This window comes from Diabrotica undecimpunctata, chromosome 8, assembly GCF_040954645.1.
Source record: "Diabrotica undecimpunctata isolate CICGRU chromosome 8, icDiaUnde3, whole genome shotgun sequence".
In the NCBI taxonomy this organism is placed as follows: Eukaryota; Metazoa; Arthropoda; class Insecta; order Coleoptera; family Chrysomelidae; genus Diabrotica; species Diabrotica undecimpunctata.
The window spans coordinates 95,744,569-95,980,401 of NC_092810.1; the positions used below are offsets into that span (position 1 = coordinate 95,744,569).

The window sequence follows — 235,833 nt, forward strand, 5'->3', positions numbered from 1 at the left end:
CTAGTTCACAGACTTAATACAAGAGCAAAAGAATTTAACATGATAATTTCAATAAAAAAAAAACTAGAATTATAGTAATCAGTAAAGATTTAATGAGATGTAAACTTGAGGTCAAGGGAGTTAACATTGAACAAGTAATGGAAATAAAGCACGTAGCGATTCCACTGTTCAGATATGGAGACGTTAATAAAAGAGGTAAGAGATCAAGTACAAAGAACTAATAAATTAGTAGGATGCCTTCATATACACTATATGACGTAATTAATGCATTAACTGTAAGACGAAATCAACAATATTTAACGCCCGTATAAGACCAATAATGCCGTACGCATCAGAAACAAAACTTAGCACAACCAAAACATAGATAATGCTGGAAACATCAGAAATTAGAAGAATTACAAAAGACAGTCTAAGAGACCGAATAAGTAGTAACGAGATCAGAACAAAATGTAATGTACAAGGAATACACGAATGGACAGTGAATAGAAAAAGGAACGATCACATCAGTACAATGGCGGATACATGAGTCGTTAAAATAGCAAGGTATAAATCACCACGCGGTTGTATGAGTATTGGCCGATGTGCAAGAGATGGTGTGATAATGTTCTATAGAGGCAACAACTCTCCAATCTTTAATCACCATCATCATTTGACTCTACAACTCTATGTGAGTCTTGACCGCGTTTACTATTTTCCTCCATTGTTGTCGGTCCTGAGCAGCTATTTCCCATTGCTGTATTCCCATTTTGCGTAGATCACTGGCTACTGCGTCCTTCCATCTCTTTCTTGGGTGACCAACTCACCTTCTGCCATGGGCCTTTCCTAGAATGCGGCGTTCAGGAGTCTTTCGTCACTCGATCTTAGTACGTACCCCGCCCATCTTATTCGGTTTGCTTTAATGTAGCGTACTATTTTTTCATCTCCATATACTGTCTGGAGTTCATCATTGTGTCTTATTCTCCATTCTCCTGTTGTCTCTTCTCTGCAAGGCCCATAGATAGTCCGCAGTATCTTTCTTTCCAGTACCAGTAATTTTGTCGTTTCCCGCTCGTTCAGAGTCCATGTCTCGCCTCCATACGTTATTGGGGGACGGATTATTGTCTTGTACACTCTTATTTTTGTTGGTATTGAGAGTATTTTTGATTTAAGTACAGTCATTAATGATAATATGCTCCGTTTCCTGCAATAATCTTGGCTGCCACGTACTTTCCATATTTATTTTCAGATGTTATGATCGCTCCCAGGTACTTGAATCCTTTGACGACTTTAAAGTTGTATTCATTGATTGTTACGTTTTGTCTAACCCTTGGTCTTAGGTTCTTCGTAACCACCATGTATTTGGTCTTGTCACACCATATCTTGCACGTGGGCCAATACTCCTTCAACCGCGCGGTGATTTGTCCCTTGCTATTTTAACGACTCGTGTATCCGCCATTGTACTGATGTGATCGTTCCATTCCTTTTTCTATTCACTGTCCATTCGTGTATACTCTGTACATTACATTTTGTTCTGATCTTGTTATTACTTATTCGGTCTCTTAGACTGTCTTTTGTAATTCTTCTCATTTCTGATGTTTTCAATATTTTCTATGTTTTGGCTGTGCTGAGTTTTGTTTCTGATGCGTACAGCATCATTGGTCTTATATAGGCGGTAAATATTATTGATTTCGTCTTAGAGTTATTGCATCGATTACGTCATATAGTGTATATTAAGGCATCCTACTAATTTATTAGTTCTTTGTACTTTATTTCCTACCTCTTTTATTAACGTCTCCATAGCTGAATAGTGGAATCGCTAGGTACTTTAATTCCATTACTTGTTTAATGTTAACTCCCTTGACTTCAATTTTGCATCTTATTGACTCTATACTGATTACTATTATTCCAGCCTTTTTAATTGAAATTATCATGTTAAATTCTTTTGCTCTTGTATTAAGTCTGTAAACTAGTCGTTAAAGCTATCAAATTTGCATCGTCTGCGTAACAGATAATTTAAGTTTCATTGTTCTCCATTATGTAGCCTCTTTCTGTAGTCTGAGTATGACCTGTGACTACACGTTGAAAAGCGTCAGAGACAAGACGCATCCTTGCTTGACCCCTCTTGCAGTCGGTATATTATTTGTTTCTATATCGTTCACCTTTACTACTGCTTTCTGGTTCCAGTATATAGCCTTAATAAACTCAATGTCTTTTTTCTCTAAATTGATGTTTTTTAATTCCTCTATTAACTTCATATGCTGCACTCGGTCAAAGGCCTTCCTAAAGTATATGAAGCATAATATATATGCACTCTTGTTATATTCGCAACGCAAATAATGCCTCTCTTGTACCCATGCCTCCTCTGAAGCCAAACTGCGTTTGATCTGTCTGCTCTTTATATTTCTTATAAATTCGGTTCCGTTGTTTATAAACATTAAGAAGTAAAATTTGCACAAATTTTAAATGAAAATCTAAACTTTATATTGAAACTTATAGCTATAAAATTCATTTAATTTTTCGAAACTTACAGCCCTTCGAAACGATGGTACTTTCGAAAGATCGACATAGGAATGTGGAGGGGATAACTGTGTCAGCTCCGTTTTTTTTTTCGAGATCGGAATTTCAAATTGAAACACGTAGAAAAAATTTACATTATCTCTTATCTCGGCTTCCATTGCAAAGCTTCTTTTTTTTAATCTGGGGTAGCTCGTCGAAATATGAATAAATACATAGCTTTCACTGGCCGGGAAATATTGAGTCCATTGAAATTCACCGTAAAAACTTATGCCTGTCTCAGTATTAATAATAATGACATAATGTTCACCCCCTCCTACCGGGCATCTTGGAAAATCCCGGAAAACAGAATTATAATTAATATAAGGAATATAATAATATAATGTATAAAAAATTACCTGAAGTTTAATTTATAATTAGTTTTATAATATTTATAAGTTTAATATATAAGTATTACGTTATTGATATAAAAGATATAAAATGAAATAAAGATTATGTTGACTTTGCGGGATTTTCTGATTTCCAGGGGGGGGGGGTGAAAATTATATCATCATTATTAATACTGCGACAGGGGCATTACTACAAGGACTGTTCCTTTCGAAAAATTAATATGAATCTTATAGCTATAAGTTTCAATATAAAGTTTAGATTTTCATTCAAAATTTGTGCAAATTTTACTTCTTAATGTTTATAAACAATGGAGATATAATTTTTAAAAAAATAGTCCCTAACTTCGTTCATATTGGTCATAGAAGGTTTTTCTTTTTAAATCCAAGTTTTTTTACCAGCTATCCAATGGTTGTACATACAATTCTGTAGCTGGAAAAATATAGAAGTTATTATAATTTTTTATAAGTAAAAAACATATCTCTTTTTCAAACGTTTATTTTGTAAATAACTTCGATAAAAACGCAACGTGCATTTAATTTCTGAGATAGTTTAAGTCTTAAAGAATCCTATGAAATTTGCTAAATGTGTCTAGCATCATTAATAGAGCACGTTCAATAGTTTAAATTTTTAGCCTCAGGGATAAATAAATTAAATAACCTTTAACCTATTTGACCGATCGGGGGGAAATTTCGCAAAAATTTAAAAGAAAGAAATTCTTCGTTGTTCAAATGTATTAATAACATTTTATTTTGTTAATAAAAAAATTAATAAAATTTATAAATTAGTGCAAAAAAACTGCGATTTTTGCAAATTATTAAACTTGTTTCGTTGTTCGTTTTGTCTCTATCTTACATCAAGTAAGTATAGTAGCTTCTATTTTTGGTCGGAAGAGAGCAAGTAAAGTGTTTCAATGTACTATAGAAAGACAGATCGAACAACTGAAAAAGATATCGTCGCTGCTCGTTGCTGGTATGCTCAGTCTATGCAGTACCCTTTCAGCCGAAAGCTGCACTGGAATGCCAAGCATACAGACTGGGAGGTCGAGACTATGTACGACAAAGGGAAAAAATCTCAGACAAGCCATAGCTAACACAAACAGCTCTTACTTATCTACAGGGCAACCCACCTACTGGCCATCAGATCCAAACAAAATCCCAGATCTACTTGACGTCTTTAGCCTCCATAGCATGTACTTAAATTATTTTGACATACAAGCATCCTGGGATCTATCCACCGATCATCATCTAGCCTCAAGAGTCCACTGCTGAACATAGGCCTCTTCCTCATGTTTCCAACCCCGTCTATCTTGCGCCGCTCTCATCCAGTTTTTATTAAGTCTTCTTAAATCGTCAGTCCATCTTGTGGGTGGTCGACCAACGCTTCTCTTGTCTTCCCTTGGCCTCCATTCCAATAACCTCTTTGTCCATCGCCCATCTGTCATTCTGGCTATGTGTCCTGCCCATCTCCATTTTAGTCTGGCTATCTTCTCGATGATGTCAGTCACTCCGGTTCTTCTCCTGATGTCTTCGTTGGTTATTTTGTCTCGCAGAGTTATTCCTAACATGGACCGCTCCATTCTTCTCTGCGTGACTCTCAGTTTGGTAGCTGCTGCTTTTGTTAAGGTAAGTGTTTCTGCTCCGTACGTCAAGACTGGGAGGACGCACTGATCAAATACCTTTCTCTTTAGGCATGTGGGTAGCTCACTTTTAAAAGTTTCTCTCAGTTTTCCAAATGCTGCCCACCCAAGGCCGATTCTTCTCTTCAGTTCATGAGTCTGGTTATCCCTGCCAATCATAATTTCATGTCCCAGGTATTTATATCTATCAACGAGTTCTATTTCTTTCCCACCAATACTGATGTTTTGGTTGGGTACCAAATTGGTCATGATTTTTGTTTTCGAGATATCTATATTTAAACCTACACTTTCTGTAGCCACAACGAGTTCCTGTACCATCTCTCTTGCCATACCTAGATCTTCAGCTGTTATAAGTATATCATCGGCGAAACGTAAGTTGTTTAGATATTCTCCATCTATTTTTATTCCCTTTGTCATCCAATCCAAATTCTTAAAAGCATGCTCTAGCACCGTTTTAAAAAGTTTAGGTGACATTGGGTCTTCTTGTCTAACCCCCCGTTCTATTTTTATGTGATTACTGTTAGTATGTAATCTGACAGTGGTTGTTGCCTGCAGGTATATTTTTTGATCCACCGATCATACTCCCATAATTGTCACACTTTCTACGCAAATTATAAAACGTCCGAATACCCCGAAGTTGACAACATCAACATCAAGACCAACTAGAATGTATTCGAGTCTTACATAAATGAAAATTTAAAATTAAATATAAGATTAAAGCAACCAGCCGATATCGAGAATGCTGTGCTACATAGTAACAAGTGACACCAATATACTCGTATATATAAAACGTCTTGTTGCACAAAAAAGAAGAGCCAGGCGCATATGGCAAAGAAATCGCAATCCTATAGATAAAAATGAATACAATAGATTAACATGGCAACTTAAAACTGCTCTACAAGATACGAGAAATTATACATTTGAACTATTCATCAACAGCGTTTCAAAAGAAGACCACAGTATCTGGAAAGCAACGAAATCATTCAAGAGGCCTACACAGCACATATCACCTCTAAGGAAAGCCGATGGAAACTGGAGAAAAACTGAACAATAAAAGGCATCAATCTTTGCTGCACATCTCCCACACGTTTTTGGTGCACCTGAACTTAATAACAATAATAACGAAGAACAAGTTAAAAACTTCTTAGACATTTCATGCCCAATGATGCTACCAATCAAATGCTTTACTCCTAATAACATGAAAAAACAAATTTCTAGATGCAATAACTACAAAGCACTAGGCTTCGACATGATCACCGGGCTAATATTATCTAATAATACCCGCTTATAACCGGGCTAATACTACCCGATTAATTGGAAGTTCGCACAAATAATTAAGATTAATAATCCAAATAAACCACCAAATAATACTACTTCATATAGACCAATCAGCTTACTTCCAATAATGTTAAAAATCTTAGAAAGACTTCTGCTCCAAAGAATCTCAGAAGACATCGAAATTAATTCAGTGATCCCAACACACCAGTTTGGTTTCCGCGAAACCCATTCAACAGTACAACAATGGCATAGGATTGTTAAAAATATTCATGTATGCCTCGAAGAGAAAAAATTTGCACTGCTGCCTTCCTGGATATACAACAAGCCTTCGACCGTGTTTGGCATGACGGCCTCCTGTATAAACTTAACCTTTCCCACTCCTCACTATCTGCTCTGAAAATCATACCTCATAGAACGTCACTTTCAAGTCAGATTCCTTACAGAAACCTCTCATTACTTTCCTAAAAAATCCGGTGTCCTTCAAGGAAGTGTCCTGGGTATCTTCCTGTACCTCATATACACTGCTGATATCCCAACAACAAATACGACTACAGTAGCTATGTTCGCAGATGACACCGCCATAATATCCATCGATGATGACCCCTAAGTAGCATCAGGAAACCTTCAAATAGACCTGAACCTACTACAAGACTGGATGAATATATGGAAAATCAAAGTTGCTCATACTAAGTCTAATCAAATTACATTCACTAACAGGAACATCATATATGTTTGAGAATCAGACTGAACAACATATTAGTACCAGTAAAAACAGAAGTCAAATACCTGGGAGTGACACTTGATCAAAAACTTATTTATAAAGCACACATCTTGGCAAAAAAAAAATCCAAATCAACATGAAAATACGTCAAATGAGTTGGCTAATACGCCGAAAATCACAGTTATCTACAAATAATAAACTTCTCTTGTACAAGTGCCTAATAAAGCCTATATGGACATATAGAGTGCAACTATGGGGCTTCTAAGGCCTTCTAATTCCAAAATCATTCAGAGAATTCAATCCAAAATACTCAGAATGATTTTGAACGCGCCGTGGTACGTTAGTAAGAAAACACTGCATGATGACTCATCTGACTGGTATATCGTTCGTTGAAGACGAAATCAGCAGACATCATAACAATAAATTATTCAGAACATCTGCCAGCCCACCCCAACGAAGAAGCAAGACAACTACACATCAAATCAGAAGTCAGACGAAGATTGAAGAGACAGTGGCCAACAGACTTTATTCACTAATTTTAATTTTCATTTCAATTTTAGTTTCAAATTATAATCCTACAATAATTTAATTTGTTAGTGTTAGTATTGGGAGTTTTATAAGTGGATAATTTCTCCTCTCATGTATTTACAATACTCACATTTACTAATAGCTTGTAATAGCAGATTGTAAAGTTGCAAATTTAAAAAAAAAAAATTCTAGTGACGCTAAGGAAACAATTCCAAACGTGAATCTGGTGAGTTTTTAAAATTATTTCCACAAAAAATTTAATACAAAATTTTTACCGATATTGGCATTGAGTTTATTAGCAGTATTAAAAAGCAATTTCCTTCTTTCAAAGCCATAAAAAAATATTTTTTTAAAAATATACCACAGACAACTATACACACAATTATTACGAAAGACGTAGAATCAAGAAAGAGGTACGGCGAAAGAGAAGGACAAACAAATTCTAAATAATTTAAATGTTATATTCATATAGGATTTAGCCACAATTATCGCTTGTAATGAGAAACACATTTTTATCTAAATAATTTTTGATGTTTCGATTTCCACTCCGGAAAATATTTTCAAAAAAGATTGTTATACAAATTCTGGAAATATATAGCCAATGTTTCTTATCAATGGTTATGCCATTTTAAAATTGACATGCTTAACCTCAATCTTGCAAGCAAACAGCATGTAATGGCTGAAGAAAAATCAGGGTGCTGTTGTTTTCCGTAGGAATATAAAATTCTGACGCTTTTGTATATTTTGTGTTATAGTAAAAAGTTCTATCGTAATTTGTGGTTGAGTAACGTCCTCCTCCTCAGTCCTAATCCCTTTTGGGATATGGTGACACTATCAGTTTTATATCAGCCTTTACAGTTTTTTCAAGATTTTCCTCCATCCTTCCCTGTCCTGGGCTAGTTGTTAGGCTTCATGTAATCATTGGCTAATCAGTATTTTTGTTTGATTAACCCAACGGCTTGGAGATCTTCCCCTAGGTCTTTTTACTTCAATTCTACCCTCGACTATCAGTTTTTCCATCGTACCTGTTCTTCTAACAATGTGTCCAAAATACTGCAAATATCCCTGTTGTATTTGTTTACGCAATCTATCCTTTACTTCAAGTTGTTCTAATATCGATATATTAGTGCGATGATCAATCCAGGATATTCTTAACATGCGGCGGTATACCCACATTTCAAAAGCGTCCAGTTTATTTTTATCCAGACATCTCATTATGTCTTCTATGTCTTCTTCTATTACTGATATTCCACCCTTCCATCCGTCTAGTACCTTTCGCATAATGTGTTTACTGTAGATCTGTTTGCTGTCTCGCCAACAGGGTTGGCGAGATTATGCATCCCTGCCTGATACCTGCCTCTGTTCTAAAATGATAGAAATTGGTGTTGTTTATTTTTACTGTGCACTTATTATTTTCATATAGACATATATTTATTTCATATATAGGAGTTAGTGAATTTACGAGTTTTTTCGATTAGCTGTCTGACATTAAGGATGTGCTCTCTTCTACCTTTTCCTGAGATAAATCCCGCTTGTTCTTCTGATATTTGAGGCAATAGAAAAGCTTTTAGTCTTTTATGTATTACATGAAGTAGAACGTTGCTTGCATGGGATATTAGGGTTACCGTTACGTATATTTTGACAAATTCACAAAAGTAATAATTTATTTTCTATAAAAAAAGTTGAAATATTTCGAAAGAAAACAATCATTTTTTATATTGATTTAAGTCAAAAAACATGACATGCAATAGTTTTTGCTACACTTAATACATCCCATTTTAGTTTTTGGGTGTTTTAGCTTGAGCATAAATACGCCCAAATTCTCTTTGGAGTTTTTCATAACACGTAGAACATCTTCGATGGTTTCGACCACCATTCATCTATAAGCACATGTTGCACAGGTTCAATTTGAGTTTCTGACCTTGCGATTTTGAAATTTAGAAGCTTTGATATAACTATTTCTCTAAACGGGGTGATACTTATTTTGCTGTTAGTTGCTTCAAGGTACACAATATAGGCATTTACCAGAGCAGTTCCAGTCAAAAGCTATATGGAAAAATTTCGATACCACTTTACCCCTCGTCTAAGAAAAGTATTGTAGGCCTTTATTTGATCTGAGAGATTAATGTAGGCTTTGTGTTTATTATAATTAATGACTGCTAACGGTTTTTCAGTTTCTTTGTTACCGTACTTAATTTTCTCTAGTTCACTAGTACGTTTTGTACTGAGAGTAAGGACGTCCCGTTTATCCTTCCACTTCTGTACTACAATACCAGATGTATGTTCTACGGCCAAAGTTTCTCCTTGTTTCAACTTCTTTTTAAAGACTTCTCGGGGATTGTGCTTACGGTTAGACCGAAGTGTACCTACCAGGTGTCTTATTTTCTAATAAGTTTTGAGCTAAATCTACACTTGTGTAATAGTTGTCCGTATATATAGTCCGTTCTGCATTCAATAACTTATCTGCAAGATTGAAGACAACATTTGCAGACAATGGCTTGCCCTTGACTTTGTCCTGACCGCAGTATACTAAAAGGTGATAAGTGTATCCCTTTTCTAGACAAAGCTTATAGAGTTTCATTCCAAATTTGTGACGTTTGTTTTTAATAAATTGTTTAAAGCTTAATCGCCCCCTAAATGGTATAATAGTTTTATCTATACATAGTGACTCTTTTGGTATGACCATTTCTTAAAATGTTTTATTTGAGTAGAAGTGGTGATATCTTCTGCAACATCTCGTTGTTTATTTCTTCATCGATATGAAAATGCCACATCTTTAAATCAATTGAAAACGATTTCGAAACATAACGCTCTTGACTTCATTGAAGTACAACGGACTTAGTGACCAATAACACTCTATCGACGGATATTGACATATTCCTATCCACAACAAAATGCCAATAATTTTTTTTATTTCATTAGCATCGGTATCATACCACTGATGAATTCTAGCTCTAGGTGCGCTTTCTTTTTCTTTGCATTGATTTACATATCGATTGGATTCTAAAACCATCATACTAATAATTTCCTCGTCTAAAAATAGTTCATAGAAATCTATTGGATCTTTGTCTTTATGAGTCTCACATAAACGAGAACAAAAACCAGCATCAACGACTGTGAAAGGGAATTTTTTCAAATATTTGCCGGTTACATTTTTCCAAGTTGGATTTTGACTGTCACACTCATCTACGTCATTTTCATCACTTAAAACATATTCGACTGTTTCTTCCTCTGGATCTTTAGATTTTTCAAAAAAACTTTTGGCAAGGTCTTTATATCTGTGAATCAATAATAAAGCGATAAATTCAGTTCTTTTTCTTCACTATATTTTCTTACCTTAGTAATAAAATTCACCTCTTCTTTTCAGCCATATCCTTTGGAAATACAAAGAATCTACATATCCCTCTTTTACTATAGTGTTTACAATCCGGGCAAAGCACATTACCATTTTTATTATACAAAATACAATGGTTCACAATAGTTTCTAACCTTTACTTGGCGAGTATCACTAAAAAATTATGTTTCATAGAAATATAACACCGAAAAATGATGGTAAAAACACTCTACTTAGGCACAAAAAGCAGCAGAGGAACCAAAATTTCAACTTATAGAAACAAAAGGTCTTGAGATTGGGCAAACCCTGGATTTTCAACTTTTGTTTGGAAAGTGATAATAATATGGCCGCCGTGACGTCACACTCCGGCTGTCCATTATCGTCACGAAACCGTCACTGGGCGATCGCAATTTTTGTTAGAACAGTCGAAAGGACGATGAGATAAATGATCATATTTTTGTTAGAACGTATTTTGTTTAGTACGCAGGAGCGTAACCGTTACGTGATGGTTTTTCGTTGTATTCGGACAAACCTACTACCATCAGGATATAGAAAGTAACCTTTTTGAAAAGTAGAGTGAGAGTACATTAATGGAAAAACTAGACAGTAGTAGCTTTATTGTTTTAGATGGCGCCCCATACCCTACTGGTTCATACAAAAAATCCAAATAGTAAACCTACTAAATCCTTTATCCATGGATATAGAGCTATTGTGATTACAAATAAAAAATGTTTCGTGTAGAAATAACTTTTTTCCAAAGTCCACTTCTTTTGTAATTAATGTACTATGTAAAGATGCTATCGATCGTGTAAAATAAATTGAAAAATAGATGTCATTTTAGCATATTACCAAAAAAATTCTAATAAATGTCGAGGATACCGATACCGGTGATGCTGGTATTCCGGAGTATGAACAACTGTAAAGTGATTTAGAGATCTCCACTTTTTTAAATAAGTTTTATTTTCGTATCATAACCTACATTGTATTGTTAGTCGTAATATGTTATTTTGTTAAACAAGCATTTTAAATAATTTTTTTTTTAATTTATACCAGTGGTAATCTTATTAATTTTTTTTTACCTATTACTATTTTTTACTCAATCAAAGCCAACTCTCTTCATATCTGTGAAAGACAGATTTACGGTAGTTGCCAGAGCTTCTCACTTTCTATAATAGTTTATTTAGATTATCTTGCAACGGACAGTATGTCTGCAAAACCGAATTTTTAGCTAATCTCACCAATCCTACCTATTTATATTTGCCTTTACCATACGGTATTTTCAGACTGGATTTAATAAATATCATAATCTTTGACCATCAATTAGTAAAATAATTAACTGCTTCCAATCCTTTCAAAGTAAAAACAAATATTATTGATTTAAATATTATATTTATATGCAATTAAGCCACAGTGATTTTAATGAAAATTACATTTAATAATTATTATTCGACGTTTTGATTTCCACCCTGGAAATCGTTTTCAAAAGCATTTTTTTAAAAGAAGTTATTTTGACCTACAGTTATTTGATATAAAGGGTTGATGGAGGTATGGGAATAAGAAATGAAAAAATACCAGAAGCAAAGTTGTGATACGAGTGGGAGAAGAAGTGCTAGGAAAAACATCTGGCAAAGGGCCTCCTAGATACAAAAGAAAGTTGGTGGTAGAACGTTAAAGTGCAACAGAAGGTTAGGTAAAAGAAAAATGCTAGAAAGATGTATGACAGATTAAAACAAAGATAAGGATATATACAAGGTAACAAAGACGGAGGCAACGAACGTTGTAAGGAAAGATCGTCTGCACAGCTGTATGAAAAGCTGGAAACACTCGAGGAGATAAAAAGGTTAGCAACTTACAGAATTGCTAAAGAAGCGACAGGTCATTAAAGTACTTGACTCACGTGCAGCAGAATAAGAGTGCGAATGGAAGAGTATTAAGAACCGATGTTAAAATAAACCAAAAATGGTATGATTACTTTAGAAAGTTACTAATTATTACTAAATACAGAACACCAGAGAAGAGACAGATGATGCGGGATCTCAAATAACAAAGTAATACCGGGAAGAATAGGAGATAAGGTTGTCAAGGCGTTAAATAGGATGAAGAATGGTAAAATAGCAGAACTGATGGAATATCTGTGGAGATTTGGAAGGCTCTAAAAGAGGAAGAGTGGATGTTTTGTGGCAAAAGATGCCTAGGATATATGACAAAGAAACGATGCCCAATGAATGAAGAGAGAGAGTGATGGTATTGTACAAAAATAAAAAAGAAATTTAGGACAATAAGAGCTATAGATTTAGACATAGAGACATAGTTTCTAGACAAGAGCTGTGGAGGTATATAAGAGAGAATTGGGTTCCTGAGAAGTACGTAAATATCGTAAGAGATATTTACGACGGAGCACACCAAAGTAAGGACTTGTGTTGGATTAACCAAAAATTTTCCAGTAACGGTTAGTTGCATTAAAACTCTTTACAGAGTCCATACCTGTTTAATCTTGTTGCTAGTGTACTGAAAGAGAAGGTAATGAAAAGGCTCCTTGGTCAGTGCTCTTTGTTATTGATATCGTGATAACAAAGGAGAGAAAAGAAATATCAGAGGAGAAGTTAAAATGTTGGAGAAGGGTTATTTAAAGAGAAACACTTAGGTTAGCAGCTCAAAAAGTCTATTTGGAGGAAACAGTAGATGAATTTAAATACCTTGATCCTAAATAACAAAAAATGGTACACTAGATCGAGTAATTTCCCGCGGGGTACAGGTTGGTTGATTTAATTATGCTTTTTAAGCATTCAAAGAAAGTGATCTATAGGAAAGTAAGTTCTGCTCTGTGACGGGTAGCTCTTTCAGAGAGCGGACTTAGTAAAAATTAGGTTTAATTAAAATAAAAATATATTTAAAACAAATAAATAACAAAATAAAACTTATATTCAAGACAATAAAAATCAACTGCCAAGCCTACGGCTAGGACCTGGACGCTTGGCTTGGCGACCCACTGCTTAATACCTGCGAAAAATAAAATAAAAATAATGTTATAAAATTTAAACGACAATTACGATGTGTTAATACACTCACAGCGTATAAAGAAAAGGAGGGGTCAGCGGAATAGAGATGGAAGGAGCCGATCAACTTCTGGTCTGGCGAAGTGCGAATAGCGACTAATCAATACTTAGCAACGGGAAAGAATAGGTCTGTCTTAGATCAATACTCTAAAACCCGGTACGGAACTGCCACTAGATCAACACCCTAGTACAAGCAGTAAGCCTGCATTCAAAACCCAGGGTCAGTGGAGTTATTCTTCTAGAAGAATTGCCGAAACATTTTAAACAAATTGAACTCATTTTTTTTATCTTTGGTCATTCCTTTATTGCACCTGATCGTATCTTTATTTTTTATAGCAAAGAACAATAAAAAATGCCTGTTATTGTGGAAAATAATTGGCTATGACGATTTAAGAAAGCATTTCTCTGTACGGAAAATCAGTATCGATTGGAATGTTTTTGATTGGAGAACAAAAATAAAACGAGTTGTTAAGCTGCCTCGTTCATGGCGAAAAAAGACAAAAATTTTTTAGTCCAAGGTGAACCCAATTACTATAATGACTTGGAATGAATTGGAAAAGCTAAAAGCGTTTGTAAGAAAAATGTTTCTCTTTATTTAATGGCTCCTAAGAAATTATCACTGGAAAAACACAATGGAGAAAATTAAAGAAGCCTTTCTGAACTAAATTTTTACAAAGAACATTTGAATAAATATTCTACCTCACCCGAAGATACCATTGAGGGTTTGGAAAATTGCCAAAATGCCAAAAATTACTACTTTTTGGTTTGCCACGAGTCTTTTGATTTTTTCTTTCGTTTAAACATTTTCTGTATAATATGATTAAAGATGTGAAAGTTTTATTTTCATGAATAAATCCCCATGTTTGTTATTGGTTTAAATACCGTTTGCTTTTATTTTAGATATTTTTTTGCAAAACTGGATATTTGCAATAAACATGATTTATATTATAAAATCTGTAATAATGTGGGGTTTACGTGATTAGAAAATTCTAATTTCCATTACTGAAAAGTCTAACCAACAGTAATAAAATTATTTACGTTGTGAACTAAACACTACGCACCCGTTAATCGTTTTTGCCTCTATGTTGTTAAATCCAAATTACTGTAATGAAATTAGACTTTTAGCTTATATGTGAGGTTTCATCATTTTCTTGGATTCTTCTCAATGGCAACCTCTCGCATAGCTGCGGAATTATAGGGATTTTCTTGATAAATATATCAAACTGTGTTGTTTTCTTAGGATTGTTATTTTCTTGAATTTTATGGTTCCGATCTATTTTGTGATTTTTTGTCCAGTTTTTTATTTTAAAGATTGTTATATCATTTTCTATTCGTTTCTTGAATCGAGCAGTACAAGAGGTGTATGTGGCATTAAAAGAATCAGCTACAAAAATGGGTTTAAGAATAAACACCAACAAAAACGAAGTATGTGAAAATAAGCACGCAACCACAAGGTGAACGAATTTGTATACCTGGGAGCGCTCCTTAATACTGAAAATAATACTATCGCAGAATTTGCACGGCCAACAGATACTAGTTTGGGCTCAACCTTCTCCTTAAATCCACAATTATATCTAGAAATACAAAAATAAAACTCTACAAAACAATAATACGCTCTGTCCTAACATATGATTTAGAGACCTAAACTCTAACAAAAAATAGTGGAATGAATTGTTTCGAATGAAAAGGACTAAGGCGAATCTATGGGGCAGTGAATGACAACGGAGTGTGGAGAAGACGATACAACTTCGAACTTTATAGAATATATCAGGAACCTGATATCGTAAAATACATTAAGATAGGGCGTCTGAGGTGGATAGGGCATATAATACGGATGGAACAAAATGACCCAGCTGGTCATTTTGTTCCATCCTTACGGATGGTCTATAAGGAAAAACGCTCCTTATAGACCCATTGGTCAGAGAAGAAGAGGAAGACCAAGAACAAGGTTCCTTGATAGCATCAATAAAGACATGAGAAATATGGGAGTATGTGCTTGGCGGAAAAAGGCGTCGGATAGGGACAACTGGAGAGAAGTTCTTGAGGAAAAATTCTGGAAATGTGTGGGAATATACAATCAAGTCACACAGGTAAGTTATCATTATTAAAATTTGTTTTAATGTGGCTAATAACTACAATAACACGTAGATTCCGATTCCGAATCTTATCAACATCAAGAGGAAGCAGATGAAAAGCCAGAGCCAGAAAATAGACAGACTAATAGTAACCTAGGCAGTGTTACAAGTAAGTTCTCGTTTGTTGATTTTAAGAAAAAATTAACAACTATGGTTTTAGGTTCCAACGCAGCTCCATCTATTTCTGAGTTTCCATCTGATATACTATATGGTCTTGATGATGATAGTGATATTGACCCTTCTTATGATCCAGAGGAAGATTCTGGCGCTTTGTTATCGGATGAAGATGACATTTTAAGACCAAAAAAACAAAAAAGCCTACCGGAAAATAAAATCAAATCAAATGTGGTTGGTGTCCGTCACGTAAATTTAGAAAACACAGTACACATAATACCAGTGAAACGAAGTAGGAATATTCGTATAAAAAATTGCGGAAACAAACTTATCAAAGGTGACACAAGAAAACTAAGGTTAGAAAATAAATCGAAAAGAAATTTAGGCCAAAGCTACAAAACTCGAGAAGGCAAAGAAGTTGAAGCGGCACAGTGCAAACCACTAACGAATTGTCGCATGAAATGCCAGGAAAAGTTTAATGATGTTACAAGACACACTTTATTTAAAGAATATTGGGCCATGGGTAGCTATAATAAGAGAGTTGCGTATTTATCTAGTCTTGTAAACATCGTTGAAAAGAAAACATCAAAAGAAAAAGTTGTTGAAGTATATAAACAAAAATTTCGTTTGTTAACCTATCACTATCATCTACAGATTAATGGTAATTTAATACCAACATGTAAGTCGTGCTTTCAAAAGACTTTTGGTGAAAACAGTAAATTTATTACTAACACTTTACTCCAAAAGGGTGCTTCTAGTTCTGAAATAACACACGACGATAATATAGGGTACCATAAGCCATGGCATACATTATCCGATGAAGTTACTCAAGCTGTTAAACATCACATTTTGTCTTTGCATGCGTACGAAAGTCACTATTGCAGAAACCAAACAAGCAAAAAGTATCTTTCACCGCACTATACAGTTGCACAGATTTATGTGTTTAAGTTTAAGAATATCTTAAACAAGAGTCCAAATACCAACCTGTAAGCAGAAACGTTTACGAGAACATTTTTCACAGCATGAAAATAGTTATAAAGGCACCAAAAAAGGATACGTGTCAAACATGTGACCAACTGCATATAAAAATTAAAGCAAATTGTATTACCGGACAATCATTTAATCATATGTGGCACGAAGTAATTTCCGGAAGAGGTGCAAATCAAATTGGTTCATGCTTGTATAAGCGTCTTGTTGACCTTCCTACGGATATTACCCACGTTATATTGTACTCAGATAGTTATAGCACGTTATAGCAATGTTTTTTACGTTACTACAAATCAGCCGACATTTGAAAACCATTAACCATAAGTTCCTTGTCGCAGGACATACACATATAGAATGTGACACTGACCATTGCATGATAGAGAGAACTAGAAAGAAATATGGAACCTCAATAAATCATCCCTATGACTGGATGCAACTAGTGAGACAAAAAGGAAAGGGGAAACCATTTGTCGTGAATGAAATGAAAAGGGAAGACTTTTATGACTATGCTTCGCTGTTTAAAAATTTGTTTGGAGGAATGTAAAGTGGTTATGATACAACAAGGAGCAGTGTGGAATTCTTTATTATAAAACTTCATTAAATTAAACCTTTTAAGAAAGTTAACTTTCAGCGAAGAGGCCGCAATAGAGTATCTTTGACACCAAACCTTTGTCATGAAGACCCGGTAGCTATTTCTGATAAAAAAAAACAAAACTTAATAGAATTACTACCTTACATCTCTAAAATTGTTCACGACTTCTACAAAAGTTTGCCTTGTGGCAGTGATGTTCGTGACGTATATCCCGATCCTGTCGAAGATGAATTTGATGCAGATTAGTACATTGTAATTTAGAGCTTTTATTATTTCTTTTGCGAACTTTTAGTATTAGATAGCTAGGATATATGTTTTTGTGGTAGTGTAGGATAATATAAATAAAATTAGTTTTATATAAATAAAATTGGTTTTTACTTTTGCAACAATAGAGTAAAACTCAGGTTTACGGTAATTTCTATCATGGTGGATAAAGGGATAAGTAGATTTTTTTGTTGTGTCAATGGACATAAGTGTATTTATTTTAGAAAATCATTGTTACATCAAATAAATAAAGTTGGCAATTGGAGGTGTTCTGTAAATAACAATCAATTCCCAGAAATTAAAATTTCGGCAATTAACATAATTTCTTTAAGTATCGCTACCTTAATCTCCATTTTTCTCAAAACCTTAATTTCTTGACTTATACCCCTTTGCACAAACACTAACGATTTGTATTGTAATTTTATTTCTTTCAAAGATGGCTAATAATCTTTCCTCACTTTTAGAGAGTATCATGAACCGTATGTGATTGTAGGTCACCAAATAGGTTTTTTAAACGGTCGTAAGGTTTTGTATAATTGGCATTTCTTTTTTTTTTGCGACGTTATCTAATCTTAGTTGCAAACTTAAGCCAAGGATTATTTATTGGTAATGAATATTCTAATTTTAACTTTCTTTGCAACGTATTTATGTGTTTTTATTTGCATAAAAACTGCATATTTGCATATGGAAAGATACTGCAAGAAAAGATAGAGCGATAAAAGGCAAAATCCGGAAGGATCAGGCAGGCTTCACGGCAGGAAGATCATGCATAGACCACATATACACACTGGAACAACTGTTGGAAAAGAAAAAAGCAAAAAATAGAGATATACACTTGGCATTTGTGGACCTGAGAAAGGCGTATGACTCTGTACCAAGGTCAGAACTATGGGAGGCAATGTACAAATTAGAAATACAGACGGAACTCATAGAAGCTACAAAAGCTCTGTATAAAGAAAATAAAGTGTCCATTAAAATGGGAACAAGAATCATAGGAGACTTCACCACAACAAAAGGACTCCTGCAGGGTTGTTCCACATCTCCAATTCTATTCAAAATATACTTAGAGAAAGCCTTGACTACGTGGAAAAGAAAATGCGAAGGCATGGGAGTACCGGTACGGAACGAATACCTATACACGTTAAGTTTTGCAGACGATCAAGTAGTGATTGCACAAGACCAAGACGACCTCAGCTACATGATGAAGAAACTACAAGAAGAATATACCAAGGCTGGCCTAGATATTAACCTCGCGAAAACAGAGTACCTATCTACAAGTGAAGAAGACATAGAAGATCTACAGATTGATGACAACGTAACAATCAAAGGAGAGGATAAATTCAAATACCTGGGGTTTATAATAACGAAAAAGGCAACAACCGAGGAAGAAATTACACAAAGATTAGGACAAACAAGAACAGCAATCCGACAACTTAACTCAGTATGGTGGGATAGACACCTAAATATGAAGACAAAAACGCAGATTTATAAAACATTAGTGCGAAGTATTATGACATATGGGGCTGAAAATTGGATCATAAATAAGAAAAACAGCAGTAAGATAGTAGCAACAGAGATGGAATGCCTGCGAAGATGCTGCAGAGTAGCAAGAATGGATAGGAGAAGTAATGACGAAATAAAGCAAAGAACATCAATAGAAACAGACATACTAACATATATAGAACAAAAAAGACTAAAATGGTATCGACATGTAAGAGGAACTAGCGACAGCAGATGGATAAAGAGAATAACCGAATGGAGCCCCATAATTAGGGGGAAAAGAGGACGACACCGAAAATCCTGGAGGAACGAAGTAGACGACGCCATGAGTAAGAGAGGACTAAACGATGGAGAATGGAACAACAGAGAGAGATGGAAACGGTTGAGCGAGGGAAGGCAGTGAATACTGTAGAATCCCTTAATATATATATATATATATATATATATATATATATATATATATATATATATATATATATATATATATATATATATATATATATATATATATTGATCTGGTTTGATTGATTTTAAGGCCACTATTTATTACAGCTCATTCTATTTGATTAAACACCTCTTATTATTTCCCTTCTTGACCTCGTGATTATATCAACATGATCTGCAAGAGCAGTATTATCACGTGTTTAATAATTGTTTCTTAAGAATTGACTGTTGCGTCTCTGATTATTTTTTCGAGCATGATGTTGATCAAGATCCATAATAGAGCGTCTCCATTTAGTAGTCCCTTTTTTATATCTCTTGTTTCCGTTAATTCGTTTTGTATCTGGATTTAACTTCTACGTTTAGAGTTTCTTTTATCAATAATATTTGTTTCGTTGGTATAATAAATTCTTCCATTGCTTGTATTATTTTGCTGCTTTCTTGGGATTCTTCCATTGCTTGTATTATTTTCTTGAATTTTATTGACCTCTTTCTTTAGAGTGTAGATGCGAGGTCACCTCTATTCAACAAAAAGACTTATTTGAGATTTTAGCAGAAAGTTTATTAGTCTTATTTAAATCACCTTTAACCCATTACCATCTGAATTTCTTAAACGGTAATCAGTGTTGCTGTTATTGGTTAGGTCTCTACTAAATTATTTATCTTTGATTTTTATAATTGCTTAAATCTTTATAGGGATTTAAGAATTAAACACACAACCATCTGTTATTCTTATTTTTATTTAACACATTGTTAATATACCCATAAATGAAATAAAATTAACAAAACAAGCGATTATTTAAATCTAACAATTATCTAGTGGACGGACACGATAAAGGACCAACTTAAAAATAAACATATCTAAAAATATAGTAACAGTCTAAATTTTAATACTACAAGTATATACAAAATATTGCTTTAAAAAATTTTTTACAAAAAAAAGACAGCAGTGATACATAAATCTTTAATTACATTTGTTCAGATCCTTTAAATATTTTAGTTCCTTACATTTCACGTACATTTTCATTGAATAAGAGGGTATATCTTTTAGAATGTCTCAATATTGTAGACAAATTATAGCTTCAGTTAATAAAGACATTTTGATTTTTATGTGATACCTGACTCCTTGTGTGTTGTGCAGCAAACCTTGATTTGGGAAAGCAAGTTTCAAAAGAAAGCAAATATTAATGCGCACAAGTATTGTGAGTACTTATATTGTAAGGCAACACCGATCTTTGTCCTGCTTTATCTGACATTTCCACTATAAAGTTTAAGTTTTTTAATGTATTGCGTTGCAGGACATTTTATTGTGTGTGTGATATTTATAACTTTGAACGTGGATTATCCGAAGAGATCAACTTACTTTCATTTTTTGGCGCTAACTCCCCATTTTTTGTCACTTTGAAAAGTTGGTATACCCGACTTTGCGAAGCAGCAAAAATAACAAACAAACAGTGTTGTAAATTTCTTCAATTATTTTCTTAAGATATGAGTATTTGAGCCTTGCGAAATAAAATTATAGTATCATCGGCCATATAGTCCTGATTTGGAACCATACAACTTTATTTGCGTTCGCAAACTTTACGAATATTATAGTGGACAACGATTTCCTTTTTCGCGAAAAGAGATGTTTATGTGTTAATATAAAATGTTTTGGAGGTATCTTAAGTGAAATGAAAAAATCATATATGTAGATCTTAAAGAACAACATTTAAAAACAACAATGTTGCTTTCAATGAAAAATCACTGTTTTCCTTTTAATAGGCTTAATATATAAATAGTGCCCCGTATTCATTCATGTAATTTAAAAAAAAATTTAACTCTTTCCTTTTCCACATTTACAACAATTTCTTAATCACTTTCTCTACACATGGACTAATATAAAAATGTGCTTAGACCAGATTGACTTCAATATCTATGTTTCACTATTGTCCTTTTTAGATAAAGTTTATATATTGATATTACAACAAGTTTTACCTATTGCTTTAGTGACTTCAGTTGCAGAATAAAAGGTTACCAAAATATTTTTTATATTTTGTAATTATTGGGAAGACCAATATATTTAATACATTTAAATCACCTATTCAATAAATTATTTTTAGTAGCCCTTATAGTCAACAACTTGTAGTCATAAAAATAGGACCTTTATATTGCTCTAAAAATCTCTTTAAATGTTCCTAAAGTACAGTTTTAAAATACAATGATAATTTACATATATTTTTTTGATATCTACCTAATGCTGAAATTTAGAGTGCTAAACATAGCACAGTCTGACGATATTATTCTAATCTGAAATATCTTGGCGGCAACTAAAACTAAAACCATGTTCAAATATTTTCAAACATCATGTCAAAGAAAGAGTTTTGAAAAAATCTTTAGCAAAATCAAATTGACGCAATTATGAGGACATACGAGTAAAAGATTTTAGACAAATAATAACAAAAACAAAATAGTGGACGGAATAGGCTGGATGGTAATGGAGAGAATCTATTCCGAGTAGATTGTTCCCTTAACTATAAAATTTCAGCAGCAAGGCGTATATGTTAAATATCTAAATTAACAATATTTACATAATTCTAGTACAATACATTTTCTATTACTAATTATTATTTCTACTTAAATTACTGGAATGTATTGTATGGATATAAAACGACTTTGTGACAAATATTATTTACTACTTTTGGATTTTCGAATATTAAATTTATATATAAATAATATTACAAAAATAAAAATCTACTACAAACTATTACTATTTTAAAGAACTGAAATCCAAAAAAGAAAAGTATTTTGGAGTGTGCAAGCATTTATTTCATAGCTGAGCTTTTTCGGCTTACAAAGCCATCATCAGAGCTACGGTCAAGTTTCGAAAAGTATTTACGGAATGGGTTAGATACATATTTCAACCTGAGCTTTGCTACTGCTTTGATGCCAAATATTTAAGTAAGCGGCAAAAGGGGCATAAATTGTCAAACTTTTCGTGTATCAGTTGGTACCAATAGTCTGTCAGGCCATATAAAATTGTTTTATTGGCAAAACAGGTGCTATTTAAAATAAAAAAAAAAATTATAAATGAAAAGACTGATATGTTTGTGTACACGTTTATGCCAAATCAAAGAATTAAAAAGAAGCATTTTCGAAGTGCGTAAACATTTATTTACTAGCTGTGCGTTTTCGGCTTACAAAACCATCTTCAGAGCTATACGCCGTAAGTTATTAAAAGTATTACTGCTAGGAGAGATCTCATTTGATACAAAAACTACAGAAATTTTAGCTGATTCTGTTTGCTGCTTCAACTCTAACAAATAGTCGGGTTCTAATACCCTAATAATAACTAAATTTTTAATGTGTTTTTTGTGGAGTCCAGTATAGTCATTTTGTGTTTGTTCAATGAAACATTTTAACATAAATTCTGCTTAAAGAAAAATTTCTGCAATTTTTTATCAAATGAAAAATTCTTGTGAGGCAAAAAAAAATTCTGTAATTTTTCTTTAAGCAGAATTTATGTTAAAATGTTTCATTGAACAAACACAAAAAAGACTATACTGTACTCCACAAAAAACACATTAAAAATTTAGTTATTATTAGGGTATTAGAACCCGACCATTTGTTAGAGTTGAAGCAGCAAACAGAATCAGCTAAAATTTCTATAGTTTTTGTATCAAATGAGATCTCTCCTAGCAGTAATACTTTTAAAAACTTGACCATAGCTCTGAAGATGGCTTTGCAACCCGAAAGCGCTCAGCTAGAAATTAAGTGTTTATGCACTTCCAAAATACTTTTTAAAAGTCTATTATAAATTATGTGACAGTATAGTGAATAAATTTAATTTAGTCTAAAATGGAGTCTAGAGAGTTCTTAAATTTGATGTATCGTTTATCAACTGCTAGAAGAAAAGAATACATTTCACTGAGATGATTTAAATCTGTTTTTTGTTCATATTGTTTTCTGATTGTGCTGTAAAAGCCATCTCTAGCAACAGTCTTTTTTTGTAATTGGTTTTTCTTTCTAGAATTTTAACGTATTCGTAATCCATAGTGTCCTTTATTTACTATAGTGCTAATTAGCGACGGTGTGAGATACTTGATATATGGTAAAGTTTCAGTTGAGTAATCTGTTTGTTCATAGACATTCTAGGATCTCACCCCCAGACTGGTAAGAGTACTTAATTCCTTTCATAATTTTAAAAAAGCATACAAAACAGTGTATAAAACTAAAAATATATATACTAAACTAAAGGATATTACGCCCAAAGAGCAAATTGTCTATAACATCTAGTCTATAGTATCTCTTGTAAAGACTGCAATAAAGAATACATTGGCTAAGCAGAAAGGTACCTAGATAATCGTATCATAGCACACGAGTGACAGTAGACTACATCGTGACCGTTGCTCAATAGCACTACATGTAGTAAATGAAAAACACTGTATGGATTAAGAATTTGTTAAAATTCTAAAAAGAAAAACTAATTACAAACAAAGACTGTTCCCAAAGATGGCTTTCACAGCAAAATCAGAAAAATACATGAACAAAAAAACAAATTTAAATCATCTCAGTGAAATTTATTCTTTTCTTGGATTATTTTCTTCTCTTATTTCAGACTAAATTAGTCATTCACAATACTATCACATAATTTATAATAGACTTTTGTTGTTTCATAATATAAACATAAGAAAATGTTCAACAATCAATTGATTCTTTCACCTCATGTTCAAAGTTTATGTAGCGATAAATCCTTTCTTTAAAAAAAAAATTAAATTGTCACCTTGTGTTAAAACGAATTTAATAGTGCTCAAATAAACGACTCACTATGTGGGCTAAAACATCAAGGCAACACTTTAAATGCCAATAAAATGAACATGTAGTTAAGACTATGCATAGTCATTCAATAAAATGTTAATTCAACACAGAGAAAAATAGCCCATACTTTTTACAATAGCAATTATTTTTGTTTGTTTAAGTATCATTGTTCAATGTTTTATGAGTTTGTAATTTTTTAAAATGATGACTCGCATTGTAAGTATGATCAATGATCATATCAAAAGACTGTGATTTCTCATATAACTAAATTATTGTAGCATGCCCTGATAATGTTGGTCACCCATTCTTTCTATATTCTTTCAGCTGTTTTGCCAAAAAAATCATATGTATATATATATACATATATTTATAAAATAAACCCATGTTTATTTAAATAAAACAACAGAGTGTGTTAAACCTTCAGCACAATAAATAGTTTTGGGTTGTATGAAGTTAAGTATCACTGATATTGAGAAATTATATGACACAATTATTAAACAAATTATCTTGTGAAAGAAGTAGCATTGTTCTTAATTTATAAGTGTAATATTATACTCTTATTTAAAACACCCGAAATTGTTATATTTTATGTTACTAAAACCAAAAGTAATAAATAAAATTTCTAATAAAGATTTTTACTCATCTACTACTCTAAACTAACTTAAAAGTATGTATATATTACTATCCAACTTTCATAGCTGCACAAAAGGGCACATAAAAATATTAAAAATATGTATAAAGAATAAATATTAACACAATCTTTAACCAAATAAAAACAGTAAGTAGTTTGCCGAAAAATATTATGTAAAACTATCACTATAAGATAAATAATAATGATAAATGAGCACAAAAAAATGCTTGTATTTACAATACTTTTTGTTATTTATTAAAATTAAGTACTGAAATCTAAAGGTCAAATTCCACGAATCAAACATATACATAGATTTGATGTTTTCATTAAATTTATTTTTTATCTTACATTTCGGTTAGTGTTAGATCATTTTACTTGAACCTACTTAACGCCCCTTACTTATGACACGCAGCGCAGGTTCCCCACAACTCATTATTTTTACCAGCATTTTAAACAATTTCACAATATATTGTGAATAATTTTTAAGTGGGCAGTGTGGAGCACATATTATTATATAGTGTAAAAATTAATTTTTAGACATCAATCTACTACAGTTGGTCCGTGAAAATTTGCCTTAATCCTAAAATATAAGAAGTACAATTGCCGCAGTGCATAGTTAATATTACCAATAAATATAGTGGATTACCATTAATTAACATATATTATAAATACGATTTAAGTATTACTAATGTACAAATAGATCTATTTTATGTAATTTCATTGTAGCAACATGAGATTTATTGAGTTAATATAATATATACAGGTTAAAAATAATAGTTTATAATTAATATTATATATATATATATATATATATATATATATATATATATACATATATACAATATGTATACATATATACATATATATATATTATATATATGTATATATATATATATATATATATATATATATATATAAATGATTAATACATTTTAGTCTATGGTCTTACAGATTCCATAATTCATCATAAACAAAATTAGTTCTGTTCAAATTATAACTTTTCGTAAATAAATTTTAGAAATAACTAAAAATAAATTTTTTAAAATAACAAAAAGCGTGAGATATAGTCTCCCGATAGGTTTTTGTAGTGAACATTAAGCAAATATGTGAACCTTTTTATACGTGATAAAAAAATTTAGCTTGATTGCTGTATACATACAAAGACTATTTGAATTGATAGATAATTGATGGCACATATATACCTTGTCAATTTTTATACGTGATACAAAAATTTATCTGAATTGATATATATACATATATATATATATATATATATATATATATATATATATATATATATATATATATATATATATATATACAAGTATAGTGAATGTCCAGGTTTGAGCTTCATATGTATGTACAGGTAGGATATAGGAATTAAACACTTTGGTTCGCAGTCTTTGAGGTACGTTTTTATTTTTAAGTACGTATGAGAGTCTTCCAAATGCTGCCCATCCCATTTTCACATGTCTGTTTATTTAGGTAGTCTGATTTTCTTTGCTTTTTGGCCCAAATATTTTTATTCATCTAGTTGCTCTTTCTCTGCTCCTTGTATGTTCATTGTAGGTTTGTCATCTAGGTTTGACATTAGTTTAGTTTTGTTCAAATTCATTTTCAGTCCTTTTTTTTAGGGATTCTGTGTGTAGCTCCTCAATCATCGTATTCAGTGCATTCCACGTATTGGCTATCATCTGCATATCTAAGATGGTTCAAGTAGATGATCAGAAAAACTCAGAGAGCTATGGAAAGACAGATCCTGGGTATCTCAGTCAAAGACCATAAAACCAATAAAGACATTCATAATAGAACAAAAGTATAAGATGCTGTCAAACAGACAGCTAAACTGAAATGGAAATAGGCTGGACATAACGAACGTCTTAAAGGATGGTCAATAAAATAAAGAAATCGTGAATTGTCGGCCATATGAAAAAGTGGTTCACAAGCAAAATCTCAATGGAACTAAAATTAAGACTGGTCAAGTGTTATGTCTTCCCGGTCTTGTTCTATGGAGCAGAGGTATGGACCACAACGGAAGCCACCCTGAAGAAACTAGAATCCTTTGAGCTGTGGATATATCGCCGTATTCTTCGGATATCCTGGACAGACCACATCACTAACGTGGAAGTAATGCAGAGAATAGGCAAAAGCAAAGAAATAATCTTCACCGTAAAGAAACGGAAGCTTGAGTACTTCGGACATGTCATGAGGCATACTAAGTACCGGCTGCTACAGTTAATAGTCCAAGGAAGAATCGACAGTAGGAGGGGACCGGGAAGAATACGACACTCATGGATGCATAACCTGCGACAATGGTTCGGACTAACATCGACCGAACTGTTCAGAGGTGCCGTAAACAAAGTCAAAATAGCCTTGTTAATAGCCAACGTCCGAAACGGATAGGGCAAAGGAAGAAGAAGAAGAATGAAGCCAAAAGACCACGAGGAAGACTACAAATACACTGGAGCGACGATATTAAAAGAACTGCAGAACCAATGTGGAAACGTCTTACAAACAACAGAAATGAATGGCGAGAATTAGGAGAGGCCTATATTCGGCAATCCGAATAGAGAGAAAAGCTTAACACAGAAAAATACAAAGTCTATTTGAATTAGTAGATAATTAAGACAAGGTGGCATATATATTTATATATATATATATATATATATATATATATATATATATATACAATGCCCAATATTTACAATGGAACCAATGTAAAGAAAAAAGTATAAACAGAAGAATAAGAATGTTATAGGCGGCAATGTTTCAAACACTTTCACTTTGAAATTAAGAGTGAAGGTATTTAATGTATATACCCATTCCTAAATACGTAGTTTAGATGTAGAAATTTACTAAGAACGATCTAAGCCGATAAAAAAATCTCAAAGGCCCATGGAAAGAAAAACGCATATATAAGTTGCAAAACAAAAATTATACACAACTTCAAAACCGTTTTAACCCTTCGGCAAACGCGCTATCAATTCTGTATGCCGTCTTTTTCCTAATTTCAAGATTCCATAAAATAACATTAACACTACCCCCTGCTAAAATTGGGTACTTACTTAAGCAGGGAAAGAAAAATATTATTAAAAAAAATTGTTTTGTTAGGAATAAGATTTATTATGTTGTAGAATAACATATATTATGATTTGATTAACTATCTCAAGTTTTCGATTATTTAGAAATTTTATGTATCTTTTCAATTTAATTTATTATAATGATTATAATAATAACGATCTTAATGTGAATATGGAAGGAACAAAAACTATGGAAATTACAAGTATTTGGGCTAACTAGGCACTTAAGTTAATCAGATCTTAAATCCTTAATAAGAAATTGGATTTGGAATAGATCATATACACTTTTTAAGACAATTTATATTAACCGAAATCTAGATCTTACCCTACGATAAATTTTAAATATAGAATAACCTAAGTCACATTATGAAATTTTAAACGTTAACTATTAACCTTGTTAATTCCCATAATTAGACCAAGTTAAAAATGAAATACTCTTTAAATGTATGGATAGAGGCCGCAAACTTATAGAAATTATTAAAAACTGTAGCAAATAGTACGCAGGATGTATGGCCGTTAAGATACCTCTCAGAGTACCTGACAATAAAACTATCTCACTCAGGTACTCACAGGACACGAAAGCTTCGGTATCTACTTGCTCCTCCTCCTCCTAAGTGCCTTCTCTGTTGAGGTTGGCGATCAATATGGCAAATTTCTCTCTATTCTGGGCTTGATGAATTAATTCATTTCCTCTTGTGTGGGTCCAATCTCTGATGTTTCGTAGCCAAGATTTTTTCTTTCGTCCTATGCCCCTTTTACCTTCAATCTTGCCTTCTAATATTTCGTGTTTCTAATAATCTAATTTTGATAGTATTGACCGGATGAGGGCGTGTGTTCATCGCTCTCAGTACTTCTTCATTGGTAATTCTACTGGTCCAACTTATTCTTAGCATTTGGCGGTACATCCACATTTCAAATGAATTTAATTTGTTGAAGTCATACTGTTTTAATGTCCAGGTCTCACAGCCAAATAGTAATAGAGACCACACATAACACTTCAGTGTTCTCAATCTTATTGAGACTGATAGCTTGGGGTTACAGAGCATTTTACGCATATTCATGAAACCAGATCTTGCTATTTCAATGCGTCTTCTAATTTCTTTTGAGTGGTCTAGTTGACTATTTAGTTCTCTGCCCAGCTATATGAAGCTTTGGAAACTCTGAAGGGTGACACCATTTATTTGTATGTTAGGTGTAACTTGTTCACGGGGGTTTTTGATTATCTACTTGCAGAGGTCCAAAAAGGCTGAATCGGACAATTGTCTGTATTGTGGAGCATTGGACACTGTGTATCATACCTTTCTAAAGTGTGTCACATATGGAAGTGAAAGGAACGAGCTAGAAAGAGTAAGTGAGAGAGATGTTGGAGAAGATGGCGATAGATGAGGGATGGTGGAACAAAATCCACACCTACGTGAGAAAGGTGCTGTCAACAAAAAAGAAGGAAGAGCGATAGCTAGATGTAGTTCTAGTAGGTATCGAGAAGGCAGAACTAGACCCGCAGAGGTAAAAAGAAGACGAGGTTGACAACACAGGGCTAAAGGCAAGCACGAGTAAAGAAATGGCGGCAGACATGAGAAAGCAACAGGGTAAGTGGAATGCGATGAGTGCTGTTAGAGGTGCATACGACTAAAACAAAGAGCACACGAGACAGCTGATAGCAGCTCTGCCTTCCACTTGGTGAAAGGGTCGTGATGAGACTGCAATAATAACATTCGGAAGGTATGTATGCCTAGGAAGAAACCCGAGGAAGAAAATCTAGTTAGACAGGGGCAGACGTGACTGAGTGAGTGAGTGAGGGTGACTAAGAATCGAATGAAAAAAGGACATCGGGGAGAAGTTAAGTTCCAACAGACAGTTCCACCGCAAAACCCTAGTATAGGAGGGGTAAGGTTTAGCTGATCCCGGACAAATCGCAATTACCGAGCACAGAGTTACGAGGGCAGTGAGGTTTGACTTAAAGTCAAGATGGTCGACGTGATTCTAAAGAAGTTTTTCTGTTAGTTTAAGAACCTAGCACTGTCAGAAATATGTTTACCTCCGGTGTCTGTTTTCAGATTCCCCACCTAGTGAGGAACAAAACAGATGACAACAAAAGAAAAGATAAATGAGAAACGTGATTTTTTATTGATGACATATATTCTGGCTACGTGAAGTAAAATAATTGACAGAAGTAGACTTAAAAATAATTAGAAAAGCACAACATAGGGAAGTATTTGCACAAGCCAAAAACACACTGTAAGAAAATATTAAATATTTAAAAACACTGATGGAATTATGTCCTGATGATCTTAACTATTTTAGAAAACTGACAATTAGCTACTACGACTTATGCATGCAAAAACACTTTGGATACATATTTCATTGAAATTAGAAGTAATTTTGATTAAATTGTCTATAAAATAGAACGTAAAAATTGTGTTGTTTTCTTTTGACGGTCAAATTTTTTTTGCTTACTTAATTTTTTATTAATTTTTAGTAATATTGAGTGTTTTTTTTGGTTGCGTAGTTATTATATATTTATATAAATAATAAAATATATAAAGGAAAGATTTTTTTGGAGACATTCTATTAAATCGACCTCAACTATTTTTAACAAATATCCCAATATCGTCACTTAGGGAAAATAAGAAAAAAGACAACGCCTCGTATAGAATTACATGTTCCATAAAGACACCCTTCTGGCACGTATATAGCGCGCATATTGAATTTCAAGTTTCGACGCAAAACGTCTGGAATGCTCTGGAAACTAAATCTGTTTCTATCATGAAATCATTTTCTCTGAATGCCTTTTTGGTTTGCTATTTCCGAATTGCTCTATCTATTATATCAGATCACGACAATGCGTAGAAGTGAGAGTGCAAAGTGGAAATTGATTTGATCAGTCTCTGATTTCGTTTAAAATAAAATACTTCTAGATAAGTTATTCAGCAATTTTAATCTTTTGTCCTATAAGTTCTCATACTGTACCTTAGATTTATTTAGGGGAATGTGAAAAATTTGTTCAAAATTATTAGCATTATTTTTTAAAAATTAAAATAAGTTACTGTTGCTCCTATCTTTATTTTTCGATCTATTTTATATAAAACTACTATTTTAGAATGTACGTACTTTAAAACATTGTTACATTTTTTGAATTTATCTGTAATTTTTATTGTTTATTGTTTTACTTTTAACTTTTTAACAACTAAAACCATTATTCACAATCATTAGAACAGAAGTTAAGAAATATTGCACGAAACGTTTTCTATTAAAAGATTAAAATAATATTTACATTTTGTCTCTGTCCTTGGCCTATAACCTCAGATACAGTGATATTTTCATTTCACTTACTTTGAATATCTATCATTATTAGCCGTTTTGAGTCCACTGTTGAACGTAGACTTCCCACAAACAAATCCAGTCCATCCGATCTTGAGCACGCTAAATATAGTTGCACTGGATGCACTTGATATCGTCGGAAAACGTTGTTGAAGGTGTCCTCGATAACGATTAACAGCGTGCCTAGGTCCCCATCCTATAATTTTTTTGGTTCATCTTACATCTCTGGTTCTGGCAATATGTCCTGTTCAGTTTCATTTTAGCGTTGTAATTCTTTTAATTTTCTCCTATTTGATTTGAAACTCTGCATCTGTAGGATCTCTTCATTTCTCTCTGTGCCACTTGTATCTTATTGATTACTTTTCTGGTAAGATTTCTGTTCCATACGTCAGAACTGGTACATATTAATCAAAGACCTTCAGGTATTAGGAAATATCTGATCTAAAGACTTTCCTCAGTTTTCAGTAACCTGCTAATTTTGGTCCTATTCACCTTTTTACTTTGTTATGAGATTGTCTCTGCCTAATTTAATCTCGTAGTACAAATACTTATAGGTATACACTTGTTCAATTAGCGTGCCATTAGTTAAAATGTTTTTGGTCAGTACATGGTTGCTCATGTATTGTGTTTTGGAAAAGTTAATTTTAAGATCACCTCGTATACAAGTGCTCTAAAGTCCTAAAATTGTTTCTCATAGCACTTTGTAATAAAGAAGTGAATAGTTTAGGAGATATGATGTTTCCTTGCCTAACATTTTTCGGAACATGTATTGGTACAAGTGATTGGTATCAATGCAGATTGATTGATTTGTTTAAAGCAGCAAGTTTAAAAATAAAAACAGCCATTATGATTGCCAACCTCTGTAGAGAGACTACACTTTAAGAAATCAGCCCAACCAATATAAAAGCTAAAATAAATGAAAGCTATTTTAAGTAAATCTGCTACTTTGTTTACAACAGTAAAATATTGGATAGCAGAGTTCAAACGAAGTTTAAACGAATTGACAAGACCAGCAACGCAGTAGTAGATGGGGTGATGATGCCAGAAACGGAGAATAATATCCATAAAGTGGTACTAGATAATCGTCGACTGAAAGTGTGAGAACTAGTACGCTTAGTGGGTAATTCAAAAAGTGCAGTTCATCACATATTAACTAAAAATTTGGACATGAGAAAGCTGTATGCAAGATAGGTGCTACGTGTGCTCATGATTCGACAAAAACAGTGATGCGAAAATGTTTTAATTAAGTATTTACTAAAGTTTCACAGCAAAAAAAACATAATTTTTGCCCATTTCATAACCATGGTTGAAGCATTATATTTCATAACCATTACTTTACACCCGAGACAAAGGAACAGTTAAAATAATGGACTTAATAAGGAGAACTAGATCCACAGCAAGCGAAGTCATGCCGTCATGAATTAAGGTTTGAATTGCAACCTCATGCGCCAGATTTGCCAGATTTAGCAGCCTTAGATGTTTATATACGCAAATTAAAAAAATGACTGTTAACAAATATTTTTCAACCGTAAAGAAGTGATGTCGGCAGTTTATGGCTATTCTGAGAAGCAATGCATTTCTTATTAGGGTATTGAAATAATTAAACGAACATAACTGGAAATAGCGTATTCAACTGAGAAGAGATTATGTTAAAAATAAATACATTTTTTTTATTTTCGTGTTTTTTCGGTTGGGTTAAATAGTTCTGGGATTCTTATCTGCAATGTGAATGTTTTTAAAGGATAACCATTCAATTGTGAATGTGATTATAACAGACATGTGCATTTTAACACATTTAGTAAAATTAATTTTAAATATTTATTTATTAAATTTTCTTAAAAAAATTATTTCTGTTTTGTTTTGGATCAGATGAAAACATATTTACTAAGACCAACAAAAACTCGTAAATATATATACAAGCATCCTCTATATAGCGAATTGATTAAATCAGTCATCTATTTTTTACATAATCCTCTCTATCCATTGAAAACACCAACGTTTGCAAACATTGTATTTATAATGTAAATAGCAAAAAACGTATTTTGTAGTTTGTTTTTACCGTTTTTAAAAAATGTAAGCGAAAAGCAAACGCTTATATCCAACAATGTACGTTTTCAAATATTTATTTAACATCGAACACAATAATATGTATAATTAATCTATAAAAACAAACATAAAATCCGCCAAAAGATCAATTAGTAACATATTTGTTCTGGGTTATTTTTGGGCCAAACGTTAAAGTAAAATAATCACAGTTTAATAATATAGTTAGTTTTCTTCTACGGCATCGGTTTTTTATTTACGTTCTGTGTAATTGTAATGTTTAATTATGATTAGTATCGGGGCTTTTAACCACATAGAGATTTTCAGCCTATAATTCAACTGAACGGATGAAGATTCCACTATGCCCATTATTTCTCTTCATTAATTTCTATTTAATGCTTTTCTTTTCTAGTTGTAAACTTTTACATTACTATTGTGGTTTTAAATATTCCTTATTCAAAGTGATCGTTCTTATCTTTCCACTTCAAGGGCGTTCCTTCTGTCGTCCTATTTAATGATATTTTTGTTATTTTCCCATTCCTGTTCTTTTTATGTGCTCCCACCTCATCATCTATGCTTTTACTATCCCAGATATATTTGTATCTCCATATATCTAAATCTTCCAGTTTTTGGCTAGGTCGTCTAATCAATGTTTGTCTTTCACGTATCTGCAGCCATACGTTTCCTGGATATATATATATATATATATATATATATATATATATATATATATATATAATGAAGATTACTAGGTTCTCGAAAAGAACCGCGTTGGGAATTTAAAACTCGACGTTTAGGCATCCATTATCAAAACGGATGTTATGTTTCCGTTCGAGTTCGGGGACTAAATCTGCCTACTTCCTTCACTAGTGACGTATACTAGTCAAAACTACAAAAACCGGCAAATGGCACTGAGGACTCCATCTTATTAATTTCCATCAAATTAATACCCATACAAACCGGTATCTCAATGCCCAGTCACATCATCACCACGCATAACTCAATTCACTTACCAACACTCTTGTTTCCCGTTCCCTAAGACTTATTGACGACAATCACAGATCATCCGAAATCAATTCAATAAGGCAAACACTCTTACAAAACGGCTACCACAAAAACCCAAATCAATAGGAGCATTCAAAAACATCTAAACCCCATTCGATCCGAAAAAGAAACCTTGCCACCCGATCAACCTAAAATCTTTCTACCTATCCACCGAAGATGTCACCGACATAATCAGTACAAAATCAGACAAAATCAGACAAAATTAGACAAAACTTTTAACCCTCTAAACATCAAAACCATCTTTACTATTTACTCCAAGTTGTCCAATTCGTGAAAGACCAAATCTCAATAAAGACCATGGTGTGTACGAGATACCTCGTTTCAGTTGCCCACAAACATATATCGGACAGACAAACCGACGAATGCTCAATCGTTTTTACGAACATTCTATATCTGTAAAACATTTCGGTAATACTTCAGCGCTAGCCCAACGTCATATTCAGAGAGATTTGTGACCTCTAGTAGATTATGAAAAAGCGAAAACTATCGCTCCTATCCTTTTCGTAAAATCTAGAATTATCCGTAAAACAATCGAAATTGAAAATCGCATTTCGGTTTCCAGATGTAGCTCGACGATATTCAAATTAATTTACTTCGTACATAATGTAATTTTTAGTTGCTTTCCTTTGCTATTGTTACGATTTCATGTATTTAGTTTCTGCTTTGTCTGTACATGGCCCCTTTATATTTGCTATTTCTTTAACTTTCTTAAAGTTATAATAGCTTCTCTTCTGGTGGTGTTACTAGGTCGTCGAAAATCGACAGACGCTTATGTATGTGTTAGTATATTAGACTCAATCAATTATTTCAACATTTAAGATTTTCTTCAGTAGCAAGCTAACAACTCAACAGGTTCGTAACAGCATGCGACACCCATGCCTATCTTGTTTATCGCATGGATCCATTATCTATCTTCTGATGGGACAAGACTGGACCAGACACAAACAAACAAAGCAAACTAGAAGTAGATCAACACAACCTCAACCACCAGTAAATCATAGATTTTGACCATGTTATATACCGTACTTCCAAAAATAAAATTAATTACTTAAAAATAATTAAGAAAACTACGATACCGCTAAGTAAGGTCGATAACAGATTTTGTAAGCGAATATAAACAGTACAGCGATTGTTTAAGTATAAGTTGAAGCTAGACTTCGAATTCAACAAATCTCGATAGCAGATGGTAAGTTAAGTTAAAAGCCTCAAACATAGTTAGAGGGTATATCCAAAGGGTATTTAAGGTCAACCGACTCATTTATTGATATTTTACAATCTACAACTTTGTGAAAGTATAGCCATTTTGAAATATTTTACACATTTAGGTAATTATCACAATATTCTTATAACTAAAAACTGCTCTTTATATACTATACAACTATTACTACAAAATCTACTAAATTCGTTATTTTAGTAAACAGTCAATAGTACGAAATTTAAGTACAGTTATAATATTAAAGAGATTTGAAACCACATAATTGGACACTATAAAACGTTATGTAGTTTTATGTAAAAGAATTTTTCCGTAAAGCACCAGTATTCAGCCAATTTCCAGGTGTATTGATTGTGGAATATCTGCTGTATATATGCTGGAATATTGCTGGTCATTAAAAAATATGTACATTATTAGTAGAGCAAATGATGAGCTAAAAGGAAAGTAAAGGTAGATTTAAGTTTGAGCTAAACGTTAAAGCTTAAGCTTAAGATACATAAAATACAGGAATAAAAAAAAAACAGATAAAATAAAGGAATACTACAAAAATAATAATCGAAGATCATGATAGTTGTATGTATATGAATATTGACTAAGAAGATAAAGTTAGTTATCTAGCAAATCAAGTGGTAGGAAGGCACTACCACTTTAAAGCCTCATATTCGAATTGTAATACTGAAGACAACATTGATTCTTGCATACCATGTGCATTATTTTGCACAAAGCCTATAATTGTTTATCAAACATATATTTATTTCTAAAAATCTCTTGAGGTAAACATCAAATCTAGACTAGAAAAATACATAGTTGCCAATTGATGTAAATACCATAACTCAACCTGTTTGAATACTCTTAAAATCTCTTTTTCATCGTTTTCATTAGAGGAAAAAGTAATAAAACTAATAAAATAAATAAAAACAAACGCTTTTAACGTGACGACGGCGTCATGGCGTGATTGTCGTAAGCGTAGTCCAGTGCACAGTCTTCAGCTGGTCGTCTGCTGATGGAGGTGGACAAAGTGACCGGGCTATGGTCACTGTGTGATGCGTTGGAAGTAATGTCTAATCGTAGATCTCCTGATTTTTTAGAGGAAGAATCCGGAATATTGTTAGTTCTTGAAGGACTTTCTTGAGTATTCTGAAAAATAGTAATTCATTAGCTTTTTGTCATTATTAAAAAAATTTGTATTATGGATTTAGTATAGTGATGTTGTGTGTATAAGTAAAAACTCCAGAACGTGGGACAAAACCTCAACATACTTTGTCGAAAATTGGCAGCGTTTCTAACCGGAAACTGAGAACTGTTAATATTAATCCTTAGAATGATTTGCTAACCTCGGAAAAATTTCCAAAGTGTAATGTAAGATATGTGTATTATAATGGCTATACAGGGTATTCCGGAAAATAGTGCGTTCCTTAGAGATATGAGCTGAGTGCAGCATTTAAAACAAAAAAGTTTTTTAACATTTTTTTATAAAGTCAACCGTTTAAAAAGAAATACATTAATTTTAATAAATTTGATTAGTGTTCACAGAAAAGCAAATACAGCCGGCAACGTTGCGCTCCAAAAAGGTATGGGTAGAATGCACCATTTAAAAGAAAACTTTCCTTTAAATTCTTTTCTAAAGTCATCTATTGCATCAAAAAATAAAAATAAATTTCTTTTACTAAAACTTACATTTGGCAATCCGACAGTTTAATTTATTTTGATACAGAGAAGGTACATTATTTATTTATTTATTCGCGAGTATCACGATAGGTTAATTACGTACGGTGAAGCTCACTGTGACAGTAATAGGGCTGTTGGACTTTATGTTGAACGCTATCCCGAACGACGACATCCTAATGCCCGAAATTTTGTGAATGTGTTCCAAAGATTATTAGAGACGGGTTGTGTGGTACCTAAAATAACTAGCGGTAGAACACGAAGTGACCGTGGACTAAATGCACAAGATGTGATTTTGAATATAGTCAGTAATAATCCAAGAGTAAGTACCCGATCTGTGGCTATACTAAAACATTTTTTAATTGAAGGTGATTAATTGGCAACATCGCACTTCACGAAGCACTTATCGATAACTTGGCAACGAAATCATATTCCACTTATCAATTTTACAGAGGCGTACCAAAAAAACTTTAATTATTGATTTACACACATAAGTAATTGCGTAAAAATTAAATTTAAGACCGATATAATTATTAAATTGTCATCTGTTTTTTAACGGGTCTTAAACTTTAACTTATCTTATAGTTGTCTAACAAAATAAAATAAAATTTTATTGTTATTTTAGAGTACCTAATACAGTACTTCAAAAAACAGAAAACTTTGCAAAATACTTACTTTTTCATTAGACTAAATCTGAAATTTTAACATACGATTTTGTCGTTACACTTCATTCTCTATTTATAGAATTGCTGTCTGTTGTAAACGTTATATTTGTTTTTTTAGCTTGATTTGAATTGATTTAATTGTTTATTTAAACACATAAGAAATTACGTAAAAATTAAATCTAAGAGCGATATAATTATTAAATTATCATGTGTCTTTTGACAGGTATCTTATAGTTGTCTAACAAATTAAAGTAAAATTCAGTATCTAGTACAGAACTTAAAAAAACGGAAAACTTTGGAAAATACTTATTTTTTCATTACCCTAAACAATGCGAAATGTGAAGTTTTAACATAGGATCTCGTCATTTCACTTCATTTTCTATTTACAGAATTACTGTGTGCTGTAAACATTATAGTTGTTTTTTTAACTTGATTTGAAAGTTTCCTTGTGTTTATTTGTTTTATATTCCAAATAAATTAAAATGAAGTAAGCTAAACTATTATCATGTAAATACCTTGTTTATTTAAGTAAATTCTCAAAATATGAAATAAAGATGACACTAACTACTAAAGAGTTAATAGTTTTGTTAGATTGTGAAAATGCTGCTTCACTTAATGTGGTTTATTTATCGCCGGAATTAGATTAAGTTTCCGATTAGAAGACGTTAATGATAATTTATTATTTGTGAAAAATCAATAAAATCGGATATTCCAGGTATATATGAAATACAAGTGATTGACGATTCTGATTATGATATTCCTCTGAACCACAGATAAAACGCCCAAAGAAAAAACCAGGCAAAAATAGTAAATCCAAATTTGTCTCAAGTTGGATAATAACAGATACTCATGGAGGATACATGGAGGCAAGTCATATATTGAAGTTTTTTCACTCTTTTGATAAACAAACAGTTGAGAACATTCTACATTTTACAAATATTTATGCATCTCAGAATAACCGTCACGATTTTGAAATGAATCACATAGATTTAAAAAAAATTATTGGCATATGTATATTATCTGGTTTACACTCTGCTTCAAGTTGATATGTATTGGTCAAAGGATGAGGATAAAGAAGTGCACATTATAAGATAAAGCATGAGCTGACATAAATTTTTATTTATAATAGTAAAGAAACCGCTACATCATGTCAATTTTAGTATATGGACGTCAATATAAATTTGCTTTACCAGATCAAACCAGATTCGACAATATTGGCCACATTACAAAAAGAAACGATTGTGCAAGAATGTCGGATCTGCAAAAGTGATACTATTTATTTATGTAAAATGTGTAGAGTGCATCTACACCCCGAATGTTTTGATAATTTTCACATTAAAATTTAATGTACATTTAATATTCAACATGTTCCTTTATTAAAAAATGTACTGTTTTTCCTTGAAAATGAGAAAAAAATCTTTTTGTTTGTAAATTAGTCTTAACTTATGTGTTTTTAATCGAATCTAATAAATTTGTTGTCAAATTTCTTTTTGTTTATTGTATCGTCCGTTAATGGGTAAATACTATAAAAAGAATAAACTTATCTCAAATTTACTTAACTTACCACAAAACTATTTTAAAGTTAATATTAAAGTTTATTTACTAAATATATTCCCAAGAAATATACCACACTACTATAGTCTATTCACATAGATATGTAATTTGAAAGGAATAAACTAAAATATCATGTTTCTTTCATTCCCAATCTTTCTAAGAACGTAAATATATATAAACCAGCGAAATGTTGATAAGTTTACCAACTTTAAACTATTCAATGAACTTGCTAGTGAACCGCACCAATTTATATTGTTACGGGGGCAAATTTTATGGGACTAATCTTACTTTTTTAAATTTTTTACATAAGCAAATCATACACAATAAAAATGACGCCGGTAAGAATTTACTTTTGACATTTACCATGGTTGCCGTTAACTCTTAGTTCAATTGGTAGATTAATTGAAAATTGTCGGACTATAAAATGGTTGACATTTCAAAAAACATTGTTCACAAGACATTTACGGAACACCTATTACATCCTTACCATTACTAGTGAGTGCAAGAGTTACATCAAGACGATTTACATCGAAGATTAAGATTTTGTAGATGGCTTCAAAATAAAATCGCCAGAGAACCTGAATTTCCGTGAAAAGTGTTGTGTGCAGATGAAGCTTGTTTTACGAGATATGGTGTGTTAAAGTTTCACAATTCTCACGTGTGGAATGATGAAAACCCGTATGCTATAAGTAGGACAAATTTTCAAAAACAATGTAGTATAAATTTATGGGCTGGGATTATTGGTTACCATCTTATTCGACCGTACGAACTTCCTAGAAGATTGAATGGAGAAACCTATTTAAATTTTTTGCAACATATTCTACCAATACTTTTTGAAGAGGTTCCGTTACAAATACGCTCTGAAATGTGGTTTCTTCATGACGGGGCTCCAGCACATTTAACGATACATATTAAAAATTTCCTCGACACACGTTAATTATTAAATATTTAATAAAAACAAATATGCTTTTTCTCTATCACTGTTATCAGTATCAATACATATTATGCCTAACGATCGATCATTCACGATAGCTGATATACAGTAATTAACGAAGAATAACAAGGAACGCAGCGTTGCTGGCTGTATTTGCTTTTCTGTAAACAATAATCAAATGAATTAAAATTAATAAAAATTAATCATTTTTTTTAAAAACGCATGACTTTATAAAAAAATGGTATAAGACTTTTTTGTTTTAAATGCTGCAATCAGCACATATCGCTAAGGAACGCACTATTTTCTGGGACACCCTGTATATATATTTAAATAGTAATATAGTATATAGTACATATATATATATATATATATATAGTAATGAAGTATATAGTAATATAGAATATAGTATATATAGTATCGCGTTATGTAATTCGTTTGAATACTTCTGTCCAAATATTTCTCTTCTGTTCTTGCCGTTACTCTTCAAAGAACGAGTAACCAATTATACCCTTTATTTAATTTTGATCCAACCATTGTGCTGAATATATTAATATATTATTTTTAATCTATTACCTGCTACGTTGCCTTCAGCTATCATTCGTTTCATGCCTTCTCTTTTGCTAATTCTTTCTCTTCCTCTTCCTCTTGATAAGTAATTCTGCTTGTTCATTGGCGGATTAATACCTTTATATAAGGTTGTCATTCCATCTTTTGCGCGGTCGTCCGATACTTCTTTTGTCGAATGGTGATCTCTTGCTATTTTGACGACAGTGTCTTCTCCATTATGTAGTTATTCCCCTATTCCACATTTCTATTTTATGTCCATTCATTTATACACTGTACGTTACATTGTCTTCTAATATCTTCACTTCTTTTTCGATCTCTCAGCGTATTTCCTGTAATTCGTCTTAGTACTCTTATCTCTGCCGTTTCCAGTAGCCTTTGCATTTTGGCTGCGTCGGATCTTGTTTCTGAGGCATATGTCATTATTGGTCTTACACTGACTTTACAAATTCTTGTCTTCATCTCAGTATTAATATGTCTATTTTACCATATAGTGTTATTAAGGCATACTGCCAGTCCTTTTTTTAGTTATATGTGCAAAATATCTTAGTATATTTTGGCTGAGAGTTGTGGTGAATCTAGTATTTATGTTAAGTTCTGCTTATGTTGAATTATTTGTACAATATGCGGTACATGGTTCATGGAATATTCTACGGTAGACCCACATTTTAAATGTCATCATAGGTGCGATAGGAAATACTAATACGCGAACAATGCATTATTTTGTGTCACCGTTCTTCCATATTTATGTATCTTTGACTGTTGCCAGTCTAGCCATTGTCAGGCGTCGACGGATCTCCCCTTCGTATCGTCCACTGTTAGTGATAACGGAGCCTAAGAAATTACATTGTCTGGCGATTTGTAACCTGCCACGTTTCTAATCTGTTTGGTTGTTTTTATTTCTATCGATGATTATTACTATGGTTTTTTGTATATTTATTTTCAAAACATATTCCGTACTCACTGTTTCCAATTTATTTATAATTTGGTCTAGTTCTGCTGAAAATATCAATATATCGTATCATTAGCATATCGTAGGTTTTTGATTTTTGCTCCTCCTATTTTTGTCCCATATTGCCAAATGTGTTTGCTTTATATGAATGAAGTATAATACAGATCCCTGCCAAATTCCAGATTTCAATTTGAAGTTTTTTGAATACACCGTGTAACTCTTACATTAACGGTACTATTTACATACAGTTCTTGTGATAAATATATTAGATGTTCTGGCGTACCCATTTCCTTAAGTATATGCTACATTTTATTTTAGTTAACATTATGAAAGGGGTTGGAGTAGTCAATTAAGCATAAATATGTTTCTATCTTAAACTCTTGGGGTTTTTATGAGACTTAGCATTGTTCTTGGGAATTTATGGTAAGAGAATTGATTTTAGTTTTTTATTGATGATGGTGAGGATTAGTTTGCTCGCATGGGATAATTAGGTCTTGGTGGTTTATTTTTATAATTTATTCTCTCTGGATTATTGTCTGGGTCATCGTTAGAAAATAATATTTTGCAATAATATTTGCATACCTCTGGATACTTTTTGGATTTATTATGGTATTTCTACTATTTATCTTTAATGATCTGTGTCTGCGGTTTGAATGCTCTCGCTAGATATGTGACTTTTGAGGAAAGTGGTCTAGATTATTGGCGGTCATCATGTTGTTCTAGTTGTGAACATATGTTTTGAATATTATTATTTGTGTTCCTTTTATACAAGTGTTTTATAGTTGTATTTAAGATACCTATCTATATTTCTTTTTGTATTGAATTTGATGTACCGCTTTTAAGTTTTTACCTTTCTTCTATGAGATTGGGAGACTCTTCAGTCATCCAATGTTTTTTCCATCTATTTTTTCTTTGAGGTTTACGTATTTTATAACTCTAGTGATTTACTTCGATTAGTGTTCTGACATTTTGTCAGGATCTCCGGTAATCACTGATTGATCAGCTTTTGTTATGCTTCTCTAAAATTTTATGGGTGTTTTAAAACCAATTTTTGTCTTCTACGTGTGTAGCTTAATGCGGAATTTTGCTTGTAACATTTTGTGATAGGCACTACAGTATGTAGCAAGTTTTGTCTTTACATTGATAACTGAGCTCTTCCATCATTTGGTGACAAGAATATAATCCATTTTGTTTTTATATCGTTCTCCAGGTGACGTCCATCTTAATATTGTACGCGATTGATGTTTAATTATTATGTTTATTATACTAAGATCCGTATCGATGACCAACTGAAGAAAACATTTAGGTTTTACATTTCGCTCTCATAAGCCATGCTCACCCATCATTCCTTTCAAATCACCATTTATTTTAGTTCCTTCTATTTTTGCATTTCAATCTTTTATTATCATCATTGGATCTGTCTTAAGTATGTTGAAGGTAATTTCATGTAGAAGGGGGTATTTTTGTCAACTATATCTTCTGCCGCTTCGAATGTTTGCACTTATCTGTATAATATTCATGTTGGGTGGTTTTGCAGTTGGGATTATTTTTTTTATTAAAAAATTTACCGCATCCACCATAAGTTGAGTAGCCTGAATAGAGTGTAGGTGTACAATTCAAATACTTTAAATTTTATAATATAAACCTAGACATTATAGAGATAATTTGCAATATTAACTTAATTAATATGAAAAGTTTATTGATATTGTTCGGAATATTGAACTTGTTGCACTCATTTACAAAAAGTACTTTTGTTACAAAAATTTTATATTTAGGAAGATTATCTTTAGTAAACAGGAAAAAGTGCGTATATTTGATATGTCCTATACGTAAGCGACTAATGATGGTTTAAAGTTTTCGGATTTGAACTCTATAATCGCATATCTAAACGCACAAATCTTGTTTTTAATTTTCCTTATCGTTGTCTGTAAATAATTCCACTCTTGATTTCACTTACACGTAATTAAATTTCTAATACGATTTTATATCACACGTAAATTTCAACACTCGGTTACTGTTTTGCCATTTTCTGTTACACACTGGTATTTTCTTGAGCCTGTTTTAGTTTAGATGTTACTAGCGGACCAACTCGACATCGAGTTTTTTAAATGAAATTTTTATTTTGCGAGAAAAATATACAATATATACAATGACCGGAAGTAAAAATATTTTTATCAATAACTCAAAAACTATAAATGATAATTTCGTGAACTTACATTTTTGAACTCTACGTTGAATTCTCTATTGATTTGACTAATAAAAACGAAACCGGAAGTCGACCTCAAAACCGGAATGCAATTTTTAGTTCATTAAATGTCGACATGGATATCATTTAGCAGTTAATTTTGCATGCTGATCACGAATCCGGTGTCAGATTTGCTCTATCTTGACGTTTATGAGCGTTTCGACTCACTTCCGGTGTCGGATCGCAACCGGAAGTACATATTTAGATTCGCCTCGACGAGACCTTTCGATCCATATATACATTGTGGGGTCTAAAACTTAAAGTAAATTTTAACCGGTCATCTCAAAACCGGAAGTGAATTTTTGTACCAAAAGTATATCTTGACAATCTCATACGTAATACTAATAATATTCCGAAAAAATATTTTAATTATCTAATATGGTTTTTGAGTTAAGTGGTGAACAAGAAAAGGGCTTAGCGTTTTAGTATATATATAAGATCATTTTTTCTGGAGAGCTTTTAGGGTACACATTGTTTACAGCTTGTAAAATACCAAGGGGCTCGCCTAGGATCCAGAATTTTGGTATTTTATTAGGGTTATTTTGATTACTCCATCATTTACTGAAAGGTATTTATATACATATTTTGTCCCATGTTTTAAATTAATATTGCCAAGCTTTTTTGTACTAAATTTTTAGCCTCTGACATGAAAACTTTGTAGTCAGTGGCCTCCCAATTTTCTTGACCTTCCCAGTGTGTCTCAAATATCCCATAGAATACCTACCTTCTACCAAAAATAAGTTCTTTAAACCAGCTGTGATCATTTTGGTATTTATGGTCCATTTTTCTTTTTATATTTTATTTGGATACATTAATACTAATAATAACTGGTTTATCTGTATCACCATATACCTAAGACGTTTAAATAAAAAAGAATAGGCAAATGAGTTTTAAATACAAATATAATATTTGTAAATAAAATAATTAATCAATAAATAACATAACAATATAATTATTTGGTAATTTTTCATCGGTAAAATATGCTAATAAGTGATTGGTGAAACTTTGCGGACGTATGAGTCATATACTCATAAACATGTTTAAATGCAATACAATATTCTTGATAACAATAAATATGCACGTAGCAGCGTACATTCATGTAAAGAATTATTTAGTCAAGGTTTTCTCTAAAGGTTATATATAAAAATAATATAATGTTGACAGTGAATTCAGTAATATCATTTTTTTTTTCATTAATCTTAGTTAAATATATCAAATCACAATTGAATAACTGCAGCTAATTCGAAACTAGATAGACATAGCTACAAATTTGTTAGTTGGTAATCAATTTCTTAATTAAATAAAAAATATTTTTTAAATCTTCTTTTTACCTATTTCTAAAAAATAGGTGCAGAAAAATTGGAGCATTTAACATGTATGTATGTACAGCGTTAACAGGCCTTTTAGGCCCATTGCTGGATGGATAATTTCCATGGTTTTCTATTCTTAGCTAACAGCTTCCAATCTCTGATTCCCATCTCTCTGACATCTTCCATTACTGCATCTCTCCATTTCTTTCTTGGCCTTCCTCTCTTTTTTTTGGCCTCAGGTACTCTCCAAGCAATATTCTTGACTAGTCTATTACCTTGCATTCTTTCTAGATGGCCGAGCCATTCTAGTCTACGTTTTTTCACCACATTTGTTATTGTAGGGTTAGCATACAACTGATGCACTTCTGCATTAGTTCGTCTTCTCCATTCTCCCTTTACTACTTTTTCACCAAATATTCTGCGAAGTATCTTTCTTTCCCATGCTTCCAATGTGTTCTGTACGGTTTTGTTCATAGTCCATGTCTCGGCAGCGTATAGCATTGTGGGTCTAATTATAGTTTTGTATACTCTTATTTTTGTTTTTTTTTTTTAGCCCTTTTTCTATCCGAATTGTCGAATAAAGGCCTCTCCCATTTCTCGCCGTTCATCCGTGTTGTGTGCTAGGCGTTTCCACATTGGTCCTGCGACTCTTTTGATATCGTCGCTCCAGCGCATTTGAGGTCTTCCTCTTGGTCTCTTCGCATCGTACGGTCGCCAGTTTCCGACTTCTTGGTTCCATCTACCATCTTCGAGACGTTCGTTGTGTCCAGCCCATTTCCATTTTAATTTAGCTGCTTGTTTCGCGGCGTCCTTTATTTTTGTTTTGTTCCGGATTGCTTCGTTCGTTTGCCGATCTATTAGTGAGATACCAAGCATCTGTCGTTCCATGGCTCGCTGAGTTTTTCGAATCTTGTCCATGTTCTTTTTTGTGAATGTCCAGGTTTGAGCTCCGTAAGTGAGAACGGGAAGGATACAAGAATCGAACACTTTGGTTCGAAGGTTTTGGGGTATCTTTTTGTCTTTCAGTATGTATGAGTGTTTTCCAAATGCGGCCCATCCCATTCTTACTCGTCTGCTTATTTCGGTAGTTTGGTTTTCTTTGTTTACCTTGATATTCTGACCCAGATATCAAGGGTGTTTGATATTTGGCTTTGAAATTTGACGCTTATTTTTGTATTACGAGATATATCTTTGGCCTTAATTATTTTGCTCATGGCTCCAGCACACCTGTTGCTTTTGGTCAGTCTCAGGTTGATTTCAGTTTCTTCTTTACATGTCTGATCAATAAGAGTACCTAAGTATATATATTCATCCACCTTCTCGAATTCTACAACTGATCCATTCTCCACCTCCAATTTAAAGGATCCCTTAGTGCTTATTCCTTTTTTGCTCGAGATCTCCATGTACTTCGATTTATTAATATTAACTTTCAGTCCCATTTTAGAGCTTTCCCGAATCAGTCTTTTTGTTATATTTGATAGTTCTTTTCCATTTCTTGCAATGAGAACCACATCATCAGCGTATGCTAAGCATTGGTGCTCCTTGTATAAAATAGTACCGGACCTATTTATCCCACTAATCCTTACAATTTTTTCTAGAACTATATTGAATAGCAATGTAGACAACGGGTCATCTTGGCGAACACCTTTTTTCACTTCGAATTCTTCTGAGACTGTACCGTTACATCTCACAGCACAAATGGTTTGTCTAATTGTCATTTTTACTAATCTAATTATTTTTTCTGGCACTTGGAATTCTTTTAGTGTTTCTATTAACTTGTTTCTGTTTACTGTATCGTAGGCAGCTTTGTAATCAATGAAAAGTACTTGTGCTGAAATGTTGTATTCATAGCAATTGGGCAGGATTTGTTTTAGCATAAAAATTTGATCGGTTGTTGATCTTCCTTTCCGAAATCCTCCCTGGTATTCTCCTAGATTCTTCTCTATATACATTTCTAATCGTTTTTTAATTATTATCTTTAGAGCAGTGGCTATACCGTTCTGAAGAGACTTAAGGAGGTCGAAATACGTATCAACGGTTGTTGCTGCACTTTATCAAAACAAAAATCTAATACCGTCATTCTGTGTTATTATCTTTACTTTATACATTACTTCTAATAAGGATATTCCTCTATAGTTTGTGAATTCAGTTCTATCTCCCTTTTTGTGTATAGGAATTATAATCGACTTATTCCATTCTTGAGGCATTTCTTCGGCATCCCATACTTCTAGTATTAGCTCACCAAGTTTGTTTATTAATACCTCTCCTCCATATTTTATGTTCTCTGCCACAATGCCGCTCTCCCCGGGACTTTCTTGGTTTTTCATATCTTTTATTATTTCTTCAATTTCTTCTCTTGTGGGCTTTGGTATTTCTTCTATTACTATTTGAGGTCTAGGAACATAACAATTTTCTTCAGTAGTCACTTCGTCATTTAGTATCTCTTCGAAATATTCTTTCCACCTTTCACATATTTGGTCTTCATCCACTATCAGGTTTCCTTGTTTATCTTTTACATTCATCGTTCTTCCCTGGTACCCAGTTTTAATGTATTTTACTTCTTTATAAAAATTTTTCATTTCATTTTTCTTGTAATTTTCTTCAATGAGCTTAATTTTTTTCTCCATATACTTTCGTTTCCGCTCCCTTAGGATTCTCTTTACTTTTTTTCGTTGTACGGCATACCTTTCTAGGTCGTCTTGTTTTTGCGAACGTAAACTTTTTAATCTCAAATCTGATCTTTTTTTTAACTCTGTTCTGCATTCGTCATTGAACCAGTGGTTTTTTCTAAATCTTTTTGCTCTTGGACAGTGAATTTATTAATATCATTTTTTTTCATTAATCTTAGTTAAATATATCAAATCACAATTGAATAACTGCAGCTAATTCGAAACTAGATAGACATAGCTACAAATTTGTTATTTGGTACTCAATTTCTTAAGTAAATAAAAAATATTTTTTAAATCTTCTTTTTACCTATTTCTAAAAAATAGGTGCAGAAAAATTGGAGCATTCAACATAAATAACATAAATTGGTACAGGGTGGCAAAAATGCAAAAATTCCAAGTTACTTACAAAATAATAAGTTAAGGATAAACGTAATAAACACATTAAATTAAATGACATATTTTTATACAACTACTTTATTATTACGCAATCACTGCGATACATTAACAAAATGACAGAACCAGTCATTACTATCGTCTTAAACATTCTGTAGCATAGCGGGTGTTATGTTCTTTATTTCTTGTCTAATTCGGTCTTGTAGTTGAAGGATATTATTAGGTCTGTTTGTGTCGACTTTAGATAAGCCCCATAAAAAGAAATCTAATGGGTTCAAATCAGGTGATCTAGGGGGTCATTTTACTGGTTCCTTTCTTCCTATCCACCGTTGGAGAATAGTTCTGTTTAAAAATTCGCCCACGGTTACTGGAAAATGGCGGTGCACGATCTTATTCAGATTCTGCGGTCTAAATTAGTGGGTATTTGAATATCAGGTAAAAGATGGATCAGATCAGAAATTAATGTATTTAGTAGGAAATCCAGATATAATGTTTTCAAAAATTTTTATCAAAAAAATATGGACCAATAATTGTATTTCTTACAATACCAGCCCATACGTTCATTTTTTGTGATCTTTGCGTATGAGACACTTGCATCCAGTGTGGATTTTCATTAGACCAATAACGGGTGTTTTATCGGTTAACATGACCGTCCAAATGAAACGTTGCCTCGTGCTAAAATAAAACATTATCAATGAAGTTATTAGGTTGCTTCATCACATACTCGTAGAACTCACTTCTTCGGTCAAAGTCGTCTTCAGCCAATTCATGGATAAGACGTACTTTATAAGAATGGTATTTTACCTTTTTAAAAACATTTGATACTGAAGACTTTCCAACACCAAAATCCCTAGACAATTCTTGCCAATTAATTTTTGGCCTACCATGCTTTACTGCATCTCTCACATGGTCTATTTCTTTGTATTTTCCCTCTATTCTGCTTACCGTAGATTGTGAAATAAGTTCACGATCTGGATGCCTTTCATAAAAAAATCTTCATACTTCTTGTTGAGTCCGAATCTTATCGCCAATACCAATCATCAATAATATTTCAATCCTATCACTTTGCAACTAAAATATATTGTAAATGATAAATTGCTTATATTCATAAATTTTAGTGAATAGAGTAGTAATTACTAAACAAAAAAGAATGTTTAAACGAAGTTTTACTTTTGGCAATATAATTGTCAAAAATAAAAATTTTATGTTGGCATTTATGACATTGAGGCTATTTGTAATTGGTTGCTATTTGAACTTATTTATAAATTCAATTATTTTTATATTATAAAAAAAAAATGTTTTCAAAATTATAAAAATTTTCGGAGAAACATTTGTTAGATCAAAACATTTTTATATAAAATATTTTGAACATGTAAGCAGTGATTTTTTACTTACCAAACTAATTTTTATTTGGTAAGTTAACAAAAATTGTTTTTTCTTTTTAGTTCAACCTTGTAAGTATTTTGTCTTTTTTAGCTCTTGATAATAATTGTAAACACAATTGAAAGCTCGAGATTAAAAAAATAGTTAACCAATAGCCCTATTATTGACTCCAACCCATCCAAAACAGTTATATATTTGTTCCAAACGAGTCACAAGTACTTCTTTTTTCTTATTCTTATATATATATATATATATATATATATATATATATATATATATATATATATATATATATATATATATATATTGTTGTGTTTCATTTTATTAATCAAAGATAGAATAAAAATTTTATTTTGTTATAGAACGCGGGCACATAAATTTTCAATGCCCTGTACATCGATTTGTAAATATTTGTTATAAGTTAGTTATACGCAGTGGGTTTATCTATAATGAGTTTTACCCTGAAGGACTGAAAAACATTAGTAAATACTTAAATGTGAATAGACAATAATTGTTTCCCGGTATTTGTAGATGTTATATTTTAAAAGCCTTTGGTTTTCTTTCGCTGGAAAGGCCAAAGCCACCAGGTAGTTATTGTATTGTTATGATATTTATTTAACTCTTTTGTCTTTATTCAAAAGGTTCTTATCTAAATTTATTAAAAAGCACAATAACTGATATTAATTTAATTTATTTATCACTAAATATACATAATTTATTAAAAAGCGAACGTAACATTTATCGCGGGCGCGAATCTTCTTTATTAACTGTTTTCAAAATAAAAGTTCCCTCATATTTATACGAAAACAGCTGCTCTAGAACCCCATGGATGTTGACCTCAATTGACCTGGTTTCGCCTCGAATGGACAGGCCTAATTCCGGAAGATTCGAATGGAACCAGTTTTTTATTACTTGGAGTTTATGCCGGCTGGTCGAAAGGTCTCGTATAATCTAAAACATATTAGTGAATAAAAACATGTTTACAGGTTAAAACTATGACTCATATTTTTACGTAACATTGCCCCCCTCTCAAAAGATGGTTCCTCCTGGAACCTTGTCGGGACTAGAACTGGAACGGTATGCTGGTATCGGCAACTGGACCCTCTTTTACAACTTCCAGTTGTATAAAAATGACAAGGCACGGTTTTCTCTCCGCACCAGTAACTATGCGGATTGCAACAGACTAACACCTGGACTTCGGTGTCTTTAAAGATCTCCTCCACCATATTTCGGATAACCCTCCAATCTAATTGGCGGCACTCCAACTTTGGCATGGCTAACTTTTGCACGTCGGACTCTAGTACGTGCCCTCTCAATTGAAGTAAGGCTTCCCATACATCTCGGTAGGTAGGTTGGTCACGGGCAGTGTCTTTTGTTACCAGGTAGAAAAGGTAACGTGATGCATCTTGGAGTTTCAAGGTTTTACCGGGAGCTGGCACTTGGCATTGAAGTTCTGCAACTCGACCAAACTTCCTTCGAAAGACGGATGCCAACCCTGGTGCGTCTTTGATACTGGCCGGGATGGTAAGGGCCAGCGAGTGGTCATCGGGGAGCGCGAGTAGATCTTGCTTTTCTTCAGTGGTAACACCATGTCTTGCTTTACCGGTACCTCCATAGGCACCCATGAATTCCTCAAACGTGAGGTCAGACACATCTTGGACTTGGTTTACTTCCACTTCTTCATCTACGTCGTGGTCACCTTCGAAAGATGCCAACCGGTTATGGTGTACTATCATCGGCTTTCCCCTCGGAATCTTGCTTATTCGGTAGATGACATCGTTGATCTTCTCCATGATGAGGTGTGGACCTTCCCAAGACTGCTGCAATTTGGGAGAACAACCTTTTCGCTTCTTGGGATTATACAGCCATACTTTGTCGTTCTTCTTAAAGCAACCCTTTTCGGCTTGTGTATCGTACCGTTTCTTCATTCGGTCGCTAGCGATCTAAAGGTGGGAACGGACCAACTCATGTACATCGTCCATTCTTCTTCGTAATTCGATCACATAATCTTCACCTGCTACATCTTCTCCAGGTCGACACCCAAATTCTAGATCACAAGGTAGTCGCATTTCGCGTCCGAATAGGACTCTGGCTGGTGTCTGGCCCGTTGATTCGTTAACAGCAGATCTGTAGGCCATTGTGAAGAACGGAAGGTATTGGTCCCAGTCTCGCTGATGATCGGACACCATCTTTGTCAAATACTTGCCAACTGTCCTATTCATTCGTTCTACCATACCATCCGATTGCGGATGATACGCGGTAGTTCTTGTTTTCTTCATGCCTAGTCTATCACATATTCCTTGAAATAGATCACTTTCGAAGTTCCTGCCTTGGTCACTATGGATCTCCAAAGGCACTCCAAATCGGCTGATAAATTCTTGGATCAACTTATCTGCAACGGTGGCGGCCTTCTGGTCTGGAAGTGCGTAAATCTCGACCCACTTAGTGAAGTAATCCATTACTACCAACATGTACTTGCCCCCATTTTCACTTTCTGGAAATGGCCCTGCAATGTCCAAAGCTATTCTTTCAAACGGGCTTCCAACATTATATTGTCTCATAGGAGCTCTCCTTTTCCGGTGAGGCCCGTTACTCGTAGCACAAATAGTACATTTCTTACACCAGTCTTTTACGTCGTCGGAACTGTTCATCCAATAAAACCGTTCCCGAATTCGCTGAAGGGTTTTCCTTACACCAAAATGCCCTCCCGATGGACTGTCGTGTAACTGACGAAGTACTTCGGCTATTCTGCTCTTTGGGATCACCAACTGTCTTCTTTTCTCTGAACCGTCATCATTTTCCAGGACTCGTTTGAGCAAGCCATCTTCGATGATAAATGAGTCCCACTGGGCCCAATACGTCTTAACTACTGAGCATAGGTTTGATATTTCCTGCCAAGGTGGTCGACGGTTTTCCTCTTTCCATTTTCGGATTTTCTGTATAACTGGATCTCTCTCTTGTTCTTCCCTTATCTTAGTAGGCGTCCAGTCGTCGTTGACAATCGTCGTTCTTAGCACTGCTGCTTCCTTGGATTCCGTTTTGTTGCAGTGGGAACACTCTGCTGGGCATGGCCTTCTGGAAAGAGAATCAGCGTTTCTGTGGCTAACTCCGGCTCGGTGCTCAATCTTAAAATCGTATTCTTGGAGTCGTTCGATCCACCTGGCTATCTGACCCTCTGGATTCTTAAACTGCATCAACCACTTAAGGGCGGCATGGTCGGTTAGGATTAAAAACTTTCTTCCATAGAGGTATTGATAGAAGTGCTCTACTGATTTCACTACTGCCAGAAGTTCTCTTCTCGTGGCGCAATAATTCCGCTCAGGTTTTGAAAGAACTTTACTAAAATATCCGAGGACTCGTTCCTGTCCTCCTTGAATCTGAGACAGCACTCCTCCAATTCCCACATTACTTGCATCTGTATCTAAGATGAACTCTCCTTCTGGCAGTGGATACCCTAAAATTGGTGCTGTTATTAAATGCTTTTTCAAGGTCTCAAAGGCATTTTGGCAGTCTGTATCCCAGCGGTAATCTCTTGCTTTCTCCGTAAATCGCGTTAATGGTTTAGCGATATCTGCAAACTTCTTAATAAACCTCCGGTAGTAAGTACATAGTCCAAGAAAACTTCTCACTTGATGTTTGTCAGTTGGTTTTGGCCATTCCTTAATGGAATCGATTTTCCCCTTATCCACGGCCACTCCTTCTTTACTGACTATATGACCCAGATAATTGACTTTACCTTGAAATAGCTGGCACTTCTTGGGGTTTAGCATCAATTGGGCAGCTTTAAGTCGATTAAAAACGTTTTCTAAATTCCTCAAATGATCTTCGAATGTCTCCCCCAAGACGATTATGTCATCTAAATAAACCAGGCATGTTTTCCAAGATAACCCTCTCAACACATTTTCCATAAGCCTCTCAAATGTCGCAGGAGCATTACAGAGTCCAAATGGCATAACGTTGAATTGCCACAATCCAGATCCTGTGGTGAAGGCTGTCTTTTCTTTATCTACTGGGTCCATTTCTACCTGCCAGTATCCAGACTTCAAATCCAAAGTAGAAAACAATTTACTTCCAGCCAATGTGTCCAACGTGTCATCGATCCGAGGCAGAGGATAACTATCTTTCTTGGTAACGTTGTTCAGCAAACGGTAATCCACACAGAACCTCGTCGTTCCGTCTTTCTTCTTAACCAGGACCACCGGAGAGACCCATGGGCTCGTAGAAGGTTCTATCACCCCGTCTTTCTTCATTTCCTGAACAATCGTTTCAGCTTCCTCTCTTTTCGCCTGTGGTAATCGTCGAGCTGTTTGACGAATTGGCTTAGCATTACCAGTATCAATTTTATGCTTAACAACAGTAGTTCTTCCCGTCTTTCCTGCTTTCGGTACGAAAATATCACGATACTGCCGAAGAAATTCCCTTAATTTCCTTTTCTCCATCTGATTTAGAGACTGTCCTGCAACTGCAACCATTTGGTCGAATTTGTCGTTGGAATTATCAGATGTTGTCGCCTGACGGATTATGGATGTCACAGGTACACAAGTTCCTACTTTTGTCTCTTTCTTTATGGTCACTGGGTAGTCGTTGACATTGATAAGTCTCACAGGAATTTCTTTAGCCGAAGTCACCAATTCCTTTCCAATTATGATTCCACGGCCAACCTCATCGTCGTGGTTCCAAGGCTCCATCATAACAGGTCTCCCTTCGTCTACAATTCCCTGTAGTCACGCTACTATGATCGTTTCGCTTCTCGCAGGCACGACTGTATCTTCTGTAATGGCTGCTTGCACAGTGTTGTCATTATGTGGATGGAGAAATACCTCCTCGTTGCCAACTTTGATTACCTTATTCTTAAAATCCAATTGGAATCCATGCATATTCATTACGTCCATTCCTAATATAACATCCTCTTCGATGTCAGCAACTATAACAGTATGGACAAACTTTTCTGCCCCAATTCCCAATTGTACCTGGATTTCTCCATGAATGTTGGCATTTTCACCTGTAGCGGTCCGAAGTCGTAACCTCGTTGGTAACAGTTTCATTCGGCTGTTTATAACTGTCGGGCGTATAATGGTTCTGGTCGCTCCGGTATCCACCAACAACGTATGCTTTTTACCATTTATGTCTCCATCTACATATACACTATCTTCACGACATTTCAAAGAAGATATTAGTATGAGAGGGTCTTTGGAAAAGTTTTGGGTCGAAGCTGCCCCCCTAAGGCTGACCCGTTCTAGTTTTCCTGATGGTGAGTTTCTTGATTTGCGTCGTACCTAGGGTGCTTACAGGAGCTTCGTACGTGTCCTATTTCGCCACAATTCCAGCATCTGATGGTCTTCGTTTTCTTGTATGTCATGCTTTTCATCATATTAACGAGCCGGTCAAGTTTATCTTCATCTCCTTCCTCTTTTACAGTCCTAACTTTACTGTACCCGCCAGAAACCTGCGTAGCTGACTCGTATTCGAGGGCGGCGGATAGGACATCAACCAGCGTCTTGTGACGAGCTAATCGCAGTGTTCTCTGCATTTCATGATCACGAAGACCATCAATAAACGTTTGAACGGCCAATTTTTCCATCATGTCTTCGGGAGCTGTTGGATAAGCATATCGTACTAATCTGGCAATATCTACCTCATATTCTTGAAGAGCCTCATCTTTCTTCTGTCTACGATTTTTAAGCTGTGACTGATATACATGCTCCAAATATTCGTGGCCATATCGCATATTTAACCTCTTCTTCAGTTGTTCGAAATCATCGGTCTCCTCTACGGCTATGGTCTAAAGCACATCTAAGGCATCTCCTCGAAGAGCGATAGTCAGGTTTACAGCCTTTTCTTTTTCAGACCATCCATTTGCTCTTGCGGCTGATTCGAACTGTTTCATGTAGTTGTTCCATGATGATTTTCCGTCGAAAGTTGGGACATGAATAGAACCTCCACTTCCTTCAAATTTCGGCCGTGTCTCCAACTTAAATTTCGTCTCGTCTTCTTTTATCTCCACTGTAATCGGATTGTTACCTCTCTCTGCTGTCCCTGTTTCTTCCATCTTCCTTTCCATCTCTTTAATCTTTTCTTCGAAGGCCAACTTATCGGCAGCAACTTGGTTTTTTAACGAAGATATTCTATCGTCCAGGGCAGACATCTCAGAAGTGACTTTAGAGATTTCTGAAGATATGTTAGCAGAAACTTTGCTTTCCAGGGAAGAAATCTCGTTAGAAACTTTGCTTTCTAAAGAAGCGATGTCGCCGGAAACTTTCGAAATATCGCCAGAAACTTTGTTCTCTAATGATGCGATATCACCGGAAACTTTGTTCTCTAATAATGCGATGTCACCAGAAACTTTGGCTACATCACCAGAAACTTTCGAAATCGACGAGAGGACAGCATCTTCAAATATATAAGTCTCTGGATCTAGTCCTTCTTCTAGCAAAGCGTTCTTTAGTCGTTGGACTAACTCAGCCTTTTTTCCGGTAGAAGCTAATTCTCTGTCTTCGAGATGTCTTCTTAAATTAGTCACTGTCAGCTCATAAATCGTCGTCATTTTCACAATTTATCTTACGTATTCCACTATTCCGACACCACTGTTATGATATTTATTTAACTCTTTTGTCTTTATTCAAAAGGTTCTTATCTAAATTTATTAAAAAGCAAAATAACTGATATTAATTTAATTTATTTATCACTAAATATACATAATTTATTAAAAAGCGAACGTAACATTTATCGCGGGCGCGAATCTTCTTTATTAACTGTTTTCAAAATAAAAGTTCCCTCATATTTATACGAAAACAGCTGCTCTAGAACCCCATGGATGTTGACCTCAATTGACCTGGTTTCGCCTCGAATGGACAGGCCTAATTCCGGAAGATTCGAATGGAACCAGTTTTTTATTACTTGGAGTTTATGCCAGCTGGTCGAAAGGTCTCGTATAATCTAAAACATATTAGTGAATAAAAACATGTTTACAGGTTAAAACTATGACTCATATTTTTACGTAACAGTATTTAGAAAGTATAAGATAAAACCATTATCATTTTCAAAGAAAGTTGTTTAGAAGCGATGCTTGGGTTTTTCTGATATAAAATAAGAGGAGGGATATAGGAATTTTCTGATTGATTAGCGAGTTTGGAATGGGAAAGAAAGAGAGTGAATGTTTTGAAAGTTTGGAGTAGAAAAGATTATTATGTGATGGTCATCCGAAAGAAGTAATTGAAGTTTGAGGTAGTCAGTTAAGAAGCAAGTGCCAGTGGTGTTAATAGTTAGAAGTGCGTGGCTGAAAGGTGGAACGAGAGATAGGTCAAAGTTGAGAAGTCGAATACCTTCTTAATTCTATAAAGTCCAAGTGAGTAAGTCACAAGAACTATAACTATTAAAAATATTTGCGACACCAAGTAAAAAAAAATACTTGTGTCTTAGGAGATTGTTAGTAAATGAAAGAGAGGAGAGAATTTTGGATTTTGTTGAACAAGTATTGGTAAAAGGGGCCTGCTCGTGTTTTGGAGAAAGAGTTGCTGGTATGCTGATAGTTTGATACTTAGAACGGAGAAGGCTTTGAATAGTAGCCTAACAAGGGGAAGCTGTTTTGGTCGAAAGGAGACATCATCGTGTCTGAATTAAAAGGTCAGTCAATAATTTTTTGTTACAGAAATTTTTTGTATGTTTCAAATAAAAGACTCCATACCATCAGAAGACTAAAAATTATCGCTATTTTAAAATGCCGTAAATTTTCTAAAAGTTTTTTTAACGTCAAAGGATAATTATTAATATTGCTTAATAAATTTAAAAAGTTTCTTTTTATAATATTCAGAATTTTATATTTTTTTGAGTACAAAAACATATGAACAAAGATTCCAATATTTCAAAGATTTTATTGGGACACATAAGACACATAAGCACATGGAATATATTTAATAACGTTTCATATTATTTCTTTTGATAATAAAAGATATTTGTATTTGTTTATTTATGTTATTTCTATTTATTTCCATTTCCTATTTTATCCCGATAAAGAACGACTAAGAGATACTGGAAGCTACGAGAAAAAATAAGTATAACCTAAGCTGATTTATTTTTTTGTATAATAAAGTGGCACTCTGAGATTGTTTTTTTATGTATGATTTACGACACTTAGATAATTAATTAAAGTAAATTAAATAAATAAAAGTTAATATTAAAGTAAGAACAAGCAGATCGTAGTGTAATATATATATATATATATATATATATATATATATATATATATATAAATATATATATATATATATATATATATATATATATATATATATATATATATATATATATATATATATATATACATACCGGTATTTTAGGCCGTACGCCCTTCCGGTCGGGATCTATGAAGGAGTATCAGTGAGCCGCAAGCCCTTATCTCTTGCCGTACTGCTCCACCATAGGCCGATCAGACACCAGCATATTGTAGTCTAAGCCGCAGATTTATTTAGAATTTTAAACTGCTGCGTTAACCTTTTTGTTTTCTGTACACCGAGCTGGGGATCGAACTCATATCCACTGAACCACTCGCAGTGAAGCGAATGATAACCGGCCGCCCAGCCCGCTTGGCTATCTGACCGACTAATAATATATATATATATATATATATATATATATATATATATATATATATATATATATATATATATATATATAAACTAAGGTACACTCGAAGAGTGGTGGGTTGTTCGGTCAAAGTGGAGAAATAAAAGACAAAGAAGGTGGCTACTTCATCTATTTATTGAAGACGTTTCGCTTTCTACTCAGAAAGCATCATCAGTTCATCTAAAAAGAACAATATGAAACCAAAAAACATCCAAGGAGAAATTACAACAAAAGTGTGTTACCTTACAAAGACATGTAGCAGTCAATGATGTTAAAAATATGAAAAAACTTACGAAACTGGACATTCAGAGTTAACGTTGTATAAAATAATTAATTGAAACTAGGTATAGTTTGCAATTTAACAAAATTAGCACAGCAAAAGAACATGTGATAAAAATACATGTATTAAAAAGTTATTATAAAAACTTAAGTAAAAAACATTAAGGTTAATTTTAAAGTGTAAAGAACCAAAAAGATCATACGAATGCACTTCCAACAATTTTATTTAATAAATTAGCTTTTAATTTTAACTTTAGGTAACATTATAAGTTATTAAGAATAATAGTAATAAGATAAAATGAAGTTACCAGTCTTTAGCTTACTGAGACTCGCCGATAAATGAATTTACAAGTTTAACACCCACGAAAACACGTGAAAATAGGTGGCCTTGAGGTCAAGGTGACATAAACAGCAAGGCAACCTACCAACTTCTATTTATATAAGGCGGTATATTCAAAATTTGTGATAAATTTGGTTGACAGCTTGTCGTTAAAAAACCAAGCAATGAAAGGAAAAGGTGGTTAAAATCACCACTTACCCCAACAGTGATTGATCTGTCAACACAGAACAAAGCATGCGAAGTCAATCCAAAATATCATATATTATAATATTATGACGTCACTAGTTAGCCAGCTAACAGGTGAAGATTAATACAAATTTCCACAGTCCAAAGGCTCAAACATTTAGGACCGTATGAGAAAGATTCTATGAATCAATTTCAGTTTAGTTTTATCAAACAAGTTTATCAAAAAGAACAATTACTTAATTATGTAAAAGTGATATTGACAAATATTAATAACATATAAGTTGATAAAACTAAGTTAAGGAAGGAATAATTTATTTTATTTTATTTTTATTTAAATTTATTATATGAAAATGTAATAACAAAAACCCCAATGTGGGACAAAATTTAAGTAAACAACATGTCAAGCCTAATTCTGTAAAATTAATGCATGATAAATTTGACTCAAATTACTAATGTCGGTTCTCTTATTAAGGGTATTAGGATGTTTTAATATTGAACACATTTCTAAAAACTGTCTTTTTACGAGATTGCATTCAGTGCCAAGAATTTTAACTTCATTAAAGTTTACTTCGTGCTTAGTGTTGATAGCATGTTGGGCAAGAGCACAAGTATGCTTAGATAAATTAATATCACTGCGGTGAGTTGTAAGACGCCCTCTCAGTGATCTCCCTGTCTGACCGATGTAACATGAGTCACACTCAGCACAAGGTATATGATATATTACATTAACTTGTTCCAGAAGGGACAGAGGTGTTTTAGTTTTAGAAAACAAATTCCTGACAGTCTTAGCATTCTTAATAGCAATTTTAACCGGTACGTTGTTATGTTTGTACAGTTTAACGAGTTTCTCAGTAACTTGAGGAAAATAAGGTTAAAAATAAGATTGACGGTCGTACTCCTTTTCTCGATATATATATATTGTAACGATTGGGGTTTATAGAAAATAATTTATAAGTTATATACTACATAATATTAGATATAAAAAAGTATTTGATTATTTTAAATAAGTTATATACTAGAGAATTTTATAAAAATATATTTATGTGAGGGCATTTTAAGAAATTAGCATATAATAATTGTAAAAAGTTGTATTTTAATATTGTAGATAGATTTAAGTGAGCCATGTGACTAGGCAACACACTATACATTCTCTCCAAGTTGACATTTTAGGAAATAATTGGGAATATAAAGTGGGGTTATAAGAATATATTGTTTGAATTGTGTATTTTATTAAATTAGAATGTTAAGTTACTAATTTAATTATATATTCTGATCTGAAAAGCCTAAATGTCAACAAAATTATTAATAGAAAAGAATGGAATTCTCTGGATCTCCGGAGATGGCCATGTTTGCGAAATGGTTTGTTCCAGAAAATTCAGACATGTATTAAATAGAACTGAATAGAACATGATATCTTACGAGATGGTTCTAGAAATCCAAAAACATATAAATACCCGTGATTTGGATTCAAGATGGCAGTTTTTGAAAGTTTTTAGTCAGAAAAGTTTTAGATAGTGCAGTCAGAAGAGTTTTTAGAAGTTTTTAGTCAGAAGTCAAGCAGTTTATTATGAAAGTTAGTTAGAGTCAGTGAATCAAGTACAAATAGTCCAATAGTTTAATATAGTGAGTTAAATGAAGATTAAAAATTATGCATATAATTTAATGCACATTTATAATTATACACAAATAATTATTGAAGATAAAAAAAGGTATATTGGAAGAAATTAAATTATATTATGGTTGGAGATTAGTATAAATCAACTTATAATAATTGGATATTGGTATATTGAAAAGAAGAATAAATATAAATGCTGTTTGCTGGTTTGGTTGGTGGTGTACAAATGCTGGTGAAGAAAACTATATCTTAAATTGGTAGAAGCTGATAATTGAAAAAAGTAATTTCACAAAAAAACAAGGATAACCGAAGTACGAAGACTTTCAGTGGTGATTAGAATATATATAGTGGAAAACAGTTCATTTAGGCATTCAGTGAAAGAAAGGTACAAAATTTTGTTAATATAATTTAGTTAGTGTCATAACAATTTCAATTTTGAAGATAGTTTTGTTTAAATTTTAGATTGTCTATAGAATTTAATTAGTTTTATAAGAATATCAATTTAAAGATAGTTTATTTTAAATTTACATTGACTAGGTTAGATATATATGTGTGTTTCATAATAGTTATAATAAAGATAATTTAAAAAAGTACTTACAAGCTAATTCTTTGAGAACCGCGATAAAAACCCTATATATTATATTATTAAAAATACTCATTGCTCATCATTCAAACAAAAAACACATCATAACAATTTGGCACCCAACGCGGTGGCTCTCTATTTAAAAGAATTAGTTTGGGAAGATAAGTGCTCTCATATAATTAAATTAATTATCAGTAGAAAGGAAAAATTATAGATTTTATTTTTAATTAAATTTGAACAAGTAAAGTCTCAAAATGTCTCAAGGAAAGAAAGGTACAAGAAGCAAAAAGAATGAAGAAGATGTGGAAGTAGAAACACAACCTATACAAGAGGAGAGTTTAGTTCAAGTTCCACAAGATACTGCAGAAATGAATCCAGAAAGAGAGGAAAATGTCAATATGGCAGCTTTGATGTCATTAATGATGCAGATGAACAAGACAATAGAAGAGAATTCAAAATAAATCAAAGAAGACATAAAAAAATTGGAAGAGAATTCAAAAGAAGTCAAAGAAGACATGAAAAAAATGGAACAGAAATTGGAAGAGAATTATAGAAAATTAGAAAAGAAAATAGAAGATAATAATAATAAAATTGTAAAACAAATGGAAAAACAAATGGATAAAAAACTTGAAGCTGCAGAGAAAAAAGTTGCAAATGAAATAAAAAGTATACGGAATGACTACAAGAAAAGGATAGACAATGAGAGGACAGAAGTAAAGAGGATTATTCAAGATAATAAGATAGATATAGAACAGAAAATAGAGTTACAGAAATGTAACTTAGAAGTAAAAATTAACGAAGACAGGAGAAACACAGAAGAAAAATTAGACGATATACAACAAAATATCCAAATAAATAGTAATCAAATAAGAAATGTGGAACAGAGAATAGATGATATTTCACAAATGAGAGACATAGGGAGACCTTATTTAAATTTAACAAATGAGACTGGGATTAAATTCTCTGGTAATATAAAAAATTTGCATCCTAGAGTATACATAAATAGTTTTACATAAATTAAGATTTGTGAATAATATTAATGATATTAAAGATTATATTAGAATGACATTAAATGACAATGCAGCAACTTGGTTTGCTAGTATTGAAAATGATTTAGATAACTTTCAAACATTTGAAAATAAATTTTTAAATTATTATTGGGGTGAATTAGAGCAAGCAAAGTTTAGAGAAATTCTATATTTTGGAAAGTATAATCAAAATTTAAAATCAAATATGGTAGATTATGCATTGAAATTGATAACAGTTGCAAAATATTTAAAACCACCACTTAGAGAGGATGAAACAGTCTTAAATGTATCTAGACATTTTGATGCTGATGTTGTGCAAACCGTAACTGTACAAAATATTCAAACAATAGATAGTTTTATTAATTTTATTCAAAGAATACAAAGAGGCAATATGACAAGTAATAATAACAACAGAAAAAACAATAATAACTTTCAATATAATAAAAATGATATTCAACAATATAGACAATCATATAACATTAATACTAGGTATGGTAATAATTTACAAAATTTTAATAATAATAACAGTAATCCAAATAGACAGAACTTTAATAATAATACTAGTTATAATAGACAAAATTTTAATAATAATACTAATTATAATAGACAACATTTTAATGACAGTACTAATAATAATAGACAAGATTTTAATAATAGAAGAAATACAGAGCGACCTAACTATAACAGACAGGTAAATTGTGTTCGAAGGAATAGAAGCTGTGAAGACAGGGAACAAAATAGTACAAGGCAGGAAAATGTGAGTAGAAGTCATAGTAGGGAAAGACATAGGACATCAGATCCAAGTGGTCAGATACAATCTGACAATTCTAATAATCAAAATTTTGTGCAGTAAACTTTCTGAATTACAAGTTAGGCCATTGCTATTATGAAAAACCTTCTGAATTTATTTCTTTAGATGAAGAGAAAATTATTGAATCTATTAATTTAATTTATATAAATGCTTTGGCCAAAAATAAAATGATTAAAATTATGATAGATACTGGTTCAGAAAGTACATTAGTCTCGAAGAATTTTATTTTTAATACATTAAAACTATCAGATATAATAAAGATTCCAAAAATTAAAATTATTGGTGCAAATAATAAGAAGTTGGGTGAAATTGATAAACTAGCCAATTTTAAAATTAATATTCTTAATAAAGAAATTAATATGCAAGGATTTATTGTCAAGGATTTATGTGTTGATATATTAATGGGAAATGATGAATTGGAAAGGAAGAAAGTAAAGATAGATTTTGAAGAAAAAATGGTAACTTTGGAAGGGCAAATAATTAAATTTATGCAGAAAGATGAGGTAGAAGAAGGAATAAGAGTTGATAGGATATTATTAAAAGAAAATAATGATGTTTATGAAGAAGAAATGTATTTTGATGATAGGGAAATGTCCCAGAAGAATGTAAAGAATAATTATTGTAGTGAATATTTAAGGAATGGAAATTTTAAGCAGATAGATGCCTACGAGGCGGAGTGCGTAAAATTGGAAGCAAGGAATAATGAGTACATAATGAAGAATAATGTTATTTGTAAAGAAGAAGATATGATGAAAGTTTTAAATTGCCCTGAAGAATATAAATCAATAGTCATTTCCATATTGCAGCAACACAAGGGACTTGTCAATAAAGAAAATAGAATTGCACAGAATTATATCCATAGTATAAAAGTTAAAGAAGAAAAAGATTTTAAAACAAAGTCATACCCAATACCATATAAATACAGAGAAGAAGTAAACAAAACAATTAATAATATGTTAGAAGATGGGATCATTGAGAAGGCAGACACACGCTTTATTAACCCCATAGTAGTAGTACGAAAAAGATCAGGTGAAATCAGGTTATGTTTGGATGCAAGGAATATTAACAAGATTACTGAAAAGCAATTTGAAGCACCAATGAGTATAGATGGAATATTAGGAAGAATTACAGGAATGTCATTTTTCACTAAAATTGATTTACAGCATAGCTTTTGGTTAATACCTCTAGAAAGAAAAAGTAGACAGTATACAGGATTTCAGATAGATGGAGTAGTATATCAATTCAAAGTAGTACCATTTGGACTTCAATCATCTTGCAGTGCTCTATGTAGATGTCTTCATGATATTTTGGATCAATATGAACATTTTGTAATTCACTACATTGATGATATATTAATTTTTTCTAAAACGGCTGAAGATCATGAGAAACACCTAAAAATTATAATAAATAGATTAGACAAAGTTGGACTAAAAATAAATCAAGAAAAATGTACATTTTTTCAAAAAGAAGTCATATATCTAGGTTATAAACTTAACACTAAGGGAATCGAAATGGATCCAGAACGGACACAAGTCATTCAGGAATATAAAACACCACACAATTTAAGAACTTTAAGAGGATTTATTGGAATAATTAATTATTATAAAAGGATGATACCAGATCTAAGTATAAAAGAAATTCCGTTACTTGAACTACTGAGAAAAGGTGTAAAATGGAGATGGGATCAGAGAAGAGAACTAGCATTCCAAGAAATTAAAAACATTTTTCTGTCAAATTTGAAAATATACTATCCTGACTACACACAGCCATTCATATTAAGAACAGATGCATCCATAGAGAGATTATCAGGGGTATTATTACAAATACATGATGGGGTCGAATACCCAATACAATTCATTTCAAGAATTACAAAGCCACATGAAAAGGGTTACTCAGTTTCAGAATTAGAACTAGCAAGTATAATACACTGTGTCACAAAATTAAGATTTTATTTGTTGGGTAATGAATTTACAATAGAAACAGATCACCAAGCTTTAACGTCTATATTAAATAACAAATATGGAAACAGTAGAATACATCGGTGGAGTCTAATACTTAGTGAATACTGCTTTGAAATCAAATACATTTCTGGAAAATCCAATATAGTGGCAGATGCTTTATCAAGGTTAGAAAATACATCACAAAAAGGGCAGCGAACAATAAAAATTGGATTAAATCAATTAGTAGAAAGTACTGGATTATATTCTAAAGAAGAAATTATAAGAGATCAGATCAATTTGAGTGAAAAACAAAAAGTCCTTAGGAAAGATGGGGTATATTATAAAATAATAAATGGCATAGAAGTATATGTAATAACTAGAACTTTAGCAAAGAAAATATTGAAAAATTTACATAACAATTATATGCATATTGGTTCAAGAAGCTATGGATGCTATTTAGGGACAATTATTTTGCAAAGAATGACATAAGTATAGCAAAAGAAATTACTACCCAATGCCCAATATGTCAACTAAACAAAGAAAAGAATTAAAAAAAAAAAACTTACTGATAGATCCATTTCATAGATAGATGGTAGATTTCTTTGTTGTGAATAAATTTGACATCATACTTGTTGAATTTTGTATATATGGAAATTAATTTGTACCTTAAAAATCATAATTTGGGGTTAGACACAAAATTAGATACTATAATTGCTATAAAAATGTCTTTCTAATGTAATAAAGTGGAAAAACTTACCAATTTATATTGATGAAAGTTATTTTGAATGGAAATGCTTCCTAGATTTTGTCTATAAATAAACAGAACACAATATAGATTATATTTTTAATTAAGGTTATATTTTATTCTCTGATATCGCACCCATTGCTCCATTTGACATGACAGTTTGACCATAGAATAGCCGAACTGTACTCCGTTGTCCTCTGTTTTGACATAGACAGCGAACAGGGATGTATTTAACACATTTTAAATAAAAAAAAAATTGATTTATTAAATTTAATAAGGTATGGGAAAATTAATATTTAAAAAAATAATAATTAAATTATTTATTTTAAATATTATTTTTGGGGTATTGTAACGATTGGGGTTTATAGAAAATAATTTATAAGTTATATACTACATAATATTAGATATAAAAAAGTATTTGATTATTTTAAATAAGTTATATACTAGAGAATTTTATAAAAATATATTTATGTGAGGGCATTTTAAGAAATTAGCATATAATAATTGTAAAAAGTTGTATTTTAATATTGTAGATAGATTTAAGTGAGCCATGTGACTAGGCAACACACTATACATTCTCTCCAAGTTGACATTTTAGGAAATAATTGGGAATATAAAGTGGGGTTATAGGAATATATTGTTTGAATTGTGTATTTTATTAAATTAGAATGTTAAGTTACTAATTTAATTATATATTCTGATCTGAAAAGCCTAAATGTCAACAAAATTATTAATAGAAAAGAATGGAATTCTCTGGATCTCCGGAGATGGCCATGTTTGCGAAATGGTTTGTTCCAGAAAATTCAGACATGTATTAAATAGAACTGAATAGAACATGATATCTTACGAGATGGTTCTAGAAATCCAAAAACATATAAATACCCGTGATTTGGATTCAAGATGGCAGTTTTTGAAAGTTTTTAGTCAGAAAAGTTTTAGATAGTGCAGTCAGAAGAGTTTTTAGAAGTTTTTAGTCAGAAGTCAAGCAGTTTATTATGAAAGTTAGTTAGAGTCAGTGAATCAAGTACAAATAGTCCAATAGTTTAATATAGTGAGTTAAATGAAGATTAAAAATTATGCATATAATTTAATGCACATTTATAATTATACACAAATAATTATTGAAGATAAAAAAAGGTATATTGGAAGAAATTAAATTATATTATGGTTGGAGATTAGTATAAATCAACTTATAATAATTGGATATTGGTATATTGAAAAGAAGAATAAATATAAATGCTGTTTGCTGGTTTGGTTGGTGGTGTACAAATGCTGGTGAAGAAAACTATATCTTAAATTGGTAGAAGCTGATAATTGAAAAAAGTAATTTCACAAAAAAACAAGGATAACCGAAGTACGAAGACTTTCAGTGGTGATTAGAATATATATAGTGGAAAACAGTTCATTTAGGCATTCAGTGAAAGAAAGGTACAAAATTTTGTTAATATAATTTAGTTAGTGTCATAACAATTTCAATTTTGAAGATAGTTTTGTTTAAATTTTAGATTGTCTATAGAATTTAATTAGTTTTATAAGAATATCAATTTAAAGATAGTTTATTTTAAATTTACATTGACTAGGTTAGATATATATGTGTGTTTCATAATAGTTATAATAAAGATAATTTAAAAAAGTACTTACAAGCTAATTCTTTGAGAACCGCGATAAAAACCCTATATATTATATTATTAAAAATACTCATTGCTCATCATTCAAACAAAAAACACATCATAACAATATATATATATATATATATATATATATATATATATATATATATATATATATATATATATATATATATATATATATATATATATATATATATATATATATATATATATATATATGTATATATTTATATTACGTTTACATTTTTAACTCGTAAATAAATAATGTATATTTACAATGTACATACATATTGTAGTAATTTCAATATATAAAAAAATAAATTTGCGTATACATATACATAAATAGTTCTAGTATACTAATAATGTATCTGTATGTTGTGAAACTGTTAATTAAAACCTCTTTGATCAATCAAGCATAGTATAAATGAAATCAAATTGGGGTTAAATGAAAAAAAAAAGATTAATTAAAACCAAAAGCAGATTTTTAAACGGAAAAGTCCATTACGGCCATTATAACCAAAAATATATGTCACATACCCATGCCAATGGATAATTAAAATCGCATTCTTTAATCCCTTCATCCATAAATCTTCCAATATTTCGTTTTGCTTCCGAAATGAAATATTGTCTAAATAAGGGTAATTGGAAACACAGGGTTGTATTTACCACAGCCATTGAAATTATGTTCAAAAATAATAAAATACTACACATTGTTACTAAAAAGAGTAGGTGTAAAAGTATGATTTATATCCAAAACGTTTTTTCACGTCCTCGGTTTTGATGACCATACGCTTTTCAATTACAAGCCAATAAAGTTTTTCGTTTCAACTTTTGTTTCAAACAGGAGCACTTGCATGCATCTGGATCTATTCATTCCTGGTGTTATTTTGTAAAGTCTAATTGTGATCGAATGGATGTTTCGACCAAATTAAAAATTTGACAGAAAACCAGTTAAACCAAAGGACAAAGTTACAGGAATGGTCACCAAAATAAGAAATGAAAAAATTGAACAAGCACTTGAAAAAATAAATAATATTAACTTTATTCAAATAGAATTCAGATATCGACCACAGTTTTTATTAAATCTTGCCCAAGAACTTTCGCTCTCAGAGCATCTTAAGGGGCATCTGAAATAAGCCAAGAAACGTTTTTTCAAGTGAAGGAAGATTAATTAACTGTGAAAAAACTCAAATTGATGGTTGACAAATGTTTTTACATAACGTTTTAGATTCACTTCGTCAACATTGAAGGCCATCCAGAACTTTTATGAATGTTATAAACATTATATAATGCATTTACATAAAACTAACACTAGACAAAGGACAAACAGTTTAAAAATTTTTTCAAAATTTTAGAAGCTATATTGTGGGTGACAGCAGGAGATAGAATGGCTCCTGGTCTTAACGGAAATGTTAAAGTGATATCTGACATAGGACAACTTGGATAAGCAATAACAATCATGGTGACCTGCACATTTCCAAATTCTATGGTAAACTGAACATTGACCAAAAGTTCAAATTACTTTATATATATTGCATAATCCAGATCTCATACTCAAACCTGTCAGTAATAATTTGGGTGTTAGTTTGGGGGCAACTGAAGTGGATATGGAGTAAGAATGTAAGAACTAGACTAAACAATATACCTATTTGATAGTGGTTTGTTGACTACACTAAAAAGGTCTACCAAGCACTATCAAAACGGTAGAAAAGAAGAAATTGAAATACTTAAAGGTTGGAATTAAATATTGTTGGTTGGAAATATTGAATTAAAAATGAAGGTTGGAAGCAAAGTATATAAATGGAGTGTAATACCAATAGTTCAGTTAAACCCACAGTCAATAGGAAAACCATAAAATTAAAAATGTTAAAGCATTACTTAAGACCAATTGACCAACAGTGAAAGATGTTAAAATATACAACTGTGGAGATGGTATATCTAAATTAGGAAAAGATATGGAGAGTGTAATAAACCCCAACCATAGATCAATTGATCACAAACAAACTTGTTTTGCAAGTTATTGATTAATGAAATATTAATATTAATTAAAGCATGAAATTAACAAACTCTTAATGTGTATACTTAGTGTAGGAAGTCTAAACAGTCGAGCTGGGTCTTCTACGAGGTAAAGCTGCAATAAAATTTTTTAAAATCGGTTTAAATTTAGTACAATTTAAATTAATTTGAGTATTGAGTAAGACAGTAATATTAACTCAGTTGGACCAGATATTATCCTTGTAGAAACATGAACAGCTTTGTTAGAGAAAGGAATAAATTTGTAACGTTATAAACGCCACATCTTTATTAATTTATATTTAAGTAAATATTTTATTTTAATTTCTTTACTAATTTATTAATTCCTTCATCTCCAGCTTCGTTTTTACTATTTTTTCTTCAAAAAGTAGTTGGCGCCCTCTGTCTTTCTTTTCTCTCTCTTTCTGTCCCGTAGAATAAATATTCGCCCTCTCTCTTTCTGTCGGTAGACTAAATATTCTGTTCTATGTTGACAAAATTGCTAGTTCCATCATAGGCTGACATCCTATGTCATCTGTGCTAACTTCATTTTGTCCCCCTACTTTCTGTCAATCAAATTTTCTAACGTAGTGGGAATATAATTTTTTGCCTGTTTTTGAAATTTATAAAAGAAGGGAGAAATTATTATAAGCTTCATTTTATGGTCTGCAGAATTCTCTCGGGGTGAGTACTTTAATTTTAATCTATATTCTATAATTCTGACAGCATTTTCAACATTCGTAACATCACTTCTTTCCAAAGCACGTTTTTCAGTTATAGGACATATGGGAATCTTAACAGAATTTAACTAAGTAATAATAATTAAATTTCAGTTTATCCTTGGCATCTGCTATTTGTTTAATTGTAATTTTTTAAAATGGCAAGGAAATTAAACCCTTTTGATGTATCTCTAATACAAGCTATTTCTGATATTTTAGTTTATTGGCCAAATTCAAGTTTTATTAACTGTATTTATTGGCCAAATTCAACTTTTATTGGCTGTATAGAAGATTTTTGGCGATTTTATGGGAAATTTCAGAATATGGAACAATTGTAATATTGTACAACATACTCTGGAAGACCTAACCGTCTAGTTGAGAGGCCACACAAGCAGCTCATTGTGTTTTATTTGCTATGGAGACTTGGAAAAAAACCTGCCGTGTCCTAACATTACGACTAATGATGTCTACTGTTGGCGCCAACTGAATTTTGTTAGTTTCAATATTCATGTACTTTCAACGCAGCAAGCAATTTTTTATACGTATGATGAGTCTGTGGCAAAAAAAGGCGCAAATGATGTATGCTCCATGTTTCGGCATTTTGTTTTTAAAATTTTGCCCCTTGAAGTGCAAGAATTCTATATATTTTGCGACTCATGTGCGGGTCAAAATAAAAATTATACATTTATCAGGTTTTTACATCATCTAGTAACAAAAGAAACGTTTTAAAACAGTTAAGATGATATTTCCGATAAGAGGGCACTCTTACATGGAATGCGATCGGCATATTTGCATTGTTAAACAAAAATCCTATACAGAGGTTCCAGAAGACTGGAGGGGGAGGTTCTAAGGAATACTCGGGTAAAAATTTCTCCATTTACAGTGATTGATTGCGAAGTAGATGTAGTTTTTCAAAATTGGACTGCTTACCTCTCATCACTTTATCCGCAAAAATATCCATTTCCCACGAGATCGATCTGTATGTTAAAAATTTCGCCAACTCAAGGACGACTTGTGTTCTATAAACCTACTTTTTTTGGACATTATGCATCCTCTTCTTCTTCATGTGCCGAGCTCGATTATCGAGCGTTGGCTATCAAATTGACTGTAGTAATTTTGTTGACGGCAGCTCGAAAAAGGGATGCAGAGGATCTGTTAAACCAATCTCTCAGGTTTCTAAGCCATGACGTTCTTCTTCGACCTGGCCCTATTCTTCCGTCTACCTTGCCTTGTATTATTAATGTGGCGTATAACATTGCTAAAATATTCAAGTTTGCGATTTTTAACTGTTTTGACGATTTCCGTAACTTTTCCCATCCGATGCAAAAATGCATCTTCAGTCCTTGAAAAAAAAAAACCTTCCCAAAATCAAAGAAAAATCAAGGCGCAGCCACTCCAGTAATTACCTCGTTACAAAATTTGTACAACGGAAAACTTCCAATACCAGCTGCAAAATATCGCGACCTTCTTCATTTATTCCAGTATTTGGAAAACCCCGCAGCAAAGCTTTTTTATTAAAATTTAACTGCTAACGCTGTTCAACAGGAAGAAAATAATGACGAATAAGCTGACGACCCCCTAATTGATGATAGAGAGAATTGACTTAGACCGAATAGACCGTTTTTTTAATAGTTTGTTAGGTGTTACTACTGCAAAAATATTAACAAAATTGTTAATATATTAACTAAACCGTTTTCTATACGTTTATTGTTTATTTTTTAGCCTCGAGAGTTGAAAAAACAATAAAATGGTTGTTTTCTCGAAAATTACTTTTTTTGACTGACGGGGTTTTCCCCCTGTGCCCTTCATAATGTAATCGAGCAGAAGGTACTGGGTTTTTTTCTGGTGCTGGAAATACTAATCTCAGGGCTCTCGTATGTAATTGATTTAAAATTTTATTAATTGTTTGTTCGTTGTACCCATTGTTTACTGCTATTTGCTTAATGATATTTAATTCTATCTCAAAGTTGTAATTTGACATCGGAATTTCTATTAATCTATGTAACATGCACATGTAACTATATACAATTTGCAGATCGTGGCAGGTCAAGGAATACAAATTGTAAATTCACCTTGTCAGCTCATTCTACAATACGTTTGCTTTATATATTGTAAAAAGCGCAGTAGGCAATATTTATCTAAATTTTGATTGCCAATTAAGAAATCTTCTGATTTCTATTGTGAGTGTTATTAGATGGCGTTGTAACGTCTATATATAATTATTTTTATCATTATTCTATCATTACGGGACAAATTTATTTTTAATTCAGAGCTTTTGCACCAGTCGCTCTGAGGAGATCTAATAAGATCGAAATACGTATAAGCGGATGGCAGGAGCCCTGCATGTGAAATAAATCTTAAACGTCTTTCTGGACCGTAAGAATATAAGTAGACGGTATAACAGTCCTAGGTAAATTAAGATGTGGAGTTAGAACATATAGGTAAAATGTTTCCAAAATGGTTAGAAAATTGGCGTGAAGTATCTTTTATTTTTATTTTATTATTAAATTCAACTGTTTTTTGTTCTATGTGATAGTTCGATGATTAGCATTTCCTTCTTCATAAATCGTTGTGTTTCCGCTATCTTTTGTATGTTCGTATGTTGTCCTTGTAGCATTTTTAAATTCTTTAGTATATATTGAAATCGTCCCGTATATATTAAAACACTGAAGAATATTTTCAATCTATTTCTGTTTCCTATCGTACAAGTTAAAACATCGAAAAGTATTTTTAATCTTTTTGCGTCGCCGAGGTCGATAGTAAACACATTTAAGAGTTTGTTTATATATCACAGATGCATATTTCTGCGGTATTCTTTGATGGAGAGCCACTTTAGAATATTGCGAGTTTTTACCGAGTTGGGCGAATGAACTTTAAAGATAATTACATCACTCTCGCTAAGGCCGCTGTCAGGGGCAGTTGGTTTTAGTGTTAGTCCAAATCTTTCTTGAAATTTGTAATGTTTTGTGTTTTTTTGTCTTCTATCATGGGAAAATGTGTACTGTAGTAGCAGTGTTAAGTTTTATATGAAGGTAAAATAAGGTTTGAAAGAATCTTTAAACAGTCAAGACGCTGTGAGTGTCAAAGTCAAGAACCGGCAAGTCTGTTAAAAAGAAGTGGTTTATACTCAATGTAATGTGTCAGTTGTAATAAGAGAAATCACTGTTTTTGTTTTATGTCTCACCTAAGAGATTTGTATCTAAGAGATTTATGGCGTTTCGAACAAATTTGAAAGGTACCCACATGTGTTACATCCAGCCTCAATTTGTTTGTCCTAAGAAGCCGTTTCAGAATATTTGGAGATGAATTTGTTCGTGTGGCAGAAAGTGTAAGTCCAGTTCCTAACCCAGAAATTTTAGTGAAATCCAGGTAACTGTTTTGTGTTGATTTTTAAAGGAAAAATAAACATTTTCTAATAATGTTGCTTTTATAACAGTTTAAGAAATTGTAATATTAAAAATTGTAGATCTTAGGGCGTGGTTTAGCTGACATTTTAATTGTTCTCAATTTAAAATTTAATATTGACATCTGACAGCTAGCTTTATTTTTTTTTTGACACATACCTAATCATAACAGATCCTGTTTTTGCTTTTTTTAAGGTTAACCTTTATGTATAGTCCCATTTAAAAAGATATTTTACATTTGTAATAATTTATTTCTGCTACAAATTATCGCCCAGTAACAATTATAAGTTCTTGTAGTATCCCCAACTTCTAGAGTGTGTAAACGGATAGGACATAGTAAGTTTGTTTTTGATATTTTGTATTTTATTGTTATTATTTATATTTGTAACTGTTTGTGGTGAGACAACAATAAATATTTAATTTTTTTCCTAAACCATTTTGTTTATTTCGCTTAACTAACTCTCTAACCCTTTTTTTGTGTTTTTAGGAAGGTAGAGCATTTTATTTCACCCAGCAGGAAGATTCTTCAAAGCGGAGTCCTTATTTTAAATAGCTTGAGAACCTTCTTGTGTTTTTTTTGTCCAGGAGACTCATGTAAGTACCGGTTTGTTTCATTTTTGTAGTTGCCCCAATCTCAACCCCCTTGCCATTCACTTATCCACGACCCAGTTCTCCAAATAACCCCTGAGTAGCCGTTCGCAACAGTTTGGTTTAATTTTGCTTGCCCTATCTTCACCCCAGTCATTTCTGTCCCAAATTTTCAACCTCTTATAATAATACCCTATGTGGTAGGCAAAATAATCGTTATATTCTTAGTAAACATCGATATTTCATCGTCCTTAATCTTTTTATAATTGTTTTTTGAAGTCCTTTTTTTTAATATTAAGTATCAATAATCATTATTTCATTTGTATGCGATATTCGTTTGTTTAAAAAAAACTAGAAAAAATACTGGTATTAAAAGAAATAATATAGCAGTGTAAAAACCAGGCCTGTCCTGTATAATTTCTTCACCTGTTTTATTCCCATTCACTCCAGAAATATTTTCCATGGTGGCTAATTTATAATTTATATTCATAAAAGACAATATAGACGCTTCATGCTTTGGATTTTCTACATGATGCAATCAATTATTTTTTCATTCGTAGTTTCGATTTCCTGAATGGTATGAAAAATAGTTAAATTGTAAAAAAATGTGTTCAAACAAATAAATCATTAGATTCATAATTAAAATACGTTATAGTGGCAGAGATATACAAGTGGTAGCCAAATACAATAAAGCTACATAAACAAAATATGCAAAGAATTATCAATCATAAATATTCAACTAAAACATAGTTATCTTCTTTTAGGTTTTTTTTGCGAAAATTTTGTGTAAATGACTACTTCTTATTTAACTTACTTCAAGAATTATAAGGTATTGTCTTTATATATAATTCGATTGTTTTGTATTAATTTCGATAGCAGCAAAAACTAAAAATATTCCAAATGTAACTGTATGCCTGAAGATTCTTTATTTCATCATTTTAAACTATAGTACATAACATCGTCCATAACAAACAGGTAGTACATACGTGTATGGATGCAAAAACTTCTTTTTTACCTTTAAGTGCCATGGTCACGACAAACTTTGGCTATCATCACCGCAATCTGTACTTTGACAACAGTTTTTCTTATAAGAGTTGTTTGGCTGACTCTATAACATTATCTAAGGATCTTTAGCCAGGAAGTATGTCAACAACCTGAAGCTCTCTTTCCTTCGATCTTTCTTTTTATTATTAATTTTGTTTAGTTTGTAGTTGTAAATTGTCATTTCTTAAGAACTCTGTCAATCCTAATAATCTGATCATCCCATAGTAGCACCACATATAAAACGCTACCACTTTTTTACATAAGGCGTTAGCAAGAGTCCATACTCCAATAAACAAAATGTTCAATACATAGCAGCGTAGAATAAGAGTTAGCAGCGTCGTGTTAATATCGCCACTACATAAACCTGGTTTTATTTTGATAAATGATACCCTAGTTTGTTCGAGTCTTATATGGTATTCTAGTTTTTATTAAGATAACGACTTAAATATTTGGCCTAAATAGTTCCAAGCACTTTCAATATGCTCCTGTTGTTTTTTGTTTGTGTGACTACCAACCACTTTACTAACCAGTCTTGCCAAAGACTTAAAATAAGAGTATTTAGAAGTATTACGTATTCCACGCTATCAAATACTTTTTCAGAATCTATTAAACAAGAGTATATTAGCAATAAAACATCCCTAAAACGTTAAACTATAACCTGTATACTAAATAAGGACATCTAAACTGCGTGCAGCCAAAAAAAGATTGATATTTTTATATTACCTAGTTATTTTATATTATATTTTTTTTATATTCCACTATGTAAGCTATGCTAATGCAGCGAGTAATAGACAATCTCCTGCTGCTCATTCAGATAACCAAGATTCAAACACTATTCTTATGAAGTTTTTAGAAGAACTCAAAGCCATGTTTAATCAAATCTTGCAACAAAACAGCATGATAATAAACATGCTAAGTAAACTCGTATGCAAATAAAATTCTTTCTAAGAATAGCTGAATGGAACGGCAATGGCCTGCTGAATCATAAGTACAAGCTGATAATATTTCTACAACAAAATTTTATAGATATATTATTAATAAGTGAGACACACTTTACAGGCAAATCGTATTTTAAAATACCTCATTATCTAACGTACCATACTAACCACCCAGACAAGACAGCCCATGGAGGTACAGCAATCTTGATCAAACAATCAGTTAAACATTTCATGATGGAAAGTTATATAACAGACTGTATCCAAGCTACAGTAATTAAAGTGTGCTCATTACCTTACGAAATAATAATAGCAGCAGTATAAATTAAAAACACAACTAAAAATTGCAAGAGAAGAGTCAGTCAAAAAATATGTAACACCACTTAATAGATACGACCATTCAATATGGAAACCAATCAAATCATCCTTAAAACTTCAAGCAATATCGCCACCAGTAAGAAGAACCAGAGACACACAGAACTAATGGGCAAGAAGCTATAAAGAAAAATCAGAATTATTTGCTGAATATTTAGCAACAATATTCCAACCACACAACAATGAAAAAGATCAAGAAATTATTAATTATTTAAACTCAGAACAACCATCAGTAAATTCAATAAAATTAACAACACCCAAAGAACTTAAAGAAGAAATCTTAAGACTAAATATCAAAAAGTCACCAAGAATTTACCTAATAACACCAGAATTGCTAAAAGAATTACCAAAAAAGGGTATAGTAATCCTTACATATATATTTAACGCAATATTAAGATGTAGTTACTGGCCTAACAATCTAAAAATTGCAGAAATACTTTTATTCCCAAAACCAGGAAAGGATCCAAGTGAAGTCTCATCCTATCGACCTATCAGTCTGTTATCAACAATCTCCAAATTACTAGAAAAACTTTTAATAAAAAGAATAGATTCAGACTGTACAGGCGCAGATTGGATACCAAATTATCAGTTTGGATTTCGACGAGAACACTCAACGATCCAGCAATGCCACCGAATAATCCATAAAATCAATTCCGCGTTAGAAGAAAAGGAATATTGCCCAATGGTATCACTAGATGTACGTCAAGCTTCTGATAAGGTTTGGCCTAAATGAAAAAGTATCCAAAATGTATCCCATTAAGGCGGAAATTCCACAGGAAAGCGTCATGAGATCTTTATTATTATATATTATATACGTCTGATCTACCAACTTCACATAACGTAACTATTGCCACATTTGCAGATGACACAGTAGCACTTACAAGTCACAAACCCATGAAAATAGCTGCACAACAACTCCAAGACTATTTGTATGAGCTTGAAAACTGGCTAAAACAATGGAAAATAAAAATAAATGAGAACAAGTCAACCCACGTAACTTTCACTTTACGACGAGAAACACCACCACCAATATATATCAACAATGAGGAAATATCCAGGACTAAAACAACCAAATACCTAGGGCTACACCTGGACCAAACCCTGTGTTGGAAAGAATACATCACCAAAAAAAGAAAACAAATACAACTAAGACAAAAAGAAATCAATTGGTTAATCGGAAAAAACTCCAAGCTGTCAATAAATAATAAAATTCTAATTTATAAAACAGTTATCAAACCAATATGGACATATGGCATAGAGCTGTGAGGCTGTAGTAGTAAATCTAATATTGCTATTATGAAAAGATGCCAATCAAAAATCTTAAGAGCAATTGTTGATGCACCCTGGTACGTAACCAACCAAGGAATCTATGAGGATCTCAATATCTCAACAGTGGAAGAAGTATACCAGCAAAAGAAATTACAATACATTCAAAAAGTGAACACACACTCCAATCCATTAATTTCCGCAATACCTCAACATCGAGTAATCAGAAGACTTGTTGGAGAACAATAATCTCCAACCAAATAATTCTATTTCAAAACAAATAAAAATATTTCCGCCGCATCGGTTACCTAAATAAATCCCTTGTCTGCATTGACTTATTTCTTAGAACGTTAATCTCCGCCCATATTGACCTTAAACCGGTAGATCCTTCAAAATGCATAGACAATTATTTCGGAGGGGCTAGCTAGGGGAAGCCAGTGAATTAGCGATCGTTGTAGGGCTTAGACCTACTTTTCAAGTTTCGGAGAGTTTTTCTCCACGTTCGCAATCGCAAGTTACGCAATATATCGGGAACCCGTAATGTGAAGTGTTATGGTGTTTTCGTTCATAAACTGTAATTTTCTAATTTTCTAATTAGGTTCCTTACGATTAGTTATTCACTCACAGTTTATAAGTTTCTATTTCTTGTCCTTTTTCAATTACAGTTCTAGCTAAACAAGTTATTGTTTTATTTCACTCTATCAATCTATTCAACAGGCCAGACTAAATCACATTTAAAAGTCCATTTAAGTTTCTATTACTGAGCATTCGAAGGCTAGCGGAACAATTGGACTTACAGCAAATACAAACCGCTAAAAGAGACACTGTTAACATACAAGACTCTCACTGAAGGGATGTTGAAAACCGGCATCCTTCCAAGACTAAAGCGACGTTGGCCGACAGACCAGTAAGATGGACCCGTAATTCTCTCACTGGAGGGGACCACATCACGCCAGAACCAAGGGACAGGACCCAAACTCATCACATTAACTTATAGAATACATTGTTTTATTCTGATTGTTAATTTATTAGTAATAATAAAAAAAATATTCTACTATGAATTACCTTTAAAAATATTACCAACACATGGCTCATTAGGCTAATTCGGCGGTAGTACAAGCATTTCTTTGCTGAATGTTTTTTCGCAATGAAGTTGTCTTTTGACAGAATATCGATGGCTTTCGGTGAGTACGATTGACTTTCAGTTCTAATTGGCAGCTTTGACAAGTAAGTCGAGTGCTGGATAATATCAGGTAACCATGTAACACATGTTAATTTTTAGTTCACAGAACTAAACACATGTTAAGTTCTAGTCTGAACAAACTTTTAGTGCCCAAAATAGGAGAACTATCTATTGAATATTGTATTTAATGTAAAGCTGAGCAGTTGGTGTCCCAATATTGTTACCACTAAGTTCTTGTTCTTCTTTTAATATGAGATTTTGTCCTTACTAATTGGGATGTTTACAATGGGGTCAGAAGATGTTGAGGAAAGTTCTGCGTGGTGGTCTGCAAGTTCATAGCCTGTTCTACCAATATAGGATGGTAACCAGATTAAAATTACTGTTATATTTTGAAAAAAGCCAAGTTGATAACTTTCGTGGATCTTTTGGACGATAGGGTGATCAGTGAATACATTTTGGATGGGATGAATTGAGGCTAGAGAGTATGTGCGTATAGCTTGTTTATTTGTTGATGAAATGTATTTGATGCTTGAAGACGTATATTGAATATTTCGCCAATATGAACGCTAAAAATAGAGGGTATAAAGGATAACGTGATAAACATATTTTTTAATTATGTCTAAAACGTTTGATTTCAAAAAAGTCAATAGAGTTATATTCCTAAACTCCCTAATTTCTAAAATTTAAAAATATGTACGATTTCTGTTATATGTATGTATTTTTTAACAATATTTATTTTTTGAGTAAAATAATAATTCGTCTTTTTTAATTTATCCTTTTATTTTCTTTCCTATAATTAGTGGATTTTTCTTTGTATTTGACATAAATTTGAATGTTTAAATTTCAATATTCTCTACAAATACCTAAAAAGGTATATATTTGTGGATAGATAGTTAAACGGATTTATATGGTCAATAAAGTTTTTTTAAGTTTTTAAATTGTATTATACCTTCTCGGGTATATTATATCTGCTCATTCCAAGTAATCCTCGAGTCTAATAAACCCCACCTTTTTCTGATCTACCCATTAGCAGCTTGTTTTAACAATTCATCTTAGACAAATCACCTTGTGATAGCATTGTATGAGATGTTGTCTAATGCGTCTCTAAATCGAGAAATGCACGCAGAATCATCTATGGTTTTCCAGAAGGTACTTTATTACCCTGTACGAAATAGTACCGTATCGTTTCCTTTGGTATGTACTGCAGCCCTAAGCTACACTGTAGTATTATATATAACTTCTGTAAACCTTATTTCTCTTCAGCAGAAGTATTTAATAAATCCCGTCTAGATCCGGTGCTTAAAATAGGTTTTTTGCCTGTATTATTTAACCTTGATCTATCACTTCTTTACTACACGCAAGTTTATGTCTCCCATTTTAGTGTGCTACCTTGTTAGTTAGTTTTGTTATTACTTAATGTCTACAAAAATTGGTGGAGTATTTCAATCCTTGTAACTTTAAGACTAACATCCTAAACTTTCTGATAGGAATATAATTATTATAATGTATAAGAATTCTACACGGAAACGTCACGTAATAAAAACTAAATAAATCTCACAATAAGAAACTTGACTTGATCCTTAAAACTACACCTAAATAAATATATAATTTTATATATAGTATAAACCACCCGACTTACTTTCTTTCCTAGAATCTTGTCCTTTAAGGAGGCAAAAGTTATATTTTTCTTTTCTTTCCACCTGTAGAACTGGAAACACAGGAAACCAGCCAAGACGAGTAACATTAGACAGACTAATGTCAGGTTGACAGTTACCATCTTGGACAGCTTATTTACGGTTTCTATAAAAAGAAAGTTATATAATAATATACCTATAAAGTATAACAAAGTGTACTGCATTAATAAATGATTATAGCCAAGGATATTTAAATTTACTATTTTGGCGATTGTATTTGTATTGTTCATGGTAAAACTGAGTTATTTTTTAAATGAATTTTAAAGAAATGATCATTTTGCAAATTAATATGTAAAAAAAAACATACAAGCATTCATTACAGGCATTTTTTAAATAGTTTTTATTTTTTATTATTTCTTCTTCTTCTTTGTGTGTGGTGCTTGTATTCAAGCGTTGGCTATCGTCATATTGACAAGCTGATGAAATGAGTCTCGGTTGACAGCTAGATGAAACAGTTCCTCGACCGTTCGACCTGTCCATTGTGTAATGTTACGCAGCCAGGACAGTTGTTTTCTTCCGACCCAACGTTTTCCTTCGATTTTGTCCTGAATGATTAACCGGAGTAAGCGATATTTAGGTCCTCTCATTATATGACCGAAGTATTGGACCTTTCTCATTTTGATGCTGTTGATCAATTCTCGCTCTTTGTGCGCGGTCTCTAGCACGCATTCGTTAAATATGTGTGCTGTCCACGGGACTCTGAGCATGCGACGGTAACACCATAACTCAAACGCTTCTAATTTGTTAAGATTATTTATTTTTGTTTTCCAGGTTTCACATCCATAGAACAAAGTGGACCAGACGTAGCACTTCAATACTCTTAGATGTGTGGTCAACGACAGACTTCTACTGCATAATACAGAACGCCAGTTAATAAAGTTTTTCCGTGCGAGTTCTATTTTGGTCGAAATTTCCTCGTCACTTTCAACCCTGCAGTCAATCCAGCTACCCAGATATCTAAAGTGTTCCACCCTTTCCAGGATTTTGTTATCTAATCTTAGTACTGAGTCTTCGATATTAATTTTTCCGACCACCATCCATTTTGTTTTTTTTTGCGTTGATTGTTAAGCCCTTTTCAGTGCATTCGTTGTTTACAGCATTTAACATGGTTCGAAGATCTTCTAGACTCTCTGCCATTATTGCGGTGTCATCGGCGTATCTGATGTTAATAATTTCACCACCGATCTTAACACCTTCGCGGCGATTATTTAACGCTATTTCAAAAACTGGTTCACTGTAGGCATTAAACAACATCGGTGACATAACACATCCCAGTCTGACACCACGCTCAATAGAAACTTTAGCTTTTCAAACATTTTTTTATTATTTACTAAATGAAAATTAAAATAAGTCGTAATAACCAAGAAAAGAAAATAAAAATTATTATAATAAATAGAGTAAGAAGGGAAAATCCCCGTAGTTGGCGCTGTATACCATAGTTTAAAAAAAACTTACAAAGAAGAAAAAACTTCAGGTGTATGATGGTATATTATTTTCTATACCATCCTATCATACAATTATACAATAATATACCATCGTACATCACAACAAACTTAAATATATAAAAAGCGATTTTAATGCAAAACTTGATACAGGCTGTAGATCAGATCTTGTAGGGAAATATGGCCTGGGAGACAGCAACGGGCAACGGGATAGACTCTTTAGTTTTTGATAAGAACACAATATGGTAGTAACAATCACATATAAGCTACATCCTCGTAGGGCTGTATACTTGAATAACCACATAAGAAACCAGATACATTTCATTCTAATCAACAAAATATTTAGAAACTCCAACAGTAGAGTTACAACATATCCTGGAGCAAATATTGGATCTTATCACAACTCTTTAGTCACCGATGCAAAGGTCATCAAATCAAATCAAAGGTCAGCAAATAACATCAGCAAAAAAATTTACCATTTCAGATGTCAACAAAGGTCAAATCGAAAATGATCGTAAATGATCCTAAACAATTACATGAAAGAAATGAGAACAAACAAAAATGTTGAGAAAACATGGAAATTATCTGTGAACATAATTATGAGAAAAATACTAGAAGAATATAGGGTAAATAATAGATTCAAGAAACAATCGTGGATGGCAGAAGAAATACTGGACCATATGGAACAAAGAAGACAATACAGGGACCATGCAGACGAATACAGAAGAGACCAAACAGAACTGTAGATGTTCAGAAATAGAAGAATTAAAAAAGCAATATGTTCAACATGCACAACAAAGGTCGTGAAATGGCTGGCCTGTATAATAAGAAAAAACTAATACTCTAGTAGATAATGCAGAAAAAGTTGTTATTAATTAAAGATAAATACTTTAAACATGGAGTAATTATATAACTAAACTGTTCCAAGATGACAGGCCAAATATACAGAGCAATGAATATCAACAAGGACCTGAAATTTTAAAATCAAAAGTTCTTTATGAAATAAGATCAGCCAAAACCAAGAACGCATTTTGACCAGGCAGCATTCCAGCTGAACTCTTAGAAAGTGATACAAGAAGACAATATGAGTGCTCTAATTAATCTTTTTAATGACATATATACTGCTAGTTAAATACCTGAAGGATGGCTTTAGTCTGTTTTATAGTAATATATATATATATATATATATATATATATATATATATAGATATATATATATATATATATATATATATATATATATATATATAGATATATATATATATATATATATATATATATATATATATATATATATATATATATATATATATATATAATAAAAAGCAGTGGACAAAAAGATCTAACAAATACAGGTTAATTAGTCTGATGAGCAACACATTCAAAATTTTTTTTTCGCATTATTCATGAAAGAATAAGTCATTGCGAAATAGACGTCGATAAAACCCAGTTTGGATTTAGAAATGCGCTGTGTACATATCAGGTACTTGCCGGCTTAAACGTACTCCGCTCAAAATGCAGCGACCAACGTAAAGCTGTTTATGTAGCTTTCGTCGATTACGAAGAGGCTTCTGACAAAGTACAGCATAGAACGCTTTTTAACATATTAAAAACCAAAGGCATCGACAATAGAAACCTAGGTATCGTTGAAAACTTGTATTGGAAGCAAAAAGCAGTCGTACGAGTTGACGTGAGATCAACGGACGAATGTTACAGTGAAATAGGTATTAGACAGGGATGCATTTTATCCCACTTTTATTTAATATATACTCGTATATAATTTTTAAACAGGCTATGCAAGATAAAGATTTTAAACGAGTGAAAATAAATGGTGAACTGATCAATAATCTTAGATACGCTGACGATACTGTTATTTTAGGCAAAAGTCTCTAGGTCCTTCAAGAGATATTGACTTACGTAAAAAATTATTGCTTCTAAGACAAACTTTACTATATTTAGGCACCAACTCCACGACAATGCTTCCCTTCAGATAGATCAACCAAACATTAAGAGAGTTACTCACTTTAAATATCTGGGATGATACATTACAGACCAATTACATCCAAGTAAAGAAATTAAATATGAATTATGAAGTAGCTCGCACAAGGTTTCTAAAAATGAAATTATTTATCGACAACCACAGCTTAAGTCCAAAATTACGTCACAGAATAATAAAATGCTGTATTTGGTGAGTGTTGCTACATGGGACAGAGACCTGGACTCTGAAGGCTGGTAGGATCAATCGCCTAGAAGAGTTTGAGATGTAGTTGCATAAAAGAGTGCTCAAAATAACCTAGACAGCGATCTGCAGACGTGCCGTTTGTGAGTTGCTAAAAGCTATTAAAATAAATCAAATTTTATACCTTTGGCATGTTCTTAGAGGAGACCAGTACAGAATAATTTAACTTATCTTCTCTTCTTCTTATAGTGCCGTGCACCTATAGTGCGTTGGCGAATTATCTTAAAGCCAGACGTCTGTCTTTTGCGGCATGCAAAAGATCGCCAGTTGCCTGTCCAGTTCTTTATGTTCCGTATCCACGATATTTGTTTGCGACCTACTCCTCTCTTGCGTTCAATGTTTCCCTGGATCATTAGTTGAGGGATTGCGTATTTTTTTCCTCTAAAAATATGGCCGGGGTATCCAATTTTTTGATCTGACCTTGATCAAATTGAGTAGTTCTCTCTCGGTATTTGCCTTTCTTAAGACTTCCTCGTTTTTCACCATATCTGTCCACGGTATGCGGAACATTCTTTGCAACGTTCACATATGGACCATGCAGAGCATTTAACCATCCTGTAGCGGAGATTAAAGGAAATATTGCGGTTACATAGTAGCGGTTTAATTTTGATAAAAGCTTGTCTTGCTTGTACGGTACGGCATTTTATTTCTTGTTAAGGATCCCATTGGTCATTCATCATCATTCCCAAGTATTTAAATGTTTTCACTTGATCGATTGGAGCATTATCTACTTGCAGTTGTATTCTTAAAAGTGCGTTTTTTCTTATTGCCATGCATTTAGTTTTTCCAGCATTTATCTTTAATCCATATATTTTTCCTACGGTGTTTATTTTATTTAACATCAACTGCATATCATGTTTGTTGTCTGTTATTATCGCGGTATCATCGGCGTAACGAATGTTATTTATCGGGAACCCGTTTACCTTTATTCCACACTTAGAACTTTCCAGTGCCTCTGCAAAAATGTTCTCCACATAGAGATTAAAGAGCATAGGAGACAAAATATACCCCTGTCGCACCCCTCTTAAAATTTCAAATTCTTCTGTGTTGGTTGATTTGTTCAGTTTCGCTTGTGCTTTTTGATTCCAATAAAGATTCTGGATAACTCTTATATCTTTCTCGTCAATGTTAGTGTTGTGTAGAATTTTTATCATTGCGTCATGTTTTGCGGTGTCAAACGCTTTTTCATAATCGAGGAATGTTATGACTATATCCTTGACTTAATCCATGCAGTTCTGTACAAGCGTATTCAAGCAGACAGCTGCTTTATGTGTACCCAGTCCGCTCTTGAAACCAAATTGTGTCTCACCGCTTAGATCTTCCAGCTTTCTGAATAATCTTGTGTGAAGGATGCGAAGAAATACCTTAAGCAAATGGCTCAATAAACTTATCAGTCTGTGGTATTTGCATTTTGTCGCTCTTTGTGATTTAGGGATCATTATAAAGGTTGAATAAAGCCAATCCGTTGGAATGTGGCCGGTGTTATATATGCCATTAAAAATTGTTACCAGCATGTTGACGTTATCATCTTCCAACAGTTTTATGGCTTCCGTAGTAATTCCATCCGGTCCAGGGGCCTTGCCTAGTTTTGCTACTTTTATAGCGTACTCCACTTTGGCGTGAATAATGGGAGGGCCGGATAAATTTTCCGTGGGTAAGTTAGTAGTTGACAGATTCGATCTATTATGCGCAAAGAGGGACGAAGCATAGTTTGCCCAGATTTTAGCTAGTTCGTCCTAGATGAACTTAGTTTCCTTGATCATTCTTCAGGCGAGTCTTATGGTGTTTCTTGCATATACTCAAAATTTCTTTGACCTTTTTATGTAGTCCAAAGCTATCTTCCTTTTCTTGTAGTGATTCCAATTCTTCACAACGTTCTTTCATCCAGCTTTCCTTTTCTTTTTTAATTTTTGCCCTTATTGTACGTTGGATATCCTTGTATTCCTGTTGGTTCTGATGTATTTTGTACAGTCTGCGTTGCTCCATTAGATCAAGTATCTCTTCCGTCATCCACTCATTTTTGTGATTTCTTTTTATTTTACTTGCGACTACTTCGTCAGCCTCGATTATAGCTATTTTTATTTTCTCACAGGTTTCCTCTATGTAATTTCCTTATATGTTTCTCAAGTTCTCGTTAATGTGCTAACTGTATGTAGATCTAAGCTCTTCATGTCTCATTAATTCTCCAGTGTTTATGTATTTTTTATTAGATGGCTTTTTAACCTTTGCTAATCGAAGCCTTTTATTCGCGATTAGGGGGTTGTGGTGAGACGAAATCTCCGCACCAGGGTAAGCGGCTACTCTTTTTATATAGTTGCGGAATCTTTTGTTTATCAAGATGTAATCAATTTGATTTCGTATTATATGACCTGGGCGATCTCCTGGTGCTCGCCATGTATACAATCTTCTTGGTGGGAGTTGATACCACGTATTGGATATGACGAAATCGTGGTCATTACAAAATTCAATTAGTAACTCTCATCGCTCATTTTTGTTACCCAAACCGAAATCACCGAGCGCAGTACCACATCTACCCTACCGAACTTTGGCATTAAAATCGCCCATTATGATGTTGATATCGTTTTTCTTTGTGACCTTTAATGCTTCCTTTATGTCTTTATAGAAATCTAAAACTTCAGTTTCCGGTTTATCAGATGTGGGTGCGTTAACTTGGATTAGATTTATATTAATAGGTTGACCAGCTAACTTCACGATGATTATTCTGTTTGAAACGGGTATTTAATCTATAACAGACATCGCAATTCTATTATCAAGCACTTATCATGAAAGGTAAAATCGAGGACCGCAGAGGAACCGAAAGAAAGCCGATGGCTCAAGAACATTCACGATTTGACAGGAATATGTAATGCCGAACACCTATTCCGATTAGCTGAAGACCGTGAATAACTTGCCAATGTAATTGCCAATGTTAGGGGGACCTAATAAAGCACCGAAAGAAAAAGAACTGGATGATTGTTTTAAAAATGCCATTTGTAGGATAGGTCCTACAAAAAAAAAAAATTTTTAAGAAGCAAATACGAACCTTGGATAAGGTTTTACAAGCTATTGTCGATGATTCTGATTTGTCTACGATAACTAGAACCAAACTTTGGAAAGTTTTACATAAATTAGACTAACTAAATACGAAAAATTTGGCAAACAGTCAACGTTTTGTTGTTGTCAATGTAGCACAAGAATATTTATTATTTAGATAAAACGTGCATATAAGGGGGATCCTGAATGAAGAGTTTGGAAAGATAAAAACACATATACATACAGCTCTAGAAGCATTTTTACAAGGATATTCAACTGATATAAAGGAACCAATCGTTAAGGGTGTCGACGACTCATAGTTACCTACCAAGAAAATCTATGATTACCACGAACAGATAAAAGGAGATATGTTTGAGGAATATTTTAAATAAATAATTGCATTAATACCTAAATATTTAGATGTTAAAATGGATGATGCAAGTTTGAACTTCAGGTTAGTTCAAAATTTATCAACTACCGAATGGAAGAATTGCAACCTCGTTGCAATTTAATTTTTCTAAGTTACCAAACTCTGATGATTTAATGAAAAAGTAGAATTATTATTATAATTTTTATCTACAGCACCTATTTATAATGAAAGTTATGACTAAATGTAATCCTAATGAACAAAATATATATTTTTTGAAACTATGAAGTTAAAAACAATAAAAAAATTTTAAAAAATATTAACTGAAACTTACCCCGTATATCTTCATTTCCCGATCCTGCACTAGTACTTATAACATAACGAATATCGTGCAAATAATCTGAAAGAAGCAAAAAACAAAACATTAGCAACTAGAAATAAGTGCAGTTTACTAAATGAGATTATTTGTATACATTAAAAAGTAGCGAAATACGAGAACAATTTATAAAACGTATATATCTATATCCCTAGAACCACAAGGTGGGGTCACCGGTGACCCTATCGCACTAATTTTTTTGACATGCGTGCGATTTAGATGAACCTGTAAGTTGGCCGCCCATCCTATCTTCAATATTCCACATGACGTGTAACTGGTTATGTGCATTTTTATTTACGTTCACATCTAGTCGTGTTGGTAGCACATTTCCGATTTTTGACACCACCTTGTGGTTAACGTAACAAATTTTTATCGGTAAGTTATCTATAGCGTCTTATAAGTTTTTCTTAGAATTACAGCATCCCTATGGATCGAAATAAATGTCCTCTTACGCAAGAATAATTGTTCAAAGCCCTTTATGAGGATGATTCCAATGGTAAAGAAGAATGTTCTTTTAGTGAAAGTGAAGATGAAAAACAAGCTATATGTGTTTTGCTGTGCCATATATTGGTAAAAAGCAGCGAGATCCGCAGAGAGGTTCAATTACTACCCAGTATGTTTTACTAAACTGAGAAAATTCAGGATACCAATCGCAGTATCACCATGGATAACTGGTGAAAAGGGTTTAACAATGGTTGGAACGCTTAGAAAAAATAAAATAGAAATACCTACACAATATTTGGAAACAAAACGATCAGAAATTCCGTTCTCAGCATTTGCATTTACGCAAAAGTTGACACTAGTATCACATGTTCCAAAACGAAACAAATGCGTTCTATTAATCAGTTTTATGCACTCGTTAGAAGAAGTTGATGTAGTTACCAAAAAACCAGAAATAATTATATTCTATAACAGCACTAAGGGGGCGTCGATACCTTCGATCAACTGTGTCATGCAAAAACCGTTGCTAGGAAAACAAGATGGCCACTGTAAGTTTTTTATGAAATGTTAGACAGAGGTGGAGTAAACACAATGGTTTTGTACAGACTGAAACAGTTAGAATAAGTCCTTAGCTGATGCATTAGTACAAGATCATATGCAACAAAGAATGAATAATATACGGCTTCCGAAAAAGTTAAGGGAATCTATTTGTCATTATTTGAAATATCTGGCCAAAATATCCACTGCAATTCCTCAGAAACGAAATCGTCGATGTTATTATTGTCCAAGAAAAGGTCGCTATATTTGTCTTTATTGTGAAAAAAATATGTGTGCCGAACACCAATTTAGTATTTGTAGACATTGTTAATAATATATAAGTTATATAGTATTAGTTTATAAAAATCAACTATTCAATTTTTTTCAAGTTTTTTTTTAAATTACTTTTGACATCTTAAAATGTATTTGTCAAATATAAGTGCTTTTATATTATTTTGACTCACTTTGTATATTAGTTTTGCTTATTGTTATCTAAAAATACATTTTCTGATTAGAAATCAAATCTGTTAGTAAATTTTTTGACAAATAACTTTAAAAACATTTAAATGTCTTTTATTTTAAAAAATATTTTCGGGTCGCCGGTGACCCCGCCTTGCGAAAATCGTTCCACCGATTTCACCTTGTGGTTCTAGGGATATGTATAGAACATAAAAACATATTTTATGTTACCGACGAAACTCGATTTCAGGAAAAACTAGTCTCGCCTAGGCTAAACTAGTTCATCCTATACGCGATAGAATTAATTTTTTTAGCCTAGTCCAAACTAATTTATCCTAGACTCGATGAGATAAACCAGTTTAGGCTGGGCCGAACTAGTTAATCCTGATATAAACACGCACAATCCAGGATAAACTAGTACGGCCTCCGAATTACGGTAGTAATTTACACCTTTGGCATCTAGTTGCCAGCCGTGTGTAAATTGTTAAATGAATGACTGCAGTTTAAAGTTAAATGTTTAGGTATTCTTCTTCTTCTTCTAATGGCGCTACAACCCTTTGTGCCTGATGAACTGCCTGATGTTCATGGCTTTAAGATCCCTCTCTACGTCGTCTATCCATCTTTTATGGGGCCTTCCTCTTGTTCTGTTTCCTTGGGGCTTCCATCTCTGGACTACTTTTACAGCTCAATTATCTGGCATTTTTTCTAGGTGACCAAGCCAGTTTAGTCTTTGTGATTTTACAAATCTGACAATATCTGCGCTCTGCATTAGTTCATCCAGCTCGTGGTTCATTTTAGGTATTATAATACATTAATAATAAGTTTTCTTCTTATTTCATATCAATGAATCTACGTCAAGTCGACAAGCAGATCAAAAACAATGGTGGGAAAAGTTTTTGACAGAAATTTTACAAAGTGAAAATGTAAGGTCTTCTCATTTTAATGTGATATCACCAGACTAACATTTGGAACTTACTGAATAAGATTAAGATGCAGAAAGATCTGAAAAAAAGAAACCAGTAAAACAAAGAAGATTGAAACGATTTGCTGTGCTAAAAATCGGGGATGTGAACAAACTGATTGCACGGAGTGAAGGTATTATAGCAGGATGTTAGCTGAAACATAAAAAATATGTCAAAGATATGACAAAAGAAATGATAAGTCTGTAATTATCGACGTGTTGTGCCTTTTATCAAAATAAAAATAGGAAAGGTGATTAGTTTCTAAACCCATTCATTATTTGAAAATAAATAGTAGGTAACAAGTATATCTATTGGATTTTCAGATACAATCAGATAGAGATTTTTATATTTTTTATTACGGTTCATGAAGACCATCTAACAAAATTTGTTTCTACTACGCGCTTTACAATCTAGAGAGCGACGGAGGTGCCATTTTTATTGAGTGCCATATGATATAAGAGGGCCGTGCATTATTCAATCTGACAACGGTAGGGACTTTATCAATAATGTTAAAAATGAGTTTGTCAGTTTCTGGTCAGAAATCAAAATTGTGCAAGAAAACCAGGCACCACAGTCAAAGCCAGGACTCCATTGAACGTGCCAATCGATATTAGGATATGATAGGTTCTTGGATGAAAAACAAAGTTTCAACAAGATGGTCAGAAGGTTTAAGATATGTCCAAGTCAAGAAAAACCGCGCCTAATATTTAGGGATAAAACAATCACCATTCAAGGTATTATTTGGAATAAAACCGAGAGTAGGATTTTAGACTTCCTCTTTGCCACAATAAATCATAAATATAATTCAGAAAAAGGATAAGTTAAGGAAGGTAATAGAGGACAATAGCAATGTTAACCGAAGAGAATACAGTAATGATAACGTTAAAGAAGTAAGTAACCAAAAAACATTTTTTATCTAAAAATGACATTCAAAAAGCTAGAAAAAGGCAACAGAAAATCTTGTGAAACAGGCTAAAAAAATAAACGTAACTTCTGACAAGCATCATCCATTAGCCATCCACATTAGAGATAATGTGACTATATTAATTCCAGATATTGTAAAAGGCAAAGGTGATCTCAGAAATATCATTTAAGTTATTCTTTAGACAAATAATGAAGGTTTTAACAAAGTTTTCATTAAATATGAAGTACTTCAGAAAATACATTGCAGGTGTTACTTTTTCTTACTTAATAATTTATCTTTTTTTAACTTTTTGGAGTAGTAATTAGCTAAGATGTTTTTAATTTTTTTTTTTTCGGATCAGAATTTGACATTTGCCATTATTTTTTTAAGAGGCAGCAGATGTAAAATAATGCTCTGAAACATCATTAAGGGTTGCAGCTATGTGATACTCAGTTGGATAAGAACAAAGTTTTTTAGATTCAGACGCAACAAAAACTGTTCCACAAACAGATGCAAGTACAGAAGAAAATGATACTCTGCAATATTAAGTGCCACCAAAGCACTCCATGTAAAAATAAATAATAATTTTAATAACAGCTATAATCATTAATTTTATAACAAGAACATTATTTGTCATGATTGTTTTTATTAACAATCGTGCATGAGTTTTAACGAAGGAATCATAATCAGTTTAGTCAAAATGATTGTTTTTCCAATTACAGACTATTTTATTCTGTTTATCTATCTATTTTGGCTTTGTAGTATACTATAATATTTATATTAGGCCGTCCTAGTGTATCCTGAATTGTGCGTATATATATCAGGATCAACTACTTTGACCTAGCCTAAACTGGTTTATTCAATCAAGCTTAGGACAAATTAGCTTGGACTATGCTGTTCTAATTAATCCTATAGCGTATGGAAGAACCAGTTTAGCCTAGTCGGAACTAGTTTGCCTGAAATCGGGTTTGGACGTAACACATTATAAATGGTGTTTTTTAGAGGTATAGAACTTTGAAATGGGAAAAAACAAGGATGGTTTTTATAAATTGTCATAAAATTTACTTCATTCGAAAGATAATCTTTTGGAATTTTAACTTAAATATGATTTCTGGCATATAAACGCCATGACTGGCTTTGATATAGTCTAATCTAGAAGTTAAATTTTCGATGACTTTGTCCAATATTTGTCGTTATATATCGGTAATAAAGCGGAGAATTTTTTTGTCCTCAAAGTGGTCAATCATTTCATGCTTATCGGTGTAGACTTGCACCTTCACATATCCTTGCATAAAATAGTCTAGCAGTGTTAAATCGCACTATCCTGGAGGCCAATTCACGGTCCGAAACGTGAAACTATGCGGTTACCAAAGGTTTCCTTCAATAAATCAATTACAAGCTGTGTTACATGTTGCGCCGTCTTATTGAAACAACAGCTCCTGTACATTATGGTTTTTCAATTGGGGAACATAAAAAGGCCGTAATCAAGGCTCTATAACGTTCACCAGCATAGTTTTTAAAGAAGTACGATCCAATGATTCCACCAGATCATAAAGCACACTAAACAGTCAGTTTTTCTGGATGTAATGGTTTCTCAACATACATTTAAGGATTATCTTAACTTCAAATAGAGCAGTTTTGTTTATTAACGTAGTCATTTAACCAAAAATGAGCTAAACAAAACTCGGTTATGAATATCGGAATAAAGGAATTTGATTTTGGACCTACTGATCGAATCTACGAATCTACGCCTTGTTAGGTGATGTACCTTCAATTCTTGCATGAGTTGAATTTTGTAAGCACTCAAAGCCAGATCTTTCCGCAAAATCTTCCATAAAGTAAACGTATACGTATCCAACTGCTGTACACAATCTTGTATATTGTTTAATAATACAATTGAACAAGAATGTTCAATCGCACGATCATGTAGGTCAATTCACGGTCCGAACCGTGAAACTATACTGTTACCAAAGGTTTCCTTCAATAAATCAATTGTGGCGCAAGCTGTGTAACATGTTGCGCCGTCTTATTGAAACAACAGCTCCTGTACATCTTGATTGTTCAATTGGGGAATATAAAAGGGCCATAATCACGGCTCTATAACGGTCATCATTGACTGTAAAGTTTTGGCCAGCATGGTTTTTAAAGAAGTACGATTCAATGATTCCACCAGATCATAAAGCATACCAAACAGTCAGTTTTTCTGGATGTAATGGTTTCTTAACATACATTTGAGGATTATCTTATCTTCAAATAGGACAGTTTTGTTTGTTGCCGTTGTCATTTAACCAAAAGTGAGCTTCATCGCTAAATAAAATTCGGTTATGAAAATCGGAATCAACGGCAATCTCGTTTTGGACCCACTCATCGAATCTACGAATCTACATCCTGCTTGGTGATGATGTACCTTCAATTCTTGGAAGAGTTAAATTTTGTAAGCACTCAAAGCCAGATCTTTCCGCAAAATCTTTCATAACGAGGATGGCCATGTATCCACCTTCTGTACACGATAGCAGATAGACTGATTCGCGTCTTCTTGTATGCTACGCTCTACAGCAGCAACAAATTCTTCTATACGCACTGTACGATGTGTCTGTGGATGCGTATCAGCTAGAGTAAAGGTAGTGCAAAATTGTTCCATAGTTAATCTAATTACTTGCTCAAAAATGTCAAACCCAACTTAACATAGATCACTTGACAGCTGTAAAATGGCCAACAGTTAAAAACTTATTACCAACTTACATTTGTATACCTTTAAAAAAACACCCTTTATAAGAATAACTCCTTTATGAATGTATGTTTACACCCCGTGGATTACAAAAAAGTGTTTGATAATCTTATAAGCGCAGTGAATATAGTGCTGAAAATAGTACTGAATGTGTAGTGGTCGATTAATGGTCAACATACATTTTCTGACAAGGAGATGTTTTGGTATTTTCAATATGTTTTGGCATTTTAAGCTTAAAACTAAAATCAAAGTGTGTTTATACCCCACCAAGCTTAAGGAACTGGCAATTATTATATCTTAAAAATAGGTAGATATGTGACATATCAATTTTGGGCCGTGCCGCCACTGTGTATATTGTCTTCGCAGCGACAAATATCTCAGGTTGAATTGGGTGTGGATAAAAAAGAACTTAAAAGTGGCGAAGTTCTATCTGATGCAACATCTGATAGAACAGCAAATAGGCAATAATCCACTTTTTCAAGAACCAAAATGTTTCATAAATCTTCTTCTGATTTCACAGGCTGAATAGAGTGATTTAGTTCGAGATTTAAAACTAACCACATCGGTCAGAACTTCTAAGTCAAGAATAAAAAGATGGAGTTTTCTCTATTACGGATGTTAACAGCTTATTTCTTATATTAAGACACCTAGAAAAACGAACAATTTGTGTTCATTTATATATTCTTTCAAACTAAGGTTCAAAGCAGTTTTGATTCATAACAGCAATACCTATCCATATGTGCCTATACCGCATGCCGCTGTAATGAATTAATTGTATGATAATATGCGATATCTCCTAGTAAAATGCGTGAAAACCTAAAAGTGATAGCGTTTACTACCTATACAAATATATTTAATGGTTACGTGGTACCAAGCATTCTGGGACGTGGAGTAAGGTTTGTTAGCAGAATTATATGTCATATTATTGAAAGTCGTATGGTTGTCTATTGGCAGTAGATCCTATGACGTATTTATCGAAATCAGTGGACATTGCTTAAAGTTTCGTCGTAGAGTGAGCATCGATAACCTATACTGCCTTCAAAATTCATTATCAACATTTAATGACTCACTAAAAATTGTTAAATAAATTTTATTAATCCTCATTCGGTTTTGAAATTGAAATCTGAATTTTAAATTAAATTTTAGGATTGCAAATCTACGAGTAGCTTGGCCCCGTGGATCTTTCCAAATTGCGCAATTTCTTTTGTATACACCGAATATTTATGTTTGTAGCTTTAAGACAGATAAAAGCACCTATTATTGAGCCTTTTTTACGTAGAAACGTTGTTTAAACACACCTTTCGCATACGGTTTTATAGTTTTCAGGTGATTAAGATTGCTCTGTTTTTTCGCTCTTGGTCGATTTTTTGGCTTACAAGAAGTTAGAGAACAGAAGACCACTCCCAAGATAGTCCCACATACCGAGAAATACTAATGAAAAATGAGTGCTTCCTGAGTGTGTTTTATCAAAAATTTCCACATTGTAAATCGAAACGTCAAATAAAATATATTTTTAATTATAATTGTGATTTGTTGGAATAAATTAAAGCGTAGAGAAGCATAAGCTACATGATATCTATTGTGAAAAATACGTAGTAGCGATATTTTAAACTCTGTTGCTTTAGTTAATTTATTACGCTTTTACTTGCTAAGGTAATAAATATCCATTTATAGGCTAACTAAATAGAAATTGTGCAACTGTATTGTAATAAAAAATAAATTTACATGAAAACTAGGTGCAAATCTGCGATAACAATTGTGAAAAATAACTAGCTATATCGCAGTTGATACATCACCGATACAGATTACTGAAACGTTACAAAACATCACCGATAAAGATTTAATTTAATCAGTTTAACAAATCTAAAATTAAATTTGTCGTTATCGGTGGTAAACTAAAATAGAACAAAATAGCAAATCGACTAAAACTCGTCGATTTACTTCTGAAATTAAAAACTTGGGACAAGAAATTTGAAAATTTTCTAAAACACAGCAAGTGATGCTATCTTCAATACTATAAAATACGACATTTCAATTTTCTAGTATTTGCAGAACCTGCATAGAAAACAGTATCTAAAATCTTCATAGTGTTTCATTTATGTTAAAAAAACGGGTTTTTATTCTACTGGAACATTTTAACATCAAATCGTTTTATCCACGACCATTCTTGATGCACGTATCGTCTCATGTATGTATGGTAAAGTAGAGAATCTGCGAAAATCACGAAATTGCATTAACCAGTTAGGGTTACACACTACAACTAGATTTACAGTCTGTTAGTATTGAATATGTATCTTTAATATTAAACTCACAATTAACTTGTTAAAAGTAACGTATGTGCTCGTCTTTCAACTTTTGCAACAGTGAACTTACGAATCTGCATTTTTAAATTTGAGTTAAAACCACACTTTTATGGGTATTTCAGGTATGCGGAATGGACTGGTGCATGTTAAAAAACCGTAACTGCATTGCAAGTATATCAAAATGCACATACGTTTTTGACAATATGACGTTATTTTTCGATTTCATATCTTAAACAACCGTATCCAGCAAATTTTGTTTATATTGCCGTATCTAAAACTTTCCAGTTTCTATCTTACAATTTATACATAAATTATTAGAGACGTGTGTAGCTTAGAAAGACTTACAGCGCTTTACAAGCTTAAAAAACCGTAACTACATTCGCGCAAAGTAGTTACGGCATTTTAAGCTACAATTTCATATCCGAGTTCGGGGGTGTTTAGTAAATAATTTAGTAATTTAGTATTCATTTGATAGCCATCCCATAAGGTGCGTCGTGTTGTCAGAGCCTTTAAAACCACGTTCACTTGTTCTAATCTATGTTTTTTGTGTTGTTTGGGCAACTTTTTCGGTATTTTATTAATTTGTGTAATTTAAAAGTTACTTATCCATCAGAAATTTTGCTGGTAAGTAACCACTTATTATTATAAAAATTAATTAGAAAATTAAGTTCTTTGTCCTTTTTATGGTCACAAAAGTCATTAGTAAAGTTATTGTGATTATTAACTTTGATAAAGTAAGTAGTTTGGTGTGGGTTTTTATTGCGAAAAATAAACGTGTATTTTATGTAAATATGTAAAGTCTGTTAGTATAACGGAGGATCAACGTTGCGTCATAATAATGATCACATAAGGATTTTGGAGCCTGTCTTTACTGTTAGCAGCTGTCAGACGTCATAACCTAAAGTAAAAAATTAGCTGTTCGACCGCCGCCATTAATATCGATCTAGAATCGAACTACATTTAAGAGGTCAAAACTTTATTTCGTCTGGTTTAAAAATAAAAAGCGAGAAAGGCAACCCATGACGCGACGTTGAACTTTCGTTATACATACTGTAAACTGGGATTTGACTTTCTTATTTTACAAAAACGAGTTATACAAAAAATAGTAAGTATAAAACCTGTTTTTTTCAGTTACTAACTTCGTTTAAGAATGCAGCGAGCTAGAAAGATACTGTGCCTCGCAAATGGAAATCAAGTTGAAGTTGCAGGTTAATGTTCATAATATTCAAACTGTTGTTACGAAAATTGGAACGCAAAAACACAACATCAATCACGAAAGTTCAGATTTCCAGAACATTAAAAATATTAAGAATGCATCATATGTGACGGAGCCTTCTAAAAGCAGTGAACCAGAAAAACAAATATTTCAGAATTTAATGCCGCTATCTTGCAATGAAGAAAAACCTATTACTACAATCTCGACGCCGCCTGTAAACGTGCCAAATCTCGAAGAGCCAGATGAAGACGACTTAACCGACACTAGTTTACTGGGAGCCATAGAACTGTTTTCAGATTCAGAAGTAGAACCCCGTATATTGTTTGACCTTGATCCTATATCTGACAAAAGTACCGAAGCCAAGCATAAAAACCAAGATGAACAAGCATTTACTAAACCAGCTGAAGATTTTTCTGAGCAAGGTGATGCATTGCCTAAACATGATGAATATGAACGGAAAACAGATACGGGCAATGAAAGTGAAAATAATGTCGAAAATCAAGAAAATATGGCACTTACAAAAAAAGGAAAGCCACGAAAAAGAAAAATAAAACAAACAAGGGAGCCAAAGGACGTAATATGCTCAAAAAAATACAAAAAAATAAAGAGAACCATAAACGTAGACCCCAGTGCAATGGGTCTTGCAAAAGAAAGTGTAGCAAAAAGATAACTGAGGATCGACGAAAGTTAATTAACGAAGAATTTTTAAATCAGGATTGGACAGCAAGAAGGCTATTTATTCTTCATACTACAATAAAAATGGATGTAAAAAGAAGGACCGCAAATACATTAACTGAAGACTTTAGAAGGAATAAGACCATAAAATTTTACCTTAAAAATAAAACAGGAGAATCTTTTCAAGTATGTAAGACTTTTTATTTGTCAACACTGGGTTATAATTAAAGCTCGAATTATAGGCAAAATACCTTTTTTGCCTATTTTGCCTATTATAATTGTTTTTTGCACTTTTTGCCTTTTTTCGTAAATACCGCCTATTTGTGCCTTTTTTAAAATTTCATGGTACTAACTGTTCAATTTTTTCACATGCGAAAAATCATGTCATTCTTTCGCTGTATTACTAGCTACCATTCTACCACAATTTTACAATTATTTCCCGTTCTCCAACCCTTCCTACTCACATTTTAACCCCACTCCATTAGAAATACAGACAGTTGTAAGATAGCAAAGAAAGGCTCACTCTCTTGCCTGTTGTCTCTCGATAATAACGGACACTCTCTCTTGACTGCTGACTGTTGCTAGAAACAGTCGTCCTCTCTTTCGTCTGCTGAGTCCTACTAGGCAGACGTATAATCTCTATATCGCTTGGTACAGACTTACCAAGCTTTTTCTCCACTCTAATTATCTCTCTCGCTTATAGTTACGCGAAAAATACCGCAAGTACTATTTTAAATCGTGTACAGACGCAAATGTGCTCTACATCGTGATCTAAGTGTTAATACGCGAAACACGTGTTCAGAAACCGGTAACCGGACAGTTTCCCCGTATGAAGAACAACCGCGACTGAAAGCCTCTAAATACCGCGAGTGTGTGTATGTGCAGCAGAAGAATTGGTAAGACTTTGTATAAACTTAATTTGCTATAATCTGTATAACCTTTTACCACATATCCTAATTTATTTGAACCAGCCCTATGTAATACAGTCCTCTTTAACTGAAATTATATTCATAATTTCACATATGTACACCCTTTTTGTACATATTGTGGTCTACTCGAGTCGGATATAAATCATAATATCATAATCTCTCTCTCACTCTCTATCTCTCTGTCTCACATCTTGATTCTACATAGTTTGGTACACTTTTGAGTCATATGTAAATACTCAGTCTCTCTGTTTTATCTCATGCTCGATTGAACATATTTTGATCTAATTCGGTTCAGATAAATCTTACCTCTGCTGTAAATCTCACTAGATTTGGTCCTTCGAAATTATGTATTTCTATATATGTGTATATGTTCTTTGATATATATGTATATACGTATGTATTGATAAATCGATATATTGATAGATCGTTGTTCTTGTCTGTGTAAATTCCAATTTTATGATTCTATTGTTAAAGGACGTTAGGAAGTCAGGTAGAATGACCCATTGATAGATACCTGTGACGTAGTAAAAATCCCAGCCTTTGTCAACCAAAGATTCTCATTATAATCCCAACTAATTGTATTGTTCTCTGACACGTTTTGCCAGAGGTACATGTCTAGGTAAATAATTTGGGATTATGTCCTATTGTTCTGAATAATAAATTTTTACAAGAATTCTCAGCAGTAATTGTCATTAATCCCTTTTATAATAATCGCTTTATTCAAATCGCTTGATGATACAAACTAAGTTCTTACAATAATCTCTGCTCTTAGAAAGTATTTGCATATTAATTGCTTTATTAAATCAACAACAATTATCTCTATTAGTGTTAATTTAAATTCAATTCACGATACCAAATATAATTTTCACACAAAAAACAAGAAACTGATAATCTTATTATACTCTTATATATACATATTTTCTCTCTGCTCTTTGTACTCTTTCCAAGAGTCGCTAGGTTTTATTCTCTTTCTCATTCATCTCTGACTTGTACACTCTTATTACACTCTATATAACTATAATATACTCCAATTCAAAATGGCAGAAATTGCAGAATATTTTTATGCAATGCACGTTTCACAAAGAAATATCGCCAGAATTGCGAACGTTGTTAGTTCAAATGAACAAGGCCTCTCTAATTGTAGAATTAGGGAATATATTACTCAGCTTAGGGCAGCTTATAAATCGTATTTGGATGCTTTGGAAAACCTGGCTGACGACGAAACTATTCTCGAAAGTGAGGAAGTAGATATTACTTATGAAAAATATATGGATGCTTTATGTTTCTTAGAAGAAAAACTGGAAGCTAAACAGGCTTTTAAATTTGATACAAAATTTAAGGCGAATACTTCCAGTAGACACATTGTTAAAAGTACTGATTTGAATATAAATGGCCAAAAAGAAGTTAAAAATACATTTTACTCTGACTCCCTCCCCAATCAGTTTAAACAGATGAAAGAAATAACTATAAGTACTTCGTTTAGTTCTGCAATTGTTCAAGCTCAGACGCAAGAGCTTCAAAAGCCGACTTATAAAAACACTTCTAATAACATTAGTACTCAAGATGTAATAGGCCAGCCTCTCTTAAAAATTGTGTTACCAGCACAAACAGTCACTTTTCAAAATACTCCAGAACAAAATATGATTACTGAAACTGTAATATCTGCATCTCCCGTGCTTCTTAACATTTCTCCCCCACAAAGATTACAAGAATCCAATACCTTGGTTTCAAGACAAGTTTTACATACACAAAATGTTTTAGTCTCTGCTCCTATTCTAAAAACTGTCAATTTGTCTCCATTGGTTATTGAAAACTTAACTCAAGTACCGCCTTCTTGCGGTGTGCAAGCGGAATTGGCACAAAAACCTCCCCAAACTCGTATACAAATTCAAGATATCTCTCAACCTGAAACTTTACATGCTCTAAATATACGACAGGTTAATAAACTCTCTATTCAAGCTCAGAATATATTCACTCCCACTTTCTTACATTTCAATAAAATTCCTACACAAAAATCTATTGATTTATTATCAATTGCAACACCTTGTGAAGGTGATGTACATGTCAATTTTTTGAAAATTATCCCTCCTCGGAATAAATCCATAGCTCCTCCACTAATACACGAAAATCAAATACTCCTCTCACAGCCTCGTATTGACACGGATGTCATCAAATTTCTCTCAATACAAACTGTTCTTACTCATACCCCTTCACAATCTAATTCATTAGATTCAGTCGAACCTGCCTTTTCTTCTGTTACCGTGGCCCTACCATTCGTAGAGGTCCAAGTAACAACAGCTACTGCAGTGCCCAACAATATTCTGTTACTGGAGGCCCAGTCTGCATTGCCGCCTCCTGATGTGGTGAACGTTAATGTAACGTGCCCTACTCCGTTGTTTACTGTCTCTCAGGTTCAAACTTTTGCTAACCAAACCACGCACTCAGTGGCTTCTCATACTTTAAAAAGGTTTGCAAATATCGACTTGACCAGCGCCAATAACTTGGAAAGGATACACATACCTTATTCTCAACTACGGTCGCTTCTGAACATTCACGGTTTCCAACTGTATAAAATATATTCAAATTCTCGTGCCGTTTCAAATGAGCATAATATGATCTTCACTTCAGAAGTCAATCTTGACTTAGTTAGTAGCTTCTTTAAGGTCCTAGGTATTTACAGGTCACCTTATCAAGACGATTTTTCTTTTAAGTTGCCTATTTGTGAGGAGGCGCCTCCCTTACCAAAAAGAAAATTATGTACCTATGTTTCTCGAATGTATAACTCCTTAGGAAAACTCTTATCTTTTAGAGTACACTCTAAATCTTTCTTACAACGTATCTGGTCATTGCCCTTAGACTGGGACAGTGATATACTGGATGACCTATTGATCTCGGATTGGAAATCATTATTGGATACATTCCAATCAATATCTAAAATTACATTTCCCAGATGCCTGACACTTCCACTGCCTAAATCGGATATGCAATTACATTGTTTCACCGATGCCTCTCAGGACATTTATGCTGCTTGTGTCTATCTTCGAGTCGTGTATAGTGACAACACAGTCACGTCTCGCCTCATAGCATCGAAAACTAGAATAGCTCCACTAAAAAATAAACTAACTATTCCTCGGTTAGAATTGTCTGGTATCTTATTAGGTGTCACTCTTACTAGAAAGGTACTTGAGGTTCTTTCAAAAAACGTCACAATATCTGAAGTTCACATATTTTCAGACAGCCTCATCGCTTTAACATGGATTTTAACAACTAAATTTACATGGAATCCATTTGTACTTCATCGTGTCAGTCAAATCAAAGAATTAAGTAAATCCTTTTTATTTCATCATGTAAGTTCCTCTTTAAACGTAGCAGATTTGCCCTCTAGAGCCTCAGATATCACTCAGTCAATTTTAAAAAAATTGTGGACCGAAGGTCCCCCCTTTTTAGTTTCCAGTGTAATAGACTACTCTCAATTCAGGATAAAAGAATGGACGGGAGATTTACTGGAACTCAAACACACTCAGGTCACTTTAAGCACAACCTCTGACATATCTCAAGTGAATAATACCCTTGAAACCCTTTTTAATAAATGTTCGTCATTTTCAAAAATTCAGAGAACTCTAGCATATGTTTTTCGTTTTCTCTCAAATCTAAGAAATAGACATACTAATTCACCTTTAGAATTAGGACCACTGCAAGTTTGTGAAATAAGCTCCTCCACCACTGTGATTGTTAAGTACATACAACCACAGGCCTTTCCTAAAGAATTTCATGAGTTAAAACATCGGAAAATAATCTCTGATAAAACTATCAGGGCACTAAACCCCTTCCTCTCTGAGAAAACTGGACTTCTTCATGTAGGTGGTAGATTAGAATTTGCCCCTATCTCTTTCGAACAGAAACATCCCTTGCTACTACCATCTAATCATTCAGTTGTCAAATTAATGATAAAACAAATGCATGTTAAATTGGGACATGCAGGTGCCTTGACCACGTTGTCAAATTTTCGTTCGAAATATTGGCGTATCTCTGGACTAAGACAAACAAAGAAGATAATACACGACTGTGTGAAATGTTTCCGTTTCATGACACCCAAGTCAACACAACTAATGGCAGATCTCCATCCCGATCGTGTTCTCTCGACAAGACCTTTCCAAAAGGTCTCAGTAGATTACGGAGGTTTTTTCATGATCCGATCCTCTCATCTTAGAAAGGCTCCATTATATAAAGCATACATAGCCTTCTTCATATGTATGACCACCAAATGTGTTCATATCGAACTTGTCACCGGCTTAACAGCTGATGCTTTTATTCTCACCCTTAAAAGATTTATTGCAAGGCGGAGCGCTCCCGAGATTATATGGTCAGACAATGCTACTAATTTCTATGGTGCCCGCAATCAGCTTCTTGAGTTAAACGAACTCTTTAAAAGTAAGAACTTCTCGCAGAGGATTACTAATTTCTGCTCTGAAAACTCTATTCGTTTTAAATTTGGAGTGCCTCGTAACCCTTCTCAATTTGGGTTGCATGAGGTAGGGATTAAAGGTGCCAAATACCATCTTTATCGTCTTGTAGAAAATCTTCGTTTTACCTTTGAAGTTTTTTATACAATAATTTGTCAAATCGAAGCCATTTTAAACTCAAGACCTATCACTCAGCTCTCAAACGATCCAAATGATCTCTCAGTCTTAACGCCCGGACACTTCCTTGTAGGAAAAAGTCTCACAAGTCCACCAGAACCAGATCTCTCAGAAATACCACAGAACCGTCTTTCCCTCTTTCAGCATATCTCGAAAATTCATCAAACCTTTTGGAAAAGGTGGTCGGTGGAATATTTGCATATGACCCAAAGTAGGAGTAAGTGGAACATCGCTACTGATCCTTTAAAGATAGGTGATGTTGTACTTATTAAAGATGAAGAGACTCCCCCACTCCTCTGGCCTCTGGCAAAGATTATCGAAGTGCTCCCAGGCAAAGACTCTCTTGTTCGAACTGTTAGGGTATCCACACCTAATGGCGAATATCTTAGGTCAATAAAGAAAGTAGCTAGGTTACCCTTTAACCAATAGTGGCACTTTCTGCCAATTATGTATATAGTTTCTCTAGACTTTAGTTTCTCTAGATTATAAATAGTTTTTAGTTATCTTAGTTCATTACAGTTCTAACAGTACCCCTAATGTATACTGGTTTACCCTCGTTCTCGAAGTAACTATTTGATACCCTATCCCAGTGGCGTAACTCTTCTCGCCCGCCCCCAGTATGTTCAATTTTTTCACATGCGAAAAATCATGTCATTTTTTCGCTGTATTACTAGCTACCATTCTACCACAATTTTACAATTATTTCCCGTTCTCCAACCCTTCCTACTCACATTTTAACCCCACTCCATTAGAAATACAGACAGTTGTAAGATAGCAAAGAAAGGCTCACTCTCTTGCCTGTTGTCTCTCGATGATAACGGACACTCTCTCTTGACTGCTGACTGTTGCTAGAAACAGTCGTCCTCTCTTTCGTCTGCTGAGTCCTACTAGGCAGACGTATAATCTCTATATCGCTTGGTACAGACTTACCAAGCTTTTTCTCCACTCTAATTATCTCTCTCGCTTATAGTTACGCGAAAAATACCGCAAGTACTATTTTAAATCGTGTACAGACGCAAATGTGCTCTACATCGTGATCTAAGTGTTAATACGCGAAACACGTGTTCAGAAACCGGTAACCGGACAGTTTCCCCGTATGAAGAACAACCGCGACTGAAAGCCTCTAAATACCGCGAGTGTGTGTATGTGCAGCAGAAGAATTGGTAAGACTTTGTATAAACTTAATTTGCTATAATCTGTATAACCTTTTACCACATATCCTAATTTATTTGAACCAGCCCTATGTAATACAGTCCTCTTTAACTGAAATTATATTCATAATTTCACATATGTACACCCTTTTTGTACACTACCCATGATATTATTCTATTACTAAACCATTCTATAATAAAATTTTGGGTCAATAATAAAATATCGGGCGGACGTAATTTCGGCCGGAAAAAGAGCAGGTACTAAAAGCCGGTAGGTAAATTCGGCCGGAGGTTTTAAGTTGCTTCCTTATCTCATAGGTATTTTCGGCCGCAAATCAAATAAAATAACAGAATGCTTTATATTAAAATATTTCTTTATTTCAATAAAATTATTACATCAACTTATTTCTATAAATTAAGTAAACTATAAATTTTTAAAAAACGTTTTGATGTGATACAGATTTAACGAAATTAATTCTAGAAATATTGTCAGATCGAAGCATATTTACCATGTTTTCGATAAATTTTAGTTTGTTTTTTACTTGTTTGTCTTTAATTTTTGCTGGAATATTTAAATTTTTTATTTTTAAATATGCATCGATCTGACAATCTTTTAATTTTTCTATAAAAATAAATATAGAAGGGTGACTTGAATAAAAACTAGAATTAAAGTGCGAATGGAATGATTCGCAGGCATTTGTGGTTCTTTTAATTGATGGGTTTTCATATGCCCATATATTTGGTGGAAAATGAGATTCTGGCGCTATGTAGTTTTCTAATAAATAGTCTGCGTATTTATCTATAAGTTTATGGTCCGGTTTGTATGACATGAGATCAAATATGAAACAATCTTCAACTTCAGAGGGGTCTAAATAAGTTAGCCCAAAAGTATGAGTAAGCCATTTGCTTTCCTCGCAGTTTTTATCTTTATACATTTGGGTTAACCCTAATGATTGTATTTTCCTATACCACGCCTGGTGCAAGTGGAATCTACAACCATTTAGTTTGGTTTTGGGAAAGACAACTTTTAATGCGTTATGAATTGCGATTTCAAAATCCACAAATACCTCCTTCGGTTCAAAAACAATATTATAAAGTTCAAAAATTTTAGATTTTACCAACAGAAAAAGTCTCATATATGTGTCACTGGTCTTATTGGGCAACAGACAATACAAAAGAGGAACATAATGCCCATTTTCCAGTCCATGGATGGTAAATAACTGATAAAAATATTTTGTACAATAAGAAAATGTGCCATCCATGTAAAAATCTTTCATTTTACATAAACTTATTATATTTGTATGGCAAGAAAAAACAATGATATTATCAGCTGTGCTGTTAATAAACAAAAAATTTTCACCTGTTGTGGTTTTCGGTCCATAACTATCGAGTACAGAATGTACATCGTGAATATCCTTAGGCAGGGCTGGTAAGAGCTTACGGCGGCTGTTGTACAAATTTCTTCTTATTAGACTGACATCTATCGATGACAAATTCTCTGGCAAATGATTTGAAAGAACGCTTTTAATAATTTTTGAAGGTTTCTCCGATATGTCTTCCTCAGCTTTGCGCTTGCATGAAGTCGTCACTATTTTTCTCTCCAACGTAGTTTCATCGGACTCGTGGTTGTGGATTAATTCACTTCTAGTAACTGTGTATTCCGCACCAACAGTGTACAGTTTGGCTAAACATCTTAAATTTTTCTTTATACACCTCCAACGTACTTCACCACTTTTTAATACGTCCTGTTTACAAAACTGAAACTTTTCTACAACTAGTAAGTCACAACCGCGTGAACTCTTAATTACTGAAACAGATGCCATCGTATACAAATAATATATTTTATGCTTTCTATCGACTAGTAGCTTCAAGATAAGTTATAATACTGACTAGCTATAATAATTTTATACCTGTTATTTGTGAATTTTATACATTTAAAGGAATAATCTTAAGTAGGTACAACATAGTTATTAGAATAAAGAGATAAGTAAATTAAAGGTATTTCCGACAGGTACACAGGATTAGGTATTTCCAAATAAATACACAGTTAATATTTTACAGAAACTATGAAGCGTAATTACCAATATTTTAATCTCATCGTAAACATCAACCCCTCGGCCGAAATTACCCCTGTCATAAATGGTACCCCTTGATTTATGCAGGTAGGCCAAGGGATTACCGGCCGAAATTACGCCCGCCGAAAATATCAATGGTTTGTGTATATAACAGATTTCTAGGAAAATGAACCTGATCGAGACTTGAGGGTTAACTATTTGGAAATCCCTAAGCTTTATTAGTTTATTATCAGTTGTACAGTCGGTTACTGTATCAGAGTTTAGTCACAAATTGCTATAACCTAATTTAGTTTTGTTGCGTATACCGAAAAGCAAACAACACGTTTTAAAACGTTTTAGACATTTGTGTGAAAAGATGACATCTAAATTAAGGCTATGGATCGCTCCTTATTCGGAACTTTCTCTAGAAGGAGATGGAGCATTTTGTAAACCATGCGGCAAATCGGTAAGTTTTATTTTTTCTCTTTTTTTCTCGTCGCACAACATAACTAAATTCTAAAGCGGTTTTAGAATTCTAATTATTTTTTTTAAATTCTCAGATTTCAAGTACAAAAAAGTACTTTATTGACCAGCATTATGGAACCCCACTTCATAAACGTAATTTGGAAAAATTAAATTCCTCTAAGTTAGCCCAAATATCTCTGCGGGATAGTTTAAGCAGTTCAAAAAAAGGAGGAAGGCGCATTTAAATTTGATTTATGCCAGTTTTAAATGCTGTTTCGAAAAATATCTTAATAAATCCTTACGGGACGAGAGTAAATTGAGAAAACATATTGTGGAAAAATGTTATGTGGAATATATTTCAAAAATTAAGCGGGAGTTAGAGGGCTATTTTTTGTATATTATCGTGGATAAAACGACAGATGTATGCGGCAGGTATATAGCTAATTTAATGATTGGAATTTTGAACAAAAACTTTGCGAGAAAACCTTATTTAGTTGCCGTTAAAGAATTGGAAAAAACAAACAATTTAACAATAAGTCGATTTATACAAGATAGTTTAACAAACCTCTTTTTACCCAACGCTATACGAGTGAATAAAATTATTTTTGATGCTTTCAGATGCTGCGGCATATATGTTAAAAGCTGCTGTTAATTTAAAGATTTTTATCCTAATTTAATTCATTGTACTTGTGTAGCCCGCGGGGTAAATAGAATTGCTGAAGAAATAAGAAATCTGTTTCCGTTGGTAAATAATTTTATAAATTTTATGAAAAAAGTTTTTGTAAAGGCTCCGTTGAGGGTGCAAATATATAAAGAAAGACTTCCCGGTGTTCCTTTGCCACCTAAACCAGTAATTACAAGGTGGGGAACCTGGCTCGAAGCAGTTTTTTTTACTTTGAACACTGCAATGAAATAGAATTAGTTATGTCAGAATTTGATGATGATATTTCCGAAGCCATTCGAGAAGCAAAAAAAAATATTAAAAAATCCCAAATTGAAACAGGAACTCGCTTATATCAATGAAAATTATAAATTAATAGTTACCACAATTACCTTATTAGAAAAACAAGAGATAAATTTATGTGAGTCAGTAAAATTAATAGATAATTTAAAGACGAAAATTAAATCGGCACCTGGAAGTAACGGTCAATTAATTTAAAAAAAAAATGAAATATGGTTTCGACAAGAATGAAGGTTTTTCGCTTTTATCTAATGTTGCTAAAGTTTTGAATGGGACATTTTCCGAGGAATTTCAATTTATGCCAGATTTATTATCCGCTCTGAAATATGCTCCAATTACATCTGTCGATGTCGAACGTTCGTTTTCAATGTACAAATTAATTTTAAGTGATCGAAGACATAGTTTTAAGACCGAAAATATTGAAAAACATTTAAATGTTTCTATTAATGATAAAATTTTAAGTGGTTACAATGTTTAATTATTAATTTACAGTTATTTAGTAACTAGTTTATTTATACTAATGTTATGATTATGATGTGTAAATATACCTGCCTTAAGTTAATATTACGTTAATTCACTTTGTACAATAAATAATAAGTTATATTCCTTTATTGCCTATATTTTGCCTAAATGTTAATATTTCTGCCTTTTTTAATAAAAATCTTTGCCTATATAGGCGCCTTTTATTCAATTTTTTGTTGCCTATAAATCCGAGCTTTAGTTATAATAGTCACAATGACACAATTATAAAGTTAGTGTACAATGCAACGGCTATATCAGTGGAAAAAGACAAACAATGCTTACACACGAAATATGATCACATTCAATATGATCAATATGATCACATTCAAAAATATCATCCATGCGTGTCGCACTACAGGCTGGAACACGCCCCAAACAAACTGTATCTGCCGTCTGATATAACAATAAAAGACATGCACTCTGACTTTGTGCAAAGTAATCCCACTGTTGATTGTTCATATGAACTTAATAGAAATGTTGTAGTTAAGGAAAAAAACATTTCGTTTTCACATTTCGGTAACGAAGAATGTGGAATATGTGAAAGCGTTAAGTTACATAATGATGCACATTCACAATAAAATGTGTATCCAGAATAAGAAAACTGTCAGAAATGGGATAAACATATTAAACGTGCCAATACTGCCCGGCAGATGTACAGAGATGATGTTCAAAAATCCATCGATTCCTGAACGATTTATTTTTCCGCAGACTTACAAGAAGTCATTACGTTGCCACGCCTCGAGATGTTCAAAAGTGTTATCTTTACACAACGTATTATTGCTTTTAACGAAAGTTTTGTACTCATAGGAAAAAACTCTAAAGGAAAACCTTTTGCAGTTTTCTAAAAAGGTTTTGTAAAAAGTTTGCTAAAACGGAAGAGATAACTAGTACCTATCTTCAGTTTTTCCTTTGCCATCGCGATCAAAAGCACATTGTACTTTGGCTCGACAATTGCTCCGGCCATAACAAGAACTGGGCTTTATTTTCATTTCATGTTTATTTAATAAATTCTGATCATGTTAGTACTGAAAAAATAACATGAAAATACTTTGAACCTGGCCACACTTTCATGTCTCATGACAATTACCACCACCAGGTTGAAAACGCTTAAAAAGAAAATAAAAAAACCTATGACCTTCGAGACTTTGAATCTGCAGTTTCAAAAGCTAACTCCGGAAAAGTCATAACAAAATCTATGGCATATTCAGATTTTTACAATTGGAAAGACAGTTTTAAATAGATTAAAACCCAGAGTATATATAGCAGATCTTGTGGAAGTTCTTGCAAACCGTGGCTTTCTTCATTTAGAATACAGAGATAGTTTTTTGGATGACGAACTTGGGCAGTTAAATTTTTTGAAAATGTCATTGGTCAAAAATAAGCATCAAATGTTGGAGCCTAAAAAATATAGAACAAATCGGGGAATACCCACTTCAAAGCGTGATAATATTTTAAAAAATGTATCATCTGTCATACCAAAAGGCCGCATCAAGTTTTGGGAAAATATTCCAGTTTCAGATACGTCCAATGATTTATTTCAAATTTTTGAATAAAGCTGTTTTTGCATTACTGTATACTGCATGTTAAATTAATTTTAAAAAATGTAAAAGTTAAGTTATTCATAATTTATTATATTTTGTTGAAAACCAAATTGCCTAATCTGTTTTATTTTAATGATAAGATTTACATATAACCAACGTTTCTAAACCAAAAATAGTGTCTTTAAATTTAAATTTAAAAAGTATTCTATAAGTGCATTTTAAACCATTAGGAAAAAATTTACAGTTTAAAAATTATTTCCAACAGTTTTTTTATCCCAAAATTTCTAAATGTAGCATATTTTAAAAGTCGTTAGAACATAAGCTAGGACAGTAATATAGAAAAAAACACGTTTTTAATGTTATCTCAAAACTAAGATTTTCCAGATACGGTACTCTCTATTACGACGGCAGAATTAGTTTCGTAAGTTTACCATTGGGACTTATTCAGTTCTACACGTCCAAAATTACGAATATTGCACATTCGCGAGTTTACTATAAAGAGAATTAATATTTTTATATTATTGACGGACTGTAAAACATGTAAACAAAACCACACCCATGTGTAAAACAATCCAACTCTCGGAGAATTAGTCACTTTAGTAGTTTAGTTCGTTTAATTGAGGTGTAATAACGCAAGCTTGGACTTGTTTATTGTACATCGGATGGTATTGGCTATTAACTATGGTTTTGGTAAGTTCTTTATTTTTTTTTGCTATACTTTAGTACCTATACGAAGTTTTAAATAGTTGTAGCGTATTGTTCTAAAAGTTTTAATAAAATTCAATTTAATGGGTATCGGTTAAATAACTAAAACGTGACGTTTTGGTTTATTTGCAAAATAATTTACAAAAGATCTTTAGATGTATAAAAGTTAAAAATAGAACTGAATTTAATCATATCCATACCGTCATAAAATATGTATGTAAAGTTAAAACAAGTTAACATTTTTTAATTTCCGAAAATAAAACGAACCATGTTTTTAGGAAAGTATTATAATTGGTGTAAATTATGGACCATCTTCTAAATGTTAGCTCCAGTACAAATTAAATTCTTCCAATGGCAAGTACTTCCAGACAAGGAGATACAGCAAGAGAAGCCAAAACGAATGCTAGTATTGTTCTCAAGGATATAGTACAGGCTGAAGAACAATACCCATTTTGTTCTGATGAAAGTGATAAACAACAACCATCTGGGGATGATTCTTCTGATTGGGAAGGTAACAGTACATACACCACACAGAAATATATTTTCTATGTAATTTTTTTAGGTTTTAGTACTAAAAATACCAAGTCTAATAAGTTTTCCACTCGTCGCCGCAAAAAGGTGAGAAAATCAGATGATCAATCCAGCAATGAAACTGAAGGCACCAGTGTCCACCAAATTGTTCCTCTTAAAGACATTGTCAACAGCAATGAAATTGGAGGTACCAGTGCCGAGAAGCACTAGTTCCTCTTGAAGACACTGTCCATTTACTTGAATGTCAAGGTAGTCTACAAGATAAAACAGAAGCTTTCCCACCTGCAAGCAGTAAAAAATCAAAACTGGTTACTCAGGACAAGAGAGAACAGAAAACTAAGAGGTTTTAAGGTGAGGAATATTTAACCAGCAAAGGAAAAGTCATTAGTGCGAGACCTTTGAAAGTACCAAGATGCTTGGGACGAAATAAATATAAATGTTCTATATTAATTCCTGAACTAGAAAGAGAACGATAAAAAATTTCGGAGTTTACTGTCTTTGAAAGAGCAGCGTCAGTTTATTATAACTCATGTTACAATAAAACCAGTAAACAGGAGAACAACTGCTGCACCATCAAGAAAATCAAATACAAAAAAATATTCTATGACATCAAATGGAGAGAAGCACAATAAATGAAGAGAATTTTTTTGTGATACATTAAATATTTCTGAGGGGCTAGTAAGGGGAGCTTTAAAAAAATAAATTCCAGTGGTATACTTCTTCCAGATATGAGAGGAAAAATAGCACCACCAAATAAAATTAAAAGAGAAGACGATACTTTCATTAAGGATCACATACATTCCTTTCCACGTGTCGAGTCCCAATACTGTCGAAAAAAAAGTGTGTATAAATTCTTAGAATCAACAATGAATGTTACAATCTAGTTTGTATAAGGAAGAGTGTTTGGAAGCTCAACGTACAGCAGTTTCCATTGAAAAATATCGAAAGATTTTCAGGGAATATAAACTTAAATTTCATAAACCTAAGAAAGATCGTTATAAAGCATGCATTGCCAATAAGGAACGTGCTAAATATGGCGAGAATGATGAAGAATCTTATAAAGAACATTGCAATCGGAAAGAAGCTGCTTGAAAAATAAGACACAATGATAAAAAATTGAAAATTTAGCTGTTGTAGTGGTTATGCGCCCATAGTACATTTCAATTGCTCTTAGCTTTCTTTATATGTTCTATTTTTAGTGCCCAGCTTTCAAATCCATACAAAAAAGTGGAAAATTCATAACACCTTATGATACTTGTCTGCAGTTCTATATCAAGGTTATGATTAGTAAATATCATTTTTACGAATGATCGCAGCTTCAGTTCGTTTCTTTACTTTTCTACTCGAGTAACTGTATTTGTAGTTATTAACCCTTTTTACTTATTTTCCTTCGATAAATAGACTCTATTATATGTCGCCAGTTATGGTCTATTATATGTTCAGTTAAAAAAACAGTGTTCTTTAAGCAGTGTTCAATCGTCCAATCTTATGTTAATTAATTTTTTTCTATTTATTGGTATGGCATATTCGTCCTCCGATAATCATTTTTTAAGGGTGGGTTCGCTGGAATGGTTAAATAATAATGTAGACATCAGCAATCTCTCTCTAATTCCTCTTTTTAATCTCTATAATTTTTGTTTCGATGTTTTCGAGCCCAAAAATTTCTCTCTGATTTCATTTCATCCTCTAAAATTTCTCCACATTTCTCTCTAAACCCCATGGTTTAAAATGAAAATGAAGACAAAATATGAAGAAAATAAGAAAGCCTTTCTACAGTACAGAACACAAACAGGACCTGTATACAACCACTAAAAACGAATTAGAAATGCTACAAATACTCAAGTTAGACAAATAAAAAGGGAACGCTGGCGCATCTTCTCAAAACAAATGAAATACGACTTCTACGAAACACAAAAAGAAATATGGGGAATGAGTGACAAGGAAAAGAAATTAATTAACCGATAAAAACAAAACACATTCAGAAGGAATCATGGGCAGACTACTTTCAAATCCTGTTTGCTAAAGGTGACGATAATAAACCACCAACACCAGAGGTGACGACAAACAAAAAAATTAATATTGAGAAGGAAGAGGTCAAGGAAGCATTAGGGAATTTAAAAAATATAAAATCTTCTGGAGTAAACTCGTCAGAGTTTTCAGATATAGGCGGGCATGCAGACTTTAGTATTTTTAGTTCTTGTTTTACTTTGGTGGTGTGGTCACGATCTCTAGGTGCTCTTGAGGTTGCTACAATGTGGAGTGCTACTCTGTTGGGAGCTATTGGTACTGTGTCTCTAGTTGGAAGTCGTTGTAAATAAAACATCGGTATCGCGTGGTATATCGATACTCCGATTAGCCCCTTACCATCCTAATCTTTATCTATTATAACCGGTTTGGCCACCAGCTAAGAGGGAAGTTGTCTGGAAAATACCACTTTCAAAATATACGATGTTGAACAGATCCTTCAAAGAGTCATATGTTATATGAAATGTTGTCTTCCAATGGTTCCTTCTAAATAATTGAAAGAAATTCATTAAGCGTGTTATAAAAGTAGAAATGGCTATGTTCAAAACTAACAATATTTGGGACGATTTATTTAAAGTTATTATGTACTTGATATTCTAATTGTGATTCAGATTAAAATGTGAGTTGTGTACTAAATTTTGTTTTTTAATTCTTAATTTTATTTATTTCGTTTATTACTTAATTCACTATACTGTAGTGTGTTAAAGGTCGGTACTTAAGTTTATAATAATAAAAGAACTTTTAAGTAAAGAAACAGAAAAGGTGTAAAGTTTAGTATGGAAGTATTAAAGTTTTATGATGCACCCTGGATATGTTTTAAATACTTAATCATGATTTACCTCATACTCTTCGTAATTGTTTATACTTAATTTGCATTTAATTCAAATATAGCAAAAATGTTTTGGCAGTGAACCGTTTTAAAATTGGTTTGAATTACTATTTTTTCAGTGAAAATAATGCAATGATACTGGTTACGCATTCTGTGAATTAATTGATGCACAAAACAAATTTGCATACGCCCGAGCGATTCATTATCTAATATTTTTGTTCCGCTATTATTCTTTCACATCAAATCATCCACTGCAGTACAAACAGCGGATTGCTTAAATGAACAGATTAAACAATTATGTTCGGAATAACGATTTGGAAAAATGACTTATAATGAAAAAAAAAAGAGCTAGTGGGTATAATTGTAATTCGCTGTTGGGCGTGAAAAGGGGGACAAGTCATAAATGCCGAAAAGAGAAAAACACTATTTAAAATTTTACAAAAAAATTAAATTCTTTTACAGATGTTGTTTGAGAACAAAATATGTCTTAAGCGATATTTAATTGACTTCCTCTTTTTTCACAAATACGCACATGGCTTGCATACGAGTGATAATACTATAGTGTATTTTTATGTATGAGAGAGTAATAAAACAATAAATTATGTATGCAAATCCCTAAACTGTTGATACGGGTGACTCAATGAAAAACAGATATTTGTCAACAAGTTTACAGAAGTATATAGGAAAACAATTTTAAATTGAGTATGACCACCAGGTATAAAGGTTGGAGCAGAATAGAATACAATAGTTGTGAGGGTTACTAATCCCTAAATAAGGTTGCCAGTGTCGGAGTGATGGAGGTTAACAGGTACTAATGAATTTGCAAGAAATGTAAGATGTTTATTTTATTGGTTATATATAACCAATAAAAGTTTAATAAGTACCTACCTATTTGCAAAATAAAGTTTAATTTTTTAGATAAAATAAAACGTTTTATTTTATCTATTTGCAAAATAAAGTTTAATTCTTTGCCTATTTGCAAAATAAAGTTTAATTCTTTAAATAAAATAAAACGTTTTATTTTATCTGAAATGAGTGAATTCCACGAAGTAAGGGTTTCAACAATCAAACATTTAATTCTTTAATTTCCAGGAATCTACGACAGTAATTGACTAGATAATTACCTTCTAAACTTATTTCACAGAAAATGAGATAGTGGGTTTTTCCATTTTGTATATAGGAAGGTCCAAGTGGCGTATTCAAAATTCTTAACAGTTCACTATAAGTAGGTACTTCAGTTGCAAGGTGCAGTTTATTGTGTATACTAGTGTTATGGAAAATTTGGAAGCCCGTGTAAACGCCGAAAAATTGGTCCTCTAACAGTTAATGAAAAAACATTAATATTTAATTGTTTTAAATCATTTACAGACAAACGTTTATGTGAAAGTGTTGATGAGACCGTTGAGTTAGTTAGCAGTACACTTGGTGTTGGAAAATCTACGATTTACAGAGTTATTAAAGAAGAGAAATGTGGTAGTTTTCAAACGCCACGTAATGCTTCAGGGAAACCAAAATTTCAAATAGAATATCATTTTAAAGAAGGACTTCGACGGAAAGTGCATGAATTCTTCTTTAGACAAGAATTTCCAACATTGGATAAAGTTCTTGTCTCAGTTCGAGATGATAAGGATTACCCAGAAATGAGTCGAAGTACGTTATGGAAACTTTTAAAAGAAATAGGCTTCCGCTGGAAAAAGAATCCCAGAAAGTCTATTTTATTAGAAAGAAGCGATATTGTCATATGGAGAAGACATTTTCTAAGAACCATAAAGGAAATGAGAAACCAAAACAGAAAAATATTTTATCTTGATGAAACATGGATCAACGAGGGTCATACATCAAATAAATTTTGGCAGGATGAAACTGTTACAAGTCAAAGGCACGCTTTTGTAAATAACTTATCTACTGGTTTAAACCCACCATCAGGAAAGGGACGCAGGCTGATAATAGTACACATTGGCAGTTCGGACGGTTTTGTTGAAGGTGGTTTATTAACTTTTGAATCAACTCGTACCGGTGACTACCATGAAGACATGAACGCTGATGTCTTTCAAGAATGGTTCGAACAAATGATAGATCTTCTTCCTAAGAACTGTGTAATAGTAATGGATAATGCAAGTTATCACTCCAGACTTATAGAAGAACTGCCCACAACCAAGTGGTTAAAAAAAGACTTGCAGAATTGGCTGAGTTCAAAAAATATTACGTACCATCCCGGATCTATAAGAAAGGAACTTTATTCGTTGTGTGTCCTTCATAAAGAAAAATTTTAAAAATACGAAATTGATGAAATTGCCAAAAATCGTGGAATGACAGTACTTAGATCCCCACCATATCATTGTGAATTAAACCCGATTGAACTGGTATGGGCACAGATAAAGAGTGAAGTTTCAAGAAAAAATGCCACTTTTAAAATTCATGATGTTAAACAGTTGTTTTTGGAGGCCGTAAATAATGTAAAACCTAAAAACTGGGAAAAGGCAGTAAATCACACTATTAAAGAAGAGGAAAAAATGTGGAAGCTGGACAATATTACTGATAAAATGATCGAGCCAGTTATTATAAATCTTGGTTCTGAAAGTTCATCTTCTGAATCTGATTTGGATTTGTAACAAGTAGCTGTAAGTTTTATATTAATATTTTTATTCATCTATTTAACATACCTTAGACGGTTTTAAAAACTCTTTTTCTCTTTTGTAATTTTTAAAAATTAAAAAAAATGTGAATTTTTTAAAACCCTTTTTAATGTAGGCCAGTCAGTTCTTATATAGTGTGTGATAAAAGAGGTCACTTTTGTTTACATACACATAACACTTTATAACACTGAAATAATTCATTTATTTTTTACAATTATTCAAAGTAATTTTTCAATTAATTTTGAGCACGCCCATGGAGTGGTCGGAGCTACCAGTTAAAATTATGCTAATTACTCTCTCGTTCATAAAAATAAACTATAGATGATGGACATGCTTGTTATATGCCTCCTTAATAAATTTGCAGTTGCTTTTTTCATCTTTTTTAAATCTAACTAGCCAACGAAACAGTCTACAGTTTACTTTGTTATGATGATGAGTATCAGTTTTGTGGTTAACTTGTATGAAACCAAATAAGCCAATAAAAAAAGCGGAGGTCTGCATTTCTGTAACTAAAATGTTTTCTTTTTACTTGCCGAATTAGTTCAGCCCAATCATGTGGATGTTCTATTTCGCTATTATTTTTTTTTTCTTTTTTTATTAGACTTTGATCCGCATCACACTTCATATGTGTATGGCCTGGTATTAAAAACTTGTTAACAATTTTTATTTTAGCGAAGTATTGTAAATCAGTTGAATAAGCTACTGATATGAAAGTGCTTTTATTCTGATCAGTACATTAGTTTAAAAATATAATTGTATTAGACATTAGGATTTAAATCCTTTGTAAAATGTTAATACAGGCAACAACCAATTTCATTTCCACCACGCTTGGCTAAAGATTCATACCACAAAAAGTAGCAGTGAGCTTTAGAGTTGCCACAGTCGTAAACCGTAAGAGTAAATATCCACAACTGCCTTTTCTTAAACGACTCATTACTTCGGAGGTTTGGTGTGGGCAGGCACTACCCTTGATTACCTTGTAAATGGTAGTCGTTCAACTGTTCTTTTATTTGTGTTATTTTATCCATATCTTTGCACCATCGAGTTAGAATCTATGGAGAGGGCACTACGTGACTAAAAACGACCTCACTTAGCCATATCGTTAAGATTGTTTTCACACTTTTGACAGATCGTATATATGTTTATTTACGTTTGTTGTTTTTCGAATATTTTTAGTTTTATAATACTTTTATAGAAACTGTAATAACATGTTGTGATAGTGCATAATAATGGTTTCTTGTTCTCAACGTAGTTGCAGTAGCAGAAGCAATGTTAATAAAAAATCTTCAGGAATAACGTTCTACAGGTTAGTATACAAATATGTAAACAAAGTAATGGCCTGTACTTCAGAGAATAAATTAATAGTATTTGACTGTATTAATTTATCTTTATGTATAATATATCGTGTTTTTAGTGTTTACCGCGGGATAAATAAATCATAGTTTATTAAAAATGTATTGCACTTTTTTAGATTATGATAAAATCTTCTGAATAACTAGTCATATTTGTATAGTAGTTTTAATATTATTGAGTCCGGCCATGATCCCACCGCCATATTGGTATCACCGTTAGCCACGCCTACCTACGCCGTTTTTAATACACACGTTAACATGCTCATAGCTTCTCCATAGATTCTAACTCGATCCCTCGCACATAGTAATTTTTATTTTTAATTTGTCATAAGTACCGCACATATTTTTCGTGTATTCGCAGGTTTCTTTTATACTTGTTTTTAGGCTGAGAAATATTTTTTTGTACATTCAACGATTAACAAAATTATCAGAGTACATCTTCTTATAAGCTTCATAAATAAAGTGAGTTGATAAGAATGAAGGTAAATATTTCATCGATGACTGCCTTCTTACATGGTGATTTTCTTATAAGGGTATAGATAAAATATAATTCCTTGTCCTTGTTTTCCATCCACCTAATACTTTCTTTCGGTTTTTATGATATCCTTTTTGGTTTACTGTGGTTATGTGTGCTATGAGAATATTTTTGGCTGCTGTAACTTCTATGAATTTCTTGGTAATATTGTATGTTTTCATAAAACAGTCTTTGCAAACAACTTCTCCTCTGGACATTTTTTAAATTTTCACTTATTATATATTAACAAATAAAATTAATATATATATATATATATATATATATATATATATATATATATATATATATATATATTGTAAATAATCAAAATAGTAATAACATAGTATGTGTCAAGTTGGATGCCCGTTACATTAAAAGTTTGAATACGGGGGTAAGAAAAATTGTCTCATTTTTCACTGATAGAAATTAATATCGATATAGGGAGTGCAAGAAGGGAAATGTTAACATATTCCTTTTTACACTAAACTTTATGTACTATTATACATAACACTTTATGTACATAACACACAAATACAGTGTTTTTTTTAATTCATATTTGGCTTTATTCCGTTTTCACCAAATATTGACTTGTCCTCTTTTTCTATGGTCACTGGTCACTGGTTCACAGGTTCTTTGGTCACTGGTAATTCGCTGGACAGCGAATTACCAGTGACAGAAACTTAAAGATATTGAATTTTGAATCTTTTTTTATTTCTAAGCAAAGGTAACAATTTGATTTTTGCTGTTGATTTTGTTACTATTTCCTCTCTGTTTATATACTTTTTCATGTTTTTCTTAAAGCTATTTACACTTTCTTAGGTACATCATTTTGTCCAATTATTTCACCTTTCTTTTTTTCTTGAAGTGTTCCTCAACTTTCTTATTTATTATTATGGCGCCTATTGCAGTTAGTGTCTCCATTGGTTCAACTGATTTACTTTAAACTTCTTCATTTAGTAAATTATCAAATTATTTTGATCATCGCTTCTTGACATTCTTTTAGTGAACTTGTGTTTATTATTTCTATCTCGAACATATTTATCTTTTCTGATTCAAAATTTTTTGTATTCGTTTCTCTGTTTGGCTATTTTGTATCTCCCCCTTTTACCTTTCATAGTATAGATTATAATATAAATTTTCATACATTTTTGATTTAGATTTTACTACTATTATTTTCGCTTCCTTTTCCGGTGTCACATAGTTTTAAATATGTGATTTTTGAAGATTTTCTTTACTCCTTTAGTTTTTTTTGGTTTAAGTTTAATCACGAGGTCATTTTATTTTTAAAACTCTTTTCTGAAGTTTTTCCAAATATTTCAGTAGTAGTCCTTTCCTTGAATGTTCCAGCTCATGTTTTCCGATATTTTTGTCCGATTTGATTTTTTGGTTAATACCTTGGTTTCGTTTTGGTGTTTACTGCTATGTACAGTACGTATCTACACATTCGGTATATGTATTTGGCTTTTCTATTGGTCCTTTGCGGCACGCGGCCATGTTTCAACCAATAGGCGGCGAGGTGCCAAACACGTATATGGAATGTTACTTTGGTGCGAAATTCATATACGGAATGTTAAATATTCGTAGACCCAAAAAGACGATTTCTCATTAAAATCAGAAAAGGAGATTAATTTTAGAATATTTGTTAATGTATTATCGAAAAAAAAGTAAATCAGTTCAATAGGAAATAACACAAAATATATTTCAGATAAGAAAAAAACAGATGAAAAAAGGGCGCCACTTAACTTTTTGTAAATATAAGAAGAAAGTTAAGAAACCTAAGATCTTTAAGAAAGTAAAGGAATAACAAATCATTGAGGCAACGATCATCATGAAAACGTACAAAGGAGATATCTTGATCCCGCGCATAGCGATGATTCGAACGAACGTACCATTTTATTTTAAACGTTGACACCCGTGCTTTTGGCTTTTGCAATAATGATAAACAAATCACAAAGTCTACAGTTGGAAATTTGCGGAATTAAATTAGAGTTTTCATATTTCGCGCAAGGACAATTATTCATGTGTCAGAAAACCGTCATCGTTGTGTATTTATGCAACGCAAAAAAAAATAAAAATATTTCAGAAAGCATTAAATTAGCCACTTTTCTCATGTATATGTTTTGTGAGTGGTTTTTTTGTTAACTAGTTATAATATAAAAAACTATGAGACAAACCATTTTTGTTCTTTTTTTTTAATCTTTAATATTGTTAAGTAAAAAATACAATATAAAATTTAAAGAGTTTGTTTTGTTATTATGTAAAAGATTTGAAAGCGAACCACTGATTATATACGTACGCAATATGTTTAAACAATTAGTCAGTATATCACCGGTGTACATGTACGGTTCATAATTGAAAATGGAGAAACTAATATTAAGAAATCGCTTTTTATATAAATACAATAGTAATATATATTTAAATAAGAATTGCTGAATTGTTACGTGTTAAACTACTTTGCTACATTTCTCAATATATATATATATATATATATATATATATATATATATATATATATATATATATATATATATTGTTATGATGTATTGTTTGTGAATGATGAGCAATGAGTATTTTTTAATAATATAGGGTTTTTATCGCGGTTCTCAAAGAATTAGTTTGTAAGTACTTTTTTAAATTATCTTTATTATATCTATTATGAAACACATATATATCTAACCTAGCCAATGTAAATTTAAAATAAACTATCTTTAAATTGAAATTCTTAATTAAATTCTATAGACAATGTAAAATTTAAACAAACTATCTTCAAAATTGAAATTGTTATGACACTAACTAAATTATATTAACAAAATTTTGTACCTTTCTGTCAATGAATGCCTAAATGAACTGTTTCCACTATATAGATTATAATCACCACTCAAATGTCTTCTTCTCAGCTTCGGTTATCTTTGTTTTTGTGAAATTACTTTTTCCAATTATCAGCTTCCACCAAGTTAAGATATTTTTCTTCACAGCATTTATAAACCACCAAGCAAACCAGCAAACAGCATTTATTTTTATTCTTCTTTTCAATATATCAATATCCAATCACCAAAAATATTATTTAATTTTAATATTCAATTAATATTTCTTCCATTATCATCATTTATACATAACATAATTTTTAATCTTCAATAATATTTTCTTTATACTGTTTCTTAATCTTAATTTAACTCACTATATTGAACAATTGTAACCGATTGACTGCCTCTAACTAATTTTCATACTAAAACTGGCCATCATAGTAACTGTAACTCATAACTTATTGACTAACTGAATGGACATCTTGAATCCAAATCACCGTGTATTTATATCTTTTTTCATGTTCCAGAATCATCTAGCAAGAAATCATGTTCCATTTGTTCTATTAAATACATGTCTGAATTTTCTGGAACAAACCATTTCGCAAACAAGGCCATCTCCGGTGATCTAGAGAATTCCTTACTTTTCTATTGATAATTTTGTTGACATTTAGGCTTTTCAGATCAGAATATACACTTAAATCAGTAACTATATATAAATTAAACATTTTAAACTAACATTATTATAACCCCACTTTATATTCCTAATTATTAATTTCTATCTGTCACTTACTGTATAGTTGGTTGCCTAGTCACATGGCTCACTTAAATATATCTACAATATTATAATTATTAAAATACAACTTTTTACAATTATTATATGCTAATTTCTTAAAAATGCCCTCACATAAATATATATATATATATATATATATATATATATATATATATATATATATATATATATATATATATAGTGAGGGACAAGAACTATGCGAAATTTTTAAGACCAACCTGCTGATAATCCGCTATTGATACCTATTGTAACACAGACTCCTAGAGAGACATTACAGAGTTGTACTAACCTTTATCCAACATTCAAATAAAATTACCGGAGCACTGTTGAATTTTGAATTATTGGTTTGTTTAAATGTTTTTACAAATTGATCGAAACAATGGTTTTTCGCAGTAAACAATCTCCCTATATACTAATAAAACAATACTTGCGTTCATCTTTTTTCTAAACTTAGGACTGGCAAAATAAAATATTTCTCAGTTACAAAAATAAGTAGACATTTTGTTTTGTGGGTTCGTCAATGAACACTAATTATTGATATACACAAAACGAAGTAAAACTTATTCCAAATCATCGTCATTATATATTTTTGTGAAATGTTATCAAAAATATGATGTCTTTGTTTATAGCATTTAAAAATAATTAAGAGAAATTCCTACGGTTGACCTAAATACAAATTTACAAACAATTTTATATTTCCGGTAATGGCTAAGTACTTAAGTACATTTTCGTAGAATAATTAAATGGGGCGGGATCATTGTCACAATATTTAAATAACGGAATTAGTCATTCTTAAGCAGTATATAACCATAATACTAACCATATTACTAACGAAATATTGACAGTAGAAGGCCAGAAGATCGAAAAAGTAAAAAAGTACACTTACCTAGGAACACTTATAACAGAAAATAATGACTACATTGCAGAAATCAAAGTCAGAATCGAAAAAGCACGTTCTAATTTTATGAAAATGAAAAAGGTCCTATGTGGCAAAGACTTAACATTAGCTCTTAAATTACGCCTAACAAAATGTTACTTATAAAGTGTACTATACTATGGAGTGGAATCATGGACGTTAAATCTAGACACAATGAGACGACTTAACGCCTTTGAAATGTGGACCTATAGAAGAATTATGAGGATTTCCTGGGTAGATAGAGTTACGAACAATGAAGTACTGAGAAGAATAGGTAAAGAGAAGGAAGTTGAACTAACAATTAAAGAAAGAAAGCTACAGTATCTCGGACATGTGATGCGGGGCGAGAAGTATGGCATCCTGCAACTCATAATGCAGGGAAAGATAGATGGCAGAAGAAGCATCGGAAGAAGACGAATTTCATGGCTCAAGAACCTGAGAGAATGGTTTGGATGCAGCTCAAAACAACTTTTTAGAGCTACTGCCTCAAAAATTAAAATAGCTATAATGATTGCCAACCTCCGTAGCGGAGATGGTACCTGAAGAAGAAGAAGAAGCAGTATATTTTGTGGTTCTTTCAGCTAGAGTTTGTCGAAAAAAAGTGTTGTGATATATTTAGTATTTATCAAAGTAAAATATGTAGCGGCTATGGGAAATGGCATCTATGATGTGCGTTTACCTGACGAAAATAAATATACGGATAATTTAGAAGATGAAGATGAAAGTGCGGAGCCAAGTACTCAGCAAAGGAAGAATTTGTGTGTGTTAGATGTATTTGATAGACTTTCTAAAAAAATGACCAAATATGAAGCTGTTAAGCAAACGGTGGTTTTAACAAAAAATTCTTGTGTAACACCGTACCGTTTAATAAAGACGGGGTCGAAAAGTAGAACAACAAGAAAGGATTTGGAAAGCTCTAAAAAAATTCCACTTAACCTCTTGGAACCTATTAGTGAGACAATATATAATATGTATGCAGCTAAAGTTATGCCTACCCTAAACAATATCATGGCAAAATTAAAAGAAAAACATATTGTTGATGATTGTTCCACAAAGACTTTGGGAAGATTTTTGATCAAAATCGGTTTTAAATATAAAACTGTTAATAAGGGACAAACCATCATGGAAAGTAGCCTCCTAATAAAATGGAGAAATGAATATATCGAAAAAAATTCACAATACCGCAGTTAGTGTCGAGAAATTTATTATCTGGACGAGACTTGGTTTGATTCTCACAAAACGATATATAAAGCCTGGACAAACGGTACAAGAAAATGCCAAATAGATATACCCCATTCTAGAGGCAAGCAAATTTGCATATTACATTCTAGAGGACAATATAGATGGGTGAACGATGCGTTATTGTTGAGTTCCAAAAGTATTAAAAACAGTTCTCTAGACTACCACCAAGAAATCGACGGGACGCTTTTTGAATCGTGGTTTGAGAATACATTACTCCCAAATTTAAAAGAAATAGCGTAATTGTTACGGACAATGCATCATATCACTCCAGATGCATAAAAAAAATTCCAACCAAACAGAGTAGGAAGGATGAAATTCAAGAATTTTTAATAGCCGAAGACCTATATTTTGAGGATCATTATACCAATGGTTAATGGGTTAAAAGACAATGAATTACAGAGAACTTTACGACTAGCAAGACCGAAAGTTGAAACAGCTAGTCAAACTTCACGGACCCATCGAGCAAGAACTTTGAAGAAGGCGACGAACAAACGATGAAAGTCTGGAAGAAATGGTACGAAAAGTAGTTCGTTACACGATGCAGAAGAGATGCGAGCCCCGATGTTGGAATTATGGTTACGTAGGTCACATCCGCCGTAATTGCAAGAAAATGATACAACAGTCGGAAAACTAGAAAGGGTCGACACCAAGGGGTAACTGCCGACCTCGAGAAACACAGCCTCCATAGTAACTGTTAACATTACGTCCTCTGTTGGAATTCATAACTTGTACATCGAGGGTCGAATCAATAATATATGTAGATCTTAAATTATCGCCTGCATCAGTAAGGCTTAGAACAGCAACTGGTGAGCTAATTAATATATATGGTGAGGCTAATGTGTCAGTATCCATTGGCCAGACTACAGTGAAACATAGAGTATTAATTGCAGAAATCTCCGACAATTTCACGTATTTTTCTTTTCCACCTTTCACTTTTATGTTGTGTTATTCTCTGTTTGAGCAATTGTGAAGTTTGAACATCATAGCTACTCTGACAATCCAAGCAAAGCAACTTGTAGATAACATTAGTTTTATAAAGAGTTGGAGTCTTGTCTTTTACTTTTAACGGCATTTGTCCGTTTTCTAATAGATTATATTTAACAGTTTTTAGATTAGTAAATTGTTTAAATAATGTAGTCACAGAAGGGGTTAAATGTTTTATCAATATCAGTTTCTTATATTGAATTGGTTGTACTGCTCCTTTATGGTTGCAATACTATTTGGTCATTAGCAAGTAAAAAAGGTAAATTCCGTATATTCTGTTTAGCCCAGTCTGGTTAAAAAAAAGGTGGAAAAATGTTTCGCAGATATCTAAAGCTTTTAAGACATAGGTGGGGGATACTAGATGATGAATAGATGAAAAGATACTCCTAGTTTTACCTTTTTTTTAAGCAATAATTTATGGTCACAATTTGATTTTTTATCTATAAATTTTTTCCGTTATATTTTAAATAAACAATATTTATGTCATTTTTTTATGTCAAGAATATCTTTATTTTCTGGTTTTTTTAATTAAAATTGCTAAATAATTTACAGAGATATTTGCAAAAAAGCAGTTTTTTTGCAGTAATTTATAAATTTTATTAATTTTTTTATTAACAAAATAAAATGGTATTAATACATTTAAACATCAAGGAATTACCATCTTTTAGATTTCCCTCCGATCAGTCAAATATTTTATAAGCTATTTAATTTGTTTATCCCTGAGGCTAATTATTTAAACTATTGAGCTTGCCCTATGCATGATGCTAGACACATTCAGCAAATTTCATAGGATTCTTTAACACTTCTCTATCTCAGACTATCTCAGAAGTTAAATGCATATTGAGTTTTCATCAAAATTATTTACAAAATAAACATTTGAAGAAGGGGTATGTTTTTTACTTATAAACAATTGTAATAACTTCTATATTTTTCAAGCTACAGACTTGTACGTACAATCATTGGATAGCTGGTAAAAAAGCTCACATTAAAAAATAAAAAACCTTCTATGACCAATAGGAACGAAGTTAGTGACTATTTTTTAAAAAATAATATCTCCATTGTTTATAAACATTAAGAAGTCAAATTTGCACAAATTTTGAATGAAAATCTAAACTTTATATTGAAACTTATAACTATAAAATTTATCTAATTTTTCGAAACGACGGTACTTTCGAAAGATCGACATAGGAAAGTGGAGAGGATATCTGTTTCAGCTCCGTTTTTTTTTCGGCATCGGAACTTCAAATTGCAACACGTAGGAAAAATTTACATTATCTCGGCTTCCTTTGCAGCTACAAGCCTCTTTTTTTTATTCTGGGGTAGCTCGTCGAAATATGAATAACTACATAGTTTTCACTGGCCGGAAAATATGGGAAAACTCGGAAACTTTGAGTCCATTTGAAATTCCCCTAAATACTTACTTTTTTTAATTTGCTCGAATAATCTGTCGCAGTATTAATAATGATGACATAATTTTCACCCCCCATAAATCTCGGAAAATCAACATATGTTTTTTCATATTATATCAATGATGTAATAATACTTATATATTTTATAAATTAAATTTCAGGTAATTTTTTACACATTATATTATTATATTCCTTATATTAATTATAATTGTTTGTATTTTTATAATTAACAATATTGATTTTTATTCTATTTTTCTTGCAAATATGATATTCAATATTAATCTAATCTGCCTTACTGCTTTGATAAAATAAGTCGATTTTTTCATCACTTGCCTTATTAAATTTTGCAATATTTATTGAACTTTACTTTTTTTATTTTCTTTACATACATTGGTTTAAAAGTTAAAATTTGGTTCATTTATTCGACTTCACTGTCAGGTCTGAACCTTTTTGTTGCAGGTTGTTTGTCTTCACTTATTAAGTCAGTCTTTCCCTACATTAACATATTAATGGGCGATCTTAATGCCAAGGTGGGTCAAGGTAAGGTAGGAGAACAAGTAGGAAAATATGGGCTTGGAAACAGAAATGACAGAGGAGATCGATTGATTCAATTTTGCCAAAGTGAAGACTTCGTAATAACAAATACCTTTTTCAAATTACCTCCTCGACGGTTATATACATGGACATCTCCACAACATACTAAAGAAAAAATAGTGAGAAATCAAATAGACTACATTATGATAGCAAGGAGGTATCATAATGCTGTTAAATGTACTAAGACGTACCCAGGAGCTGATAGGCTCAGATGAAAACCCGGTAGTTACTGTGATAGAAGCGAGAGCAAACAAGATAAGAAGACCACACAGAAAGGCACTAGATTTAAATAAACTTAGAAACAAAAATATACGGCAAGAAACAGGAGAAGAAATAAATAAAAACCTCCGTTCAGTGCAGCAACAAATTAACGATACAAACAACGTTAACCAAAAATTAAAGTACACAAATACAGCTATACAAACTGCAGGAAAGAAACATCTTACAAAAACAACAACAAAGAATAAGGGGTGGATGACACAAGATATACTAGACGTGATGGAACAAGGAAGAAAGATGAAGAATTACCCAGACAAAGACAAAGAAATAAATAAACACATAAAAAAGAGAATAAAAGAAGCCAAAGAGGAGTGGATTAAAGAACAATGTGAAGAAATGGAAACTTATGATAAAAAATACGACGCGTTCAATATGCACAAAAAAGTAAAAGAGATAACAGGAAGCATAAAGAAATGCCAAATAGGTAAACTTAAGGACAAAGATGGAAATCTTATTGTAGATCTAGAGAATAAAATAAAAAGATGGACAGAATACCTGAATGAATTATTTGAAGACGATAGAAACAACTTAACTCAGATAATCAATGCAACTGGGCCAGACACATTGAAAGAAGAAGTAAAATACGCAATAAGAAACGCTAAAAATGGAAAAGCAAATGGACCTGATGAAATTCCTACAGAACTGTTGAAGCTTTTGAATGATAAATCCGTAACCATAATATTAAATTTTGCAGCGAGGAGCTAAAACAGTTTCCCCTCCACTTTCCTATGTCGGTCTTTCGAAAGTAACTTCGTTTCGAAAGGTTTTAAGTTTCGAAAAATTGGATAAATTTTATAGCTATAAAATTCAATATAAAGTTTAGATTTTCATTCAAAATTTGTGCAAATTTTACTTCTTAATGTTTATAAACAATCGAGATATAATTAACAAAAAAATTGTCGCTAACTTCGTTCCTATTGTTCATAGAAGGTTTATTTTTTTTTGTTAAATGTGAGTTTTTTACCAGCTATCTAACTGTTGTACGTACAAGTCTGTAGCTTGAAAAATATAGAAGTTATTACAATTGTTTATAAGTAAAAAACATACCCCTTTTTCAAACGTTTATTTTGTAAATAATTTCGACGAAAACTCAATATTCATTTAACTTCTGAGATAGTATAAGTCTTAAAGAATCCTATGAAATTTGTTAAATGTGTCTAGCATCATTCATAGGGCAAGTTCAATGGTTTAAATAATTAGTCCCAGGGATAAACAAATTGAATAACTTTTAAACTATTAGACCGATCGGGAGTAAATTTCGCACAAATTTAAAGGACGGTAATTCCTCAAAGTTGAAATGTATAAATAACATGTTATGTTGTTAATAAAAAAATTAGTTAAATTTATAAATTAGTGCAAAAAAAACTGCTTTTTTGCAAATATCTCCGTAAATTATTTATTAATTTTAATTGAAAAAACGGGAAAATAAAGATATTCTTGATATAAAAAAATGGTATAAATATTGTTTATTTAAAATATAAGGGAAAAAACTTATAGATAAAAAATCAAATTCTGACTATAAATTATTGTTTAAAAAAAAACGCAAGGTAAAAATAGGAGTATCTTTTTATCTATTCGTCATCTAGTAACCCCCACCTATGTCTTAAAAGCTTCAGATATTTGCGAAACATTTTGCCGTGAAATCGATGATTTTTGTATAACCAGACTGGGCTAGTTATCCATACAATATGGAATACGTATTTTCTTGATTAACTACATACCTTTCTCGTTTATTAATGCCTTCTGGTATCATCTAATAAAGTACCTATATCGATGATTTTAAGATTAACAAAAAAACAACAAGAATTTCAAGTTTTCACTAAAGAATTTCTTCTGCTTTATATGACTCTACTAACGATAATTAAATAATTTTACATAATAAACAGATAATTTTATGTAGTGCTTTTCTAAACAGTTTGTTTCATGTTGCAGCTAAACTACTCTTGCCAATATAACTAAGTTACTGACAACCAAATATCAGACAGATTCCTAAATCAAAGCAAATATAAAGTACATAAAGACCATTTTATCCAGAACGTAGAACTTTACCAAAATATGCAATAACAAAAATAAGTGAATCCATATACCTAGTAGCCCAAATATGATCGCATAGTGATGTAAAGAATGAACATTGCCGTGTTATTTTTATTCGGCCTAATTTTGTTATTTATTTGCCATTATTTATTTGGAATCAGCCTCTATACAACTGACCCTAGAATAGGCGTTTGAATCTTCACTTATCTAAGCCTTAATCTGCTTTATTGTACCTTTGATTACCAGGTGTCCGAAGGTACCACTAAATTATTTAAATCACAGTCCCTGTAGCGCAGCGGATAGCGCGTTGGACTTCTAATCCAAAGGTCGTGGGTTCGATCCCCACCAGGGATGCTTGAGTACATAGTTTTTTTATTGTATATTGCAAATAAATATAAACGTATTATGTAATAAAGATTGTTTAATTTAGTGTAATTAAACTTCTTTTATTTTATCTATTTATTTTAGTAACTATTTTATAACTCTTTTTTTACATTACTGAGAATTATTCGTTGAATTCGTATGACTGGTACGTGCCCTAAAAGATCTATTTTTCCAACGTAATTTTCCGAAGAAAGGAACTAAACGGAAAATAAAATAAAATTATTAAAATAAAAGTTTTAAAACCATTTTATCCGATTCTAAGAAACAAAGAACTATGAAAAATATTTGAAGGAATATAAATTCATTACTTATTCAGTTTATCCACACTAAATATTTTATATATTCGGATAAAAAACAATAAATGTAATTCAAAAAATACAATTAAAGAAATGATGCAATGTGCAAAATATTAATTTTTTAATTTGGCAGTATAAAATACGTACCTGGCACACCTACTATCATTTAGTAAAGTACTTTACTACCTTTGTACCTTTAAACTTTGGATAGAATTTAAAATTAAACTTAATGTAACGAAAGACTATAGGTGACTATTCGTTACAGCATTAAGGGAGTACAGTCATTTTGTGTTTAATATCGGCCCAGTCTTTTAATCTGGGGAATTCCATCCGAATTATCTTGCAACGGATAGTACGTGGGTATGTATGTACGTATGTATACAGGGTGGCGCACCGAAAACGAAACAGATGCATTTACTGGCAGATGATTCCTTTTTAAAAAAAACGCTTGGACCCGTCGATTTTGTTATCGAGGGGGAAACAAAATTGGCATAAAATCACATTAACATTTGCAGCCCCCTAAGCGGGGGTGGCACCATCCCTAAAATCTTAAATGGAAAGGGGGGTCGAATGATCCATAATTTAAAAGGTCTTTCAACTCCCTTTACAATGATGTAAAATTCATGTACTTCAATTCAGTAGTTTTGGAGATTTGTTGATTTAAAGTTTAAATACATCATCGTAAGAGGAGATCAATACATAGCAGCAAAGTTGTTAAAAAATAAAGAATGAACTGACCTGTCAGCCGAGTAAATGTTGAAAATGACCACCATTACTTTTCATGCAATAATAAAGATTTTGCTGAAAACGTTGCCGGACATTTTGCAATATTTGAGGAGTAATTTGATGGCACTCATTCACAATTCTTTGTCGTAAATCTTCTAAGGATGTTGGCTGAGTAGCATAGATTTTGCTTTTTAAGTAACCCTACAAAAAGAAATCCAAAGGTGATAAATCTGGCGATCTTGGGGGCCATTCAACGGCACCTCTTCTACCAATCCATTGACCTGGAAAGGTCTGATCTAAATAATGCCGAACTCTTAATGCGTAATGTGGTGGGGCACCATCCTGTTGGAACATCAACATATTCTCAACGTATCGACCATCATTCTGATTTTCAATTATATCTGTTAGCGCAGGATCTATGGCATTTTGCAGTAATTCCAAATACATTTCACCAGTCAAATTTCCAGGTAAGAAAAAAGGACCAACCAAATGATCGCCAAAAATGCCAGCCCAAACATTTAATTTTTGTGGCTGCTGTGTGTGTACCTCATGGTAAATTCTGGGATTAGAGTCCGACCAATATCGACAATTATGACGATTTACTTCGCCATTTAAAAAAAAATGAACATTCGTCGGAAAAGCAAATGTTAAATAAAAATGGTTCATCGTTTGTAATTCGTTCACTCATAACTTCACAAAATTCTAATCGCTTATCAAAATCGTCTTCATTAAGTTCTTGTACAAGGTGAATTTTATACGGATGAAAATTATGGGCCTTTAGAATCCGTTGGATAGTACGTCGACTAACACCACACGAAGTTTGCAATTTGCGGGTACTTAATGTAGGATCTACAATAACTTGCACTAAAACCCCCACTTCTGTTGCTTCGTTCCTTGTAGGATTTTCAATATTACGTTTTTTATTGGCGACTGATCCAGTTTCCCGAAATTTAGCTACAAGTTCTAGAACATATTTTCGGTGCACATTATTGTTCTCATGTCGCTCATTAAAAATTTGTGCTGTTCTATTAGCGCACTGATTATTTCCGAAAAATATTGCAATAATTTCAACCCTTTCTGCCGTGGAATATACCATGGTTAATTTATGTATAAAGCAATAAATGATATTTTAACAACAAAGATTGGTCAAATCAATCGCAAACTAATGTACTATTTCCTATTTAAAATAAGTACGTGGCATTCTCTACTTATCTTTCTTCAAGAAACAACTTTTTTTGTCACAAAGGACACTTCAATTGCTATTTTTATTATTAATAAACCATGGGCGTAGTAAATAAAAGCATTTATTTATCAAGAAAATGCTTTTACTCAAATTTCTTCTGAAAGAAGTACAAACTAATTTGATGTACTTATTAAAGTCTACTTTAAACTTTAAATCAATAAATCTCCAAAACTACTAAATTGAATACATGAATTTTACATCATTATAAAGGGAGTTGAAAGACCTTTCAAATAATGGATCATTCGACCCCCCTTTTCATTTAAGATTTTAGGGATGATGCCACCCCCGCTTAAGGGGCTGCAAATGTTAAAGTGATTTTATGCCAATTTTGTGTCCCCCTCGAAAACAAAATCGACGGGTCCGAGCGTTTTTTCAAAAAAAGAATCATCTGCCAGTAAATGCTTCTGTTTCGTTTTCGCTGCGCCACACTGTATATTACACTTGTATACTATACTTACTTATTGTTTCCTAGTATTACCTATTACCTAGTATTCGTATACCTTATTGTTACCTAGTATACCTATACATTTCATACTCGTTCCCCCTGGTTCCTTACCGCTCTTAGGTAATGCCATCGGCAAAGCCATGTGTCTATTTTACATACATTTTCTTCTGGTTCCTTACCGCTCCTAGCTAAGAACCGGCAACAAATCTCCATTATAAATTTAGGCAGCGCAAGGCACTACTAATTTTCGTTCACTAACTGAAAACGTACTGGGGTGTCTTGACAAAGAATGGATGGTTTTCCAGGGGAGTTAGGGTTAGCCAGGGGACAATGGGCTCGGATGCCCTAAATCGAATACGCACCGAGAAATGGTATGGTGTTTAGAACATTTCCATCCTCATCAAAAAAAAAGAGCGTAATAAGCAGCGATATCAGGACTCTGCCTAACATCCAAGATGTTAAAAAATGGTGTAGAACCAGTAAAAAAAGCAAACAGATACCACGTTGATAGAATGGGAGATAATATGCAAATATGGCAAAGTAAGAGAAACCGAACACCAGCAGAACCACTAAAAGCTGGTATCAAAGTTGAAGATAGAAATCCCAACTTATGCTACAACTTTGAAACAAAAAAAACAAGAAATTTTCCCAAATTAAAAAAGAAGGAGAAATTTAATTTAATTATAATAATATAGCAGATAATACTCGTAAATATTATTATCATTAAAAATGTTATGTCCTTGATATGGTAATACTTCATTAGTATCGGCATTTCCATAATTCTTACTTCTTCTTTTAATAGTAGTAACCAGATCTTGCTGCATTTTATTAATATATTTGGTACGAAATTTGCTTCAATTAGGAAGATGCGAGCTGCGTGGTTAATTTTTCTTTTTTTTTTGTTATCTGGTCCTTTCAAAACTATTGTCCCAATCATGTTTGCATATCTAAGACTCATTAAATTCTACGGTTTTAATGTAATATGTATGCTTGTTTATCCTAACATTTAGTAACCTTAAAAGTTCACTAAAGGAATAATTATTGTCACATACACAAAATATTTTATATATATAGTTCTTTTACGTCTCCTAGTCATTGTTACTTTTCGTTTCAAATATCGATCTCGGTTTATTGATTATTTTATATTTTTGTTGATTGTTACAATACGGTCTACGCTTTTGAGGTTTTCCTATAAGCCTCTTTCGTAGGGTATTGTTCACTTCGACACCCTTCCTGTAAGGGTTTCAGCACCTTTTTTCATATTTTAATGGATCTGAATATACTATATCATTATTACATATCTAATTTATTTGTAATACGAAATAAAATATTTGACTGCACAAGCATCCCTGGTGGGGATCGAACCCACGACCTTTGGATTAGAAGTCCAACGCGCTATCCGCTGCGCTACAGGGACGGTGATTTTAATAATCCAGTGGTACATACGGACATCTGGATATCAAGGTGTTTCCTACTACGATTTATTTATTTGTTATTTGCTCTTTTGTATATCTTGGCATATTCTTTGTAAAAATGTACTATTTGGCCATATATATCAACTAACTGGAATCAAACCAACCAAGAAAATGTCATAAAGTAAGTCGAAAAAAAATGGAGATGGCTAGGCCACAGATGACATTGCCAGGACTCCGCTGGATTGGAATTCTCAAGGGTGACGGAAAGTAGGCATATCCAAAAACCTTTCAGGAAAATGCAGTACTGGACAAACGAAAAGAAATGGGGAAATCCTGGCTGGAGATAAAAGAACTAGAGATAAATAGAGTTTCCTATTGTTTTTTTTCTATTTTCCTAATCGTGTTCAGAACAGAAATAGATATTATTAAAATTGGCTAAGCATAACTTCTCGGCGTTTTGTTGTAACGTGTCCAAAAGCAAATTTTTACATTTTGTGTAATTTTTGTTTATTTTATTAAATTTTATAACACTTATATCAATTAAATTTGTTGTATTTCTCAAGAAATTATTTTATGCCGTGCTAACAAAATTCCGATTATACCACTCAGCTATCTCTCTTGACTAATTTGCCCGTTATAGCTTTTGTTTGCAAATGTTAAAATAATTTCTTCAAACAAGCCGCATATTTTCTTTATACGGCTAAGATTTTACTTAAAAATATCCCGTTAGGTCAAGTGAAGTTTTGTTTATTATGTCTACCTAAAACACGCTAGCTAATGACACCTTATCTATTTAAATCTTTTTCTATAAAAATGCGTACCTGTTTCAATTATTCTTTTTTTATTTTTACTTTGCATCAAGATGTAAAAAACAACGATTCTACGTGTGTTTCCAGACCCCATTCAATGGTAAATTATTTTTGGTAACTATGTATTGTATTCTTTCGTATACAGTAAAACTCCAATTATCTGAACTCCAATTATCCGGATCGCCAATTATCCGGATCAGATTGAGAAAAAGAAAAAATCAAGTTTATATAGGCGCCACGTCCTGACAGAAATAAATATGTATGCAGGAAACGGGGCGCAGTAGTTGACCCTTCTAACTGCGAACACACTGTAGTGTAGCTATAGCAACGGGCTATAGGGAGGTGGCGCGATGATCCACGCTCGCGGCACCTGCTACATAGTCAGCCGTTTAGTGCTTCTTCAACCTGCAATAGAGCGAATTGATGTGTTGACTTGTCCGTGTTCCTTCTTTTTCTTCAGCCTTAAGTAATAGGCCTCCCCCAAATCAATCCAGTTTCTTCTATTTTGCGCCACTTGCTTCCAGTTGTGTCCTCCGATCTTCTTAATATCATCAGCCCATCTCATTTGTGGTCTTCCTCTGATTTTCTTTCCTAATCATGGCCTCCACTGTTGTATTTCGTGGTCCCATCTCTTATCCTTCAGTCGGGCATTGTGTCCTGCGAAGTTCCATTTTAATTTGGCAGAATGTTCTCCTGCATCTTTTACTTTGGTTACCGTGTTCCTTAGTGTTTTGATTATCGTGTTCAGTGAACTACGATGAGTTTTAAGTGGAAAGGTGTGGTATTATCGTTGGCCGATAAAATTAAAATTACCAAATAATTGGACAAAGCTGTGTCGGGTAAACATTTAGCCGAGGTGTACACAATGGGAATGTCAACAGTATCTGACTTAAAAAAAAATAAATTCGCTATTGTAAACTTTGTATCCGTCCTCGAGAATGAAGACGGAAGTTCATCGAGAAAGGGTATAAAAACAGCTGAAAATAAAGAATTGGAAGAAGTGGTGTTTAAGTAAAAAATTTATTAAAATCCTTTGTAAAGGAACGTAGGACCTAAAACGTACAGGAACGTAGATTCCTTGTGGATTGGTGTTTAAGTGGTTCTTGCAGCAGCAAACATTGGGGAACCCTCTTCTGATTGTTATGACCCTGAGTTTGTATACAATGCTGATGAAACTGCAAAGCCTTGCCAAAAACTATATTGGCTTCCAAAAGAGAATCAAGTGCTTCTGGTCACAAAGTAAGCAAAGAGCGCGTGACTACCCTTAATTGTGCTAACGCAACCAGAAATCATAGATTACCCCTACTCATGATAGGAAAATCCAAAAGTCCCAGGGTATTCAAGAATGTAAAAAAACTTCCCGTGGTCTAAAAAAACCAAAAAAGGCTTGAATGACTGCTACTTTATTGACAGAATGGTTTGATGAAGTGTTCATACCTGAAGTCAAAAAACATCAAAAGACATTGGGAAAAGAAGGCAGCAAGGTGCTGTTACTTATTGATAATGCACCCATTCATCCCCTGAAAACCTGCTAGAAAGAGAAGATGGAAGATTTCGAGCAATGTTTTTGCCACCAAACGTAACGAGTTTGTTGCAGCCGATGGATCAGTCGGTTATTGAAACAATGAAGCGTAATTACAGGAGGCAATTGATTAGGAAACTGTTGATAGAAAATGAAAATGAAGAAGACATTGTCGGTGATCACAAAAAAATCAATTTCAAAGATTGCTCATATATGGTGGCGGAAGGTTGGAGTATGGTTAAGGTGACATTGAGAAGGGCTTGGAATAAATTGAAAAGAATTTTAACAAAGGAGGAGCTACCGAAATAGAAGGAAGAGAAGCAGCGCCAAGAAGAAGGGGAAGAGTAAGAGGAGGAAAATGACGACGTATCGGTTGAAGAAATCAGAGATATCATCGTAAACATTGTCGGATGTTCCGAGTGCAGTGCAGAGGATGTAGAGAAATTCCAGATTCTCGATGATACTGAACTCGTCCAAAGTGTTGTGACAGCAGAAAGTGATGACCTGGAACCGGAAGACGAGGACTTTGCTACCGAGCTAGACGAGGAGACAACTGCGAGTGGGACATTTGTAGGGCTAGACACCGCGCTTAAATGGATGGAGCGGCAACCAGAGTGTGACCACCTGCAACTCCTCACCGTCAAAAGAATGCGAGACTTGGCGGCGCGGAAACGATTCAAGTCAGAAAAACAACTGACTCTGCCTGATATGTATATGTTCTCCATTGTGTTTTGCTGTAAAATACGTTTCTTTCCCGGAAAAGGCCTTTTTCGAGAAAAATCCAATTATCCGGATTTTTCATTATCCGGATCGGGTCCGATCCCAATTAATCCGGATAATTGAAGATCTACTGTACTTCATTTTATACTTCCTTATCTTCTTAGTATAATATGGAACCTGCTTTGGTGTCTCAGTTTGGACGGCCTTTTTGGCTCTTTTTTATTCAAATTTTGGCTGGTGCCGACGCCACCATTAAGTTAATCTGATTAAAAGATAATTTAAATTATTGTGAGTATACTATTCTTATATTCTAACCCAGGGTAAGTGATGTTACTTTCAAGTTAAGAAAGTTTATCTAATTATGCAAGACCGCATTGAGTTACGTGATAAAATTTAATATTTTAAATGTTTTGTTATATATGATTATATTACATATTTCATTATTCATTATTAAATATTTGTTGTTATTCAATATTTTTGTGCAGTCTTTATTTTGAACATGTTTAAACCAAGATTGATTAACTAAACAATAATGTTTTTGTTTTTTTTGCGTATTTAACTAACATTTTTCATTTAATTGCATGTTTGTTTTATTTTCAACACACAGTTAATCCATTGCAAAGAGGACTTAGCCTTTTAAAACCGCCTTCATGTGTTTTATGATATTTGGCAACTTTATTGATATTTGATTTGCACTTTTCTCTTTATTTTATTAACAACTCCTTTCTATATTTTTAAGATTTAAATATTTAAAAAGAGTAGGGCCCTTTCTTGTGTTGTTTTATGTTAATATTTCTTGTGTTTCTCACCTATATAAACGACACCGCCTATAATCTACCAGGACTGAGTAACAGTGCCTTCGAGCATATAATGTATCAGTGTTTTAAGTTTACTTCTTACTTCTTAGTAATCTAGTTCACATATATAGTACAATTGAGGTGAAGAAATTTGTCATATTTCTGGAATATTCAGGTTTCATTAGCAGTTTTCGTGTATACGGGATTCTACCATCCATAGCCTAGCTATTCGCGAGACAAGAATTTATCAAAAATACACAAAAAAGGAGTTTTATTTATCCGAAATCTATGTAACTCATCGCACATGCCATACTTTCAAAATATAAAGAAAAACTACTCAGTGGTCAACAAAACCGCAATGAAGCTCAGCAAGGACGAAAAAGGGTTCAGCGAGTAAGCCTTAGCGGTGCAGCGACGAAAAGGTTTAAGTGCCTATTGAAGCAAATACAGAAAAGTGGTTTAAAGCAGGCGTTAAAATCTAGTCGAAAGTCACAAAAAGATATAAACAAAAGATTTTTAAGCACGTGATGTGGAAATGGGTACGAGGTAAAAAAAAAATATTTAGGTCAAATCATCAAATAATATTTAATTAACAACATCATGGTATAGAAAAAATATATACTCTATAACGACCCTATGCAATTCGGATTCCGCAATTCTATGGGTACACGTGAAGCACTTTTCACCTTACAAGTCCTACTTCAGAGATGCCGCGATGTCAGTTGTGATGTCTATATTTGTTTTATTGACTACGCCAAGGTATTTGACCGATGTCAGCACCAGAAGATGGTCACCGCACTACAAAGAGTTGGATTGGATGAGAAGGACATTCGGATCATCATGAATTTATACTGGAACCAGCGTGCTCAAGTCAAGGTCGAAGACCTGCTGACCGACCAAGTGAAGATCATGCGAGGAGTAAGACAAGGATGTGTGCTATCGCCGACTCTTTTCAATATATACTCTGAGGAGATTTTTAATGAAGCCCTCACAAACCTAGACATGGGAATCCGAGTGAACGGTGAATACATCAATAATATCCGCTACGCCGATGACACTGTGTTACTAGCAACCAGCCTAAACGATCTGCAGGCCTTACTAGACCGAGTGCGAACTGTGAGCGTAACATACGGACTGAACCTTAATATTAAGAAAACTAAATTCATGGTTGTCAGCCGTACAAATTTAGATCCCGGGGCACTAATGGCAGGTAGCGAAGAGATCCAGAGAGTCGACAGATTCACTTACCTCGGAACTACCCTCAACGTACAATGGGACTACGCTCAAGAGATTAGATCCAGAATTGAAATGGCACGGTCTACATTTATTAAGTTGAGATCCTTGCTGTGCTGCAGTGATCTCAGTTTGGGAACCAAGATGCGAATAGTGAGGTGCTACGTTCTTCCAGTGTTACTGTATGGAGTTGAAGCCTGGACACTGACGCAAGCCACTGAAAAACGAATCGAAGCCTTCGAGATGTGGATATACAGAAGGATATTAAAAATATCTTATGTGGACCATGTCACCAACGTTGAGGTCCTACAGCGCATGACAAAAGAAAAAGAAGTGCTTAATTTAATTAAACAACGCAAGCTTGAGTACCTCGGCCACGTGATGCGGAACGAAGAAAAATATCGAATTCTTCAACTTGTTATGCAGGGTAAAGTATTTGGCAGAAGAGGACCGGGACGCCGTCGTATCTCGTGGTTGAAAAATCTCCGACAATGGTTTGGGATGACCTCAGCGGAGCTGTTTCGTAGAGCAGTCAACAAAACCATGATAGCCTTGATGATCGCCAACATCCGGACCGGATAAGGCACTGAAGAAGAAGAAGAAGAACGACCCTAAGTTAGGTGTGCTTAGACTAGTAGAGAGCGGCGACAACTACATTGTGGGTGGCATACATTAGAGCTTCGAGATCGCATTGGCTCGAAATAATTACGTAATATGTATTGTCAACTGGACCTCTGTACAATCACTCAGGTTGGATGGCACAGCTGATATTTGGGATAGTATCAGTAACCCAGCAACATCTCCCTTCTGATAATTTGTAGACTTCTAGACACATACTCTAGACACAAAAGTGAAAAGCACTTGAGTCTTTGAGGAGTTTCGCTTGAGTTGGTTTTAGTCAACATAAATTTTGACAATTTTCAAGATTGTTACCATAGCCACTTCAATATCTGCAAACGTGTTACAATGGATGGTCATCACTCGACGTCTTCCGAAATCTATAAATCAAACGCTCATTTAACGCCTTGGAACATTAATAGCGTTTCAAGTGAGATTCTTGAAGTTTTTCCAAGAAGTGGTTGAACGGTCTTTTTGTATCTAGTTTATCATTCATATAGGTATTCTATTTTTATGCATAATATATAGTATAATAAATTAATAAAAGCGATGAGAAGCTACAGCAACTTTCGAACGAACAATTTTAAGACATATATACAAGGGAGTGCGGAAAAAAATGTACAGCGAATGTGAAGACGATACAATATAAATACATACGAATACGATATAAATTGTAGAATGCATATAAAGAACCAAACATCACCATGTTGTAGCAGTTCAATTTCCTTGAATTTAAGTTTAAGTTGACTGTTTTTAAGTTCCCGTGCTATTAATTTTGTCTCGGTATACTTAAGATAAAAGATTGGTTTTCATATGAGAATATCTGCGTCCTACGAATGCAGTTGTTTATCCCTCTCTCGAGTATCTAATAAAGTCGTCTGTATATCGCCATTCCAGTTTCTGATCAATCTGAAAAAGATTATAAAAGGAATCGAATGCAACAAATTCAGTCATTCTTAATTTTGGCATGTCTACAGAAGTAAATTAACAGCCATTAGTGAAAAACCACAAATCTTAGTGGTAAGTTTAATTATTTTTAGTCAATTTAATTGAATTATATATAGAAGTATTTTTCTTATCTTTATATGGGGTTCTTCCCCTGTGCTGACATTCAGTACCAATTTTCGTTCACTTGTCACCACCTATGCAGTTTTATATCTGGCCCAGAAGCAGATCATTACTATTCCGTCTTTCTACCGATAAGTAGGTGCCCTCATTTTTTTGTTGACGTGATTGATGTGATTCAAACAGAGGCAAATGAGATAAATTAGTATTTTGGACATGTATTGAGAGGCATTAAATACCATCCCCAAATGTGTTCATATCCACAGAATAAAAGACTAGAGATTGATTGGTCGTAAAAGGCTCTCATCGGTATCGAATAAAATGGATGGATGCATTTGGAGGATAGGGGGAGGTAAAGAAAAACACAACCAGTAGCACAACCAATAACACACCAGATAGTGGTGCTATTAACCTTTAACTGCCTTCTAACGATACGTGTCATAATCAGTATATTACCTTTTTCTTCGAACAACCCTTTTACTTCTTCATAGAGATAGAACCCCTCTTCATCAACTTTATGTCTCAAAAGTTGCAAAACATTAATAACATCATTAAAGTGGCTGGCATAAGATATGTATGTGCTAATTACTTGCAGTTGATTTGATGGCAACAATGTATAGGTCATGAATTTTTGAAGAATCACTAGATACATAACAAAATTCGAAGATCGAAGTGTTAAGGATTTAGACGGCATGTTAAGACGCTTCTTCATTGTGTCTAGGTTGGAGTTTTTCCAGAGCATGTCGCTTAATAAAGTTCCTTGAATTTTATAATGGCTTCATGCTTGTGAACTCACTGTGTTTAGCACATCGAAAGCAGGCTTTTTTGATGATCAGCCAGTAACAGATCCCGAATTTTTCTTTTAGAACGGTAGTGCGTTAAACCTAATGTCAAACGTAGGAACAAACAGACTGCACGATCTCAACGTAATTTCGTACACATCTGCAAACATAAAGAGCAAGAGAACATTCTTGACGAATATATGCTTCGACACCGTGCAATTATCCACTCACAGTTGCAGCCTCATCATAACCTTTACCAACCACATGAGAATATTTAAGTCCATGCCTTTTAAGCGTTTTAACTATGAGATTTGTAAGACTGGATCCTGTCACGTCTGCAGTTGGAAACGAATCCGTCTGCAGCGGCAGGACATGTAGCCCGAGCGCCTGAAGCGAACATGATAAACAATAATTTCACAGCGCAGCTGGTGGGGATAAGAAGACAAGGCAGAACAAATCCGAGATAGATAGACGGGTAAGCACAGGATGCTGAGAAGATCGGTGTTGCCAACGGGAAAATTCAAGCAAGGTACTTAGCAGAATGGCGTAGAAAGGTCCAGACCCTTTAAGAGCTGTAGCACCATGATGATGATGATGATGAATGGGATACGCCGCGTGCCTATCACTTCATTTTAATTTTATGAATGTTGATACCGTCAACTTTTCGGGTGGGTGGTGGTTTGAAGCCCAAACTCCCCTGCCTATGTGCTACATCCGTGGACACTGCACCGACTGAAAGAAAAAGTATCCGAAGGAGTTATTTGGAAACAGGCTTTTACACTTCAATATACCTATCCATTTGGCTATTTGCTAAAAACATACCCAAACAGCTACCACTAAAACACTTTATTAATATAGTATCGATCGTCATTTACTTTACATGAGGCCGTTTATAAATAGATAATGTTTTTATTTGTAACCTTTTTATAGGAACAAGAAAGCGGCTAATTCGCAATTAATATCCGACGTTGAAGAATCGAATTTGGTCATTAAGTCGAATTTACAAGAATAGTGTTAAAACTCTTTTGATAAAAGCGATTTAGGTATCGCTCCCAGTCTCTTTGGTTTTATGGTCCTTTGTACCACGTGATCCGATGGTACGACCAACCAGTTGAACTCACAGTCCCTGTAGCGCAGCGGATAGCGCGTTGGACTTCTAATCCAAAGGTCGTGGGTTCGATCCCCACCAGGGATGCTTGGCTGATCACATTTTTTATTTCATGCTTTAAAGTAAGTCTAATATCGTATACCTATTTAAACTTTAGTAGTTTTTAAATATTTTAGTTTAGTATTTATTTGTTTAATTTGTTTTTAGTTTACTGAGAGGTACCTAATTATTATCTAAGACGAATGATTTGTAACTACTTATAGTAGTCTTTTTAAGCAATTTCTTGAAAAATACAACCACATCAAACTAAAAGTGATTAAGAACTTTTATAATTTCAATAAAAATAAAAAGTTAATTAACAAAGGTCATTGTTCCTACCTTGTAGAATAATTATTTATCGAAATATATTTATATATATTAAAGTGTGAGATTACAGAGAATTAATTAAACTAAAAAAAAAATTTTAAATTAATTTTATCCTATTCCCTTTGTGCATTATAATATTACTTCACTTCCACTTCCACCTTTATATAATTCCACTTCGAAAACTTTTATAACGTCCCTGTAGCGCAGCGGATAGCGCGTTGGACTTCTAATCCAAAGGTCGTGGGTTCGATCCCCACCAGGGATGCACCGTGATAACTTTTTTAAAAATGTTTTTACTAATGTTAAAAAATAATAACGATGTTTATGTTACATAATTACAGAAATAAATAAATATCTCATCAAATAAACACTGCGTGTTTTAATAACAACAAGAAATTGTTTAAACTTTGTATTGTAATTCAAGAATATTTCTTTGAAAACGACTTTCAATGTAGTTTTTGAATTATGCATATTATACGGGAAAGTACGTCGCTAGTTTTTAATTATTAGGGAATCATTAGTGGCTTGAATCACGGTTGTTTTTTTATTTATAAATCAAATTAGCATGATGATTGCGTAATTTTACAAAAGATATTATATACATATGAATTGGTTGTAGTAAAAATTTAAAATTTTATGGTTTCGTTACCTCAAAAGTGATTAATGTATAAGTGTATAATTAATATTTATACATGTTTAATCTCACGATTTTCAGTTATCAAATTTAGTTTTGTATAGTAAGTAGCTATTTTTTTGAAGTTTTATATCCTTAGAGACTATTTGCTAAATCAGAATAAAGTTGTCCGTTTTGTAAAACAATTAGTTTAATCTGTAGATGTAGATATTTACAACTCGGTCTGTTTTTCAATGTGCCTCCAGTAAGTTGTCGTTCCATCGTTTTCGTGGTCTTCCTATTGGTCGTCTTTCTATTGGGAACCGTCTCTTGCCGTCTTTACTACTATATTTGTTGTAAATCCGCTTAAATAATCTTTCCATTTTACTCTTCTATTTCTTACCCAGTTCTTGATGTTCTCCACCTTAAACCTGCGTCGTATATCTGTATTTCTAGCTCTGCCCAGTAGTATTTTACTATCAATTTTTCAAGTGTCTTTATCTCTGCTATTTCTAACATCCTTTTTGTCCGCTCTGTGCCAGGTTGTGGTTTTGCCGCGTGTGTCATTATTGGTCCGATGACTGTTTTGTAAATTCCACCTTTCATGTCTTTCCCGATATTTTTAGTTCTCCATATCGTTTCATTCAGGCAATCTGCGGCTATCTTTTCTGTATTCACTTGATCTTCCACTTCCGTTCCGAGCTTTCCGTGCTAGATAATGTAATGCATAGATATTTAAACTCAATCGGTTGTTTTATTTTCTGAGCTTCTATCTCCAATTTACATCTTAGTTAAATTAACATGTTAAATTTTCTGGTGGTATTATTAAATTGGTGTAGCATACGTTGTAAATCATCTTCACCTTAAGAGTATTGCGTCGCCTGCATAGCAGATGAGTTCAAGTTATTTTTCTCCCATTTGATATCCTTTTTTAATTCTTACTTTTTTTTTTAAATTTATTATTATTTCATCCATATTCCGGTTGAACAATGGAGGACTAAGGGACTCTCCCCGTCTTATCCCATTGCCAGCTTCAAAGGGGCCAGTTAGTTCTTTTCTACTTTTACTTTTATTATGATGTTTTGGTAAATATTTTCGATCGTTTTGATTATTTCTAGAAGTATCTCCCTTGCGTACAAGAAGTGGATAACGTCCTTTAATTTGACCCGGTCAAATGCCTTCTTAAGGTCTACAAAACATAGATATGCCAGTTGGTTTTATTCTGATGATTTCTGTTTCACTTTAGTATTAGATACTTTAAATCTGTTTGTAATTGGAGATTGGAGATAAAACCAAACAAGATAAAATTTAATTTACCTAAGCATTACTGATCCTTCGAATACTTAAGTCAACATTAATATCTGACGGAAAGAGTCAACAATACATGCAAAATGAAATTAGCCATGAAGCCATAAAGTAACAAATAAATCAAAAAAGTCTGTTTACAAAACCATTGATGAGAGCATATATATATATATATATATATATATATATATATATATATATATATATATATATATATATATATATATATATATATATATATATATATATTGTTATGATATGTAAAATCAAGAAAATATTGGTTTGTTTAAAATATTTCAAAGTTCAACAAAAAATTAAAATAATTCAGAAAGTATAACCAACAAACATTTCTAAGAAGGAAAGTTATTAAATTCTTGGATTATCTGTACTAAACAAAAAGTAAGCTTTACATAAATTATTTCTTTGTAATACTTCAGTTGACCCGCATAAGTTTAAGTGAAACAAAAGACAAATTGAAACGGGTTTTTACAAATACATTAGTGCAGTGATTAAAGACAATAGAAGATATTTTAGAAAGAGGTTTTTGTTAGTTTTAAGAATTATAGAAAATAATATTTGTAAATAAGTTTTAGGAAATTTTATAATTATAGGTAAAAAATTTGTTTGTTATCGAAATGAAAAAATGGGGAATTGTGACGAGTTTTGATTGGCGGAGATTGAAAAAGGTGGGATAAGGAAAGTTTAGCTAGATTGAGGAGAGAGAAAATATAGTCAGTTGGTTTCCAAGTCTGGAAGAGGAACAGGGATTGTTCTCTGGCGGTTCCTGAAATGTAGCAAGCAGTAGTGTGGAATGTTAGTGAGTTTTGGTGGAGTTAGTGTATCTGACAGGAGCTGAAGCAGCAAAATATTGTAAGTCATATTTCTCTACTTATATTCCAAGAGTCACTGTTCAGGCCAACGAGAGATTCAGTTTATCGTAAAGAGAAGATATTCCAAGAGTCATTTTTCACTCGGGCCAACGAGAGATTCAGTTTATCGAGAGGAGAAAAGGCTATCATAATTTGAATGATTTGTGCTTTTGAAGGAGATCATTAAGGACGATATACTTGCAACAATCTGTGTAAGATTGCTGATTACATAGGGAGCGGTTGAGAGGAGATAATACAGTCTATAAGGAACAAGGATTTGGACCACTCATCATCAGAGAGAGATTTTTTGTTTTCTGCAGTTTTTTCTTTTATTGATAACACAATTTTTACACTTAATTTAGAAAGGATATAAATATTTTGATTAGGAGAGTTAGAATAGTTCGGAATTTTGAGATTTCAATTAATATTGTTTGTACCATAAATTTTGATTGTTCATGTACGGAGAAGAAAATTTTGAGAATCCTTATATGAGATTTGTTTATTGAAAACTTTTGAGTGTGAATTATTTCATTAATTTTATTTCAATATATAGTGTTAGAGCATATGTGTTTTTTATTATTCCGGTATTCTCTGGACCTTACCTTTCACATGTAATAGCATAGATATTGAAGCACGAATTTAACCCTGAGATAAAAGAGTTAAAAATTGTGATAGAATCATAATCATATCATTCAAATAATTTTAATTAATCAAAAAAATTAATTAGCTAATTATTGCTTGGCGCACCAAGACTTTAAATATCACAATAACTGGCTTCCAAAACGTGGGGCTTGAAAATATCGCAGCTTTACATTTGAAGGAAGGGAAAGAGATCTGGAATAAGTACAGGTAATCCAGAGATAAAGACATATAACATTGAGGGAATTTGAATTTGAAAGTATTTTGACAATTTTTCCAGGGAATATAAACTTGATTTATTGATTGATCGTAGTTAGTGGATATTTACTGCTATTGAATTATTTGATTTTATTTTCTTTACCAATCATACATTTGATATTTATTTTGAATTATTTGAATTTTACTAATTGCATATTTGATATTTGTCGTGAAAATTTAATACATTTGGGGAGAAATATTGTCGTGTTCTGAAACATATAGAGTGTTGTAAAATTTCACATTTGGCGGGGACAAAAACAGTAACGAAAAGAAACAACATGTCGACCACAAGGAGTCAAAGTAAAACGCAAGAAAGGAAAGAGGATAAGATAGAAGAGGAAACAATTATTGATGAAGGATCGGATAATGAAGGAAATACCACAATAATGGAGGAAAGAAAAGAAACAGGAATGCTGGAAAAATTATTAGCAATGATGCAAATACAGACACAAACAATAGAGAAAAACCAAAATGAAACATCAAAGAAAATGGATAAAATGGATAGAAATCAACAAGAAACATCACAAAAAATGGATGAAACAAAACAAACAATGAAAAAAAATCAACTGGAAACAAAACAAACAATGAGCAATATAGAGCAGCGTCTGGAAAACTATGAACAGGAAATTAAAGGATGTGTTGAGGGGATAAAGAAAGAACTGATACAACAAATAGAAGAGATTAATGAAATTAAAAATGATATGAAAGAACAAGAAATGAGAATTAAAGATAATTTGGAGGAATTAGAAAGCAAACTTGAAAATGTAATGAAAGATAGTAAGACGGTCCAGAAAAAGGAATTAGAACAGTTAGAAGAAAAATTTGAAATGGCGCTACAAGAAGACAGGAAGGAAGTAGAAAGAAGATTAAAGCAAAATGAAAAACAAATGGCAGAAATTGAACTAAGAGGGGTAGAGAGAAAAGAAGTTATCATCCATGGAACAAGCGAGGCGAAAATACAATTTGGCGGGGATATTCGGAAAACACACCCAGTACCGTTTGTTAAAAATTTGAAAACCAAATTACAACATATTAGATATTTTGACGATTGCAAAGAAACAATTAGAAACCATTTGAAAGAAGGAGCAGCGTTATGGTATGAAAGCAAGGAAGATGAGTTTGAAAATTGGACAGATTTTGAAAATAAATTTCTCAACTATTTCTGGGGGAAAAATAAACAGAGAGAAATCAACCAAGAGCTACAGAATGGAAAATATCACGAAAAAATGGGAATATCTGAAGAAAGATATGCTTTGCAGATATATAACAATTCAAAATATCTAGAATACAAATATTCTACCGAACAGCTGGTAGAAATGATCAGCAGACATTTTGAGGAAACGTTGGAAGATCACGTGATTTTGAGAAACTATCAAGATATTGATAGTTTGTGCCAATTCCTTCAATTAAAAGAAGCGAAAAGAAAAGAAATGAGAAATAGAAGACAACATGACCAATATAATGGACCGGAAAGAAGGTATTCATCAAATTATGACCAGAGAAACCGACATCCCAGATCAACAAACGAATATAGGCCGAGAAATTACAATAATTACAATAGACAACAAAATTACGATAACCGGAATGATACACAAAATAGAACAAATGAAAATCACAACAGGAATAGAGATGCACAAAATCCTCCGAATAGGAATACGAACGAACAAAGGGACGATAGAAATAACCAGAGCTTCCAACAACAAAATAGAAGGGAGATGAATCATGTAGCAATAGGAAACGACAGACAAACTTCTAATTCTAATCTAATATTTTTAGATGCATTTATAAAACATAAAGCGATTAAAATTGTGATTGATTCTGGATCGGAGATATCGTTAATCAATAAAAAACTAGTAAAAGAATTAAATTTGGACAGATTTGTGTATAAGATTCCTAGGGTTGATTTAGTGGGTGCAAACAATAAAAATTTGACGACAGTAAACGAAGGCTTGGGAGTACAGATAAGAGTGGGAAACAAATTCGATATTATGAAATGTGTGGTGATTGAAGATTTAAATCATGATATGATAGCGGGAATTGATGAATTGAGGAAAAAAGATATCACCATAAATTTTTCGGAAAATAAACTGGAAATCAGAGCAGAACCAGACAACACAGGAGAAGAAAAGCAAACAGATAGGAAAACAAATTCTGGAAGGATCAATGCACAGGAAAAACGCAAAGAAATCGATATGACTGTAGAGGATAAACCGAAAGTACAAGAACAAGATCTAACAGAAAAGAAAAAGAGAAGGAAGAAAAAGAAGAAGAGTTCGAAAAGAAAGCAGGAAAATAAGATGGAGACCAGAGAAAAACAGGAAATAGAAGGTACAGAAGAATTGTTGGCAACCGACGATAAAACAGAATGGAAGCAGGAAGAAAAAGAAGGTATCATCAGAGAAGTGAAAGGAATAGAAACATGGTGCTCGGAATACCAAAGGGAATTAGAGGATAAAAAGAAAACAGAAGAAAAAATGGCACTGATGGACGAGAATCCAGAATTTTGTGAAGAAGTATTATGGACAGTGAACACATGTGAACAAAAGGTGGATGAAAGAAAAATAAATTGTGGAAAAAACATGGAGAAGGAAATAGAGAAGATTTTAGGAAACCATGGAGATTTTGTTAATAAAGTAAATCAAGTGGTTAAAAATTATGAACTTTCTTTTAAGGGAAAATACTTGGAAAAATTTAAAACGAAAATATATCCAATCCCGTATAAAGACAGGCAATATACGGGGTATTTTAACATTCACGACATTTGTCAGTATCATAAGTAGATTTTAATAACATAGTGAAATAATTTGATCCTAGAAAACTTTTGTCATTTTAAAATTTAACAAAGAGTTTTCGGCAGATCAAATGGCGGGGATTTGTTATGATATGTAAAATCAAGAAAATATTGGTTTGTTTAAAATATTTCAAAGTTCAACAAAAAAATTAAAATAATTCAGAAAGTATAACCAACAAACATTTCTAAGAAGGAAAGTTATTAAATTCTTGGATTATCTGTACTAAACAAAAAGTAAGCTTTACATAAATTATTTCTTTGTAATACTTCAGTTGACCCGCATAAGTTTAAGTGAAACAAAAGACAAATTGAAACGGGTTTTTACAAATACATTAGTGCAGTGATTAAAGACAATAGAAGATATTTTAGAAAGAGGTTTTTGTTAGTTTTAAGAATTATAGAAAATAATATTTGTAAATAAGTTTTAGGAAATTTTATAATTATAGGTAAAAAATTTGTTTGTTATCGAAATGAAAAAATGGGGAATTGTGACGAGTTTTGATTGGCGGAGATTGAAAAAGGTGGGATAAGGAAAGTTTAGCTAGATTGAGGAGAGAGAAAATATAGTCAGTTGGTTTCCAAGTCTGGAAGAGGAACAGGGATTGTTCTCTGGCGGTTCCTGAAATGTAGCAAGCAGTAGTGTGGAATGTTAGTGAGTTTTGGTGGAGTTAGTGTATCTGACAGGAGCTGAAGCAGCAAAATATTGTAAGTCATATTTCTCTACTTATATTCCAAGAGTCACTGTTCAGGCCAACGAGAGATTCAGTTTATCGTAAAGAGAAGATATTCCAAGAGTCATTTTTCACTCGGGCCAACGAGAGATTCAGTTTATCGAGAGGAGAAAAGGCTATCATAATTTGAATGATTTGTGCTTTTGAAGGAGATCATTAAGGACGATATACTTGCAACAATCTGTGTAAGATTGCTGATTACATAGGGAGCGGTTGAGAGGAGATAATACAGTCTATAAGGAACAAGGATTTGGACCACTCATCATCAGAGAGAGATTTTTTGTTTTCTGCAGTTTTTTCTTTTATTGATAACACAATTTTTACACTTAATTTAGAAAGGATATAAATATTTTGATTAGGAGAGTTAGAATAGTTCGGAATTTTGAGATTTCAATTAATATTGTTTGTACCATAAATTTTGATTGTTCATGTACGGAGAAGAAAATTTTGAGAATCCTTATATGAGATTTGTTTATTGAAAACTTTTGAGTGTGAATTATTTCATTAATTTTATTTCAATATATAGTGTTAGAGCATATGTGTTTTTTATTATTCCGGTATTCTCTGGACCTTACCTTTCACATGTAATAGCATAGATATTGAAGCACGAATTTAACCCTGAGATAAAAGAATTAAAAATTGTGATAGAATCATAATCATATCATTCAAATAATTTTAATTAATCAAAAAAATTAATTAGCTAATTATTGCTTGGCGCACCAAGACTTTAAATATCACAATAATATATATATATATATATATATATATATATATATATATATATATATATATATATATATATATATATATATATATATATATATATATATATATATATATATATGTCAGAACTATTAGAAGTTGGAAAGAAAGTTATGGACAGATCTCAAGAAATTGAGTACTGGACACGAAGCGCCAAGATTTTAAGGCTACCCCATGTCAAAAATGACGACATTTTAAGAATTATGAATGTATATATGACCATTTCTACTAGGTAATGGACTGAATGACAATTTAGAATAAATGAATGAGACTAGATGTCCAAAAAAATATTGATTTATTTCCCAGCAGAAAAAAGGAAACGAGGTCGAGCAACCAGAAGTTGGACAATAGATGTTAAAGAAGCAATGGAGTGTTTTGGTCTTGCCAGTCACCCTCCAGAGGGGGTCTCAACCAAAAATTATGGTTGAGAACCAAGCACCGAGTACTTTCCAGTATGAAAACTTTGTTGTACATCTGCTAAACATCCTCTGATTCATTGGTTTTTTTTTAAATTTTAGTTGTAAGTTCTGGGGTAGTATTTAACAAGTTTATACTTCTGTAACATGTAGAACGCTTAACATATCCTCTGCATCCCTTTTCCGAGCTTTCGTCAATAATCAACAACATTAGTATAGCCAATTTAATAGCAAACGCACGATAATCGAGTAGTGCACAAGAAGAGGAAGAAGAAGATACCTGTGTAGTTTTCTGCTGTTTTTTTTTCTCCTATTTTGAATAGTACAGTTAGTTCGCTTGTTATATATTTTTCCGGTATTTTATTGTGTTTTATAATTTTATTAATTAATGTTGTTAATTTTTTTGTCCTTGCTGCTCCACAATATTTCAATAATTCTGTTGGTATTCCGTCCTTACCTGCTGCTTTTTTGTTCTTCAGCTTTTTGAGTATTTTACAAACTCCCTTTATTTCCCTTTATAGTTTTTTAATTGTAGTACTTTTTGGGCTTTCCGGTTCAAGCGTCGTTTCTTCTTCCTCTGCATACTTTTATCCTTTTCTGTATGTCTTGATTGTTTTAGTTCTTTTAACTTCGTTCTTTGATCTCTTATAAAGCGCCATATTTTCTTTTGCAGACCATAAAAATCATGTTTTATTTCTTTCGAAAAGCTTATGCCTTTTTCTTTACATTTTTCCTCAACTTCTGTACAAAATCATGAAGTTCTTTGCTTTAAGAACGATTTATTTTTATTTATATTTCTTTCACCAAGCACTTCCTCGACAGATTTTTTTACAGATTTCTCCGACTCCATCACTTTTTGTGATATATGTGTTTTTACTTTTTTTCTGTTAGTCTTTTTTGGAATAGGTGCTCTTACCTTCAAGATTAGACAGGGGTGTAACTCTCTATTCGACAGAATATAGTCTATCAAAGACCTATGTGCTGAAGAGGACAAGGAATGACGGAAGAGACCTAAAAATAATAGCTAACCGGAATTGGAATTAATCAGCTGTTCTCCGAATAGATGGAGTATATACAGATCAGGTCAATATCTTAAGGGGAATGGGACAGGGGTGCCATATTTCCCCACTGATATTTAATCTGTACTTGGAGCACATTTTTGAAGAGGTTCTAAAAGATATTGATGAAGGCATCTCAATAAATAGAGTCAAGCTCAATAACCTGCGGCACGTAGATAATACAATAGTATTTTCTAATACCATAGAAGGGCTGCAAAATACTTAATGAACAAAATAACGGACAAAAGTAGAATATATGGACTGGAAACACCAGCAAAACCAAGCTAATGATAATCAGCAAGGAAAACAAACCTGGAGCAAATCTGTGTATGAATCATTTGAGAATTTAACGTGTCTTACGGTAGAACTACTTGGGAACTATAATCAATGAGTAGTGGGACAATACCCAAGAGATTAAATGTCGCATCGGAAAGGCTAAAAGTGCATTTTTGACTATGAGCTCTACGTTCAAGAGCCACGATCTCACCCTAGAAACAAAAATAAGGCTCCTTAAATATTACGTGTACTCAGTGCTTCTGTACGACGTAGAAACGTGGACATTGAAGGCGGAAACTCAATCAAAACTTCTGGCTTTTAATCTACGGTCATACAAAAGGGTCCTGAAGATACCATGGACAGACAAAGTCACCAATGAAGAAGTACTGCGGAGGATAAACACAATCGCGGATTTGGTCAAAATCGTAAAGATCCGTAAGCTGCAGTACTTGGGACATATAATGAAAAATCAAGGCAGATACTAGCTACTCCAATGCATTTTGCAAGGTAAAATTTAAGGAAAAAAGTCTCCAGGACGAAGAAGAATATCCTGGCTTGCTAACCTGAGAGCATGGTATAGAAAGACCTTAACACAGCTATTTCGTATAGCAACCAACAAAGTCATCATAGCCAGAATGATCGCCAACGTTCGGAACGGACAGGCACCCTAAGAAGAAGAAAGATCTATGTCCTCTAGTGTTTCAAAAGTGTATTAGTATTTTTCTTTTTAAGAGAAAAATGTATTAATAATACGTACTTCGTTTATGCTGCATATGTCCGTCAACAGTTCTCCGTTTTCCTTTCTGATATTTTCATTATATCGTTGTGAAAATATTGTTTAGCAGAATTGACGGAATAACTTTATATATAATAATATATCGAAATAAGTGGAATTCGCTTTTTATAAAACGGCAATAAAAATCCATGGGACAAAACTATAATTTAAAAAGCAGAAATACAAAAAAATAGGACTGAAATTTCGTTAAGGTCAAATTTTAGTTTCTAATTTTGATGCTTCGGTATTCCTGTGAAATCTTAACCAGATTTAATTTTTTCCTAATATGTATCAGTTTGTTTCCAATTAAAAGTTAATGGATATATATATGTCGGACTATTAACTGTGGGCAAATTTCTATTACAGTTAATCTATATAATAATCCAATTAAACAAATAAGAACAATGCTCGTCTAACAGTTGCTTGTTTTAACATTCCAAAGATTACGGTTTGTTTGAGATTAAATAACAATAGCTAATAACCATGTATCGTAACATTTACTAGAAGCGTAGCGAAAATTATATAGGCACGTAATCAGCTGTTTTGAGTTGTTGAAAATGATTAACCCACTTTGTTTGTCTTCGCGGAATTTGAAACTATATAAAATTAAATGTAAACAATTTTAAAGTGATAACAACAACTTTATATTTTGTGTTGTCAGATGTTTAAAGACTAGGAGTCTTATAGTACCTTTCTGCTATATGGAGAATATTATATTAAAATTGGGTAATTGTAATATGTACCTAAAAGCAATTCATTGTATTAACTGATAAGTCAACAAAGTTAACTAAAACAGAGATATAATTGTAAGATGAAGTGTAAAACAACAAAATATGTGAGATTAAATATGCGGAAATTAGCTCAATGGTAGGATGATCTAGGTCTAAAAAAGCTCGGCAGCTATAGATAGTGTTAAAAGAAATACAAGTGAATGAAGTAACTTAAATCCCATAAAAATGGAACAGTGGAAGACTAGTATAATTATCTTCTAAAAAAAAAGAACGGGAATAGTATTTAGAGACAAAAACAGATATAGACAAAACAGGTTTTAATGAAATAGAGACTACTAATTTGGAAGGTATAAAAATAGAAATGTTCTGAAACAGTTTTCTTTTTGCATGTTTGTGGTTAAATACTTTTTAACCTTTTAATATAGCATTAAGCCACAATTGATTCTAATACTTTTTTACAAAAAGTTGTAAAGTGGGTTATGTTTTTCAAAAATAACAGGTGACTTGTTTGGCCTCGATCTAGTAGGCAATAGCCAAGCTTTTATTTAAAAAATTTATAAAAATCGCTATATCTCCTGATTTATTCAACAAAAATCAGTGTTCCTCGTGTCGTAACTAATTTTATTATGTCGCCATACCTAGGTGACGACAAATATGGCTGTGTATTTTGACCAAGGACTCGGTAAACGTAAGTAAAAATTTTTTACTCTTCTTATTCTAAATAATTAAAACTATTACATTTGTTTTATTTACTAATGATCAACTATAATGCAGATACCAGATTTTAATCGGTATACGATTGTTTCCTGAAAATATTGGTGTCTGATTTGGCTACCTCACGATCGTGACATTTGGGCTAAAAAAATATATATTGTTTTGTTGAATTGATTTTATTGAATTGAATTTATTGAATTGTTTTTGTATTGGGATGTCATTCTGTTTCCGGATGTGCCCCTTACTAATGAATGGGCTGTGCCTGATTCTGAGTATGATCGAATGCCCAATACTAAAGATAATAATCTGTTGAATGAAGCTGCTTCTACTAGCAACATTCCTCAACAAAAAGGAAAAAAAGCCTTTAAAAATATTAAAACAAGGCGTATTTTAACAAAAATGTCATAATTTTCTTAATTAAGACCTGCAACCCATACGAAAGCCGATGGAATATTTTAAGGACTACCTAAATGATTTTTTTGAGGACGCAGTTATTTGCACAAAACAATTATTACATGCGTAAAACGGGCTATCTTCTCAATACTAATATGAGAGAATTAAAGATTTTCGTTGGTGCTCATTTGATAATGGGATGTATCCCATATTCCAGATTACATATGTATTTGAGACAAGAAATGCAACTTGAGATGATAACAAAACATTACACGCGAGCGTTTTAAAACTTTTCATACAGCGTTTCATGTAATTGAAAGAGACACGGTTGAAGAAGGTGATACCAATATCCTCTGGAAGGTACAGCCGATTATAACCAGAGTGAAGAGAGCTTATGATAAACTGTTAAGAGTTCCACCATGTTATTCAATCGATGAACAGATAACACCTTTCTGCGGAAGATGCCCAAAAATTTTGAAAAAGTAAAGCGCGTCCACAGGGGTTAAAAATGTTTGTAGCAACAACCAGTGACGGCATTATGATAGATTTTGAACTCTAGCAAAGAGTAGGAACACATTTTCCTGATAAATCGCTTGGAGTAGGAGCTGCTGTCATACTGGATCTATCCAAATCAATTCCTCCGGGAAGTTGTATCTATTTATTTTACTTCAATTCCGTTGTTGGAACACCTGTCAGCATTGGGAATGCATGGTTCTAGAACGCTAATATTTAACAGAATGGCTTAACGAAAACGTATACCTTTTAAGAAAGACCGCTAGATGAATTGGGGTGAATCACAACAGTTTCTCTGTATTGATATGGTCATCGTTAAATGGATGAACAACAAACCAGTATTGCTAGCATCCAACTGCACGTCAGCTGACGAAAAAGTTAAAGTGAAACGATGGGATAAAAAACATAAACAATACGTTGATATTACTATACCAAAACTCATTAAAACTATAATCAACATATGGGAGGCGTAGATGTGCTTGATCAATAAAGGGAATATTACCGTACATATATAAAAACAAAGACATGAACTTTAAAGGTAATACTTTATTTTATAGATTATTTATCGGTCGTGAATGCTTGGCGTCTTTACAAATCCCAAGCTATTGCTTCTCATATCCTCAAAAAGAATATTAAAGATTTACTTGAATTTCGACTTGAAATAGCTGAATGTCTGATAGGAGCGCCAGAAAAAAACGTGTTTTAACGGATGAAACTAACCTACAGATTGAGAATGTACATCCAGATCTAAATGATAAAAGATACAGATCATGTCTTCAACCATCAGAAACAAGACGATACGACGGATATGAACATTTTCTGCTGTTTGAGCAAATTTATAGTCCCAGATCATGCAGGCTTGAAAACTGTCGAAGCAGAACTAAAATAAGATGTGAAAAGTACGATGTATATCTGTGTTTGTCGCGAGTGAAATCATGTTTGAAATACTATCATAAGAACTAGCATTTAAAATGTTTACTTAATGTGAAAATAATAAATAAATAAATAATAACGTTAATAACACCTTTAATACTTGAGTTTTGTTAAAATTAACTACTGCTTCTTGCACCAACACATGATCGTGCGTTCATGTTCTATTAGCCCAGAACACACTAACGTGGCATAGTTGTATTTGTGGAGGGGATGACGTGATATTTTTTTGATGTTCTTTAGTCTTTAAATATAACATGAGTACTTATACCAAGAAAAAATTATAATTTTCACACAAAAAAATCTTAGGCCTGAAAGGGTTATTATTTTTACAATTACTTTTTCTTAAAAACATTACAAATATATTATACACAAATCAATTATTATGAACATTATTATGTATAATTATAAATAAAAATTATGGAATTAATCTGTATATATAATTAACATATTACAATTTAGATACTTAATTTTACTATTTTTATTTATAATTATATATATTATATAAGTTTTTAACAATTAGTTTATTTAAAATATATTTGTACCGTCTTAAGACAAGAAAAGTAATTGTAAAAATAATAAGCATAATAAAAGTTAACACATAATAATTATATATTTGATTCCCAAATAAAATTAATAATCTAATAATTATATGAAAAAAGTAAAACCTTGCAAAACAAATATTTTTTTAAATTGTTTAAATAAATTACCCGATTAAATAAACAATTCACAGATTAACTAATTCAATTTTTATAAATTATGCAACGATGTACAACAAATAAAAAAAAATGTATATCAATTTTCGTTGATTAGAAAAACTGCTACAAACTAATTTCTAACTTAATATTGTTCTGAAGCTATTTTCTTGTGGCATTTTAAATTAATTTATATTTAAATGGGAATAAGCCACAATTAAAGGTTAAAATACGTTTATTGACGTTTCAATTTCCACTTCGGAAATCGTTCTCAAAATACAAACATTAGTAAATTAAACAAATTTTGTTTAATTTACTAATGTTTGTATTTTGAGAACGATTTCCGAAGTGGAAATTGAAACGTCAATAAACGTATTTTAACCTTTAATTGTGGCTTATTCCCATTTAAATATAAATTAATAATTTCTAACTTATGTTGTGAGGGTCGTAGGACATGCAGTTTTTTTTTTAATTTTTGTAAAAATGCCAATATTTCGAACAAATAAAAAAAACAAACTTCCTATAATAAGATGTTGATGCGTCAAAGTTATTTTAAATTTTATAAGCTTAAAATCACTGTGCTTTTGTAAACCTATTTTACAATATTTAACATAAATTTCCCTATTTTAAAATTGACCTTTCTCTTATTTTTAGTGCTTTCAGAATTTATGGAGACGTAATAGTTTACGCATAATGACGTAGATAAAAGATTTCTGGAATAAATAATTTTAATTTCGCAAAACTGTTCTAAAAGAGTACTCTAAGTAAAACTTCTTGAAAGTTGTATAGCTGAATTTATGTGATATTGTCCTTATTACTAGGAAACTATAACACAGAAATTTAGTTTTCTATGAATTTTTAAAAAAGATAATTATAATTCTCAAAAAATTGCCTTTTGAAGCTATTTTTACAATAATTCAGCAACAAATTAACAAAGAAAACTTTCCAAACTCACATTTTAAATTATTGTTGTTGTGTGCAACAAACCTTCTATGTAGGTATTAGTGTGTTTGCCCAACATATATTGAATTACAGTCTTTACAATTTATTATATAAATAAAACTTATACAAACAATTTTTTTTAGTGGCAAATATACATTTTTAAAAAATCACGTAATAAAATTTAAATAAAAAAGTGAAATATATCCAAACATATAATTATTATTCCTAGAAAGCCTTTTTTGTTAAATAACGTCACAACTCAAAAAATAAATGGCCTAAAATAGGACTAAGGAAGTATGGGCTTTACTATAGCTTTTTATAGGCTAGTGAACACCAAAGCCAAAATATTAGCCTTTTTGCAGTTATGGGTAAAGTTTGAGTAAAAGAGGAGACGAAGAGGGAGAAATATATAAAAGGCAAATGATGGGTAGCTAGCAGAACAGTAGCAATAAATGTAAAATCTAGAGCAACAAATCCGAAGATATGCAGCAATAATTCAACCTTACTATACGCATAAAAAAGATGTACTATGATCCAGAAGCAAAGAAATATGGAGATCTGGAAGAGGAAAATCTAGTGGTCTACGGAAGAACGATTTGAGTTAATGGAGAGTAAGATAATTGTGACACATTTTTTGGAATTCAAAAAAGAGGAATTATTTATAATTTTACACGGGGAAAAATAGGAAAGAAACAAAAGGAGCAACCAACACAGAGTTATACAGAAATGGTAAAAGACTAGAGAGAATCTTTTTGTACAAATTGTATCTTCTGTGGTGTACTCTCCATAACTAAAACTTTTTTGTAAAAATATAATGTATTTTTGTTTACTTGTACCTTAAAAGTAATTTAAAATACACACTAGGGGAGAGTAGTACACAATGGGACATGGTACACAATAAGATAATCTAATAACTTTTCAAATTTACCGCTAAGATTTAATTCTGCAACCAACATTATCACAGAAATGTCATTTTACAGAGCCAGTCAAAATACCATTATTCCATTCGTGACCACGTGAAAGTTACAGTTAAAAACTGTTTAATTAAATTAAGAAGTAACTTTTTATTTAGTTTTGTTGACTTATTATCGAAACTGATTGTTGATTTGTGTCAATTTGCAAATGCATATGTGAAATACCACAGTTAAGTTAATCTAACCTCCAATAAGTATGTCTTAAAACTAAAACTTAGGTATGATTATTTTCATTTCTTTACTCTACTTATACTTTACACATTGTGTACCAATTCTACTTAGTACACAATGAGACACTAGGTGATAGTACAGAATGAGACTATCCCATTGTGTATTATAACCATTACATATTTGTATATGCTATATAGCATCCATACTATCAAGTGTGTATGCTATAATAATATGTTGTATAGGTAGAATAAAAGTGTATTATGTTTGTTGCAAAAATGATACGCAAAGAAAAACAAAGGAATCGAGCGACATTCAGCTTCGATGATATGGCAAGTGCCGTACAAAATGTTTTGGACAGAAAATCATTAAGAATTGATGCCGTTGAACACGAAATAAAATTTACAAAAACTTACTAATCCAGATAATGATCTAATGGAATCCAATTAGGCTGTACAAAGTATGTTTTCAAAGGAACAGGAAATTTCTGAGTTTTTCTACAAACTTGTAGCAAAATGAACTACGGATTAACAACCATTTAAGTACAAAAAGTAGCATATGATATGGCGATTAAATCAATATTGTTCAGCAAATTGGATCAAGGATAACATAGCTGGACTTCAATGGTGCCGTTTATTTTTAAATGGGCTTGAGAACGTCAGTATACGTCTACCAGAGGGTTGTAATTTATCACGATTAACATAATTTAATTCACATGATGTCAACAAGTTAGTCAAAAATTTACTCTAATATTTATTCTAGTTATCCATCAGCTGTGTCTAATATCAGCATATGTAACCTTGATGTGACTAGTACAACAACAGTGCAAAAACTTAAGAAAGTAGTGGAAGAGAAAGGTGTAAAAGAGCTGAATAGTTGGACTAGCGGTGAAAGAGGAATTCTTATTACCACATATATGTATGTGCGAATGGTAGGTGTCTGTCCCTTGTCATAGTTTTTTCTAGGAAATATTGTAAGGAGCATATGACACAAGGAGCTCTACCTGGCACACTAAGTTTGACAAATCTAAGTGGATGGATTAATAGTGAGCTGTTTGTCGACGTTATGAAATACTTTATCAGCATTAACACCTACTAATTTGCTGTTATGTTTTAATAAAACAGGAATTTTTCCCTTGAATAGAGATATTTTCGTCAAGTAAAATCTACGACCAGAGTCGACATAAATGTCTATTGTGATTTCCAATCAAGTTATATTATCCTCATCGAAGACATCTGAAAATCAAGTAATATTCCCACCAAGAACACCTGCAAAACCGATAATGTCTCAAAACTCCAAGTCAATAGTATCATTAGCGAATTCAAGTTCGTTTATCTCCCCTCACGAGTTTAAAGAATTTCCAAAAGCAAAAAAGAGAAATGGTGTGACGACAAGGAAAACTGAAAAGAGTGAAATTTTGACTAACACATCTGACTTAAATCAGTTACTACTACAAGCAGCAACCAAAAAAATTACTCCTCTGAATAATATTCGAATTAAGTTAAATTTAAATCAAATACGCAGCTCAGCACGAAAACAGAAAAAATTAATCGAAGGTATAGTACTTCATCTGAGGAGAGTGAAGAACTAATCAATTATAATGATTCTTCTGGTAATTAATGTAAAAATTTACAGTTGGAAGATGATTATGGTATTGAAGCTGGTACGAAAATTTCCATTGATAGTTGTGTATTAGTGAAATTTGAAAACAATGTATTTTATGTTGATTAAGTTCTCAAGATATTAGACGATAATAGACAAACGTCATTTAAAAAAAAATTGGTAAACTTCAGGGCTACTTTATTTTTATTTAGTTAAAGACATTGCTGTAGTAGCAAGGTCAGACGGTGTATCAATTTTACCAAAACCAAAAAATGTAGATCAACAAAACAAGCGCCTTGCATTGTATTTCAAATATGATGTAAAGTTTGGCAGTCTTAGTATTTCAATAATAAAAACCACACTCTATGTATTTACTTTAACAAACTATTCAAATAATACCACTTATTACACACACAATTGGTGGTACACAATACTCATTGTGTACCACCAATAATAGTAATCAACGAGACACCAGATGTAGTTGGTTAGAAAACTAATCATAGATTTTGTTTCTTCACTCATGAGGAAATATTTATTTCAAATTATATTAAGCAAAGAATCATATTGATGACTGATTAACTCAGTTTGTAAATAGACAAATACAAAAATGCTAATTCAGAAATAAATGTATTTTTTGTCTTATTGTGTACTATTCTCCCCTATTTTGTTTTATTAAGAAATGCTTTACACAATAAATGGTTAGTCCCCTTATATGAAGATGTACTAGTAGCTTTTAAAAATTAAATAAAAATGTATAGGTACATGTTACTGACAAATTTTCCAATATTGTTTTTTAGATAAGGAGTATTTATTCTGGTCAAGGTTAACGCTTCATGTATTAACTACACTATTATCAAAAACTTAATGTTTTAGTGGAATGTGGTTGATTTGACATAATGCTCTCAAAATAAACATGTTTTTCTTAAAAAAAATACCGTTTAAGATATTTTCATTATTTGATAAAGTTGTACTTACTTTGACATTTTTTCTCGCACAAGTTCTGATTAAAGTTGTGATGTGAACTATTGCAAATATCAACACAGGGCTCGCAGATTCCATCGAAATCCGAACAATATTCCAATAACTTACAAGTTCTTTCACCGCACTTAACACCTGTGACCGTTAATCCTTGGCTATTGGCAGCAGAGGCACAAAAAGAAACAAAAAACACAATTTTCCACAGCATTTTCTCGTGATGTTCGCAACTAGTGATGTAAAAAGTACTTTAGCACCTTACATATTAAAAAACTATCAGTAGGATAAGAGGTACAACGTAACAGGTGTCTACAATTCGCTGACCTGACTATCTGACTTTACTTCGTTTTACCTGCGTGAGTCATTTGTTACGTGGATTTGCGATTGTAACTCGTATTGTTCGGAGAACTACAGGTGCAATTTGCTTATCGCTTAGGTGGTACCGCTGCAAAGGTATGTTGGAGAGGGGCGATACGCTTTATGGTACCTGGATGGCCGACATTATTGCATTAACATTATTGTGTTGTTTTGATTTAAAATTTATTTGTTATTGCTTTTTGATATTAATTTAATGATAATTTAATGAAATTCAAAGAAAATATATGAATATTTAAATCAAAGGTGCGTAATCCTTGGAATTTTTAGTTGGTGACTAATTGTTGAAATAATATGTTCGAAAATATACCAGCTACGTATTTCCGTTAAACAGTATGGATTTTTTATGTGATTTAAATACTCTGTCGTAATTTTATATACGGACGACTATTTAATAAAAAATAGTAAAGTGTATTAGCATATTACATTAGGGTAGAGTAGGGCTAAAAGGTCCAATTTAACTATTTTGAATTATACTGTAAATCTATGCCAGTAAATAAAAACACACAAAAATAATGTCTAAGAAACACAAAGCAAGTTTTTTTCTTATATACAGGGTGGTCCTTAAGTAATTGTACAAACGAAAACTGTAAATTCTAAACTTTAAAATATTACAATTTAAGCCAAATTGCTTTAATAAAATGTTGATATTAAGATATATACAGGGTGTTACAGGGCAAATTTTAAATTCTATTTTTTCGCTATAACTTTCATGTTTGTAAAGATTTATGCATAAAAATTTACAACTGGGTACTTTTAAATATGAGAAATTATAATTTAATGCACACTTTGATGTAGCTGATAAAGGGGCGCCACATATGTGGCATAAATTTGCACTTAACTTTTTTGCTCTTTGAGTTACCTGTATTTGTGACAAAAAATATTAAAGATACATTATTTTAACAAAAAAAGGTATACTTCTTAGTAACTTCAAAACCTAACAGTTTGACAATTGTTAGGTTAGGTAACTAACAAAACAATTACTCCAGGCAACGAAGGAAAAATAGACAAAAACATTAATAAATCTAAATTTTGGTATAAAGTACCTTTAACTAAAGTTAATAGTTAACGAAATAATAAATAAAATAAATAGATCAGCAGGATAATTAATAATAGGATTGGACAAAAACAGAATAATAGGATTTTACATCAAACATTTTACGTTTTATGTTAAATTAAAGTCGTAATCAAAACATTTTGTTTACAAACCAAATTAGGAAATAGTTAAACTAAATAACATAACTTTTTGTCAAAGTAAGTGTTCGATATGTCCACCATTTTCTTTAATTCATTTGTCAATATGTTACATAAAAGATCGTCTCATATTAAATAGCATCATTGTTTCTAAAGAAACTGCTGCAGTATTTATTTCTTCCCATAGTTGGTGGCGAATGTTTATGGGATTCTTATAGACACGTTGTTTTAATACGCCCCATACACCAACATCAAGCGGATTAAATTCTGGGCTACGTGGTGGCTATATTGTATAATGGATGAATATATTCTTTTGGATGCATATCCAAACCTTATGGTATATTATGAAACTACATCTTATTTGTCGCAGAGGCTAAATAATGTATTAAATTGTGGTGTATTTGATTCATTGGTTACTTATATAAACATGGAATGACCTATCGATGACATTACTTATTTATATGATTACGTTATAGCTTACGAGTAACCATAATTACATCTAGAACAAATGGTCTATTATAATTAACTAACGAACTAATATTATGCTGAACTAAATTATCTGTGTGTTTACTATATTTATAGTAATATCGGTTATTAGGCCAACAATGATGTTTTTGTAAAAATGCTGAGTCTTTAAGGTTAGATTGGTAGCAAAAGTATTATGAAGCAAGACACATATGTATTATTCAATACCTGGGCTTTAGATTTTAATTGTCCTAATAAAAATGGGTAAACAATTTACGTAATGAATAATAAGTATTCTTTTGTATTTTTTTTTATAAATTAAATAATTATATCAATAGCTCACCACATTGCCAAGAAATATGACTGCCACGATCAATTCAAAGTTAAGAACAGTTATATTTAAGTATGTTCCCACTGCCTTCTCTCTAGAATGTGGTGGTGTAGCATCTTGCATAAACCACATATTTTGGGCTTTCAGCATTTTACAATAGGGAAAAAGTAATACAACGCCAGTAGGTATAGAAACTTAAGAAGCGATAGAAAAGGGAAATTGTAAACATGATTTCGGCCAACGTCTGAATACGAACACGACATCTAAAGAAGAAGATGAAGAATATTTTCTTCAATAAGACATTCAGCAGCCATAACAAAAGTTTTGTAATGTTAAATTATCATTTTTGAGTTGTTGTAATAAAAACTGTGAATTATGCTTATCTACAGGTATTCAGTGCTTTACCGCACAAATATTACAACTAACAATTATTATGCAGCTGACTTATATAATGCGAATATCTCGAAAACGGTTGAATTTTGAGATTACTAACAAGTATATCTGTTCCTTGTAAAAATATTGCATCTTTCATATTTTTTAACACAAATAGAGCTAACTTAAAGAGCAAAAAAGTTAAGCGCAAATCTATGTCACACATGTGGCATATGTGGTGCCCTCTATCAGTTACATTAAAGTTTGTATAAAATTATAATTTATCCTGCTTTAAAGCATTAAATTATAAATTTTTGTCCAAAAATATTTACAAACGTAAAAATTATAGCAAACAATAGAATTTTAAATTTCCACACTAACACCCTGTATCTTTCTTAATATCAACATTTTATTAAAGCAAGTTGGCTTAAATCGTAATATTTTAAAATGTAGAATTTACGGTTTTCGTTTGTACAATGACTTAAGGACCACCCTGTATACATCAATTTTGATTGGATTTTAAAACATGACATACCGTTTTAATGCCTGTATATTCAGCAAAAAATCCATATTAATTTTAGTGTACTATAATTTATTTATTCTTTATATAAAAGATGACAGGTTTACGGACACACGTGGAAATACTGTAAAAAGAAGCCAAGATGTGTAAAATGTATTGGTAAACACCTTACTAAAGATTGCCAAAAATCACCAGAAGATAAACCAAAATGTGTTCATTGTAGAGAAAACCATCCTGCAAACTACCGCGGATGTTATGTAGGTAAAAAATTACAAACAATTAGAAAAGAGAGAACAAACAAAGACAATGTTATAAAAGCGCCCCATAGAGTTATTGAAAGCAAAAAACTAAAAACGGCAGAGGTCAGTAAAAATAGAAATTACAACCATGTAACAAAGAATGCAAGGAGACATGCATCATCGCAACAAGAAAAAGAAAGTGATTTTACATTAAAAATTATATTGGAAAAGCTCACCAAGATTGATGACAAAATAACTCAAATCGATATCAGAGTTACCCGACTAGAGCGTAGCGCTATTCTGCAAATCAGAAATGACTGAAGACCTCCGAATAATGACGTGGAACGCAAATGGACTGTTACAACATCAGATCGAAGTAGATCGATGCAAGCAGTACTAGATATTGAGAAAATTGATCTGTGTCACGTTTCTGAAACACACTTCACTAAACAGTCATATGTAAAATTTAGAGGGTAAAGAGTATATTCTACTGTACATCCAGATAATGCAGCTTAAGGAGGAAGCGCTATCATAATTAAAGATAACATCTTGCATCATGAGGAATTAAAATATACAACTGAGCACATACAAGCTACAACAGTCTGTGTGAAGATGAAAACATATACCGTAAATATAAGTTCAATATATTGTCTTACACACTTCATTAAAAGAGAACAATATAAAGAGTTTATGAACACTTTAGGAATAAGATACATCATCGGTGGCGACTTTAATGCAAAAAATGCCCACTGGGCCTCTAGGCTAACTACAACTAAAGGAAAAGAACTATTGTCAGCTGTTAAGGAACAAAATGGTAAAGTAATCTCTACTGGTATACCAACATACTGGCCTACCAATAAGGAACAAAATTCCAGACCTGATAGATTTCTTTATTTACAAAAATATCTCAGCTAACTATCTGGATATCAATGACGGCTGGGATATGAACTCTGATCACTCACCGATAATTTTAACTATGAGTGATACAGTGATTAAAACAGAGTTCAATACAATATTGACTAATAAAAAAACTGACTGGGAGAGCTTCAAAATAAACCTTGAACACAAAATTAATCTTGCTGTGCCATTGAGAAACACGAGACAACTTGATGATGAATTAGAAGTTTTTATAAAAATATCCAACAGGTAGCTTGGGAAAATACTCCCACAATAACTTCTAGAACAAAAGGGAACAACTATACAAAAGAAATCAGAGAACTCATAGTAGAAAAAAGGAAGTTAAGAAAAAAACGGCAGCAATACAGAGCTCCACCTAAATAATACTACACAAAAACTAAAAAGGGAGATACAGAATATAAAAAATTCAACAATTAATTCTTTTTTAAGTAATTTAACAGCTGACCAGAACACAGATTATTCGTTATGGAAGGCAACAAAAAGAATGAAGAGACCAATTATTCATTCTCCTCCTATCAAGGTGGAAATCGGTAACTGGGCTAGAAGTAACGAATAGAAAGCAGAACAATTTGCAGACCATTTAGAAAGCACGTTCAAACCCAACGACAATGATGGTGAAGAACTGAGATGGGAAGAACCATTCCAAACTGAAGAAAGAATAACGTTGACATCCCTTAGAGAAGTACCAACAGAGATAAAAGAGAGTATAAATCCTAAGAAAGCTCCAGGACATGATCTCATAACAGGAGAACTATTAAAAAATCTACCAAGAAAAGCCATAGTTAAGCTGACACACCTAATAAATGCTGCTTTTAGATTGAGATATGTTCCCAGACTCTGGAAAGTAGCCGAAGTGATTATGATCACCAAACCAGGTAAATCTCCTAATGAAGTGACATCCTATCGACCAATATCACTCCTTTCGGTGATGTCAAAACTATTTGAAAAACTTCTATTGAAAAGATTAAAACCAGTAATAGAACAAAAAAATCTTATACCAAACCATTAATTTGGTTTCAGAAATAAACATTCCACTATGGATCAAGTTCACAGAATAACGAATATAGTAGAAAAAAACATTAGAAGAAAAGAATGTCTGCTTTACAATCTTCTTGGACGTAGCACAGGCGTTTGATAAAGACTGGCATGACGGTTTAAACTATAAACAAGGATGTTCATGCCTAAACAGTATTAAGAAATCTTGAAATCATGCATTGCGAATAGATATTTCAGAGTAAAACAAGAAGAAGTTTTCACCGACTTAAGGGAGATCAAAGCTGGCGTGCCACAAGGGAGTGTCTTAAGTCCGGTCCTGTACCTATTGTACACGTGTGACATTCCAGAGCTAGAACAAAACACTATTGCCACCTTTGCGGATGATACAGCCATACTAGCGATAGAAGACACTAGTGAAGAAGCGACTGATAAGTTGAAACTATCAGTAAATAAAATACATAACTGGACCAGAAAATGGCGAATAAAATTAAATGAGACTAAATCTGCACCAGGGATGGGCGGTGTCGATAATGTCATGTCGACAATTCGATTGTCGACATGTCGACAATCATGTCGATGTCGAGTGATTTAAAGTTGTTGCCAATGTCGACAATGTCGAGTATGTCGACAATTAGCAAACGATCAGAATGACGTTCCGTGCGCACTAATTTGAAATTTTAGGTTAATCTGGCTGCGCTGACTTATTGAAAAAGTATGCATTAATGTTTCAACAAGTTGCAAAGAGACCAAATAATCTCAAACTTTTGAAACTTTTAACCTCACTATTAACTTGCGATTGTCAAATTCATAGGATATTCCATAATTGTTTGATTGCAGGTTTTTCAAGTGTAAATGAATTTTAAATAGAATCATATAGAGACAATTTATTATGTGCAAACCTCATGATAGAGTAATGCAATGTAATGAATCTAAAATATTACCATATAGATGCAAAACCAGAAAAAACCAGCAAAACAAATTTTCATAGATTTTTAATTTTCTATCGTTACTCGTAAACTCGTAACATTTACAGAAAGGTTTAAAAAAATTAAAAAGAAACGTAAACCTAAACGTCAGTAAACGAGGTAAGATTCAAAACCACAATCAAACATATCTCAGTACGTTGAAACCTTACCTTGTTTCCTAACATTTCGTTTACTTTTTTTAAAATTTTACTAACTCTTTATTATAATAATTATAGTATAATAATTACTGAAACAGTGTTGAATCTCTTCGTGCTTTGGCAGAGACTGCATAATAAAAACATTACAACATTTTGCGGTTTTGCTAATTTTTAACCAAAGAAAACATTTAACCAATAATACATCAAATAGTTGTACTTTCCCCGTCCATATCTACAATTTCTTCCTCGTCCAGGTCATAACTATTTTTATCAGGATACTCTCCCTTTAATGAAACATAAATATGTACAAATTTCTTGGAATTAGTGAACGTTAATCTATTTCTTATCAGACTGTGAATGTGTCCCCAATTTGAAAAGAGTCTCTCGATTTGAGCTGAGGAGGCTGGCATTTTTAGAAGTCTGAGAGCCATTTTAGCAAGAATTGGGCATTCCAGTTTGACCACTCGCCAAAATACTAGAGGCTTTTCAACTCCTTTTTCCCAAAGTGTTGAGAATATTCCTGAAATTGTAAACCTAATATATTAAAAATCAAAAGAGCGATAATTTTGTCTGAAAGACTTACCCGATTTAGTGTTAAATTTGTCCCATTCTTCTATGCCCTGATTGCACAACTTTCTGAGTAAGAACTGAGTTATTATACCAGTGTGCTCTGACGTAAGCTTGGAATTTTCATATTTCGGATGCAGATAGTACGCAGTTAATGCGTACACGTTTAACGCCATTTGTTGTCTGTGTTTCAATTTTTCTTTAAGGTTATCTGGCAGATTCAAATTGAGCCACAGATGAACGGCATCTGCTACAGATGTGTCAGATTTCTGACAAACATTGATCAGATTACAAATGGGTTCATAAATTTCTATGTTCTGTTGAATCTCATCCACAAATTCATCGTTGAAGATTAATTCCTTGACTTTCGGCTTAATCTTTTTTTTCGTTACAGCGGCTACTTGTTTCATATATACCAGATTTTCTAGGAGACTTTTAAAAGAATCTCGGTAAGAGCACCATCTTGTTTCGGCCGGCAATTTGATTCAGCGCCCTCCCTTATCAACTATCATTTTTTCTAAATCTGGTTGCTTAAATTCTTTGAGGACAATGACCACATTGTCGACTAACTTTTTATCCAGCACGTCTTTGGCTAAAAGGTTGCCGGTGTGGCTACTGCACGTAGAGTGCCACATGTTGTGCTTGAGGAGGGATCCCATTTTAATCATTGCAGTAGCATTATCCGAAACTGTACCGTACGCATCTACATCGTATTTTTCTTTTGCAATTTTTTTAGATTCTGTTATCATTTCGGCAAGTTTTTCTCCAGTCTCAGACTCCGTGGTTAAATCCCAAGCATCAAGAAACTCATTTTTTCCGTCTGCACTATGCAACATTGTCACAACCGTTTTAGAATTAGTAGATGAGTTTTTCCAACCGTCACACAAAATGACTGACTCGGTTTCCACTTTTTTACGTGAAATCTCAATACAGTCTTCATAGCACTTATTTAAAAGCGATGTACAAAGTTTTTTCCGGCCAGGAATTTTGTCTAAATAAGCAGGACGGATCGTTTTTATAAAATTTTTAAAGAGAGGTGATTCTACCACAGTAAATGGTAAGTTACAGCCGAATATAAATTTGGCTAGTGCAGTGCTTATCTTCTCCTCTTCATACTCTTGTAATATGTCCATATAGTCGGTGATTTTCTTTGATTTTTTGGCTGGTCTAGCTTGAGATGTAGCGAATAAATTTCTTTTATTCGTGCTTGTGTAGCTTGTGCTGGAGGAAGTTGGAGTACTTAAGTTAGTCAAATTACTACTCTCAGTATCAGTAGTTGATAACATCATATTTTCAACAATACTATGAGTGCCTTGAATTGCTACACCATTGTTTTCTTCCAATTCCAATAAGGCGGCATCAGTATCTAATGAATTTTCTATAATTCCATCTAGCATGTTTTCAGGTGAAGTTCCAGTCACAATAGCTAGCGAACCATCTTCCATAACTTCGTAACTACCGTTCGTTGTATTCTAAAATTCAAAATAAAAAGAAACTCTAAGGTGACTAAATATGAAGGGCGGATCTACGGACACCCTGTATAGAGAAGTTGGCATAGATACAGCGTTTTGTACTTAATTCAATAGGCCAATCCGTTTTTTGTCGTAAAATACTAAACTTGGTGTTTTTTAAATGGGACACCCTGTATATACAGATGCAACAACGTGAAAACCTCAGAATACAAATTCTGGGGTGAAAACTGATTCAATTTATGTCCCCTTCCGAATTCGAATTAAATAGTAATCAAGAAATCTACAATAATATATAGTGCGTTATTTTCACTTCTTGCCGTTAGATGGCTATACGGTTTTTGACGCCATGTTTTCTCCAATATACTACTACCGAAATTGTGATCCATGCGTTGTTGAGTTATGCGGCTCCGAACACATTTTACGATTCATTTTTATATTATAGATAAATGTAATTTCAAAAAGTTCCCCCCAAAATTTTTTCTAGATCCGCCCCTGCTAAATATGTAGTAGAACATACGTCCTATATACTCACTTGTGGATTAACTGTAGGTGTAAAACCTGTGTCTGAGCCAGTATTTTCGTATATCGAAACATGTGACATTTCATTATTGGATTGATTACCATTGCCACGATCTAACTTGCGGGACGGGGCGGGGTTAGTTATCAGCCGATACAAATATCAATTTCAGAGAATAAATCTCTATAGCTATCCAGCTAAAATTAATTCAAATATTTCTTCTTAACTGTGACTTTGCAATCTTGCTGCAGCTGTATTTTTTATCACATTTCCACATACACAACATTTAGCCGCGTGCTTTCCTTCTATCTTTAATACTTTGAATGATAATATATCATAGTTTTTATTCAGTTTTCTGCCACTCATTTTGATTCTGATCAGATCAGATCACATTCAAAGTTTACAACTGAATAATTTCATAACATAACCTCACTTTTTTCCATTATGGACACGTTGCTGACATTGTCGACATTGTCGACATTGTTGACACGTTCTCGACATTGTCGACACGTCTGTGTCGACAATTAAAGTCGACGTGTCGATGCCCATCTCTGATCTGCACACATTAACTTTACAAATAAAAAAATAGAAAATTTCCCAGTTAGAATAAATAATACCCAAATTCCTTATGCAACATCAGCAAAATACTTGGGCATCACCCTAGACGCGAAGCTGCGCTGGAAAGTCCATGTCAAAAAGAAAAGAGGGGAGCTTGATGTTAGATATAAGAAATTGTATTGGCTGATTGGAAAAAATTCAACATTATCAATTAATAATAAATTATCCATCTAAAAGCAAGTACTGAAGCCAATATGGGTATATGGGTGCCAACTCTGGGGCTGTACCAAAGCTAGTAATCTACATATTATCCAGAGATTTCAAAACAAAGTACTGAGAACATTGTTGATGCTCCTTGGTATATCCGTAACAGCAACCTCCACCAGGACCTGGGTATGGAAACTATGATCGAAATAATCAAGTGAACAGCAGCAAGTCACGAGCAGAGGCTGCATAGTCATGTGAATGTCGAGGCAATCCAGCTTCTTGACAACACTGAACTAAAGAGAAGATTCATAAGGACAATTTGAGTTAGTGTAAATGTGTAACAGTTTAATGTAAAAAGCAGAGTATACTGCTGTGAAGTTATTGCATGTTAGTTGTAGTGCAATAGTTGATAGATAAAATAAGAGTTAGCCATAGGTTATGGCCTTAGATTTAAGTATTTGCTGTTTATTAAGTTAGGTCAGAAATTAACTGATTATTGGTCATTTGTGACCAGATAGCAGTATACAAACACCACACAGGTGTTAAAATAATAATAATAATAATAATTTCTTTATGATGAATTAGTCAAAAAAAAGTTGAGAAGTGCACTAATATTATGTAAGTTTTTAACATAAGGTCGATATAAAACATAAAAATCTAACAAAAAATTTATTTAATAATCTGTGTTACCTTCCGCAGCAATAATTACAGCTTGACACATTCAGAGCATGCTTAAAATTTAATAATCAATTTCGTTTTGGGTCAATAGGATCTATTCCTGTTTCAGAAGATGTTAAAGACCTTATCTAGCATAAACATTGTGCAGATGAGAAGCAATCTATCTCTGAACCATATCCCCTACATGCTCGATGAGATTAAGATCTGGCGATTGCCTTGGATACGACAAAGGTGTAATATCCTTATTATAAAACCAAACTCTTACTATTCCTGAAATATGTTGCATTATCCTGCATGTAACGCAAATCGGGACCTGCAGCAGTGGCAAATGGAAAGACAACAGGTTCTAATACGATCAATATATTAAGATTGATTCAAAGTGCCTTCTACAGACTTCTACTAAAACGGGAACAGTTCGATGATGAAAAACTATTCCAGCCCACATCATAACTGGTATACTACTATATGGTCGAACACCCTGTACATGTCTGAGTCTCTCTTTTCGACCTGGTTCTCTCCAAACTCCCACTCTTCTTAAATAAGGGTAGAGGCAAAATCTAGCTTCATCTTTGAATAACACAGAACTCCATTCTTGTAAACCCCACTTCACATGTTCTTTTGCTCACCTTAATCTGAGTCCACAATTTCCATGACGTAACATAAGAACCCTCAATGGACGTCTGACATGCAGGTCGGTATCACGTAGTTTATTCAAAGTTTGGTCACTTACAGTAAATTTGTGGGTATTTTCTAAGGCCTCAAAGAGTTCACGCGCAGTTATATGTACATTTCCACGAGCTAATCCTACCACATACCGATCCTGTCGAGGAGTAGTTTTCCCATGTCTTTCAGTTACATTATCAAATTGTTCATATCAACGACGGCACAATCGCGAAATCACGCTCCGAGACACGTCAAAATGACGTACATCATCAGCTTGTGAAAGAGCTGCCCGAATCATATTTACAGCACTTACCATTTGAACAAGTTAAATGCCGAAGCTCCATGACTATTGTTGCGTTTTATAATCTTGTTTTAGTAAAATTTTAAAGTAAATATAGACTACCCTTAAAATTTGCAGCACTATTTCTTTACAATTTGAAGCAAATAATAGTACGACATTAAGGCGCTGTCATTTTTGCATTAATAAAACATTAATAAAACAATGCAATTGACAGATTAATTTACATAGCATATCTTCATTTATAGAAAACAAGTTTTCAAATCGAATGGTATGTATTAACAAAACAGTTTTTAAGTTTTTATTGAAAAAAAGTGGAATAAGAATGGTGAGTGGAAGAGTAGGGTTATATTAGTTCCACGTTCAGCTGATGTTATCGAACAAACATTTCTCTTTGCTTTAGTAGCAACTATTGAAGCAAAGTTTCTATAATGGTGTTGTATCACTTTTTTCTCTATAGAAAAATGCTAAGGAACGAAAATATGGAACTAGCACCACAAGATGGCGTCCTCACGGGTAGCGTCACAAAATAGCGGTTCTTCACATCGATTCACTAATCTCGATCAGTTCGCATTTAGTCATCATATAGTTATTCTAAGCATGTTTAAATTAAAAACTGCATTAACAATTTATTGAAGTCGTAAATATCATCTAATTATTAACAATATTGAATAATCTGTTTAAATTTTTATTTAAAATTTCTCATTTTAGAATTATTATTTTTAAACATCTTATTTAGTTTATACAATCATTAAATTTACTACAAAATGATATTTAATTCTCTATTAAGATTAATTTATTCTTTCGTTTGAATTTTTTTAATACGTTACCAGGTAGCGTTAGGAGCAAACATAATAATTTTAATATAATATAACATATAACTTAAATATATTGTTTTAATAGGATTAAGCCACACCACAGATTAACAGACCACTGTGTTCTGTTAATCTGTGGCCACACTTATTGTTTGTGATTCTGATGAAAATCACATTTTTATTTAACTAATATTTGATGTTTTCATTTCCACTCCGGAAATCGTTCTAAAAAAAGGTTTTTTATACAAATTATGTAAAAATGTGTATAACCATAGATTTTGTTATTGTTTATGTCATTTTATGTTCAACGAAGAAAAATGTGTAGCAAACCTATCAGTAGAATATAGCCGGCATTGGTTGCCAATACTAAAAGAAGAAGTTAACAATAAGAATATACCATTAATCTTCTCTTAAATGTGCCTATCTTCTAGAGATGTTGGCGAACACATTGACCCATCTTATTCTATTCACAGCAGCTCGGAATAGATCAGTTGACGTTAGACCAGTCCATTTCCTAAAATTGGCCAGCCAGGATATACGTCTACGTCCAGTGCTTCTCTTACCCTCAATTTTGCCGTGTAGAATCAACTGTAAAATTCGGTATTTATCATTACGCATAATGTGGCCGAAGTAAGTCCATTTTCTGTTTTTTATCGTGTTAATAATTTCTTTGTCTTTTCTTAGCCTCTGGAGAATAGTTATGTTACGTGTGTGGTGTATATATGAGACCCTCAACAAATGTCAGTAGCACCATATTTCAAATGCCTCTTATCGTTTTATGGTATCTTCTGTAAGACTCCAGCTTTCTACTCCAGAGAGGAGGACACTAATGACGTAACATCTAAGAATTTTTATGCGTATATTGATACTTAAAGATAAGTTGCAGAGAATCTTCTTAAGGCTGTTGAAAGAGCTTCTGGCTTTTTCAATACGCGTTTTTATTTTGTAGCTATGACCCCAAGTTTCCTTAATATTGCAGCCCAAATAGCATATTTTTTCGCTCTTTCTAACGGTGTATCTTTAATTGTAATTTGGGTGTTTATGTCGGTGTTCTTATTTATGATCATTATTGTAGTCTTCTTGCAATTTAGTTTTAGGCCGTATTTGTTACATGCTTCTACAACGTTATTCATCATCCTTTAGAGCCCCTGCACACTATCAGCCAGCAACACTGTATCGTCTGCATATCTAATGTTGTTTATAAGTTTTTCTGTCTAACTCCTTTTTCGACTGTGAAGATCTCGGACAGTTCTTTTTCTAATCGTACTGTTGCTTTTTGTTGGAGATATAAGTTTTTAGATCAGTCTTATATTCTTATCATCGAGTCCTGATGTTTTTAGGATATCGATTAGTTTCCCATGTGGGACTTTATCAATTGCCTTCTCAAAATCAATGAACCATGCATACACATCGCAATTGACATTCCTGACTCTCTGTATTAGACCTTGCAAACTAAAAAGTGCTTCCCTCGCTCCGACTCCTGCTCTAAATCCAAATTGAACTTCACTCAGGTGTTCTTCTAATTTGGTGTATATGCGCGAGTCGCGAGTGAATGATAGTAGGAAGTGAAAATTGAAATCTTCAAAATCGTGTGGATTTGATGAAATACCTCAATTTTTATTAAAAAAAGTAATTCCATTCATATTATCACCTTTAACATTTCTAATAAACTTGTCTTTTTGCAATGGTATTTTCCCGGATTATCTAAAGGTGGAAAAAGTCGTTCCTGTACATAAGAAAGGTGATCCAAAGAATATTAGTAATTATCGCCCAATAACTGTCCCTTCAGTGTTTTCAAAAATATTCGAATACTGTTATCTTAACAGATTAAACTCTTATTTATTGGAGAAAGGTATTGTTAGTAAATATCAGCATGGCTTTCAGGCAGGTAAGTCTACAAATACAGCAGTTTATTCATTTTATGAGACTTTAACTAACTATATTGATGCGGATGAATGCCCTGTCGGGATTTTTTGTGATCTCAGTAGGGCATTTGACTGTGTCGATCATACGTTACTCATTTATAAGTTAGAAAATATTGGAATAAAAGATCTCTCTCTAAAATGGATAGAATCCTACCTATCAGAACGTCGTCAGTATGTCTCCTTAACAGATGTATCCCAACAATCAGTAAATATTTGCAAATCAGATTACACTTACATTCATATGGGTGTTCCACAAGGTTCTGTAATTGGCTCAATATTATTTCTTATTTACTTAAATGATATTGTCTCAATAAATTCTGCTGTACACTTTACACTTTATGCAGATGATACTTCAATACTTATATCAGATAAATCACATATATCTCTTGAAAATAAATGTAACGAACTTTTGTGTGATCTTAGTAATTGGTTTTCCTCGAATTACTTACATCTTAATGCGGATAAAACGCATGCTATTCATTTCCACAATAGACAGAAACATCTGTTAGATATCGAACTATCAATATATTCTAAACAAATTGAAAAAGTTCATTGCCTAAAGTTTTTGGGTTTGTATGTTGATGAATGTCTCAATTGGAAAAGGCAATGTGATGATATTATTTCCAAAATGAACTCATCATGCTACCTACTTCGAAACCTCAAAGATATACTAAGTGAAAAACAGCTAATTATGCTGTATTATGCTCAGGTGGAGTCTCGTTTGCGGTATGGCATAGTATTTTGGGGTAGGTCTTGTAAATTCGGTGAAGTCTTTCTGTCTCAAAAGAGAATAGTCCGTTGTATTGCTGGTATTTCTCGAATCACTAGCTGTAAGAGTTACTTTACTAGATATAAACTTTTAACTGTGCCGTGTTTATATATTTTTGAAGTTTGTGTTTTTATTCATTCAAATCTTGAGAAATTTAAAACTAATAGTCAAATTCACAATATAAATACAAGGCAGAATCAAAAATTACATGTGCCTTTTTCTAAAGAAAATATGCATTTTTACTCACCTGCAATAATAGGTCAAAGAATATATAATAAGTTACCCGAGCCAATAAAAAAATGTAAGAATATGAAAATATTTAAATTAACTTTAAAAGATTTTTTATTGCAGAATACGTTTTATTCTGTTGATGAATATTTTAGTAGTTGACATTATTTTAAGTATATACTAGTAATTTTACATTTTCTATTTGTGTTTGTCTTGTAATGTTAGGTTTAGCGTAGCAAATTTATATTTACTTATTTTGTTTACTAAACTGTGACTGATCCTATACAAATTGTATTTGTCAAAAAGGAAATAAAGTATTATTATTATTATCCCAGATTTAGCCATACGGCTCTCACTCCCTCTAAGGGGAAAATTCACTCATCCCAGATACCTACGGTATCAAAAGGATTGAGCTCTGGTGGGACTCTTTCCGTGTTATCGAGCCCTAGGTGACTTGGTATGCTGGAGTATCTCCCAAAAATTTTCGTACACATCTGGATGTTGAGAGAAGTACAGCTTTCTGCATGGTCTTGTAGAGATGTTCATTCAGACCTAGCTTTCTTATGTTTTCTAGGAGGTTCTTCGGAATAACTCCAGTAGTAGAGAGAATAATAGGTATTGTCTGGGTACTTTCCATTCTCCACTGTCTTCGTATTTGAATTTCCAGATCCCTGTATTTGGCGATCTTTTCGTTTTGTTTAATACGAAGATTATTGTTGTTAGGTATCGCCACATCAATTAGTGTTGTTTGTTTCTTTAGTTTATTTTAGTTTATTATTATTATTATTATTATTATTATTATTATTATTATTATTAAGTACTTAAAGTACATGGCTCATCAAACTAATTAATCTATGTTCTTCACATTTTCTAGCGTTGGGTTTTTTAGCAAGTGGAATGAATATCGATAGTAGCCAGTCTTTTGGTGAGTAACCAATCTCGTAGATGTTATTGAATAGCTTCGTAATAGCTGTGCGTAATACCATTAATATCCGAGTAATAGAAGGTCAATTACGTCATCTACAATCTAACACATATGCAACACATAATACACACATAGATAAATCAATTTTTTTGCTCAATTACGTTACACAACCACAACTATGATATATTTTTTTATATAAACATGTAGTATGGAACACACAACAGTCAGAATTTGATATTCCTAGGGTAAAACCACCGCCCTCAAAAATATGTTGTAGCCACCATGGACCATTGGCCTACAAGATTTAGTTCAAGCATGTCAACTTGAAATGACATAACCAATATCAAAATTTTTGGTTATACCATTGTTTTACATATTTTTACATAATTTGGACAAAAAAAACTTTTTTTTGAGAACGATTTGCGGAGTGGAAATAGAAACGTCAAATAACAGTTAATTAAAAAAGTGACTTTCATCACAATCAGAACCAATAATCGAGGTTTAATCCCATAAAAACAATATTTAACTTAACCATGCTACAAGTAAGTAGTTTCAGAGCCTCGATAATAAAACATGTTTAAAATATAAATCTCCTCCTAAGTGCCTTCTCTGTTGAGGTTGGCGATCAATGTGGCAAATTTCTCTCTGTTCTGAGCTTGACGAATTAATTCATTTCCTCTTGTGTTGGTCCAATCTCTGATGTTACGTGCCAAGAATTTTTCTTTTTTCCTATGCCCATTTTACCTTCAATTTTGCCTTCTAATATTACCTGGAGCTGCTCAAATTCCCTGTGGCGCATTATTTGTCCTAGATATGACGTCTTTCTAATTTTGATAGTATTGACCAGATAAGGGCGTGTGTTCATTGCTCTCAGTACTTCTTCATTCGTAGTTCTGCTGGTCCAGCTTATTCTTAGAATTCGGCGGTACATCCACATTTCAAATGAATTTAATTTGTTGACGTCATACTGTTTTAATGTCCAGGTCTCACAGCCATATAGTAATACCACACATAACACTTTAGTGTTCTCAATCTTATTGAGACTGATAGCTTTGGGTTACAGAGCATTTTACGCATATTCATGAAACCAGATCTTGCTATTTCAATGCGTCTTCTAATTTCTTTTGAGTGGTCTAGTTTACTATTTAGTTCTCTGCCCAGGTATATAAAGCTTTGGGAACTCTGAAGGGTGATACCATTTATTTGTCTGTTAGGTGTAACTTGTTCATAGAGATTTTTGTGAAATACCAGAATTTTGGTTTTGGAAAAATTAATGTCCAGCCTGTGACTTTTTTCTAATAATATGTTCATCAATATTTTTAGTTAATCTTCTGTTTCTGCTAAAATATAAATAATAAATAAATAATAAACTTACTGAATTTTAAAAATATTACTTAAATTTTAAAAATACAGAAAACATAGTGTAAAGCTTCGCACTAGTATACTTACCGGGTACTCTCACATCTTTTTTTTAATGTTTGGTGACAGTGGTTACTCCAATTTTATCTGCATTCCATAAGATAGAAGTTGTAAATTTAAATCGGTCCATAACTTCTGCTAATTTCGTATAAAACTCTTGCGCATTAGATTTGTTGAACGACGTAGCTCTGCTGAGACTTTTTGCTTTAGGTTTTCTAATGGAGAGATCTATATTTCGTTTAATAAAAGCAGATATTCCAATTCCATCTTCGATTTTGTACCTTTATTGTTGGACTTCCTCTGTAAGTGTTGATTCGTTACTGAAAGTTGGGCGTAATTATAACTATACTTACGTCATTTCCTACCTTGTAGATTTATTCTACCTGGGGTAATTGCGAGGTGGATTGAGTAGCTCTGCGGTTAGCACAGCCGGTCCCAAACCCGGATAAAATGTGAAGAGTGATTGGCAAGGTTAACAACCTACTAATCGTAAAAACCGAATATTTCCCAAAGAAACAATGTACAGCTTAGAAACAGGTTTGATACTATGAAGATGACTACGACAAGGAATAAGGACATGCTAAAAATATCCAAGACTCATATGGGAACTACTACATGGAATATGAAATATCAGGTCGCTCAACTCAAGAGGCCAAGAAATAACCCGATTTCTGAAAGATAAACAAATAGACATTTACGCTCTACAGGAAACAAAAAAGAAAGGAAAAGGACAATTATAATTAGGTAAATATATATTACTCATCAGTAAAGTAGCAAAAGCAAACAGGGCCAAAGAAGGTATAGCTTTACTAATAAACCGCGTATTGTGAACATGGACATCAGACTGCTTTATTAAATGAGCATGTTTTCTGTGAATTTCAGTTAAAACTTGAAATATCAACAGAGTAGGTAGCGGCATAATTTTGAATTTGATAAAGAAAGGTCGGCAGTGTTCTAGATAACTAACCCCTGCTAGAATCCTGACAGCTTTCTTTTACATTCTAAAAATTTGAAGTGCATTTGTTGAATTGCCCCATATAATTACACCATAGTTTAGATGAGAGTGGAATAAGGAAAAATATGTCATTTTTAATGTTTCAAAGTTGACAACCCCAGCTAGTTGGCAAATAATGAACTTGTTAAATGAAATCGTAGGCTTCCACGGCCAGAGTCAGAATTATAGTTTATTCGTCTTCCGGGTTTGGACCGTGTCATTTGTGAGTGACCCAAAAGTGGGTTCATATCGACGTTTCGCTACAATTGTATGTAGCTTCTTCAGGAGAACAAAAAAAGAAGAAGAAAACAAAAGACAGGAAGATGGGTAGTTAGCAACGGTAACTCAGTTACTCAACGCAACCAGAGGCGAATACTAACTACCAAGATGGGCATTTGGTCACAGTAACTCAACTACTTAACGCAGCCAGAGGTGAAAACCAAATGCCAGGACAGGGATTCACGTCCAACAGCTCAGAACACTAACGCGTCGAGAGGCGGGGAGTGAATCCGACGATTACTCCGCTACCGCTCTATTTATAGTCGCGGTCACCTGTCGTGTCGGGACGTATCGGCACACTCCGTGGCGCGAACGTCAAGAAGCGCGCGCTGGCCAATCATGTGGCTGCATCGTGGTAGCGGGACCGGACGGCGGCTCTAGACTGAGATTCTAGATGGGAGACAAGTAGTATCCTTCCTCTCGATTGATATTATGTGGATTTTTTCGGATCTCTAGAGATTCGCGGATTTTCCTGGAATAAAAGAAGGGGATCTAAGAAATAATATGGGTTTTTTTGATTGATTGGCCAGCGCGCGCTTCTTGACGTTCGCGCCACGGAGTGTGCCGATACGTCCCGACACGACAGGTGACCGCGACTATAAATAGAGCGGTAGCGGAGTAATCGTCGGATTCACTCCCCGCCTCTCGACGCGTTAGTGTTCTGAGCTGTTGGACGTGAATCCCTGTCCTGGCATTTGGTTTTCACCTATGACTGCGTTAAGTAGTTGAGTTACTGTGACCAAATGCCCATCTTGGTAGTTAGTATTCGCCTCTGGTTGCGTTGAGTAACTGAGTTACCGTTGCTAACTACCCATCTTCCTGTCTTTTGTTTTCTTTTTTTTTTGTTCTCCTGAAGAAGCTACATACAATTGTAGCGAAACGTCGAGATGAACCCACTTTTGGGTCACTCACAAATGACACGGTCCAAACCCAGAAGACGAATAAACTATAATGAACTTGTTATTCACTTAACTATGTTATTCAAAATAGTTTAACAGTCTCTTTGTTAACTAGATCATTGTGTAAATTACTTGCAGATATAACCAAATTTTGCGTTTTGTCAGAATTGAGTTTTTGTTTGTTTGCAGCAAACCATGAGCTAGATTTAGTAAGTACTTCCTCATGAGACATTTTTAAATCATCATTATTTTTTTCTGATATAACGTATGTCGTATCATCTGCGAATTGTATGGCTTTGTACGGAGATATGAATTTAGGCAGATCGTTGACATAAATAATAAACAAAAGAGGTCCTAAGACCGAACCTTGTGGGACTCCATGTTTTACGGATAGAAAATCGGAGAGATGACCATTAGACACTACCTCCTGTTATCTGCCACATAGATAAGAAGTTATAAGCTTAAGAGGGATACCTCTGATTCCATATTAATTTATTGTAAATATTACAATAAATTAATAAGTAGCTTCACAAATAAGTAATTTATTTGTGAAGCAAAATGTCGTGTAAAACGCAATCAAAAGCCTTCCATAAGTCGCAAAGAGAAACTGCTATGCGATTGCCGCGTTCAAGCCCCTCAATCACCTCACTCACAACATTAAATACCGCGTTCGTAGTAGAATGAGCACTTCTGAATCTGAATGTGTAGTTTTACGATATTTTAAGGTGTGGTATTAAATGAAAGTTAAAATATGATGTCGTAAATATAAATACAAAATTTTTTAAGTTATACTTCTATACGCGCGTTCGACGTTGGAAATTTGTACGGGAGTGAATCGGCAAAATCATTACATATGTAAGATGTAGGTAAGAGAGAGACAAAAGGTATAGTTTCTCTCTCTGTCTCTCTCGAGAATAAAAATATTCCTTTTGTAAATATATTTATTATTTATTATTCTTATTATTATTTAATTGATATTATTATCACGGTAAATTAAACATATGCGTAAGTAAGTTACATATATTGTCATTTTTAAATACTTATGAATATTGCATTTTAATTGGTACTGTATTATTATATTGAATTATGTTGCAGTGTATTGTAGAGTATTTTTATATAAACAACAAAATAAACAATGAATTTTACTGCAGAGTATATGTAAAAAAAATTTTTGCATTCAACTCCTTTCATACATATATAAAAATAAAAATATACATTTTCATAAAAATATTGATTCAATCCTTCATTTACTATACTCTTATTACAGGTCAAATGTTGTTTATATACATTAAACGATGCACCATATACATATATACCTAATTATGTTTCTCTTTCTGCTCTCTCTTACCTATAGCATTACATATGTGATGATTATGCAGATCGACTTCCATATAAATTTGTAACTGCGAACGCGAGCATAGCAGTATAACTTCTACCGGCAGTCCCACTGCACTGCCACACTGTTTTTTTTTAAGTGAAAAAATATGATTACTTAACAAATAATCGTATCAATAAAATTTATTTCTTCCTCGTCGTGTTCTTTATCAGATAATTGATTTCTATTATAATTTTCCATATTCTTGTAATTGGAATCAGCACAATTTTTACATGCCAAATTACAACCCAAGCCCTTCCTTCTACATCTACATCTTCATAAGATGCCGCAGTCTTTTTTGAAAGTGCAAGAAATTAAACTCATAACACAGGAGGACACTATGTGATAGATTTTTTTTGCATTCAGCATTCAAGAAGTTACGGTTAAATTTTCAATTTAGTGTTACTGATTGAAAAGCCTTTTTTTATTGCTCAAAATGCCTAGAGCTTAGTTAAGTGACTTTGAGAGGAGTCGAAGTGTCGAGTAACGTGAAGCCGGTCTCTCAATAAGAGAAGTTTCTAGATGGCCCAATAGATCCTTACAGAGTAAGGTCCTTATGCAGTGTGCCGGTTCTACATGGGCTCCAGGTAGCTCGGCGACCTTCGTCATTACCACATTCATGTTTAGCGATCTCGAAAACTCACGAGTAATGAGTATCGACTGATTTAGAATGAAATTAACATGAATCTTCCTGAGACAAGGTCTAACCTAAGTACCAGGTAGCTCGAAGAAAATAGTCGTTATGACATTCACGTTTAACGACCTCGAAAACCCCAAAGTAATGACTGTCGACTGATTTAGAATGAAATTAACATTCATGAAACTCCAGGAGACGAGGTCCATCCTGGGCACCAGGTTGCTCAAAGATCATCGTCGTTATCATATTCGTATTCAGCGACCTCGAAAACCCCCCATAATGACTAGCGACTGATTTAGACTGAAATTAACATGAAACTTTAGGAGACGAAGGAGACGAGGTCCACTTTGGGCCCAGGTAGATCGAGAACCATCATGGCAATCATAATCGTGTTCAATGACCTTAAAAACCCGTGAGTAATGACTGTCGACTGATTGAAAATGAAATTAACATGAAACTCCCGGAGACGAGGTTTACCATGGGCATCAGGTAGCTCGAAAGCCATCGTCGTTATCATATTCGTATTTAGCAACCTCCAAAATTCCTGAGTAACACAATTGAACTCATTAATGTGGATATTTTTCGAGTTATAACTTTTTAATTTTTTGTGCACTTTTCGCAATTTTCGTTTTATCATTACGAATTTTGTTCACTTTTGGGATCTTTTTTAAGTTTCTTATATACCGCAGGATCTAGAAGATTTTGTATTTTTATTTTGTAGTCGGTTGTCTTCATTACGACGGTGGCGTTTCCCTTGTCTGCTGGTAAAATTACATCTTTGTCTGCGTTTAATGATTTTATGGCACGGATTTCTTGGTGGCTTAGGTTATTGTTCGGTGTCTTAGCTTTATGCAGAATTCTAGCTGATTCCGTCCTTATTTCTTCAACTTTTTCGATTGGCAAGTTGCGAATCGCAGACTCTATATTAGCGATGAGAAAGATCCTACAGCAGTCAACTTACGGAAAATCAATAGACTTATAAAATCTTCGTCCATAGCAGAGGATATAAAGCCAAGAATATGCAACAGCGAAGCAGTCCCACCACGCTTGTATGACTTGCCGAAGATCCACAAAGACGATGTACCTCTACGCCTTATTATGAGCTCCATAGGATCTCCTTCTTACAGCCTGGCCAAACATCTGGCCGATATTTTACAGCCACATATAGGAAAAAACGATGCCTTTGTAAAAGACTCCGCCCATTTCATTGAGAAAAAAAAGGGATAACTTTACAGGAATCTGACATTCTTGTTAGCTTTGATGTTGTTTCCCTATTTACAAGAGTTCCCCTAGAAGACGTTTTTAATTTAATTGAGGGGCTAGTTTCCAAGCATATCGTGGAATTATATCGTATTTGCCTCACTACTACCTACTTTTTATGGGAAGACCAGATTTATGAACAGATAGATGGAGTGGCAATGGGAAGCCCACTAAGCCCGGTCGTAGCCAAATTTTTCATGGAGCATTTAGAGAAGAGGGTAATGGACTCAGCATATAGGCCAAGAGTATGAATTAGATACGTCGATGACACTTTTGTGATTTGGGGTCACGGAGTAGAAAAACTTAACGATTTCCTGTCCTATATAAACACACTACATCCAAATATTCAATTTACCATGGAAACAGAAAAAGATCAACAACTAGCGTTCCTAGATGTATTAGTAAATCGAAAGGAAGGTTACTTAGGACATAAAGTGTATCGGAAACCTACACACACGGACAGATACCTAAACAGGAACTCAAATCATCATCCAAGCCTCTGGCGGAGAGGGCGAAGAGAATTTGTGAACCACAGCATCTCCAAAGTGATCTTCTTCATATTGAAAAAGCGCATATCTCCAATGGTTATACCAGAAGAGAAATACATAAAGCGATGAACAACATCTCTAGAAGAAAGGACGAGGAAACAGAATGCCCTACATATCGGGGGTTACGGACAGAATTGGACGAATACTTAAGAAAGCCAACGTAAAGACCATTTTCAAGCCTACAAAGAAATCAAGGACTGTTTAAGATTGGTGAAAGATAAACGCGTCCCATTAGCAACGGCCGGAGTCTATCGAATAACATGCACATGTGGAATGGTATATGTGGGAACCACGAAAAGACACACAAACACAAGGATAAATGAACATAAAAGCCATTTTCGTTTAGGACATATCGACAAATCTGCCGTTGCCGAACACGCTTTGGGAAGCGGAGAACATCGAATACTGTTTAAAGAAACGCAGATGCTGCTGCTTAAAATCCACAAACACCCTTCCCGCCAAACACGGAGAAAGAAAAGCTACTACAAACAACGATACGCCCCCTCAAGCCAAAACCAGTGGAGGGGAGGCGAGTGGGAAATATAAATATTGCCTTCGTAGTACAACGCTAAATCTCCGGTGGTCTTTTGGGCTGTTTTTGCTGTGTGTACACCTTTACAAACAATATTAAAACTCAAGCCTGAAGAGGGTCAACCGACCCTAAACGGGTACAACAAATATTCTCTCCTCTCGTAATAAAAATCCCTATCCTATCCTCCGAGAATGAACATTGACTTACTTACTTAGTACAACGCAGCGTCATTTTCAGGTTACAAGCGAAGCAGTAACATCTCCAGAAGATGCCAACCCCTAGTGTTGGCGAAACGTCGAGAACTAATCTCAGAAGACAACGGCCTATCAGCCCGAACAAACAGTTTAACAAGTATCAATGAGTTGATTTCAGAGATAATATGCTTTAGCATTTCGAAGAAATGTAGAAATCCTTTACGTTTCATTGTATTATGAACGCAATTACTTCTGTTTACTATGTACTTTACGTTGAATCAAAAGAAGTGTCAGATTCTTTTTCTATAAATATCGCCACTGCTACTGCATCTATTTTTAGTTGCTTCACAATCTTACGTTTTATTCTCGTACTTCAGTGTTTTATACTTCGGTCGGTGTAATAAGAGTGAATTTTAGATAATAGTTTTGAAAAGTCATGAACGTTCTTCTTGTATGTTTTAACTAAGCCTAACGGATCTTTGCTTCCTTTAACATTTACAAAAAACTCGACGATTTGGTCAAAATTGAGTTTAAACGATTCTTCTTCGAATATTCTCATAGTTGGTTCCGGTAACGGCAATATTTCACTAGATTTTGGTTCATGTGTTTTAGCTAAGCATGGTTCTTCTTCAGTAATAATTTTGGTTTTCTTCTTTCTCTTGATAGTTGGTACTAAAAATGTAACTTCAGCTTGTGACGAAGGTTAAGGTGATATTACTTCTATAATACTGCATTTGGAATTTGTTTTATTAACATTTTTGATAATTATCTGTACCAATATTATTATATTGTATATTTGGTGCTATGTTGTAAGTTAGAGGTTAGGAAAGTGAAGATTTGTCATATATTTTTAGATCTGTTGTGGTTTATATTTCATTTCGAGTGGTAGGGATATTGGAATTGTTTGCAGGCTCTTGACTCACTATAGTTAGTGGAAAATGAAAATTGCCCGTTAAGTTTCTGTGCACAAGGATATAGCATAAGTAACACATGTTACAACCACAAAGATTACCACAAATACACTTTTAACAATCAACGAGACAATAGACCAATGATAGATTATATACTTCTAAATATAATTATACACAACAAACAAGTATTATATCTGCGATGTCTAACATCAGCTAAGAAGGTAGTGATCTGATAATTCTGATTTAAATAAATCTCAGAGAGCAGGTAGCTCTCTTCCGCAATCCGAGTAGAAGACAAGCTGTTACTGGAGAAATTGTTATCAAAGAAAATAACCGCGGTATATGTATTTTTAAATGAAAGGACAGACAAGATGTTCTTGTTATCAACTAAATACAATACACAAAACAAATGCTGGTATATACCAGATTTTAATTATTGTAGAGTATAATAAAGCTAAACGTTTAATTGATCTTTGAGATCTAACATATAGCTATAATACTGTCATACGAAAAACTTTAAAATGGTGCAGAAAAAGTGACATCGTACTTATATTTTTTACTGCTATTGTAAATATTATTTTCCTAATAAGGCTTTAAGTAGTAAGTCGACAATACCTACAGAATTTAGAGAAGAGGTTGTACCGAGTTTAATATTTCTAGAAAATAAGTCTGAAAACGAGTACACAACACCTAAAAACAATTCTCTACATTTTTGAATTCCCTAGATTTTTTTTATTTTGTCTTATATTCAGAAGATGTACTCTACCTTAGGAAAATTTTGTTTGCTCTCTTAGGGTATTTCTCTTTATGAGAAAGTTTTGAGTCTCTTATTGATTATATATGTAGCATTATTTTGCTGGCATGTGAGATAAGAGAGACGGCTCTATATTGTCGCATTTATGGAAGCTGCATTTTTTACGTATTTTCGTAATTGTCCCGGTGTCAGCCAGTGCCATATTTTGTTATAAACAAAGTTATAAGGTTATAAAAATAATAAGATGATTTGGTGACTTAAAGTTTCAAGACTCTACGACTTTCAGTAAAAACAACAGGGCATAAAAATATTAGAAGAGGAACTTATGCACCTTTATTAAATATCTGTGTAGTTATTTTTAATGTCCAAGTTAATATTAAACAGCGACCCTAACCGGTGAGATTTCAAAAGCTGAATTTACGCGATGTAAATCTAAGCACTTTTGGTCGAATATTCCACGTGAAAACACCGGCGAGTTTCAAATAATGTAAAGTAGGAAGATACAGTTTATTTTTGTTTTCAAGAAGTTCAGTTCTGTTGGAAGTTATTTAGGGGTTTTTGTATTTGAAATTTTCATTGTTTTTGTTAATAATTTTGGATTTCATCCTAATGGGGCTCGGTAAGTGGATTTTAAAATAAATATATGGAGCCATTGTGACATCTTTTTAATGATTTATTATCACAGCTCCTTCCTATTTCATTAAGAAATGGTTTATATGTTATAAACATATCGAGAATACACAATTCTCCAGTAATTTTATTTCGATTTTCGATTCCGAAAATCGTATAATTATTCGAATTGATCCAAGGTCGCCCCAAAATTTCATATTATTAAGGCTGTTTTATCGGTGCACCAAAACCTAGGGACAGTGTTTTCTCTGTTATTTACTGACAAAATGTCTCGAAATTTGGACACGTTATTCGAAATTATGTTGCCTTTAAACTGATGGTTTTACTTTTTTTATTTTTTTGAAACTTCTATTGAAAAATTGGAATATACTGTTTAACGTTCTATTATAACCAAACTTTTTACGCCCATCACTCGAAAGAGTTTTTTTTTCTGTAATCGTTGATTTTTGTTTCACCTTTCTGTGTCCAGTAATAGTCGAGAAAAGCGTGTTCCAATTTTAAAGAAAATTGCTAAAAAATACTGAAATCTAATAGTGAAACGTGTTACTCATCATTGGGCTTAGTTTCATCGTTATCGCCTTCGTGACGTCAAATCTCATGAACGTGCGGTCAGTTAGTTCGTGTTAAAACTAATTTGAATGGAGAATAATGTATTTGTTGTCATTAAACTACCCGTCGGCCGGCGGCACTGAGTAAAGATGGTCTCGCGTAAGCAGTGTAGAAAAGTAAGTGATACGCCCACTTCAAATCGCAGTGTACTTGAACTGCTAAAACAGCCTTAAGTTTTTGCGTTGATTGAATAATATTCAATCAACAGTTTTTGTGAGTACCAAACCAATGTCATGTGCGAACTTTTATCACTTCTTATAAGTTTAAAAACCTTGGTTTGTCTTTCTTTTCCTTTTTCGTACTTAACGAAAACAAATATTAACAGGAGCTATATTGTTTAGCCGGTATACTTTAAATAAATAACAAAAACATCACATTCACCAGAAGTCACCTGAGTAGAAGAAGAATTTGGGATCTTTAAGTTCTGTTACGGTTAACATCTCCTGGTCTAACCGGAACCGGCAGAAAAACTCTACCTTCTTTTATCATTAAGTAGTTGGGCATTTATGGTTTCTTTAGATAACTTTGTGGGGGAAAGTGGGGATCTTTCAACATATTTCACTTTAGCGCTCAAAACCTAAAATACAGCTTATTATAATTTATTCCACTTTTTAGTGTTAATGTGAGATATTATTTTACACGTATTTTATGTTACTAATTAACTAATTTTCTATAAGCAAATATAGAAAAATCGATTTTTTAGATTAGATTAGATTTTCTTACATAGTGCTGAATGAATGAATAACCACCGGTGGGGAACATTCATTTACGATGTAGGAATGATTTGGCCCATAGTCTGGTTTGTTAAAAGTTGCTTATTTGATACAAAAAAAACATTAAAATAATTAGACAAAGGTTTTTTATTACCATTACGTTAAACACCAAACTGTATAGTAGGTAAGTAAACTAAAATTAATCGTCAATAATATGGTCAAAAATTTATCTCGCAGCCGCTAGATACGTTTTAAATGGGCTGTACACTCCAACATCCAAAGGCTGCAACCTATGAGTGGTATGAGGAGGGAACGACAGCAGTACGATTCCATTTTCTCGACACAGTCTTATGACTTCCACAGAAATGTGGGATTCATGGTTATCTACAAGACGCAAAACCCTATTTTGTTTAGTACTTTTCACGTGACTGACGAAGTGTTTTATTATCCCAGGAAAAATTTCTGATGTCATCCGTCCCCCTTTGTTTCCAAAAGCAATAACTGAGGATGAATATTTATCTCCTAAGTATTCTACTCGGTTTCTTATTTTGGGGAATACAAAAACCGGTGGAAATATTCCTCTTGCGACATTAGCAATACCAACAAAAGTAACAAGTTTCCCCCTCTCGTGAGAAGGTATATGAGCAACTTGCTTTTTACCCTTAGGTGCAATAACCCTCGTAGGAGACGTTGTCGTCAAACAAGTTTCATATAAGTTCCATAATTCTTTTGGTCTAAAGAATATATATTTATTTGAAGAAAAAATCATCAACGACAGGTTTATTGAATGCCATTGCCCTGCTGATACTTGTGTTCTCTGGCTTGCGTAAAGATATATCTTTTTCGTGCCTTTTCTTAAAGCCTCTTAACCAGTCAAGACTTAAAAGAGGAGCTTTTAATATAAACAATTATTATAATAATCATATGGCTCTAACCTGCGATCTTGTTAAGATTCCAACATGTGAAATACACCTTACATCGCGGTATGGAATTGGCATAATCGAAGGCAAGACTTCGTATTTGCTTGTAGTTTAGCCCATAATTCAAATTAGAACATTTTTTTTATGTAAGATACAAGTTGTTCTTCTTAAATTGTTGTATTTGTTGTTGTTATATTTGTCTTTGTGTATATTTGCTTGAAAACTACACATCTTCCTCTCTTTCCTTACCAGAACCCTCAGAAACAGACAGAATCTTGTCTTTTGATTTATTCTTTAGAAACATTTTTATACGTGATTGCATTGTTTGTCATTTCACACTATATTCTTGGGCAGCTTTATACTCACTAAGGCTTTTAGTTAAAACTGATTTATTAGCCAGTTTCATTCTCTCTTCACTTATGTCTTATGTCACACAGACTTGTCTTTTTAACATACTTTTTAGGTATCTAGAGTCAACAAATAATTTGTTAAATATTTTAAATTATGTTTTATAGAAAAATTTAAATAAACAAAATTATTATTGTCACATGGAAAAAATTCGGCTGGTAGCCGAATGTTACCCGTAAATTTCAGCTGAATGTTCACCACTTGGACTTATTTTGTGCAGAAACATTTAGGAGCAAAGGTATTTAAGGATATGTTTTGCCATAATAATAAAGGTAATATAGTAGCCTAGTACGTATTACACCAATCAAAGATCTAAAAGAAAAACGGTGCTTACGACACAAAAATAAATTTATATAAAAACTTACTTTAAAGTACGTTTTTACACTTCTTCTTCTTCTTCATGTACCATATCCTTTCAGAACGTTGGTCTCCATCATAGCTATCTTAATTTTATTCACTGCCACCCTAAATAGCATGCTTATATTAACACCACACCAATCTCGCAAGTTCTTCAACCGTGAGGTTCTTCTTCGTCCTGGACTGCGTTTGCCTGCTATTTTTCCTTGCATGATATAAGTGGTTTAACAAACTGATGGTTCTATAATTAGCACAGGTTTTTGCTGTTGTCTTCTAAGGTAGAGCTATAAACAGTGAATTAGACCAACCATTAGGTAGTTGTCTGCTGGTATAAATGGTGTTGAAAAACGAAGTTATAGCCTCTAAAACATTGCTATCATTTATAAGCTTGTATATTTCAGTTGGAATTTCATCAGGACCAGTCGCTCTGCCATCTTTTGATGATTGTATGGCTTTTATAACCCCAGAGCGTGTTATTAGGGGTCCGTCGCAGTTAGTAATATCGGGAGGTGAACTACTCCTATCTTCGAATAGGTTCGTGACGTAATTTTCCAATTCTTTAAGTTTGTCCTCTACTTCAAATATTACTTAACCATGTTCATCCTGTAGCAATGCAGTTTGTTTCTTATTGAAGATACCAGCCGCTTCTTTCACTTTTGTATACATGTTAAATGTGTCGCCTTCAATGTCATGATACTGTTTGGCTAGATGTTAACACTTTGCTTCTCGTATTTTACGTCGAATTTCTTTTTGTACGCTGTTGTAAATATGTCAATATTATCAATATGTCATCTGTCATCCAAGCTTGCTGTTTTATCTTTGACCTGCCTTGTATATTTCTTACACAGATTTCTTTTACTGTTACTATTTTATTTAAGCCCTCATCGACATTTTCACCAATATTTTCCCAAATTAAATTTTTGTTTAGTTGTCTTTGAACTGATTCCTTAACTTTCTCGTCTTGTAATTGGGCTGTATCAATATTTTTGTGAGACTTCTTTTTAATCACCTTTTTTAGTTTTAACTGGGTTACAGCTACTATGGGATTGTGATTAGACCCAATGTCAGCACCTGGATAGGTTTTAACTGATTTGATGCAGTTTCTAAATCGATTTTTTACTAGAATGAAGTCGATTTGGTTCCTAATAATTTTGTCCTCTGATTCTACATTTGACTTCAAGGTGTATAGTCTTCTCGGTGGTAGTTTAAAGTTAAGTTTTGCACTTCATTCGGAAAAAATATTTAAAAAACGTGGGAGCACCAAGAACAACTAGCCTGGTAAAATACTGATAAACTTTCAATCGTTTATACTAAAACTGGCGCGAGATTCACATAGAATTTAAAATTATTAAGGATCGCCGAATGTTCCCTATAGCTGAATGTAGGCCTCTCTCCTGTATATTATACTTTGGAAAGTATTGGCTAATACTTTGCTGGCGTCCATACATTCATTTGAGCAACTTTCTGACTACATTTTTTATTTTCTTATTAATTTTTACATTTCTATCTATTTTCCACCTTTATTTTCATTTAACTATCTCTGAAGAGCATGCAAATTGGCCAAATACTTTCTTGAGTTGGTGCGTCAAGTGGTAGACCTCCAACATAGCATGCTAGCCAACCTTTAATTTGTTACATTTCTATATTCCTATTTTGGTATAGCACACCTTGTATTACTTGCTCCATTTCACTACCTTCATAGTTTCCACTTCTTGTTACGTTAGATTGGTGCTTGTTTAAAGTGTCCCACACTCAACACACATTTTGTTACAACTTACAGTCCCGCCACCTATGATGTGGCGCTCAAATTATAAGAACCACTCTTTATGCCATGTACAGTTTCCTGTAAAACGCATAGTACCGACACAGATACAGTTTTTCTGAAACACAATTTATTTAACTAAAATGTCTGCGACTGAAAATAAGATAACTATTGGTAAGTTGCTGTTTATTTATTTATATTTCAAAAATATAATTAGATAATGTTACTATTATTAGTCTTGTAACCAGCGATAAAAAATATGTACGCAATTGCCACTATGAGATGTAAATGACAGTGAAAATTCAGTTATTTTTTTTATTTAGTACAGAAAGTGAAATACCAATAATTAGATTTTAGAGGCAAAATCAATTTCACAGTAGATTAAAAAAGAATTATTGCGGACCGATGATTAACTGCGCGCCAAAAACTCAAGTCAACCTAATCCATGAAATTAGAATGAGCAGAAACAGATTTAAAACAAGATAATATATCTAACATTTTTAAAGTATAGAAACAAAAATAAAAACATAACCTAATATTTATATTTTGTTTAGCAGTTGACTTTTCTAGAGGAATTGAATAAACTTGTTAAGTCCGCCTTGATTCTGATTGAGTCCGACTTGTTGAAGTCCGCCACAAGGAGCTAATGGACGTCCTCAAAGCAAAACAATTGCAATAAAATCACCTTCGAATTAAAACAAATCTATATTATAAACAGCAGGCACATAAACGCATAAATGAACACACATCAGAAGAGTTCGTAATTAAAAGAGGAGTGCGACAGGGGTGTGTATTGTCACTCTAAATGTCACTGTAATGCATACTCTAAAGAAATTATGAAAAGAGCTCTTGAAGAAGAAACAGCAGGAATAAAGGTCAATGGAACACCAATTAACAACATTAAATATGCGGACGATACTATCATAATAGCAGACAACCTCCAAGACCTTCAAAAGCTAATTAACAAGATAGTTGAGTATGGAGAAGAATATGGATTATCAATAAACATTAAGAAAACTAAATATATGAGGCAATCAAAAACCCAAAATAATGATGAGAGCCAGACAATTAACAGTAAAACTTTAGAACAAGTTGAAAAATACAATTATTTTGGCACAATAATTAATCACACAAACGATTACTCCAAAGAAAGCAAAGTTCGAATAGAGAAAGCACGAGCAAACTTCAATAAAATGAGAAAGGTACTTTGTGCAAGAAAACTGAAATTAGAGTTGAGAGTTAGGCTAGCAAGGTGTTATATTTTCTCGACTCTGCTTTATGAGATAGAAGCATGGACACTTAACGCGCCGACTACTAAAAAGTTGGAAGCATTTGAACTGTGAGTGTATAGAAGAATCCTGAAGATACCATGGACCGAGCATGTAACAAACAACGAAGTCATAAGAAGAGTCAACAAAAGAATGAAAATATTGGAAACCATCAAGACACGAAAGCTGCAATACCTAAGAATGTTATGCGTTATAAAAGATACAACATACTTATTAATTATATAAGGAAAATCCAGGGCAAAAGAACTGTAGGAAGGAGAAGAATCTCATGGTTGCGTAATTTGAGGGAATGGTACGGATGCACATAAATCGAACTATTCAGAGCGGCAGCATCTAAGATCAGAATAGCCATGATGATTGCCAACCTCCGTGCGGAGATGGCACGTAAAGAAGAATAAGTTGGTTTGGTCTGTGCTGTTTAGGACCTCTTTAGAGATAGCACTGATACCGAGCTGTTGGCGTATTTAAGCATAAATAGGACATTCTATATGTATATGTCTGATTCGGAAAGTCGTATTATAGTGCTGACATTTAGTTTATGGAGATAATATTATCAGATAATCATGTTTTAGACGAATATGTCCTATACACAATATCCGTATGGTTGCCATATTTTTCCGAGGTAAACTGGGATAGGTAAGTAAGTTCACTGAGGGTTTAATTTCATGCAGCGCTAAAGTAACTTTAGTCCATTGAATCTGCCATGTGAGTAGATTAAGCTTCTTCAGTCTAGCTTTTAGGTCGTTGCAGATTCGTATATTGATAATGGTGTGATAAATGGTGACATATGAAAAAAGATAAAGACGAAAAAGACAAACTGTAAAAATGAGATTCATTATAAATAATTTTGGGAAAATATGCGAAAAATTACTGACAAACAAGAAATGTTGAATAGATAACTTCATCATTAATTGCAAAGGGTAGTTATCTATCAAGAAATATAAAGGAGGATAACTAAACCAATCATACTTTATAATAATATGGTGAATCATATCGATCAATTGTTTATCAGAATAGTACGGCCATATCTAAATAAAAAAAATTTTCTTTGAAATATGATCTTTTTTGTCGAAAACCCTATTGTCTTTACTGATGATGTATTTTTTATTAAACTATTAGCAGTTTTGACTTAAGCAAAGTGATGGTATGATAATTTGTAATTTCTTTCCTCTTTTGATTAAAGGTATGGTTATGTTGGTACTTCACTAGTCTAGTACATGCTTGCTATTTTAGGTTTATTCTTAAAGTACTACTACACTTTTAAATATCATTTCTCAGCCTTATTCTAGGAGTTCTTTTGATCTGTCCTGGAGCTTTTCTGTTTTGTAATTTATATAGGATATAACAACCAACAATGTCCTAACTGTAAGTTCTTTTATATAAGATATTTCTTGTTCTACCCCTATTTTGCTTGAATTTTTATAGTAATTAATGGGTTTATCAAGCGAAGTTTCTATACTATCGTCTGTCCCTCCTTGACTTTACAATGCAATCCTTATGGGAGTTTTTAGCGCGGCGATGCCGATTTTCTTCAAAAGAATTTTGAATCGAACATTACTAGGATCCTAAAAATGTTAAATTAAAACTAATCCGTTACAGTCAACAGCATTATAGTAAAACAATATTTTTCATTGTTTTTTGTGAATGATAGTCATTTTCGAAAAGTAATCAGCAATTTTATTATTTTTTGGTAAAGAATGTTAGAATATCCAAAATTAAAAGTGGATATTGTTTTATGGTTGTTAATTAATTATTGCTAGTATGCAGTGGCAGCAGCAACCGACATTTTCGAAAAAACAATTTACTCTATAAGAAAAGAAAATTCCTTACAATTGGATTACACCCAGCAAAGAAATGATCCACGAACAAGCTAACTTCATTATCGCGTGATAAAACTTACGATGAAGGAACAAAGAGTAGCATTCGTCGAATAGTGCATGATTTTTTTTCGTAAGAATACACCACTAACTTTATATTCTCTATTAGCAGTAGTAAATAAAGACGAACATCTACCTAATTTGTCTAGAACTGCACTGCAGACTACTTAATTACATGGGATTTGTGTACACAAAACGGGACCGAAAGTCAATGTTGATAGAAAAACCCGAAATTATTTCTTATCGCCATCGATATTTGCGAGAAATTTGTATATTTCGGGAACAAAACTAAAACATTGTATATTTTGACAAATCATGAGTAAATATTGATCACAGTGTCAATTATGAATGGAAGGCACTTCCGTATCGTCACATAGGGATGAATTTGTTCGTGGACTCACTACAGGCTTAAAACCTGCTGCAACACGTGGCCCACGCTTCGTTTTACTGCATGATAATTTTATTAATGTAGCCGAACTTAATTTTTTAGCAAAGAAAAATACAGCAGACTATCATGACGAAATAGATGGACCTCTTTTCGAAAATTGGTTTAAAACTAAACCTTTTCCAAATATTCCCGATAAAACTGTAATAGTAATGGACAATGCGTCGTATCACTTCAGGATGTTGGAAAGAATTCCGAACAATCCTGACAATAAGGAAAAAATAAAGAAGTGGCTGCATTCAAAGAATATTTATTTCGAAGAAGATTACCTAAAATCCGAAATGTTCTACGTTGTAGCTCATTTTAAATCACAGTATGAAGAGCGTATCGTAGATAAAATTGCAAAAAGTAAGAATTTTAAGTAGAGGTGTAGGAAGAAAACAAGTTTCTTGTTTAAAAAACATTCGTGAATGCACTCAGATATCAAATGCAGGGTAATTATTCCATGTGGCATAAGTTCGAGAAGTCTTCGCATTGATGATCGCCAACGTCGGATAATTCTGATATGGCACGCGAAGAAGAAGAAGAATATTAAGCTGCTAAGATTACCTCCATATCGTGAACTAAATCATAGAGCTGGTATGAAGTGAAATAAAAAGGTTCGTGGCAAGACATAACACAAACTTTAAAAAGGAACAAGTAGAAAATCTAATACATAAAGCGTACTGTCAAGTTACTTCACAAAAATGGAATAATTACGTGCAACACATAATTAGCATCAAAAAACAGATGTGGAATATCGATAATTTTCTGGACAATATCAACCCAGTTATAATAATCCTTACTGACGACAGTGGCAGTGAAAGTGAGGAAGACGGGAGTATAGAAGAAATGTAAAATACACAGTTTAAATACATTTTAATTATTTATGTAGGTATCTACGTATTTATTAAGGTTCAACATATTTATGCGCTTAAATACATTATTATACAAATGTTTTATACAAAATTATTTTTATTTTATTCACATAAAGGTATTTTTTGAAAAAAAAAACAAAGAAAATGTTTTAGAACCTCTGACAGCTACAAAATGTCAATAAAAATTAAAGTTATTTATAGTTATAACATAGAAAAAAGTATATTTGCTTTAAACCTGTTTCTGATAAAATTTGGCAATACTGTTGGTCATAAGAACCTGTACTGTAAAGTCAAGGTGGGACAGACTATAGGTTTGTATTATATTATATTTTTTTCTATAGTAAAATTTTTAGCAAGCGTCACGGAACTAGCGTCATGAGATGGTGTCATCACGGGTAGTGTCACAAAATAGTGGTTCATCACATCGATTTACTACACCCGATTAATTCGTTTCTTGTCATTACAAATTTATTGTAAGCAGGTTTAAATTAATAACTGCATAAAAAATAACTTACACAATACAGACATGAAATAAGAAGTAAAATTAAAACACATCGGTTAATAAAATGACTTTATTGAATTTTAAAAATAATAATGAAATTTTAAAATTACAGAAAACTTAGTAGAAATCTTCGTGACAGTTTACTGTGGCGCATACTGTAAAACATTTTTTTTTCTACGTTTAAAGAATTTGCAAAATTTTCCTTTCATCATCATCAGTGGCGTTACAGCTCTTTATGAGCCAAAGCCTTCTTCAGGACAATCCTTCATTCGCCCCTGTCTCTGGCAACTCTTCTCCATGCTCTAATTCCGATAGACTTCAAATCATTTTCTAGGTTGTCTTGGTACCTAAGTCTCGATCTTCCTCTTCTTTGTTGTCCGATCGGCCCTCTTCGGTCAAAAACTTTTCTGACTATGGCATCTTTCTCTCGTCTGATTACATGATCTATCCATCTGACACGTGCTATCTTAATGAATTTTACAAGGTCAGGTTCTCCAAATCTTCTATACAACTCAAAATTGTAACACCTGCGCCACAAACCTTGTTCTTTTATGCCTCCACATATTCGTCTTAGTATTTTTCGCTCAAAACGTTTGAGCAATTCTTGGTCATTCTGTGTTAGTGTCCAAGTTTCTGAACCATATGTTAGCACTGGTCTTATTAGTGTTTTGTATAAAGTCAGTTTAATTTTTCTAGGCATTTTTGAGGCCATCTGTCTTCTTAAGCCATAGTAACACTTATTGGCGAGCACTATTCTTCTTTTGATTTCTTCACTGACGTTGTTACCTTTGGTTAGCAGCGACCCTAAGTATATGAAGGTGTCAACACCTTCCAGTTCTAGGTCATCAATTATTATTCGTGTAGGTGTCGGGTTGCTTGACCTAGGGCAACACATATATTTAGTCTTTTGAACATTTATATTTAGTCCCATTCTGTGTGCAGATGCTCTTAATGACCGAAATGCTTCAGTCAGAGATTCTGTGGACCTACCTATGATGTCTATGTCATCTGCGTATCCGACAATTTGTACTGATTTGTTAAAGATAGTACCATTCGTAGTAATCTGCGACTCTCGAATTATTTTTTCTAATGCCAGGTTAAATAAGAGACACGATAGTCCATCACCCTGTCTTAGTCTATTTTTGCAATGGAAGGGTCTTGAGAGATCGTTTTGGATTTTTATCATGCTCTCTGCACCTGTGAGTGTAAGTTCAGTTAGCCGGACAAGATCAAACGGAATGCAAAATTCTACCATAGCAAGTAGAAGTTTATTTCTATTAACGGAGTTGTATGCGGCTTTGAAGTCAACACATATGTGGTGGGTGTCGACGCCGAACTCTAGGGTTTTTTCAAGGATCTGCCACTGTAAATATCTAGTCCGTTGTTGATTTATTGGGACGGAAACCGCACTGATATCCTCCCACTATTTGTTCGGCGGAGGGGAGGAGTCTTTTGTACAATACGTTGGACAACACTTTATATGCCATATTGAGTAGAGTGATGCCTCTATAATTATCACACACCATCATGTCTCCTTTTTTGTGTATAGGACACAGTACACCTAACTTCCAGTCTTTGGGTGTTTCTTTCTGTTGCCAGATTGCAGTTATCAGTTTATGCTTGTGTTTCATGAGGGAGTCGCCGCCATTTTTGAAAAGTTCGGCAGGGAAATTATCCGAACCGGGAGCTTTATTATTTTTCAGTGTTGCGATGGCTTCTCTAATTTCTTCTTCGGAGGGGGGTGGTTGCCGATCATCTTCATTCATTTGAAACATGGGATCCTCAATCGCGCCATCTTCGTGGTTGCCGCTAAGAGTCTTCAAAATGGTCCGCCCATCTGTTTAGTATCTGTTCTTTGTTACTAATTATAGAACCGTACCTATCTTTACAGGCTATTATTCTGGGGTTGAATTCTTTTCTGCAGCTGTTTATCTGTTGGTAGAATTTTCGTGAGTCTTTTCCATTGTGGTGGTTAACAATTTCGTTTAGAGCGTGTTCGTATTGCTCTTCCTTTTTTCTTCTAAACATTCTCTTTTCTTCTCTTCTAAGATTTTCATAATCTTCCAGCGTTAATCTCGTTCTGCGCTGCTGGAGTCTCTTATATGCTTCGTTTTTTTGTTGGTTGATATGTCTGCACTCTTCATCGAACCAATCTTCGTTTTTTTGGTCTTGATAGGTTTTAATATAGTTTCAGCCGCTGCGTGCATAGCTTCTTTACATTTAGTCCAATGTTCTTCTATACTTAGATTTTCTTCGATTGTTGGTAACGCTTCGTTTAATATTGTTATGTAATTAGCTCTAGCAGTTTTAGATTTTAGCACCTCAATATTATATTTTGTGGATTTTGTGCTGTGACCTTTGTTTGCATTAGATATCCGTGCTCTAAGTTTTGCTTTTATAATGTAGTGGTCGGAGTCTATATTAGCACCTCCACATGCTCTTACGTTCAGTACATCGGAGAAATGTCGACTATCTATAAGTACGTGGTCGATTTGATTTTTGCTCTGGCCGTCTGGTGACTGCCATGTAGCTTAATGGATGTTTTTGTGGGGAAAGCACGTACTTACTACCACCATTCCTAACGATGCCGCGAGTTCAACCAGCCGTAAACCATTTTGGTTACTGACCGTATGGAGACTATGTTCACCAATAGTGGGTCTGTAGGTTGTCTCTTGCCCAACTTTAGCATTAAGATCGCGAATAATAATTTTTATGTCATTGTTCTGGCATTTCCTATAAGTGCTTTTCACTTCCTCATAAAATAAATCTTTCTCCTCGTCTTCTTTATCTTCAGTTGGAGCATGGACATTGATAATAATGTAATTAAAGAACCTGCCCCTTATTCGCAATTTACATATTCTTGGGCTTATTGGGTCGAAAGCCATGACTGTTGATTTTTCGTGTTTGTTTAGTATAAAGCCTACGCCAAAAGTGTGATTGCTTTCATGTCCGCTGTAGTATAGAGCGTAGTCCTTTTTCTCCAGGTTGCCGCTACCTGTTCGTTTAATTTCTTGGAGTGCTATAATGTCTGCTGAGTATTCATTTAGCGTTTTTAAGAGACATCTTAGCTTCCCTGTACTATAAAGCGTACGAACGTTCCAAGTGAATAATCCAATATTATTAGCCTTATTTCGTTTGCTAAGTCGTCGACAAATAGACCGTCCGGCAGATTGTTGTGAATTTTTCGTAACGTAAAATTTTTTTATGGGAGGGGGGTGTTAATCCACTGCCCAACCCCCTTTTCGGAGGACCATTTCTCCCTTCCTTGTCAGCCCTGACCCCACCTTCCACTGGGGTTGGTTACCCAGTCTCCAGTAGGGTTGCTCAGGTTTACCGGGGTTTACCCGTGTGATCCGGATCACACTTCTCGGAGGTGAGGATAGAAATTGAGTAGGAGAGGCTAGAGGTGTTAACTGGAAGCAACACCTTATAATGCGCATCACTACCCCATTTAAACCCCAAAATTTTCTTTTACCTCCAAATAAATAGGTTCTATGTCTTTTAAATGTGTCGATATCTGGCTTAAGGGGAAGGTAATTTTATTGCACAAGATTCATCAACAAAGGTTTTCGCGCGATCAGATCGTCGTCTAACCATTCGTAAGGCCTCCACCAGTGGCTAACGACATGTTTAGTGCCACCACCCAATGAATTCACACCACGTGCTAAAGAGGTGACACATAATATCCCAAAAATGAGCTAGGCGGCAGATAAATACTGATTATGAACCGTGCTTATGACAAAATACCATCGAATTTGGGTTTTTCAAGAATTTCATGAAATAGTAAATAACGATGAAACTTTTTAAAACTCAATATCACTCGGATAAGACATAGATGTACTTAGCTAAGACGTGGAAAGAAAGATACAAATATGTCACTGTTTTTTTCTTAATAAAGCATTTTTAAAACGGTTTCAAGAAAAATATAGAGTTGTAGCGACGTAAGGATTAGATGCTGTACCATAAAAATACACTATTTTATTTTACGTTGCGCATTTGCAATTTCTGTACTAGAAACGGCACAACAACTGACATCTCTGGACATCATTACTCACCAAACCTGATGCTTACAGACTTTTCTTTTATTCCTCATAAAATATTTCCAAGAGAGATTTACCTCTCTTAATTTTACAAATTAAACAAACATTATCACTAAAGAAGCAACAAACCATTTATCAGAGTTCTTGAGAAGGAGAAAACAAGGTTTGGATAAGTGTATACACCATACCTATTCTGAATAGGGTAATGTAGAAAGTGTTTTAATATTTTTATTTTTCACTTGCATATTAGTTGTTTATTTTACCTTGGATATAGTTATGTTAAACACACTTTTTATATCCTAGGGCACAATGAGCGGGCGTAATGTCCTATAATATACTATTGTATAATAAGAAAAAACAAATGTTATAAAATGAAGATTTTTTTTATTTTAAACAACTTTTGAATGAGTAAATATTATAGAACTAACAACATTTCCGTTAACAATTAATGTGGATTTCAAAATGGACTATTTAGTCCACAAGGAATTCGGAGAATACTTTTCGGCCCAAAATAATTCAATCAGAAACGTAAAATAAACATATAAAAGGACATACTAATTCCTGAAAGTAAGCCAATAGTATGGTCCTATTTATGTCAGCTATTTGATGTTGTAATTCCCATTGAATAAATATTTTTTACTTTTTGTCGTACATTGGCCTGGATTGAAGCGGCAATACATTTTCTATTGCCTTTATTGCACTTTCTCGAATATTTTCTGGTAAATCCATGACTGAATATAAAGCAAATTGAAAACTATATAATATAATTAACAAACGTTAAAATATTAACAAATGTCACTACTTCAAACACTTTATTTGTTATAGAATTCTAAAACTATTTATATATATATTATATAGGTACAGTAAAATAAAAAGTAAATACTTCTTAATTTTAATTTTTATATTATTTGAAATATATTTCAAATTTAACTACATTAAATTATATTAAATGAAAAATCAAATCTTGTATGTACCAATGATGTTACCGGATGATTACGGCCATTAAGCAACGTCCATCCCTCAGGCTAAAGGGCCTCTGACTGGATTATGTTGCTATTCGGGCGTAATCATCTCAATAATACCTAGACTTAGGCAAATATACAAATAAAAAAGTATGAAATAAGTATGAAATATGCGCATAAATATGCAGTATTTTATGCAAAAATGTGCAGAATTTTATGCAAAATATGCATATTTATTTAGAAAATATGCATTTAATAAAAAATATTTACAATATTGTTTATTTACAAAATACTTAAAATATTATAAATACATAACATATACAATTATTTTAACATAAATATTATTTTGAATTGTGGTAACAATAGATTATCAAATGATGTTCAAAAATTTTTAATAAAAACTTATGGCTTCAATCTAAATACATATCTTTGTAAATAGAAAAACTTCTTTCGACATCAACTACTGATGTAACTGGGGCATTTTTCAAATTTACTATAATAGATGGTTCTAAATTAAGTGTTACGGAAAATGGCCCAGCTAGTACTTGAACCACTTCGGTTCAGGTACCAGAAAGAACCTGGTAACCACTATTTTTTTTTCTATGGTTACTTTAAATTTTTGAAAAATTTTGTTTTCAATAGTACCTTTAAAGTTTTGATACAATGACTCAAATTATTTTATTAAAACTGTACTCTCTAACAATGATAATTTGGAGGATTCTAATTGAGTAATAGTTTTCTGGAGAAAACTTTAATTTGATTTTATGAATGACACTTGCTTCAATAAAGATAGTAAACATAAATTAAAAGCACTTAATTTAGTCCAATATATAATATGTTTTTGTTTTTAGCAAAATTAGATCAAAATATGTTGGGAAAAAAATGTTAGCGACCGTTCAGTAGACTATTAAATGATTTGAATGTTAAATAGGTATCCTATATTTTATCACAAGGAGTTTAAAAATGCTTGAAAAAAGAAAAAATACATCGATTTATTGCGAACTATCCTTGTGTCGGTACTTTCTTAAACGTAATCTCCAATTTTACAATCTTTGTTTGTACCACCTTGTACATTTTTAAAATAAAATAAAAAATATTACGTATGTACTTACGGTTTTGCCATAATATGTCCTGTATATACCAGTAAATTCATAATATAACCTTGCTATTGTGTAAGTAAATTGTAATTGTATTGTAAACAAAAAGAATTACTAAGAATAATCAAAGAGAGGAAAATGCAATACTTGGGTCATGTGCTGAGAGGCGAAAGATATGAATTACTTTAAGTTATACTGGAAGGAAAAGTACAGGGCAAAAGATCAGTAGGAAGACGCCAGAACTCGTGGCTGAAAGACCTGAGGAGATGGTTCGACCGCTCATCCGCAGAGATCTTTCGCGCAGCAGTTTCCAAAACTACAATTGCCATTTGGATCGCCAACCTTCGAAAGGAGACGGCGCAATGAGAAGAAGATTGTGTAAGTGTACATAACTTTATACCGTGTTTGTGTCTTTTATTTTTCAGGTATTGTCTGAAAACAAGTCTGCCCCTGCAAAGCAACATTGATTCATCAAGTGATAACTCCTTTTTTTGGGCAATAAACATTTTCCACATTGTTCTCAAAATAATTGAGTGGACGAATTTTGAATAAGCGGTCTTCCGGTATTCAATGATTTTCAGCAGAATGCAGATTTCTTAAAATTAAAAAAAACACGGTCGCGGCTCATATAATTTGAAAAACATGTAATTTCAAACAGCCAATGTTTTTTCAGTAATCTTTCAAAACGTCACATTGTATTGTTCCAGTGTGAAGCACAAGTCTAATAAATGTGAGTAGTTCGTCCTTTGTCAGATCTTTCCAATGAGTTACTCTCGAATGCGCAAAGGTACCCTCGGAAAGAAACACCTGTTACGCATATCATCTAACAGTAAGTAGTCATCATCTAACAGCAACCGAAAATATTAATAGGAATTAGCATTTTTGTCAATATCAACAAGCAGACCCGATGTTTTCTGGAACATTATTTCTTTTATACCTGTATAGTTGTTACTCCAAACGTTATCTAAATCTGGCAACTCTGTATTGTTAACAGTCTTCGGTGGAACAGTTTTACTTGCTGCCAAATCTGCGCAAAAATATTTTATACTATTATTTGCTAAATTTTTTGTTTATGTTTATTATACTGTAACTCCCTTTTTGAAGTTATTGTGAAAGAGCAATAAATTTTTATTATATTTGCAAAATTATTGTAGAATAAATTTATATTTAAATGGGAATAAGCCACAATTAAAGGTTAAAATACGTTTATTGACGTTTCAATTTCCACTTCGGAAATCGTTCTCAAAATACAAACATTAGTAAATTAAACAAATTTTGTTTTTTGTTACTTAGTGAAAAATTCTTCTAATTATTTAATTTTATCTGACTCATCTATATTGACAATTCAGACATACCTTATACATTTTAAAGTAGACGACTTTAAAATGATATTGCCAATATTGTTGAGTTGCGTTCCTGGGACGACTTTACTTATAAGATAGTTCATTCGATTACATGAAATCAACTTTAACTTGAGAATATCCGTCAGAAAAGATCATAACATGTAATTCGTCTTTAAAAAGACAAATACCTGCCATGATGACAGTAAAATTCTCCTGTTAGTGATTCCATAGTAAATTATGAGGGAAAAACCAGGAAAAAAACCTCATAATACTATCCCGACATGGTAAGTATTTGATCGTGCATTTAGTTTACCCTCAATAAACACCAAATTCCGATTTTATATGTTTGTTATTTAAAAAACATAAATGATGTAGTCTCTATATGTTACTGACTTACCAATACTGGTATTTTCCTTTTAATAACTTCCTCTTTCAATATGGGTAACCAGATCCTACTACATTCTGCCTAGGAATTCGCGAAACAATTGGTCTCATTTAGCATAATTAGAGCCGCTTCTGTGATTTTTCTCTTTTTACCATCCGTTTCTTTTAGGACTATATTTGAATCATTCCATTGAACCCTATGTTCATTATCCCATGCGTGTTTACAGATTTGAGATCTATCAAATTCTCTATTTTTAATATAGGATTGATGTTCACTTATTCTAACATTTAATGGTCTTGATGTTTCAGCTAAATAAAACTGATCGCATTCACAAGGTATTTTATAAATGCAATTCTTTGTCCTTTCTTGTTCATTGTTAGGTTTGGTTTTGGACAAGATAGATCTCAACGTGTTTGTTGTTTTGAATGTTGTTGAAATGTTGAATTTATTTCCTATCCTTTTAAGCTTTTCCGATAATCCTTTTATGTATGGTATTGTTATTTTCCTCGTACTATTCCTTGCATATGCTGTAGGATCTCGTTCTAAGTTGTTTTGTTCTATTCGATCGATTGTTGAAAATTCCTTATTTATAAACGATAAAGGATAATCATTTTTTAATAAAACAGATGTTAACAAATGTTTTTCCTCCAAGAACGAATTTTCGTTAGAACAAGTAATTTTGGCTCTATCGTATAAGGATTTAATAATTCCCTTTTTAATATTAATATTGTGATTTGATTTGAAATTTAAATATCTGTTGGTGTGTGTTGGTTTTCTATACACCTGAGTTTCGTATCCAGTATCGTTCTTAGAGATTAAAACATCCAGAAAAGGTAATGTGTTATTATATTCCTTTTCCATGGTAAATGTTATTGTCTCTTCTTTCAAATAATATATATGCTTTAATAAGCCACAATTAAAGGTTAAAATACCTTTAATTGTGGCTTATTCCCATTTAAATATAAATTAATTTAAAATGCCACAAGAAAATAGCTTCAGAACAATATTGTAGAATATTATACCGAACTTGCTTATTTCGACGTAGCCCATATAACGGTTGCATCTCGAGACGACGATGATCTGCCTTCGAGAAGCTTTCGGATGTACCAACCGAGATAGAATCGAAGCGTTAATGTGAGTAAATAGAGGTGGGCTATTACAGAATATTTTAGTACATAATAACTTGTATATATATATATATATATATATATATATATATATATATATATATTATATATATATATATATATATATATATATATATATATATATATATATATATATATATATATATATATATATATATATATATATACTGCGCTGATATTAGGTTTAGTTTAGTTGATAAGATATTTTTTTGTGCTGTAAAGTTATAAATAAATATATTTACATAAATTAGAACTGCTCGTTTTATTTAAAAAACGGTACAATATTATTTGTGTACAAACGTAAGTCTAACAAATTCTTACCGTCATCGGTATCGCCGTCACTGAAAGCCAACGAGTCGTAACTATCTGTACCGTTCTCAGTATCAGAATAATCTAAGAAATATAACAGTTCCTTTTCTGTAAGCGGTTTTCTGTATGCTTTTGGTATTTTACGCTTTATACCTCTAAAAGTACTTGCCTCACATGCACCTGGGTCATCCATATTTACCAGTGATTTTAATATCCCAATTTATATTTTTATCGTTACCAAAAGACACTGCTATTACTCCTACGATATTCAAATTACTGGTGCTAGCATGCAACAATACACTTAAACATTATACTCGATAAGGTATACTATGACAAACTAAGGTTGTTCCCAATATAAAAACAAGGGCCGGTTTCATAAACAAGTAAATCAGTCAATAGTTGAATGAAAAAGACAGCAAAGATTTGATTTCACGTTCAAAGCGTCTATGTATCTGTTGATACGTATTTCGACTTAATAAGTCTCATCAGAAAAGTTATTCATAGCCGTTCTTAACGTGAAAAATAATCTTCTCTATCTTTTAGGAAGCAACAATAAAATGGCTTCGTTATGGACGCAATAGCGACATCTGATAGAAAAATAGAAAAATCGGTAAGATAGTTTCAAAACAAATTCAGATTTCTGCTTTAATCAGAACCTTCTATAAATGCAAGGTATAACAGACGTTGATAAAGATGTTAATAGAGACATGGGGAATCTAAAATTTGCATTCCACGACATGTCTATCAACTAAGCAGAAATCCATAACGAATTTGTTTCTTGTACTCACACAGAGTAGATCCGAATAAAATGAAAAAGACAGCAAAGATTTGATTTCACGTTCAAAGCGTCTATGTATCTGTTGATACGTATTTCGACTTAATAAGTCTCATCAGAACAGTTATTCATAGCCGTTCTTAACGTGAAAAATATTCTTCTCTGTCTTTTAGGAAGCAACAATAAAATGGCTTCGTTATGGACGCAATAGCGACATCTGATAGAAAAATCGGTAAGATAGTTTCGAAACAAATTCAGATTTCTGCTTTAATCTGAACCTTCTATAAATGCAATGTATAACAGACGTTGATAAAGCTGTTAATAGAGACATGGGGGGAAACATGAATTTGTTTCGAAACTATCTTACCGATTTTAGTCAATAGTTATTGAAATAAACATTTTTTTAAATATTATTTTTATTGTCTTTCAATACACTTTTGATAATATAAAGTTGAACTGACGAATTTTCTTTGTTATAGATATTTACAGTGAGATTAACTCGTCAATTTATTCGAAGAGTAAATATTAATTTGATGAATAAATAAAACAAGTCTTAATTTGATGCTGGTAAAAGGAAAGTTTGTCAGTTTTATTGGTTGAATAACTTTGTTCATCGAATAAACTACTATTGGTCATTGGTGAAACCAAATTTCAGAGGAATAAATAAATTTTATAAACATCGTAGGGAAAAAGTTAAAGCATGCCTATATACCTGTATATTATATAAACAAAAACATAATTTTAAATTCCAGATTATTTTTTGAGACGTACATACTGTTACGTAAAAATATGAGTCATAGTTTTAACCTGTAAACATGTTTTTATTCACTAATATGTTTTAGATTATACGAGACCTTTCGACCATAAACCCCAAGTAATAAAAAACTGGTTCCATTCGAATCTTCCGGAATTAGGCCTGTCCATTCGAGGCGAAACCAGGTCAATTGAGGTCAACATCCATGCAGTTCTAGAGCAGCTGTTTTCGTATAAATATGAGGGAACTTTTATTTTGAAAACAGTTAATAAAGAAGATTCGCGCTCGCGATATTGTTGTTACGCTCGCCTATATAAATTATGTGTATTTTTAGTGATAAATAAATTAATATCAGTTATTGTGCTTTTTAATAAATTTAGATAAGAACCTTTTGATAAAGACATTATAAATTAAAGACATAACAATTAATAAATAGACATAAATAAAAATCACAACAATACCTTACCACAAGTGCTATCACTTCTACGATACTCACACTAAAAGTGCTAGCATACAACTAAACATTATATTCAAAAAGGTATATGATGCACCGGTGCGTATCCAGCCCTCTACAAGAAACAGCGTGACGCACCGGTGCGTCATCAGCACTGGACGTGTTGAAAGGGGAGCCCAACCCTAATTTCTAAAAACCATTTTCAGCATAGTTTTGGTTTCTGTGGTCTTAACGTCAATTTTAAATTGTTTGTATAGTGTTGTCACTGTCAAGTTTATTGCAGTGGACATAAGTTCTGTTGTGGCGGTAATGATTCTGACGTAGTTAGAAAATGATCACGGTCAGCGTGAAATTATGAGAAAAGTAGATGTAAGTTTTTCGAGTGTGTAGCGAGTATGGCGATGGTATGAAGAGACCGGTCTGCTTACTTGAAAACCTAGTTTGGTCGTCTCGAGGCAGAATTACAACAGCTAGAGGTGACCGCTTTGGCGTTTCTAGTGTTTTGAGACACCGAATGATCACGGCAGTTTTCCTTTGAAATCATCTGCAAGAAGTAAGAACTGTAAACATGTGAGTTCTAACGGTCTATTCAAGTGAAGAGACTATTAGGTGGTGTATGCAAACATATAAGAGTGTGAAAACATCCAGACGAGATGTATGCTCAAGCATGTTTCGCCATATCAATGTCAAATGAGGAAAAACTTGCTACTGAAGTTTTTAAAACTCCTTTTGTTTCAACAAAAAGCACATCAAATTGTCTCTTTTCAATATTTAGTATACCAAATGAAAATAATTTTTATTACCTTCAATAAACTTACAAAGAAAAAGTCGCTGTTTTCTTTAAGAATGCGTTAGTAAACTATGTAACATTATGTATGTAAAATCGAAAAAAGTTAAAAAGAATAACAATTTTTAAAATAAATTCAAATTACTGGATGACCCTAATTTTATGCTCGGCAGTGTATATCTAATGTAGTTTAGACACCAGATCTATGCAAGCAGACAAATTTAAAAAAACAAATACAATTTTCAAAGTCTATTTAAAATTCTCTTATTTCTATTTTTTATAATTTGATGAAAAACAAATTTGGTACGGAAACGATCAGAACGTAACAGCCCGATATCATGCTAAGTGGTCGTTTTCTATGCCAACTGAGGATGATATAAATTACCATCGAAGTATATCATCAATTCTTGTAGTCATTATGGTTTTAAAAGCAACATTTCTTACTTACTATTTTACCGCAAAACAAAACAAGAGGTAAAGCACCAACTTCATTAAGAATGTCATGTATTTAAAAACGGAAATACTTTACGTGTGCAAGTAGTTGTAATTCTAAAATATGATAGGAAAACAATCTTAAAAACTTTCTTGTTAGAGTATAATATAAATATCTACCAGATAAAACATCCTTAATAATATCTAAAATATTAACAGTACAAATCTACAAGAAGTAAACTGTGAATCTCACTAGTTTGTCAGTTAAAAACAAGTTTATAAATCAGTGGTTAGCAAAGGGTTGGCTGGTCACATACGAAAAAGTCTTCTTCTTTTTATGTAGACATGACTTGGTCTGTTGTTCAAAGTGCCTCTAGGAAGATGTCGTTCCATCGTTTTCGTGGTCGTCTTAATGATCGTCTTTATATTGGGGAATTGTCTCTTGCTGTCTTTACTACTTTATTTATTGTCATTTGGCTTATATGATCGTTCGATTCCACTCTTCTATTTCTTACCCAGTGCTTAATGTTCCCCACCGTGCATCTACGGCGTATATCTTTACTTCTAGCTCTGACCCATAGTGCTTTACCATAAATTTTTACAAGTGGTTTCATCTCTGCTGTTTATACCATCCTTTTTATCCTTTTTGTATCAGGCCGTGTTTCTGCCGCGTATGCCATTATTGGTTTGATGACTGTTTTGTAAATTCAGCCCTTCATTTCTTTCCCGGTATTTTTATTTCTACATATTGTTTCAATCAGGTAACTTGCGGCTCTGTTTGCCCTATTCACTTGATCATCCACTTCAGTTTCGAGCTTTCCGAAGCTAGATAATGTAATGCCTAGATATTTAAAATCTATTACTGGTTCTATTATTTGACTTTCCAGTTTCAATTTACATCTTAGTAAATTTGCTGCTATAACCATGCATTCTGTCTTTTTTAACGTCCTTTAAATCGTGTTGGTGATTTTTTATTTTTTAAATTCCCTAATAATGCTACTAATTCCTCCTCAATATTTATTTCTTCGTTTTAAGTCTGGTGTTGGTGTTTCATTATCGTTACCTTACGCAAATAGGGATCGAAAGTAGTATGCCCATGTTTTCATCTTAATGTGTTTCAACTGTAGCATAAGCAAACGGCGCTATTATTGGCTTTATGACGCCGTCACAAGATCTTGCTAGCATCATTGTTTGAATAATTAAAATTAATGAATCAGTATGTCCATTACAACATATTTTCCCCCAGACACAAATTGATCCACTTCCAAAGAGAGTGTTTGAAATCTTAAAAGCCCCCTTGACTGAATTCCATTGCACAGCGATAGCTACGTGCACATTGAGCCGTCAATCTTGTGTGTGTAAGGCGTCTTTATGCTCTCAAATGACATGCATTCAACCGTTTTCTGATAATTTGACCAAAAATCAGCATTCCGGTACCTTACATAAAGAAGCTGTTAATCCTTAACGCTATGTATGTCCTGTTTTTTTTTTGCTGTGAGGACTTTCAAACAATTTTAAGCATAAGTTATGGCTCTTTAATGTCCTCCCCCATATGTATATGCTGCAGATCCTGTTTTTAAAGAGCTATTCCTTGACTGGCTCAGGTTTGCTCAGATTTTTAAAGATGACAATGGTCCAGCATTTATTTTCAAAGACTTTAACCTTGTCCAAATGTCCGAATATACTGTTTAAAAGATTTGGTATAACGCTAGATACTTTTCTGAGATAAATCCTACTGAAAGGGTAAATAAAACCATTGTCACAGCTATTCGTTCTTTTATTCATGATAATCACAAAGAATAATCGGAAGTCAGAATCAATGTATACAGCTTCATAAAAATTGATTCGCCCAGAGACCTGTGATTAAACTGCGCATAACGAATATACCAAGAAATGAACTGTTGATGTGTACATGAACTGTACAATCTATAAATAAATAATGATCCAAAAGAATTTTACAACCATCTAATTAAAAAAAGAAGTTATATTATCAGAAATCAATATAATTCCAATACCAAATGAAAAAAAACCCAAACCGTACCTAGCAATTATAATAATATTAATGTCACTAACTCAAACAAATACTATATATCCTTACCATATTTTCTGGACTTTTGGATTTTCTGAACAAATGTTAAGAATCTTAGCAAAGTATGATATTAATATTGAACATAAATCATCAAAAACATCTGGAAAACATTTTTTCAAAATTTAAACCCAAGGTTAATTATTTAAGTTTATTAGGTATTAGGTATTAGGTTAAATTAAAGATCATCAATTAAACGATATTTATAAAATAAATCGTAAAGACTGTAATTCAACATATATTCCATACAGGCGCTGATATTCAATCCCATCACCATCCTTTAGTGAGCGTGTATAGAATCAAGTTAAAGAAAAACTGAAAAAACATGACATATGAAAACTAAAATGCAGAGTAGTAAAAGAAATAGTTAGCAAAACAGTAAATAGAAAATTCAAGGAAATTGATAATACAACGAAAAGCACAGAAGGGAAGATAGAATCCCTTAATAAAACGAAAGACGACATTAAAGACAATTTTATAAAGAACGAAGAAGGTAAGAATAAGACATGGATAACGACAGAGATTCTGCAGCTGATGGAAGAAAGAAGGAAAGACAAGAACCGTAACTCTATGTACAAAACATTACAACGAGATATACAGAGAAAGATCAGAAAAGACAAACAGAAAAAACTGGGGATAAAATGCCAAGAAGTCGAAATTCTACAAAGTAAATACGACGACTTCAACGTGCATAAAAAGGTAAGAGAAATTAAAGGCAAATGTAAAAACAGAAGAGTACGTAAACTACGTTAATGACAACGAAGAGGTAATCGTGGACAAGGAGAGTATTGATAATACCTGGAAAAATTGCATACAAAATTTATTTTTTGATGAGAGGGAGAACCCGTTCCCAATCTCTACGGAAACAGAACCAGCTATACTAGTCGCAAAAATAAGAGCAGCCATAATATCACTAAAAGAAGGGAGAACTCCAGGACCAGACGAAGTACAGTCTGAATTTCTTAAACTTCTTGATAATGAATCTTTAAAAATACTATGTAAAAATCTTCTTTAATAATATCTATGACACAGGCAGAATATACAAGCTATGCGAACGAAGAGAGAATACAAGACATACCGTTTGGATTCACAGAAGTAGTAGGTACGAGAGATGCGCTGTTTAGTCTACAGGTATTATTCCAAAAATGCAGATATGTGACTTGAGATATCTACACCTGCTTTGTGGACTACCAAAAAGCATTTGACACAGTTCAACACCGAAAAATGATGGATGTACTAACAAAAGCACAAATAGATAATAAAGACCGGCGTATATTACAAAATTTATACTGAAACCAACCCGCCACAATAAGAACAAATCTTGGAGATGAACCGATGAAAACAATCCAAATTCTGAGAGGCGTTAGACAAGGATGGATACTTTCACCTATATTATTCAACCTTTTTTTTTGGAATGTGGTGGAAAGGTTCGAAACCGACTAGGGAAGGTGTCCCTAGTACTGTTGGATTCAACCAGAAGGCAGGACCGCACGAGAACGGCACAAAGTTCACACGAAATCCGGGCCCCCATCGTGCTCTCCCGTCAGGTCGTCCACCAACTAAAACCACCCTTTCTTCGACGCTGAATATCCCCGGACGAGTTCATTAGAGGACGAAACATAGGGACATCCCGCGCAGTCTGGAAGGGTGATCTTAGGGCTTGTCCTACGATGCATACCTATTAACAGCATACACCTACTGGAGGGTCTGGTTCCTTTTCGACAGGAAAAGGGGAAAGAGGTTCGGAAAACTAATGTTATTACAGAATGAAAAAGAAGAGGAAGAAGAATTCAAAGAAAAAAGTCTACACCCTTAGTATCTTTGGTTTCCTATCGATATGGAAGCTAGTTCCTACCGGAACAAGATTAGAACAGATTAGTTTTCCACTGTATTTTCCGCACTAAAGGAGTTCTTTTCAATGTTCTTGTAAAAGATCCATGTCTGGATAATAATATTTAAAATAATATTATTATAAAATAATAATAATTCACTTGTTTAAACTTACAGCTGTACAAAGCCACCACATCAAGGATTAGCGTTTTGGTCCATTGAGCTTTCGTAGTCTGTGCCTGCCATTACCTCTGCCATTCTGCCGGTAGTTGCTCTCGTATGGCCGTTCTTACCTGGGGTGAGTGACTCTTTCGGTTTTCATATAACATCTGCCATTCTTTGGCCAAGTGAATAGGGAGCGTACCAACGATTGTCTGTAGGGCCAGGGTAGAATTGGTTCAGTACGCATAACTTTGAGAAGGGTTTTCCTCTTTGCTCTATCCAGATGGAGTTTCATATAGGAGGGTCGATTGTACAACATGCAGTTACAAAATTCTCTTGTTGCTGCTAGAGCCACCTATATTGGGTGTTATTCTCTGGATGGCTGCTGCATGTTCGTAAGCCTTCTCAACCACTCTGAAAAGATGTTTCGTGAAGCGTAGGCCGCTGTTTAAATCAATGTATAGATATTTAGCACAGTTCGTTGATTTTAGCTCATTTACCTAGTTGGAATACTAAATCTGGCACGGCTCTCGGGGCTTTCAGAGTGACTGCTTCGGTCTTGTTGCCTGCAAGTTCCAGGCCGTTATTAGTCATTCGCTTATTTACTTTCCTAAAAACTTTAAATCCAAAAGGGCGGATAGCTGGGTTGGTACAGAGAGCCACAAAACGGGGTCAAATGTACCACTTGCCTGAGTAGAGTTTTCCTCAAAATTTTCCAAAAAAATTTCCGTAAATGAAAATTTTCGTAATTTTTTGAGGTAAAATCTAATTTGTAGAATCCTTTCGATTTTCTGTAAGTTATACCATGATTTGTTTTCCAAAAATATTCAAACGATTTTTCCGATAAGAAAAAAAAAAAATTTAGAAAAACTTTTCTAAAACATTTGATAAAACTCTACGTCATCGTCTGAATCTTTTATAGAATATTTTGTAGTTTTAAAATGATATTATGATAATGTTTTTTTTCTTCAAACTAAAGTCATATTTACTTTACAAATCACATTTTTTTCTTAAATATAAATATTTTACGAATTAATTTTTAATTGAATAAATGTATGATATTTGATATTTTATTAAATTAAATTAATTTTATAATGTTAACTATTAAATATTTTTGGTATAACAAATAGTAATTTTACTTATTTTTTATTACAATAAAAAGGTTTTTAAATTTATATTGCGAGATCTGTCAAATAACTGTCAAAGTTAAACTTGATAATTAAAAGTTCTCCTATTAATTTTTAATAATTGTGTGTATATTAAACAGTATTTAATAGTTATATTACAATTAATTAGTATTCAAAATTCCCATTGATGTAGCCAACGAGTAAACATTACCTTGTGATGTGATAATTCGAATTATTTTGTGTGTTATGGAAAAAGCAATTATTATTGGACTATAATATTATTATATTCAACTGAAGTAAAACTGCAGATACAGGTAACTGTTATATTCCTATTATTTTATCCACAGTGTCCTAATAGGACGACTGTTGCAATACTAAAAATTAAGTGAAGTGTTTTTGGTATCCAGGAACACTCACAAAAATGAACTCAAATCAAAACCTCACAACTCCACAAGTCCTCCCCACAAAATCATATGTTGCTGCTACTTTATCCAAACCTCCACCTCCTACTTTCCCACGTAAGGAGCAAGCCATTTTAATGCACGCTATTCCAAATACTGTTTTATTTGACTATGTTAAAGCTATAGGGGACATTGTTATCCCAAAAAACATTACCTTTGCATCACGTATTCCAAATAACCGCATCTGTATTTATCTTTCCTCGCCTACAGTTGTCGATAACCTTCTAAAAACACATCAAAATATCTCTATCAACTCTACAGTAGTTCCCATCAGAAGACTTATCACCCCAGCTAAACGCCTTCTTATATCTAACGTATCTCCTTCAATTCCACATTCCATAATTGAGAAAGCCCTTAAAGATATTGGATTACAGCTGGTCTCTCCTGTGTCATTTGTGAAATGTGGTGCACTCGGAGAAGGTTATGCACACATAATGAGCTTCCGAAGAGTAACGTATATTATCCCCGATAAAGAGAACTTTTCAATAGATAGAAACTTCGTTATTACATACGAAAACACACCTTATAGAATATTTATTTCTACGGATAAATTGCATTGTTTTTTATGTAAAGAGGTCGGACATACCGCTGACTCATGTACCAATAATCCAACTACTTTTTCTCAAACTGAACTACCCCATCTAGAGCCCTCTACATCTGAAATTACTGATATAATTTCTGACGTAAACACTCCTGTTCAATCAGACCTAACTACTTTAAATTGCACAGAAACCCACACTGAAATAGATACTGAAACTATACACCCATCAATTCCACCCACACAAGGACAAAAAAGAGCTATATCAACAGACAGCAATTCTGATATTCCTTCTCTATTATCTTCAGCAAGTACACCCGAACCATCGTCTAACCAAATGCTTCCTCCGTTATGCACAAACACAAACACTATCTCCAAACCTCACAAGAAAAAAGCAAAAACTACAAAATCAGAGGAACATAATCTAACAGCTAGTTCACTACAATCCGTAGCGGCCATTTATAAAAATAATCCATCTGGTTTAACTTTGACCGAGACTCAGTTTATTGCTTTCCTAGAAAATACACATGGTAATCCTAGTCCACTTAATGAAGCTTTTGTTTTTACGTCAAATATTGAAGGACTATTACAAGACATAACAGTTCTCCATTCAGAAACTAAGGAAAGATCCCTTAAAAATCGACTTACGAGACTTCAAAAGAAAATCAAAAGACAGCTAAACTCAGATGACTCTGATGATATCAGCGTCTCATCTGAACTCCTAACCGATGATGAAACCAAAATCCTTATCTCCCAACAGCCAGAACAACCATCTCAGTTGCCCCTTACCCCTTCAACTCAAGATTCACCTTCAATTTAATCCAATGGAACTGCGATGGGTTCTTTCCCCGTATTGAAAGAATCCAACAACTAGTGACAGAAAAACAACCCGATATCATATGTCTACAAGAAACGAACTCAAAAATATCTAAGCTTCCCACACTAAAAAAGTTCGAAGGATATCATTATATCAGAACTAATTGTGACAGAGCCAGTGGTGGGACATCTATTTTTATTTCAAGTGAAATATATTCATCCCATCTTCTCATCACCACCGAACTCGAGGCTATCGCCGTAACTACTTGGTGTCCTAATAAACTTACGATATGCAGTGTTTACATTCCTCCTAACTACCCCCTTAAAGAAATTGAAATTCTAAATCTTATATATCAGCTCCCCGTTCCATATATTCTAGTAGGTGACTTCAATGCTCATAACTTTATGTGGGGGTCAAACCATACTAATGGCAAAGGTAAAACTATAGAAAACGTTATCAATTGCACAGGCTCCTGTCTACTAAATACAGGCTCTAATACGCATCTGAACTTTTCCTCTGGCACATTTTCGGCGATAGATCTTAGTTTTAGCGACCCAAAAACATATACTTCACTAACTTGGAAAACTTCCGATGATCTATATGACAGCAACCACTTTCCAATATTTGTATCATCTGATATCTCCAACCATGAACAAACTATAACCAGAAACTTCTGGCGGCTAAAAAATGCCGACTGGATAGACTATACTTCACAAACAGATAACACCTTACCTTCTCTATCCCTATCCGACAATATTAACAATAATCTATTATTAATCACAGATTCCATACTTAAAGCTGCAAATTTGCACATAGGCAAAAATAGTATTTCCCATAAAAGAAAGGCAGTACCTTGGTGGAATACATCTTGCCAAACTGCAACAGAACAACAAAAATTAGCTCTTAAAAATTACCGTAAAAACAAAAATCTGGAGAATCTTATTGAACTAAAGAAAACTAGAGCCAAAGCCCGATTTATTATAAAACAAAGTAAAAAATCATCTTGGAGAGAATATGTATCCTCTATTAATTCAAACACCAATCCGGCGGACCTCTGGAAAAAGATTAGGCAAATCCAAGGAAACAACACCAACCTCAAAATCTCTAGTATTGCTGTAAATAACACTACAATCACTGACAATCGAGAAATCGGTGAAACCCTAGCAACGCACTTCGACACTAAATTCAAAAGTAAAATAGATGCCTCCTTACGAAAACCATTACCTAACACCCCACCCTGTTCCTCACCCGAAACAATAATGGACATCACACATCTTAATTCTCCCTTTCTTTTTGAAGAACTAGTATCAGTTATTCAAACTTGTAAAAACAATGCCGCTGGTCCTGACGACATTCCTTACATATTAATCAAAAAGCTCTCAAACTGTAGCCTACTCAAAATACTTGAGATGTATAATTTAATCTGGTCATCTAACCAATTTCCCAATCAATGGCAAACCTCTATCGTAATACCTATTAAAAAGCCTAACCTAGAACGTTCCTTGGCCAACTCTTATAGACCTATATCACTAACTTGTACGATGTGCAAAATATTCGAAAAAATGATTAATAAAAGACTCCTATGGTTCATTGAAAAACATAAGATATTTGCTAGTGAACAGTCAGGATTTCGTCAGAACCGTTCAACCCAAGACAACCTTGTAATCCTCCAAACTCATATATCAGAGGCCTTAAACAAAAGACAAGAAGTCGTAGCTGCCATATTTGATATTGAAGGTGCTTTTGACACTATAAGTAGGCAATATATATTAAACAAACTTATCCTTCTTAATATTAATGGTAATATATTTAACTTCATACGAAATTTTCTATCTTCTAGATCGTTCAGAGTCTCTGTCAACGGTATTTTATCTTCTACTTATACTCAAACTGATGGCGTACCTCAGGGATCGGTACTAAGTCCTACACTTTTTAATCTAGCAATAAGTGATTTATGCTCTCACCTCATTTCCCCTATTAAACATATCATGTATGCTGATGACCTAGTAATTTACTGTCATGGACAAAACTCTTCTACCACCTCGAAGCTTATTCAAACTGCTGTTGACACACTTTTAAAAAAAACTAGTGACATGGGGTTATCTTTATCCAATGTAAAATCTAAAATTATAAACTTTAGTAGACGTCCCCCTTCTCCATCTCCACTTATTTTGATCAACAATGTCCCTCTTCCTGTTGTTAAACAATGCAAAATTCTCGGATTAACGTTTGACTCACGACTAACTTGGAAGCAACATATATTTGCAATAAAAAGAGAAACGAGCATAAGACTAAACATAATAAAAACTCTATCACATCATTATTGGGGATCTGACGAAAACTCACTTCTTAAAATATACAGATCACTAATACGCTCCAAACTAGATTATGGTTGTCACATATATATATCCGCCTCCAAAACATATATTAACCTTCTAAACTCAATTCACAACACAGCCCTTCGTCTTTGTATTGGCGCTTTTCGATCTAGTCCTGTAGATAATCTTTATTGCGAAGCTAACGAACCTCCTCTTTGTATAAGACGAAAACAACTGCTACTCTCTTATGCAGCATCGGTATCAGCTAACCCCTCTAATCCAGTGCATCCCTTATTTGTAATGTCCACGTATAATTTACACAATACCAATTTCTTACCACCAATAAAACCTATTCCACTAATTTTAGCACAGACACTTAATGATATCTCTCTTACACATACCCTTCCTCTTTATCTCCCTCCATCTCCTCCTTGGATCATGTCCACGCCCAAATTTAACACCTCGCTCACCAACTTCGATAAAAATAAACATCCGAAAGAGATCATTATAAATGCATTTAAAGACATTATAGATACAAATAAATACGACCTAATATTATACACGGATGCCTCAAAAAATGACACAGGAGTAGGCTGCTCTGTTACGACCTCTCATTCACTAATTAAGTCATCACTTATACCAGCCATCAGCAGCGTTCATACTGGCGAATTATTTAGTATATTGCAAGCTTTTAACCATATATCTCCACCTAATAAGCAGGTTGCCATATGCACAGATTCTTTAGCATCAATCTATTCTATCAAAAATATATTTACTGATCATCCAATCGTCCAAAAGATCCTAGACTCTTACCAAATTATCTTGTCCCAAAACATAACAGTTACCATAATCTGGCTGCCATCACATATTGGTATAGAAGGCAATGAAACTGCAGATCACTATGCTAAACTTGCTACAGCATCACCTGAAATCACCGATAAAATTCAAATTTGTAAGGACCTAAAATCATATATTAAAAGAAGAACCAGACTCCTTTGGCAGCAGCATTGGAACTCTAACCGTTCGATCTTGCACGAAATACAACCGTCAATAACCAGTCAGCCTACATTTGACTATTCAGCCCTCTCAAGACGAGATCTCATTGTGATAAGACGACTTCGGATAGGACATTCAAAACTCACACACGGCTACCTAATGTCCTCTAGCATCCGTCCCTCCTGTCAAATCTGCCAATCATATTTGACAATCAAACATATTCTCACTGAATGCCATCAACATTTGGCCAGAAGATTACAATACAAACTCAAAAGTGAAGTACGAGGTATCCTAAACAACCCTAACCAAATAAAAGCTGTGCTACAATTCCTTAGAGATGAACACTTATATCAAAAAATATAATTAGATTTTAATTTAGACATTGTATAACATATTATTATTATTCCGTTTTATTGTAACATATTCTTAATGTAACACTTAATGTTTGTGTAATGAAAATTCATGTTATAGTACCTGTGTAAGTGGCCATAGTAGCCGAGCACGTTAAAGTTGAAATAAAAAAAAAAAAAAAAAAAAAAAAAAAAAAATTTATATTGCATAAATAATGATTGTTCAGATATAAGAAAAATTTGATTTATTATTACATTAATAATCAATTACAAAATATATTATTTCTATTTATCAATAGGTAAAATTCAATTTGTAGAATTCCTTTAACATTTTACAAATAATTATTAATAAAAATCAATTTAGTAGTGGAATTATCAATTTTTTAAGTTTTGAAATTTACTTTGTAGATATTTTCAATATTTTTTTTAACTTTCAAATTGATTGAATTTTTTTTCATTAGTTAATAATTATAATTTTACAAATTCTGTTTGGACATTAATTTTGCATCATTATTATTTTAAAAAATTAAAATAATAATGATGCGCGTTCATTTAGATCAGTAATTCTAGACGCATGCGCTAAATGTAATAAGTATCAAGATGCTTTTATTCAACTTGGTGAAACTGACTTCTATTGTAATGAAGTTTTTGAAACCTTAGAAACTTTCATATATCACTTATATGGAACAGGACTGACGAGAACAATTCCAAAAAGAAAAGTAAACGATGTCAGAGTTTCACTGTTTAACCGGCAGTATAAGTTGCATGATGTGAACGAGCCTTAAAAAAAAACTAAAAAATTTCGATGCTTCAAGCTTACCACCATGTCATCAGATGAATTACACCAACATCTACTGCGAGCTCATTATATTTCAAATATTTGGACAAATGCTCATAAAAAAGTACCAACAGAATTGATTGTTGAAGAACATGGTTGGGAGTTTGAAGATGAAACATATAAATTCAAATGATTTAGTGGACCTCAGATGCCAGAATCAGTTTGAGAAGTAGTGATTGAAAATTAATCAGATAATGAATGTGATATTATTGAAAGTGAAAGTGACGAAGATGATGAATGTGATGGCATCAATGAGAGTAAGAAAAATGACGAAATTTTTAAAGTTTTTCTAAATTTTTTTTTCTTATCGGAAAAATCGTTTGAATATTTTTGGAAAACAAATCATGGTATAACTTACAGAAAATCGAAAGGATTCTACAAATTAGATTTTACCTCAAAAACTTACGAAAATTTTCATTTACGGAAATTTTTTTGGAAAATTTTGAGGAAAACTCTACTTGACGCTTTTCAGAATAGTAACAGAAGTGAGCATACAAATTTTCAAATCAATCGGTATAAAAATATCATAATAAAATCAGTTTGAAAATTGTTACCGAGACCTAAAATGCGCAGGCAAGTGGTACATTTGACCCCGTTTTATGGCTCTCTGTACCAACCCAGCTGTCCGCCCTTTTATATTTAGAGTTTTTAGGGGCTAAATAATGAGCCATGAAAATGGCGGACATATTACTTATCGTTAATTTTTCCCCAAAAAATTGCAACCTCACCCCTGTCCGCCACCCCTTATGTATCCGCTCTCGCGTCCGCCCTTTGGGATTTCGTCTAGTTATACCAAGATCTTACTCTGGGCAAATGTTCAGCCATATTATCGATCCACAAGGAAACAAAGTTCCTGTATTTGGCTGTATACCATATATTAAAAATTTTGAATAAAATCCTTTATAAAAGGTATATAAAAAACCCAGTTGGGCTATGTTGCATTGACAAAACGTTTTCGGAATAAATATTCCATCATCAATGTCAAATTAATACATGGATGTAGCCACTAAATATGTGGGTAAAAACCCTTTAAAAATTATTAAATAAGATTTGATCTACATTATGTCTAATTTACATTTAAGATGTTAAAGTTACCTACTACTCGTAGACATACCGTCTCAGGACTCGCAACTAATGTAGAGTCATATGTCGCCCTGTTACCTATCCAACGGTAACTTTAACATCTTAAATGTAAATTAGACATAATGTAGATCAAATCTTATTTAATAATTTTTAAAGGGTTTTTACCCACATATTTAGTGGCTACATCCATGTATTAATTTGACACATGATGGAATATTTATTCCGAAAACGTTTTGTCAATGCAACATAGCCCAACTGGGTTTTTTATATACCTTTTATAAAGGATTTTATTCAAAATTTTTATATTATCGATCGTTAATTTTTCCGAAAAAAATGACAACTTCATCCCTGTATAGCCACCCCCTGTACCATGAGGGGCGTCCCCCTGTAAGGCAAAGTCTTAACCCAGTTACAATGAATATATTCCAATAGAGAAATGTCATATTTCTGATCAGTTCAAAATTTCGGCTCTATCTCTCCGACTATTAGGCAAGCTCCTCTTTCCTTTAAAGGAGACAGATAGTTGAACGATATTTTATACAATGTCTATCACCGGGTATGGATTTATTTTTGTCCAAGATTTATATTGGTCCACTATTTCAAATGCAGTTCAAACAGACATATATTAAATTGTATGTTCCGTTTTAAATTGGTTCAATCTGTATATATATATATATATATATATATATATATATATATATATATATATATATATATTGTGATGATGTATCATTTGTGAATGATGAGCAATGAGTGTTTTTAATAATATATATAGGGTTTTTATCGCGGTTCTCAAAGAATTAGTTTGAAAGCACTTTTTGAAATTATCTTTATTATATCTATTATGAAACAGACATATATATCTAACATAACCAATGTAAAATTTAAAATAAACTATTTTTAAATTAAAATTCTTATGAAACTAATTAAATTATATAGATAATATAAATTTTAAACAAACTATCTTTAAAATTGAAATTCTTATGATACTAACTAAATTATATTAACAAAATTTTGTACCTTTCTTTCACTGAATGCCTAAATAAAATGTTCTCCAAAATAAAGATTTTAATCACCACTCGATGTCTTCGTTCTCAGCCTCGGTTATCCTTGTTTTTGTGAAATTACTTTTTCCAATTATCAGCTTCCACCAATTTAAAATATTTTTCTTCTTAACAGCATTTATATATATATATATATATTCTTCTTTTCAATATACCAATATCCAATCACCAAATATATTATATAATTTTAATTTTCAATTAATACTTCCTTCCATTATCCAATTACCATTTTTACATAACATAATTTTTAATCTTCAATAATATTATCTTTATACTGTTTCTTAATTCTTCAAGATATATATATATATATATATATATATATATATATATATATATATATATATATATATATATATATATATATATTGTCATACTTTTTCTTTCCCAACCAAAGAAAAATAAATAAAATATCCATCGGAATAAAATTTTAAGAAATCATTATAAACAAAAATGTATATATTAATTTAAGATAAGATTTAGTGTAGATAAGAATAGAAATTTGTTTGGCAAACGACCTGTTTCCGTTGCAAACAAAATTATCAAAAAACCTTTGTTTAGAATTAGAAGACATTTTACCTGCAAGTTAATAATCTTTTCATTGTTTGTATAGTCGAGTATTAAATGACCATATTTTAATCTTTTGAAATATGTATAAATGATGTATTGAAAAAAACCAATTTTAAAGTAAGCTATTTAGTTTTCTCTGAAACCGAAATTAGGCTTTTCCAATATTATAGTAAACACAATTTAAGCTTTTTGATTGGACGGTCGTTTTTAAATGGGAATTTGGGAGTCGATGATGAGACAGGAAAGGTCAGTCATATTTTGGTCATCGAAAGGAAACAGTCGTTTTTCTCAAGATAGAGGTGTGGTTCGTGAGTTTGGATACCGGCGTAACGAAAAGAAGTAAATAGTTTGAAGAAGGAGATCACAAGTAGAAAAAGAGGTCCTTGTATCTACCGTGGGCATTTTATAAAGTATATGTGAAAGTATTCTTACGGCATCAAGTTGACAAAAGGAAGTCCTGGTGTCATAAATAAGTAGCGGAGTTTGGAGAAGTGAATCAGGTGTTTTTTGTGTAGTCTGAAGGAGGTTTGCAGAGACGTAAAGAAGGAGCCGAGGTGCCAAAGAGGGCAGATCACATCTTGGAGGAGACTGGATTTTTCTGGGTATGTTCCAACATACAACTCAAGAAGAAAATAAACTGTAAGTGTTTGTACAATTGAATTTTATATCTGTGAAGGATCGTTTCGACATCATGGTCATTAGCATTAAAATTTAAGAACTAAAGTTTTTGTTAGGCTAATCAAAAGTTTAAAGTTTTGTGGTTTCTTTTTTTTTCAAGTAAAGAAAATTTTAAGTAAAATTGGTTTTTTGCGTAATATAAATGTATGTAGCTTTATAATCTTATTATCATAGTAATTTGATTTATTTTCTTGTATGCTGATTGATAAGATAACGACAGAATTTAATAATTGTTTTTTTTTCGTTCATATAAAACAAAGAAACGTAAATCTTTGTAATATAATATATTTGTATTATTATCCTTTCTTCTCTACTCCGATAAAAGACAACTAGAAAATCTTTTGAATCCATCGAACACAGGTAATATAAGGATTATTTTACTTTTGATAACAGATAAGTTATAATTTTTTTTATTGGCTCAATATACTAAGTTTGAACTCAAAATAAACAATCAAAACAAATGGACCCCAACGTGTAAGGCGTAGAAAGTATTTCTAGTTAAAATTTAAACGGACAGAGAAAGAAAGCAGATTGATTGAAAATTTATTTGCCGATGGTTAAAGTTTATAATATTTGCTTTTATGACATTACATTTCAAATTTCTCTAGGTACAAATTTTTACATGATATAATTTATGATATTTGATTGATTTTTACAACTGACAAAAGTTTTAAAATTTTATTGCATTTATTTGAATTTATTGCATTTGGGATAAGAGGAAAAGTTTTCGTCTTTGCAACATTACTCGAATTTCATATTTGGCGGGGATATTATTGCACAAATTTCAAAGCTTTATATTTGGCGGGGATAAATATTCTAACGAACATGTCGACCACAAGGAGTCAAAGCAAAACGCAAGAAAGGAAAGAGGATAAGATAGAAGAGGAAACAATTATTGATGAAGGATCGGATAATGAAGGAAATGCTACAATAATAGGGGAAAGAAAAGAAACAGGGATGCTGGAAAAATTATTAGCAATGATGCAAATACAGACACAAACAATAGAGAAAAACCAAAATGAAACATCAAAGAAAATGGATAAAATGGATAGAAATCAACAAGAAACATCACTAAAAATAGAAGAAAATGATAGGAAAATGGAAAAGCGTTTGGACAAATATGAAAATGATATAAAAGTCTGTTTAAAAAAAATCAGAGAAGAAACAGAGAGTAAACTAGAGATGCAAAGAGAAGAAATAGAAACTAAAATGAAAGATATTAAGACTGTCCAGAAAAAGGAATTAGAACAGTTAGAAGAAAAATTTGAAATGGCGCTACAAGAAGACAGGAAAGAAGTAGAAAGAAGATTAAAGCAAAATGAAAAACAAATGGCAGAAATTGAACTAAGAGGAGTAGAGAGAAAAGAAGTTATCATCCATGGAACAAGCGAAGCAAAAATACAGTTTGGCGGGGACGTAAAAAAATTACACCCAGTAATTTTCATTAACAATTTAAAAAAGAAAGTACGACATATCGGTAATTTCGAAACAGCAAAGGAAACGATAAGGAACCATCTTAAAGATGAGGCAAGTTTATGGTTTGATAGCAAAGAAGAAGAATTACAAAATTGGCAAACATTTGAACAAAAATTTCTGAATTATTTCTGGGGAAAAACACAACAGATAGAGATAAACAAGGAATTACAAAATGGGAGATACCAGGATAGTATGGGTATATCAGAAAAAACATATGCCCTACAACTATACAACAATGCAAGACACTTACATTACAACTATTCGTCCGAACAGCTAGTGGAACTAATAGCCAGACATTTTGAAGATACCTTAGAAGATCACATAACTCTACAAAACTACAAAGATATTGACAGTTTATGTCAATTCTTACAAATACGAGAAGCAAAATTAAGAGAAGGAAAAATGAGGAGAACGCAAGAAAATTATAGACAACCAGAAAATCAAGACTATAGAGATAGAGGACAAAACTTTAGGAGAGAGTACACAAGAAGAGAATTTGTCCCGAGGAGGGAAAACGAAAGTAGAGACAACGGAAGAGTAAATTATGAACAAAGAAATCGGCAATGGAACGAAAACAGATATCGAGAGAACCAGAATAGAAACAACAATCGCACATATCAGGAGAACCGAAATAATAATAGAACGAATGAACCGGAAAATCGCGGAAACCGATACGGGTCCGAGAGACCAAGAGAAAATAGAAGAGCGGTCAACAACACACACATAGATGAGAGACAAAGCGACAGAAGTAGAAGCGAACAAGAACAGCAAGCGTCTTTTCACGAAGGCGCTCACTAAAGACAAAGAAACAAACAGGAATTTTTTGTCACCCGAAGGAATTTATTAAATTGGCAGAAAATAAGGACAAAATAAGTGGAGCAAATCTGAAATTTGTAGATGGTTTTATCAACGAGACACCGATTAAAATTATGATTGATACTGGATCGGAAATTACACTGATCAACAGAAAACTAATAGAGGAAGTTAATTTGACGAATTTGATTTACAAAATTCCCAAGGTAAATTTAGTGGGCGCAAATAAACCGACTTTGGCAACAATAAATGAAGAAATACGAATAAAAGTACGATTGGATAAGAAATTTTATGCACTACAATGTGTTGTGATGCCAAACATGTTGCATGATATGATCGTAGGAGTGGATGAATTGGCAGAAAAACATGTGGTGATAGATTTCAAAAATAACACGATGAAAATCACAAAGGAAAAAGAAGAAAAACAGGACAGTAAGAAAAAGGAAAAGGAATTGCGTGTAATATTGAAAAAGTATGAAGATTTAATAAATGAAGAAAACAGAGTAGCCAAAGAGTATGAACATTCATTTGAGGTTAAAGACTTAGGAAATTTTCGATCGAAAACTTATCCGATCCCATATAAATACCGACAGGAGGTAAAAGGAGAAATTAACAAAATGTTAGAAGATCAAATCATAGAGAGATGTGACTCGCCGTACATCAACCCAATCGTGATTGTGAAAAAAAGCAGTGGAGAATTGAGGCTCTGTTTGGATGCCCGGAATATAAATCAACACACGGTATCTCAATATGAATCACCCCTCAACATCGAAGCTATTTTTGGGAGAATTACGGGAACACACATGTTTTCTAAAATTGATTTGAAACATAGTTTTTGGTTAATACCGTTAGCAGAAAGATGTAGAAATTACACCGCTTTCTCAATCGATGGTATTGTATACCGATTTAAAGTAGTACCGTTTGGATTACAAAGTGCGTGTGCAGCATTGGTAAGAGCTCTCCATACAATATTAAATAAATATGAAGATTTCATAGTGCACTACATCGACGACTTACTCATTTATTCACCAGATACATCAAGTCATTTGGAACACATAAAGATTATTTTGGGAGAATTGGACAAGGCCGGATTAAAACTGAATATTGAAAAATGTCAATTTTTTCAAAAAGAAGTGATATATTTGGGATTTAAATTGGACACACAAACAGTTAGTTTAGCCGAGGACCGGGTAAAACTCATAGATGAATACCCAAGACCAACGAATTTAAAAACATTGAGAGGTTTTCTCGGGACGATCAACTATTTTAAAAAACTAATTCCTGATTTAAGCCAGAAGGAAATTCCTCTGATCAAATTGTTGAAGAAGGGTGTTAAATGGAATTGGAAAGAAGAACAAGAGAAAGCTTTTCAAATTTTAAAAGAGGAATTCTCGAAAGGAACGAAAATATATCACCCCATGTACAATTTGCCTTTTATACTACGAACTGATGCATCCATACAAAAATTTGCGGGAGTTTTGTCGCAAATACAAAACAATCAAGAAGTGCCGATTTGTTTCATTTCCCGGGTGACAAAAACACACGAAAGAAAATACAGTGTGACTGAACTAGAGTTTGCTAGCGTACTTTTCTGTGTAAATAAGTTAAGATTTTATCTGTTGGGAGCAAAATTCACAATCGAAACTGATCATGCAGCTTTGGTACATATAATGAAAAATCGTCTGGTTAACAATCGTATACATAGAGGCATTTTGTTACTACATGAGTATGACTTTGAGTTTCGATATATAAAAGGAAAAGACAACATTATAGCCGACGCTCTCACAAGGGATGAAGACTCGGGGAAAAAGGAAGCAATTGCTTTTCATGTAGGATTGAACATTTTGACACAAGAGGAAGGGGTATTTTCGTTAAACGAAATTAGAACAAATCAAGAAGACCTGGAAGAAAGAGAAAAAAGAAGAGCGGAGAGGGAAAACGGTATATTTTTCAAACGAATTGATGGAAAGGAACTATACGTGATAACACAGACATTGGCAGAAAGGATCATACAGAAATTACACGAAGACAATGGACATATCGGTAGCAGAAAAGTCTGGCTGGTTTTTCGAGAAAATTATATTTGCCGACAAGATTACCGCATCGCAAAAGAAATTACACAAAAGTGCCAGATCTGCCAAAAATATAAAATTAGAAATTTCAAAAATGAAAACGTTACAAAAAATATTATATCCCGGAACAAATTAGATATTGTAGCAATAGATATGTTAAGCGATCTAATTATGACGACGAAGAGAAATAAACATGTTTTAGTTATGGTAGATGTGTTTTCCAAATACGTAAAATTATACAGTTGCCGTACCACGAAAGGGGAAGAAATAATGAGAAAAATCGACAATTTTATAGCCACCGTAGGAACACTAAGAAGGATTCTTCTAGACAATGCAACATATTTTAGAAATGATCGTTTCAAGGGACAACTTCGAGAACGGGGAATAGAGACACATTTTGTTAGCATCAGACATCCACAGAGTAATCCTTCGGAACGTTTTATACAGGAAGTGACGAAGTTTCTAAGGATTACAACAGAGGGTCAACATCGACGATGGAATAGGAAAGTCGCCGAAGTAGAAACGTATCTAAATACCATCCCGAGCACTGTAACGAAAGAGACCCCAGAATATATAATGAAGGGTATAATGCCACTAAGACCATGGGAAGATAGATAACAAAAGGAATACACACAGATAATGGAAAATGTGCAGAGGAGATTGCGGAGAGCAAACGAAAAATATATCCAGAGGCAAGACCAAAATAGAAAAAGAAGACCAGTTACTTTCAAAAAAGGTGAGAAGGTTATGGTGAGAGCATTGCGCGTGTCCAACATACCTAGCAACGTGTGCGGAAAGTTAATGCCTGGTTTTGAGGGTCCGTATATAGTAAACAATGAGAATGGGATAAATAGTTATGAGTTGAAGCACATAGAATCAGACAAGATTAGGGGAATTTATAATATCAACGATGTTTACAAATATTACGAATAAAATGTTGGTATTGTTTTTGCATAGAGAAAAATCCCTGCATAATTCAGTAATTTTTATCATATGCAAAGGGGGGGATTTGTCATACTTTTTCTTTCCCAACCAAAGAAAAATAAATAAAATATCCATCGGAATGAAATTTTAAGAAATCATTATAAACAAAAATGTATATATTAATTTAAGATAAGATTTAGTGTAGATAAGAACAGAAATTTGTTTGGCAAACGACCTGTTTCCGTTGCAAACAAAATTATCAAAAAACCTTTGTTTAGAATTAGAAGACATTTTACCTGCAAGTTAATAATCTTTTCATTGTTTGTATAGTCGAGTATTAAATGACCATATTTTAATCTTTTGAAATATGTATAAATGATGTATTGAAAAAAACCAATTTCAAAGTAAGCTATTTAGTTTTCCCTGAAACCGAAATTGGGCTTTTCCAATATTATAGTAAACACAATTTAAGCTTTTTGATTGGACGGTCGTTTTTAAATGGGAATTTGGGAGTCGATGATGAGACAGGAGAGGTCAGTCATATTTTGGTCATCGAAAGGAAACAGTCGTTTTTCTCAAGATAGAGGTGTGGTTCGTGAGTTTGGATACCGGCGTAACGAAAAGAAGTGAATAGTTTGAAGAAGGAGATCACAAGTAGAAAAAGAGGTCCTTGAAGGAGGTTTGCAGAGACGTAAAGAAGGAGCCGAGGTGCCAAAGAGGGGAGATCACATCTTGGAGGAGACTGGATTTTTCTGGGTATGTTCCAACATACAACTCAAGAAGAAAATAAACTGTAAGTGTTTGTACAATTGAATTTTATATCTGTAAAGGATCGTTTCGACATCATGGTCATTAGCATTAAAATTTAAGAACTGAAGTTTTTGTTAGGCTAATCAAAAGTTTAAAGTTTTGTGGTTTCTTTTTTTTTCAAGTAAAGAAAATTTTAAGTAAAATTGGTTTTTCGCGTAATATAAATGTATGTAGCTTTATAATCTTATTATCATAGTAATTTAATTTATTTTCTTGTATGCTGATTGATAAGATAACGACAGAATTTAATAATTGTTTTTTTTCGTTCATATAAAATAAAGAAACGTAAATCTTTGTAATATAATATATTTGTAATATTATCCTTTCTTCTCTATTCCGATAAAAGACAACTAGAAAATCTTTTGAATCCATCGAACACAGGTAATATAAGGATTATTTTACTTTTGATAACAGATAAGTTATAATTTTTTTTATTGGCTCAATAAACTAAGTTTGAACTCAAAATAAACAATCATAACAATATATATATAAAGTGCACTCGTAAGTGAATGGGATGTTTTCGGTCAATTTGGAGATAAAAAAGACAAGAGTTGTGCTACTTTATCTATTTAATGAAGACGTTTCGCCCACTGTTTGCTGAGCATCATCAGTTCATGTAAAAGAGTGTTATTAGTGATACATCAATATGAGAAACAATTAAGTAAATGATCTTATATTTAAAAGATCTGTAGCGTTAAAATAGTATTAATGTGAAGAAACATCAAAAAGGCAAATATCAAAAATTAATCTAATAAATACATTAGAAAAAAAAAACACAGAAACACAGAACGCCGGAAGATTCCCAATTTACGTAATTCTATATTAATTTTTTAATTTAACTTTTGACAACATTGATTGATTATAAAATCTATCAAAAAATGTTCTTGTCAATTTTGAAATGTTATATTAACAACGGCACGGCTAGGATTCTTGACTGTTAACCCTATATTTTTTTTAATTTTTATTGTTTTTTTTTCTACAAAACCTACTTTTTTTAAAATTAGCTTAGCGTTTCAAGGATAGTTGATATACAGGTTTCAAATAACACCATTTACCAAATTTCTTATCTATATTTGGTATTTCAGGATTTGATTAAAACCTTTATAATTGATTTTCTCAAAAACTTACTTTTGTGGCATGTACCGTTGTTGCTCTAAGGTCTTCAAATAATGATAATGTTAGACTTACCATGTTACTAACCATGTTTTCATTACCACGTCTTAGAAACAAATTAGCCTTTGTAAACCATTTTAACTTGGGTTTAAAAACGTCGTCCATCCCGGTGCCGCTTTTCTCCGGGTTTTGTATTTTTGACAGTTTCCTGTTATGTATGCTTCTAATATTTTTAATTTTACTTTTCAAATTACGCAATAAATAGGTCTGTTTGTCCATGTCCTTAATTATTTTTTTTAGTGCACTGGTTCTTGCTTGACTATTGCGATAAATTTCAGCTGTACTATTCCACAAACAAAGGTGATTCTGATATAAATAAAAAAATTAACAGCTTAACATCAGTCAAAACATACCCAGGAACCGATAGCAAGTCGGATCATAACCCACTGATTGACAAAACTAGGCTTAGGCTAAGGAAGATACGGCGTAGTACCAACCCAAAAACGGCATCAGGCTAGTAAAAGGTTAACACACAGAGTATAGAGTAAAATAATACATACAAAGCAATTTGAATACCTTTATTAAAACGGGTATAATGGATCAGATACTATAAAAGTTGCATAGAGTTTCATAAGATATACAAGAGAAATTCGTTAAACCACCAAAAATAAAGAAAAAATCGTGGACGACACATTATATAAAAAGATAGACAAAGAGATAAAAAAAAATCAGAATAGTTAAGGATACACAGCTAAAACAACAATGTGCGGAAGTACAGCTATTGCAACATAAACACAATTAAATCAACATGCATAAAAAAGTTAAAGAAGCTGCAGGCTTCAACAAGCCTAAAAGTGTTGGGTTAAAAGTTGGAAAATAATCAAAGCAAAACAGATAAAATAGTATGAAAGAGAAACTTGATACTTGGAAGAAATATGTAAAAGTAATTTTTGCAGATAAAAGGTAAAATACTATTAAAAACACGGAAGGCCAAACAAGACCCACGATTATCATCGAAGAAGTTGGGCCAGCTATTAACAAGCTAAAGATGATAAAGCTGTAGACCCTGACTAGTTTTTTTATACTTGAACATGGAATAAAATGTAAGGCAGCTTTATTTAACAAAATACATGTAACTGGAAAATTCCCTAAATTAAATTAATTAAATGCAAAAACATACGACGACTGCAGAGTAATAAACTTAATGAGCAACTTACTTAAAATGTTTTTAAAAGTGATGCACAACAGAATATAATGATATTCTGCTGATCTGATTCTGATTCTGATAATATGATTCTGATTATATTATAAAAAAATTCGACCAACAAGTGTCGTGGTCACCATTTATATTTCGCGATGCTTTATGTACCCGAAAGGCTCTATTTAATGTATAAGTGTCTATGTTGAAGTGGCGAGATGTCAACTGTGACTTATACATTCGTTTTATTGACTACACAAAGGCATTTGATAAAGTAAAACAAGAAAATTTTAATTTTATAATCATCTTAAAAGAAGCAAGCTTAGATGATAGAGACTTAAGAGTGACATATATTTCTAGGGTATTCGGAAAGGGAGAGCCAGGGAGAAAAATGCTTGGTTTAAAATCTAAGAAATTGGTACGTCTACGACCGTATTATTTCGAATAGCTGCAAGCAAAGTTAGAAAGGGAGAAAATTACAGTGGAAAACATTAT

The 235,833-nt window shown here is 32.9% G+C and overlaps 2 protein-coding genes and 4 non-coding genes across 6 annotated transcripts; 3 read left to right on the forward strand and 3 right to left on the reverse strand.

The window, feature by feature from the left end:
* Positions 1 to 31,085: 31,085 nt before the first annotated feature.
* grnd (grindelwald) lies at positions 31,086 to 164,042 on the reverse strand. Its single transcript, XM_072540641.1, has 4 exons — positions 163,206 to 164,042; positions 88,370 to 88,435; positions 80,900 to 81,060; positions 31,086 to 36,756 (listed from the first exon to the last, which is right to left on the reverse strand). The coding sequence occupies exons 1-4, from the start codon at positions 163,414 to 163,416 to the stop codon at positions 36,547 to 36,549; spliced, it is 648 nt and encodes a 215-aa protein (XP_072396742.1). The 5' UTR covers positions 163,417 to 164,042; the 3' UTR covers positions 31,086 to 36,546.
* On the forward strand, positions 130,828 to 130,900 carry TRNAR-UCU (transfer RNA arginine (anticodon UCU)). The gene has a single exon. It is a non-coding gene; the product is annotated as a tRNA-Arg (tRNA).
* TRNAR-UCU (transfer RNA arginine (anticodon UCU)) lies at positions 134,985 to 135,057 on the reverse strand. The gene has a single exon. It is a non-coding gene; the product is annotated as a tRNA-Arg (tRNA).
* TRNAR-UCU (transfer RNA arginine (anticodon UCU)) lies at positions 143,724 to 143,796 on the forward strand. Its single transcript has one exon. It is a non-coding gene; the product is annotated as a tRNA-Arg (tRNA).
* On the forward strand, positions 144,268 to 144,340 carry TRNAR-UCU (transfer RNA arginine (anticodon UCU)). The gene has a single exon. It is a non-coding gene; the product is annotated as a tRNA-Arg (tRNA).
* A 27,298-nt stretch (positions 164,043 to 191,340) lies between the features above and the next one.
* On the reverse strand, positions 191,341 to 201,559 carry LOC140449009 (uncharacterized). The gene is made up of 2 exons (XM_072542149.1): positions 201,411 to 201,559; positions 191,341 to 191,848 (listed from the first exon to the last, which is right to left on the reverse strand). The coding sequence occupies exons 1-2, from the start codon at positions 201,557 to 201,559 to the stop codon at positions 191,341 to 191,343; spliced, it is 657 nt and encodes a 218-aa protein (XP_072398250.1).
* Between the last annotated feature and the right edge of the window lie 34,274 nt (positions 201,560 to 235,833).

Coding starts and splice junctions, on each gene's coding strand:
- grnd (XM_072540641.1), bottom strand. CDS start 163,416: ATGCTGTGGAAAATTGTGTTTTTTGTTTCTTTTTGTGCCTCTGCTGCC. Junction 81,061..88,369: donor GGGAAATGAAGATATACGGG/GTAAGTTTCAGT, acceptor TTCTTTTTATAG/AAACCGTAAATAAGCTGTCC. Junction 36,757..80,899: donor ACAAGATTCTAGGAAAGAAA/GTAAGTCGGGTG, acceptor ACTATTTTTCAG/AATACTCAAGAAAGTCCTTC.
- LOC140449009 (XM_072542149.1), bottom strand. CDS start 201,559: ATGTTTAGAAGAAAAAAGGAAGAGCAATACGAACACGCTCTAAACGAA. Junction 191,849..201,410: donor ATAATAGCCTGTAAAGATAG/GTACGGTTCTAT, acceptor TATATTCTTTAG/ACCAAAAGAATTATGGAACT.